Source organism: Vanessa tameamea, chromosome 14 (genome assembly GCF_037043105.1).
Source record: "Vanessa tameamea isolate UH-Manoa-2023 chromosome 14, ilVanTame1 primary haplotype, whole genome shotgun sequence".
Classification (NCBI taxonomy): domain Eukaryota; kingdom Metazoa; phylum Arthropoda; class Insecta; order Lepidoptera; family Nymphalidae; genus Vanessa; species Vanessa tameamea.
In genome coordinates, this window is record NC_087322.1 from 2,684,114 (window position 1) to 2,972,471 (window position 288,358).

At 32.4% G+C, this 288,358-nt stretch overlaps 12 protein-coding genes and 2 non-coding genes across 26 annotated transcripts in view; 8 read left to right on the forward strand and 6 right to left on the reverse strand.

Moving 5' to 3' along the window:
* Positions 1–1,134: 1,134 nt before the first annotated feature.
* LOC113398744 (serine protease Hayan-like) lies at positions 1,135–8,019 on the forward strand. Its single transcript, XM_064216921.1, has 9 exons — positions 1,135–1,296; positions 3,171–3,214; positions 3,365–3,470; positions 3,984–4,046; positions 4,504–4,577; positions 4,745–4,924; positions 6,100–6,301; positions 6,711–6,874; positions 7,731–8,019. Exons 1-9 carry the CDS (start codon positions 1,263–1,265, stop codon positions 7,971–7,973), a joined length of 1,110 nt encoding a protein of 369 aa, XP_064072991.1. The 5' UTR covers positions 1,135–1,262; the 3' UTR covers positions 7,974–8,019.
* An 11,137-nt stretch (positions 8,020–19,156) lies between these two features.
* On the reverse strand, positions 19,157–30,539 carry Impbeta11 (Importin beta11). Its single transcript, XM_064216883.1, has 17 exons — positions 30,278–30,539; positions 29,612–29,754; positions 28,534–28,754; positions 28,270–28,429; positions 27,657–27,903; positions 27,233–27,514; positions 26,819–27,000; positions 26,369–26,554; positions 26,058–26,157; positions 25,454–25,662; positions 24,486–24,683; positions 24,035–24,227; positions 23,419–23,671; positions 22,154–22,380; positions 21,462–21,591; positions 20,204–20,420; positions 19,157–19,756 (listed from the first exon to the last, which is right to left on the reverse strand). Exons 2-17 carry the CDS (start codon positions 29,744–29,746, stop codon positions 19,652–19,654), a joined length of 3,045 nt encoding a protein of 1,014 aa, XP_064072953.1. The 5' UTR covers positions 29,747–29,754; positions 30,278–30,539; the 3' UTR covers positions 19,157–19,651.
* A 903-nt stretch (positions 30,540–31,442) lies between these two features.
* Positions 31,443–34,141, reverse strand: LOC113398742 (uncharacterized). Its single transcript, XM_064216920.1, has 6 exons — positions 33,951–34,141; positions 33,474–33,608; positions 32,533–32,726; positions 31,925–32,092; positions 31,662–31,847; positions 31,443–31,571 (listed from the first exon to the last, which is right to left on the reverse strand). Exons 1-6 carry the CDS (start codon positions 34,066–34,068, stop codon positions 31,485–31,487), a joined length of 888 nt encoding a protein of 295 aa, XP_064072990.1. The 5' UTR covers positions 34,069–34,141; the 3' UTR covers positions 31,443–31,484.
* Positions 34,142–34,646: 505 nt separating this feature from the next.
* Positions 34,647–59,446, forward strand: LOC113398567 (heterogeneous nuclear ribonucleoprotein 27C). Of its 11 annotated transcripts, XM_064216895.1 has the most exons (11): positions 34,647–34,806; positions 37,247–37,450; positions 44,325–44,515; positions 44,983–45,065; positions 45,620–45,843; positions 46,251–46,450; positions 46,738–46,827; positions 46,972–47,019; positions 47,073–47,147; positions 51,003–51,078; positions 57,412–59,446. In XM_064216895.1, exons 1-11 carry the CDS (start codon positions 34,769–34,771, stop codon positions 57,413–57,415), a joined length of 1,233 nt encoding a protein of 410 aa, XP_064072965.1. In that variant the 5' UTR covers positions 34,647–34,768; the 3' UTR covers positions 57,416–59,446. The 11 variants fall into 11 exon arrangements, with proteins under 11 accessions (XP_064072965.1, XP_026493145.1, XP_064072964.1 ...); XM_026637360.2 differs by having other exon boundaries at positions 46,972–47,147; XM_064216894.1 differs by lacking the exon at positions 51,003–51,078.
* Positions 59,447–60,517: 1,071 nt separating this feature from the next.
* Positions 60,518–111,126, reverse strand: LOC113398569 (serine/threonine-protein phosphatase 6 regulatory ankyrin repeat subunit C-like). The gene is made up of 12 exons (XM_026637367.2): positions 110,923–111,126; positions 81,137–81,265; positions 79,334–79,432; positions 78,058–78,156; positions 77,365–77,562; positions 73,471–73,668; positions 73,111–73,209; positions 72,073–72,171; positions 66,385–66,519; positions 63,288–63,360; positions 62,147–62,248; positions 60,518–60,936 (listed from the first exon to the last, which is right to left on the reverse strand). Exons 2-11 carry the CDS (start codon positions 81,263–81,265, stop codon positions 62,226–62,228), a joined length of 1,152 nt encoding a protein of 383 aa, XP_026493152.1. The 5' UTR covers positions 110,923–111,126; the 3' UTR covers positions 60,518–60,936; positions 62,147–62,225.
* On the forward strand, positions 71,860–71,931 carry Trnac-gca (transfer RNA cysteine (anticodon GCA)). Its single transcript has one exon. It is a non-coding gene; the product is annotated as a tRNA-Cys (tRNA).
* Positions 111,127–121,805: 10,679 nt separating the features above from the next.
* LOC113398672 (clavesin-1-like) lies at positions 121,806–140,416 on the reverse strand. Of its 2 annotated transcripts, none has more exons than XM_064216913.1 (6): positions 140,390–140,416; positions 134,120–134,282; positions 133,547–133,641; positions 128,387–128,531; positions 122,499–122,692; positions 121,806–122,287 (listed from the first exon to the last, which is right to left on the reverse strand). In XM_064216913.1, the coding sequence occupies exons 1-6, from the start codon at positions 140,399–140,401 to the stop codon at positions 121,988–121,990; spliced, it is 909 nt and encodes a 302-aa protein (XP_064072983.1). In that variant the 5' UTR covers positions 140,402–140,416; the 3' UTR covers positions 121,806–121,987. The 2 variants fall into 2 exon arrangements, with proteins under 2 accessions (XP_064072983.1, XP_026493317.2); XM_026637532.2 differs by lacking the exon at positions 140,390–140,416 and adding an exon at positions 139,455–139,764 and having other exon boundaries at positions 121,811–122,287.
* A 15,202-nt stretch (positions 140,417–155,618) lies between these two features.
* LOC113398648 (clavesin-1-like) lies at positions 155,619–167,765 on the forward strand. The gene is made up of 7 exons (XM_026637500.2): positions 155,619–155,961; positions 160,564–160,718; positions 161,682–161,776; positions 162,119–162,263; positions 165,240–165,433; positions 166,111–166,262; positions 167,319–167,765. Exons 1-7 carry the CDS (start codon positions 155,927–155,929, stop codon positions 167,464–167,466), a joined length of 924 nt encoding a protein of 307 aa, XP_026493285.1. The 5' UTR covers positions 155,619–155,926; the 3' UTR covers positions 167,467–167,765.
* On the forward strand, positions 162,512–162,629 carry LOC113398841 (U5 spliceosomal RNA). The gene has a single exon (XR_003368935.2). It is a non-coding gene; the product is annotated as a U5 spliceosomal RNA (small nuclear RNA).
* A 4,009-nt stretch (positions 167,766–171,774) lies between the features above and the next one.
* On the forward strand, positions 171,775–182,509 carry LOC113398649 (clavesin-2-like). The gene is made up of 6 exons (XM_026637501.2): positions 171,775–171,826; positions 178,168–178,317; positions 178,592–178,686; positions 179,451–179,592; positions 181,016–181,209; positions 182,132–182,509. Exons 2-6 carry the CDS (start codon positions 178,176–178,178, stop codon positions 182,429–182,431), a joined length of 873 nt encoding a protein of 290 aa, XP_026493286.2. The 5' UTR covers positions 171,775–171,826; positions 178,168–178,175; the 3' UTR covers positions 182,432–182,509.
* Positions 182,510–184,037: 1,528 nt separating this feature from the next.
* On the reverse strand, positions 184,038–204,997 carry LOC113398646 (neuroendocrine convertase 1-like). The gene is made up of 15 exons (XM_026637499.2): positions 204,686–204,997; positions 194,826–194,927; positions 191,192–191,386; positions 190,891–191,037; positions 189,288–189,389; positions 188,860–188,977; positions 187,300–187,418; positions 186,970–187,049; positions 186,484–186,616; positions 186,244–186,344; positions 185,949–186,041; positions 185,751–185,873; positions 184,956–185,119; positions 184,518–184,651; positions 184,038–184,426 (listed from the first exon to the last, which is right to left on the reverse strand). The coding sequence occupies exons 1-15, from the start codon at positions 204,899–204,901 to the stop codon at positions 184,145–184,147; spliced, it is 2,109 nt and encodes a 702-aa protein (XP_026493284.2). The 5' UTR covers positions 204,902–204,997; the 3' UTR covers positions 184,038–184,144.
* Positions 204,998–212,805: 7,808 nt separating this feature from the next.
* LOC113398580 (collagen and calcium-binding EGF domain-containing protein 1) lies at positions 212,806–220,291 on the forward strand. Of its 2 annotated transcripts, none has more exons than XM_026637381.2 (9): positions 212,806–213,010; positions 215,434–215,562; positions 215,709–215,857; positions 216,866–217,011; positions 217,892–218,048; positions 218,515–218,612; positions 218,872–219,041; positions 219,719–219,864; positions 220,073–220,291. In XM_026637381.2, the coding sequence occupies exons 1-9, from the start codon at positions 212,883–212,885 to the stop codon at positions 220,267–220,269; spliced, it is 1,320 nt and encodes a 439-aa protein (XP_026493166.2). In that variant the 5' UTR covers positions 212,806–212,882; the 3' UTR covers positions 220,270–220,291. The 2 variants fall into 2 exon arrangements, with proteins under 2 accessions (XP_026493166.2, XP_026493167.2); XM_026637382.2 differs by having other exon boundaries at positions 218,533–218,612.
* A 361-nt stretch (positions 220,292–220,652) lies between these two features.
* On the reverse strand, positions 220,653–224,934 carry LOC113398583 (coatomer subunit epsilon). Its single transcript, XM_026637385.2, has 7 exons — positions 224,815–224,934; positions 224,499–224,690; positions 223,351–223,442; positions 222,638–222,803; positions 222,111–222,222; positions 221,776–221,891; positions 220,653–220,893 (listed from the first exon to the last, which is right to left on the reverse strand). Exons 1-7 carry the CDS (start codon positions 224,914–224,916, stop codon positions 220,765–220,767), a joined length of 909 nt encoding a protein of 302 aa, XP_026493170.2. The 5' UTR covers positions 224,917–224,934; the 3' UTR covers positions 220,653–220,764.
* Positions 224,935–240,586: 15,652 nt separating this feature from the next.
* Positions 240,587–288,358, forward strand: part of LOC113398582 (RNA-binding protein MEX3D) — a 48,488-nt gene continuing 716 nt past the window's right edge. The window contains exons 1-2 of the mRNA XM_026637384.2: positions 240,587–240,990; positions 286,753–288,358. The exon at positions 286,753–288,358 is cut by the window's right edge and continues 716 nt beyond it. Of these exons, the coding sequence (XP_026493169.1) occupies positions 240,750–240,990; positions 286,753–287,633 (1,122 nt within the window). The 5' untranslated portion in view covers positions 240,587–240,749 and the 3' untranslated portion in view covers positions 287,634–288,358. The remainder of the gene's footprint in view (positions 240,991–286,752) is intronic.

Below are 288,358 nucleotides of genomic sequence, written 5' to 3' on the forward strand. Positions count from 1 at the left end.
ATGACAAAATAAAGTTTACTTGGAAAATGATTAATTGTAAAACTATTAGAGTCGACAGTTGCAGCTCCAAAGAATATATAAATATAAAATAAAAATAATAATAAACTATTAAGTAGTGACCGGGAAGTATTTGTAATTTTTTTTAAACTTATCTTTTAACTTAATCAAATAAGGTTATCTAAAGGGATACATGAAAAATATTAAAAACATATTTTTTGTAAATAAGTCGGATTCTATTGCTGTGACAAATCAAATACTATTATAATAAGTTCACTTGGTCAGAAATTATGAATAACCCAAGATAAGACTTATTTGTTCAGCATATATGTAATTAGACAGGTGGCTCCAAAATGTTTTACATTTTTGTAAACATATACCATAATACGTTTATTTAAAATAATTATACACGTTTCTTAATAGTCTTTTCTTTTACTAAATATTAATATAAAAAAGAACTAAATTCTATAACAGTCGGGCCAACAAAACCGTTGGTCCTGCACCTGATTCTGGTCGTGTTGAATTTGATATCTCATAGGACGATGAGAGTAAGTGATTAAAAAATGCATCTGTATTTGCGCACGTATTGTGCTTTATTATGTCCTGTTCTGGTTGAACGCTCGCTGGATCCGAAATCATGACCAGGTGTATTAAAATAAAAAAATGTTTTAAAATATTAATTACTAGTGTCGCAGCTTCGCTCGCGTTTTAGTGGTTGGTTGTCATGTGTTAGGTAAACAAAAGTAGCCTATGTCCTTCCTTGGAGTTCAAGTTTCCTTCGTACCAATTTTCACCAAATTCGGTTCATTGGTTTGGTAGTGAAAGAGCGACAGACAGACAGACACAGTTACTTTCACATTTATAATATTAGTATAGATATGTCAAATTAAATAAACCATCCAACCTTTTAAAACGTCAACAGCTGATAACCTTTCGTATGATCAAAAACATTTGAATACACTGACCATTTAAAACATTAATATAACATGGTTAGACATTATTTACATTTATATTATATTATTAGTCGAACTAATTCAAAATGAAACAGCCTGTATAAAGCATTTTATCGTAAATAACAATAACAACTCTTCGCAAACATTCGCAGCTTCGATTATATCATTAGTTAGTTACTGGAGTGGATTATTGAAAATAAATGTGACGCAATAAATATATTGTTGACGTACATTAGGAATTGCATAAAAAATAATTTATAAACAAATTGTTGAGTAAAGCATGATTTTAATAAACAATTAAATATTTTTGACATGGAGTTGATAGTTTTATTCATATATTGTTTTGGTAAGTCTAGATCACTTATAACGAACATTTACACAATTTTCATTTTTTTTTTTTATTTATAATATCTCTTATGCTTTAAATTATAATAGCGACTAACGATGCAAGTTTCCGTGCATGTTTTTATAATATGTATATCATGTAGTTTTAAGCAATATTTTGTGTGGCTGTACCAAAACGTACAGCAACGTTATAGTCCGAGAGACAGCATCTAAAGTTACATAATCATTTTGACATTACTGACATAACTTCTTAGTTCCTTCTTAGAATGGTAAATAATCGTTACATAACTAATGTATATAGGCAGTGGTGACCATTAGGTGACCCATTTGCCGGTCCGGCCTATATTATCTAGTCATTGTTAATTATTAAATTTCATTAAATTAAGTACAACTTATTGTTTACGAATTCATGCAAATAAGTGACGTGTGCACATTAAATCATTTTAATACGTCAGTACTATCCTAATTATTATTATCAATAAATTCAAGGTTTTTATGTCGTATACATACAATGGACTGACGAACCACCTGTTAACTTAAAAATATTAATTGTGCCTCCTTTCCCCAATGCGCCAACAACCTTCGGAACTAAGATGTTACCCTGATACCTGTAGTTAAACTGGCTCACTCACCATTATTTTATATCCCGACTTGTCTGATCAATCAAAGTTGAGTTCGATTAAATTGCCACCACACAAGCTACGCTGCCTCCTGTGCTAATACTATAGACGGTATATGAGTATGCACGACGACCATTATTTAAGAACAAAATTAAATTGAAAATGATTTTCACAATCTATTGTGATTCGCGAATGATATAATGTAAACCTTGCGTCAGTTCATAATGTAGGTTTTTCTAATACATCCACTAACACGAAAACGAGTAGTCAATTCTTTTCACCAATGAGATATAGGTACAAAATTAAATTGATACTTTAGTTTTAAATTTATGACTTGAGAAATCTAAAAACGATTAAAGTTATAAAATAAATGTCCGTTAATGTCACCTCGAATACGTCTCTTCAATTTGGAACCCGTCTTATAAAATTAATGTCGAAAGATTAGAACGTATACAGCGTAATTTTATCCGTTTTTTAGCTTATAAAGATTGCAGTTGTCCTTATCGAGCTCAATATAATACGAGGCTGGCTCAATTAAAAATTATATCGCTTGAATTGCGCCGTAAAATTACTGATGTCTTGACCTTATACAAACTAATTCATGGTGACATATCTACACCTGAATTAATCCAGCATATCAACTTATCAGTTCCTCGTACTTTTCCTAGACGTCCAATTAAAAAATCCTTTTGCACGCCAACATCTAAAACAAATTCAGGTAAATATGCACCTCTTAACAGAGTCATGAATTCGTTTAATGACTTGTCATTTAACGGCGATATTGACATCTTTCATAATAATAAAACTAATTTTGTTAAACATTTCAAAGATCTCATTGTTCGATCTCATACCTTATAAGTACTATATTTAAGTTTTGTTTTTTCTTTGTTAAATTTTCTAATTTGCTTTTATATTCCTCAGTACAGTATTTTATGTTTGTTGTCTTAATTTCAATTATCAATTTGTTATTAAAATTTGATTTTATATTCTATATAGGTTAGTTTGGTTTATATAAACTATATCAAAAATATTTTTGAAGGTCAATGTTGTTAACACCTTTAAAGACGTATCACTTTGTATGTTACCCACATAAGATATTAATTTTAAGTGCTTAGTGATAAGGTGATGGTATAACTTTCTCAATAAATAAATAAATGTCCCACTGCAGAGCAAAACTCGCACAAACCCTACTTCTAAATAAATCAGCACCTGTGCTTAATTTGTGGTATTTAACATCGTAATTATACTATTCCAGCTTACATTTCAAGCGGCAATTCACTGTCAGACGACACAAATGAGGTATGTTATGTTTTATATAAATAAAACATCTCTCGAACTAGTCCAAAAATCAGCTTTCTCGGTTCATTTTCATTTCTCGGCCACTTTATTGTATATAATGACTGGAAAAAACGTAGTAATTATGTTTATTACTTAGTCGTATTTTTTCAGAATATTTACAATAGTGTCAAAATAGATTTCCCCTCCGACCCCTGTGATACAAGTGCAATACATTTACCAGATTATAATACACCTGGTCGTCGAGTAAGCGAAGTCAGTAAGTAATGGACGTCTAGATACAATCGGTCGCGACTGGAGAGTTCACGCACAGAGCCAATGACTTGTTTTATTAAATAATTTTGCCTTTTTTGAGGATTGGCCTGCCATTCGAAAATCGGCCCTTTTTTAAATAGTTCTTAATGTAATAGCTGTATACCCAATAGGATATCGAATCGTGCACATTATTCAAAAATAAATTTCTTATACTATTAGAATTTACAGATAGTGTGCCGACGAATTCCACGCAAACTAAAACTCAACAACTAACTATCTAAGGGATTCATTTTCCAAAAATCGTATCCTGTTAGATCAAGTGGTTTAAGCGGTGTGTTGGACGTCAGTCAGTCATTTTTGTGTTTTATTTTGTAGATCTTGTAATATAAATTCAATTACTGTACTATACATAAGTAAGTAAGTGTCAATAATTCCTATTGACGATTGTTTTTTTTACAATGTTCAGCGTCTTTTTTCTTTAACGAATATGATTTTATTGAAATAAAATTAATTTCAGAATGCTTCGAACACACTTGGCAATTGAGGTATAATCAGATAAAAGAGCTCATGAATGCAAAATGTAAGTGTTTATAACCAACTTGTGTATTGTTTCTTTATCTTAAAGGACAAAGAATAAGTAACCAAAAAGTATTTATGTTAAACTTGATGATTCACGAAATGCTTAATAATATTCATTTCTACAAGCTTTTATTTAACTTGCAATGTGAGTATGTACAGGGGAAATCCTGCAACTCAATTTAGAAGCAGATATCTAACCTTGAGATTAAGCTCAAATTTTCTATAAACTCGCGACAAGCTTTTACATATTATATCATATAAATTGTGTCAAATGTGAAATGACATTTTAAGTTAACAGTAAAAGTTTTAGTGTAATTTTTTTTTCTTTTTAGCTTATTTGCATAAAAGCTTGTTTTTAAAAAGGTTTTATTTTTTCTTTTAATTCATTATATAGCACGTTCTCAAAAGTATATTTATTTGATAATTGTTTACATTAAAAATTATTATATACATTTTAGGTGATAGAATAAGATATAACGTTATTGGACTGTTAGGAGGTCAAAGAGCAGAAAACGGGGAATATCCTCACATGGTAATATTTTTAGAATACATAAATTATTTCAAACATATAACCGAAATATAAAGTAGGTACTACATGTAGTAAATAGTTCTTTAGTCACTTTTAAAGTTTCTTATTTTACAAATTAGTTTAGTACTATATATTAGTTAATTTTGCTAAAATTTATTCAATAATTTCATACTGCCATCGGCTGGAAAGGAACACATGGCAGTTGGATCTTCAAGTGTGGAGGTTCACTGATCAGTGAACGATTTGTCTTGACAGCAGCACATTGCTCGCGGGTTCGGGAATCTGATAATACTGTCACTGATCGAAAACCCGAAATGGTACGACTGGGTGGACATAGTCTATTGGATTTTGTAAGTTTAATTCCTTAGCTATATAAAAATAAGAATTGGTGGCAAGAAAGCTAGCAGCATTTCCCAGTTGAATCGCAATTCCGAATCGAAATTCTGATCCTCTGGGCAAAAAATTAACAAACCCTCCTGTTAACAGTGCAGTTAATAAGAGGTGATTTACTTTTAACAAACAAGGTCCAAGTAATTCAACTACAAGTAGAACAAAGGCATAATTTTAAAAGACGTATATGTCTGTATCTGCCATACAATTCAGCATCATCATTGTTCGTAAATGTTAAATATTGTGTCTATTGTGTCAAGAAAATCTACTAATAGCAAAATCAAATAAAAAAAACTCGTTGCTTGAATGGATTGTGTAAATGCGACTTTTCTCTTCTTCTAATCTATCAGGAAAAAATACATCTGGGTAACTGGAGCTGGGATTTTCTTTGACTTAAATGTTGAATGGTCGAATTAAATGTAACAATTTAATGCGTATTTCTTGTTTTGTTTCTTATTGGTGAATATATCTAGAATTGATTTTACGTATTATCAGCAATATTATCCTCCCGATATTTTTTTCTGATTAATATATCAAAGCCATAAACAAGTCAAAAAAGTATCACGCCTTTCTATTGTTGAAATTGTGAATTGTTTTGTCTTGACTTCAAACAAAAACCCGAAGAAAAAGAAAGTTCAGCTCATGAATTTTAAATTTTTCTGAGTCAATTTTGGGTGATGCGCTTACCGACGACCAGCATTTTATTTTTATTCATAAAAATTATGACAGCAAATTCTATTCGATATTTTACTACCACCAAGTACAAGGCATTGCACAAACCCGTCTGGGTAGGTACCACCCTTTCATCATATATTCTACCGTCAAACAGCAATACTTAGTATTTTTGTATTCATGTTAAAAGGATTAGTGAGCCAGTGTAACTACAGGCACACGGGACATAAATCTAAGCTCTGAAGATTTGGACGCAATGGCATTATAAGGAATATAAAATTCGATATTTCTTAGATTGCCAATGTCTAGGTGCTGTGTGACCAGTTGTCATTAAGTAGCCCATTTTCCATTCCGCCTACCTATGATATAAAAAAGACTTAGAAAGTTGTAACGATATCCGTATCAAGCCAAAATTTAGAGACGAGTATTATTATATTCAAGAGTTTTATTTTTTCAAATTCAGCATCCACAAGCAAACGATGTTCTCATAAAAGACTTTATAACTCATCACCGCTACAAACCACCGCGAAAATACTACGATATCGCACTCATTAAACTTGACGCAAAAGTTTCGTTCAGTTGGGATATTCATCCATCTTGCCTCTGGACTAAATTTGAAAACCCTGGAACTGGAATTCTCACCGGCTGGGGAGTAATAGATCTCTGTAAGTAATACAGCAACAAATCCAATTATATATCGACGTGATACTTTTTAAATGCAATATTCATTTCTACTATAGTATTACTCAATAACAAAGGTGCGCTACCCCACGTTTAATATTAATTATATAATTTAATTTGTTTTTGATATCTTTTCTCTTACGTTAGTCACGCCAACATTGCGATGTCTTTTAAGCACGGGTGTCAATCATATTGTTGTTTATAATTTACCGTGGGCGCGCCTTCGTGAGTGTATAGTTATACATATGTCCTGTAAGCGTTATACCTAAAGTTGATCCATAATTTTCATATGATTATTAATACAATTAAATATAGCATCATAAACATATTGAAAAAAAACTCTTTTTCCAAAGAATTAAAAACTTCAATGGTTTTTTTTTTTTTTATTTTTAGCCACCCGTATGACTAGTCCCGTGTTGCAAAGAGCGAATATACAAATAATAGATTACGAAGAATGCGACAAGAAGTTAAGCCAAAAAAGAAACAGGAATTGGTGGGGATTCATGCGGCACCAGCTGTGCGCGGGGAATATTTCCGGTGGTGTCGATACTTGCCAGGTACATGACACAAATATCTGTGAAAAAGACTTTAGAACTCCGGTAGTCACTACCAATTCACGCAAAAGTTTATAATCTGATTAAAACGTAACGAAATAACGAGAGTATCGTTTTAGAACTGTTAATTATGACGCACGTAATACGTTTTGTAACAACGTAGAACGTCGTAGGGTAATTGTCGGTAAGAGTATTATAGATTACAATAATGAAGTCTAGCATTAATATTTAACTTAAAATTTAGTACTTTAGTCGAGCAAATTCGGATAACTAGTTATTTATAAATTTCAAAGCGTAAATTCAATAATTCAGTCACATTCGTCTCTCAGGCGAACGAATAATAAAAACCGATAATAAAACATTGTAAAATTGAAAAATTACATAATTACTATTATTTTCTAAAACAATTTTTTAATTCAAAAATATTATTATTCTATGCAAATGATTATCTTGTCATTTAACGTTATTTATACGCAGAAGGCGCTTTTTTCTCCACAGGATTGTGATTAAATAGGGCACGAACTTTTACAATATATATTTAGGTATTGTGACCGGATTTTACATTTCAGTCACAGTATCTGAAGTCAAAATCACATGACTTTGATGCAAACGTACTCCTGACTGCTCTACTAATTCAAAAAAAATATCAAATGTTTATCATTAGGATCAGTCAAATATTCCTCTTCTAGTCTAACCTGTCAATGTGTGGTGTTTTGTCTTAATCATACGAGCATTCAAGCTCTAAATATGCTGGTGTGACATAAACGATGTACCAATTTTAATAGATAATCAATTTCTTTATAAAACTAGTAAAAAAATACGTACAATTCGAATAATATTAATATAACTTTTTCCTAAGGGCGATTCAGGCGGTCCCCTGCAATCGTTGATACCGCTGAAACATCCTCGAACTGTATTGAAGTGGAATTTGCATCACATCATTGGCGTGACCTCTTTCGGTTTCGGATGCGCACGGAAGGACACTCCCAGCGTGTACACCAGAGTGGCGAGTTTCATCGGTTGGATAGAAAAGATTGTCTGGCCAGACAGTTCATATCGACATAATGCAACCAATGATAATCGATTTTATTTTAGAACCTAATCGTCTACTTGTTTATGAAACAAAACAATTATTTAAATAAACGAAAACTGGGAGACTCGATATTATTATTTTTCATTCCTATACATTATGACTTACTATTTATATTCGCGTTATTTTTATCAAATATATGGGTATGAATTTCACACGACGATAAAAATGGTGTACCCCTAGTTATCTGACCATCCGTTTTATTGAACATTTTTTTCATTGTACATAATTTGGAAACGATACATTCGAATTTTTAAGTAAAAGCTAAATACAGATAAGCCAATATAACAAAATTAGCATTCGGTAAAATCCTTATTTTAACCGAATGTAACCGGAGACTTTTCGGTGGCATTCAGAATTAGGTGAATCAGTTTCGATCAATCAACACAAACTAGTTTGTAACGCATTCGCATACCGTTATTTGCTAAAGTCGGTATTCGGTAAGCCCCTGACAAATTAAAAAACATTCCATGCTTCTGTGTTTTCGCGTTTTGAAGACATTCATGTTATATAATATAAAGCCAAATAATGTAATATGCGTTATTTAATGTGTTTTTTTTGAGTTTTCATTATATTTATTTTATTAAGAGGACTACAAGAGCTAAGTGCCCTTGAGAATCGCACGCACACACTTACAAAATCGACAAAAACGGCAAGCCCGTGAACTAATGGTTAAGCGAGGTGACGAGGTTACGCCCAAATATTCTAATAGATGGCGCCAAACCGAGCGAAGTAAGATCAATCATAAATCTCATAAAAAATAGATAGGACAACAGAATTGTTTTTATTCTTTCGATGTTAGTTAACAAATGATTAAAAGATAAAACTGATTCAATCAAACTTACAATATTTTTATTTATATTTTGTATACAATAAAATAGACAGTTTTAACCTTTTTTTTCTTTTATTTATATTATTATACCACAATTAGTTCTTATACTAAATATTAAAACATATTTTTTTTAACATTTTATAAAAGTTTGATAATCTATTTATATAATAAAAATAAAGTGTTCGAAATCTGTAGTGTAGTAACCGTGGGATAACATATAGCGTAGTGTTTGTTCGTTTTATTAATATCGGTTCACAAAGAAAAAAAAATATATTCAATTTAAAAAAAAAATCTAAATATTTACTAGAAAAAAATGTCGTCAAGTCGATTTGGTTGAATCATTGGTTAACTAGGTTAATCATACTAGGTTTAATCATAAATCTCATAAAAATAGATAGGATATTAGAATTATTTGTATTGCTTTTGACTATTATTCGAAAATGATTAAAAAATAAAATTGATTTAATTAAACTTAAAATATTTTATTTATATTTGGTACTACAAAAAAAAACATTTAAGTGTTTATTTTTTTTATTAAAACCTTTTATTTAATTTCACTTGTATGTATGAATGTATGGACATATGTCCTGAAATCTTGCAATCAATATTACACCCACTTCCACTGAAGCTATGGAGCTGAAAGTTGGCACACATATTTAGTCTCGATGACAATGCACAATTCATGAATTGCTGCCATATTCAATCCAATATGGCGGACGTTACAAAAAAAATAAAATTTTTGAATTACGTACAAATAACACTTCTAAATATTCTAGTCCTCTAACCTTACTTTTTTTTTTATTATTAAAATTAGTTCATACATAACTTTAATTCCTATTATAAACAAAATCGGTAAAATTAAACTCTTACGCAATATAAATAGCTTCCGTGTTATTGTTTTCGACTTTATATATTCTGTAAAAAATAAATATATGTTAGTAATTATATTTTTATTAATTATAAAAGTATTTAAAAAATATGTATCTAAATATGCCATAGTACTTTTAATGAAAAATATCATATTGCTTCGAGTTCATGGGGATCGAATGTAGTCACTCTCAATTGATGTTTTCCTTACTTTGACCAAATACTCTATCGTAATATTTAAAGAATAGCTCGAAAAATCTGATTCTATGCGAACTGATTGCACATTTTTTCAAATAGATGTTTTCAATATACATAATTTATAAAAAAAAATATGTTTACTAATAAAATACTCTTACCTTTTAATATCGTTCATATGTATGTTCGGCGCTTAATTTATATGAACGTTTCTTAGTTTTCCTCAAGCGTTTTGGTTTATTTCCCATATTTACACAATTAAAATTTATAACAAATAATATAATACAAAACAAATGCCTTATTACTACTACACTATTTTAACTTAATATATTTATTTACAAGAAAGAATAATATTTATTATAAGAAACCATGAAACAATGAATTTACAATTAAAATTACAAAAAAATATCTCGTAACGTAATGATGCGGCGAAAGATCTACACGTCTGTATAGCATCAGGCCTCAGCCAGCAATGTCTGTACACGGCGTTTACGCACACATGCGTACGCATTTTGTTCGAAAATAAGATATCTGAATATCTGATTTTTAAAAAAATCTTATTGATTTTACTAAAAAAGTGACACAGAGGTAAAGTAGTATATTGCTTGTAGAATAATCTGACAAAAAACCAGAATTATTGAATGTACATAAGTATAGTTATTATTTGTTAAAAGATTTTTTTTAGGGGTAACTGTGCTTTTTTTCTATCGTGCCAAATTAATTGCATCATGTTTTCAAAATAACAAATAACTAGCATGTATCCTGAAGAATGTCTGTGTACGTCAATATACGTGGTGAGCCCTTACTATCATGTGGGCATTTTCTCGTTAACGTACTTATATTCTAAAATTTAATAAAATAAAAGTCTAAATTAGAGATAAGGTAACTCTTTTACTAACCTTAAACGATTGTTCTGTAAAATTTAGCTGCATTCGCTGTACGTAGGATTTATCAAAATTATTATTTTTTATTAAAAAAGGCGATTTATTACAATTGAATAAAAACCTCAGGGATGCACAATCTTCAGGGCGCGAATTTAGTGGGACTATATAAATGGTTGAAAGATTAATTTCTCGCTAAAATTCAAGCTTCATCTGAACCTTTGCTTGAAACAGCCATGATTAGAATATGTTATAAAAGCACGTCACTGCAACAAGGAGTAGTGTTCCCACAGTTCGTTAACTAATTCTTGCGACACCAAGCTACAAGAAACAAAACTAATGACGTCGGCAACCCGAGTACTTGAAGCAAAAACAATGACTTATAAGCGGTAGCGGTTATTTGATATTGAGCCATTTACAACATCAATTTTTAAGAAGATAGTGGTTTGCAAATACATTTGTTGACAACTCAACTTAATTATTATTATTTATCACTTTAGGTAATTGTTTTGTATAAAATAATTTCGTTATATTTATTTGATACTTTGTCATTTGGTCACTCTTTACAATAAAAAAATATCTTATGGATTTGATTACAATACCTTTGATTATTATTGAGAATGAAATAGCAGATTATTAGAGTTCACAATAAAATCCACGAAGTATAATTACTTGATAATTCAGTCAAAGATATCTGGACTCGAATAGTCCAGATAAATAATGTTTAACTAACTTAAATAATATTGCACCACTGTTAAAAGTAGGTACCCCACAAGCCTTACCATGAATTGTCCCTTCACTTCTAGGCGATGCCATCAGCCATTTTCAATTAAGTATTATACAAAAAAAACTACATATACTTATCAGACAAAAGTTTAATGTAAGTAAATAAACTATGGACGAAAAAGAAATCCAATCCACCCTTAGCCCTTTCATATAAATTAACATTTAAAAACTGAATAAATTACAAAAAAAACGCTACAAGTTTAACTCTTAGTATGTTATATAATTTATGGTTTGAAGCTAGAAGGGAGACGCGGCAATTAGCCGTCTTAACGAACGCTTGAAATAAATATCATTCCCTGATTAATATGGAACCCTGATAAATATGTTGATATTATTCAAAATGGCAGTAATTCATGGTCAAAATCAGACCGACTGGTTACGCTATAAGAAATACTATATTCAGAGATGCTTAAAACAACGAACTAAATTTTAGAAATTCGTTTAAATTCTTTAATTATTTTAATATTTGGATCTGTTGCTGCTTTTTTTAAAGTCGAAAATTAAAGTTTCACACTTGATGAATGCTCTGGTTCTTATTGGGTTTCTCTTTTCAACCAAGTGCTCTATTCGCCTTATCACCTTCATCAGTATCGTATTATACATTATCAAATGTCCATTAAATATGTTCCTCATGGTAGTTTCACTGCATCTGTATCTTACATATTATGCCAACACTAAATATGTATTTTACCGCAAATGCAGATGTTTAGTAACGATTACAGTAAAACTGCCCCGATGCAAGTATGTCAAAGAGATAATCCTCTTGATTTCTGTTGTATTTTGGCATTTCCCCAACAAAATCTTGGATATGCGGACTTTAAAATGCAGGCCCATTAGGCACTCGGCCCCTCGAGAAATCTTTAGAAGCCAAAATTGACTGCACTACCGCAACCTGCTCTTAACGAATATTTCGCGTGTGGCGAACCGTATACTGACGAGCTAAATTAGCCAAATATGTGACTGAAAAATACTTTTGGCTTCAATTACAATTATGTCAATAATTTCAAAACATTTAAAATACCAACTAACAGATGGTGCCATTTGCGTTCATTTAAGACAAGTTAAAATATCGCGGTCAGATAAAAGTAGCATCATTAATAAACATCAATTATATGCTACTTTATTAAAAAAATCCATATTAATAAACAAGTTTCGATTTCATTCAAAAATAATAAATCTTAAATAAATAAATAATAATTTTTTTCAAAGATTTAAATTTGCTACTTTTTAACTTTACGAGAATATGTCCTAAAACTATGATCCGTGTACATTAGAACATTTTTAATCGAAACTAAACCGTAATTCATATTTAATAATTTACCTTCTAATCTAGGGAGCCTTCAATTTGATTATGTACCTACGGGGAACCGGGCACGAAAGTAACACTTACATTAATTTCGATTGCAAACTATTAATAATATTTCCGATAAAATGTATATTACCCCATAAAACTTTCATTTATGCACTAAAAATGTATATTATAATTTTATTTTATTATTTGCTTTTAAAAACAAATGTTACTTTCGTTTCAAGTGACATGAAAAATAGAGATACATAATGTTTGTTTTCATGAATAACAAAAAACTATATAATTTTTCCTGCTGTTTAAATAATAATTGAATAGCATTCTCATGGCAGTAATGAGATCAACATATTAATTTTCCATAGGTAAGAGATGTTTCGGGGATTTTTTTTCCGGAAAATTCCGGTTAATGTGGAGGTCCATGATATAGGGTGTCGGGTGTGGGGTCCCTGAGGAATGTATTCTTGATCCTTTTTTCTTCCTCATTTCCGTAAATGGCTTGCCATATTTGGTATGAGCAAATCTGAGATTGTATTGTTCGTCGATGATACCTCATTAATTTTTTAAATAAATAGTCGTCAATTGTGACATGACGAGGTAAACAATTCTCACTCTGACATAGTACATTGGTATAGTGCGAATAAACTACTTCTAATTAAAAAATGTATTAAAATGACTACACCTAATGTAAAACTTGTCAGACGTAATGTTAATGTAATTTTTAAATGAAGAAGCATTAGACATTATAATAACACTTTATAGACAAAACATAATGGGGCCCTCATATTATTAAGTTGGAACTAGACACAGTTTTGCGGCAATCGCTGTCGAAAAATGTTGAATATTAACAGATGTGGATACAGCACGACCGGTATAATAAAAAATTAAAATAACTATAGTAAAGGCTTTAAAATGTCAATTATTTCTAGCATCCTGTTGTAAAACCGCATACCCCCCAATAGTACTGACTCTATCCAGTCAAGTAACAGGAGTAATAAGTTTGTATTTATGATTGCTATGAGTTTCACATTTTCTCACAATATTATTAATATTATTCTGGACATTCATAACATTACATAATATATATTGAGAAGCAACAGTTGATTTCCTTAAATTTATGACTCTACAACCAAGAAGCTAAAGAATCATTCTTTAGCTTCTTGGTTGTAGATTGCGCGAATAGCCCTTTTCTGCAGCATAAATATCGTATGGATAGCGACTGTGTTACCCCATTGCATAACAGCGTGAGACAGTATACAGTTAAAATAACTGAAATATACTAAGCGAACCTATCAAGTCTAATTTTTTTGACCGCAAATGCCACAGAACTTAGTCTACTCGCCAATCCGTTTATATGGAGGATTCATTGCAATTTGACATCAATAGTAAGGTCAATTAAGAAAAAAGCATATATGATATAAGATTAAGCTGACTCGACTCAGGGGTAGGTGGGTAGATAGGGGCTGGACACAAGGTCTTCCATTGATCGATTGCTGATTGACATCAGTTTTTAAATTTTTACATTGTGTGTACGAAATTTTATAATTATTTTTTATAATTTGGTCTAAGATTATTTACGCTAAACCAGTATACTATCTATCTATCAGAGATAGGTTTGTTTAAATCGTCATGATACTGTACCTATTTTCTATTAATTGTAAAATCTAAGGAGGTATCATCAGCAAACAATACCTACTATACCATGTTTGTTCTCTACAGAAACAGGCTAGTCTTTTATGTATATGAGGAATAGAAAAAGTCCAATAATTGATCCTTGAGGGGGACCCCATACTAACTGAGAATCCAGAATCGTATTTTTAAAACGTCATAAGATAATAAATATTAATAATAAATAAATAAGTCAAAAGGTCGAGCGCAGTCTCTAATTTCATAGTTCTAAAGTTTCCTGATCAGAGTTTCATGTTATACACGATCAAAGGCTTTGGGTAAGCCACTGAATATTCCCGAGACATCGTTTGACTCCTCTCAGGTTTCACAGATACTCTTTATTTTTTAAGGACATGTGATAAGTGTTACCTAGCAAAATTTTATAAAAGATAGATAGCAATTTTTTATCATATGTTATTATTACAAAATCAACTATTTTTGGTTGACTTGACGACTGCTTCTATTGCAGTACACTAATAATAATTTGACATCTTATATTTTGGTTTCTGTTCAAAGTCATTTAAATTAACTATTATTAACTATTTACACCACTAAATTACTTTCCCTAACGGTTGCCGAGTCAGTGATTAAAGAAAATGTAAATCAAACTTTAATTGTACCAGTGTAGACAACAATGAGATTATACGTACATTTCATTAGATGTTAAGAAAACAACTGATCGGTGGGGGTATTTCTGTAAACGTAATAAAATCAAATATTATTGTGATTGCACCTTATCAAGTTAGTATAGTTGTGGTCAATGTGGTATATTTCCTGACCTAATGAAACTTAGTTAAATTATTCCAATATATAAATCTGGTAGTTCTTCAGACTTCAGTATTTCTTGGTGGTACGGCTTTGTGCAAGTAAAGTTACAGTAATCAGTATTGTTGTGTTCCAGTTTGAAGGGTGAGTAATCCAGTTTAACTACAGGCACAGGGGACATAACATCTTAGTTCCCATGGTTGATAGCGCATTGGCGATATAAGGAATGGTTAATATTTCTTACAGCTCCATTGCCTATGGGCAGTGGTGACCACTTACCATCAGGTGGCCCATATGCTCGCCCGCCAAGCTATAACATAAAAAAAATTATATCATGTATAATTATATATTATCAACTTCAGCAAAACATTAGAAACAAATATCCTAAATCTATAAATGATTAACTTACATTAACTAGTAATTCTAGAAAACTTTTAGTAGTAAATTTATTTTTGAGTTGCCAATAATAATAAATAATCATTTCTAAGGCGAAGACGGAGCACATTGGCAGTATTGACGAAAGACTACTGCGTATTCCTTCATTAACACGTGCGTTCTTGTGTTGTCTTGTTCTTGTCTGGTCTTGTGCTCGCTAGGGCTGTCATAGGGAATTTCTGTCAGCCTTCTTTTCCATCTCTGCACAGGGGCGGGCTGTCATTGGCCCATACGAATAGGAGAAAGCTTTAGGCTCTATCTTCACGTCCAACTGGACTGGATGACCGTGGAAAGTCACCACTAATAATCTGCGGTGTAATGCTACGATACCGGAGATTAAATTCCGGTAAAGTGCAGTTCGTATAGCACTTGTTTCCTTGGATATTCATAAGTCGAGTGGTCCCCATGACATCTTTCCGATCGCGCTACGGACATGACTGATTGTGTTCCGGCACCGGTTTAAGTGTGTCTTTTCCGGCAACCATACGCATTAGGCGTCGCCCCCTCCTCCTGGAAGACTGCTTTGGTGCACTTGATCTTTAAAAAAATACTACTAATCAGACCTTCCAATTATAAGAATATAGACACCTCCTTGTTCTTCATGATAATGGAGTCCATTATTCCCACTTACTGGAAATTATGCAACTGAATCACCAGCTTTTTGGCAAATTAAAGCATCAAGGTCGTTGTCGACGATGCATGCTCTGACTTAAAATTCGTCAATTCTGATGTTCGACAATTTTTGATTGATGTTGACAAACAAAATTTCAATCAATTTAAATCGACTACAATTTATTAGGATTTTTGTATCGATATTGAAAGAGTTATGAATAACTAAACCGAAAAGAAAGCTTTAAGGGAAACTTTCTTCAAATAAAACAATAATACACATTGTAAAACGTTTCTTTTTATTCTCTCTATAGTTTTCCCGTAGGATCTAACGAAGGAAGTAATTTTTAAGTCGTGACAACTTGAATTATCTATTTTTGCATATGGAAATGTTATTTCCAATTATATATAAAACAAACTTATTCGTTAAAATGTCATACACAAATTATTTGATTCGTAGAAAAGAAACTACATATTTAATTTTGTCGTTTAATAAAATAAAACTGTTAGTATAGTAATTGGCTTATGCCCGGTTTCTCTATGTAAAGAATCGTCAATGTACATCATTGAATGATTGTTTTTTTTTTTTGTTACGAATAAAATTCCATTAAAGTCGTTGTTATACGTCATGTAAATGAAATGTTGATATTTACGAAAGGTTTTTAATGGGATAATTTAGTAATATGCCTCGTAGACAATATATCATACTTAAACAAAACGAATCACTTTTTGAATGTAGTAACCGGACATTAGACAACTTGCTTACCTAATTTCGGTTGCCTTGCCTCCCTTAATTTGATTACACTTCTTGAAATTCATTTTAGACTAAATACTCGAATAGCCATTCGGTTTTATATAAGTTATGTAAACACTTTAGTTAGACACTGATTCCTCTCTTTCTATCCACATTGATTTGATATTCAAAAGAAGGAGACAACGGTACTGTTTAACTAATCAACCCGACAAGACCATGAACAGGTAAAGACGTAAATTGTTAGAAATGTTAAACAAAAATGTACACATTTTTTGATGTTTGAATTAATCATCACCGTTACTAAACTTTACATTAATTATGAAACTAAAATTTTTGTTTGAAAAATAACAATCGAACCTTACTTTATAGTACATTTATTATATGTACACAAAATTATAAAAAGCTTAGTTTTAATTATAAAGCAATAATAATATTGATAGATAAAGACAATATCATACAATTTTACATTCATTTAATTATTATTCTTTATCTATAAGTTTAAGGAACTTATATATTGAGAAAATCTTAAGTTACATAATTTGACTTTTTATTACATATGTTTTATTATCTGTTTTTTTTTAATAATGGTTGACAATAGATTTTTGACCGTGTACATTGATTTTAAAGTTACAAGCAAATACAGTACCAACAAATGATTGCTCTTAAAAATTAATATACAAATTACAATACACTTTTGTTTGAGATGAAATACATTTTTTTTTCCATTACTATTTTTTTATAAACATTTATATATTTTTTTATATTGTAAGAAATGTTGCCATTTATTCAATCTCTATGGTAATAAAAGGTTATAAAATATGCCTTTTTGCCATGTCCCCCAAATAACACTGCCGAATTTAGAATAAACCAAAACTCCGGTTTATACCGCATGAAAATATAATTTAATCTCGATCAACTTGTTACAATAAACCATTTTACTCAGACTAATATTACAGATATTCATGATGACTGCTACTTATTTTGAAATAAATATAGACCGATGATAAACTGTCGAAAAATTGTGAACGGTCACATAAAATAAAACATTTTTTTAATAGTTTGTAATATATGATTTCAACTGAAATTGGCCCATTGTATTAAAAACGACGTTCATGTTTCGACAGTTTATAATGTTAAATTACGATCCTTACAATTTTAGTCACATAAACCTAAATAAATTAGACGAATGGCTTCATTAAGGAGCTCTTCAACGCGCGGATACGCGTAAGGTTACCTTTTTTTTGAGTTACGTTAACAACATTTATAGCATAACTCTTTGTTTTACAAAATATAAAAAACAATTAGGAGTAATATTAATAAATAAGTAACGTACTCTTTGGTACTGATATTTTTCGCTTTTTATTCCGAAACATTTTGCCACAAGATTTATTTATTGACATCAAAATATTGAATAATATAACACCAAGGGAAACTTCGGTTTATTTTCGAAATTTTTCATAATATTCTATACATATAAATTCTATATATATTCTCACGATTTTTTTACGTAATGTATGCGCTTAGTAATCAGTGCGGGGTGAGACGTTACGCTGAACAGACCTGTGACAAACTTGTGTTTTCTTAAACACACACACGCACAGAGGCTGTGAGATCTGCGCGCGGCTCATTTATAAGTATCGCCAAATCGAGAAAGGCCAACGACGTAAATCCACCTCTTAAATTTATCTAATTATAGAACATCCAAATGACAATTATAAATATATGATTAAAACAAAATATTGTTTACCAGGCAACATTTCTTAATTTATATATTTTTTCACGAGTGTTAATTTTAAACGCCTTATAGTTAATATTCAAATGTTTTCTATGCTGTTCAAATGCTGCATAATGCTTTCTCCCATTTTCGCCCGCAGTAATATTTCTTTTGTATCTAAACTTACGATTGATATTTTTTTATGATTGATTAAATGATGGATGCAAAATATTTATGTAATTTTTTTGTTTTTTTAAAATAATTTGTTGTGCACATAACTCCCTACGCCTAGGTTATTTTGCATATGATATTACTTCTATTCCAGATATAATTACGATCACTTTAAGGTAATAGACATTTTAAACTAAATAGAAATAAAACTCGAATTTTTATTTTCAATTTCTGATAAGTTTAATACAAGCACTATCTTTTTTTCTTATGATTTAAAAGTCATCTTAAAATTTGAACAGTTATTGGGAATACCTATTATTTAACATGTTTGAAAATATATATAATGCCATGTACAAACGCCTTATATTTAAAGCTGTGTAGGAAAATCGTAAGTATATCACATAATTATGTATATATTTTATTTATAAGCTGTACCTATAAAACTAAAAACTATAATTAGTTTTTTTTTTAATTATCGCTATACCAAAGCATTCGGATGTTATAAAATGAACGGAATTATATTTAAAAAAAAAAAGACATTTCTTTCCTAACAATAAAACCTCAGGCACATACCCTTAAAATTAAAGGGTATGTCTGCTTTCACAATCGAAACTCTTGAATTAATTTAAAAAATACATACATTTCCTTGTGCGGAAATTGAACAAAATGTATACGAGAAATGAAAAATGAGGATTTTTTATTAAAAATATTCAAAGAGGTATGTATTCTCTTATTTGCTGGAGCGTCTCCTTGTCCGTCGATTGTAGTAACCGTTCGAAGGTTTCGGGTCCCACTTGACTCTTTAGTGTTTCTAGCTGGAATATTTAAAGTGTCACATTTAGTCGAATACGTTTATTAATATTATAATTTAAATCAGACATCTGGTATCTAAAGATTATAAATATAAATAGGAGACGAGTAATAGAAGAGTAGTAGATTAATGATTAAGGTAATGAAACAATGACAATAGACTTCCTAATAGCGTAAGTCACGTCTGTATCAGTCAAAGGAGATCCAACCAAACCAACCTAACGTAAATCTGAATACTACTAAAATATTTTTTTCGGGTAGTGGGTAAAATTTCACGAAGTGGAGTAAAGATCACTCAAACGGAATAAGGCTGAGTATCGGACGTGGTATTCGAAGAAAGAGACTCGGTCACGCCTCGGGCCCAGCGTCTCCAGGCGAAGATGAACATCTAGAACAATCATCAGCGGGAGGAGCGATCGGTCGTTCCCAGAGTAAATGTCAATGGTAGGGACCTGATGGTGCGTCACGGCGCGCAGGTCGAGCGCGCGCGCGGGGTGCGCGGCCGCGAACCGGCGTCGCCGCAGCTCGTGCGCCGAGCGCGCGCCGTCCTCGCCCTCGCCCGCGCCCGCGCCCGCGCCCGCTCCCGCTCCCGCGCCCTCCCAGCGCGCCGCGCCGCCGCGCCCCTCCAGCGGCGAGGCGGGCCGCGAGCCCGGCGGCGACACCAGCGCACTGCGGGCGAGCGGATTATAGTGTCCACGTGCTTTGCCGACACGTGGAGAATCACCTAACTCTTATATAACTACTCATATATACCACACATTTTGACTCTTGAGAGCGTTTATGCCGAATAAGTCGTTTCGATAAGAATTTTTAAGGAAATTGTGAGCCAAATATTTATAAATTACTTAAACAAAAAATACTGTACAAAACTTTAGTCTCTTATTAATAGAGTCTATTGAAAAATCCTAAATAAACATTACTGATATTTGACTAATTAATTGTTAATAATGCATGTTTTCAAAAATTTCTACAATTCAGTGTGCTTTGAATGTTGTTTTACCTATATAAATGACTTGTAAGTTATTTCTGTAAACACTACATAAACGAGCAGATTGTCTTCTTTAGAATGTTTTGATAAAAAGATATATTCCTATGTTATTTTTGAGAAAAAAGGAATGAAAACCAGGTTAAATGCACAATATTATACATTAATAACCGTATTGTAATACTTATGCAGAGCCGAGATGGCCCAGTGGTTAGAACGCGTGCATCTTAACCAATGATTTCGGGTTCAAACCCAGGCAGGCACCACTGAATTTACATGTGCTTAATTTGTTTATAATTCATCTCGTGCTCGGCGGTGAAGGAAAACATCGTGAGGAAACCTGCATGTGTCTAATTTCAACGAAATTCTGCCACATGTGTATTCCACCAACCCGCATTGGAGCAGCGTGGTAGAATATGCTCCATACCTTCTCCTCAACGGGAGAGGAGGCCTTAGCCCAGCAGTGGGAAATTTACAGGTTGATTATGTAATACTTATGCAATTACAAAGTTTAAGTCTTAGAACACTGAAAAATATATCTTTATGATTTAAATTACGATTAATTATAATTTATTTATTATTTCAAAATTACCTATTAAAATTGAAGCGTAAGCCCAAATTGGCATACCGCGACGAGCGCTCTCAAAAGGAGGACGGTCGTTTCGTGCCACACTAACACATACAAAGTTTTTTTTTTTAAGTAAATTAAAAGATCATTCACTTACTCGATATAATTTCCTGATTCTTCCATCTTCATGACGTCATTGAGAACTTCAGTCAGATTTAACAAAATGGCGGGAAAACGTTCGAGAACTGTCGCGTTCTGTGTCGTGAGGAGCGCTGCCAAGCCCAACCCTAGTAACACGAACAATAATAACTTAAACATTGCTTTAAACTACACAGCCGGTATTGTGATACACATTCAAGACACCATTTATACAAATACAAGAACATGAAATTCTTTCAATAAAATTAGTGCGTGAAACTCCAAAGCGCAGCCACATATATATTTATACTATCTGTTGCCCGCCAGTTTCACGGGGCATTAAATAGACCTGAAAAAAGGCGGGCGGAAATATAATAACCATCTACAGACAGTTCCGCGTCGATTGGTGAGTCTCATAACGATAAGCTCAGTAGTTTTCACGTGATTGAAGCCCAAAGAAGAACAATATGATTGTATACATATGAATAGATTATTTATATAGTATAACCTTTTCCAAAATCCGCTCCATCTTCTGGTATAAGTTTCTTGTACAACGGTTTAGTATTTTTTCAGTTAAGCAATATAAAAAAATTATAACAATGCATTAAAAAAATTTGAATACTTACGTAATCTTATATCTAAGGTAAGTTTATCTTTACTCCTTCTTTGAATGGAATACGCTTTGCGTTATTTATTAATAAATAAACTCACCGACAACCTTCCACCTCTCGACTTGCGTCACAAGGTTCATCTTCTCGGTCCACACGTGAAGAACTCTGTTCAACACTTTGGCGGGATCAGAGTCGTATTCGACGAGGCAGACGGATGCCTCCTGTATCGCCTTGTAAAACAGCTCGGTGGACAGCAGTATCACCCGCGACAGGAGACACAACTTGACCGACAGGACCATTGGTAAGTCGTCGCCATCCAGGAGACAGCTGCAAACAAAGTTACACTTTATATAATAAACGAATACAAGTTTTAAATACGCATTGACGGATACATTAACTGCATCAAAGTTCAGGATTACTTTAAATTAAAATTACTACACATTTTTAATAAGTATGTAAACTTTTTGGATTAGCATAAATGAAAAAGTAAGGACCATTAAATAAAAAAAAAATTACAAAAAAACGGCCAAACGGAACTCGCGTTCATCGACCTGGTTCGTCAATACGTGGTTAGAACGCGTGCATCTTAACCGATGATTTCGGATTCAAACCCAGGCAAGCACCACTGAATTTTCATGTGTTTTTTAATTTTAGTACATATTTGCTGAAAAATATCAAATTAAAAATTCCATATTTAAATAGCGCGCGAAAACGCTACTTTGACAATATGGTGCTGCAATGGGGTCGGTGACGTTACTTGCCTGTATTGTAATATGTGGCAGTTGAAAATAATAATTATAATATAATGTAATATATAATAATTATTATTATAATATTATAAATAATTTTAATATAATGTAATATATTATAATAATTATTATTTTCAACTTTCGGTAATAAATAACCATTTTTTAACTCATAATATATTCTGATTACAATAATTTACATAGTTGATATTTTTCAGCAAATATGTACTATAATTAAAAAATCACCTTTTACTGGGTTCCTTGACCTCTACTAAATAATATAAAATTGATTTTAAAAACCAGTCAAATAGCCTATTGTTTTTAGTAATCTTAATTGAAGACTTGATTTTATCGCGATGAATTTAAATGTAAGACCATCAATCCTGCTCAATCCGTACATCATGGATTCAGTACAGACTAAGGTACATTAATAAGGGCACGTGGAGGTAACACATATATAAAAAAAAAAAAGTGTTCTTAAGATTTGTTTCAATTGTTAAAGCCAACTTTTCAATTATACCACACGACTTAGTTATGCTGAACATATATCTTACATGTGCACGAAAATAACATCCCGCCGTTAATCGGCCGTCTAAAGTCAGTAACACAAACCACTCACTGTATGACCCTGAGGAGCGTGGGCCAGACGACCTTCACCCCCAGAAAGGCGTTCCTCTCGGGAAAGCCCACGCTGACGCAGATCTCGGCCATCTTGAGCACGGTGATGACTCCCTCCGTGCGCATGTCGCTCAGCATGTCGTCCAGCAGGCACATGCACTTGGCGCCGGCGTCCGTGAAGAACTCCTCCGGGCACAGCAGCGCGTACGCTTGCATTATGTACACCACTATCCGCAGGTGCTCCGTCGACTGCTCTGTACGGCGGACATTCCACGTTAAAATATATTTTAAAACAGTTGGAAGTTGAGCTATCTATTTAGAAAGTCATTTCTATCGAGATTTCAGTGCAATAAAACTTTATGACTGCCACAATTATTGATATCAAGACTAAATAAAATTTGGAAACAAGTGTTCTTAGTTGATTTAGTTATTTCTTGTTAGTTGAGTTAGTTATGTCTTTTCTAATTCTTTTGGTAAGCTGACCAAATATTAATTTAAATATTTGAGTTGAGTAAAGTTATTTTAGCAAAAACTTTGTGTCTATGTGATTTAATATTTAAAAACTATCAATCGGCAACCGAGCCTACATCCCCGTGTACAAGTGGAGGGCGGCTCACCCAGTATGGGGTAGAGGTTGTGCGCCAGCTGCAGCAGCGCGGGGTCGGCGCTGGACGACGTCTCCAGCACGGCGAGCCACAGCTCCAGCGCGTCCTCCAGCAGGTACACGTGCGCCGGCTCGCTCAGCTTCGTGGACTCGTTCACCACGTTCAGCACCCACGGCCGCACGTTGGGCGCGCACTCGCCGAGCGCCTGCGACGCGCGCAATGGACAATTGTTTACTAGCCGTTTACGAAAGTGACCTCTGCAATAACGACAGGGCTGAGAACATCAAACTTACGAAGCTAATATTAATTGATACTTTTTTATTTGGAAAATAATTTTGCATCGTCGGTGCTCCCGTCGGATTACGGGGATACTCAAACGTAGCATAAGCTTTTGAGCCAGTCCAAGGCAAAAAAAATAAGAATGTGAATGCTTAAAAAGGGAACAGGAATCGGTGTGGCTCGCCTTGACGAGGTGCACGAGCGCCGCCAGCGCCGCGGCGCGCAGCATGTGGTGGTGCTGCGCGTGCGTGCACAGCGCCGGCAGCACGGCGAACAGCGCGCCCGCGCCGCCGCCGCGCGCCACCGCCCACCCGCAGCGCTCCGTCACGAACGACACCACGTGCAGCACGTGCATCTTCGTCTCGCACTCCTCGCACTCCACCTGCGCGACACACCGTCGTACCGAATATGTAGTAGTGTACGTTTTAAAGTTTCACATTTATTTTAGATCGGTACAGGTTCCAAAGATTCGGTTTAACAGTTTATGTTATACGGGCAATCGAGAAGCAAGCTGCATCTGATTTTATTTATCTTACATGCTCTATTTTGGAGAAATGTTGTCTTTATAACATTTCAATATATACAGAGAAAAATTGCTAGATACTAGGACAACATTATGTCGTAGACTTTATAGGAGTGAAAAACCAAATATCCTGGTAAAAATATTAATACACAAATTCGACCAGGAGAAATGGACATAATATCATAGAACCCAACACTAGCTGTGATGTTTAAAATATTAGGACACTTGCATAATAACGCACAATTACACACATCTTTGTTTACTTGGTGGTAGAGCTATGTGCAGACCCGTCTGGGTACCACCCTAAAGTGATATATACACATATTCTACCACCAACAGGAATACTGAGTACATATTATACTCTTGTTTGTTGACTTTCCAAGATTTCCGGCGCACTGGCGATATCTATGGAAGGTGGTAACCACTTAGCATCAATTGGCCCATTTTTCCGTCTGTCTATCTAATTTATAAAAACACATTTGCCTATAAATTTTACTAAAAATGCAATAGTGTTTATTGACAGTATTCGTAATTTACTTATGTAATTTAATTAGTAGTGCAATAACCAAATTGTTTCCAAACTTCTCACTAAACCCGACATATACAATTTACATATACATGGGCCCTACCAGGAGATCATACAACGCGGAGAGCGCGTGTGGCGCGTAGGGAGCGAACTGTTCCACGTTGAAGTTGAAGTCGTCTATCGTACTGCGCAGCGCTTCAGCGGCTGCGAGCTTCACCGCCGGGTCCTCGCCCGCGCGCGTCAGCGGCTCCAGGAGCGCCGAGTACATCGCCGGCCGGAGGGACTGCGAAGCGCGCACGCCGCACCATTGGCCTGCGATGTTTTATGGATTGTACATTAATAGTAATCATTTCAAATTAGTTATTTGAAAAATATTAAGAACAATCCTTGTTATAAAACAATCAAAAACGAAAAAAAATGGAGATCCATTTAAATTAGGATGTTTAGTTTGAGGTAGATCCAAGGATTTAAAAAATTAAACATTCACTTTTATCATTTCCCTTGTAATTAAATTTAGATGATATTGAAAATAAATTGATATAATTATACATTTAATGTAATTGTATTAATGCTTTTTTAAATTCGATTTGATTTTTACCTCATAAATAATTTCCCGAAACCCCCTCCGCAAACTTAACACTTTGTTAGGCAATGTTCAAAAACACATGTTAAGCTATAACATGCCAGTAAAAGATTATAGTACTTACCAATCAGCTGGCATACTCTTCTCCTTATTATTCTGTAGTTATTATCTTTAATTTTAAGCTCTTGGCTTAAAACATTCGTGAACCACTCGTCAAAGTCAACCTGCGAAAAAAATGCAATATTAATTCCAATCATTCATATACAATCAATCAGTACAGTAAACCCGTTTATAGTCATAAGATCATAAATGAGTAGATTATTACATAGTAGTATTTCTTGGTGGTTTGTGAGAGTCTATCTGTATCCACTAGAGTTTAGACTGCTAATTTTATATATTATTTCTAGTAATCTGAAATTTATTGGTCCCACTAACATCATCATACAGATCGAAGGCTGCGAGTCCAACAGCATTGTAAATAGCATCTTTTTTCAAAATAGCAGACAAGTCATCCGGCGACACTTGGCTCTCCTGCAGCGAGGCGAGAAGACGGACCAGCTCTGGTGCGAGAACTGTTCGGAACTCGTGGAACAATTCCATGAAGACTGCTTCTGTACATGGCTGCAAATCAAAATAAAGTTTTTAGTAAACATTATATAACACGGTAGCCAATTTCGAACACTAGCTATCAAATTAGTTATTACAGTTCATTATAGTAATAACACAAACACAGAGACCAGGCTCTGAACCAATGGCTTGACAAGCTCAATGAGAATTCCTTGACAGAAAAACCCGATTTTTTTTAACTAGTTTGCGATTTTAAACCTGAAACCCCGAACTTTGCAGCCACGTTATCTAGCATTTATTATGAATAAACATTTATACCCTCAAGCTATATTTCCAGGACTCCCCCGCCTCGTCGGTGGCAAAGCTCTCGGGTTCCGCGTCCCACAGCGCCAGGTCGTCTCCACTCAGCAGGAAGTAGTGCGTCACGAGGTGGCGGCACATGTGGCACACTGTGTTCTGGTCCAAGACCTCCGTCTTCATCTGGTGAGCTTGGAGCGTCACTGGGGGAAAGCAGCCATTGCGATTTTATTGGGCATTCATGACTTATCATTTATATGAGATACATTTTGAGTCATCACAAAAACCCAAAAATCCACTTAATTATTGTCATCTGACCATGCTGTGATTATGCTAGGGGATTAGTATCTCCAGGGTCAAATTAAATCACAAGAACAGTTTTTTTTTTAAACTTAAACTTTCTATACAAAAGTTACAAAAACATCAGATACTTACAAGGCTCTTTTACGGGTTCGGTTCCTTTAGGAAGCTTGTATTCGACACATTGCAATATCCCTTTAAATATGTTAAGACATTGTATTGTGAATCGTTCATATGTTAGGGACATGCCTTGTTCGGTGAAACAGTAGTATAGAGCAAACTCCAAAGAAGGTCGAATAAGAGGAATGTAGGAAAAGGGCTGATAAAACAAAACTCCAAGTGCGACCTTTGTCAGGTGTATTATAAACTTTTCGCATAACTCTAAAGGATATATCCCACGGCCTTTTAGTAGTTTTCCTGTAAAAAAAAAAAGAAAAAATTATCAGAAAATATTTTCTTTCTTAAAAGCACTAAAACATTAAAAATCATTTCATATTCACAAACTTTATTTACTGAGTAAATTATAGATATAAGTATATTTATATATATAATAACTTACTGCATTCCAAGCTCGTCTTAGCCCTGTCAAACACGACATTGAGAAAAGCAATGGCGTCCTGACTTTCATGTGGTTTTTTGAAACCAAATACTGTTAATTTTCTCAATATTCTTAAACACAGAAGTGCCTTTTCCAAATGCTCTGTTATCAATTCTGTAGCCGCTCCTTCTTGTATATGGCGGAGAAATAATTCTGTATTCTCATGCCATAGATTGAGTATGAAGGAGTATACTGATATAGTCAGTTCCTAAAAAGAAGCGTTAGTTTAGTAATCAAAGTAAAGTAATTGTCATTAACTTTACATTTATAATCTTAGAACTTGGTGCCATGCAGCCTTCTGGGTATTGCCTACAGTAATATACATTAATTATCTATTTCCAAAAACTTAGCAATACTTTGGATTGTTATGAATTTGTAGAAAGCCATTTGTAAGGCATAGTGGACGTAACATCTTCGCACCTTGGTGGTGCATTCATGATGAGTGGAATGTTAAATATTTCTTACACTACCAATACTATTTCTCAGTATACATTCCCCTAATAAATTACAAAAACATAGAAATTATCACATCACTTTAATGCACAGTTTATATCGACGAAAGTTACAATCTTACCTGAAATGTTCTCTTGTCTTCAATAAGTCTCTTTGAGGCCAGAGCTTTTACAACATGATGAAAGATAAGTAATGACCTTTGTTGCATCAGTGGTTGTGGTGCTTTCATTGCTCCTATCAAGTCTGGTAGCAGGTTAGGCCAGTTTGTGGGACAATCAAATCTAAAACATTGACATACTGCTAGTATTTTGTTTTACATACATGAGTGTGTAAAAAGTATTTAATAACTAATGGTTTTTGTACACATATTTATAATACTACTAACCTAGCAATTTTAGCAATCAATACAGCTTGTTGTGTTGCAATTTGGGCGACCGGCTCATTCAAAATTGGAGTAGTCAGAAGTCCTTGCCGAAGTTTGTGTTTCTCTTCATCTGTAATTGCATTTGGAGCATTCCGCCGCCAATAACGGTCTACTCCATTCTTGAAACACATTACAGCCAGCCATCTGACGTTTATATCAATTGAATGATTTGATAGAACATTCTAGAAATAAAATATACATATCATACAATATATATATATATTTTAATTTTTGTTTAGCTCAAACACGTAAAGTGAGCAGCTTCATATAAAAGTAATATTCTAAATTTTACAAGGCTTAAAAATTATTTGTTTCTAATAACTATATTTATATTAAAAATGTGAAAGTAACTCTGTCTGTTTAGCTGTCACAGCTAAACTGAATTGATTTTAAAGAAATGTATTACATTAATAGGCTTCTTTATTTTTAATTTGCCCCTACATAAGGTTTGAGTGCAAGTTATATTAATTTAATCTACATATACCTATAATAAAGCCCTGGATTCAGCTAATGACCTAAGCTTAGATCTAATTCATTCTTTAAATGTCAATAGTATTGAATAATATTTTTAATATCACTGAATAACCAACAAAATAGAAACATAGGATAACAGCATTGCAACCCAACCCAGGCATTGCATTGCATTGCAGGCATAGTAAATTTAAAGTACTTTATTAAAAAGTAAAAAATATGTAAATTTAAATATATTAAATATTATATTTTTATTTCTTGAGATAAAATTTAATTTTAGATAAAACAATAATAACCAATTTACTGGCTTTGAAAATTAATTTTATAATTTTAAATTGTGTACAAGCTGCCTACTTATTGAAAAGCTACCTACTTATTGAAATTCAAAGTAAATACTACCACAGGTTTGAGAACAAAGACCTGAGAATAACCTGTGAAGCACCTGAGCAGGTTTTAATTATTGTGACTTTTTCTACTTTTGTAATTATTTTCACAAATATTCCTTAACAATTCTTCTAAATATTCATTTTCTTTAGTTGTACCAGTTTATGAAATTTAATTTCTTTACCAATAGTACAGAATAAAATCCTGGTTCTATTTCCCATTCTTGAAGCTTCTTCTCTGCAGGCTTCAGAACCTCCGCTTCTTGACTGGTGGCTCGGTTAAGCGTATCTAGCACTAATGCATAGATATTTGGATCCATGTTTTAAGCTACCTTTGAAAATATATTTTGTAAAATAAGATAAAATCTTTTATTTACATAAAATAATAGAAAATCTCTAATACTTAATTAACTAAATTAACAACAGTTCATTTTTTAGAGTTTAATTTAGAATAAATTCAGTTAGTCTTAGGCTTCAATTTTTTTTCTCCTCCTAACTACTTGTTATGAATACAGAGGGTTTTTAATTACAAATTTTTAATTTACATTAATTTTAGCTGCAAATTTTTTAGAAAAAAAAAAAAAAAATTTTAACTATTTGTTCTTATAAAAGCGAAATACAATTAGTGTTCTGATATGTTTGGAAATTTATTAATATTTTTTTAGTCAGTATAGATTTTGGAAGCCTTATTTTACTATTACTATGGACAATTGCAATAAAAAAATGTTTCTGCCACCGGCACTTACGTTTTACCAATTTACCAATAAAAAGGAAATATATAGACGCATTTTGGCTTGGTATTCATTTGAAAACCTCTTCTGAGTGACTATATTAAGTAAATTAACATATACTCACTTTTGACGGGCAAAAGACATCAGATAAAACATAACCTTATACTATTTACATATAACAGTCATTGCAATATCTCATTATGTACAAAGTACAGCTAAATATAAATGGTTAATAGAAATTTTAAAATGATTTACAGCTGCTAAACAAAAGCCAAAGGTGTTTAATTGTGCAATATTATTAATTAGTGTTCTGCAAAAACACCAGATATTCGAAAAATTTTATATTTCTGACAGTGACAAACTGTCATCTCACATCTGCAAAATCAGCGAAGTATCATAGACAATTTAACTCGTTCCAATGAAAAATAAAAAGACACATGTTTGTATCAATATTGTACTAAAATATACATTCTAGTACTACGTATTTAAAATAACTTTAATGTTATCTTAATAATGTTTTATTAATTATTTTATATAATAACCTACATTTTAATTTTAATTATTTATTAATTTTAGTGCTTAAAATAATCTCTAAAATCAATTTCTTTAAGTTTATTTTTATCAATACTTTATACATGGAACATAATAAGTTTTTTACTTTTTTATTTTATTAAGGGCAGGAGAATGATGATGATGATATGAAAAACTATCGGAATAGTGTTTGTTAAAAAGTAAAAAATCTAATTCTAAGAATGGCCAACTGTGCCATATTAGATTTAAAAAAATACTAGAATTAATGAATTGAATGTAAACTTTCGTGCAATAAATTATTAATTGAGAAGTTATTTAGTAAAATCATTAAAATATTTAGGTTTCAGTTTACCCACTTAATAAATAAAGAATGTTACAAATGATTTTATATTGCATTTTATTACTGAAATTTACATAAATAAAACTGTCTTTGACACGTTTTAAAAGTTAAATAAGATAGTGATATTTATGTTTTTCATTTTATTGTTCATAGATTAGCTTATAAGAATCATTTTAATTGCGATATAACATTTTTAAATTAATATGGTTATTTTTATTACAACAAGTATCTAATACGGGATATTTACCAGGTTTTTTTATTTTTATTCGATGGAGCTCAATATTTCGAAATTATCTACGAATTTCTTGTTAACGAGACGAAATATCGAGCTCCAACAAATAAAAATAAAATACATGGTAAATATGAATCCCGTATTAAATACTTATTTTAATTGCGATGTTATGTATAAATATACTTACACTAGAGTTCATCTATATAATAATAAACAAACTTTAACTAAGTATGATAAGAAATGGGTACTGAGGCAATTGTTACAGGTATGTCTACGAACAGAGGTAAATAAAATAGAAAAGTGACTTTTACCTGAAAATGAAAAAAATATTATACTATCAATGAACATAATATACATCAACTTATTATTTCAATGTAAATTTCCAAAATTCGATAACTTACTCTTAACGAATAGGAAATTGAAACCATAAGATCGTTCATACGAATAGTAGAAGGTGGAACATCTTGAGGGATTTCCATATCAAAGCAGCAAGTTTGTGAAACAATATTTAACACATTTTTGTAAACCGATTTACATAATATTTTCTCAGCAATATTAAAACCAGAAGAGACGTTGTATTCTATTTTCTGAAAGATAAATTTATAATAACAGATACACTTTTTTTACTAATTATGTAATTATTTTAATTAATTAGAGAACTTACTTTTATTAAATATACCATTATTTTTCTTACTTTAATTTTTCGTTCATTTGATATAATGGCTTCGAATGGTATTAACTGTCTCGCAGTAAATCCTTTGTAAGTTTTGAAAATCAAGGAAAAATTACCGGATTTACCAATTTTTTTTCTCATTTCGTACAACAGAGGTATCTAAAATAATCATATTTTAGTATTGATACATTTGTGATCATGATGACTTTAATATAAAGCTTGTACTAAAATTCCGTTAATAAAAAATAATGTAAATTAAATATGCTTTTCGTATTGTAATGTATCGGCCTCATAGGGAAGATATATATATGTAATTCATTATAGTTTATAAAATTGAAATAATATTTTAAAAAAAAACCACTTGCATCATTATTTAAAATTTAACGAAAATTAATGAAGTTCTGTTCTTCATAAAATCATTTGTCCTACATGACTATCAACGTATGGCACATAGGTTTATTTTTTAATGTAAGCATCTGTTAAAAAAAGATCTTTAGGAACTTTAGAGTGGAAGAAAACAGAAGGCGGTAACTTTGTTTGAATTTTATTAGTGCCATGTCGGGACCGGTAGTTAGTTTTTTTTTATAAATTATAATTACCTTATATTCATCAAACTGATTCAAGTCAACTTTGTTAATAACAGTTAGTGGGCAAACTGTTTTGAAAAAAGATTTACTGCTTATTTTGATTTCATAATATACTTTTGCAATTGAATCTTCGTAACTTGAAGGCAGATCAGGTGGTAAGAAGAAATTAAATGGACGCGTAAATATTCCTGATTCTATTGTTGTTCCTAAAAAAGAAAGTAAAATAGCTTAAATCCCCTTTAAATTAATTTAGAGAGAATGATATATTTAATTATTCGTGCTGTCACTCGTAGTTCACTCTTCTATACTACTAGATCAACTGTTTTGTTTAGTTTATATAGAAATTATTTAAAAACACTGAATATTATAACTTCGAAACATACGGGTAAACTTAAGGTTCGGTTTTAGGGAAATTAATTAAAAAAAATTAAAAGTAAAACATACGCAACCAACGATATAAAACGATGGACATTGCTCTATTACCAATTTCTTCAAATTAGGAAATAAATTGTAAGTAAAATTTAACCCACAGATAAAACGACTACATTTTTTATATGACTAGTTTTTTAAAACTAAGAATAATAGGATTAAAAAAAAACAACTGACAGTAATGAGAAATATGAGCATTTTCGCGAGGTTAGTAGGAACGAGGAAAATGCAAAAGCATAAGATAGCTGCAGGTGCAGTCAGTCGTTTAAACATGTGAGTCAAGTCAGCTAGTCGATTTGACAACACATGTTGACTTCTTTTATATGCAATACTGAAAGTACCTACAATCATATAATTACGAATTAATAGAAAAAGACTAGGGAATAAGAGAAAAATGTATATTTGAAAGAGAAAAACAGATTACAACTATTTCCTAATTACAAGTATTTCCTGATTTAAAGCTGCCTATATTTTAAATCCAAAACGTCTGCATTATTAGCATAAACTCTTATAAAACAACTTACCTTTTAAGTCCCCGAAAACATCAACCGTAACACTAAAAACTTCTCTCTTTTCAGAATATTTCCTTATAAATGGTACTGTAGGTGAAGATCTGGCCCAGCTTGCTTTACTGATACCTTTTACTTTGAAATCAATTTCTAAAAAAGTGGTTTCATTTGGTTATCTTATAAATTCAGTATTTTTGTTAAAATTTTGCGCCTAAACCTTAATAAATAAAAAAATCTAAATTTAAAGCAGTGATGGGAGTCGTTCGAGTCATAAAAATTAAAACCCCCCTTACTCGAAGGCTGAAACCGCCCTTGAGTCTTGATTTTGGTGATCATCTTATTAATGGTATCCGATGAGCTAATTAATTTAAATAATTAAATTTAATTAATTAATTTAATTTAAGTAAATAATTTGACCAATACCTAGGTATTTAAATAAAAATGTACCGTTTCAGATGAAAACTGTTTATTTTAAAAGATGATAGCACTCACGTTTTACTTTAAAATCTTCTCTAACGTCTAAAATAACGAATCCAGACACAATATCATTTGTATAAAAAATTCCGCCGTGAGGACTATGGAGCGCAATTTTACAAGTATCGCAAGCCATTATTAATTAAAATAATTAAATTATTTGCGAGTCTTAGCACTTCTATTAGTTCGTTCTATTAATTACACTTTTATTTTTTTATTTATTTAATAGTATGAGTAATAATAATATATAGACCAACTTTCATGTTATCTATATCTACAAAACGGATAGATAATTATACGTCAAAGATAACCGATAAGATTAAAACTTAAATAGTTTATTGATATTCAAATTAATATTCATAAATATTTTACAAACGCGAATGTATAAAATCTTATCACCAACATTAAAGTAGAAATATTATTTTGTGTTTTTTACTGTTTGTATTTTTATTTTTATTTTTAATTTCTAAGAATCTATATTTTAATATTGAAATTACTTTTTACATGGTAACATTGTTCCGTTGCCATTTTGTATTAAAAAATGTAAACTAAAAATGTTTTAAGAACTTTTAAAACTTTAATATAACTTATAAAGAAAACAAATATGGTGTAAATTTTGAGTAATATTTTATATCATTTTTGAATTATATATTTTTCACCAATTCAATACTAGTAATGTTTTTTATTACAGATCGTCATTTGACTATTTCCTTCTTCCATGACTTATTTGAGAAAGCGGATGTGGTTGGTCCGCCATAATCATTCGTGTGGGTCTGTGCTTGTGTGGTTTGGGTGTCTTACCGGTGCCAACCATTATTTTTAATTAGTAATAAGTTATGCGTATGAATCCAGACATGGACGATGATGAGAAGGGGTATGTACATTTTAATTAATTTTGGTAAACACCAGGTCTGTTTTAAGTGTCTTAACTATAATAGGTCAAACTGCATGTTCGCTTGGTGTGTCGCATTTCACGACATGCCATCAAGACCGTGTAGTTGCTTTTATGAGTTGATTTTCATTTTATTTGAAAACTGTTTTAATGATGATTCTAGGATCACTTGTAATATTCGCATGGCAGACATGGTAACAGTTCAGTACGCTTAATTAGCCTTTTACCGGCGAGCGGCCACCGACCCCAAGCCTTGCCGTGCGACTTGCGTGTGCCGATCATGGCAGCTTTACTTTCCCATTGTACCTAATGCCATATTTTAGCGATATATACTTATAATCAGTAATTATTTGTATACACTTGTTTATATAATCTTCTCTTAAAAAAATAAAGTATGCGGAAACGTCGCAATATGTAATATTAACCTTAATGTGACTAATTGTGGCTTTCTCTTATCAGTACTTTATAGTAATGTCAAATTAATTGCGTACAATTTTACTTAAAATTCGTATAATTTACATTAATGTGGTTTTTGGACTTGTTAATGAGGTTAATAGAACGGCGTTGAAAATGCCGCGTAGCTCAATCTTGTGAGCGAATATACTAAAACATGCTGATTCATTTGCATACGGTTAGTTTTGCCGATACGATTTTTCCCAATTTCGCATATGGTTAAGTCTTCTGCATGTGTTTATTTCGAGTCAAATTCTTTTAGTTGTGAGATGTTTTATCGGTAGTCATTGACGCGTCGGCGCCCTACAATATATGAACTCAATTGACGCAATCGTGGCATTCAACTTTTCGACATTACTTTTTGTTATCAACTATTTTTTATATAAGGCAAATTCAACTGTTATTAAATATAACCTATAAAAAAAAGTTGTAACATAACTATCCAATTTCAAAACTTTTACACTTATAGTGAAGAGTCAGTCAAAAAGTATTATGAGAATTTTATTAACTTCATCTTGTAAGTGAATGGTACTTTCACCACTGCACATGTTGTATTGAAATGACTTTGTGTCCATGATATTATATTTTTAATCAATGATAAATGACTTGAATTTTGAATGATTTATTAAATTAAATAAATGCTTTTCTTGAATATTTATTATTTTTAAAGTTAAAATAAAATATTACTTTGTACTGAAAGTGGTCTCTTATCTGAGTTATACCTAGTGTTTGTACATTCAAGAGATAATACCCAATGACCAATTATGTAGGTCAAATAAAAATAAAAAATAAAATTATACATCTAGTTATTTAATTTAATTAAAATATACATATTCTAAAGAACTTACTGGTAATAATTTTTTTGAGGTTGAAACATGTATAGAGGCACTATAAATATGTTGAGGTTAATTGGTAAAGTTTTCCTTAATGCTTCAATTTATGTTTCTACATGAACCATATTAATGAAGAAAACCATAAAATAACTAAACAGAAAAATCATTTGGTATTATAAAAAATGCTTATCATTAAAATAAGGCAAATTATATATTGTAGTTTAAATATGTTTTACAATGGTATTTTAGTGGTGGTAGGGCCTTGTGGAAGTCCATCTGGCTAAGTAGAACCTACACATTAGTTTAAGTATAAGTTATGAGATTATGACAAGGGCGAATGAGCCAATGTTATGCCACAAGAGATAACATCTTAGATCTCAATGTTTCATTCCATTGATTAATTTATGGTCTTTCTAAAGTCAGTCTGGGTGTACTGCAGACCTACTTCTCTCTACATTTGAGTGGACCATATTATGTCTTCTGTTTTTTATACTTATAGAGGTAACATAATGCTACACGCTGAAAACAAATTTTTATATTACGCAGTTACAATAATTATTTGATCTAAAAAGTTATTCCATGCTATATGAAACCAGTGTATCCTTTAGCTTTAGATATTCATATTTTAGTTTCAACTAAATATGACTGGCTACAATATAACTCCTTATGTCATAAATGTTCATGTTAAAAAAATAAAAATATGTAAAATCACCAGTGTGGATTATTATTTAGATGATTAAATAAGACTAAAATTGTATACACTAAATGAAATCTCATACAAATTGTTAACAATTAACCTACTGAATTTGACAGTGTTATAATAAAAAAATCTCCTTCAAAAGGTACTAAAAATACTGAAGATTTTTTAAACATTAATTATTCAATTAAGTTTTAGTTAGACTTTACTGAGCTTATTAAAATAACAAAGTTAGATTAAAAGTACCACACAAATAAGAATAATGTTTTCAATGGTTAATTTTGTGCAAAATATACTTAACATTTTTATATCTTATCATTTCATATTAGTCAGTTGTATTTTGTTATCAAGTTTAATAAAATAAAACTTGAAGGATTGAAACATGTATTCAGAATGATTAAATATTATTTTGTAACATGTAATTATTATTTGTATACAGAAAACTGTTTGTCGGGGGTCTGTCATGGGAAACGTCCCAAGAGAACTTGCAGCGGTATTTCTCCCGTTATGGCGACGTCATCGACTGCGTCGTGATGAAGAACAGCGAGTCGGGTCGCTCGAGGGGTTTCGGCTTCGTTACGTTCGCTGAACCAGCTTTGGTTAATGTCGTTCTGCAGAATGGACCCCATCAGTTGGATGGCAGGTTAGTGAATTTTTGTTTTAATCTATTTTTCTTAATAGGCATAGGTTTTAAATTTGGCGGTGTAACGGTATTCTGTAAAAATATACTTCAAATTATATTTGTCAAGACTTTTTAAGAGTATGTTTATGTTTCATAAATGGAAATAAGATATAAAGGTACTCTAATATCCTCTTAGAAGTCTTCAATTGGAAAGTAATATTTATTTTTATTGTGAAATACCATACTGATAGGTATATTTTTTGTATAAAATCAATCCCATTAATATGGAACATTACCTTATAATTCTTTTAGTTTTTTGGCGGACTTTTTATTCCTATTTAAAAATAATCAATGTGATTATTATTAAATTTATTATTTTTGGATGAGCTTATTTGGTCAACATAGACAGAAAATTATCTTCCGGGCGTTTTAAAGCGACCTGTAATTGATTTGTAAAAAGGGCTAATTTAATCTACATCTGTAAGCTATGAAGTGTGAACAGAAAATGCTATGAGAAAATATTTTTACGGATAAGTAACAGCCACCTTTCACATATCCATAAAAACATAATTTCGCTATTTGGACCGTCACAGTTGGATATTAATCCATTACATGTGGTTGGTTACCTTTATTAGAAAGATGCGGGGTGTTTGTTACTCAAACGTCGATCGGCGTGCGCCACACCTTGTGAACATAAAATAACACGCCTATCGGCGTTTACAGCATTTATAAAACACGAATTTATTTAAAATCACATGTGCGTCACCTGAATGTGAAAACAAGACACAGAGAACGGCGTGCGCAGTACCGAATGGATTAAAGTGTTGTTAAAAAATGCACGAGAAAAAGGGCGTGCGGTGGCGGACGAAAAGTATAATTAATTATATTATTTATTTAAATCGTGGAAAATAATAATTGTACCAATTTATACCGGCGTTGAACTGGACGGAATTACTTTACAAGAAGAACCTTGTACACATAAAATAACAAATTTAATTATCTATTTCCAAAAAGTACATGATACTTCTTACCTAGCGCTTTTTTTCTTCTTTTGATATAAGTACGCGGACGGGCAAAGGCGCCATCTGATAAGTGATAACCACCGCCCATAGACATTGGCGTTGTAAGATATATTAACCATTCTTTTCATCACCATTGCGCTAACGACCGTGGAAACTGGGATGTTGCATCCCTTGTGCCTGTAGTTACACTGGATCACTCACCATTTAAACCGGAACAATAAGTAGCTGTTTGGCGGTAGCACAAAGCTCTACCACAAATTACATCTTATCCGAACAAATATAAAACTGCGTCCTTATTAACTATAATGGGTCTTATGTTGTATTTAAAATGAATAATGCTTTACTAAAAAAAGGGGACGCTTTAAACACGATCGCGGTTTTTATTTTCATACAATTTAAAATAAAAATTTAGATATATATTATACAACGACAATTTTTATTTTTAACAGGATATAAACAACGTGTATTTTAATTACGATGAATTATATCATTTTCCTGACAGTGTTTTCAAAATTTCCACATGTCCACCGCGAGTACAAGACAGACATAGCACTATTTTTGAGCTGATATAATAATTGTTATATTTTCATTATATTCCTCTGTTAACCAAGCTTATTCCAATTATTTCATGATTTTAAGCTGTCGTGATATTCGATATAAGTTAAGTTAAAATTGTACAATAAATTTCTGCAAAGCTGTTGTTGATTACGAATGAATCATAAAACATACCAGGCTTATTTAAGATCCAGCCAGCATGTTTGGGATTTAAAAGTCTTTATTTTCGTCAAATAATCAATACTGTAATGTAAAACCAGTTTGAATATTTGTCCTTTAAAGTTGTATTGATAATCGTATCTATTCGAATTTAGAACGCATACACAAGTCTATTAACATTAATATTACGATTCCCGTATCAAAATAACTTATATAACTAATGTTTACGTTCCGTGTTATTAGTTAATATGGTATTCGTTAAATTTTGTAGGTGTAAATGATCCTAAAACAGTTCAATCTTAATTCACCTGAATGTCGTGGATACGGGCGTCAAGTATACACTTGAGGTATCCATTAAAGTAATAGTATTAAACATACTGATTGATATGGAAAATATGGGTAATATTCTTGAAGCACGTTAGATATAATTGACCTAATTTAAAGAAATAAACCTTAGTGCACCCAAGAGACCCTCAGCTACACGATAACTTAAATCTCGCCGCAATATTCTTGCTTGAATCAAATCAATTAGTAAAAATAGTCTTTCGATGGTGATATAATAAGTTTTCCTCGTTTGCGCACAAATACTATAAACAATTTTATTTTTTTATTCGTACTGTATAAAACTCCATATAAATATATTACAGCAACGTGCTTAATGGTTATAATAAATTATTTATTGTATAATATAAACGAGTTTTATGGCAAGTACCTAGCAATTTTACCGGACAAAAAAAAGAAAATTAAATATGGAATACGTGGTAGATGGTTCAGTAATAGATTTACACACGAGTTTATGCTATATATAATAATACACATAAAATGAATATAAAATATATATCACTACATATTACATAATAATAAATATTCCAAAATTATATTGTTTTTATCGTACGATAAAAAATAAAGCTGACTAAGATTATCTTATAAAAAAAAGTCATAAACTTCTGCCTTTTTAATTTTAGAACTTAGATAATATTAGAATAGGCCGATATTACCGTTATACCGAAACTAATTTGACTTATTTAGTTTAACGTTGCATTAAATATAGATTACCTTAATGCAAATATCTAACAATAGCTGTTGTTTTGTAACGAGCGAGTAACACTGTCGTGCGTATAATGTGACCCGGTTGTTGGCAAACAACGCTTACATTAAAGAGGACTACAAGAGCTAAGTGCCCTTGAGGATCGCACGCACACACTTACAAAATCGACAAAAACGGCAAGCCCGTGAACTAATGGTTAAGCGAGGTGACGAGGTTACGCCCAAATATTCTAATAGATGGCGCCAAACCGAGCGAAGTAAGATCAATCATAAATCTCATAAAAAATAGATAGGACAACAGAATTGTTTTTATTCTTTCGATGTTAGTTAACAAATGATTAAAAAATAAAACTGATTCAATTAAACTTACAATATTTTTATTTATATTTTGTATACAATAAAATAGACAGTTTTAACCTTTTTTTCTTTTATTTATATTATTATACCACAATTAGTTCTTATACTAAATATTAAAACATAATTTTTTTTAACATTTTATAAAAGTTTGATAATCTATTTATATAATAAAAATAAAGTGTTCGAAATCTGTAGTGTAGTAACCGTGGGGTAACATATAGCGTAGTGTTTGTTCGTTTTATTAATATCGGTTCACAAAGAAAAAAAATATATATTCAATTTAAAAAAAAAAAACATTATATATTTACTAGAAAAAAACGTCGTCAAGTCGATTTGGTTGAATCATTGGTTAACTAGGTTAATCATACTAGGTTTAATCATAAATCTCATAAAAATAGATAGGATATTAGAATTATTTGAATTGCTTTTGACTGTCATTCGAAAATGATTAAAAAATAAAACTGATTTAATTAAACTTTTAATATTTTTATTTATATTTGGTACTACAAAAAAAAAAAAAACATTTAGTGTTAATTTTTTTATTAAAATCTTTTATTTAATTTCACTTGTATGTATGAATGTATGGACATACGTCCTGGAACCTTGCAATCAATATTACACCCACTACCACTGAAGCTATGAAGCTGAAAGTTGGCACACATATTTAGTCTCGATGACAATGCACGATTCATGAATTGCTGCCATATTCAATCCAATATGGCAGATGTTACAAAAAAATTAAAATTTTTGAATTACGTACAAATTACACTTCTAAATATTCTAGTTCTCTGGTTCACAACAATTTCATATTTTTTTTTGTTACGACTTTACTTTTTTTTTATTATTAAAATTAGTTCATACATAACTTTAATTCCTATTATAAACAAAATCGATAAAATTAAATTCTTACGCAATATATAGCTTCCGTGTTATTGTTTTCGACTTTATATATTCTGTAAAAAATAAATATATGTTAGTAATTACATTTTTATTAATTATAAAAGTATTTAAAAAATATGTATCTAAATATTCCCCATAGTACTTTTAATGAAAAATATCAAATTGCTTCGAGTTCATGGGGATCGAATATAGTCACTCTCAATTGATTTTTCCTCACTTTCACCAAATACTCTATCGTAATATTTAAAGAATAGCTCGAAAAATCTGATTCTATGCGAACTGATTGCACATTTTTTCTAATAGATGTTTTCAATATACATAATTTATAAAAAAAAATATGTTTACTAATAAAATACTCTTACCTTTTAATATCGTTCATATGTATGTTCGGCGCTTAATTTATATGAACGTTTTTTAGTTTTCCTCAAGCGTTTTGGTTTATTTCCCATATTTACACAATTAAAATTTATAACAAATAATATAATAAAAAACAAATGCCTTATTACTACTACACTATTTTAACTTAATATATTTATTTACAAGAAAGAATAATATTTATTATAAGAAACCATGAAACAATGAATTTACAATTAAAATTACAAAAAATATCTCGTAACGTAATGATGCGGCGAAAGATCTACACGTCTGTATAGCATCAGGCCTCGGCCGGCAATGTTTACGCACACATGCGTACGCCTTTTGTTCGAAAATAAGAATATCTGAATTTTAAAAATATCTATTGATTTTACTAAAAACTTGACACAGGGGTATAGTAGTATAATGCTTGTAGAATAATCTGACAAAAAACCAGAATTATTGAATATATATAAGTATAGTTATTATTTGTTAAAAGATTTTTTTTAGAGGTAACTTTGTGATTTTTTTCTATCGTACCAAATTAATTACATCATGTTTTCAAAATAACAAATAACTAGCATGTATCCTGAAGATTATCATATATATTTTTCATTTGGTTTACTGCATTGGATCATATACTTTTTTGCATTATAAAACTTGCATTTAGCTCATGTAGTCCCCTTAACGCAAAATTGTATACTTATATTAACCACATGTGCAAATGTACGTGTAACATTATAAAGTCAATATTTTGGTTGATGTATGTATTCAAATTAAATATTAATATATGTAATACCAAACACATACTTAATTTATAAAAACAACGGAATGGTGCTGGTACGAAACCTGCACCTGCACAAGTTTTGTGTGTGTGTTTTGAATTGTATCGGACTGTCACATCTACACTTACTCGCTTTTCAATACATATTCCAAATAACGGCATTTGGCAGTAAATACTTTTTTATCGAAATCGGTTCAAGGAAATTCGAATCGCACCCAGTATATACCAAATAACACCTTCGTTACATGATATTCCACGCTTGCACATAATAACAAAAGAAGTATATTTCAATAATATAAATTTCCACATCCAGGCAGTACCTTTAACTATGCATGTTGTAGGCACGTTCAGATGTTTGTGGAAAATTAAATGCAAACTAAGCATATGCTTGTTGCTATCTTAAGCAATATAGTTTACAAAGTTTGCTACATTGGCATTTATTATAAATTTTTATATCATCACATTTTGTGACAACAACTAATCGATTATATTTTCTTGGTTAAATGTTTTATATTAGTGAATTATATCAAAAGTAAACAGTATTTTCATTATATTATTGTGTGAGGATTTTGTTGATCCAAAATGTTTTTTAATTCTTTGTATTAAAGATCCGAAATCTTTGCCCATGCACGCACTCGCACAAAAATCAAAACTGCTAATTAAACTACATGCTGTACATCTTGAATAAAATAACCTACAAAGTAATTAAAAAATTTCCAATAAATCACACATTTCCATAAGCGTATTTGTTATATTTATTTAATAAACCAAAATATCGCATATTGTTTATTTTCATTTCAAGAACACTCCCCGTTCAACAACATTTACATATTGAGCTGATATTGCATTTGTAAAGGGATATTGTAAATGTTAGTTGCATTCCAACTTCCAAGCCTTCTCTAAAAGAGATCATGCTAGTGAAAGTAATTTCAGAATGGGAAAGTTGCCTCTCTTAAGACCTTACAATGTTACAAAAATAAATCGTACGTTTTATTGTTGCTGAACGAGTCTTATATTAAACTATTAATAATATTATACATCGATTAGTTTATAATAATATGCCTCGATATGGTTATTATTTGATTTGAGAAACTTAAAAAGGAACATGTTTCTCTTCAGAACTTCTGAATCAAATATTACGAATTTCGAAATAAGACGCAATATAAATATTAACTTATAATTAGCTAATATTTCCTGGAAGTAAATAAAAATAAAGTATACGCGTTTTGAACGTTTGTTTCTGTACATTACTTACTTACTTATTAATGTTTTTATAACACAAGGTCAAGTAATTATTAATTGAAGTGAACCTTTTAACTAATCATCAATTTTTATAAGTCTTAAAATGCAAGGAATACTACCCAAGCGCGTCGGGCTGTTAAAAACAAAATTAATATTCTATTTTTAGTCTTCTCAAATATACATTTAAAGAAAAAATATAATGTTAAAAAGTTGTTCCGTCCAACAAAGAAAACTTTTACGCCGTAGGTAGCGATTATAAAAGTACCCATTACGGATTACCTGTAAAGAAATTTTAACATTTTAAGTTAACTTTAGGATTACGATTCCTTACGACAGATGTTAGGTCGTAAAATTAATCAAATATTAAAGTTATTGGAAAAAATATCAATTATACGATATTTTCGTAATCAATGTATGAACGCTAAAAAGCTTACACCAACAACCATTTTGAAACACCAAATTTTCATTGTTCTAGAACAATCGATCCAAAGCCGTGCAATCCCCGAACTTTGCAAAAACCAAAACGGGGCGGTGGCTACCCTAAGGTTTTCCTCGGCGGTCTGCCTTCTAACATCACTGAGACCGACCTGCGTGTGTTTTTCGGTCGTTATGGGAAAGTCATGGAGGTCGTCATTATGTATGACCAGGAGAAAAAGAAGTCTCGAGGTAAGATTTTTATTAGTACTAATTTTAAAAATATAAACAAGTGATAATAATCTATTAAATTTTTGTACCAAAATCATAGATCTAATTATATTCATGTGCTATATTTTTTAACATTTACACTTCTTACCAGAACCTTACCACAGCTATACAAAGCAATCATTATTATAATTTTTACCTAAATGACAATAATATTATCAATGCAACTTGACGAGAAAAACTAAACCTAGAATGCCAAGATTATAAAAATAAAATTAACACTACCCCACATCCAGGCAGTGCCTTCAGCTTAACCTGTTGTAGGTGCGTTCAGATGTTTGTGGAAAAGTAAATGCAAATCAGCATATACTTGTTGCCTCAAATGGGCAAGTGAGTCTACATAGTTTGCAACAGATATATTTATTTTAGCATATGCAATAATATAATAGTTAATCAGAAAAGTGTAGGTTTACAATGTATCAACTTTTCAGGTTTTGGATTCCTGTCGTTTGAAGACGAGATCTCCGTGGAAAGAGTGACCCAGGAACACTTCATCAACCTCAACGGGAAACAAGTAATTTACCCTTAATTATATTTTACAACATTATTATAATTTTAGTTGCTTAACTTTTCAGTATTGCTTACTATATTATTCGAAAAAATAAACAATGAATATTTCATCTCTTCATGATCCACATTCAGGCAGTTTCTTCTAATTATCGTTTGGTTGAAACATTCCAATGTTTGTGGGACAGAAAAAAGCAAATTTGCATATTCTGCTTTGCTTTTATGAGCATGTGTGTATAATAATTTGCCACATTTTTTTGTAATTTATAGTTTGTAATTCCCTAACAGTCTAAATATACAGTAAACTAACTCGTTTGCCTGTCACACTACCGTCATTTTGGAGTGTAATTGAGAATGCACCGATGTAAACAGTTGTTTACTAAAATTTATGTTAGTATAGAGTTAGATTAGTTGCACATACATTTTGAATCTGTTCTCGAAAACACTAGTCCGTTTTTGTAGCCAATCGTCTATATATCTTAAAAATAATTTTATAGTTTTATGAGAAAATAAAAATAATCGGTTTGCTATAAGATAATATAATTTTTATCCCGTAATCAGGTGGAGATCAAGCGTGCGGAGCCACGCGACGGGTCCGGTAAGCTGGGCTCGGGCGGCGGTGGCATGGGCGGCGGGGGCATGGGCGGAGCGCCCGGGGACGCGCCCGCCGCCGGCCAGTGGGGGCCGCCGCAGGCCGCGCCCATGAACATCATCCAGGGGCACAACGGACAGATGGGAGGCCCGCCCATCAACATGCCCATGGCTGGTCCCAATATCATGCAAGGGTAACTAACAATCTCGCATTACCAAATCCACATCCAGGCAGTGCCTTCAGCTTAACCTGTTGTAGGTGCGTTCAGATGTTTGTGGAAAATTGAAAGCAAATCAGCATATACTTGTTGTCTCAAATGGGCAAGTGAGTCTACAAAATTTGCAACAGATATATTTAATTCAAGTATGTGCTATTATAATGTAAAGGCTTACACCAAAGAAACCTTTTGATTCCTGACATTTGAAGATAAAAACCCTTAAGGAAGGCCCTATATATTTACAACATATGTATGTAATTGGTAGCCACTACGGGTGCTTCAATAATGATTCCTAGTTTCCGCTCCGACGCCTCCTCTCTGAGTCGAAACGTGTCGGTCCCTCACGCAGTCAGTATGCTAAGACGTGCACGTGTCGTGGACAGGTACCAGGGCTGGGGCACGTCGGCCGGGCAGACGTCGTACGCGGGCTACGGCGCGGCCGGCGGCGCGGGCGGGCCCGGCAACTACCAGGGCTGGGGCGCGCCGCCCGCCCCGCAGGCGCCGCCGCACGCGCCCGCCTGGCCCGCCACCAACAACTACACGCAGCACGCGCAGCCGCCCGCGCAGGGATACGGCAGCTACGGTACGCGGAACTTTTATATATTTCTATATCGCCTTTCGAAAAGAACAAGTTTGATAATTCTTTGATGCGAGACCTATGTTACTCCTGACGCTCTAAGTCACGTCCCACGCGATTGATCGTCGACGTTCGTACGATTCGTTTCCAAGTAAGTTTTAGGAAGTAGTGGCACGCTAACGAAATGGTCATACGAGCGATACGTTTCGATGTAACACGTACACAACGTTACACGTTTATTTCCGACGAAGCCAGAACAAAAGAGAAAAAATAAATGATTGTTTGTTTAACAGCAAACTACAGCTCCGCTCCCGCGGGCGCTTCCGCCGGAGGCAGCTGGACCAACTGGAGCATGCCCCAAAACTCCAACTCCACTGGCTCTGGTGAGTAAACGTGACATCATTCACTCGTAGGACAGAACTGTCGTTATTGCGAAACAACTAATGGCAAAAATTATCAAACTTGTTCTTTAGCATTAATCTTAAGTTAGCGGGCAGCGAGCATGTTTAACGCGGGTGTGTGCGCAGGCTCGTACGTGCCGCTGTCGGAGGGCGGCGAGATGTACGGGCGCGGCGGCGGCGGCGCGGCGGGCGGCGCGGCGCCGGCGCTGGCGGGCGCGCTGTCCTCCGCCGCGCTGTCCAAGTCCTCCTCCGCGGACTACTCCACCTACCAGCAGTACCCGCCCGCCTACCAGCAGGACCAGGTACCGCACGCACACGACCCGCGACCGGTGTACTCCACCGAATCTGTCATTATGAACGTTTCGACTGGTTTCGATTAAATCTTACCGATATCAAAAAAGTACAAATAACACATATAATGTGACTCGTTGTGGAGTATTTTTTGTAATAGCAGATTCGATGAAACGTGCCGTCGCTTATGTACTCAGTGCACATGTACGTCGTTACGTAGTCGCACGCGTACAGACGCGTATTGGTGACGTAAGCAGGTTAATTTGATCATTAAATCTCCGTCAGGCCGACGTCCTGTAATTATTTGAATTTAAAAAAATAAAATATATATATATATTATTATTTCTGATTACGACACCAATTTTAATAAAATACATTTTTGGTTATACCACTTTTATTAATGTGCTTTGGTAGTTTGAATTTCAAATATGTGTTGTATTAAATTAAGGTGGTATCACCTAAACAATGAATATGGTCTGATTTCTTTTGCGATAATTGTATAAGAACTATTAAATTCGAATTTGTTGAACTTAAGCTTATAAATGGTTAAATATTATTATTCGCAAATGAAATAATTTTAAGGATCAGTCATTAATATATAAATGACAAATTGTCATATTTCTATTAAATTTTAACAATTTAAAATTAATTCAATTTAATCAGTTACTGATCCTTTAAAAAAAGATTATAAGAAATACACAACATACAATTGTAAGATCATTTAGATTTTTATATTGCTTTAAATATATAAGACAAAAATGATATTACAATTAATTTTATTCATAGTTATTAGCCTGGCATGAACCATTATATCCTTTGTCTTAGTTAGTTTATTTTATTTTTTTAACCCTTGCTAAAATGGTTTTTGCCTAGGTTGTCTTTGTTTCTATGAAGCATTCGGGTAATGGTTTTTTTTTAGTATAGAATTACATATTATTAAATACATTTTGTAAAATTTATTACAAAGTGGTTAATGTTATAAATACAAAATGTATTTAATTATCTTTAAATTGCTATCATGCTTTTCATTATCATCTAGTGCATTTCCAACTTTACAAATATTTCATGTCATATTTTCATTTTGCTCACCTCACTGTTGTGTTGTTATATTTATAATAAAGTATTCGATATGAAATTACAAGTACATTTGGAAATTATTTTGCCTCTCATTAAAAGGTAACGTGTTTGAAACAAGATCAATTGATAATTCATTAATAATTATTGTTTCCACACGGTACTTGTAAGTGGGTCACGGTGCTCTCAATGCATATACGACGTAACTGCTTGTAAATTTTAAGGCGATCTATATTTATGTCCATTTATGTTCGTATGCAAGTACAAAAATACTGGATCGAAACTTGGTTTATTCAATAATTCAAAAAATTATATTCTATATTGATTTGTTTCTTTTCGGTATTTTATTCGCAAACAATTTCTTTGTAAAAAGCTATATCTCGAAATTTTATTAATTGATTTGTTGCTTAGTATTTCTTAAATGTGTTCTCGATATAGCAAAAGATTTGTTTTAACTGTTTATCATAAATAAACAAAAAGTACAGCCAAGTTGATTTTATAGATAATTAATAGTGTTATTTGCTCGTACCCTCGGGGCTTGCATCCTACCCACAATCCGATTATCCCCCGCTTTTTCTTTATTTTATCCTGCATCCATCTCCAAACTTGTTTGAAGTGGTTATTCGGTATGTACCGGTGATTGCATGACTGGAGTACTTGATTTACCTGATATTAGTTCGATTACAACAAACCCTATGAATGAAAGGAAGGTTTTAACGAATGAACGTCTACACGACTGATTCACTAGCAAAGTTCAATTTGGTTGTACTTGCCAGTTTGTTTGCGATTCATGAATGAATGCGCGATGGAGATGTATCACAATGGTGAACGAGCGAAATTCAGCGAAAACATTGTTCGTCTTTGAATGCAAACAAACCTGAGACTGAGGCAAAAATACAGCATGAATATAATATAGAGCCCCATAGTTTGCCTCTCCTGCATCCGTGTGCTGTGTTCCAATATCTCGGCGCTTTATTCGTAACGCATACATCGGAGACATCGACACCCACTACTGCATGCTTTCAGTGGCAGACGAAATGTGCGATGTCTTTTTGATTTTCCGAGGCTATGCTGCGGTTCGTATTGTCTATATGATGCGGTCCTCTGATGCGAGCCGCTATCGAAGCGCCAGTTCAGAGTCGCACCGCTATCCATAGTGAAAAATCAAGAAGATTAATGTTGTAATAAAGTTTCGCTGAAGGTCTCTCATCACCACGACCCGCCCTCTCCCATTCCCCTTCCCGCTCCTAACGTCATCGCCCTCGGGGATAATTCACACGCTTTCGCCCGATCCATCTTCACGCTCTGCTACTTACATAATCCGCTAAAGATCCAGGTTGGAGCATTGTGGCGAGTGGGACTTTATGTCTGTAATTCTTCTTTTCCAGTTGGTCGATCAGGGCCCACAAGAGTGGCTCCTCCACAAAGACAATTAGAGATATGGGTGGGTTCGGATGAGGGTATGTCGCGAAACTCTGGGGATTTCTCACTATGGACGGTTCGGTCATGCGACGATTACGCGGGCTCACCTTAAAGGCATCGCACCGCACTAGATTTTAAGCTTACCTTTAGATCCATTTATTGTTCATAATGCATTTTTTGTAGACGTGCGAGATGATTAAATCGCTTTGTTTCATCTCAATACTTGTAAAATTGGCATTTAAAGTACAAATTAGTAAAATTTGGATTTTTTCATATTGTTACAGGTTCATTAATAGATAATTTTAACGATAAATAATATTAAGAGCTGTACTTTAAGTGTTCAGAGATGAAATTCGAACTTCTGTTAATTGTAATCAGAGAGCATATATGCAAAACTGTTCTGAATCATCATGGACGGCGCTGAATGTGGCCAACGACATGCTCTCAACTCATTGGTCACTTGCAAGTAGAAAAAATATTATCCGAATCCACATTGAGCGCCCCATGATGGCGCATGACGTGTCGACGCTAAAGCCATAGTTTTGTTTGTGTTTGATAAATTTCTATTTTTATACTCCTTACATTAACCGTAATAGTCGAAAGTCTCAATCAGAATGGTGGCGTGAAGTTTTGTAGGCGTTGGCTCGACACGTCAAGCGCACCGTAATCATGATTTTTCGTCTTATTATTAGCTCGTAATTGTTTCTACATATAAAAAATATCTAAATATTAAAAATCTATTAAAATCTTTTTTGATTTTTTAAGCGATAATTAGACGAATTATCACTTAATACATACTCGTACATTAGATTGTCAACGCAAGTGGCCTAATTCAATAGAATGTAATCAATTTGAAGCTGGTATATTATTGTTTCTGTTTAATACAATTATCTGTAGATAAAGCTTTACAACTCATAATCATTTTGAGGCCACTGCGTAACGGTTATTTTGAATAGGCCCCTTTGCGCTAACGGTCCAATATTTAATCCGACGACCTTTAACCGGACGTCCTGCCTTGTATACTTCGTCTAGTATCTCGGCAGTGAAATATTACAAATTCAATTGTAAAATACAAGGGGGTATCATGTAAATCCGAAGGGGTAGTGTCGCGCGAGTGGGGAGATTTGTAGGATTGTCAACAGTTCGATATTTTATCGAATCGCAACTTCCAATAAAAAATGTTTTTTTTTTTTAAATATTTTTATTTTTAATCTACATAACAATTAAATTTGAACTTGTGCACTATCGAATCTTCTTTTACTTCGGACATTACATTTCCGATGCGATGCGTCCGGGACTAGTCGACAATCCTAGCGATACTAGACGGGGTATAGACGGCGGGGTCCGCTAACGTGTGCGGGACTGGCTAGGGCTCGTCGTACGGCGGCGGCGGGTCGCGCTACGGCGCGGGCGGCGAGTACCACTCGGGCGCCGCGCAGCCGCCAGGTGTGCACCCGCACCCGCACCACGCGCCCAAACACTTCACCGCCAACGAGTTTAACAAGGAGTGGCCCGCCGCCTAGTGCGCGCCTCGCCCGCCTCCCCACACGCACGCCCCTCGCCCTCCCGCCGCCCGTCTCGCACCTCCGCGCGCCACCGCGCACCGCGCGCACCTCTTCTGACAACGACAGTTAACGATCCGTAATGTTCAGACGATCTATTTGGTGCGATTGGTAACGCGAGAGTGCCGAAACGGACGGTAAAACACGACAGATCGATTTTCAACACTAGCGACACTGTACCAGATTATGGACCGACCAGCTCGACCCGCGAACGTAGATTTTATATGACACGGGATGTTCGTTTTTATAGATACTTTCGATGACTGCTTAGCACTTTTTGACGATAAATATACTTTATTGTAGTTTGAAAAAAAATAAAAATAAAATCATGTTGCCTGTTAGTTACGAAACTCGAATGAAATGAAATATAAGAAGTTAAATTTTATAACAATGCAATATAATATTAAAATAATGATGATTGATAACTTTAGTAACGTGTTGAAACGTACCCAATTTTTAAGAAGTAATTTTAAAAAAAAAATCCAACGACTGCATTAACACAAACCCACACGCGTACTTTAATTTTAGTCGTAATCAAATTAATTGTAATTAAACTAAATTTAGATAATGACAATGATCGTTCAGATGTGTTTACAAAGGAAGCGTAAGGTAGCAGGAAGTTGTTCTTGTTTTCCCTCCCCGAGTCTCGCGGCTCCGTGTCCGAAGCACGCCGAGGTGTGCGTGTACATCTCTGTACACAAAAGTTTCTTTATCTTTTTATTATTCTATTTTGGATGTGGGCTCCTTTTAACGTTTTATTTTACTTCGTACTTTGATAGCGTCAAAGAATTATCTTTTCGCGTTTATAAAATGATTTCTTTTAATAACACCACGTAATGTATCGATGGGATCTCGCTATTTCGTGTAGTGGTGATGTTACGAAGTGTAGATGTAAGCGCCACGAACGCTCCGCGCACAATTGACAGACACAATGTTAAAACAAGGCCAATTTAGGGAAAATTACCTAAACAACTTAACTTAAGCTAATGACTTGTATAAATATTTGGTATATATATCGATATGTATGTTTAATATTAGAATTTTGGTTATTTACCACCCACTAGACTTAGGAAAATGGTAGGGATGTAATGAAATAATTATGTGTTAATATTTAACAAAGCAAAGTATGACTGAACGTGATTTTAATATTTTTAATTTCCCGTTGTTAAAAAAAGGGGAGCAATTCTGTATAAATATTATTCGTAATTATAATTATTTTCTTATATGGATTTTAGTTTTTTATCGCAATTTTAAGTTTATATGGAACTTATACTTTAATGAATTTTTACCTGCCAAATTGTTATAACGAGCAAACGATAACGTATTTGTTAAGTGATAAAGCTCAAGCATTTAGGATATAGAGCAGTCGGCCTCGCCGGCGCCCTCCGCACCCTTCGCGCGGACTCTTGTACATACATATATATACTTACTTGTGTGTAAAACATAATTTTAATCGATTCTCTCGTCACATAGTTTTAAAGTTTTTAATTTATGTGATCGCCAAATATATTTAAAAGCTATATAGGGGTTATACGGCGGTGGCGGCCCCTCGCGCTCGCCCGCTCCCTCACAAAGTGAGTTATAATTTAAAGTAACATTTTTAGATTAAATTTAATGTTAGTCCTTTACTGTACTATATCGCTCAATCATTTGACCGATCGACTGATTAAAATTTTAGTGATAAGCTAAGTAATGTAATCGCGAGCGGGGCGGCGAGCGCGCCGCGGGCCGGACCTGTTCCTTTAAGTTAATGCTAGATACGCGGCCGGCGCCACGCGCGGTCACATTTGTTATAAATGTTTTAATAGGAAAATTGTTGATAATTACATTGAATGCATAATTTGATAGTATAGGGTTATTTAAGATCGCACCGTAAGTAAAGTATAATTTATCTATGACTATGAGGAGTAATGTGAGACGTAAGCGTTTATAAGTGACGCGGTCCGGCGAAAGGTGCGGAGTCCCAAATTTAATGCTAAATCATAGAAAAAACGCCTTACATTGTGATGTTCATAGTTAAAGCGCATATTGGTACATTTCTTATAGCTCTATTATATTACACACGACTGAAACACATCATTATGTAGGAAGTTGAAACTTGTACCTTAAAACGATATATTGAAATATTATTAATAATTACTAAATGATGTCGGTGCCTATTTGCCCACTACTAGGTTACGTGTAGTTGTGCCCGTTTCTTACCGCTCCTTTACTCTTACCTGATCGTTCCTATGTAAGTTAGGTTTAATTTGTCTCGATTCATTCCTCAGTAACGATACGCGTCCTAATATACTGTCGCTGTAAGTCCTGTTTTATAAGTTCGCTTAGACGGCACGTTCGAGTCGCTTTTACTTGGCATTTGTATCGTCGATCGACTAACCAGTAACCCGCTGCCCATTGCGCCGTCGCGCCGTCGCACCGTCGCACTCCGCGGGCGAGTGGCTCCGCCCACGCGGCCGCGCTCGCCCGCGCCGCCCGCACCCGCCCGCACCCGCCCGCTCCGGCGCGGGCGGCGACTTGTGCGACGTGTCGTGTCCGCATTTTGGTTCTAATTTACTTACTGTAGGTTTAATATACAACCACCGATGAAGTGATGACATTGTTCACGTCTGTTTAATGTTAGGAAATGATGCCTTACAAAAAGTTAAGTGAATATAGAGATGATTTATATTATGTTAATTTCAGTGATATTAAATTAGCACTAAGGTGTCTTTTAGATACGGGCTCGGTACCCGGACTCACAAAACCTTCGGAACAATTTGTAAGAAGTTAGTTTGTAATTAACCATCGTGGCAATCTTCTAAGTAACATAAAGAGTATAATTTATTTAAATAAAGTATAATATGTATTAGAAATTTTAGATTTACTCAACATTAAACTTAGTGCAAATTATTGTGAGAAATCAATTGAGACTATTTATATGGGTTTTTAATTATTATTATATAGGAGAAGAGCATAAAATATTGGATGAATTTATTAATTAAAAATAGTTAGCAAAATACAATACGGTAAGACTCGTTAGAGGCTCGTCTGTCAAATGTGTTCCGCGGGCGTGACGCGGCGCGCTCATCTCGGGCACTTGCATCAGTTGCATTTTAATATTACACTGAGTAATATCGACATAAGATATACACTGTATCTTAATAATAATGTTTATGGAATAATATTTTAATCATGGCTTAACTGTAGTACTGTTGTGTAGTTAACCTTTCGACTCTTGTTTGTATTACTTTATATAATATAGTGTACGCGGTTTTTTATATGTGTATGTTTATTCAAGTAGTAACATGTTTGTGTAAAAGTGTATTTTGGTATAATAATTATGATATCTCGCGCGCGCGGTTTTGTCTGTGTAGTGCCGCGCGGGCGCTTGCATAAATAAACTTATGATCGTAATTGACTAATTATATTATATGAGACCCCTAGTGTTAACGTTAGATTAGCAGGACTCTTTTTAAGTTTATTTTCTACTCGTCTAAAAGAATTGCATTTAGTCAAAGGCATCGGCAGCTAACAGTCGATTCTTACTATAGTCGGTTCTAAAGTTATTTTTAAAACAATGCAGGTATTATTAATATAAAATCCTCGTATTTATACTAGATTTATATACTATAAATGTAATTATTGAACACACTATCGTAAAATAAATTGCACGGGCTTAACAGTTAATTATAACATTAATTATTATAAAACTTAGGGCAAGTTGTTATTTATTTCTGTTTTAATTAAAATTTTGATGTTGATTATTTTTTAAAATATTTTTTTTTTCATTATAGTGGATAAAGTACATAATTCTCGATCGATTAGATTACAAAATTATTAGGTGAACTATCGACTGATGTACAATATTTAAAGTAATGGTTACTTACGGCAATATATAAGTTTTACTTTACGCGGCTCCACTACGGGGCGCTGTATTTATACTGTATTAATTTCGTATAAAATGTAATTAATTGGAAGCGGCGACCGCGACCGAGCCACATATTAAGCATGTTACGATTGTAAGACTATTATCTAGATTTGTTGTAACTCGTAATGTTGTAACTCGTAATGTACCACTAGCCCTAAGGCCCGAGCGAGCGCGCGCGCGCCGCGCCGTCGCGCCGCCCCGGCGCCGCCGCGCGCGCGCGCTCGCCACTATTATATATAAAAAGGAAAATTATGATAGACTTACACGTGCGTCCTTGTTGTTTCTTTTTTAACGATTACCTAATGATAATTAGTTAATTACGGTTTTAATAATTAATTTTAACCGAAGCACTAAAATATTAAGACGAGAAGCTTGTACGCGATAAAACATTCGATGTAACGATTCGAAGTGCTATCACAGAAAATAATAACACTTAAGGTTTTTCGAAGTAGAAATTATGCATTATTCATATTAGGTATTTTGGGTATATATTAGTTAGTTTTAACTGGTAACATAAGTATGTAGTTTGTAATGTAATGAAAAAATAAACAGTTTGTCGTAGTTTCCTATTATTAAGCTTCTTCTATCTTAATGGTTTAAGTAATACTACTGGTTGAATAATTTAAAAAATATTAATATTACCACTGCAAATATTTGAGATATCTTATGATGAAATATATATCTACTTTAAGGACATTATAAAACGTAGATAATTAAAAGAAATCAAAAATTTCAAAATATATCTGGCATTTTTAATGGTTGCCCCTCCACCCCATAGATTAGTCACCCCTAGGCTAGGAAGAAGTTATCATAATTTTTGTTTTTATATCGAATCAAAATTCACCCGGATCCTAGAGTTTCATAATAGTCTTACACTACTAATACAAGACAATGAACAGAGAAACGATATCGGTCCGTTTCAATTAATTATGTTGAATATTCCACACTACTCAACTATTCTGTACATGCACTAACATATGACTCACGCGGTAAAGTATTTGCAATATTACTAATATTCTTCATTTTTTTCATTTCTTACCTCGTATCTGTATCTTCCAATTATTGTTCCTAAAAAATAAGAATCTTTATAATTGCGATTTACATTCGACCAAATAATATTCAATATTAATGATAAGATGAAAATTATCAAAATGTTTTTTTTATCGCAAATGTGAAGTATTCTTGTAAGTTTAAAAGTATAATCATTTAAAAAAAAGTTATTAAATTCGAAAGGGTAAAATTCATGATGACTACATGGATTTAATTTAGTTTAAAAAGTAGTCTTAACTAACGATTGGCAGAGGGAGATGGAGTAACAGCCGGAAGTTCAAAGTTCGTCAACATGCCCACGCCGAATGATGCGATCGGAACGCCTGCACAGGTTTTAAGATATTTCTATCATGAATAGAATGAAACACGTCTTTAGTGGCAATCTACATACATATACTTATTTTGCTCATGGGTGTATAGCGAACTTTAAATAATATAAAACTCAATCAATTCATCATTAGAAGTAGTCATGCAATTTGTAATAATGAAATCATTAAATGACAAACATAAAAGTCTTATAACGCCCGATTTACAAATAAATAAACCATAGTTAAAATATTAGTATGATATTATAAAAATCAAAACTCATCAGGTCCCAATGATGTTCTGCCCCGGTATGGTGTCGCCACAGCCCTCTTTCTGTAACATATCGGATATGTCCGCTACGGCATCAGGTCCATACGAACAGTCGAAAATAACGTGCATATAATATACTTAGAATCTATACAGTAGAGCTAGTCAGTTGTCAACTTTATATTTATTTGGAATATCTCTAACACATTACAAGATATTTAGATTTTTGGGTATAACACATCTTTGATATTGGTAACTTATACTTATCATTAGCGTCAGCTAATTAACTTTAGAATGGTTTTTTATATTTAATATACATCATTTTGAGTATGTATATAAGTCATTCATAAATATAGACAATTGTCAAATTTATATGTCATATTAAATAGTTTTGAAATACATAGAGCAGAGTTCAGTTAGTAAATATTATTCATGATATAAAATCCTTAAGTAACAGTAATCATTAATACGTTGTTTACTTTTATTAGTATTAACTAATAAGTATAATATGCCAATGTCAGTCTATAATTCTCTGGTGTTTGGAGAACGGTGCGTGGTGCGGTAAGTGTTTTATTTATTTTTATGGAACAAATATCAAGTAACTTATCGATTGTAATAAGCTTAAAAACATTGCTAAGACTCTTAGGATAAATATTCAGAATGTTAACTTAGATGTACGCGTAGGTGATGATTACGAATACACGGGCGGTTCCGGAGACGGTTACCAGAGATCGTCGAAACGCAGCCATCACGGCACATCGAGCAGTGGCAGCGCATCAGCGTCATCTTACCATCCCTATCGGCGTTAACGAGTGACTTCACCGATCATATTAGCCTGGTACCTGCACTCAATATTCAGTGTGTCTGAATGTCTGTTTAGAAATGCAAAAGTAATATATTATTTTCAATCCCTCGTTCCTGTCTATAAATAAATATGAATTATAGTCTTAGAAATATTTTTATCTAGTAAAATTAAGGTTACTTATCTTAACGACATATCTATTTATAGCAAACATATCTGATCGATCGCTATCTAAACAGACAAATAGGACCGAATTTCGTCAAACCCTTTATGAGGGAGTTTTTGTTTTAATGTACTTGTAAAATATAATACCTCTACTATAAATACAATCATCAAATAGTTTGTAAATGATATAAACGGAATTTGTCTATAATAAGTATTCATGTCTAGGTTTGAAAAGTAATTCTATTAAAATTGTAGTCCATAGCAGTTAATGTAAATCTACAGAGGTTACTGATAAATTCATCGTCATATTTTAGATAAGTTTTGTTTGTGTACTATAATTCGGACTCGAAATGCTAAAATTTAAGAATTTGAATTATATCTCTGATTAGTATAACTTGCATGAATGAACTATTTTTGAAACTTTAAAGCAATAGAATTGTTAAACAAATGACTGAATAAGATATTAATTTAGGCCATTATGATTCGTGTGACATAAGTTCCTCGTGTATGCAAATAATTACTATATTTTAATATTTTCGTTCGTTTGAAATTGACTACTTTTTTTTTGTATAAAATCTTTTTTTTTTTCTCAACCATTCCGATGGTTAAAGATTTATAAATATAAGGCCGTGTATTTTCAAAGTTTGTTTAGATTTTAAGAAAGCATTAAGAATCATGTCCAAGCTAATGTTAATTTAGAAAAAGTAAATTTACAAAATTCTAAAAGCCTATTTATATTCTACAAAATATTCAGTTTGAGTATATTCGACAGTTTTTTTTTATTTTTCGAAATATATGATGTATATTAGAGTAGTTAAAATATTTTCCGATAATATAAGATTTAATGAAGGCATTTAATGACACTAAAATATACATATCACGACCATTATGTATAATTTCCATTATTGTATTTGGATGAGTGCTTCTGAAAGACTAGTTGGTTGTTTCAATAATACAACATTGAATGGTAATTTGTTCGACCGAACTGTCTGTTTGGCACGCGACGTAATATAATGGTTTGATTTCTTTTATATAAACAGTTTCTTGCTTCTGATTCCAAATCGAAACAAAAAAATTTAACTGTTTCAGTATGACACCTGTATTTTTGTTCACTTTAATAAAAATACTTATAATTTTAAGTTTTATTTAAATTCACGTACAAGACTGGCTTTAAAAATTCCTGAATAAGACATTTATTAACGATTATGAATAATTTCTAAGCTATGATACAATTAACATAGATGCAGTTAATATGACTTTTATAATAATATATTTAGTTTTTGAGAAGTTTTACAATACAGCTTGTGAATATGTTAAATAAAATAATGTACTAAAAATAATTGCAAGCGGGGTAAGTACAATGAAAAAGTAGATCAGAGAATAATCAATGTAATAAATTATATTTTAGCTATAGCGTTGTATTGTATAATAGAATAGTTTGTACATTTTAATATTATATTAACATCGGTTAAAATTTTAAACACCTAGACATAAACAAATCTACGACAAGAGTTAGAAATTATTCTAGAATAAATCTTATTTTACGTCTTTAGAGGTCTAAAATATTTACACAGATAAAATATTGTTGCATATCTGGACCAATAGACATTACATTGAGCCATCTATATTACTAATAGGTAATTCTCCTACGCCTAAGTTTTTTTACTTTTAATGTTTTTTTTTTGGGTTAATTTTAGTATTTACGGGAAATCATTATGTAGACATTTAATATAATAAATTGTGTAAAGTTAATTTTTAACTTATTTCTTTATGCTTAAGACTTCGCTACATTAACATTTAATATAATAACTATCAATACCAATGGACAGATAAACAGTGCAAGACAAAATAATTAAAATTTCTATTCTTATATGTTCATGCTGGTCATCACGATGCATAAATTCTTTTTTTTTTTATTAATCTTAAAAGTATATGACCTATGGACATCATTAAACTATATAATCTAGAAGTTATATAATAGGGAAATGTATTTCTGGTAAGGCACAAGGACATAATAAGCACATTAATTTTTCATGTATGTTTTCTAGACCAAACACTTGGGATAATTTATATAGTTTTCGCAAAGTATACTATATCATTATAAAATACATAAAATTATTTTGGAATTCATTATTGGTCGTCGAAATAAATAGCTCATGTGTATTGGCTTAATTTAATTTATTTACAACTCAATGTGCGGAATTCGTATTTGAAAGTCTAAAAATTCGTTTTCTTTCACAATAATTTTAACAATTTTTATAATAAGTAAATATAGACTGGTATGATCTTATTTAAATATATATATATATGTATCAATAATTCATATGGAATTAAATTCATAATTACTTTAGATCAATGGCAAAATAGATAAGAAGATAGCGTCCCGCTTTCAGAGGTTAAGAGGCAAATTGTGTGTAGGGCTGCCAGGGTAATGAAAAAAAAATCTACATTTTATTAAATCGTACTTTTTTTTATTACACATTCTTGTGTGATTATTTAGGCTCTATTACCTACTGACAACACTAGCCGATTTTCGTTGATATTTTGAGTTTCTATTCATCAGTAGCAAATCACGTAAAATAAATGAATTGCTTTGGATAACAAAATCCATAAAAAGGTGCTCCAATCAACCTAAAATAATTATACACCAGCTCCTGTAGTCAAAGGGAAGAAATATTGTTGTGTTATAAATAAAAACAAGACCTGTTTGTAATGCTCACTTTAACAAAACTAATAGCAAGACGTATGGAATAGGTTATAAACGTTTACCTTTAATTGTTGGGTACCTTTTCATTATTATGAAGAACTTAAATGAGTAAAAGCAAGTAATTTTTATATCTAGGCTTTGAATCATGGTATAATAAAAAATGGAATCGCAATATGTTGACTGTTACAAAAATATCCCCTTTTTTAACCCATTGCAATTTATATAAGTAGATTGTAAAATACCGTCAAATTTAGTAGCACATATTTTAATTATATTGCATATATTTTCGGAATGAAAATAAGTGAAATTAAGAAGTTTTGTCTATAATTATTTGAAGCTAGGGTTTAAAATTTATAAGATCTTCCCACGATGGTGGCGCTGGGTATGGGTCGCTTCGAATCGGGATCGTCTGCTGGTCAGGTGTCTACAGAGCGTCTTCGCGAGCAGTTGACGCAGTCGCACGGCTCCGGCGCACGGTCTGGCGTCGCATGTGCCTGCGACGCGCGGTAGCATAGCTCACGGTATCTCGCACAGCCTGTTTTGGTTTGGATTCATAAAATAGATTTTTTTTAAATTGATTGTGTTTTATTATCATACTAAGTTACTAGTCCCGTATCACTCATAACATTATACACTTATATGTATCTATGTATTTACTATTAGGACATCCGGTATACCCTATTCTTAATTCTATTAAGATGTGACAATAGACAATTATTTCTATATTAATAACTAGTTGACAGTAAAGGTTGAAAAAAGCCTTAAACCAGTGCATATAATATAACTGGTTTATAGATTTCTCTTTTCGTTTGAGCTAGAACGATACTGTGTTTCGGCTTGAAATTATTATCACTATTTTGGAGACACTTGCCGTCTTGAACAACCACTGTCAAACCTCAACTACACGCGATTTAATTTGCGTGCTTTTTGCATTTACTTATCTTTGGATACCTATACTAATAAAATGTGTTTCATATAATCAATGGTTTTTTGTCAAAGGCGGCAAGCAGTAACCTCTCCATACTTTTGCGATTTCCGCAAACAACGTTCTTACTATCGATTTTTTATTTTCGTTCAAATTATATGGGTGCGTGATTTCCGTCAATGTGTGATAGAATTTTGTAGATGTTCGGAGATTATATCGTACTTGTCTTTATACTAATTATATATATTTTTTCTTTTTATCTTTATTATAAGTAGTCGTTTTTTATAAAGATTAAATTCAATGTCAAAATTTTTAAACGAGTAGATACAGTCTTTTTTATAAAACCGCACAAACAATAATATTGATAGCGATGTAATAGAGCAATCCCCTCAGCAGCAGCTGAAAACTGGTATTTCAAGCAAAATTTGTGTATGTGTGAAAGTATTTTTTGTTTTCTTAAGCATGATGAAATTCTTAAAAAAAAACCCAATTATAAAATAAGTTATAACAGCGACCATATGATAACAGTGTGGGCAAATAAAGAAAACTTAACAAATATTATCTAATGTGCATGTTCTTGCTGTCTTTTAAGCAAGAGCCACACAACTAATGCCCGCTGATCATTTTGAACGTAGAAAGGCGCGCCCGTGAAAAAATTATCTATGCCTAATCATTATATATTGTCTACAGCCAGTCGACAATATATAATGATTAGGTAATCAGCCTAGACTACTGTGTCACAATAAAAGATCAAATCTCAACATCTATTACAGAACAATAATTATGACGAGTAGGCACTTAACATGTAAATAGACAATACCTGTAGGCGGTAGAGCTAGGCGTGTGTCTGCTGCGAAGCCTCGCTGCGCAAGTCTATCAAGAAGAGTGGTCGCTGACCATCACCTCTCGCTGTTGCCTTCTCCTTAATTTTTTTTTATTTATAGTAATTTGCAAAGCAAAGAAAGACAATTTAGAGTAATATCTATACATTTACTGATCATAATAGTTAATCAAATGAGAGAGCCGTTTTAAGGAAATAAGAACGAAATCCCTCACTAAGTTTGCATTTTTAAGTAGGTACCTAGTTACATAAATTTTCAAAGGGACCACCTTGGAGGTATATTCTATTTAATAAAATAAGAATCACCAATCGATGCCCTTTCTCAATCGGCGAAGATATCATACGTCACATACTAAAAAAGTCAAAAATCAGCTGAATTGATAACTTTGTTAGGAGGCTAATGTTTTAGGAAGTACTTAATACGAAATATTATTAATAGGAGATAAATATAAATAACAGTATTCATAAACAAGGGACATAGTAAATCTATAAAGGCTATCTAATTTTCTAATCCATTGGAGCTGCATGGTGAACAAGCTACAAATCTTATACCAAAAAAGAGGTATCAAGTAAACAATGGGCTTTACCGGCTATTACATAGTTACTGTTATATAGTTGTTCTAATCACTGAGCCGAGATGGCCCAGTGGTTAGAACGCGTGCATCTTAACCGATGATTTCGGGTTCAAACTCAGGCAGGCACCACTGAATTTTCATGTGTTTAATTTGTGTTTATAATACATCTCGTGCTCGGCGGTGAAGGAAAACATCGTGAGGAAACCTGCATGCGTCTAATATCAACGAAATTCTGCCACATGTGTTTTCCACCAACCCGCATTGGAGCAGCGTGGTGGAACATGCTCCAAACCTTCTCAAAGGGAGAGGAGGCCTTAGCCCAGCAGTGGGATATTTACAGGCTGCTAATGTAATGTAAAAATGTACATAGTTATATTGTCATCTGCCTTTGATTTTTTTTAATCGTAATTTTCATTTTAACGCCTAGTTTTGTTTCCGAAGCCGTTCTTTGTAAATAAACCTATTGCCCAGTACATTTCACTAAGTAGGCTTACTTAATCGTGTACATAGTAAGTACATAAAATTTCGGTATAAAATAATACTACCTTCATTAGCGGCTGGAGAATGGCCGCCGGACTTATCTTCGTGACGTGGGGACGTTGAACCGTCAGAGTGCTCCTGAAAAGATATTCATCCGGTGATTAATAAATTTAGATGGCATTACCTACTTGTCTTGCAAGCATGATGTGAAATCAAACGTAGTGCTGTGTATAGAGTCAGAGTATCCAATAAATAAAGGTTTCCTTATGGTGTTAACTTACCTAAAATGAATGAATACTTTAATAGCAAAGGTAGCACTTAAAAGTTGCTTAAGGTTCAGACGGCTCCACATCGAGCTACTTTGTCACACGTTCTTCGGGTACGTGGCGATGCGCGGCTCTCGTAACAATTCACTGCTTGCTATTTATAATGGACTGTGATGAGGCATCAAGCTTGACAACTTTTGCATTTAAAATATTAAAAATAAAATTTATTCACTACACCATGTTCCCATACGAATCACCTATAGAAAAATATGATTAGTTATATAGAAGCGGGGGACTAGTGAGATGGTATTAAAGTAATCGTTTGTATGCATGATATTATATACAAATAATTTTATATATAAGTACCCACACAATATAAAAGTATAAAGAAGAGCATAATTAAACTCTGATGCCCGTGGTTTTTCTGATATGAAATAAATACAACCAAGGGTATTTAAAATAATTATTATTTAACATTTATATGGACTTGTGCGTGAGTATTAATATTATACCGACATGAATATAAACGATTAATACGTAGGTAGTATTTCAAATTATACTGATATGCATTTAACTAAATTATACTGGGAAATTAAGAACAAGTAACTTGCATTTAATGTTAAAATAGGTCAAAAGCAATTCAGTAGCCTCACTAACTAGTTTAAGCTATTATTTATTGAATTTATTCCCTGAAGGGTTGAGTCGTCGATCGCTTAACGAAGTAACAAATGCAATAACGCCAAGCTTTCACATGCACGGGAAATTGATACTGATGAAGGGAAATTGACGTGGCATGAACACGAAACAAGAACATCGAAGGACCGTCTGCAAGACGCGTGCTAATCACAATAGTGACCAAAATTAACTATTTCATAGTAAATCATTCCAACAATTTAAATACATAGGTCTAGTAATTAAACAAACTTAAATTTTTATACGAATGTCCTGATAGAGAATCAACATAAAAATATGATAATTTTTTTTTTCTATAGTTTGGCTGACGAGCTAAAGGGCCACCTGATCGTAAGTGGCCACCACCTTCCATAGACATTGGTGGTGTAAGATATATGTATGTATCAACTATCCCTTACATTGTCAATGTGCCAACAACCTTGGGTTACGTCCCTTGTGTCTGTAGTTATACTGGCTCAATCACTCTTCAAACAATACATGATTATTGGGTGCTACTTACCCAGATAGGCTTACACAAAGCTCTACCACTGTCTACCACTATCAATATCAGCTTGTCCTCACTTTGTATGCTTGTATAGTAATGATCAATGATTTTATAATAAATAATCAATGTTAATGTGATTATAGGTACTGGGTACATAACCAAAATTCATAGATATGATACATACACGTTTTTTTTAATATGAAAACTTCCCTGAATTATGAATTCCGAGCGGATTTTATCCGAGAATGTTTTGACGATACTGCAATGTATTACACAAACCAATGGCATCGAGTCGGTAAACGAGAGACAGATTTGTTCAATCTCGTTTACAAATACAATTAACTCGTCATTTGCTGTTTGTCCGGCATACGAGCTTGAGGAGGAAATTGGATATAATTGAACCCGATGTAGGCATCGATTTCGTATGGTATATTTAAATATATTTATTCGACATAGAATTACAGTTTCTGTCTGAGAAACATTATCTATTTAATTATGTACCTAATTATAAGGTATTTTACTAAAGAATGTTTCAAGAAAAGTCCATTACTGCTAATTAATTTTAAATAATTAAATATAACGTCAATAGACTTTTTTATTTTTGAAAATCATTTCTAACCGGGCTCTGAGAAACGGTCACGAGGTCGGTTTCAAGTAAAATCAATTTATTAAAAAAGTTGAAAGAAGATAGTCCGAAGACAGTTATGATTTAACGTCCATACTATTAACACGTTACCACCACGAGTATTTTATCGATAACTTAGAATTATATTCTGTGTTTATAAAATGATGTATGTAGTTAGGCGGACGGTCAAAGGGTCCATCTGATGGTAAGTGGTCGACACTTACCATACGATGCCATGAAAATTAGCACAGTATAAAATTTATAACAATCAATGCGCTACCAAACTTGGGAATTGAGATGTCATGTCCCTTGTGCCTGTAGTAATTAGCTCCTCACCCTTCAAACCGTAAACACAACGATACTAACTATTGCTGCTTGGCGGTAGAATATATACTAGGCGTGTTATGGATCTCCGTAACCGTAACTGAAACTATCGGTTATCCAAAAAAAAAACTATCTGAAACGATAAAGAGGAGAGTTATCCGTATCCATATCGATATCCGAATTTGAATGTTCGTAACATCCCTGATATACAAAGATATACCCAGCGGATGGTACCTACCTATAGGGGCTTGCACAAAATCATATCTAATTGCATGTCATAATTGATTGAAACACATGAATTTGATGAAAAACATGGGGCCTTTAGGATACGAAAAAGAATATCAGAATCTAAGACAAAAATGATGGTTAATAGGTTATTAATTATGATCTGAAATTGCTTTTTATGAAAATCTATACTAATATTGTACAGCTGAAGAGTTTATTTGTTTGATTAAAACATTGTGTTGAAAATATAAAAAAGGGTTTACACTTATGCGTGAAATAACGCGGAGCAACTACTTTAAATATACATATGTACGTGAACCTAAATATAAATAATTTTGTATTGTTCTAAGCTAAACTAATTAAAATAATTTTAAGTGAGTAATGTTTAACCCTGCCATAATAAAACGTATTGGTTAATCCAGTATCCACTGTCGTAAGCCAACTGGTTGCACTTGCAATAATAAAATTCTTATCGAGATATACGTGTATATACTATAATATATAAAGAAAACTTTGAATTTATTCGAAATTTAAAATATTCTTACTTGATGATGATCGAGGTTGGTGGTGGCTGTCAACAAATCCAGTATAGCTGAGAAGGAACCTCGGGCCGCTCGTCTAAATCCCTCCGGAGGGGACTCCGCTGCGCCACCCGCCACGCTCAAGGGCGATTGAGACCACTGGAATGATAATATAGAAATAAGAATAATATTAAATAATATATTATACCTTTATATTTACAGCAGAATCGCATTGTTTTTGTTTCAGAATACTTGGTAAGTGGGCTTTACACAATGAGGTATAGATCTGTTCACTCACGAAGGCGCATTATCAAACATAATTTAATTTTTACTTTAGTAATCTTCCACAATGTGTAGTTAACGTTTGAGTTTTAACTCACTGACTATTTTTAGTAATAAATTATTATTATATTAGGCAAAAATATTAACGTTAAATCATCATTGGTACGTCATCTGCTATTACGATTATAACTAGATCAGTGTAGTGTTTAGGTATTATAATTCAAAGAGCCTTTGCTTAATTAAGATCACTTCTTATTTAATTCTATACATACATATAATATAATTGGAGTGTCTGTTTGTAATATTCAAATAACCATTTTTTACTAAATGCATATGTACGAGTATGTAGGCACGGTACATTTACCAAAATAACATTTTTTTTACAATTTTTGTCCGTCCGTCTGTCTGTCTGTCTGTCTGAACGGTTTGAACAATTTTGACGGGACTTTCACTGGCAGATAGCTAATGTAATAAGGAGTAACTTAGTTTACTTTATTATAGAATTATATATAAAATAATAATAAAGTCACGCTGTAATGTCCAAATAATGTCCAGTACGGCGCGCAGATCTCGCGCCGCCGTCACGTCGGGTCCGTCCCACCAACGACATACATAATAACACAAAAGCTGTCTAATACAGAATTAATAAGTTATAGTAAAATCATCGAACTGAATAACATTTTTGTTAAATTCAAACGCACACGAAGTCGCGGGCACAGCTAGTCCTCTATAACACAGGGGCGTAGCATGGTGAAATATGCTTCCTCAACAGGAGAAGCCTTAGCCAACTGTTGAATATGTAGAAGCAGTGAGTCTCTTGCATGTCATATTTAACTTCTACAAAATTTCAGTGTTAACTTGTATGCTGGTATTAATCAATATATATCAATTTACTACTTGTTATGTTTTTTGTAAAGCGCGCTGAAATTAAAAGTCAAATTTGAAAAATATTTCACGATTCATGAGGGAAGAGAGGGGGCGGGGTCTTTAGGTAGGCTATTTTACTTCATGTTTCGGCCGACTGGCTCAGTAGAAACTTTTAATGCGGATGAAACCATGTAGCTGTTATTATACTTATAAATTCGTAATCGTGTATTTGAAACTTTTAAAAAACTCTTTAAAACTTATCTTATTGGGAACTGTTTATTCACCTCAGGCGGTTGTTAAAGTATTAACAGTAAAAGGAGTAGGTTAAACTTATTACAAGTTTGGATAATGATGCTTTGCTGGAAATTCATAAGGAAACTGTTCGTTCACACAAAACTCGTTAACCGTCTTCACTTTGTACGAAGTCGTAGTTCATCGTCGTTTCAACGTCTGACACGACTTTATAACTTATTTGAAAAGTTTGGTCCTCAATAGCCATGAGAAAATGTATTTTTTTTTTATAATTAAAACACTTTAAAAACAAACGCATACGTAAATACTATTTACGTAAGAGTATGTGTATTATGATCTTACACACCCTTTTTTACATTTTATGAGATCTTTGTGTCCTTATATAAATCAATGCTAAAATAGTTTATAGGCGTTATAGCTTTGTGTAAGCTAGTTTTAAAATAATTGTTGCTTCTAATACTTATTTTCATTTAGGTAGTTATTATATTTTACATACGTTTTTCGGTCGGCTGTCTGGTAAAGAAGATCCTTTTATCAATTAATTATTATTTATGATGAGAAAACTCTTACCCCTTTTTAAGAATATAGGGCGATTGGAGGATTGTGTGCCTTCGTGACTTAAATTTAATATAGATGGACAAATGCCGAAAGCTGAAATGTATTTATAATATGGATGAGTTTATGTGTCATAATTACGTTTTAAGAAATACCATGTAATAACATTCATACGGCCAATGAGAATACACATTATGTCAAACTTAAAAAACAATAAGGGTTTTTTTGTAAGAACGGTATGAATGACATTTTGTTCATAATGAATAAATAAGTTTTTTAGTAAGCCATTTCAATCGCAGTCAAACGCGCACAAGTTTCTCACTCATTTGTATTATGCAACAGATGTCGAGTTACCAGGCGAGTAGCGCAGCGCGGGAGTCTTCAATAATTCAACAGCGAGTCTGTGAGCGACGATACTCGGAATCTCGCGGCGGATTATTATTTCATGGTATATTCTGTTTTTCTTTAACCTTTCGCTTCTTTGTTTGGGTATGAATTATTGATGTGTTCAGTAAAATATTGAGAAGGTAAATCGATTACCTTTATTCAATTTCAATTATTTAATTTTATTTATAGTTTATAAATATTATTCAATTAGGAACATTCACATTAGGCGGATAAAATAAATATTTATGATTTAGTTTTTAGTAATTTTTATATTAAAAAAAACAAGCAGACATTATGTGGTATAGGTTTGAGCATTATAGTGATGAACTATTTTCATTTTAAGAAAAATGAAAATGATTCTAAAAAAATTTCGGTTTCGCTACTTCCATTCAAAATTCAATTATGAGTTTTGGTTTATCTACGAACAAAATAAACTATTTCGAATATATCAGATATGAAAAACATTGATGGCATTGTCCTCTAGTAGAACCGGCAACACTGGTTGGGGTCGAAAAACGAAAAAAAAAAAAAATCAAATCAAAATATACTTTACTCAAGTACCCTTATAATAAAATATCACTTTTATCATATAAATAGTCATGTTACAGTATTAAATTTTATTTTACACAGAAACTTAACATAATTTCATATAAAATACCTAATTACTTAATCCATTATCTAAATTTTTATCTTAGATGACGAAATTTAACAATTATGGAATATAGTTAGATTAAATTAATTAGTTAAGAGTTCTTAAAGAACTTCACCGTACAACAAAAAACTTGAAGATTAAAATAGTTTTAACATTATTGTTTTTAACTTCGGTAACTTGGTTCTGGTCTAATATTTTCTTAACTGCTATATAATATACTATAATGTTCTCTTGATTGAATTACGCGGGAGTTATTGTAGCTTAATCCCTTACCCATAATTCGATGGGATGGTAATCTGACACAACCAGAAATAGATTAGACACAGTATGGGGTTTCCGAGTAACACTTCTATTTTTTATTTTTATGTTTTTATTTAATATTTATGCGGACGGGCAATTGGGCCACTTGATGATAAATGGTCACCACCGTCCACAGATGCTGTAAGAAATAATAAGCATTACTTACATTACACCAATGCGCCACCAACCTTGGTAGCTAATATGTTATGTCCCATGTGCCTGCAGTTACACTGACTCATTCATCCTTCAAACCGAAACACAACAACACTAAGTATTGCTGTTTGGCGCAGTGGCGTAGCATGGGGGGGGGGGAGGGTGCGGTCCGCACCGGGCGACTATTTACCGGGGGCGGCGCTGCGGAGGTTTAACTTTTTTTAAAGAAATTAATTTTTTTGCCTCACACGCTTAATAGTTAATTTTCAAAATAAAGTTTCACTTGCTCTCGCCTAAATAAATCAAGTGAGTTCTAACTCGATAAGAAATTAATTGTCAAAAGAAGATAAGAAATTAAAATTATCTGTCAAAAGTGTTACTCGTACTACCAAAATGTCGAAAACCGCCCGTTATTTCGACTTCAAACTCGATAACGATTGCAAAAATAAGGGGGCGGCAAAGTTTGGAGGTAGAATATCTGATAAGTGGGTGGTACCAACCCAGATGGGTTTTCACAATGCCCTACCACCAAGTCAACTGACTTCCTAACTCCTCTACGTGCTACTAAGAATTGTTACAGAGAATTTTAATTATAATTGTCTCACGACGGATTGGAAACTAGGACTTTGGAGACTTACAGGCTGGTTACTAGAGCAAAATGATGTCACATTGGTGGAAAAAACAGAATTAATTAATATTTTATCAATTTGACGTTCATAAGTATATTAAGGATTCAATTTATTCCTTTGTATACAGTAGAAATTGAGTTTTGTTTGGAATATACTCATCAATTTATCACTGTGATTGAATTACAAGGCAAGACGGAACCAAAATAATATTATACTCCACCGTGACATTGTGATAACAATCAGCGTTAACGCAAAACAAAAACCTTTTTAGCGTTCAAAATTGAATATATATTTTGGAGAAAAGCCTTTTACGCGTTTTATTTCAAGGTCGAATTGAGGTTTGTGGAATTAAGGTTAAATTTGAAACGTGACCGGTGACACAAGTAATTGCTATATATAAAGCTAGTTGCCGCCCGCGTCTTCACTCACGTTTTAGAGTTTGGTTGTCAGGTGTTTGGTATGAATAGTCCTACCTTGGAGCTCAAGCTTGCTTCATAACAAATTGCATCAAATTCCTTATTCCATATTTCTGACCTTCAAAAATGACGAATGCCCATAAATTATTTATCCAAAATTACTTTATTTGGTAATAAATTTTCAAAAAAGCTTTAACAACTCGTTCTAACTCATTGAAAGAAGCCTAAAAACCGATCAGATATGACGAATTTCTATAAAAACTTTCGATCCCTATTTAACCCCCTTAGTGCTCAACTACGTTCATCCTGTTAGACCTACCTATTTAGGTGGTTGGTTGTATATCAATCAAATTTCATCAAAAAATCAAAACTAATTAAAAAATAAAAATAAATATATTACGTAGATCATCTACGTAATATATTTTTTACATGACCAACGTCACGTTCTTGCTTACATGACCAACGTCAGGAAAATAAATTAAAAAGTTTAAATTGGATTTCGAATTGCCTTTCCGTAGCTTACCTGACGACATGCTTTGATATCTCTGAATTAATAATTATTACTTGTGTCCGATTTTAACAAAAGAACTTACATCATTATTAGTTAATAATGAGATATTTTCAGTTAACACTTTATTAATGTTCTACTGCGCATTGTCAGAGTAAGATCACAAATTGTTACTTATTTCACAAAAAAACTGCTGTCATACGAATATATATAATGCATAACATTCGTTCGTTTTGTAATGTCTACGATGCAAATATATTGCGATTATTTAAATTAATTTTAAAAATGATATTCTTTTTTTGATCAAGCCGTTGTAAATTGGAAAATGTTTATGTTAACGAATTTAATTCACAGGTTTCATATTCTTTGCACATTATCTATTATCGGTATATTTTTGTTTTGTTTTGCATTCGTGGGTTGCGTTTATGGAGGCTTAACTTCATATGCATGAGTCACGCGGCGGAATAATACAACGTTAACTTCACTCTTCTTTTATATGGGGATATAGCTCAGTGGTAGAGCATTCGACTGCAGATCGAATGGTCCCCGGTTCAAACCCGGGTGTCCCCTTATAAATCTTTACGTTTTGTTTTAAAAATATTTTTTATATGAATATTTACCTGTTATTTAAATATAATCATACAACAGAAGTCAGCTCATCTATCATCAGCCTTTAATATTTTTTTGAAATATATCTTAAATGCATCTTACTTGATCGGTCAAAGCTGGGTCCGCTCCGTGCGCTAAGAGTAGCTCCACAATGTCTGTAGCGTCCGCCGCACACGCCGCGTGGAGCGCTGACGAGCCCACCTACCAAATTAACAGGCGATGTAATGAATGAGCGAACGTCTTCATACAAGAACAACAAATAAAATAAGTGCACGCTAAAAACCACCTACATAAATGTTACTGACAGTCATATTTATTTAAGTAACAGTTTACACGGCATAATCTCTTAGATAAAATTATCTATTAAGATTACCAGTTTTTAGTATACATAAGTGTATTTATATTAAATTCAAGCGAAAAAACCACAACATGTGTAGGTTGCAGGTGTTTAGGGAGACTATTATATTAAAGGCTTATTTAATGAATGTAATTGATGTTGAGGTATTATATCGTCACAAATGTGCAATGGTCAATGGTTCAATGGTCCTACCTCATTTGTTACAGTACCTTCTGAGAGCAACGTTGCAATCTATTTTTTTACGTGCAATAGGCGAAAAAATTGGGACTATAGTGTTCTTGATTCACCAACTGTTCTACATCGCTAAACGCCATTGACTAGGGCGTACATAAGTTTTATTTTTTATTAAAACCACAAACGAACTGACTTCCTATTTTAAAATGGAACTGATATCATAAGTACGACGACCTCCGTGGCCGAGTAGTGTGTACACCGGTTTTCATGGGTGGCGTACCCATGAAAACCGGTGTACACACTACTCTAGATCCCGGGTTCGATTTCCGGCCGAGTCGATGTAGAAAAAGTTCATTAGTTTTCTATATTGTCTTGGGTCTGGGTGTTTGTGGTACCGTCGTTACTTCTGATTTCCATAACACAGGTGCTTTAACTAATTACAATCAGAGTAATGTATGTGATGTTGTCCAATATTTATTATTTATAAGTTTTAAAGGAGTAGAGTTTTGTTATATTATTCAGTTGCTAAGGGACTGAAATTTGAAAGTTATACACAGAGGATGTCGCTCACAACAAGCTAATTAACATATATTTATTAAGCATCTTACGTTATTTTGAAGATGCACGTCGGCCCCAACCGCAAGTAGATGCTCCACGATACCGCGACAACCTTGGGCACATGCCATTTGTAGAGCGGTTACCCCGTTCTAATTTATAAAAATGTATCAGTATTTACAATTACTTTTAAACATATTTGTAATTACATAAATAGCATTTTCAAATGTTGGTTTAATCTGGAGTATATAATATTAATAATACATGTACTTTAAAATCATATTTATTTTTTAAAAGAAAAGAAAATATTGACACCATCTTCGTACAATTTTTAAACTAGGGAGATAGAAGCAATTGAAGTTTATTTTAATAAAGCGATTGAAATATTTTACACCACGCTAGCATAAACTCACATTATCTGTGGCATTTACGTTGCATCCCGTATCAAGGAGAACTCTCACTAGTTCCGTATGCCGATGTACGGCGGCTTGGTGAAGTGGTGTACGCCCAGAATTGTCTTGGGCTTCTCGCGATGCACCTTTAGTTACCAGGAGAGTAGCAGTGCTGCAGTGACCACCTTCGCAGGCGACATGAAGAGCAGTTCGTCCTACCTGTTTATTTTTTATATAAATACGTCTTCATTTTATACTTATATACATTTACCCTTCACTTTATAATAATTCGCAACATTAAAAAAATATTTTATATTTTTTATTTAAATATTTTTTGAAAACAGTTTAATTAAAACTTTGCTTATTTAATAAAGTCACTATTATTTAAACAACAAGCAATTTCCAAGTAAAGATCAATTCAATAAATAAGCACTTAAAACCATGAATAGGTGGCTCAGAATATATTTTAGCGTTCTGTTCTGAAATCGACAGATACAATATGCAATGGGAGAAAGCCAGCCGCCATGTTTATTGGAAAACTGTTATAGCAAGTTACGTTCGTTTTAATCCGACTGTAGCCTGACTTATGCTTACCTGGTAGAAATAGTTTTTGTTTTCTAGTTAAACTAGTATAAATATTTAATAATATACAAATAAAACCTTTGCCTTTGCATTAAATAACAGAATCAGGGTAAATTTATCTTGAAATATATTTAAATAATACGTACTTTAAAGTTGGAGATGGTTATTAGTTAAATAAATCTATCCATTATATTGTATAAAGTAATAAATATTGTATTATTATAACAAAATGGTCACATATACACCCTGTAAAAATAAATTGTCATTGAAAGGAAGAAACACAAAAATATAGGTAAGGTTATATTTGTGTGATATAAAAATATATATATTTATATAATCAGAGTTTGTTTGTTGTGTAATGTCTTCGAGGTCTTGTTAGCAATTTGCCCAAAGCTATTTACTTGTTTATTTGTTACTTCTTCATCTTAACATTGTAAAAACAAATATCTGGGTACTCATTATCCGTGTTTTTATTGATACAGCTCGATTGACATTCTGCATCTCATTACGTTTTTAGCCGTTTTCAAAAAAGGAGGAGTTTCTCAATTTCGATGTTTATCTATATTTTTATGTATGGTAGTTCGTGCATAACGTCCGTCGTTTAAAGACCAATTTGAAAAAATATTATTTATTCGTAAGACGTTTGTTCCGAAATTGTCCCCATTTTCATTTTCTCTTCAATGAATGCTAACAAATCAAATGCGATTGCCGCTATATTATTGATGGAATCGTAGGTATAAAAGTTGGGTATTTTTTTTGTTAAACAAAAATAATAATGTTCAGAAATCAAAGGACTGACGTGCTGCTTAAATTTTATGTCTCAATCATTAATCGGACACGCAATTTGAATTGCTTTAAATATTTGACGTACCGACAGACGGAGATAACAATTTTTTTGATCTTTTTTACACGCCAACATTGTATGTGATAATTCGTTTTTAGACTGTTTTTTTTAAAATATTATATGGGTTAGCATATGACTCCACTGCACCTGATGTTAAGTAGTAATGGAGGCCAAATGTGAATTTGGCTAATACAGTCAGGAAGAATGTCGCCCTCGTCATGCCATCCATAAAATGCATCTTCACGCCTCTTTGAAGGAACGTAGGTTACATGAGGACGTTTTTTGGTGGTACCACAAAGAATAGAGTTGCCAAATTTCTTCGTGCGTGATGGAATTGATGTCACAGTTAGGCGGCGTCATCGAGAACCAGCACGCATTGACTTGTAAAGGAAAGGGAAAGTAAGAATTAGAAAGAATAATTCCTCAAACACTAACAGTGATACAGTCGATAGAAAGCGCCGCTATCTCATGGCGCAATTGTAAAGGTTCGAGGGTATTTGAGACTATAAGCGGTCGCAAATAATGCGAACCGCACGTCGCTGCAACCGATTCAAGGCCTCCATTAAGTACTTAGCGGATCCATACCAAAAGTACGAACAAAATTCAACGCAAGACCGCACCTGCGTTTTGTACAACAGAAGCAGTTGTTGTGGAGTGAAAAAATGCCACATCTCGTTCAGGAGTTTCCGTGAGGCTGTTTTCATAATAGGCTCAATCAAAGGCGAACTTAATCCAACGGATAATCCCTTGAATGGAACAGGACAAAATGGTTTTCGATTTTTTTTTCAATATATTGATATATGATTATTATGTAAATGCTAAGCAAGTTTGAACAATTCGTTTCCTATAAAGCCTTTGGCATTATACAGAATATCGGTATATTATAAGAGATATCAAACTAGGATTCACGTGTCAATTAAAAATGCTTCAATGAATCCTATGGAATTAAATATCTGAAATAAAATAAGCGAACAAAATTATAATCTAATAGAAAAAAAACACAGTGTAGGCATTACTCACATTCTTCTTACTAAACTTTTAAATTTGGATGTAGCAAAATTCTAAAATGATAAACTTTTCTGAAAATGTATCCATCAATAAATTAGGATATGGAAAATTGGATAATTACTATTTATTAATATTATTTAAACCCCTGGTCGGGGCGATTGAAAGTAATTGTGCTGGAAGTTGGAGGTGTGTCCCGTGCCTAGGAAACCGCGAAAAACCGTTGGTCTTGCGTCTGCACTTTTTCAAGTTGATCCGTTTCCCCGTCCCATTGGATCATAAGAGTGAGGGAATAGACAGTGCCCCTGTATTTGCGCACACACTTGTGCACTGTAGGTGGCTATAGAAAACCGGTCTGGAACATCATCATCATTCTATGAATACTAGGAACAATCATAGCGGCTACAATTGATAGAAAAACCGGTGCTTTGATTTTGACTCTTAGCCGTTGTTATTGTAAGTGAAACTGACAAGTGATAATACATCTTCGTCGCCTCCATCAATGTGTCTGCGATCCCACACATGTAACTTAAGAAATATATTAAAACGTAACTCGTGTGAGTATTTTTTATGGTATAGGTAGACGGACGATCAAATGGGTCACCTGTTAGTAAGTGGTCACCACAGCCCATAGACAATGGCGCTGTAAAAAATATTAACCGTTTTTTACATCGCCACATAGACGGGTTTGCACAAAGCCCTACCACCAATAATTGTGTGTTATGATACAATCCTAGCTTGTTTTTCATTTGACTTGACAGTTTTTACATAAAAAGTAGAACATTTTTATAATATTCAAGTAATTTGATATTTGACCTGCAGCGATGAAGATGTTCAGTACCTACTCAATTCGCCCGAGGCGCGCCAACTTTTATAAAACTATTGTTTATAGTCTTAATTGAAAAACAAATGATTCTTTTCATGACTTACTTAATTGAAAAAATAATGCAAAAGAAAATATATTCAGAATATATTTTACAATTGAATAAAAACAGAAATGTTGAATATCATATTTAAATAATAAAGAACTTACGTACGGTTTAAATTTTCTTCTTAATATCACAATAGGCTTGCTTCATCCTATTTATTTGGGATCATTTTTTTGACATCACATGGATGGTTGGGACATTTAAATGTCTGACTGATGGGATACAATTATAATAAACTAATTTAAGCTCACGAAACTCAAGAAGTGAGATGGGGAGGTTCTAATGGCTGAAAGCAATTTAAATTTAATTATAAAGTATTCAAACAATATAATATTTTAGTGCTAAGATATTTTACGTTAGATAGAAGTACCCCATAGTTCTGATAAAATAAAATAGAGCCTACACAATTTTCTTTTCGTGCTTATCTTAAAAGCCGACTAAAGGTATTAGTGATGTTCTATGTTACAAACAATTCTCCTTAATAAACATGCATTGGCCTAAAAACAAAACTATACAAATGACAAGTTTTAAATGAGTAACATGAAACAAATTAACCTTATTCACGGCGTCTATGTAGGCTCCTTTCTCCAGCAATAGTTCAACGACGGCAGTGTAGCCAGCGCGTGCTGCGAGAGCAAGAGGTGCGTCTCCCGCCATGTCGCATCCTTGTATCTTAGCGCCGAGGGCTATTCCGTAAGCTGCTACTTCCTTGGATCCACGAGCACACGCGCATTGAAGAATGTCATTGTTTTTCTATTTTTAAAACATATTGTGATTTTAACATAATATTTTTAAAGTACTTATAGTAATTTTAATATTAGTATTATAATAAATAAATCTATATTTTTAGCATAAATTTAAACCAACTATCCAGGCCATCGCTAGTATCTAAGTTATTATTCGTAAAATAAATTATTTCAAAATTTTAAATGAATATAGTGTAAATTTCAATGTTAAGTAAGAACTTAATATTAACTACATACGCTATCAAAATGCCATAAAACGAAGCAGTAAATAATTAATGAAGCGCGACGTATTCGTCATACTCATAAAATAAAATAAAGAGTTGTACTCAAAATGTTGCTCAACTAATATTTTTTACTACTCGTTTCATTATTATCGTTGTACGGAAATCTTTCATGAAAACCAATAAAAGTGTTGGTCACCAGGATACATGTAAAAAAGGTTGGTTGTGTCTGTTAATAAATCTTTAGAATTTATTTTATTCAAAGTACTGGGACAGCATACCTTGTTAGTAGCTGCAAGACAAGCGCCTGCTTTGACGAGAGTTTGTACAGCGTTAAGATGTCCGTGCCATGCTGCCATTAACAGTGGTCTCATTCCAAACTGGGTGAAAAGAAAAAAAAAACACCACATCATTCTTGTTAATGATGAAAAATAAAAGTAAAAAATATTGGTTCAATAATAAAATATACTCGCGATAGTAGTCACTGTTAGTTTGATTATAACTTAACGGCGTTATCAAATAATTCTCATAACTCAATAAGCTTCAATATACGCATTACATTGATAAATATGCGTAGTATATTTTAATTTCACTTTAAGTCTCTGGTTATGAGAGCTGAGATGACGCAGTGCTTGGGATGAATGTATCTTAGCCGATGATTGCGGATTAAAAACCAGACAAGCATCACAGAATTTTCATGTGCTTAATTTGTGTTTGTAATTAATCTCGTGCTCGGTGATATAAAAAAGCATCGCGAGGAAACCTGCAAGTGTATAATTTCAAATAAATTCTGCCACATATGTATCCACCGACCTGCAAAGGAGAAGCATCGTGGAATAGCTTAACTTAACATTCCCTTCAAAGGGAGAAGAGGCCTTAGCCCAGTAGTGGGACATTTGAAGGCTGTTACTTTTTTAATAAAATATACGTAGTATGTTGTTTGGAAAATAATTTGGTTCTTTCCCAATAATTCTTAATTATATTTTTTCACAGCCAACGTCTCATAGATATAGTAAGGATTAGAATAAAAACGATTGATTCTACGCAGAAAATTTTGATTAAATCAAAAGCAGAATTTTCCTCAAATTTTACTTTGTTACTAATATTTGTTCACTATAAGATAAATGTATTTAATTTTTATAAAAGAAAAAAAAAATGACTTCCTAAAGATATATCAGCCTTATTAAACATAAAAATAAAAAAGACAGTTTAATATATTTGTATAAGATTATAATCTCACGAGACTATAATGTGACGTAACTTTCAAGGGATCGTGAACCGTATCATACTGCTTACTAATTTAACCCATCATTATTCCATAGATTATAATTTATCGACATTAATTTTAATTAAAGTTAAACCGAGAGACTATTGTATTAAAAATTTTATACGGTCTATGGTAAGTTGAATCGTCGTTCATATTCTTACGATAGTTTCCAATCTCGCGAGATAGATTATATCTTAACGGTGTTTACAATATAACAGTGATATATTAATATATGTGTACATAAATACCAGTAAATCAACATTTGATTTATGTATTGATGTGAGTGTTACCTTGTCTACAGCTTCAATGTCGCATTTTGCTTCTATAAGTAAGTTTATTATTTCAGTGTTGCCTCTGCTCGCTGCCCAGTGAATTGGCGCTCGGCCGTACTATGAAAAAAAAAATCATACACAAAATTATTAATATTCATGAAACGAGTTGAAATAAATACAATGTAAGAAAAAAGAGAAAATGTTTAGCTTCATAAAAAATTAACCGCCTTCGAATGTGTATGATTAAAAAAATAGAACTATGTTTTGAATGAATAATATTGTTGCTATAGTATGATTCATTAATATTTTTATGTCTTTCTTGTTGTTAATTAAAAGACTACGTGGGAAATATATCAATTTTAAAATGTTTTATATTTACCAAGTTTATACATAGATTATGAACTCGCGTTTGCTACTTCGTTTTTGAAGAAGCGGTTCCTGGAATATATAAACCTATATGTGGTCTGCGGCTTCGCTCGCGTTTTATTATTTGGTCGTCAGGTGTTAGGGTAAAGTAGATTATGTCTTTTCTTCGTGTTGAAACTTGCTTTATACTAAATTTCATTAAATTCGTGAGGTTTGGCCGTGAAGGAGCAACAGATAAGCCGACAGAGTTTTTTTTTTATTTATATGATAGGTGGCAAACGAGCTGGAGGATCACCTGATGAAAAGTGACTACCACCGCCCATGGACATCTGCAACACCTTGCTTGCAGATGCGTTGCCGGCATTTAAGGAAGGAGTACGCTCTTTTCTTGAAGATTCCCAAGTCGTATCGGTTCGGAAAAACCGCCGGCGAAAGTTAATAGATAAATGAATAATATGTATGGACAAATTTCCGGAGAAAGTTCGTTAATTCGTTTTAATTAACTAAATATTTTAAGTTCTATATAAAAAAGAAAATTCTCACGAGAAAAATTTAAAGGAATTGACATCTGCTACAAGAACTTTAACTTTTGAATGAATTTTTACGTCTCAACGTCTTTAAAATGTTACGGTTCAACGAATATGCAGTCTATCGTTTTAAAATAAAAAGGTCTTTCTACGGAAGTCGAGAATACATAGATGTAGCTTATTATCAAATCAATTACGCTCAATTTTTCAAACAGTTTCATTGGAAATAATATTTCAATTGGATTGTATATATTTTGTATAATATAATGTTTTGAAATTGTTATGAAATGTTTTGTTAAGATACGAAGAAAGGTAACAGATAATTTGACAGTAGACACAATAATTTTCTTGTTATGTAAAGGTTGATATTTTAGCAATTTTTCCCTCAAAAGACAAAACAGTTCTGTGCTTTTTTCCTGTTTATCAAACAATTTTCTTTTGTTCTGGTAGACATTGATGAACGTTAGCTTTATCACTGAAAATATTTTGTAATAAAAGTAGGAAAATTTCCTCAAAATTTTCAAAAATATCGACTGAGCGAACACTGATCTAGTTTTTATTTGGCAATTGTTTGATCAAAAGATTTTTTCGAACACTTCAAATTATTTTGGCGCTCCTTTAATTTCCGCCAGGGATAGCTAACCCTTGACAGGTTCGTAGTAAGTACGTTGTTATACCTTAAGTTTTCTGTACAATCCGTTTCGTTTCAGTACAATTCATTTGTATAATGCATAAACCAAACGACAAAACAACATCGCTTTCCAAGTTGTATTACTTTATAATATTAACAAAAAAAAAAAAAGTTATCGTACTCGTATCGTTTTATTATAATGTTTTTTTTTAAATGCAAATGCATTAAGTCCGTATTGAAACTTTTTCCTTGCCTGAAATGTCAAAACTGTAATATAGGTACATATTATAGTGTTACATTGTTCCTGCAATTGACATTTGTGGGTCTTCGTAAAGCCTCCCTGACTGCTTCTGGTTCATTCTTGATCACGGCCTCGTGTAAAAGAAGATCGTTCTGTTGAACTCGGGACCTGTCTTCGGACATCATCTATAACAAATATAATTGCAATTAGTAGAAAATAATCTCCGTCAAGAAACCAAACAAACTGCTTGATTTCATATAAACAAATTGTTAGGAATATATTATATTATTAAATAGTAGTAAAATTGTCTATGTATAAATCTCATTGTCTCTGATTATCATATATGTGTTCATAATTCACTTCATTTACATTTACTATTGCTATACTTGTTTCATTTGGGAAGCCTAATATCATATGAGACAGTCACTATTGTGGCTGTGGAATTGTTCGGAGAAGTTTAACAACTGATAAAATCTGACGCGTGGAAATATTAAGTTTTTGTTATCATTTATTTTGATTATACCATCAAAATAAAAACAGGCAAATTTTTAGAGGCAAGTTATAATAAAGTAATAAAAAAGTGTGTATGTGCAATTCACACACGTTAAATTTATTTATTTGTGTTTCTTTGTCGTTCATTGTCGAATTTATGTCTCATCGACTTCATTTCAAAAAAGTATCAAAAATACGAGACAGTATGTTATGAAGTGGCATCATAATGTCTAAATACTCAAATCGAAAATGAAAGCAAGTAACAAAGGTCATTTTATTATCAGGTAGTTATTAATAATTAGAGCTATGATCAGTTTGTTTTAGTTCTCTATGTCGTGACCAAAAACTAGCTTCATTTAGTCAAATATATAGTCATAGATAGATGTGTCATTCGTGATTGCAATTAAATTGTTTGACTAAATTCCAAATTCAAAAAAAGCTAAGGACGTCGTTGAAGAAATCCAAGTTGTTATTATGAAATATTATTCACTAGCAGTCAAAAATCGTGAAAGGTATATTCTCTACTCTCGAACAAGAGAAATTAATTGTATTTTAAAAAATGAATTTGATTTATTGTTTAAAAACAGGTTTTCTCGACTTAAATTAAATTTGTTACAATTTTATATATGATTACAAGTCATCTATTGTATGACATAATATAAACTTCGATCACTAATAAAAACAGTATCTTAATGTTCCTAAAAGAAAATTAAATTATTTTTAGGCTTCTATATATCAGACACATCTTAAATTTTGAGCTAAGCTCGATTTGAAGCACATCATTTCTATAATTAGTAGCCAATGGCAGACTAGCCAGATAATAATAGAAGTAGCACTCGGTCTCGGAAATGAAAAGGCGCTGCGCCTTGAAAAAAATCTAAAATTTCCGTCTAATATAATTATGTGTACGATTGCCTTCTTCGTCTTGTGGAAGCACAAATCTCGAGGTCCTGGGTTCATACTTCAGGCCGATAAAAAGTTATTTGGTTTTTCAATCAAAAAATTCTCAGTAACAGTCCGGAGACTGGAAGTTAACAGTGTTTACACTCCTTTGCCTCGGATGGCGCTTAAAGCCGTTGATAATTCGCCTGTACGCTTTACGGTCCAATCGGATTTGCCGTCCAATCGGATTATAAGAGTCAGATAAGAGGGTTAGGAAGTGTAACCTGTGTTTTCACACAGAGTTGTGCTCTATTACACATAAGTACTGCTAGACTATTTTATTTTAGTAATTTTCATAGTCTTATGTCATATGGCATGTTGTTATGGGGCTATGCAGCAGATATAGAAATAGTATTTATTCTCCATAAAATATCTATTCGAACTATTTACAATATTAGTTCTAGGACATAATTACGCGAAAAATTTAAAGAAATAGGTGTATTAGCGACTGCTATTTATGATAATATAATGTTTATACAGAAGAATATACAAAAATATAAATACAAGAAATAAGAATAAACTTGTAACTCTTACTTTCCGTTTGAATACGGTACAGAGAACGTTTTTGAGCAATGTTATACGCATATATAATGAGATACCGGAAAATATCAGATTATCACTTAAAAAATTTTAAAAATGTTTTACGACTAAATTAATCAACAAATCTTAGTATTCATTAAAATAATTTTTTTTTAGAAAAAAAAACGCGTTTTTTTATGTTTAGGTTCTATCACAGGACTGATTCTTTGATTGAACAGCCCTGGCTGTTGTTTACAATTCGTGTTCAATAAAATTGTTTCTTTTAAAAGAGTCGCATAGTAGATGCGAGTTTCTTGCCGTTTCATCTGGCCGGATGCTGCTTTCCGAAACGGTCGTAGTGTTTAAATATTGACGATTCAAAAACGCTTCATTGTGAAGTTTATTCGAATAAAATAGTAGTAGCTGTAATTGGTCTTTTTGACCAATGAATTCAGGCTTTTAATTGACTGCGATGGTACCTTTAAATTAATCTAATATGGCATCTACTTACCCTACTTGCTTTGCCCATTAACGTTACTTTGATAAATTATATAACTTTTTTCGAAACTTAAACTTTAGGTCAAATAAAAAAATCATATTTTATAAACAAACTGCTCCTGCTCTCAATCTTTCAACGTCTTCAATCAATCAACATTTGGTTCCAAAGCTTATTTGGCAAAGAAAAGGTACTTGAGAGATTTGCCTTGCAATATTATCGAAACTTTGTACAGTTAGTTTTTTTATTAATAAAATTTAAAATATAGTTTTAATATTGTTAGTAAAAATAAATGTACACTATTATAATTAAATTAAAAAAAAATTACGACGTTTTGTCAAATTATTTTGTTGTAAAATTCATAAGTTAACAGCCACGCTTTGTACGTAACGTCTGGGTGAGACGCCTTTGATTCAAAAATTTTAATAATATATAAAGCATAATTTTTTTTTAAATTTATACTATATTGATCGTGCTTTAACGTCTTTAACATTGTGATGTTGTTAAAAAAATGATAAAAAAATAAACAATAAAAAATCGACTAAAATAATTAACATTAGTATGATAACAATCCTTGCACTTCAAAAAGCGTAAAACTTAGTGTAAGTTTCTTGTTGGTAAAATTTACATTCGGAGCCGTTAGCTTATCTTGTAACAAAATTGTAAAATGACGATTCGAAAGTTCTTCTAGAAGTAACTTGAATAAAGTAGTATATGTTGATTTTAAATTGCTACGCAATTATACAACTACAAACGTAGCTACAAGTATTTGAGAAAAGAGATCTGGAACTCTGGAGAGCATAGCTTATAGGCTTATTTTTCCGGTTATAGAGAAATATGGAAAGAAAAATTGTTATACGATTTGAATGCAACGATTTTTTTTGCAACATAATAATATATTAAAATAGTCAATAATTGTCTTACTTAGAAACATTGTTTATCAGTAGAACACTGATCTCTCTTATTTCGTCATCATTGATTACATCGAAAAAATAAGACACGGCATTTCTGACCCGTATGGGTAAGTACCACACACTAATCAGATATTCTACCGCTAGTATTGTTGTGTTCGAGTTTAAAGGTAGCTCCCAAAGTTCGGTGCGTATTGGCAATGTAAGGAATAAGTTATATTTCTTATTGCGTCAATGATATTGGTTGAAATCTTGCCTTTAGCTTCATCATAATTTCTCAATTCTGAAAATGGTATCATTAGGTATCCTTTATAACAGCGTGTGAAAAGCCTCTTACGATAAAACTAATCTTTAACTAAGTTCTAACTCAGGCGCCAGTTTGTCGTCCTACTTACGAAATCGTTTGAAATTTCGCTTTGTCGTTCCGTGAACTCGAGGTTTTGTTCACATAAGATTATTGACATATAAATTGTTTCATTTTAAATGTTATTAAATATTGGAATTACCTATACCTAGATATATAATATAACTATATTTCATCAACATATTTGGGCTCCAACTTAAGTTGCATTAAGTAGTCCATAGTTTTTTAGTTGTTATACTTCATTAAATAAAAATATTTCTACATTAACTTTATTATTTTAAGTAACGGAAATAAGTGCATTTTATGTACCGACATATACAGCGGACGAGACACGCTTGGTGATTAATCGATTGAATAACGAATAGAAAAACTATTATATATTCGAATAATGACAAATACTTTAAGTAAAATAATAAAAATAAAATTGTTAGCATAGTACCTATCATATTATATTTAATTCTGTCTACATTCAATAAAAATATTTTTCATAAATATGTTATTTTATTTTGTAGACGATCAAGCTTTTTTTATTTTCAAGTTTTATTATTTTTATAAATATTTAATTTCAATTTAAGAAGTTCTTTAACTTCATAATTAATTTAAATAATGACCACTTACCACCTGGTTGCCAATGGGCTCGTTTGCCAACCCCGTTAAAAATATTGGAAGTTGCTCCTATAGTAATAATTATCGCATAACAATCAAACATTATGTCTTTTTATACAGAATCTAGTAACTGTTTTTGTGCCATAAATATTAAGATTTATTTAGATATACTAATCGAATCTTATAATTTCTATATTTATTATATACAAGGCTTCAAAAATTGCAAAAGACGAACTGCAGATACTAAGAAATTATTTTGAGATGCTGCAAACTTGTTGTTTTTCCAAACTCTCTAGATATTGGTGATACTATCGTTCTTGTAGTTATAGGTACGTCTTAACTATCAGTTCTATCGCTACGGGATATTTACCATGTTTTTTATTTTTATTTGATGATATATACACCATATTGTAAATATCCCGTTTTAAATACTGATAGTAATAAAAATAACCATGTTAATTTAAAATCTTATACGTCTTAACTATTTATTTATATACAGCTACTGTAAGCATAGTAATATGTGGTCGCTTGATTTTTTGTATATTCTACAAAAAGTGTTATTAGTAGGTTAGTTTGATTTGTGATAATTGTGAACATATTGTATCTGGACGATACAATTTTGTTGATAATTCACTTCGATAATATTAGAGTGATTTTCAGGTTCAGTATTTGTGGATAACATCTAATATTTGGTCATAAACGCAATGTCATGAAGGACCTTCAATATAATTTATAAATATATCTGAATCTATGTTTATTGAGACAACAAGTACCAGGGAAGTATAAGGTGGTAGCAGACTCAAGATTTATGAGCTAGCTGTTAAAGCCGGTGTCCAATATCGAACGCACTCAACCATTTTGATTTAATTAGCTAGTCCTAGGGTATCATGTGAGCGAAATATACTTAAATTAATGAATCAAGTACTGCAAAATCAGGATAAATCGACAGGAATAATTTTATACATACAATTGTAATGTTATATAAATTAATTAAATTGTAGTATCACTGTAGTAGCAATAACTTTAATTTGAGTAGATATATATGTGTATATTATATAAATTCTCGTAATATTGCAGTTGTTAAAATAGAAAATATCGTCGTCGAATCGAATGTGTAAAATACAAGGTATCATATTTTTAGTATATTTGTATTTCAAGGTATATCCTGTTATGTTTGATTGGAGGAGGCCCTATTCTCTAAAACGAACTTTTTCGTGTCAACCTTGTATTCTAATAATATATATTTATGTATAAATAAAAGATGACAAATATTTATCAATATATAATGTTTATCTTATATTTCATAGAATATGAAAGATCAGTATGTTGAAATGAGAAAATCAACATATTCAATATTTCGTATAAAAACAGAGTTTGTTTTCAAAGAGGGGAGAATATCAATATTTGTTTTGACGAGAATCCTGTCGATGCAAGTGAGGCCACGCATGATTGATCTCTACACGGTACCGTAAGTACATACGCGATTTCGTTTCGGGTTCATGCAAATATTATGAGTACATTCGAAATATTGGTAAGCGAAATATTTTTTAAATTGACATTCATTTCTTTTTTTTTAAAGCAGACGACCTCCTTTCGTCGTGTGGACCCTAAATAAAAAATCAACGGCATTAATTACGTATTTTTTTAAATTTACGGTTTGAATAACGCAATCGGATCTTAGGAAGTCAAATTAAAGTAGTAAAGTGGAATAGTATTGTATTTTTTTATTCAGAGAATTTGTAGACGGACCTGCAAATAGATTAACAGATGGTTAGTGGTCACCACCGCCCATTACATTGCACAAAGACATTGTTAATACGCCAAGTTTGTACTGCTGGCTAACATACCTTTCAAACCGGACACAACAATACTAAATATTGTCGTTTGGCAGTAAAATATCTGATTAGTGGGTGGAACTTACCTAGCGAGGCAAGCGCCCAATTTCTACCACCAAGTATTACAAACAAAGATATATTAATTATGAACTGTTTGTGATGCATATGTTATAAGCAGCTATTAGCATAGACTGGAATATGTAAATACGAGCTGTGTTTATCTCGACTCCTTCGATGGGAAAGGTATATACGTCCATATCATACATATGACTGCTTCGTTGGTCTTTTGGCTAGATATATGGTCGCAGAGGGGGTTCTGGGTTTGAACCGAAATAAGTACGATAAAAAACGTTGATGAGTTTTTATATCGAAAAATTCTCACGTACAGCACGCACAGTCGTGTCAGATATGCCGTCCCATCGGAATATATGTTTGTGCACAAACTTGTGCTGTACAATATGTCCTGCGTAGATTGCTAGTCTCCCTGACCACCGAGGCTGAAACCGGCAAGGCGATTATATATCGACACTATAAAAATCATTGCTTGTAAAGAAAATATATTTTATACGCGTATACTCATCCTCCAAAATGGAATTCCAAAATATTAGTGACGACAATGAAATGTGTGAGTTGACGTTATAAAATTATATTACTAGTTTTTTAGTTCGTGACACTTAATGCTTAATCATCATCACCACCAGCCTATGATAGTCCTCGGCAGGACACAGGCCTCTATCATAACATGCCACTGAACTCGATTTTCAGAAATCTTCGTACAATCTTTGCCTTACGGATATTATCGCCCCGAGCCACAGGGCTCTTAAGACTACCACACATGTGAACTCCCTTAGATAATCTCTGAGCACAGTTCTCTCCATGGCTTGCTGTGTGTTGAACTGGTGGACAAGCCGTACGGCAAGTCGCCACGTTTTAGGTCCGTATGTCATTACATAATGCTATTTTTATTATTTGTTTTAAAGAAGTGTTTTTGCAATAAAATCGTAGATCTTACAGAACATTAAATTTTACACATTGCTTAATTACATATATTCTTAAAAAGACAATCCACTAATTGGTACAAAACTTGCACTAGTTCAGATGTAGGGTCAGCGAGGACAATATCCCCCATCCCCACCTCCCCGCTATAATTAATCAAGCGTACTACATAATGCTTATTATCTCTAAATAGCTTAAACGATTTATAAGCTTAAAAACACAAGATATCAAATAACTGCTTAAATTTCCTGAACTTTTAAACATTTTAACGATTTTTTCCATGGTTTCCAAATAATTATTTTATTATATATTTACTTAGGTAGGTACATTATTAATATAAAAGTAAAAAAAAATTGTTAAATTAATTAATAATTAAATTTTTATAAATAATATTTTTTTATAAAAATTTAATAACTTCGTAGTATTGTAAATAAATTCCAAGTAATAACATGAAACAATCCAACAAAGATGTTTTAGTATGAAATGTCATTATTTTAAAAGCTAAGAAGACGAAACTCGTATCTGGTTCGTGGAGATCGTAATTTGATCCTTCTTGTATTATTTCTTATAAATAAAATATTGCTCGCAAGTGATCTTTTTAATTGCAACTTTAGCAAGATTTCATCGTAGAATTATTATTTGCTTAGCACACAAACTTTGTACACACAACATTCCGGTACTAAGAAAAAGTCGTCGTCTTAAAATTCAAATTTGTATAATCATCAATAATAGTAAAATTTAGATTATAATACTACTTGGTAAACATGTACGTATATTAAAATAACTAAAATCGAAACATAAAAAATACGGAAAAAATTAATATATAATTTTTTTTTTATATATAATTATCCCGGGTACCTCAAATTTTGCAAACAAGGAAATATTGTCACGAGAAGGAGAGGAGAGGTGAGTGTGTCTCTGCACGGTACAGCTACTTGATTTGAAGTTTATTAGCATTAACATAGAGGCATGCTTAAAGCTTAAAGTCTATACCATTTGACCTCGACAGACCACACTACACTGAAGAATATCTTAGCATGAAGTAATTTGAACGTTTAAGAAAAGAAAGAAAATAAAAATAGATAATGAAACCGATTCGTTTACATAACGTCACTGTAAAAATATTTTTTTAAATGAATTTTTTAGCTTAGTATAATATATAGTGTAACTATTATATTATATTTATTTATCATAAAACTTCTATTACATTACCAACAAGAACACTAAAAATATTATTACAGACCAGTTCGTTTTTTGCTAAATAAAATTATCAGATATTACTTCTGAAACATTTACAGAAATAATAAACATAAAATTTTAATAACACAATAATAAGAACAATACTAATCAATTAATTTAAATAAATTAAAAATACAGTTTGAGTTATCATAAGAATATCACAATAAAAATTGTTATGCTAGAAGTTATAAGCTGATTTTTAACCTGTGTTCGGCGGTAGGGCCGGTGCAGGCTCGTCTGGGTAGTTACCACTAGATATTCACCACTGATTAGATATTCTTACAACAAACCGTAATACTTAGTTAAAGTTAATAAGTTACGATTTGAAGGTTCAGTGAACCAGCCACACAAGGGACATAACATCTTTGTTCCCAAGGTTGGTGGCGCATTGGCGATGTGAGTAATCCATACTTCCTTACTAATATTATAAATGCGAAAGTAACTCTGTCTGTCTGTCTCGCTTTCACGCCAAAACTACTGGACCGATTTAAATGAAATTTGGTACACATATAGTCTAGAGCCTGAGATAGGACATAGGCTACTTTTTATTTAGAAAAAAGTGCTGTAACCGGTTGAAAAGGGGGATGAAAGATTGTAAGTTGTTGAAAGTATTGTCATTTTTAAAACTAGAAGCATAAAATTTATATTTTAGGCTGTACACTTATAAACTAACTAACTAAAATTTTGGAAATTCTACAAATATTTAAAAAATAGGGGTTGAACGTTTGTATGGAAGTCCGTAATTTTTTAAGTTAGAAACATGAAACTTTATTTTTGGGATACTGATTAAAAAGGAATAGATACCTATTTAAGTGTTTCTGCATATTCTACCCCTACGGGGGTGAAATAAGGGTTGAAAGTTTGCATAGAAGTCTGTCATTTTTTAAGCTAGAAGCATGAAATATTATTTTTGGGCTACCGATTAAAAATGAGTTGATTTATATTTAAGCGTTTTTGGATATTTTACAAGTAAGGAGAGAAATTGGGTTGACATTTCGTATGTAGTCTGGAAGACCGTCATTTTGAAATTGGAAGTATGGAATTTTATTTCTGGGCTACCGATTAAAAATGAGTTGATTCACATTTAAGCGTTTTTGGATATTCTATCTTAAGGGCTGAAATGAAAGAGGTCTTACATTAACGTAATATTTTAAGTTAATTTGTAAATATATTCATATTCTACGCGAGCAAAGCGGGTAACAGCTAGTGCTTAATATTTCTACAGCGCCTATATATATGGTAATAATTTACTATTATTTGGCATTTGCTCATTCATACCGTTACCACTAAAATGAAACGCATTTCATAAAAAAAAGGAGGTGGTATCAAAGCGGTCGCAATTTATTTATTTTTTATTCCTATTTGGAAAATTAATATATTCTTTAGGAGAGTATAGGTATGCTTCTGGTAAGTCTAATTTATATATTTGAATAAAAAAAATTAAGTCGGTTTTTTTGTTATAGAATAATTGTTTATTCCATTAACAGTAGTAATTTAGTTACCTCAGTTTAAAAAGTACGAAGATAATTGTGATAAGATAAAAATATATTTACTTATGTAAATCTTTATTTTATCTTTATTTACTAATTTACTCAAGTAAATCTATTTCTAAGACTACTCGTCACCATTTCTTGGACTAATATTCTGTTGGATTTTACGTTTTCTAAAAAATTAAGTCTCTTAAAACAGAGTTTCTAAAAGAACCTTTACGTTACACTTGAATTAAATCACAATTCTAATAATAAGAAAGTACGATATATTATTAGGTTTTTATTTTATATATTTATATAAACAGGCAATTAAAACGGGTTAAACGGGTAAATTTATATTGCGAATAAAACTAATTCATTAATGTGTTTACAATCGAAATTAAAGTTAAATAAATACAAGTGAGTGGAATTGATTAACTGTCAACCAAAGATCGTTTTACCTGTTATTCAAAAACAAAGAGAGTTAAATACACGCAGCAAATTGAAAAAGTCCAATTAAAAAAAAAGTTATGTTTACCTGGTTTCAAATCTTTGACGTTCCGCTTCAAGATTTACTCATTAATCAGTTTCGCCATCTTGGTTTAACTAAAAACGTACAAAATTATAAAACTTGCTTTTATTGGCTTCTCTTAAACTTAAACGAGCGAACTTAGTTAAAATAGTGTTAAACTGGAGCAAGAAGCCATAATTGCACTTCAAATGGTTTTTGAAAATGTTTATCCATGTAACTATACAAGAAAGGGTTACAATATTGTTTATAAAATGCTACCACGCCTAGACATAACTCAAAAATCTTAAGAGTGCTTATTCCGACTGCCGTTTCTCAGTATCTATAATATTTTAAGCTTGTGTGCGTGTTTAAATACAACTACTATAGTCAAGCCAATCGATATAAAGCGTGGTGATACTATTACACTATTTATTCCGTATATATATTTTTATGGGTTTTATTTCCAAACTACTGTACTTATAGAAAAAAATATGACATACGAATCATAATAAATTACTGAAATAATTACAATATATTGGATATACACACAGTTCATATATAAAAATAAAAACTTTGAGTAAAATATTAGAATCGATTGTTACTCATAGTAACCGCACATTTTACGTTGCTCAAAATTTCTTGATTAAGCCTTACTTTATTAGTTTTATCCGTCCTGAGTTCGCACGGGTAAATTATGGGTTTTATCTCGATGGTCAATTATATCGAATTTCCAAGAGTAAGAGGAATTTTAAAATGGATGTTATATATTTTTTAATAAACATTTGTACCTTGGTAAAATGAAATAAACTCATAGCCATATTTTTTCTAATTATATTACCATTAAAACTTTTACTGTAAGTTATCTATGAATTACAATTAACATTTTAGAGACCTACAAATCGTTTAAACTAAGTTATTATGTATCGCTTCGAAAGCTCAAGCACAACTATATTGATCAAGAGTATAATATACTTAGCTGTCATCCGCGGCTTCGCTCGCGTTTTAAGGTTCGGTCATCACGTGTTACGTATAGCGTATATCCTTCCTTGGAGTTCAAGCTTGCATCACAACAAATTTCATCAAATTCGGTTTAGCATTTTGGCCGTGAGAGCGTAACAGGCCGAAGCCCAGAGTTATTCCCGCATTTATAATATTCGTATAGATATATTTGTCCTGAAACTATTTAAATGTAATTATAAAGTAAATTAACATCTTCTAAATGTCCCGCTGCTGGGCTAAGCCTCCTCTCCATTTGAGAAGATTTGGAGCTTATCACGCCTCTTCATAGCGGTTTGGTAGATATTTAAACTAAAATAATTTAAAACCTCCTAATCAATTGTATTGGTAACGTTTAATTTAGCATGAAGTACGATACTTAATATCAAACGCTTTTTTTATATTATTTATATAGGAAGTGTTATTCACGTTAAAAATCTCTTGTACATGAAAAAGAGTATAGCTTAATATAATGACTTTAATGTATATTATTTGACTCATGTATAGTAAATCAATAGGTATAAACTAAGGATCATGACATTTTTATGTAGTCTATCGGATCTAGTTTTATTCTAGACCATAAACCTGGTGAGATGAAAAGTACTACTTCTATACTAATTTATTAATGCTAAGATCAAAATCAATCATATTTTTTAAATAAAATAAGATTTGTTTTACTCAGGACTTTTACTTAATAGTAGGGCCTTTTGCAAGCTTTGAGTATGTACCACCCACTCGTCAAGTATTCTGCTACCAAACAGTAATCGTTGTGTTCCGGTTTGAAGGGTGAGTGATCCATTGTAACTACAGGCACAAGGGACATAACATCTTAGTTCCCAAGCTTGACGGTCCATTGGCGTACATCGCCAATGCCAAGAATGGTTAATATTTATATATGTTAAGCAGATATTTTCAACCGATTAAGCTGAACTTTTGTATACGCGTTTAGTTTGGATGACAATACCCGATACGCTGTGTGACGTCATTCTAAATCCAATATGGCGGACCATCCAAGATGGCGAAATAGTTATTTTTAATGCATTTCTACAATATGGGTATCAAATGTAAGGGCCTTTTGAGCGTAAATTGGCCATTGAAGAATAATGTGACATAATTTTCTTCATTTTAGAGCATTTAAATAAAAGCTTTTTGTTTTTTTTTGCTTTTCATTTATTGTGTGCGACGACGTTGTCTTCCCTGCTTCTTCAAGGAATACAACTAGCCTCTATGTTTTTGTAAGATTTTGCATCTGTATTCGACCGAGCTGCTCATGATTTTATGGCTAATCTCTATTATAGATCGCCATTATTAGGTTTGTAGTCCAGTACCACCATGATAGTTATTGATACGAAGTTAAATTTTGTTCTCAAAATAAGTAATATAATATATTAAGTTATTTTTTAAGTCTAAATTCCAGATATTCGATATACAAAATGAAAGCTGTCTATCTGTCTACGTTGTTATACGATCGTTACATACTTTTTAATCCGAGAGAGACTATAAAGTTCAAATTGAGTACTCATATATGCAGTTGACCCAATTACAGACGTTAAAGCGTTTTGTGAATTAAAAAAATAAAATTTAAAGCTTTATTTTTAGTAAGCAATATACAATATATAATAGATAACTTAAATTTAAATTGATTCTTCATCTGACATATTAAACTAACTAAATTCTAATAACTATATGATTTATTAATGAAATGAGTTTTTATGATAGTCTATAAAAGTTTTGTAATGTAAAACTTTGTTAAATCTTTTTTCATAAATTTAAATTACAATTTAAAATTAAATTTCTCTTTTATGCTCCATGTTAATACTCCGCTTATATTAAATTGCCCTTTGACTAGCTGAGCTGACAGTAGTGCTACTAAAGGGAAGTGCAGACATCCAAGTTACATGAAAATAGATCATGAGATATTTCATAAATATATCATTTCACATTTATTTTAACTAAGTTTTGTCTCGTCTGGGAGCAGCAGTAGGAAATATTTAGTACCTTTATTAGTTATTTCATCGCGAATCGCCTTATCTTAACATACATATTATATATCTGTAGGCAAAGGTGCTTAAGTATCAATAAATTTATATAAATGTCTTTTTGGGCCTACGCTACAAATAGGAGTTTTAGAAAATAGAAAGATCTTAGTCGGTTCATATAATCCTTCGGCTAATATATTCATGTACGTAAAAAGTACGTATCTTTTATAAAATTCTTGTATAGGAATGATTAGTATAAAACTGATAAAAAACTTTCTTTTTTTTTGCAAGCCCAACCGATTTGCTCTATATCACACATCACGAACAAAAAGTATTCAACATGCAAATGAAACGATGGAGACCGTTTTTATGGTTTTAGCGAAGAATTAATTACCCACCTCTACCCTACTATACTCGCCATATAAATGTACACTTGTTTTCATATTATTTTAAATACTTTCATTTAAAGAATTATATTAGGCTATGAGGCTATTAGGCTCAGTAAATCTACTGGCTAATGTTCAAGTATTAATTTTTATAGACTATGCGTTGTACGTAAATGTACAATGTAGATGTATCTTAATAATATGTTATATGGAAATTAAAGTTAAGTATTATACACCCGATACCACTCTGTATATAGGTAATAATAGAGGTGAAATCAATATAAAGTTTTTAATAATTTTTATTTCAAACTATACTTTTATCCCTATTGTAGAATATAATTGCATGCCTCTAATTACTGCCTGTTTTATGTATAGTGATTAACTTGCTCTCCGAAAGTGGGTTAACTTACAAAGACAATTACCAGACTGAAACGAATACCTGTATGATTGATATGAATGTCTATAATCTATGGCCTCATTCCAAATTTGAATTGACTTCCCAACGATCATTAAATATATCTCAAAACAGAATACTGTATCGAAAATAAAATAAATCGTGAATAGTTAATACTTCGCTCAAAGTTTTAGAGGTCGCGGCTAATTTGTGTTGAATAAACGTGATTTCGTATGCGTAGGACGGAATATTAGATCATATTTAATATTAACAAAGGCTTACGTCGGCCAAGTTCACGAGAAATGGAAGTAATCTGTATTGCGTTTACTTTTTATGAACTCCGACTACGAATTCGTCGAACGGGTTTAGCTTTTTGACTTGCATAGCAAGAGTTTAGTATTTTCATGACCATGATAACTGTATGATTACTGTACTTTTTTGCATGTCGTTTTTTTTTAATTTATCTTAACAAGATGACGAGATAAAAGGCACCTTGCTCCGGTACCTACTGCATAAAAATGAGAATCTTCTTACACCATCAGTCCATTGTCAAACAAAAGATTTAAGCCTATTCACTCAGCATAACAAAACGAAATACTAGAAAAATCTAGCGTATGAAAATGACATAATTATTAAAAAAAAACATAGAATTTAAAATAAAATTAGGAAATTAGTATAAAATTAGTAATATGTACAGTATATGTACGTTTTCAATAATGTACTTCATTTACATATGTATGTACACGAAGCAAGTGACTTGTGGGGTTCGCTGTTCTCTTAAATATACTTAGTAATGAGTTTCTATGACGACTTTCACAAACCTACATCTGTAATACGATATAACAAACGTTTAACGTTTAAAGTCTCTATTACAGAAGCATTTTCACTATATTGGAACGAAGTTCTTTTACGTGGCTTAAAGTAGAGTGATCTGGCAGAAATCGTCACGAAAGGAGAAGCGTTATGTTCGATCTAACCGACCTTTCCTTCTTTTTATCTTTTAGTGTCTCTGTCTATATACACGGTTTAAAAAAAAATATATTAAAACTTTTTTTTGTAATTGTTTTAATTCACACGGGATTTCAATAACAATTTTGTTTATTGTCATTTCATTATTCTCAAAAATTGTTAATTTATTTCATATTATCTACTATTTAATACATTATATTTAGTGAAAGCGACTTTGTTCAAACTGGGTGTCCCAATAAACTGGTATTTTCCTCTATATTTCTATGTCAGCCTTTTAAAGCTTACAAAATATTGTATATTATTTGTTTCAGCCTTCACTTGGTAAATATGACTATATAGTTATTTTGAAAAGTTACGTTTTGCTGTCCTGATGATTATAAATGATCACAATTACCAAACTAATTATTACAACATAAAAGATAACTTCGTAATTTCAAATCGATATCCTTAATAGTAAAAATTCGAATGTATATTTGTTGGTTAGACTGTCTTTGTTTGCGAAGTGGACGAGTTAATTAATCGAATAAATAGTATAGTTATCAAATGTAAGTTTCACGTTGCTTTTTTTCCATAACAACGATTCAAGTTGTACGTAAACGTCTTTTTATAAATATGTAAACAGAAAATATAACATTAAATTTACTAATTGCAACATTATTTAAATCTTTATAATTATCATATCAAGCATGAGTGTAAAAGAACTAAAAGAAACGCGTCAACTTTATTATCTTGGTGTCCGTGACAGCTACGCTTGGACTCCCACCAAGCGTTATTCTGATTTACTAGTGTGCGTGTATTAGCGGCCAACCGTTGACCATTATGTTCGACGCTTTCTCAGATTTGACAGTCTATCTAGACTTATAAATAATTAAAGGATTTCTTAATTTGTCGTATTCGTGTGATATGTATGTTGTGTAGTCTAAATGCATTTCGTTATATTATAATATTTAGATTTCATCCTTTGAAATGAGGTTATCCCGGATAAATAAAAACTGTTTCAAAATCTTTTCTCTTCGTGAATAAAGCCGAGGGCCGGGGACGTATTACCTTTTATCATATGTCAATGAATTAGTTATGAATAATCGCTCGAAGCCATCGTTGTGTGCAGGATCACAAAAGATTGTTTCAAAATATTACTCGCACACGATAAAGTATATATCAAATTAGCATCGGTATATTTGGATGATCTTATAGATTTAAAAGTCGTGTATTATAAGTAGGTAAGTACCAATGAAAAGTTTCAAAGAGGTGCGGCGAAGGAGGTTTTTATGGATAGATTTTGTGTGTCTTTTTAATATAGTTACATGATAGCTAATATAATTAAATTTAAATATATTTTTTTGTATTTATTTTATTTGTTTTAAATAGACTATTAGCAATACTTCATTATAAGTAATTACTAATATTCCTGTTTATCCCTCCAATTAAGCTTGTGCTAGGAGTGGGGACATCAGCCCAAGGGCACTGGTTCGAACCTGCGTCTTGCCCCTTCCTCTCGGTCCTTAGTTAGGTAGTTAAATGATACTACCCAAACCTTACATTAATTCAAAGCTATTTTATTTTTCTTTGATATTTGTTATTTTATTTACATATAAATTAGTTTATAAAGGTCTCAAAAGCAACAAAGGGATCATGTTCGGGACAATAGTGTGAATGTACCAGGAGAGCAGAACAATAGAGTAGCATTAGTTGAAGGGTCACGATGTCTAGCCGGGGGTCGGGTATCGAGGGCAAAGGTGCTCTAGTTATTTACTTTGAAACTCACTGTTAAAGGACGGTTTATTGACAAAGTGACTTGGAACTGTAATTTAATGAGCGACTATTTATTACATTTAAAATGAGTCTATTTATTGTTCTTTAGATTACATGTTTACGTCTACAATAAAATTCTACCCTTTGTTTTGCTCAATTTTTTATTATATTTCTTATTTGATCCAAAGTATCTTTTAAATAAGGCGCATTACTAAAAATTATAAAAATCATAAAAAAAAACAATGTTTATTTTGATGTAGGAGATCAGAGAGCGCACTTGGTTGAACAAAACATAAAAAGAGCTTCACTGAGCAATTGCAAAATTAAACAAACAACATATACTATATAATATACTTAGAATAGAAAGCATCAATATGAAATACTTCTGTACTTAAAGAATAATATATATTTAGAGATTAAAATAGACTCGAGAGCAAACCGTGACCTCTACGACATTTAAAAAATATAATTATTGAAAAAAATATATGTAATGGCTTTGAAATATTTTCCATTTTTTTAATTCTCAGGCATTTATTTCTGGCCCAAAAGTAAATATGTTATCAAAGACAAAGTACGATCAAAATTGCTATTTAGTATAGAAACATGAACACTTGCTTAATTATTGACAAAAATAATAATATAATAAATAAATAATAAATATTGGACAACATCACATACATTACTCTGATCCCAATGTAATTAGCTAAAGCACTTGTGTTAGGGAAATCAGAAGTAACGACGGTACCACAAACACCCAGACCCAAGACAACATAGAAAACTAATTAACTTTTTCAACATCGACTTGGCCGGGAATCGAACCCGGGACCTCGGAGTGGCGTACCCATATATGACAATAATTTAACTGTTAATTACTTATCGAAGACCATGAGATTTACATAGTTAATTTTACAATATTTTTACTATTACTAATTTGATATTTTTCTAAGATCTATATAAAATGAAAGAGGACAAAGACTTGAATTTATGGTTAAATTTCATTTCTTTCGGGTCACACTTAAAGCAGCTTTAAGAAACTTGTTTGATGAGCCAATATTTATATAGCTCTTTTTTGGAATTAGCCACTGTGGTCGATATTCGAGCTGTTCGTGAATATTAAACCTTTTTTTTTAATGAAAAAATCTTTTTAAAATTTGTAATTTGTACTAAATTGTATTACACAGATGTACAGTAGGTATTTTAGAGTACAAGAGGAGCAGACAGACGATCGGATGAAGATCAGACACAGAACTAAACTACGTGGTTACCGAGGTAGCTTTTTGAGATCTGCCTTATAATTTAACTTCTTTATTCATGTAGCTACAAAATTCACGAGACAGTATATTTGTTACTAAAACAATTATTGAAATTAAATACAAGGATCTGAATTTAGTTTATTAATAATAATTTTATTTTGTGTTAAATTATCTACAATGTTTATTTATTAATAAGTAACGATAAAAAAAGCGACCAAGTGCGAGTTGGACTCGCTCATGAAGGGTTCCGTAGCAGCAAGTGACAAGGTTTATGGTTATAAAATTAAATGTTTGTTTTTTTATATTTGAGTTGATTGAATGAAAGGCAAATTGCGGTTTTCGATTTATGACGTATTAAAAAAAAAACTACTTACTAGATGTCGTTCAAACCAATTTTGGGTGGAAGTTTGCATGGTAATGTATATCATATATTTTTTTGAGTTTTATCATTCTCTTACTTTAGAAGTTACAGGGGAGAGACACACACATTTTACCACTTTGGAAGTGTCTCTAGCGCAAACTATTTAGTTTAGAAAAAAATTATATTAAAAACCTCAATGTCATTTTTGAAGACCTATCCATAGATACCATACGTATGGGTTCGATGAAAAAATTTATTTGAGTTTCAGTTCTAAGTATGGGGGACCCAAAAATTTATTGTTTTTTTTCTATTTTTGTTTGAACATCTTAATGCGGTTCACATAATACATCTACTTATCAAGTTTCAAGAGTATATTTCTTATAGTTTCGGAAAAAAGTGGCTGTGACATACAGACGGACAGACAGACAGACAGACATGACGAATCTATAAGGGTTCCGTTTTTTGTTATTTGGCTACGAATAAATCCAATAGGGTTTTTGTTACATCGTTCTTAATACAGTACAATATAAATAAAATGTATATTCGATTATTATAATTATTACGATTCAATTTATATGTTGATTAAAATGAAATGATATTTATTTAACATATTGTAATATACAATATGTTAAATAAATATAATTTCATTTCAAATGAAATGAGGCTGCATTAATATAACATTACATATTTATTCACTTCAAACTGTCAGCTTTCAAAAATCAGTTTTCTTAGATTTCATATCGAAAATACTTTTACTAATCACAAAAGTTCTTCGATAGATAATTATTGTTGAATTCAATTAGAAAAATGTCAGATTTGATTACTTGGTGGTAGGGCTTTGTGCAAGCCCGTCTGGGTAGGTACCACCCACTCATCAGATATTCTACCGCCAAATAACAGTACTCTGTATTGTTGTGTTCCGGTTAGAAGGGTGAGTGAGCCAGTGTAATCACAGGCACAAGGGACATAACATCTTAGTTCCCAAGGTTGGTGGCGCATAGGTGATGTAAGCAATGGTTAATATTTCTTACAACGCCTTTGTCTATGGGCGGTGGTGACCACTTACCATCAGGTGGCCCATATGCTCGTCCGCCAGCCAATGCCATAAAAAAAAATTTACTCGAATATATAAAAAGCAAAATCTACCCTTATCACTATTAGCGATCTCTTAAATTCAACCTCAGGCGTAACAAGATTAATCTTCAAGAAGGTTAGTGCAGATATATTATAATATATACATATGTATAAGATTTTTATGAGGGATAGTTTCTTAGTATGAAATAAATGATATATAAATTGTATATACACAAAAAAATCATTATTATTAATATATTTAAAATGCTGGAGAATCTGCGCCATGGTCTTGTGGGGGTATGGATCTCTTAATACCACACTAATTATTTAAAACAAATTACTTTTTTCAGGTTTAGTGTAAATAGTGGATTCTTTATTAACGTTAAATCCTTAAATAAATAAAAAGTATAACACCTCGCCTTATTGCCTCCACTGGTGACAGGAGAGCTGGTTCGCCTTTTATCTTATTATTATTATTTCACTCAGCATTTCACTAAAAATAATCTTATTTATTTTTAGTGAAATGCTGCTAGTATTCTTGCCACCATTCCACGCGGTCAATATTTATAAAGTAACTATTTTTAATTCATATTTATGTAAATAAATTGTCATTTTTGTTTCATCATTCATCGATTCCGGTTTTCATTTAGTATTAACTTATCACTTATGTTACTATTGATATAATTTCAGGCGTCTTTGAAATATACTTATGATTAAACTTTTACAAGCTGCCACCTCAACAGTGAATGGTGACTGAGCTCTTGAGTTTAATCACCTAAAAGACACCTGTCTAATATACCATATATCAACTATATAATAAAAATGGTCAAACTATTTTCTACGTGTGTTTCATATAGTGTGTTTTGCTCAAGATTAAATCTCTTCGCTGAGGCTCATCCATCGCGGGCTTTGATATAATAGCGACCTTGGCTTCTGTCACGAAAAAGTAGAGTCATCATTACTTAGTTCTTAACCCTTTCATAATGTTTACATTGCATAAAAGGATTAAGCTGAACCATTAAAGCCTCCGCCTGCCTGTGGACTATCAATTATTCTCTTAGTGGTTTGGTTTTTTGAACCATATATATTGGTTGGGCTGCTATGTACATGATTTTCATAAAACAACCTCGGCTTGTGATTGGCTGGCTCTTTTCTACTCTGATGGTACTCAAAATGTTGAGTCAGAGTTTAATTTTATAGGCGCAAAAAATTGTTACAATAATTTTGTTATTTAATTTTGTTAATTTTTAGTGTAAAATATTTGAATATTTCCGAAAAGCGATGATTGGACTACCTAAGAGTCTCCGTTGATTGTATTGTTAATATATATAGTTAATTATTATTTTTTTGCTCGCATTCTTGCTGCCGTTTCACGCGGTCATGATTTGTACCGAACCTAATTAGAATGCTTACTTGTATATACTTAACTCCTTAATTTAAATAATAAATTAATATTTATTTTGTGTTTGTGAAATAATACATTAGAGTTTTGTAAAATTAAATGATTGGAAAGCATTTAGACAATATTAATACTGCATACAAACATATATTATGTTCTTTAATATTTGCTTCACATTCAACTTTGTAAATAAAATTTTAAAAAAGAAAAGGGGAAAACTTTCTTGTCCATTTGTTCTATTTATAAATATGCATTATTATGAGAATAAATATTTTGTATGATATAGACGAAAATTGATTGATATTTAATGATTGATGGATAACGTATGTTATTGAATAAGATGTTACCTTCATTATAAGCATTTACATACTGGAATTCGACTTATGTTGATGAATGCTTTAGGATGTCTGTTTTTTCTATTTGTCAAAATAAAATATATTCATCAGCGTTTTAATAGCGGCCCATAAACAAGATCGGAGACGGCTTAACGCCCCGGACGTCTGGAAAGTAATAAAACAATATTAATGGGGCCCTCACTTGTTAACGCTTCACTGTAAATACTATAATATATGTCGACGCTAGTTGATGGGACGGGGGTTTAGACGGTACGGTTGAACAGTGAAGCTACCTGACTAACGATGTTGCATCCACAAAGGCTATTATGGTTTACGTTTGACGATTTTTAAATTAAAATAGTTTGGTAGATTGGGGGATTGAGTAACTAATGGTAAGTGGTCACCAACGCCAATAGACATTGCTAATGTGATAAATATTAACCATCTCTTACATCGTCAATGCGCCACCGAATTTAGGAAATAATCAAATCAAATAAAATCAAAATACTCTTTATTGTTCACCAATAAACACATACTTAAGTCACGTTCGAGAAATATGCACAAGAGGCGGCCTTATCGCTAAAACAGCGATCTCTTCCAAGCAACCTTAAAGTAGAGGAGAGACACAGAGATAGAAAGAGGTTGGGATGTCCATAGCAGATATAAATATAATATATAAACATATTACAGTGAAATAATAATATATTTACAATAAATTAATGTACAGTACCTGATATGTAACATTCATACACATATGTATGTATATAATTAGATTTAAATTAAATAATATGTTGTTACTTCCCTTATGCCTGCAATTACTGGCTCACACACAATTTTTATTGGAATACTACAATGTTAAGTATCGTTGCTAGGCGGTAAAATATCTGATGAGTGGTAACTACTCACACCATACACAAAAATGTTGTGCGAGACATAAAGCTCTACTGCCAACATTTTTTAACATTATCATAAAACGGACACGTTGTCAACGAAAAATATGTTGTTACTACTTCCAGGGAAACTGACTGATTCAATTTGAAACATATATTTACGAGAAAATAAAATAAAGAGACATTTTATATTCTAGTATTTGATATGAAAGGCGTTGGTATAATTACATACATACATTATACATACATTAACAGCGTCTAAACTTCCCATTGCTGGGCCAAGGCCTCCTCTCCCTTGGAGGAGCATATTCCACCACGCTGCTCCAATGCGGCAGAATTTCGTTGAAATTAGAAATTTACAGGTTTCCTCAAGATATTTTCCTTCACCGCCCAGTATGCGATTATAAACTAAGCACACGAAAATTCAGTGGTGCTTGCCTGGGTTTGAACCCGCAATCATCGGTTAAGATGCACGCGTTCTAACCACTTGGCCATCTCGGCTAACTGTAATTACATTAGTTAACAATTAACAGTTGTCAATACAAAGCTGGTAAGTATTTTGAAAACCACAATATACATATGACTATATATACCATACCAATATATACCATTTACTGTTGACCTCATACCCCGAAGGTATAATTGATTGATTGCTTTCCATAAAACCCGTTTTCAGTGTATTTGCATCTATTCGGTGCGTCATAGAATAATTGTAGAATAATATATCAGTTGATAGGTAGGAGAAATGACGTTTGGTTCGTTCACAGTATTTTTATAGATTTATATATTTTATAAAATACATAGCTAGATGGTCAAGTGTTGGTCATTGGCGCCGCAAGAAATTATAACCATTGCTTACACCGCCAATGCGCCGCCAATCTTTGGAACTAAGTTCTTATATCCCTTGTACTTGTTGTTGCACTGGCTCACTCACCTTTCAAACGGGAACACAACAATACCAAGTATTGCTTTTTTGCGGCTATATGTTGAATGGGTGGTACCTACATAGACGGGCTCGAACAAAGTCTTACCACGAGTAGCGTGTATAAGATTATATATTTATTGAAATGATGTGCAGTCTATTAATTTTTCAACTCGTTTGCATATCTGTTAAGATTAATTAACAAAGAATATAAATTTAGTAAGAAATATACTTATAATAAATAATTATTATATATACGAAGCTGTGGACTTTTTTTAACTGTTTGTTTGTTCACGCTAATATCAGGTTCTACAAGTTATAATGGAAAAATATTTCTACGTTATATAGCTCATTTATTGAGACAGCCTACATAACATCACACGAAAAACGAAGGCGGAAAAAAGTCGTTTAACGCGAGAAAAGCTAGTATAATAATAAAATGTTACTACCTTTTCTGCATATTTATTAAGCTTAAAAGTATGACAAGTATGCAGAGAGGATACTATAATTAACATGTTTCAGTGTTCAGTAACAAGTCGATGATTAATTAAAGTTCCTCGATGAGCAAACTAGTCGAGGAGTTGCCTCAAGGTATTATTAGAAACTCTTTGTGCAATGATAAAGATTCAGCGCTTTTATGGATAGGTAATGCATCTTTTATCATCAACCAATGCGACTTCTTCGCTAGTTTTTGTAACAAAGAATGTGTTTTTATAAAAATCAATTACCTTCGATGAATCAAAAACAAGATAACCTGTGTTTTTTTTATTTATAGATTAATTAATAATATAAAATGAATGCTATCTTTGCGTCTTAAAAAAATGTTGATTATTCAATAAACACATCCGATTCCATAGAAATGGGAGAGAAGAAAGGGAATAATAATAATAATGGACAAAAACGACAATCAACATGAAGATGATGATAAAATCTGTACGTAGATTTATTTATTTAACCATACAAAAAAAGAAAAAATCAATACATTTTTGTCTTTTAAAAAGCACGCGTGCTTATCTTGAGCACCTTTTCGTATTTCGATACACAATATAACTATAATTGTTTTAAATAATACAATATTAGCTTAAAAGTACTCAATTATTAGTTAATTCTCGCCTTTCTGGATTAAAATAAAGTCTTTCTTTTTTTTTAAATAATATTAGTAGCAATGGCCCAAATAAATAAAGAAATTACCCCTCCTCATAAGTTTATCACTTGTATTAGGGGAGTAGGGACGACAATAACACTAGGGTTCAAGATCGATCCCGCGACTCTTTACATCGCTAGGCGACCCATAAACCATTGCACTGATGACGCTTTTCATTCTCAAAGTAGATTTTCAACAGCTAAAATAAACGAATCTGTTTTTAATATTCTACGTATAATATCGTATAGCGTTTTATTCTGAATACAATGTGAAATCAAAGCTATTAAACAAAATTTTACACAGATATTTAAATGCAATTGAATTGTAACTGCAATAATAACCCTTAACGAAACATAATATTATACGGTTACGTAAACAACCAGTAATTGAGCCCCGTTCAGTGAAGTTGTTATTGTTATAACGACTTTTCTGGCTAACTAATAGAAAGAAAATATTTAATATAATATTTTATGTTTATAATTAGTTTAAGTAGCTGTTCTATGATTCTTATATAAATATATTTAAAAAAATCCTTATCTAAAAGATAACAAAACAGACGGAAAAATGGCACTCTAATTGCAAGCATTTCCTCACTCGGCTAATGAGCCGGCCTCCATGAGATTAAAGTGTTATGCCCTTCGTTGCTGTAATTACATTGAATCACTCACCCTTTATGTCACTCGAACTGTAGGTATGTTCGAAATTAATAAATAAGTCGTATTACTTATTGAAAGAATATATTATAATTTTATATGGTAAATAAAATCGTTGATTTTCATATGGGATATGTAGCATTAACCTTTAAGTACCGACGTGCGGTCTAAGAGGCCCCGATAGGTACTCGACTTGCTAGTTTACTCCTTTCTCTGTCCAATACCGATCCCAGCTTTTCAGTAGCTGCATGGTTAGTGCCCACATTGATGTCGGAAATGTAAATAAATGTATTTGATAGGTAATTACCATTTGAAATTCCGACGCGGCCTCACAGGCCTCACGTCGTTACTTACGTAAGTTTTATGTTTTATTTATTGTGTAATTAACCTGTTATTTTGACAGAGATTATGAACTATGGATACACCAGAGAGTTCTGACAGTTAACGAAACAGTTGTGCATACAATTAAAAAGAAATAAAAGAGAAATATCCCCAGAGTTTTTGCAAATCAACTTTTTTTGGTTTTTACAAAGGATACAACGATATTGTCTCATGTTCCCAAGAAAGGAATAGCAGTCATTTTAGCTTCATCAATGTATCATAATGAAAGAACAAACACGGAGTCACGGAAGCCAGAGATAATATATTTTTATAATTCTACGAAAGGCGGTGTATACGAGATAGATAAGAAATGCTCTGTGTATACTTGCAGTCGCCGACCAAGACGGCGCCTATGACAATTTTTTACTGGATTTTAGGTATTAGTTGCGTCAACTCTCATCTTTTACATGATGTACACGCGGGAAGACACCCTGATAGAGGAACATTTATAAAAAAATATCTCGACAGTTGGTATTAGAGCGTGAAATTAGAATGAACTCATTCTAAGTTCACGCTATGCCCAACTGGGCAAGTTTACTTAGCTCTGATAAGCCACAAATATGTGAAGATGAAGCTAAGGAAGTCAAGACACAAAAGAATTGTTTTCCATGACAACCTGGAATCAAACGAAAATCGACATATGTATATGATATGTATATATATATATATATATATATGTACATGCAATAAACGTTTGTTTGTTTGTTTGTAGTGCGCGAAACAAGTGTTCCCTGACTGTGCTTAGAATTTAACGAGTAGTTGAACTGCGAATATTATTTTTTTAGAAGGTTTATGTTCCTACATTATTTTTTATCTAAGAGGTACATTAGCTGTAAGTGGGAAATACTATTTTTTGTTATTCTAAAAAAGTATTTTTTGTGTTTTAATTTTTTATATCGAATAGTCTGATTTTTTCCCAAAATTTAAGCCAAATATTATTATAATGCTATACTAAAATATTTAATTAAGTTGATTTTCTTTCTATACTTAATTTTTCTAAAAACTCTTTATTTTTCATCATAATGCAAGGACAAATATTCAAATCCTACTTTTCTTTAAAAAACCTGATATTATATACGCGGCCTCTCAGGCCTCACGTCGGTACTTAAAGGTTAATATCATTGTAATGATGTTATTTAATTGTTAGAAAAAAGTTACTACTGAATTTCTTCTTGGTTTTTTTATTAGTATGTACACTCCAATCCGGTAATAATTTTAATTTAATATAATATTGTAGTGTCAGTGTTTAATCGAATTAATTATATTTAGATTTAATTTGAATGTTGATACCTAAACCTCAAAACACAACGAGCTAACAGTAAGCTTACTATTGAACCTCATTATTATCATATTATATGTAAATTAACTTTAGGAACAACGACGAGCAAATGAGCTAGTTGCTGGTAAGTGGTCACGTTCTCCCATAAACACTGGCGCCGTAAGTCATATAAACAACTTCTTTCGTCATAAATGCGCCGTCAACTAGTTCATCAAAAATGTAATGCCAGGGGCATACTTGAAATGAGACTGGTTCATTCAAGATTTAACAGAGGCACTGCAGAGTAAAATATTGCTGTTTGGCGGTAGAATAACTAACGAGTGGGTGGTACCCTCCCTACTGGCCTGTATAAAGCCTAACTTACAGTCAATTCCATACATGATATGACTTTTATCAGATCTGAATGTTACTTTACATATTTTCTGTTATTATCATTTTTTTATATAAAAAATTTTAAATATACTTATTTTATTAAGCATTTATATTATATATCTATCTATATTCAATAACCTGAAGTCTTAAGACCAACTGCCCTCAAAGCTAAATCCCGCTGGGAGAAGCCACAAGAAACAGATAATAATTTAATATCTTTAACGTAATAGTTACATCATTCTCAAGATTGTAACCCTTTTAGGTTCGCCGAAATCCTATCAAATTATTTTATGATAAAGTGAAATTGATAACAATGTTTCAACATTGAAGAAATTCAAACCTGTCGTTCGCGTTCAGGTAGCACGTTAACACTTTTAGCGCAGACAAAACTAGGACAACCTATATTCTGGCTGATTATTTTTAAATATACCGTTTCGTCTTCTCACGGGTGTGTTCTACAGTTCGAGTAATTAAACAAGCAATATTAATAATTCCAGAAATAAAATAGATATATAAAAAAAAATAAGAGTACTAATTACTATAAACTTTTGCCTTGAAGAGATATGATAAAAGCAGCATATTTAAGAAGACCAAAATAATTAATAAAAGTCAGACAAGTACAATCATATAAAATTACAATGTATGTATGTGTACAATATATATAGTCAAAAATTATTTTCTCATCGACATTTTTATCTAATTTTAGCATAAAAATAATTACAAAAAAAATACTTAATTTGCATCGAAGCGTTTATTTTATGGAGCGACACGATTCCATTTTATTAGCCCGTGATAAAACCTCGCAAATTTCAAGAATCTCTTGGATAACATTATATATGTACATTTATATGATGTTATTAATTTATACTAAATTATGTAAATGGCAATGTATGTTTTGCCGACTAATTATTATTTTATTTGTGTATAATATTAGCTAGCCAGATTATAAGCTGTCGATACCAAATGTAAACGTTTTATTATATATAATCCATATTATATATTAGTTCTCTGAAATGCGATTATCTCTGGATCAATGCCGCGAACGAAACACATGGCTTTGATATCGATGAGACGATCCGCGTACAATGTGATACCACACGTTTAATATCATTGAAAGAGATAGTCAAAGAATGCTTTGAAAGGAATACATTACAATTTTTAATATAAATATAACCGATAATGTATTCTCGATGGAACTTAAAGATAAACTGATATTTTTTTTATTTCAAGTAATAAGGGTTATATTAGCTATCCGTTATAGTTAGGAAATAATCCTAAGACACTTTTGTAAATATAACTAACAGCCTGTGAATCTCTTACAACGCTAACGCCTTCTACATTTAAACAGAAGGAAACCTTCTGCTTAAATGTAGAAGGCGTTTCCATCACGCTGATCCAATGCGGGTTCATAAACAAGTCGAAAATTTTAATTTACTCCGGAGCACGAGATAAATTATAAATGCTCTTTTGAAAATATATTACTAATATAAATTAATATTAAAAACATGTAATAGAATACTATAACGAGCAGTATCTTAATTCTCTACAGAGTATAAATCAAAGGCAATTCCCGCCGTCTTTACGTTTAGATCTAATAAAATCAGCAACGGATTTTAATGCGGTTTTCGTCAATAAACAGTGATTCAAGAGGAAGGTTTATGTGTATAATTCATGCACTATAAAGTAGAGAAAAGCCGAGAAGTTTTCTTGTTATCTAAATGTTGTATATAGTATTAAATATATTGTATATAATATCCTTATTTTACCCTTGTAAAGTCGAGTCAATTATATAGAATTAATACACGTATAAAACTTGTCGCATAAAGTCCACAAGTTGCGTTTACCGTTGCGTTCCTTCAAACTTCTTATTACTAAGATGTATCTCCGAAGTAATTGTTTAAATTACTTAGATTTCATTGCTAATATTTAGAGTAATTATTTGAAATTACATGAAATTAAACTCACCCATGACATTTGTAATCTGATTAATGATATCGATAATTTGTGACTGTTATAATCTTGATTGAATGTTAAACTTATTTTAATACGAGCATCTGAATCTGTATCAACTATTATTATATGAATGTTATATGTCAATCGATAAAGTTTTTTGCATTCGAATACTAAAAAAATTAAAAGCTTATTTTTCTTTTTAACAATATATCTGTTTCGATAAGCATATTTGCCATACTTGATAGGAAATCGTCAGTTAGCCTTAATCGATGTATAATCTATACCGTTTGACGAGTCGTCGGTGGAGCTCCCCGGTGGATCTGCTAACGAAACAGCCGCGTGGTTACGCTTGTCAGTGTATACCTATGTTACTTCGACTAACTGTACAAAAACAAATTGACTCGCCTGTGGATTGAGAAGAACGAGCGGGGCGTAAAGCCACTTTAATCTAATGACAACCTTATATCTCATTCGTCGATCAGGGCTTTAAGGAAAATCAATTACAATAGGTAGAGATAGAACTTAAATCTATCTAATATATTCGCGAACAGACAATTGGACTGTACTAACTATCTAACTGTATGATAAATTCCACCAAAACACTTTGACAATTTATTTTGAGAACAATTTTCTAAAAGATATATTAGTACCAGTTTCTACGCTAGGCTAATTTACTCCCATGCATTATAAGTATTAAAAAATAGTATATCAATATTCCACTTATTAACTATCTTTTTACAAAAATCAGGAAAACTAAGTAAGCGATCTTCTACAGTCATAATATAATATATGGATTATAATGCGCACTGAAAATGTATAAAAAAACAGGATTTTTTTTGTGCATTTTAGTTTTTGTATATTATTAATTTAGTATTTTATTAGGAGAAAATTAGAATACATACGTAGTATGATGTATCAGTAATTGTATATTACATGCTTAACATGCAAACATTAAATTAAAAATTCATACCTTCGAAAACGTGTAGCTACCTCAGTATATTATGGAACTTTATGGAATTGAAACTAAAATCACTGTTATTATTATTTAACAATTGAACCTTACATGTTACTTGTTAAGCAATTTAATCTAAACCGAAAAGTTGAAATATTTAATAGTAGCGTGTTTAGGGAGGCGGCTCGTAGCAACACGCGCGCTACGGCGTAGCTCGCGACAGACTGGGGCGGGAGACGAGACCTGTAGCTCTGCGGTTGCAACTGGTAATCTTCATTTTGTCGAATCGTATAATTATCTCGTTCTACATATATTTATTGCTGCGTTTAACATAATTATTCTAATATTAAAATGTAATAGCAGAAATATATATTAAGTTGTTTAATTAATATTTTAAATTAATTAAACGCTTAGATATTATAATATTCCATAATTAAAATTAAATAAGAATGTGTATTATTATGTTAGTTATTTTCTTTACAAAATAAAAATAATATTAATTGTTACCTAGATAATCAAAATGAAATAAAATGAAATCAACGTAATGGATTTATTGTTGTGTGTTTAATACGAGCATAATAACAGCAATCCTTGACCTCAGTTTACTCGACTATCTAATAGGCTGCTTGAATCATTTAACGCTTGCAAGTTGATGTAAAGTGGCGTCACTCAAGTTAAAAACTGTTGCTGAGCGATGCTATACAATAGCGAATAAGTTAATTATCGCCAGCAAGAATATTAATCATTTCAAAAGTACTTTATTTCAAATTTTGTACAGAGAACCAATTCAAAATATTTATATGACAAAAAGAAAGTCTTCTTGCCTCTTAATAAAAAGCTTTTGAATTGTGTCCAACGTCTTAAGTGCTAATCCATACTCGTAAAATGTCCGAACTATTCAACAGATTTAATCTTTTAAACGTCATCGTAATCTTACAACCTTAATAGGGACACAAAAAGCCTTTGTCCAAAACAATAAAATATACGCAAGAAATTTAATAGAAATAGAAAAATTTAAAAATATCTAAAAATAAATTTTATAAGCAAGTTGTTTATTTTATTCAAAATATTAATTTAAAAAAAAAATTGAATTAAAATACCCTTTGACTTACATTTATTAAATAGACATGTTTTATAATCTGCAAATGATCTTAGTTTTTCCTTTGATTCTCCTCTTCACTCGTTGTTAATTCAAACTAACGCTTGAGACATTCAACGCTGCAGTTGCTCGCAGTTAACGTGAAATGTTTGCACACCTTTCATTTATTCTTTTTGTTTCTTTATACTTGAAACCCTTGACCCATTAACATTCGACTATAGCTGTATTCAAAGATATGTCGTTTCCATAAAAAGTGTATAATAACTATGTGCGGTTTTTAAATTTATATTCGATTATGAGGGAACCAAAGATCATCAAACAATAACCATCACCGATTGATACTATAAATAATACTAATAATTTCATACATTATCATTACGCTGCCAAGCGTAGGAACTAGGGCGAGATATTTCGTAATAACTTACCATTCAAACCAGTGCACGGATACAAAAATTATTGCTGTATAGCGATATAATAAATGATTAATGGTGGTACCCAAATAGGAAACATGAGAATTGAACGTGTAGCAGTTGTATCAATTAGTAAAAGTGGCAGCGCGAAACGGTTGTAAAGAATATTTTTTTTGCTCTGGAGTACCTCCATCTGGATATCTTTATTATAGTTAAATATGCTACTAGTTATTATAATTTATATTATGATTCGGATTTTATATTATCATATTATATATCAGTTTGTTTACTTTATGGATGTCATAACCCAATTCAAAACTATATATTGATGTTATATGAGACGATGACGTCAGAGGACTGTTGGCACCGTATTATGAAATATATTATTTTGTCAGTATTCGAGTAATGGTTTATAAGAACGATGTGTTTTGAGTGGATAGATCTTAACTGAAGATTAACTTAACGGATGGTTAAAATTCATAAAGCCGCTGAGTTATGCTTAATTAATATTTTAATTGATCTTCTGCTCGGCATTGAAACGTAAGAAAATCTGTATGTTTCGGATGAAATTCTATCGTATGTGTACTTCTAATGGAGACGAGTGGTTGAATAAGGACTTATGCTTATCTAAATGAGGCTTAATACCTATCAGTGAGATAATAATACTTTATTGCTTCTACAGTTTCCGCAGTTTATTGCTTTAGTTTACATTTCATTCAGTAATTTATCGCGTATATTCGTTTGTTTGCAATTTTTTTCTAATACACGGTTAAAAACGATTTGGTTTGTGTAACATAATTTCTCCGGTATATTTTTGTTTTACATGTAAGTATTTTTTGACGATTCAACGGCTAGCATTCTTGCCACCATTTCACGCGGTCAAGGTTTATACAACAACTATTTTTAATTCATATTTGTATATATTTAAGGACTTAATGTTACTCCTACTACTTTGTACCTTGGATTCATAGCTTAAGAGATATTACAAAATATTTCAATAAACAATGTATGCGTTGCGACGCACTCGTGGATAAATTGCTTAGATCAATAGTTCTAAGTTATAATATTTGTCATTTTTAATTATTTAAAAGAACGCACGGAGTAAATTCCTCATCCTTTCTGTGCAAAGGATGGAAGAATCAATAATATGTGAATGAGTGTTCAACTATAAAAGTCAACGTAAAGCATGCGAAGTATTTTCAAACCTGAACATTTGTGTCTCCGGCAACGTTGAGTGAAATAAATATTTAAATTGTGTTTTCTGATAAAGAAATTGTGTTATCAACACACGATTTTATTAAAAATCAAGTTGTAAGCAACTCGCAAGCACGGAAATTGACAATTATTTCATTAGAAATGTGTAAATTTTTTTTATATTTTAATGGGCAAAAGCGTATACATAAAAAATACCTAGAGTTATACTTTGTCGAAAAAGTTAATCTTTTATACGTAAAACTTTACTTTTTACTAATTTTAAATTTTTGACGTTTTACATAAAATGTTTAACTTTTTAAAATTTTAGTTAATTAAATTCTTTTAGGTAGCTTGGCCTGGCTCTCTTATATGGGAGCACTACGGTTCGGACCAATAATATACTGTCTTGAAGTAGTTTCACTCCTGTACTTAGGAAATACACGTAAAAGCTCTTGTACATACTTACTGTTATACTTATAGGTGAACCTATACTATTTCGGTGCGTGTTGAATTTGTCGTTCGAATTATAAAATTGCAGGAATAAAGAGTACTATAAAATGATCTACGTAAAATTCCCTTTAAGAATGACCTCCGAGCGAAATCAGTCAGGCTTAACAATTAACTTTCAATTTGGAACAAGTGATATACTACTATTTACACCGTAGCGATTTGTCGAAGCCAGCAGGGCAGATATAGTCACTTAACAGCAATACTTAAGAAGGTATTGTTCCAGTTTAAAAGGTTGATTCACTTAACGTAACACAGGAAGTAAGGCAAAAGGGTCATAACATTATAGGTCCCATGGTTGGTGGCGCATTTGCTGTGTAATATGTGGTTAATATTTCTTACAATGCCAATGTCTAAGGGCGGTGATGTCCACATCTCATCAGGTCAGAATATTTAAGACATAATTTTCAATTTCGAAATATATCCCACGTGCGTCACCAGCTCTTATGAATAGTATAGACTAAACCGCATGTAACAGACCGCACGTGATTAAGCCATGCTGAAATGAACCACAGACTCACAGCTGCTTACGACGGCCTTAAATATTTCAGCATTGAGCTAATTTTAGTGTATACAGTAATAGTTTAATTTCGGTACTAATATTGGCTGCAATTTGACTATGATTCTATACATAAGGTTTTCAATTGAATGTAAACTGACACAAAGAGTTTTAAATCGGTTTTACTTCTATCACGTGCACCGAGTTGTCGTGGTTTTCTCACTCTCCAGAATATACATGGTTGGCTATCATAGCCATTAATAGCAATGACATTATTTGTATTATTTAAAGATTAAATACATTTGGAGTCGACACACAGCTTGTTACTTTAAATGTTTTCTGACACGTATTTGCAATTTATGAACTTTCCCTGATCCTTCAAATGTTCATCAGTTGTGGCTTACTATAGTGCCAATGTGAGCTGTTCTTTTTGATAAGGTTGAGAGCATCCATAATATGTGATTTTAAGATTTTTCGATAAGTTTTGCGTTTTTCCAGCGTAAAAAAAGGTCCTCTATGCCCTGCAAAATTAAAAAGTTCAAAAAAGGTCAACTTCTTTAATCCAATCAAATTATTTTCTAAACCAACCAACAACAACAATAAACAAAAGAGTATTTATTATTTTATCAAAATCAGTAGAATTTTATTGTTTAACTTTGAACGATATTTTCGTAATGGCTGGTAGTTTTAGTTATGAATGTTAATGAATAAAAACATTTTATGATGAAAAAATGAATATGAAAAAACCGGCCGAAAAATTACGCAAAAAAGAAAAATAAAAGATAAATTGAAAATAGAATACAGCAGAAGCGATGTACAAGAAAAACAAATGTTTGTAAGAGTATTTTATGCTGATTGAAGTTTGGACTCGAAACGAAAACATTCTAAAATAATACGATTTTTTTTATTCGTTCAGTTTCTCTTTGATCGCGAATTAATTACAGCGTACTCCATTAGAAAAATAGAGACTAATGCGATATTTACTGCATAAATGAATGTCCAATTAATCTTTATATATTTTTACCTGACTGCAGCAAAGCTCAAAAGAGGGTTTTGAATTCAGGCCAAATCTAAATATGTTCATCAAATACTACATCAAAGCATATGAATATATATAAAAAAAAAAATTACTGTTTTTTACGGCTATTATCCGAATATGTTGGACCGATTTTGACGGGTCTTTCAGTGGCAGATAGCATATCAACTTCATCCTCTATTTAGAATCAATATTGTTGTCTAATGACCTTAAGCGAATATGATTACACAATCACATATATATTCTCATAATATATATATTTTAGTTGTCCTATTATTATTTGATGGTAGGTAACTAATTAGGGAACAACGACCAAAGTTGTTGAATTGGAGCTTCCATAGGTACTGAATATAATAATTTACTTGGTATTAAATGAGATCTCACAACTTTTTTCGCTGTACGACTGTGTTACAAGACTTACATTTTTTGTTTTTGATGAGATAAATGATTTCCGTACAACAATACCTTAACAACAATATACATATCATTGTCTATATATATATTTAGAAATATGAAACATTTGTCAGGTGTAGAAGTGTCAAGTGTAAGAAATAAAAACACCGTTAAAGCGCCACCAACCTTGGGAACTAAGATGTTATGTGTGGTACCTACCCAGACGGGCTTGCACAAAGCCCTGTCACCAGTAAAAGTTATAAAAGAACGAGTATTTGAGCTTACAATAAAATTAATATAGCTGTATCGAAATCGATTTTAACCTATATTATAAAATGTGCAAACGTTATATGAAATTTTGTAAAATATTACGTACGAGATTTTGTTTCATACCGTTTTGTGGCTCCACTTTTTTCCTCGTATGGTTACGAGTAAATGATCGCGTGCGTGTGAACTCGATGTCGAAAGTTATATTGCTAATTTCTATCAGTATTAGTTTCCACAACTCAAATTATTGATATAATAAGAAAACTAATACTACAATACCGACTAAATACAAAAGTTACTATTCGCAGTCATGATTATTACATATACTTCCACATAGTAAAGAGTAACTAACTGATGAGTTTCTTACCGGTTTTTCTCGGTTGGATCTATATTTCGATTAGATGGTAGCTTTAATTTCAATTTAATCTTATTGAATAATTAAATTATTTCAATCGTGTAAGTATAATCCTCCATATTAACAATTTCCGAACTAATACCAGGCCAATAAATCGTTGGTTTAGTTCAAAAGTTATCGGGTCTTTCTGTCGATAAGTTCTCACTTGTAACCCAGAGTCCAGGAGCTGAAATTGTGAACATTCCCGTGTCTCAGAAAACAACGTATAGCCGTTGGCCTTTGTCTATTTTTTTCCGGTTGTGTCGGATTTGCCATCCAGTGAATTTTGTTTGCGAATGCACCTGCGTATACTGTCAATATTTATTTAAATTATGTCATTTTTTTCTTTTAATTTTTTCACAGAGTAAATTCTATGTTGTATTCAATTGTTTGTAGAAATGTTTGAAGAATGCAATGTAATACCTAAGGCTCTTGTTGAAAAATTACTGCCACCAAGTATCAAAAGAAAAATATCTACGAGAAAAATGTCAAGTTTGCTATTTCATTTCATTCAATAAAAGATTCGTTTAATGCTAGTGTAAGACTTCAATATTATGCAAAAATATTTGAAATTTAAGACTAGCAATCAACTTTTTAAAATTACTAATATATTTTAATTATTTCTATGTTTCCTTATAACCATATTTCATGAATTCCGCGATATAAAATCTTGTTCACCATGTGCGACAATCCACCTTATGTAATTTTATCAGCAGATTATGACGTTTTCAGTGGGAGGCTATCATCAGCGGTCGCTTGCTCTTATCTCTCTACGTTTCACCAAACTCTTCTAGTAATATGACCTTCGCCCCTTTGCTTTAAATGTTCATGTTTTGATACGAAATAAATGAATAGTAGACATTATTAAAATGATTTCTTATTTAATGTTCTGATAATTTTTAAAAAATAAAAACCAACATTTTATTCCATTATACAATTCTTTATGATATAAAAGCTTGTCGCAATAATACATACACTCTTTACAGTAGTTATAATTTTGAATATAAACCTATTTATTATGTACGTGTTATATAAAAAAAAAATAGAAAGGGTAAATCTCGCGAATAATCTTTTATATCTGTAATATATAAAATTAAGTTGGGTTTGTTCGAACACTAATAACTCTAGACGGCTGGACTGATTTTCATGGTTTCGATTTGTTCTATTTATCTCTGTCCCGGTTATAAAAATAACTATTAAAAACATTGGAAAATTGACGAATACTAAAATGAAAGAAAAAATATTTTTCCTAGATTTTCTCATACAAAATGTTCATGGATTTCGTAACTGTCAAACATTTAATGTTCATACCATCGATAAATTAAGCTTAAATGAAGAATGTATTTAAATAAAACTTTCGAATCGAAGATGTATCCAGAATATTTGGATGGTAATGAAAACGGATTGATATATATTTATTGGTTGTTAAATATTCATTAGTGCATGCAATTTATATCGTGTAAACAAAAGAAAATATATCAAGCTACTTTAATATAGAACCACTGACAAATGAACAAATGACTGAATTAAAAAAAACATGAAATCGATCGTTTTCACACAATCGTTCCAGATGATTAGAATATTCATATTCATTATATACTAGCTGAGCCGGCGAACATCGTACCGCCTAACCATCAATGAATGTCGTTTTACAGATCAGGTGAACTTAATTTATGAAGTTATGAAAGTAATACAATAAATACAACATGAATATTAAGTTCAGTACTTTATCAGGATAACAACACCGACAAGAAATAAAAAAAGTAGATATTGTGCAGCATGGAATGCACTCGGTTTTCTTTTCATTGAAGCTGTTTCTCATTAAAAAACAATCGTTTCAGAACTTTGGAATCAATTAAATGAGGGATTTAAATAGGGGACGATAGTTTTTGCAGAAGATACCTACTCATTTTTGAAATTCCAAATATCAAAATTGATCTATAGGCAACACAGCTTACAAAAAACTCTAATACTCAAGAAAATTCGGTAGGTTTCTGTGTAATGTTTGCAATGATATTCCACCGAGCAAACGGCTATTTGTATATAATTTTTATTACTGATTTTTTATTCAATTCAAGCTGTTTTTTTTTCTTTTTAGACCTAAACATTTGTAACTCCAAAGTAAAAATTACTAATTTCCTATGCACAGCCCTAGAAAATGTTAAATTTATAATTTTTTTGTAATTCTTTGGTTTATTGCAAAAGTAACAATTATTTATTTCTTACTTAAAATAATACTTTAAAACTATAAATTAATCACTCTTAGTGAGTAGTTCTTAGGTAAAACTGAATGATATCCTGCTTAATTGCTATTTTATCTATCAAAAAATGTTATGAATTCCATGTCTATGGTGAAAAAACGTATTGATTTCCACAGAACCATTAACGATTTAATTTTATCACAATTACAAAAAGGAGGCTAACACAAGGCCAAAACATCAAGCCGTTAATTGAATTACAGCGAGCAACTAAGCTTTTTTTTAAATTGACAAACATACTTCACATACCAATATACACTGTAATATCATAACGTTAAGATCATATTTCTCTGAAGCATTTTATATGCCGTAAATAAAGCATTAGGCAAAGTGTACATTCGAAACATCATAACTTTGCGGGCTCACGATCGACGTATTGCATTTATTACCATTTAACCGAGACCTTCACTTTCTGTAAAAAAATATTTACGCGAATAGTTACAAAGCTGATTCATGGTATCGTGGGGATCGCGTTAGTCTGGTTATATGTAAAAGCGAAGGGGGTGGTTAATGGGGCAATAAAGACGTGATACTCGCCGAATTATTTTAGGAAGGAGCAAAGGGCTGTTTTTATGTTTCTGTTATTTGGAGTTGAGCTTAAGAAATATGTTAGAAAAAAGCGAGAAATCCAATAAATTTTTTAACATAAAGAGAGGGAAGCGAGCGGAGGTACTTAAAATATTTCTTACTGGTGTCAAACTAGGTAATATGGCAGGTCAATAGATGAAAGGACTTATATCCAATTGCGACGCATTAATGGTGAAATGAATAGCTTGTATACATTTCGTGTTCGTGTTAATGTTATACCATGAATTCAAGTCACTTATCGTTGTATCAGTTTAATACCATTCTCGTTTTTAATGATAGTGATTTGTTGTTAATAAAAAAATATTGACAATTATAGGGACTGTCGATAGAAGTGAAAAACTTAGAACTTTTAGTATTCAAATTTAAATTTCCTAATGTTTTAATTAAAATTATTAACATCGCTCTGGTTTTCAAATCTGTTGCATAATTTACATAATTTCAGTTCAAGATCATGACAAAATATGAATACGATTTAATTGAAATAACGATTAAAATACAATCACATTATTTATGGATAGTATTTGTATTTACATAAATGTCAATGTACTTGACTTTGAACATTATTTTAATTGTTTGTGTCATTGTTATCATTATTTTTAATATAATACTTAAGACTTTTGTACTTTCAACTATGAAATTGTCTTTCAAAAATGATACAATTGGCGTATGGTAACTAAAGTAAGAAATTATAATATTTAATTCAAAACTGTCTAAGTATCGCGTAAAAAACGATTGTCGTTTTATATTTTTAGTACAGATTTTTCGATCATTGGACATATTTAAATTAAATGTTTCATTTAGAAATTTAATTATTACTTTTACAACCGTTTGAAGATCTTTAGGATCAAGGATCTAAACAAATATGTAAAATGACGATTCAAAAGTGCTTATAAAAGCCTACATGAGTATATTTTGATTTTAAAATAACCCCAATTCCATGACAATATTTTTTCGAAAAAATCCACTATTAAAACCGAATGATATCATATTATAGTTGTAATCATATTCCAAAGAAATGGCAAAGTACATATTTTATTTTTCACAATTTAAATTAATAACTAATTCGATTTTTATTTTAAATAAAATATATTTTTAATGGAATGGTCCTTATTCAAATATAATTTTGCACTAATAAACAAATTTTAAGCTTCAACACATTAATCTTAAATTATTGTTAGACGTTATAAGTTTTTAATATCAAAATCTACATACAACTAGAAATCGGTTTTACCAGGGAAGTAAGAAAAAGTCCCAGCGTATGTGAAATACTAATTTCGTGATGCATTTAATTTTTTTAAATATTAGAAAATAAAAACTATAAAATTTTCAAACGTCTAACTAAATGCGAAGGCTTAAAATAATTTTCTGTTATTTATTTCTCATCTTAAAAATATTGGTTTATTTATTGTGTACTCACTATTGCACTACACAGTGATTCTGAAATTAAATTAAATAAACAATTCAAATAATAATCAAACGAAAACATAAAATACCTAATGTTTAACTATACGTCAGATGTATCTATAGCTACAGAAATACTGTTACACGATATTTCACCCATCTGAAAAGCGTCTAACGCGCATAGCAGACGGCCGCCGCGCATGCGCCCGTCATGAGCATCTCAGTGACGCGAACCTATAAGATTTTCGTCTACTAAAAAGTGCCCAACGCGGGTATCGAATTTTCACACAACACTTCAATATATTTAGTTCTACATTGTATTGACACCGACGCCAAATGCGTGGCTTAAAGATCTCATAAGTCACCCACACACCTCAAATTATAAGACTAGAGACAGATGGATTGAATCAAAAGTAAACCGTAAATTTCCGGTAATGCGAAATGACGAGTCCTTTTAATACGTGAAAAGTGTAACTTTAAGTATTTATAAAAAAGACGCATTTTATCACACTACCGGGAGTTTGTTTTCGCTTTTCTTGCTTTAATGTTTACACTAACACGTACTGATGAAGGTTAATTAATAATTGAAGTTAAATAATGTTTTTAATTATTACTCAATATATCAAGAAATTCGTAAGGTTTTAAAAGAAAATTATATATCAAATTAAATAATTATATATTAGTATAAGATATATGATAGCAAGATGTATGTATACCAAAACGCGTTTAGAAGGCACGAGCCGTGGTACTTAGTAATCAAAACAAATATGCTGTATAAAAATAAATTTATTATAATTTAATAAAAAATCAAAAACTATGTCTTAAAACTTGTCGATACTAAAACCGTGTAGTATAATATTTCAAATACGATCCACCGCTTGTAAAAATCACTTAAATACAATCACAGCTTAGTTTTATTACATAATTATTATTATAAAAAGTTCGTACTATTTTACAAACATGATGCCGCATCAAATTTTCTTATAAAATTGTATTATCACTTTTCGTTATCTAAAGTAACACTGTATTCCCATTATTTATTCCTTAATAACATAACCTAACTCCTTCATTTCTTTATCGAACTGTTCGTCGCGATATTTTTTAATTTTCTGCAGCCATTTTCCAGTGGACGCATGGCTCCTACACGTACCCCCATACCGTGCTGGTAGACAAGCCGGGTCTAAGTGCTGATGGAGTGACTTCAAATCACTACCGTGGAAGAATATTTTGTCCCATGCTTGCTGAGGTATGAATTTCTTGAAAATATAGAAGAACGTGTTCAATATCCAGGAGTAATTGATTATGTGGCAGCTTTTTAGTCGTGCTGGACATGACATCTAGAAAAATAGTACTTATAAGCACAGGTTCCTACTATCGCTGCGCACCAAACGTGCTGGTCAAAGCAATTTTTTTTGTTTCTTACTATTTAACTTAATTAACAAAAAATGACTTATGTTCTAAAATTATAAAAACATAAATAAAAATACTACACCCTTTCTAGTAGTGAATTGTATATGTATGTATACGTATATAGTAATTTGAACATACCCCCATCAAAGACACGATCTGGTAAGCAATGGTTGGTGTAAGAGTCGCCACGTGTCGCAGTGTCAATCCTTCCAAATCAACGATGACTGTTCCCCCTAAAATCTGAATCTTTGGTTGCCGTATAGCGATTTCAGTTATCGCCATTCCAGCTCGAACTAGATCCTCCACATTGAACTCACTCGGGTCCCATGTTCCTGTAAAAATGTCCGGTAAATAAATGTTTATAAATTATATGAAAACCTCTTTAAATAAATAAGATAAGGGAATTTTAAGAATAATATTGATGACTTTGATATTAGGTTAATGAGTTCGTTTATTTTTAAATATTCAGAATTTTTTTTTTGTTGCATCAAGGGGATCAATGTCAAGGGGTTAGCTTAAACAGGTATATAGCCTGATTAATAAATAAGTCAATGGTTTTTTCAGGAAATTGTAAGTAGCTCTCGGAGTAACAATATTGGCTGACTGGCTGTCACACTCCCTCGCACTTTAAAAAGCAAGTACAGCCGTTGGTACTGCGATTCTGATCACACTGGTTAGATGGTCGTTCCATAGTACTATGAGAGTGAGGAAATTGAAATGATACCATTGTATTATAAAATATATGCATGTGTGTGTGGTTGTACTCGATAATATAAAGATTAGTTACCGAATCCGAGATTTGATTGCGTAATATATAAATATTTTTAATATAACTATTTTTAAGATAAATTAAGCGGAGAAATCGATCAATTTTAAACATTTTAAATCTTCTCATGGAACCTTAGTATCGAACTAAGTTAGTCGTCGAGCAAGTGTCCGAAACCGGAACTTTTAATAAAATACGAAGTTTCTAGAATGTTCTGGCAAAAAATGACGCGTATGAGTTTTATATCGTGACTACACTTATGTGTATTATTAAAAATATTGTTATGACGTAAAAAACTAATGAACATTGCTACATTACTAGCATCGCATCCAGTCGAAATTTACGAGTAGATAACGTTTATAGATAAAATTCCGTTAGTAATTTTGTACACGTTTATCACTGATATTTATATGTTTTGAATAAAATGAGTTTCATTTACCTTCATTTATAATAAAAACCTAAGTTAAAGAAGATCCTAAAACAGCGTTTTTAGTTTCACGAATTCTATTGAAAAGTTTACATATAAATGATTGTATATTACACGTTTTTCGTTTAATTAAATTTTCAGTTAGTTTTCCTTCAACCCTCGAGTTGATCTGTAAATCTCTTTCAAAATCAAAATATTCTTTATTCAAGCAGGCTCATAAAAGAACTTTTGAGTCGCCATGTTACTGTATCGAATCAAATGTAAAGCCACCGGTTCGGAAAGTAGATTCTACTGAGAAGAACCGTCAAAAACTCAGTAGTTACTCTTTTCCACTATTTTAATTCCAGAGTATGTCAGTAGAAAACAATTAAATTATTCTATGTTCTGCCTAGGAATCAATAATACAAAATCCACGCTTTTTTATCATTAATATAATCTTGTAATGAGTATTATGCCTTATTTCTCCATGTTTTTTTTACATGATCGTTGATTTTTTTATATATGGAATGGTGATAGAGTTATGATTATTATTTAATATTCTTTATCATATTACCAAACAATATGTAGTCACAAATTGACAATACTATTTTCATGGCCTTTTTACCTATTAAATATAGGTAAAAAAAAATTATGCAAATATGAAATACTTGTGTATTCAAACGCAATAAACTAGTTTTCGCCCGGAGCTTCGCTTCATACCGAATTCGGGGATTTGCTTCATACCAAATTTCATCAAATTCGGTTTCGTGGTTTGGCCGTGAAACAGCAACAGATAGACAGAGTTACATTCGCATATAGTACCAGAAGCGATCAAAGTTATTATTTTAATATAAGGATCAGTTTGTTACTACTAAATGTGCGTTACAAATAAATTATCAGTTTTTATTGTATTTACGGTTCACTATTTTAGCGATAATGGCTTACAAATGGAAGATAGATATATGCTGTCACTGGATTATTTGATGCTATTTAAGATAACGTGTAATTCTAACGGTTTTTGCAGCGCACGCCAGAATAGGTCGCAAATGGCTAAATTTTCCTACTTACTTAACATATTGTTATATTTGGAGAATTCACACATCTTTATAAATTATATCTTATGTGGTATTTTGATGTGTAAAATACATATATTATAGTAAATCTTCGTTGAAATACATTCAATATACCCTGCTCAAGTTAGCTTGATCTTTTTGACAGACGGGCTAGTGGTGAGAAACAGAAAATATAACATATATGACAGTCGATGGAACGATGGAATGCGTAATGCAAATTAGAATTCAATTTTTTTTTAAATTATTTTTCTAAAAAGAGTTATACCAGCTAAAGAGACCCCAACCACTAGCCAAAGAGACCTTAACTAAAAGGACCCCCGGTTCTAACAATAACTTAACAATGATCTTTAATAAGGATTTTTATAATCGATATTTGTAAAAGTTACTGCCTGTTATTCGCGTCCCTACGGTCCGACCGATGTAACATTGTACAAGCGTCTATTATTTTCAGTATTTCTATTTAAATTTTAATCTGAAGCAATAAGATATAATAGAAAAAGACTTAAAATTTCCGGATAACGCTTTAATCTTTAGGAACTTTTGTATTGTATGTATTTTTTAAATATTTTTACAATTTTTAAAATCATTAAATTAAGAGAATAATATGTTCGTCATTGCAAAGTTATGTCGATCAGAAAAATTTACATCTGTCAAAAAGATCAAGCTTATCTTGTACAGGGTATAGTTATATTAGTAAGGATATGACAATAACCTATTGCCTGGCAACGACACGTTTCTGACAGGCCCTTCCTTGGTCACGGAGTATATAAAATGCTTTTGGAAACGGCGGATCGGGAAGTGTCAAACCTAAACACATTTTATTTTCAATATATATTTTTTTGAAAGGTCGCTTAATCTGTACCAAAATATAAATGCTTTGTGTCCTATCCTATACAATTCATTCGATTGAGTAGAAACTTTTTATATTTATGTAGCCCTAGTAACATGAAACGGACGGAGCTATCCACATATTACTTTATGGTTTTTGAAAATAATAAACTAATAATCTAAAAAAGGATTTAAACTAATAAAGTTTTTTTTTTATTATACTTGTATAAAACACCGATATGTACAATATACGCGCCATGTACATATATAAAAGTACCTAGCGGTGGCGATGAGCGATGACATCATAATGGAGCATGCCATTTGCCATCACGGCATACGAATTTTTCCGATAAATGTTTTACATATTCTTTAACTAATTATTTTTGCTCTCGAAAAACGCGGAAAACCAGCGGAACCCCCTCCGTCTCTTTGGATGGGATCCCTTTCGCTACCGTGATAAAACTATTAACGATTTGTGCATCAAAAGAATAATTATAAAAAAATAAGTGGAAAATTGTTAGTATTTATACGATACCATTACAAGTTGAAGCTAGAAGGAAATTGAAAAGCAGAAACTACAAGTAGTAATACTCTTGGTCGGTACACTATTAGCCGCTTCCTCATTGTTTCCGATTTGCACGCTACGGAACACTGAAACTACTTGGAATTAATTGGATGCATGTCTCCTGCTTTTCTAAGTTAGGTCGTATAATCGTGTAAATGTATTCGTATATAAGCTTAACTAGATGGTATAATAAATAACACGTATAAATTCCCGTAGAATTTGACTCGTTTTACTTTCATCATCATATAAAATCATATATATATATATAATATTATTGTAAGACCTCTTTGTATACCACATTGGTGTGTATTTCAGCCTTTAGGGTAGAATATCCAGAAACGCTTCAATGCGAATCAACTCATTTTTAATCGGTAGCCCAAAAATAAAGTTTCCTGCTTCTAACTTCAAAACTGACCGACTTCCAGACTAACCTGAATACGAAATGTTAACCCAATTTCCCTCCTTAGGCATACAATATCCAGAAACGTATAAATACGTATCAACGAATTTTTAATCGGTAGCCCAAAAATAAAATTTCATGCTTCTAACTTAAAAAATGATGGCCTTCCAAATTAATCTATATAAGAAGTGTCACACCCTATTAAACCCCTTAGAGGTAGAATATCTAGAAACACTTAAATACGTATTTACTAATTTTTAATCAGTATCCCAAAAATAAAGTTTCATATTTTTAACTTAAAAAAAGACTGACTCCCATAAAAAATAATTCAACCCTTTTTTCACCTTAGTGGAAGTTTATCTAGAAACGCTTAAATACGTATCTACTCATTTTTTATCAGTATCCCTAAAATAAAGTTCATGTTTCTACCTTCAAATAAGATAGTTTTTTATACAAACTCTGAACCCTTATTTCACCCCCGTAAGGGTAGAATGTGCAGGAACACTTAAATAAGTATCTACTCCTTTTTAATCAGTATCCCAAAAATAAAGTTTCATATTTCGAACTTAAAAAATAAGGGACGGAAAGACCCTTTAGGGGTAGAATTTTCCAAATTCGCTCCTTAGTGGGTATCATGATATGTTAATTTATAAGTGTACATATAAGTTTTATGCTTCTAGCCCTAAAAATAGCAATACTATCAACAACTTACAACTTTTCATCCCCCTTTTCAACCCTTTATAGCCATTTTTTTCAAATAAAAAGTATGTCCTTTCTCAGGCTCTAGACTATTTGTGTACCACATTTCATTTGAATCGGTCCGGTAGTTTTGGCGTGAAAGGAAGACAGACAGACAGACAAAGTTACTTTCGCATTTATAATATTAGTATGGATAATATGGATTAATTTCATAAATATATGTAATTGATTAACAACCAGGTATTTTTTTACCGCTATTGACCTTCGTCTGACATATTTCACAGTTCATAATAACATTGGAAGTATTGGGCAACCGGTTAAGTCAGGCTTTTACAACATTTGCGGTTTTATTTAACAATTCAAACGGTAGGGGTGATTGAACTTTTAATTGTACTTTGGAGTGGAAATCTCTTTTTAAAGGACAAGGACTCTTATTGATCAAATATATTAAAAGTGAAACTAACTATTTAATTTGTTATTTTTTTATAAATAATGTCTTGTTTTGCAGCGTTAGTGTGTCTCTAGGATATTTTAAAATGCTTAATTTTAATAAAATTTAAAACAGAGATATTAGTATTTTTTATTTTATTAAAATATATATATAGAATACGATACTATTATCCAAAAGATTTCTAAATTTGTTTCAGATAAAATAAAGCGTGCTGGTTGGCTTTGTTGATTTGATTTGTTTTGATATTTAAGCCTTGGTTCAGGAGTTAGTCGGACTGTGTACATAACGCTATCAAAAAGCTATCACCGGTTTTTTTTTGTTAATTTCATTTTCACGTGTATACATTTCATGTTTTCATGTACAATAATAACAAAAATATTTTCGTTATTTGAAACAGCCTGGAGGCATTCATCTCATTCCCATGGTGTGCAATCAACTAAAAAGTCATTAGTGTTATAATTTAGCACACAAACGCTCTTTAACGATTCTTTTAAATTTTACAATTGAATATTTTTGAACGTTATCTCGGAACCTGTTGTGAAAACGTATACATTGCCCAAAAGGGTTCTAAGTAATACCAGACACAGCTCTAATTCGGGTTTGTTGACGTACGAGGTAGCTGTTTGTGGCATATACATCCGTGCCATATTTTTGTTCATCACCGAGCACAAGATAAATTATATATATCATTATAAAATTAGGCACTTGGATAACAGTAGTGCTTGTCATTTTTCGTTTAGATTTACTTCTTTTGACCATTGAGCCATATCTGCTTGCTGACACATAGTAGGTACACTGTTATAGTAATTCACTATTAGATTGTGAGATTAATACTTACCAAATCTAAATATCGACAGTCTACCAATATCAGGTCTGTCCAGCAAAATACCTTCGTAAGCGTCTTTAACCTTCATGAGGCTCCATAAATCTACACCCTTGTACAGATGCGGGTACTCTTCCCGGAATGTGTAGTATCGGACTAGCTGAGAACAATATCAAAAAAACACCTTTGTAAGCCAGAGATTTGGTTTCCAAACAAAATATCACAGATAAGATTTACGCTCGGAGTATATGTATTCAAATATTTTTATTTATGATATCCTGGTATACTGATTAATTAGAGCTGTTGTTAAATTCAAACATCAGGGACTGTCATTATATCTCAGTAGGCAAAACTCGTATTATTTACTAATATGTAACATGTTCTTCCAGTATAGAAATAACGGAGGTCAGATAGCCACTGCTTGGTATTAATACCATATTAGCCATAGTTGTTTTGTCTATAAAAATATATCTCTATTTGGTCAATTACTTATACTCTCAGAACTCTTTAATGTAGACGGGCGATTAAATAATATGGAGCATTATCATATAGTTCTAATAACATAATGAAAATCATATTTGGAAAAGAAGTAAAGTTAATTTTGTTCCATTTAGGAAAAGAGGTTGAATGTTTTTTTTTCAAAAGCAAATTATGTTTCAAAGTTTCAAAACGAACTGAATCATGTAAAAAAAAGAAATATGATTTTTTTTCATGATATAATAACATTTAGTTTCCCAGATGTACCATTTTGATAATTTGGAATTTCTTCCTTTCCATTAACGAAATTGTTTTTGACAATATCGACAAATTAGTCTAATTTCAATCACTAGCTTTACCAGTAAAATTGGAGCAATTCGGATATTATAAAGATGGAAATTTCAAATTTATCTCTTTACAGATTCGACTGGACCAAAGCTACTCTTTCGCTAGATATTCTAACGCCAAACAATACTCAGTATTATTGTTTTCCGGTTTGAAGGGTGAGTGAGCCAGTGTAACTACAGGCTCAAGGGACATAACATCTTAGTTCCCGAGGTTGGTGGCGCATTGGTGATGTAAGGAATGGTCAATATATCTTACAGCGCCATTGTCTATGGGCGGTGGTGACCCCTTACCATCAAGTGGCCCATATGCTCATCCGCCAATCTATGTCATAAAAAAGGGTATGTTGGCATCGGCGTGAGGAAAACTCTAAGTTTTACCTTTCCGGTCGTTTTCGTTTGTATATGCAACGCCCTTAATTAACATTTAATAAAATCGAATTCAGACCAAACGGCCGTTTTCCGTAATTAAATGTATCTCAAGGTGTCATTGAATATCTGTGTTACTTGAATATTCACGATTAATTCTCAGTTCGAACAACATTACGTTCTGATTTAAAATTAATCATTTATTTCCACTTATTTTAGTTTAGGTTATTAGTTGCGTTGCCGCCGTATTCAAATTTTAAGTTAGTTTTATGTAAACAGATATTACTTATTATTAAAACAAATGTTACTTTTTTTAAATTTAGTATAAGAACTTTCATTAATTAAATCGGAAAACGTACATCATTTGTAATTGTTTTAATTTGTATAACGTTGTATAACTAACACTATATTAATCGATACAAATATACAATGGAATAAAAAGTTAAAAAACAAGGTTTTCAAGGTTATAAGGTACTTTAATTTAACACTGTTTTAATTTTCTAGAAATTATAAAATTTATATATTTCTAATTAATTTACATAATATACCAATTTGTTTTTCGAGTCGACATAGTAGGGTTTGGTACAAGTCTGGGTTGATACCACCCACTTGTCACTTCGAATGCTAAACAGTACTACGTAGTATTATTGTTTTTCCGTTTATAGGTTGAGTGAGCCATTGTTTCTACCGGAACAAGGGACATAACATACTGAATCCCAACGTTTTTGATGCATTGGCGATGTAAAGAATGATTATTATGTCTTATAAGCCCCAACAGCTTTAGCCGTTGGTGACCACTTACCATCAGGTAATAGGACAATCAAAATATTACTAAATTGAATATCACAATTGCTTAAATACGTATAATCTATAGATTCTAAATACATTATAAAGTAAACTTATGTGTTTTACTATATTTTGATATCTCGCTTCGGGCAATGTTTTAATGAAAGTGGAAATTGTTATTGATATTTGACTAATATCCTGTCACTGAGTTGATCATGAAAATTATTATTTTCTACGTCGGTGCTCAAACAGCTCAACTATTGACTATTGCTGATATGACGTACACGTATGGAATCAACAGATTGACACGTCTTATTAAAGCTATTTATTTATGCAAAACGTAGTAAAAAAACCGGTCAAGTATGAGTCGGACTCACGCACGATGGGTTCCGTACCATTATCTATAAAGACATCAAATAAAATCATGTCCATTGTATGGGAGTCCCACTTAATTATTTTTTTTTGTTTTTGTATTTGCTTAACAACAAATACTATTTATATTTATATATTTCTGTTGCCATTAGTTATAACGGAAATACATCATCTGTAAAGGTTTCAAGTATCTAACTATTACGGTACATTAGATACAGCCTAGTGACAGACGGACGGACAGCGGAGTCTTAGTAATAGGGTCCCGTTTTACCCTTTGGGAACGGGAGTCTGAAAATTAAAGATACTAGGAGAACATAAGAAAGAATATAAATTCAAATAAGAAATAAGTACATATACTTATTTTTTATTCTCTATTTTATTTTTGACTTAAGGCAATATTCAAATCATCGCAAATAGCGTCGCTACACATTGAATCGATTATGTATTGTAGATCGGAGAATACATTCCATTACATTATTCAAATCAATTGATAATTGTATAATATCAGCTATATCAGCTTATGACAAGTATTGAATTCAAGTCGTCAACTAGTACTGACAAGGTCTAAAGATTACGTTAACTGAGTATATAATCGTATGCACAATACATACAGGGCCGGACTTAAGCGACGTATTTAATCGGAATTCCAATGACAGGAGCATCTTTTTTTATTTAATATGTAGGATGGGGAGGTGGGCCACTTTACGGTAAGTGGTCACCGGTGCTCACAGACACGCTGTAAGAGATATTAATCATTCCGTACATTACACCAATGCGTTAACAACCTTGAGAGATAAGATGTTATATCCTTTGTCCCTGCAGTTACACTTGCTCACTCATCCAAACAGCACAAAAATACTAAGTATTGTTTTTTGGTGGAATAATATCTAATGAGTGGGAGCTACCTACTCAGACAGTGTTGTAAAAACCCTACGACCAAGTGAACAAAGTGACTATTCTTTCCATTTTATATTCACGAAGCCAACGTGCACAATAGAAAGTTTTGTACAAATACTTAGGATTTCTTTACATTTCATTGCATTACAAGACATTCGAAAATTAATATTTCCAAACGTTAAAATTACGTTAAAACGTACTTGTTGATTGCGAACCACCCTGGCCTTATTCGGGCGTTCGCTTGATCGTTGCCCCAGGGCCGTCAAACCTTTAAATTCGGTCCTGATTACATATATTATACAAATACAAGATACGGTTAACATTATTGTTTGTGAAAGGTATACATTGAATACTAATTAATATTGTAGATGTGATAGTGAGTTTCTTTATTAGTTTTTTACGCTTTTAAGTCTTAAATACGCAACCGAACATCGTGAAATTTCCTTTAATACGTTGAATTAAATTGGTGGAAGTCAAAAAAATTTAGTAAGTTGAATAACTGTATTCTTACATAATCTTTATTTTACAGTATTAAACTAAACGTAAAACTACTAACGGAATATAGTTTGTACGAAGAAGAACTAGTAAAAAAATTAATGTAAGTTCAACGAACGACGAAACTTTTGCTAGATTTATTGTTAACACACTATGAACCGTTATGAATAAGACAATCACAGTAACGTTACACATTTACAGTTAGAAAAGTGCCTTTTTGCTTTGTTATTCGAATTCGAAATTTTAAAATGCGAAAATTTTAGAATAAATTCTATTAAATTTTAAAAATAAAACATTGATTCCGAGGAAGGGCATGATTGCGCAAACGTCCGCGCCGGCAAGCCTGAGATTTAATATAATGATGGTCGTAATTAAAAAACGTAAATGTCAAAATTGTTAATTGGAACATCTCGCTAAAAGGCTCGTTTTATTACCTATACTATAATTATAAGTGTCTTCAACTTCAATCGATGGCATACATGTACGTCAAATAAGCAGTTATCAATAAGTTTTTTGAGTGGCACGGGCGGAGAATATTGGAAATACTCGAAATGTTGTTTTTAACTTGGATCAATTGTGTCATTAATATAATAACCATCATTTTTTATAACTAATCAATCAAAATATTCTTTCGATTTTTGAGCAAAGCACTTTCGATCTATCAAATATTTTTTCGATATTGAATTAAATAAAAAATTTGACCGTATCCAATGCAGAGCGGCTCGAATTATCTTCTTGATCCTTTTGCTTTACGTCGAGAGGATCACTCTGCATTTTCTACCGTATTTTTCACGGGGCATGTTCCGAGGAATTATTTGGATTAATCCCCGGCTATTGAATTTCACCCTCAGACATCTTGTCAACATTCCAAGTTCCACCCGAACCACCTAGATGTCGGAAAATCCGCAACAGCGTCTTTTCTAAGGCATTTTCTGCCTTGCACCACCGCTCTGTGAAACCAGCTTTCGCCGGTGGTTTTTCCGAACCGATACGACTTGGGTACCTTCAAAAAATGAGCCTACACCTTTCTTAAAGGCCGGCAATGCATCTGCTAGCTCCCTGGTGTTGCAGATGTCCATGAGCGGTGGTAGTCACTTTCCATCAGATGAGCCTCCTACACGTTTGCCACCTATATCATAAAAAAAATCTATTTGGAGTATAGATTTTATCGAGAGCAACCGAAAAATAAATTCTTACATCTTTTCTCTGAATTTAAATTAGTCTGTTAATTAATTATTCTATTTTTTGCGTGTAAATCAACAAATATTATCTCTACACCTTTATATCATTGAATTAGTTATTTATGGAGCGATAAGCATAATGTATCAGTGTTTTTTTTTATTTATATGAGATTTAAATTAACGTATAAAATACCAAGTTAAAAATAATTGTGGAATTTTATTAATGTCGATACTATAAGTTAATATGGACATACAAGTTTATGTGCGCGCGGGACAATAAAGTTTCTCGCTCGAAGAAATCTCAAGAGATATGCGTCATCTGTCCGGTGTGGTTTGCATTCCCCGCGTTCTGAAAATATTTATTTTGTACATTATTAGATTCATAAGCATGACGTATAAGCATGATTTTAATAGTTGCAATTAAATACTTCTATTGAAATTGTGTTTTTTTTTTAAATTTATATAGAGTTTATCAGAAAAATATACATTTATTATTTAAATTAGTACCACATTCATCATTAAATTTTGGGCACGGTCAATAAAATAATTCTTAATTTTTATACATTTTTTTTCTTGAATTCTATTATATATAGTAAACATTTTATGTTATTTTTGGATCGATAATATTAAAACGATAAAAATGGAAATACAGTCGTGCATTTTAGTTGCAATCAAATTTGACCTTAAAATTTACTTCATAATCGCGCCCAGACAAACTTTCAGTTCATAAAATTGTCGCCAACAAACAGACAAAAACAATCCTATATAGAGAGCTATTTCGTATCATTCAAGAAATACTAAGAATACATAACCCGATAAGGTTTTACCGAAAATCATTTTTCTCAACTGCGTGATAGCTGTTGCCCTGGTAGCTGGATTCTCGTTGCATTGTTCAGGTGCCACAGCCAACAGCTCTGGATCCTCTTTAGTGTTTAATTCCGCTTCGAACGCTATCTCGAGGAAACAGTCGTACATTCTGATGTTCTGGTTCTGTAGAATATTTAAATATTAGTTTGATTTTTTTTTTGAAAACGAAGTATGTATTTTTTTACACATACAATTTTTAATCGATTCTATTTATGATTTACTAAAATCGATAAATTTGTATCTATATTAATAATTTCGTGCAAGTTTACGATAGACCCGATCGAACCTATCCACAATTATAGATCTATAAAAATAATGATTTTTTTAATCGACAACATTTGACGTATAATCGAGTAATTTCGTTTACGGGTTATATTAAAAGTAAAGGACAAGCCACATTGTTGAGTTTTATATATTTTACTCTAGCGAAGCGAAGAGTTTTCATCTAGTATAATAATAATACATTACTATCGAAGACGGAAGAGTAAGTAATTGCCATTGCCAAGAAATAAATAAAATTATATAGAACAATAATTGTTACTGAAATGGAATCGTTTCAATCTACTAACAGAAAAATTGACGTATTCATTTTTTTAAATGAATACGTTTTTTTTAATCCAAAATTTTCTTCGTATGAAATGAGTTTATAAGAACGAAAATTCAGTTGTATTTACACTTAAAACATGTATTTAACCAAGTGGTAGATTCATGAATTTTCTACAGTTTTTGTTGCTATTATTATCGATACACCTACGTTTTTAGCGGAAAAACGTAAAGCGAGGGCATTGTTTGCAACCAACTGCACCTTTAGATGACTAAAGGAAGTGAACAATTTAAACGATGTTATTTTGGGTTATTCTACACTCTATTGCAAGTCAGTCCTGAGTGTACATGTATGTAAAACTGCTAATGTGACTTGGAGCCTATCCATGAATAAAAACTGCACAAAATGTAACTGTAAAATTATCTTTAATAATAAATTTATTTGGCTAAATTAATGACGTATGCAAATCAGTTTGTATTAGCTATTTTGTTACTTATAAGCTGTAGACATCCTTAAAAAAAAATTACAGATAGTCCAACATTTAATTTTCGTTTCAATGAAACGTATTTTTTTAACAATTTAAAAGTAAACAATTGAAAAGTGTTATATAGTCAATCCCACCTATTATCTTTAAAAATAAAAGCTCTATCGAATCTCTATATAAATTTAAGATTTTAATTAATGCCTTTTTATCTAATTAAAGCGCGAAAAATTACCTGTTTTAGATTCGAATGAAATAATTATTAGAACTTCGATGCCTCTCGAAGTTTCCGTACATTTTTGTGTGCAATATAATTTCCTTTCACTTTGGTTACCTTCGGAGCTAATTATTGATGCGATGAAAAATCTGAGACATAAAGGAGGACAGGGTCGAAATGCTCGCTTTGGGACAAGCAAATGAACTCTCAAAGAACGTTGAACATGATTCATGTTAATTCAATGTTTTATAAGGTTTTAATTTAATTATTTCTTGAAGACGGTTTATATTTTATACACTAATAACTTTTCATCGAATAGTTAATTATTTAATAAAAATGAAAACATTTATTTGTAGTCATATTATCTCTCTCTTTCTTATTTGAATTTTCATTGGTCGGTGGTAGTCGATGACACAATAGGCGACCAATGAGCGTTTAGCTCAATACCTAAGTTGATTTAATTCATCGTATTAGATACGTGATCTAAGATTCGATGTTGTACCATCATTATTTTTAAAAGTTGAAGAGATGTGAATCTATAGATCTCGTAAGGACTAAGGGAATTTTATTAGGTGAATCTTCGTCGAAAACTAAGCCGCCAACGGAAGCCTTCCCCAAGATGACAACAGAAAATATTGCCGTAAAAGTTAGCTTAGCAGGAAAAAAACAGATATATGTATGATGATATATGGCAAACTTAATAGAAACGACGCAGACGCCTGGATACTTAGGTGGAAAACAAATTGGATTTCACAATAGCAATATAAGTCTATTTTATTTATAACCGTGTTTGCATGTTTCAGTAATTTAAAAAACTGTATGAAACAAGTATGAATAGGACTTCTACACTGAGGGTTCTGTACCGACATGTATATTATATGAACATTGAATTACCAATATCGAATCGACAATTTTATATTTACTCCAAGGCCCTTCTTAACTCAGGGTGAAGTGGGTGCACAAAACTCGGGTGTTTGGTTAAATCTTGGACCAAACCAGAAGGTCTCTTAAAAATGTTTTTTGGAAGAGGGTAGATCGCCAGAACACTGCATACATTCGAATTTCGGTTGTTGTTTGCTCGTTAACTTGTAATTTTTATATTATTGTAAGTTTACAACATCGGCAAATATAAGGTTGCAAAGAAATACCGCAAGGAATATTTCATATTTCAATCACTTGAACCAATTATGAGTACACAAATATTCTTATGTTAAATATTGTTATGAATACTTAAAACCTTAATCTTTTATTACATACCGATGTGGATAATTTATTTTTTTATTAAGGAACCCAAAAAACCATTTAATAAAAAATCTTATTAGTTAAACAGCGCACAGCTACCACCTATCAGTCGGGCGGAACTTCGGGTTATATAATCTACATAGCTTAATAAATGCGAAATTATTACGAATAATGTTGGAAAATATCAGTTATATAATATTTGTTTTGCTTTTATGTACAATAGGACATATTCGTTATGAACTTATGATATGTCTAGGCGCCTGCTCTATTCGTCTACTATCTTTGCTGAGCATCTAAATTATCTTTTTGATTATAACAAATATCTTTTATGATTTTTGACAATTGGTATTTCAATGGATATGGTCAAATTTTGTATGTATACACACATATGTTATATCGTCTAAATCTCCGGATAATGAAGTTTATTAATCGATAACAAAACAAGCCTGTCGTAACTTATAGAGGAACGCCAATCATATTAAAGCAATAAAAACATTTAAATAGTCACAGAACACGTTTCGAAGGTAAGGAATGTTTAAAACATAGAATGTATTGATTGATTTTGTTTGTCGTATTACTTCGATTCATTGTTAGTAGGTCTTCCCATTATAGGGAGTTTATATCCTGTTCCGTATTTAAAATATTTATAAAGTATGTAAGTATAAAGTGACTTCTAAAATGAAAAATTAAAAGGAATAATAACAAGAACCAAACTTTTCTTATTCTAGAGATATAATTCAAACAAATCGAAAGCGATTCGATTAAAACGACGAAAATATAATAAATATAATTGGCAATTCGAATCGGAACTTCCCTAAGGCATACAAAATTGTCAAAGAAAGTAAATGTAAATCAATAGAATTACTATATTTAAAGGGATATTTACTCCGAAATATAATGCCATATTTTTAGTTTTTCTTGCACGTTTATTTTAAGTACTTGGGTTTTTTGTATAATCTTTTATTTTTATTACTTTTAATTTATAAAAGGGCTTATGAGGCCTGTAAGACGATCTTAGATTTGTTATTAAGAGCGCTGTTTTAGAGCCGGATTAGCCGTTTTCACGAGACCATTTAACGGGATTTTGAGTCATATTTTTATGTTACGTTTCGTACGTTAACGTTTCGAATTCGGTTTATAACGTATTAAAATCATTAGAATGAAATGGGGAGTTTTGTTCGTTATATGAAAAATATTTTCTATCTATTCATATTATTTGTGTCATCAAGAAACACTGAAAACATGTTTTTACTTAGTTACTAGAAACCTGATCAAAATTAAATTCTATTTTTTTCCGAATAATAATAAATGTTGGTTTCTTTATCTGAATTTCAATGTTTATTGTCATAAAATGAAATCCTTTCAAATCGTTTCTTTCGTCTATAAGAATTATGTTGGAAATTAATGTTATTAAAAAAGAAATCTATTTTTGCTTTGTTACAAAAATGTCTCGGAAAAAACAAACGCCTACGACACTTTTTTACAGGCATAATTCTTGTTTTTATTTATAAAAATAACATCTTTTTTTAAAGTTCATTTTGTAATAAAGCAGCCCAAAGCAACGAAGAATCTTCAAGACGTCTCCAAAAGAAGAGAAGAAGCCCAACACAAAGACATTTATAAACTTAGTATTATCATTTGCATTTATTAGATTTAAACTTCAATTTATGTATTACGTAAAGGAAATATAAAATCGTTTATATTGTTATGGATATTTTTAAGACAATTACGAAATTTCAACCGTTGAAATGTATTGAAATAATGGAGATTGATACTTTAATATTTTGAAAAACATGAGTAATTATCAATAACATTTTTTTAAATTATTCTCCTAGGGAATAAATACCGATAGTATTTTGACGGATTACCTCTCGGAAAGTTGGAGGCTGGTCAATCTGTCTCAAAATTTATTTGTAAATATGTTTGCAAAAATTTTCAAGATATAGATTTTGACTTTAGTTTAAAAGCAGAAAATAGGTGCAAATATTCATTCAATACATTGATTCATATTTTTACTTTATATTTTGTAGTTTTACATTGCGATAATTTTATTGAAAATCCAAAATGATCTTTGCTTCAAAGGTAAGAAGTGATCGTTCTTTGAACTCTGATATCCTCTTAAATGCATGACGTAATATAAATTTATATTACAAAATATAATATGTTACTCATTCAACAAAATTATTAATTAGTGATGAATTTAAAATTAACTTTTTTTAAAGTTTTTGTGACCAGTCCAACCAGAGTCGTAAAGTCCAATAAAAAAAAGTATATTCAAATGTGATTAACCCGTTTCTGGTTTTCCGGTACCAATTTATTCTAAATTCAATTCATTGCGTATTTGCCTCGCCTAATAGCTTTGCTGGTAAAAACGTGTATGACGTCAAATAAGATCACCTATTCAATATGTACACATTAACGTATCGGATTATTTTTCCGAGAACTAACTAACGACGTCGTTAGATAAACACAAAAAATAAACAAAAACTCAACGACAATTAAAACAGTTCCTATTCAGTAAATTGTTTTAATAAAATGGACAAGGTGAGTAAAAATAATGGTATTATATAGGATACCCTTTCAAATTCTATATCATATACTTTTTAACAATGCAATGCAAAAATCTCACAAGTGTAACAAAAAACAATATAATTATGTTTATGCTTACCTAAACCAAATAATTGCGCGCATACCGTTACTTAAATGTTCAAACAAAAAAAAAATGTTTTAGAAAACAACTTTTATTGTTGTTCCCGCCCACCTGTAAGTACGCATAAACAATTCAAATTTATTAGTATTAAAAAAACTTACATGCAATTGAAACTGAGACACCACAATTTTTTCAAAAATATATTTATATTTTAGACACCGAAAACATCACCATATAAAAATAACAGTATTATTAAAACTGATAAAATAAAAACGTATCAACAATGCATTATAACAATTCACAACACAACACCACTCGCCACAAACGACCATATAAAAATAAAGTCCGTCTAATCGTGCACACCATGACAGATACGGCACACATCTGATTCGCTAAAATCGATTAGGAAAAAATGAGAACCGTATTTAAAAGTTTAAATTTAGAATAGTTCTTCAGCAATACATCGAGTAATAAAATAACACGATTTCATATAATGATCTTCAGAAGAACACTGTCGTATGTCATGTATCGTTTAAAATTTCATGCAAACTATTGACGCAACAATGATATTGTAAGTTTATATATAGAATGGGTCATGTACCTACTGCAATTAGTCTTATATAATTATAGGTTTTTAAGAAAACGAGTTAAATGTCAGTACGCTTAGTTTATTATTTATTAATATACAGCATTTTTTTATTTACTTTATATTTAATATGAATTTTATGCCGATAATTAGTGCTAACCTATTTCCATATTATGCATGTTATAATTATTTGGCTTATTATATCGTTTTTGAAATAAACGATTAAATATATTTAAATATTTATATTATAATTATCTTTTTTTAAACATTTTTTTGTTTGTGTTGATATTGAAATTTCTTTTTTTATTTAAATACTTCTATTTGGAATATTAATCTGGAAATTACAAGCAAGCTAAATTTAAGATAATGTAGGTTTTTCAAAAAACGTAACATCGTATTATAATAAAATGTATTTTTTATTTATTTTTTTAATATTTGAAGGATTATTATACCAAACCATTCCCACTATTTTTAAATATTTGAACTATCTGTACCGAAACAGAGACATACCTGTGCAGTCATCGAGCAACAGTTGTGTAAGATTTTATAATATCGGCTCGAGACGAGGTCACCCGTGCTCGCCTTGACTTGAACCTTAAGATACAACCGGTTGATTTTATGCTCGCCTGGTATTTAACTTTTTGCTGCACTTTATTTGTATTAAAATTTTCCATAAGTAAAAAAAATTATGACCAAATCCGAATTTTATTTATTTTTCAATAGTCTAATTAATCCAAATTATTTAAGTCTTCCTTTAATAGTAAGATTTTTTAAGTTGTTGCGATTTTAATTTATTAATTTGTTAAAAAAAGTCAATAAAATTTATTGTTTTTTATACAAACAATTAATTATATTTTTATAAACTAATTAATGAACTAATTTATTTTAAGAATTGTTACAACAATGTTCTAATTATGTTAAAAAAAAATTATGGTACTGTATTTTTTGATATGTTTATATTATAGTATAATAGTTTCCATCCGCTTCTTCGCCTGCGCTTGAGAGTCGGTTGCAGATGTTAGGGAGAAAAAAGTAACCTATGTTCTATTCCAAACATGAATCCATCTCTGTAATCTGTTCTGGTGGGTTTGACTAACAAACATCCATTCTGGCGGGATTAAGTAACAAACATCTATCCATCCAAACTTTCGCATTTATATATTAGTAAGATCATCTATAAAATTGAACATATATCTGCTTTCATAATAACAGCCTCTTTTTAAAATAATGATTATTATATTTGCGAGTTACCAAACCAACAACTTTTATTTTTTGTTTGTCTATTTGATATTTTTTTACAGCTACACCATAAAACCGATTTGACTAAAATTTGGTACGGAGCTGGGAGCAAGCTTGAAGTAAGTATGAACTTTTTTATATACCTATCATAAGGTAGGGGGATGAAGAGTTGTATGCAAGTTGTTATTTTTATATCTTTTTCAGCATTAATGTGTTTAAGTGGTGATGACCATTTCCATAATTTGGACCAATTGTAAAAACTGTAAACACATGTTAATTAGAACAATCTTAATTTTGAATATGTAAATTGAGCATTTTACTATATTCAGTATTAGAACTTTAGCATAATATATTTTGAGCGAAATTCAAATTTCCATTCACATATGAGTGATTAAAAAATAACCAACGTGTGCGTAAGCGATACGTAATAATATCTTCTAACACGCTAAGATGCATAAGAATAATGTTGTAACTAAACTATGTGTGTTGTCCACAAAAATGCGAGCGAAATCGAAATATTTGTTCTATTTACCAGTACAATGAAAACCACTAGACTGTATTCAACTATTCACGATTTTGTACGTATAAAACACGGATGTGAACTTTTAAAAAATAATAAAAAGTATCCTTAGAGTCTTAATTTTTCCTTTGTTGCTACGATTAACACATGATATAAGGCAAAAACTTAAATACATAGAACTACTCCGTGACATTTGATTCCAAGACGATGCTTTTGTTACTTTATGCACAAACACATGTGCACTTGGGACGGTAATCCGACACGACCGGATAAAGTTCAGGTACAGAGCTAACGGATTTAAGCGCTTAAAGTCAAATAAATGGGTCCGTCACGACAGCAGAAGGCACTCCTCTTTTAACTATTTGGGTTCAATCATACTGATTTTATGTCCACAAACATTATTCAAAGATAGATTTTTTGCTACCAATATTTCGACAAATATACTGAGGTCTATTATTTTATGTACAAATCACGTCCATGCTTAACTTTAATTTATTGTTGAATTCCCTTAAAGTATGTTACCAAAAACATGACTGTGTATTAATATTTAAATATTAAAAATAGCACAAAAGACCCCAAGCCGTAGTGGGTTGGAAGCTAACAGGCCTTCCAATAGATTATGATGATTTTGGTTACCCGTGGGAGATATGCTCGTGGTATGTTTTTAATATATTTATGATTTTTAAGTCTTACCTATTTATTCAGCCACTAAAAGTAAGGATTATTAAACCTAATTCATAGAAGTAGTACATCGAATTAACGCGCTCTTCTCCGAAATTCCTTTCACACATTTCCGACGCATATGCTAAATTATTTCCATCAAATACATGTTGCATCAAGACCTAATATGCTTTAGCTAAAAATCTGTTAAAATTATTTAATAATTTTATTATAGAGAAATCTTGACTTGGCAGTAATTTGGTAGTAAATAATGGATTTTATCGTCACCATCACTAAAACTCTGTGATAAAAATTATATACATATGTATATCTGTTAAATATTATTGAATATTTATCCAAGACATACTAATAAAGGAAGTTAAACACAAGCTTCATAATCTATCTGCCTATTTCCAATTCCTAGTAGTTTATTTTATTTCGTTTCAAAGTCTTGCGTAACTATTTTAAATTGATGTATAAGAAACTTTCACTGACCGTGGCTTCGTTACTAGATTAATTCGAATCACGAGACTCGTGCATACAATTGCTCGGTTAAATATATTATGTGATTTCGTTAAGTGATGTTCATCACTTAACGAAATCACACCAAAACATGAGTGGTATCAGTAAATAAATATTTAATATTTTATTTATATAACATAGAGCATTTTGAATGCTTTATTAAGTGGGTCTCTTGTGAAACTTCTCGTTTATTCAAAGGTTTTTTTAGGAATCTCGAAACCTATGACAGGTTTTGTTTTAATTTAATTTCATTGTATACTGTAAATCACTCATCTACATTTTGCGCCAAAATGATGAAACCTGTTTTAAATGAAATTTTTAAAATCAAATAGTATACATTAGTTAGTTCTGTTAGTATTGAAGTTTGTCGAAAACAATTTACTTTAATTTTGTTTACGTTTTTCATTGTTTTCTTATACAACGATAGCGCCGCTCTCTAACCGGTCAGTAACTTTTTTCATAAGAAATTATTTGTTAATTCGTAACAATTTAATAAAATGTAATCAAGAATCCTCTTTATTTTTCTGCACATCTTCGGCTGGAGCTCTTCAAAATGAGACCATAAGAGATTTTTTATATGCAGCTATCGCCCCATAATCACTAGTACAAAAATCGGCTTACGCTATTAATATATAAGATCCCACAGAAATGTGTACTACAACAATGGTTCAAACCAGAGCAAGCACCAAAAAGTTTTCACGTGCTTGTTCACGTGTTTGTATTTATGACGCATCTCTGGTCGACAATTGTGTGGTGGAAACTCACAAGAGTCCGATGAGAATTTATCATTTGTACGTCATGCCATGTGTATCCGCAAAGCTGTTTTAGTGTGTCGTGGTGGAATTAGGCATAAACACACATCGGGTAGCAATTGGAAATTTAGAAGCTGTTACTTTGAGAGTGTTCAAGCAAACGGTAACCTAAGACCGTAATTCGAGGGAGTACCATGCTACTCGGGATACCGGTTATTGAGGAGAGCCGGCTTAAGCCTCCGCGGGCCTGTATATCTTTCTTTTTTCCACTTATCTTTAAGACGTCATATGATATTTATGGACTTTAAACTAATGTAAAGAATTGCTTATAATTTTTTATTAAAATTATATAAAAAAAATATGACCAACGTATATAGTAACTAAAGTTCGAATTAGCCTGCAATCTGCATTCTTGGAATTGTTCATAACTGTTACGTACAGATTAATAAAACATAAAAATAGTTGAGGTTTAGTATTACGTGCTGACTATAAACACATTTTTTTCTAACGACTGTTTTAAAAGATTGTAAAGGAAACTCTTTGTAAAAAATAAATATTATAATTTAAAATATTTAGCATCATTTTCTCACGTTCTGTCTATAGTCGTATTGAGCGACGCTAATGGCATGTTATTTTGTCATTAGCAAAAACATAAATGTTCCTTGGTCTGCGCTGAATAAATATAACATATAATATAATTCAAGATCAGGGTTTTTTGCGGAAAATAGTTATCATAAATTATTAAATATAATTATATTATTAAATATAATGTTTTTTTATAATCGTAAGATAAAAAAATTTAACAATCCCCTTGACTACTTATACTTTGACAGACTTCGCGACAGTTGCCATAAATTATCTGTTGATTGTGATAATGAGTATATAACAAAGTTTGAAAAATCTATTCGTTCTAACCCTAGAGTTTTTTGGTCGTTTATCAAAGAATCTAAAAGAAAAGGCAGTAGTTCTTATCCAGCCAAAATGCAACTTGACAATAAAGTCACCTCTGACGGTAAAGAAATATGTAATTTGTTTGCTGAAAACTTTGGACAAGTATTTTCAAAAGCCGATAAAAACATAAATACATCTAACAGTATTGACACTTCATAAAATTTTCTTTGCCATTTTTCATTTAGTACACTAGAAGTTTATAAATCTCTTAAAAACTTGATGAACGCAAGGGGGCAGGTAGATGTAGAAAGATGTGCTAAAGCGCTAGCCTTACCAGTTACTTTAATATTTAATCGTTCTTTAAAAGATGGAGTATTTTCAGACCAATGGAAAGAAGCTTTAGTGCTGCCCATATTTAAATCTGGTGGTGGCCAATGAAAAGCATCTTGTTTATAATTACAGACCAATCTCGTTACTTTCAACATTAGGCAAAGTTTTTGAAAAGATGGTCACTGAAAGATTATCATGGTATCTGAAACATCAAATCACACCCCACCAACACGGGTTTAAAGTCTAGATCCACTACTACTAACTTATTGTGTTTTACTTCCACTTTATCCGAAAATGTTGATAAATGAATACCTGTTGATGTAATATACACAGATTTCAGCAAAGCTTTCGCAAAGTTGACCACTTGCTTTTAATACATAAACTATCACAATTTGGTGTTGGTGGAGCGCTTTTCAATTGGTTTAAATCATATTTGCAGTATATAACTGTTAAGGTTGTCATCAGTGGTCATTGTTCTGATATCTTTGAAGTGGTGTCAGGCGTTCCACAGGGCTCACATCTCGGACCAATTCTTTTTAACGTATTTATTAATGACATCACTACATGTTTTCACCACGCAAGCTATTTCTTATTTGCCGATGATCTAAAATTAATGAAGCCTATAATTACAAACGCTGATGTAAATAAATTGCAAGAAGACATTAACAGATTGGAGATTTGGTGTAGCGCTAACAATATGATACTTAATATAAAAAAAATGTCACTACGTACAGTTTACCCGCAATATAAAGGCTGAGCCAAACAAATATTATAGTAACAAACAACAAATTTTACCATTGCACTTTATACGAGACCTTGGAGTTACTTTAGATTCTAAACTGAGATACGACACACACATATTTACTATTGTATCTAAGGGATTTAAAATTCTCGGTTTTATACTCTGTAATATGAAGGACTTCAAGAATATTTCTACGTAATTAAAATATTCATGACACTAGTTCTTCCCATACTGGAATACAATAGTATTATATGGAATCCACGGTATGATGTCCACATCAATAGATTAGAAAAAGTTCAAAAACGCATCCTTTACCATCTCTCTTACAGCGATTTACAGGCTAAAAACATCACGAGTTATAAATAACAGACTTAAATATTATCACATGACCTCTTTTATAAATCGTAGACATATCACAGATCTTCTATTTCTGCACAAAATAATATATGGAGTCATAGATTGTAGTAATCTGTTGCAAATGATTTAAGTTAATGCTCCTTCTCGTATGCCCTGTTTAAAAGCATATAAATTATTTAATATTCCTATATTTCAATCTACATTTTACTTGGTGGTAGGGTTTTGTGCAAGCCCGTCTGGGTAGGTACCACCCACTCATCAGATATTCTACCGCCTAATAACAGTACTCTGTATTGTTGTGTTCCGGTTAGAAGGGTGAGTGAGCCAGTGTAATCACAGGCACAAGGGACATAACATCTTAGTTCCCAAAGTTGGTGGCGCATAGGTGATGTAAGGAATGGTTAATATTTCTTACAGCGCCTTTGTCTATGGGCGGTGATGACCACTTACCATTAGGTGGCCCAAATGCTCGTCCGCCAACGAATACCATAAAAAAAAAAAAAACTTAGGCCATAACGCTGCTGTTCCAAGGCTCTGTAGACAATATAACATATTTTCTAGAAATAATAATGACCTCGATATTCATCGTTACAGTTTGTCTAAATTCAGAGTGTGTCTAACTAAACTTTTAACCTAACACAAATAATAATAAGTTTAATTAATCAGCTATTCTTAATTTTTAAGTTACTAATTTATATTTGTTTTTTACTGCTACGTATATTTTTTTCACTTTTTATCTTAATTGTATTTAAATAATTATTTAGTGCATGCTGTGGTCTCCTATAATTGAAGGAGCACACAACTTGTAACCCTTACATTGTTTAATTTTAAGAATATGTATTTAGTGTGTATCTTTTGTTGGAGATTCGAGAATTAAATAAATATATAAAATAAATAAATAAATAAATTTATTAATATATTCCTTTGTAACATTTACATATAACAATACATATATATAACACATATAAGAAAATAAATAAAGCATTAATTAACATCGTTGGAGGCATTTCTTTGGGAAGATTATTTATTTATTTATATATTCACATAAACTAATATCGTATATACATGTAGATTTACAAAAGTGCAAGAGTGCAACAGACGGCATTATCGCAAAAGCAGCGATCTCCTCCAGACATCGTTTGACCGAGGGACTAACTATAAAATATGTAATATTTATATTTATATATGTTACTAAACAAAAACTTTGGGATTCACCATTGCCTCACGTTACACTACATAGTTTACATAACGCCATTTTGATGTACATAAAGAGTATATAAGGTTTGGTCTAATCCATATTCTTTGAATAGAAACAATTAAACCCAGCTCGAACGTAATAGCCTTTACGTAACATGCTAAATGAAATGTCATTCAAACATGGTACGTGGAAATTCTAACGTTCACTATTTGATATTTATTCTGTGGCCTGGTGCTAAAACGGCCAAAGTACATTTTTATTTATTATTTTATTTATTTATACTTCATCGTAAACCACTAAAAGTAGATCAGAAAATGCTTAGAATTAATCTGTAGTACTAGGATGTCATAGCTATTAAATGCCTATTATGTGTCGACGTAGGATAACTAGCCATTTCATCGAGACAATTCTACCTAAAAGGCAACTTGAAAATAAAAATGAGTAGGTGGTCCAATAATATACATACATAAAAATATGTATCAACTAATACTTATAACATTTTTACATTACATTAACAGCCTGTAAATATCCCAATGCTGGGCTAAGGCCTCCTCTCCCTTTGAGGAGAAGGTTTAGGAGCATATTCCACCACGCTGCTCCAATGCGGGTTGGTGAATACACATGTGGCAGAATTTCGTTGAAATTAGACACATGCATCTTTCCTCACGATGTTTTCTGTCACCGCCGAGCACGAGATGAATTATAAATATAAATGTTTATAATACTTATAAGTTTTACACAAATAAATAAAATATGTACATAAAACTAATAATTATTATATATACTAAAAATAGATGCACTAAATTAGAGTAGTATTCTTAGCTTTGTATACGTAATTTTATGAGAGACTTTTTTTAAAACGAATTATGATTTATTGTGACTTCAATTTTCTCAAGAAAGTGATTTTGAACAAAAATGATGATTTTTTTTATAGGTTTGGATCATTTTGTATGAACAGGTAAAACATTTCATAATATAATTGCCATTTGCCATTAACAGTGAAGGATTATAAAATTTTGTTTTATTCACATTAATTTTAAGCATAAGGTTCCGTGACGATCTTGTCACGATTTGGGGTAAAAAGTAAACGACATTTTGCCACTTCACTGCGCTAATCCTCAGAAGCTTAACTTTAACTAACGATGTTACGCAAAAGGGCATACGTTGTATACAATAGCCAACAATTGTTTCTTGTTTCTATGCTGATTACCAAAAGTAGGCGTTATTGATGTTGATCCTTTAACACCAAACCACAGAATTAATATCGCTCACCGAAGTTTGGTATATGAAGGTTTTACCCTATGATGAATATACAATATATAATCGGACTATGATATGTAATCTATAACTCGAAATTATGCAAGTTATATTACACTGATAGACAAAAATGACCATAATGAAAGTTAAATTAATTTGAATGGGATATTTTGTATCTACAACTAACTGTTAGTAACTGTTAATAAGTTTCCAGTCACCCTCAGTTTTCTTGCAACTGCAATGCACTTTTTTTTAAAGTAAATATGGTTGAAAATTGAATTTAATCAAGAAAAACAACTGATATTTGACTTTTATTCAGGATTTTCGGGAATATTTAGCTTCAGGTACATACCTTTTGAGTGTCCAACAGTAATCAGCCAACATGTTCGGACTCCACTTGCATTGGTACCGTTTTTCCATGTTGGATATATCCTGATGGAATCGCTCGCCATGTTCATCGCTAACGGCTCCCAAATTTTGAGGAAAAAATCCAAATGAGAGTGTAAGAAGTGTATCTTGAGCGACATATTGCGTCCCATATTCTTGTAAGCTGATAAGAGGTTGTTGACCAACTCTTCATGGTTTTCGGCCTTGTGGTTTCCAAGAAAATAACAAACAATATTTCGAAAACATGTCCATGCTGATTTTTCGATCAGATTAAATTTTTGTTCAAATTCTTGATCAGACAGTAGATCTCTAATTTGTGGTCATACAAATATTCCCTCTTTTATTTTAGCATCGCTGATTTTTGGGAATTTCTGTTTCAAGTAACAAAAACCATCTCCATTTCTGTCCATAGCTTTGACGAAGTTTTTTATAAGTCCGAGTTTGATGTGCAATGGAGGTAGCAATACATCTTCAGGGATAGGTCTTTGAGCAGATTTTAAATTCGGATAGTTCACGGTGTATCTAGATTTGTGATTAATACCTTTGATAGAAATTTGGCAGAAATAACAATCTGAAACATGGTCTTTCTGTTCAGACCATATCATTGGACCTGCAAACGGCATATGACGAGATCCTTTAGCCCATGATGTTAATAAACTAACACACTGTGCACAACAAACACTAGGAGTCCAGGTTTTGTCCAAATTTCGCACCGGAAAGCCAAAATAATTTAAATAACAGTTTTTAACTAATGGTGTCAAATTACGACGTTGACTTTTAATAGTAAGTTGACCGCAAATGTAACAAAAGTTATCGGGATGGTTTACACACACTCTGGGCATCTTATTACGATGTACAGAAACGACAATCGCAAAAAAAACCGTTTTAATTTCAATAATTTAATATTAATTTATCGGAAACATACGTCGGTAAGCAAAATTCGCGTAATCAATTTAGTTTATGTTTAACGAAAACTGAGGGTGATTGAACAAAACTAAGTATGAGGTTTATATGCAGGTATGTAGTATTGTTTAAAAAATCGACTTGATTTTGTTAGTAATAATAATATAATTTGTTTTTAGTGATAATTATTAATAAAAAAATGTGTTATTTGATTCTTTATGTCGTTGTTCAAGTTTGAATAATTCCTTTCTTAAAGTCACATGTTTTTTTTATTACTGTACAGTGTTTTATTTTTAAATTTAATTCAATCTTATTATATTTTTATTTAAATATGATTTAGTGGTGTTTATCGCTAATAATTTTTTGTCAATCCGTTTTTTTTACGATATAGATAGGCGAACGGGCAAATGTCACCTGACACTAAGTGCTCCCTCAGTACATTGGCGTTGTAAGATAACTTAAATATTAACCATTCCTTACATCGCAAATGCGCCACCAACCATGGAAACTAAGATGTTATGTCCCTTGCGCCTGTAGTCGTTACACTGGCATACTCATCCTTCAAACAGGAATATAAATACTAAGTATTGCTGTTTGGCGGTAGAATATCTGATGAGTAGTGGTACCTACGTATAAATTAATATCGTTTATATTCTTGTATAACACTAACAATTCGATAGCATTGTTTTATAATTGTCCCTATAATAGATTATTAATATTATTTTCTTCGTAATAATTATTTTAATGTTTGGTAAAATCAATGTTGTACTTTGCCCTTATTATTATTATTTTTAACTAACACATTGTTAATCCGTTGCGAATTGTTGATTTATTACTTTTATGATGACACCTCTTGATCTCGTATTGTATGAATTATTTACTCGTGGGAACTTTTGTGGTAGCTCTAACTTTATGTTCTCGTTCAATTTATTTTATCTTGTACTGTTTGTTTCCTTAATAAAAATAATGATAAATTACTTTTCCAAACTCAATATTGTTTCTAAAAATAAAATACTTTTCCAAACGCAATATTGTTTCTATTGAGAAACAATTAAATTAAAAATGTCTTGCTACAATATTACCGGATAATACAACTTCACTTAAATGTCAAGTTTTTATTTCGAATATCTTTCGGAAATTAATATATTTAAAGAACGATATTAAATTTGTAATTGTAATCATCACATTTATAATTTTAATTTAGGTCGTTTTGCAATTTTATCGCAAACATTAAACTGTTTCATGATGATTACAACTGACCCACATAAAAAATGTCAAATGTAAATTCGAATTCAAAATGTGTTCATGTATGAGTTCATATGCATTTAGCATATGAACACATACGTATTGTAATGTGTCTGACCTTGATAAACATCTGCACGTGTCGTACTCGCTTAAAGACTAGTGGCGCCTCTGTGGTTGATTTTTTAAGTTCAATTGTGTGTAGCTGTTTGTAAACTATTGACGAAAGACCACCTGACGGGCGTCCTCAACCTTGTGAGCTCCTACTGTCGCGGACCACCTGCCCCGATGCAGGCATTGACGACGACGATTTAGAGGAACGATAGGACGAAGCAACCACCGGATATGACAACCACAGGGACAAAACAACGTGAGAACAAGAGGAACCACTGTATCAATTGACGACCTCCGTGGTCGAGTAGTGTATACACCGGTTTTCATGGGTACGCCCGCATAGGATTCCCGGCCGAGTCGATGTAGAAAAAGTTCATTAGTTTTCTATGTTGTCTTGGGTCTGGGTGTTTGTGGTACCGTCGTTACTTCTGATTTTCCATAACACAAGTGCTTTAGCTACTTACATTGGGATCAGAGTAATGTATGTGATGTTGTCCAATATTTACTTATATTTTTATTTTATAAGATTTACTTGTCAATAATATATTATTGACAAGTAAATCTTATAAAATAAAAATATCTATTACATATTATCTAGCTGAGCGCATCTCAATTAGGCCCATTAGGTTAGAATTACTGAAACGGTAAACAAAAAAGAGTATTTAATACATAAATATTGCAATAGCCATATTGAAACAATATGTATTAATAGGAAAGTTATAATTTGAATTCGTAACAAACGTAAAAACAAACCATTGTGTTGTATGCTCAAATACTTATCGTAAAAATGTTTCAAATATAAAAAAAATATTCGTTAACATCAAAACCGCATTTATTAGAACATCGACAGAAGTAAATAAAGGCAGTGAAAATATTACTACTCAAGAATAATTTTTCACCGTTTTTATCAGATGACGATCGCAAATCCAGAACATTTTTTATTGAAACTATTAATAATGACAACATTTGACATTTTAAAATTACTTAATAATAATTACTTTTTATGTAGTATGAAGATACAATTTCTCTTACATACTAAAGGCTAAATTTCGCCACTATGAGCGCTAGTGTCAATTATTAAGGAACGCAAGTTCTCTATAGGTACACCTGCAATATTCCTTCATACTGGGATTAAATAACAAAATACATATTCCTGCTAGTGTAGTTAGGAATTACAATCCATACTTAATATTATAAATGCGAAAGTAACTCTGTCTGTAAAACTGTCTCGCTTTCACGCCAAAACTAATGGACCGATTTAAATGAAATTTGGTATACAAGTAGTCTAGAGCCTGAGAAAGGACATAGGCTACTTTTTATTAGGAAAAAAGTGCTGTAAAGGGTTGAAAAGGGGGATGAAAAGTTTTTGTTGTTGAAAGTATTGTCATTTTTAGTACAAGAAGCATAAAACTTATATTTTATGCTGTACACTTATAAATTAACATATCATGATACCACTAAGGAGCGAATTTTGGAAATTCTACCCCTAAAAGGGTGAAATAGGGGCTTAACGTTTGTATGGATCTCCGTAATTTTTTAAGTTAAATACATGAAACTTTATTTTTGTGATATTAATTTAAAAAGAGTAGATACTTATTTAAGCGTTTTTTGATTTTAAATTTAAAAAATAATAAAATTTAAATAATTTTAATTTTCTCTAAGGGGTTTAATAGGGGTGGACACTTCTTATACAGGTTAGTCTGGAAATCCGTCATTTTTGAAGTCAGAAGCATGAAAATTTTTATTTATGGGCTACTGATTGAAAATGAGTTGATTCGCATTTAAGCGATTCTGGATGTTCTACCCTAAGGGCTAAAATACACACCAATGTAGTCGTATACAAAGAGGTCTTACATTAACGTAATATTTTAAGTTAATTTGTAAATATATTCAGCTAGTTTGTTAATATGTCAATAATAAATAAGAAATAATGAAAGTAACAACACTTTCGAAGTATTCATAAAAGGATGCGACGTTTCGCAGTACCGGGAATTTGTATTCGCTTTTGTTGCTTCTCTTTAACGCTCCGGGTGCTTCATCTGGTTATTGCTTTATAATCTAAGTCTTAATACGTATTATTAATTTGGTACAAACAAAAATCACTGATTAAAGTACTTATGACTAAATATATTGGTTTGAATTTTCATCATGACATACCCACTAGTCACGAGTACAAGAGACGAGAGCCGCACGACCCGCAACACGTGATGTGGATGCATTATATTAAACGGATTCTGTAGCCTTCAATCGGTGCAACAATTGGCGATCGAACTTATCTTAGTGAGTAGCAAGCACATAAGATTTATGGGCAGCTTCCTAAAAGATTCCGCAAGAAGATTTTATTATTCTACTTTTGATCAAGAAGATTTTATTAATCAAAAGTTATTTTACCAGAAAAGCGTTCCGACTGTAAATATATAATATAAACATTGTTATAATTATCTTTTGAGTTGATTATTCTGAATTAGATTTCCCCTGACAATAGGCTCGAGTAACATTCATATTTTATAGTAGCCAAACGTTCTTCTTTGCTCCTGCGGTCTATTTGCACAAAACATTTACAGAGACATTAGATATATGTAGTAATATTTAACCTCCTTGTTTTATATCATTTTATAACCTATGTCATATGTCACTCTTAAGAGCTGTGTACTTTTATTATGTAGAATAAAACCGTCTATACGAGGTGTCATCTTATTACAATATATGACGACTATGACTGTGACGTAGCTTTTATTTACTCATAATCGTTATCAGACATTATTGCTATTTATTTTGAACAGGCGTAGTACATTTTTTTTATTAAAAGTAATGGAAATAAGGTAAGAATTAAAAGTAAAATAGATAAAACTATTTATTTTCAGAAAAAAAGGAGACTTCGAGGGAGCTCGTGGAAAAGATTTTTAAGAAAGGTGCGTCGGGTGCTACTATTCCGACCGCTACGCTTAATGGGGCGCGTCGCCGACGTTGGTTAAAACTTGGACCATACACTCCCCAGAATGATAATTAAAATTTTTGGGGTAAGTTATGAGTATATTCTGGTTTTTAAATATGAAATATATTATTTTAAACAAAAATATATACAATTATGTTTATTTATCATAATACGTAGAAATGAATTTACAATAGTACAAACATTTGGAATTGTATAATTAGTCTGCTGTTAAAATTATACTTTTAATAAAAGTTTTTGCGCTTCAACTCCAAGGTCCCAGTTTTACAGCTGCAAATTAAACAAATACATAATTTGAAATAAGTTTTTTGTTGCAGCTGAATCGTTTTTTCGCTTCAGCATTCTCCGCGGTGGCCCCGCTCTTAACACTTTCTCGGATATGAGACGAAGCCAGTTGGTCAACGCATGTAGCGTCCCACACCAGATCCTTCCTCGTTCCCAGGGATGTCCCAGTGTCAGTCCATCGGTACCTATTACCTTGAACACGACTAAGTGTTAATCCACGATATTGTAATTGATGGAAATGAGTCAGTGATCTAGCAAATAAATAACTTGATTTGGAGTACGAACTCAAAGTAATTACAATATTTGTGATTTTATAAACGAAATAAACCTATCTGTGGAACATACTGAACATGATCATGTACCCCTCAACGCTTTAAGCCACGTGTAGTCTTCTTCCCAACTTATTTTTATTGCGCAAAATGAATTCGAACTCTAGTTTTTGGGACCAATCAATCAACAAATCAAAGTATAATTTATTCAAGTAGGCTTACTCTTTTGAATCGTCGTTTTGCAAAACTATATTGAATGAATCGACCGCCGCTTCGGAATGTATATTCTAACGAGAAGAACCGACAAGAAACTCAATAGTTACTCTTTTCCTGATCTATAACCATATAAGCTAGACACTAATTAAATGTTAATATCAACACATATAATGGTAAAACATTACGTTTATTGTTGTAACGGTATCCACGACATCTATGCTTAGAAGTTTATTTTAAGAAAGACAATTTAAATTCTTCAGCAGGTTTAAGTAAAATCTGACAGTTTTACTTTTATTAATCTTTTATTAGCAATTTTTCATTACTAAATACGCATACGCACGTATTGTAAAAACAGTTTTGTGATAACTTCAATAATTTAAAAATTTTAAAATGTAACTATGTGACGTTCATATATCGAAAGCTACATAAATTAAAATAACGATTAAAAACGGCATAAGAATCTAAAAATAAGAAAAAAACACGTAACGACCTTTGCAGGCGCAACGACGATATTAGGTTTTTTAGAAAGCAAACAATACAGTTTTTAATTCAATTAAGATCCACGTATGCCAGACACTTGGCTATTTTATTTTCTCAGATCCCATGTTACATAGTTTTTTGAATAGATTTAATTTTTTATGTAATTTAATTAACAAAATTGATCTTTCTTTTGTATATTATTCTTTCTAATGCTGTAACTCACTGCAAATCTATTCAAAATAAATATTACTATATTTTATAGGGAATACATTAATCTTGATATGTACATATTTTTAAGAATAACATTGGTTCTTATTTACCTATCGATATTTTACAAGAATAACATTGGTTCATAATGATAACACTAATTATATTCCATTTAAAATATTTATTGATAAAATATCACTGGGTATTATCACGCCCCACGAAGTCACAGTCCAATGTGAACATTGTGTGCAGAATTGTTTACTCTATTTGTGATATGCGCACGCGCTTGTTGTTACTTATTTATAATTTACTAATTTAATAATAAGTTACATTAAAACAATATAACTAATAAAATTATATAAGAGTGTCAAATTAATTCATTAGTGAAAAGTGTTTAAAAACGTTTACAAAGTACTAGAACACCATAATTCGAAAGGAGATAGGATTTGATAATAATAGGCGAATAAACCGTAAATGGGTTAGTGAAATGTAAACAGCTTAGTGAGTATAGACTAAAAAGCGAATGCTTTTTGTGCAACACAAGCGAAATAAACTAAGGTAATATTTTCTATTTATAATAAAGTCGACTGATTTGGTCTCAATATTTAAAAACGTATTGTAACATCGAGTTTCCACTTAGTCATGTCAACATGTCGTTATTTATTTTTGTTTGCACTATATAATGCTATTTTTTTTATATTACACTTGGATTAATAACAATTAGCCAAAAAAGTAGCTTATCTATTATTGTATCTGACATAAATAAAATAAATTATCCACCAGGGACTTATAACAACAACATCCAAAGAAAATAAAATTTACATATGTGTATCTCAGACCTTGGTCTATTTTCTTTAAATATGTTTTTTTTTTACATATTCCTATATTTATTTACTTGTCTTTATGTAATGAGACAATAAATATATTAATAGATATATAAAAAAGATAAAAAGGGCAAAATTTATAAATAGTCTTCTAAAGATTTTTATCTCTCTGAATAAAAATATTAAATTAATTTCGTAATAGATATTATTTGTGTCAGAATTGTATGAGAGAAACCATGATAAGTTAGCGTAATCTCGTGGCCTATTCCAATTAAAAAAATATAATAAGTTTTTAAAAAAAATATTAGTAAAAATATAATAAGAAAAGGGTTTTAGAATTGAATTATCTTTATCTAACCACATGAACATCGAAAAAGTTGTATAACAATACCATTAGTATTAAATATTACGTCAATGTAAAATTGTGTCAGGGCTTAGTTATAGGCAAGTCCGTCTTACCTAGTCATATATATATATATATAATATCTGATGAGTGGGTAATCATTAGATATTCTAGCGTCAAATATCAATTGGTGTTATGGTGTTCCGGTTTATAGTATGAGTCAGCCAGTGTGAAATCAGGTACAAGTTACATTTTAGTTAGCATTGGCGATCTAAGGAATCTATACTTCTATACTAATATTATAAATGTGAAAGTTACTCTGTCTGCTGCCTGTCTGTCGCTCTTTCACTCCTAAACCTTAAACGTAAATGAAAGTAAACTTGAACTCCAAGGAAGGACATAGGCTACTTTTTTTGCCCAACACATGACGACCAACCCCTTTAAAAGCGAGCGAAGCCGCAGGCGACAACTAGTAGTTAATATTACTCACAGCACGAATGTCGATGACGTGACCCCTTGCCATCAGTTGACCCATTTACCCATCCGCTTACCAATATCATATAAATAAACAGTGTTAAAAGTAACAGCGGGTATAAAATTGTTAAAGTCTAGGACTTATCTTGCCCCATTGAGAAGACTTTGAGCTTACTAGTTAATGGATACACAAGACTGTTTGTTTTCCTTCAACACACACATTTCCTCATGATTATGTTTTTACTGCTGAGCACGAGATGATTTAAAGGCACACAATTAGTGATTGTCCAGATTTGAAAGCGCTCTTCAAGTAAAATTGACGTCCAATTAGAGTTTAATCAATTGATCATTTCTCGTTTACTAAAATAAAATATATTTACAAGTTATCAAAATAATAAAGTTTCGAATTTTATTTTTGACGCAGTGTTTACAACATTTCGAATTAGATATAAATTATATCTGACATTAGCCTATATGCTTATCAAAACATGTTTTACATTTAGATATCACGAGACTGATTGTTTTTATTAAATATATAAACATTTAATTGTATACACAATATTAAGGAACTTTTATTGATATTTAGTTTTTAGTTAGTATACTTTAGCCTCATTCAATCGAAGGAGTAAAGATAAAAACCTTAGATTACTTTTCCGTTCCATATGATTTGGTAAGAACTCTATATTATATATTATGCAATGGAAACATTTCTTGACGAAGAATTTATTTAGTTACTTATAATATACAACGTTATTCCGCTATTTATTTTAATTTTATTTCCAAAGTTCAAATAATATATATATTAGGTCCTTACATATGAAATTGGCGTTTTGTACCGTAGGAATATAAAGTAAATTTTTTTTTGTAAAATTTATTTGATTAGTCAAAGTATGCATCCGCTGTTATCTATGCACTTTTGCCATCTCATAGGTAGTTTCTTGTCCCTTTACAAAAAAAACATGGGGGTGAGAATCAATAAACTCTTTTAGTCGGTTTGGACTGCCGCATCGGAGTTGAATTTTTATCCTTGTAAGAAGTTGTCCAAATTCCGTTGGTCTTGCGTTGTCGTGAAGCAGCAGTGGCCTAGAGCGATTGACCAATCTCGGTTGTTTAGCCGCTAGTTCTTCCTTCATGGTTTGCAGTTGCTGAAAATAGATATCTGCCGTAATCATTTGACCCGATTTTAGAAAGCTGTAGTGAACGACACCGGCGCTAGCCCACCAAACATTCACAAGTAACTTTCTCTAAGTCAATTTTCGTTTATGGTAGGATTTGACTGGGTCTCCAGGTTTCAGCCATTGCGACGAGTGCTTCCGATTATCGTAAAGTATACACTTTTCATCACAAGTAATGATTCGATTTAAATTCCTTTCATTATTGTGTCGGTTGAGCAAAGTAACACGGCAGTCGACGCGTGTTTGCAAATTCGATTCACTCAATTCATGAGGTACCCATCGATCAAGGATTTTTACTTTCTTGATTTGCTTCAACTGGATAATACAGTTTTATCACTTACCCAGAAGCCCTCAGCTATCTATCTCGGGGTTGGTCCTAAAGGTCGAAATTTCCAGAACGAAAACATTAAAACCAAAAACGTACCGTGTTTTCTTTTGCAACATAAGCGCCGTACACATCATTAATCCTTCGACCTGTTTCTGTAGCACTGGTGCCACGGTAGAACTCGTATTTCATGTGCGATAATAAGCGACGCAAAAGAAAAAAATGATGAGAAAAAAAACATGACTATTTTCAAAACTCAAATGTACCAGCTAAATTAATTTATAAATTTGAATTTGGAATTCTTAACCAAAGAGGAGACATTTCAGATCAAAGTGGTCAGTGCGACAAAACGCTAATTTAATATGTAAGGACCTAATATATCCCGGCCGTATACGGCCACAACGACTGGGATCTGACTATTAAGAACTTCTGTGACTGACATAGACAAATTTTGCACCGCATCTACGACCATGTGATCCTGCGTAACTGCGCTGCACTGCAGGTCAGCACCCCTCCGACATAATGTATGGCCACAGGTGGCCGGGCCTTGAGCTCGTCCCGTTTTGCATCGGGCTTTTCTTTCCGTCTCCTCTCAAAAGCAAACACCTTAGTGTTCACGGTATGCCTTCAAAGTTGCCGGTTCGCAAGAAATTGACCGCCTTATTTGCGCTTGCCATTCTGCAGTTCTGACTAAAAGATACGTTATTTACATTAGATAGGCCTCTATCCGGTCGACATTAGTTCGTCGCAGAACTTTTTTCGCTAATCCATAATGAATATCATAAATCGACCAATGATATCGCGTCAATGTCAAAGTTGTTTGTTTGTATTTTCTCCTCTTGTGGTTGAGTTAGGCTACCCATATGGGGGTACATGTCAGTCACCTCCTCGTGGTGTACCCTGGGCAACGGGGCCGGCTTGAGCTTGCTCGTCGCCCGCGGCTAAGACTGGCGGGAGGGATGCCGCGGAGCCGCTCCTGGTACGTCCCTGATCGGCTTCAGGGCGGACCATGTGAGTGGCCTCGTTGGCTAGGAGGGAGTGGGAGGGCTCGCTACTCGAGCCTCCCAGGTGTTTTACACCGGCGGTCAGCGGCGGAGCCTACCATCTTATCCGCCGCAGGGCGTCAGCTTCGTTGACGCCCAGCCTCCAGTGGCGGACTCGGGGGAGTTCGTCACATTCCCACATGGAGGATGAGGGGGAAGGCGCGCACTAGGCGCGCTTTCCATGAATATTCAGCCGCCTTACGGCGGCTGCCGCTGGTGGGGTCGCGGTTGCATGCCCTTGGCGATCCCGTGGCCTCACCACTCGGCGGCATGGTGGAAACCCGAGGATGGTTTTAGTGGGTAGGACAGGGCATCTGCCCTGGCACGGGGCATTAGGCCCCGGTTGAGTCCCACATACCCGTCCCGGTCCCCCGACCGGGCAGCATGCGTAAATGCATTTCCTCCTCGTTAAACAAAAAAAAAAAAAAAAGGCTACCCATATGCTCCATTCCAACCTTAAGAGGAAAAAAGGCAAATTAGCAACATTTGACAGTAAATTGAAGCGATATTATTAATAAGGATATATTAATGATTAACTCTTAATAATGCATAATATAACTGATTTATTAGCAAATCACATGAAATACGTAAATCTAAGGTTCGTTTATTATTATTCTTACTTCGATTAGAGTAGACAAAAAAAATGTTAATGAACTAATTTTATTAAAACAAAAAAAATTAAATTTATTAGGTTTTTATTTTATGTGTACATGCATGTAAATTTTGAAACTTACATGATACCTGCGCTTAAACTTTTCTTCATTTAGTCAAAGAATATAAAATACGTATGACCAAGTGTTGTGTGTTGTTTAAATGATTTTTTTAACTATAAGTACTACAACGATGTTTTAAACTATTATAATTAATAGATATTTATAGTATTTTTATCGTTATAATTTTTTTATTTTATTTTTAACCGTGAAAGATATTTTTAATAAGATGAGATTTATAAATAAATATTCATACATGTTTACAGAATGTCATCAACATCATCATTCCAAGAAATAGCTTTCAAGGCGGAATTAGACCGGCATGTCGATCCGGAGTGTGAGCACCAGGCGCGCATACTATGTGGAGAGGATCCCACTACGCGTGTTGCCGTTGTTGAAGAGCTAAGAAATATAATATACAGTAACGTTAAACAAATATGTGTTATTTTACAGTAACAGACACACCGCCACTTCAGTCTTTACTCTTTTACTGCTAGAATGTTAACATTGGATTATCTATCCTACTCTTGCGTTTATCAATGAAAAAAGGCAAAAGTTTATTGGTTTTATTAACGTAGACCCTCTGGAGTGGTACGTCGGTCCCAAGCATAGGCGCCACATAGTTTGCTGAGAAAGCTAAACGAGTCAGGAGAAACGCAGACTGGCAATTGCCACTTGATAATAAGTGGTCATCACTGCCCATAGAGATAAGTCCATAAGAAATTTTAACGATTCCTTACATCTCCAATGCGCCACCAATCATGAGAACTGAGATGTTATGTCCCTTGTGCCTGTTATACTGACTCACTTATCCTTCAAACCGAGATACAACAATCTTAGTATTGCGGTTTGGTGGTAGAATATATTACGATTGGGACTAACTAAACAGTCCGTCTAAATAGTTACTACCTACCCAGACGTGCTTGCACAGAAAACATAATAATATCCATTGATTAATTCATAAAACAATAATGAACGGTACCCTCAACTCATTATGTAAATATTATTTTCATAAAATGTATTGTATGAATGATTTCCATTAAATATATTTAGTAGGCAATTCCAAATTTAGTGAACAAATAGTGGACTACTCAAACTCGCCATAAGTTAGTTTCACAATAATTTTATATTTATTATGTACAGCAGCCTAATTTAATCCCTTATATAATAGATATAAACAGAATATTAGAATAATATCCATCTAAGATATACAATTTTCAGCAGATTTATTTTTTCCATATTAGAGACTCGGTTTTGATAAATCGACTCTAATGTATTATTAAAATGTAACGAATATCATATGCATGGAATGTTTATAGAATCCTTATCGTTATCGAAAAACTAAATTTCGAAACAAACGTTTTACATTCTACGTTTTTTGTAGAACGAGGCGAATGCCATCCACCGCGTATGGACGACGCATTTTTACTACGGTTCTTGCGTGCGCGCCACTTTATCCTCGCGCGGGCACATCGCTTGGTATGTTATGTTCCCCTAGTACATATGACTCAGTTGGTTAATCTTGAGCTAATTTTCGATTTAATCAATGTCATTTCAATTTTCATTGGATGACGTCTAGTTGTTTAATTTTCTAATCTGTTTTATAATCTAACACATATTATTTTATAAAAACGATAATAGATGGCGCTAGTGAATACAAGTAGAGATAATTTATATAGCGACTAGTATGGACTATGTATAGAGTTAACTTAATTCTTTTTTTTTTATTGCAATCCTTTTTTTGGCCAACCCCGATCACATATTCTTATTAGCACAATTAGATTTTGTTGTATTTTCGTAAAGCTCTATTGTTTTTTTTAGATGGTGCGCTACTGTAAGTTCCGGGAACAAAATCTACATTTGTGGCGTGACGTGTACTGGTATGGACTCACAAGACTTGGCAATATATTTGAAGGCGTTTTATTTGATAGGCCAGATGTTGGTAGACTTATTATATGCAGATTAGGTTAGTTAGAAATAATATTTTAAGTTGAAATTGATTTCAAATAAACATTGAATTTAATTTAAAAAATAAATAAAAATTGTTCATTGTATGAAAATTACTTTTATATCTCAGATACGAACCATATCATATTGTTTCTGTATAACAGATCAGTTACTATAATTATCACTAGATGTCGCTCACTCGTAAAAATTCAAGCTATCGTTTGGTTCAGACTAAAAGTATATAACATATGAGAGAACTAGCAAGTTTATCTCTGGTTTCCCTTCAAAACGTATAAATCTTTCGCCTTTTACTAAAGGTTTCCGTGGAGGGGAACACTCAAATGAGTCTAAATTAATTTTTGATGCCCTACATTAATTGTAGGACTTAATTAACTTTGTAAATTAAGAGAAGGTAGACCGATACATTCACTCTACGTAATGTTATAAAAACCATTAATTATTTCTTAGACTTTTCTTCTCTTAAAATGCAGAGGTATTATTGTCGTAAAGCCAATCACTTGCCGTAAATGTAGCTAAGCAAACAAAGGTATATTTAAAAATTTTTTTACAAAAAAAAATACATTTAAGTAAATAAGCAGTTATTATAAGTGACAAAAATAAAACATCTCATCTTTATAAATAATTACCGGTGTGCATTAGTATGGATGAGTTACACTCATACTTACAAGATGTCTTAGTGTGCGTAACTATGAGTAAAGACAGCAATAAATACAAAAAACATAATTGTTTATTTTATTAAAACGCCGACAACTTAACGTAGAGAGACGCGCCTTCATGAGGGATTAGGTCTATACCAGAGACTCGTATCTATTATTTTGAGAACTGTAATTATAGGCGTATCTGAGGACATGTAGTGACCCCGCTAAGACGAGCTAAGCGAAGCGCACTACCTACCTTTTCACGAAGCGCTTAGTCATTTTTTAAGCTTTTATAACTTGGGTTTGAATTATACTAGACAAACAAAATTCTCGAGATATGTTCTCAATACCGGACTTATTAAAAATAAAAAGATTTGATTGCATAGCCTATATACTTTAGATTTTATCGATATCTGAAAAAACGTGATATCATCACTGACGCACTGGTTATCATCAAAATTCTTAAGGTATTTCCTAATATTCTAGAAAGATAATTTTTTTTATGTAAGCTAACAAGTCATAAACATTAGTACACAAACAAAAATTATAAAACTTATAACTTGTATCCCCCAACCCATTAAACTAAAGGATGGACACTTTCACAATTTTGACACAAGAGGTGTAAATTGATATAGATAAACACTTTTAATTAAAATTAACCCAAGACCATATGACTCGCACTGTCAAAAAGTTTTTAGATTTCATGTAGAGCCAGGCTTCTAACTCTACACGCCCTAACTCTATTCTACTTAGTCAAAATATGTAGCTTGGCACTTTCGAAATATCAAATTTACTACAACAAAAAAAAAATTTAATACAACAATATTATGACTATAATATATATTTACTCATCACAAAATCACAGTGCAACGTTTGTTTTTGTGTATCAGTTCTTCTAGTCCAGTCGTACATTTCAATATATATACGCGTAAATATAATGTTTAATAAATGATGCTTAAAAAAGATTAACTTGAAATTGTCGAATAAGATTAAATATGGTTTTCCGCCATCTTGAAGAAAGAGTAATTTTTTATTGATGGCTTTGTATGTAAATAAGTTAGTCTTTCTGCTAAAATTTTATCTTCAGTAAAAATTAGTATTAATGAATATAAACAAATTAATATTGTATAGCTAAAACGTAACGCATATGTATATTGAATGAGAATATATTTTAGGTATGCAACATGTATCTATCAAATAAGTAGCTTTTGTATAATTATCACTATTGAGTTCTTAGTCCGGTTTGGTTACTATTTACGTAGTTTTTAGTATATAACAAAGCCTTCTAATGTTCTGTCAAATATTATATTACACTTCTTATCAAAGAACTAATACGCTAAATTTCTTCGAATTTAACATAGAGAAAAATACTAGTTTTTACTAATACGATATATTCCTAAGAGCTTTAGCTCTGCTGCATTCAATAGGTCTTATCTGCCATTCCAAATCAAATTGTTTTTAATTTTTAATGCAAAACACTTAAGTTTTGATATTTAAAAGTAAAATACCCAAAATATTCGTTATAAAATATCCAACCTTAAAGTAAATATGATTAAATTTTATGTAAAATTTCTAATTTCATAAATATTTTATATTTTTTTAATAAATAATTATTGACCTTCTGTAATCTCTCACTAATTCAATAATTTTGGCATACAGATAATTACTTCTTTTTTAAATCAGTTAGCATCGACGAGTATTTTGTAAAACAATAACAAACCCACACAAATGAATTTCTGATCGAAGTGAGAGACATAAGTTAATTATGTTCCTTGTGTGTTACAAGTGTAACTGCAGCTCCTTGCTTGAGGATTGCGTTTAATAATCTCTTCTACAGAACATGTACCGAATGAGCAGCAGTGAAATAGTCATTAAATATTATTTTACCAAATGCTCTATGATTTATGATGTAGGACTTTGACCTCAAGCTGGGTGGTGAGGTTAAGTTAGTTAGATCATTGACTCGTTTAACTGAGGCAGCGTTTATTATATTATTCTTAGGTTAATCTATACTAATATCGTAAATGCTTAAGTAACTTTGTCTGTCTACCTGTTGCTATTTCACGGCCAAACCACTGAACTTAGTTACAGTAAATTTTAGTATGAAACAAGCTTGAAGTCCAAGAAAGGACATAGGCTACTTTTTATACCTAATACCTAATGTCCAACGCCTAAAATACGAAGCTACAGGCGAAACCTAGTATTTACATAAATAATATACATTATATTAATAATTGCTGCCAATTTCCATACAATAAATTTGTTTAGAGAAATTTTGTTCTGTAAATACGACTTAACAAACTGAAAAAAATTAAATTGAACGGAATATATTACAGGAAAATGGGATCCAGATATTTTGCCTGTGGAAGATATTATACGGGGCTGTCTCCTCTTCTTAGAGGTTGGGATCATGCAGCCAAAGCTACAAGTGTTAGGAGGTACAGCCATGATCGACTGTGCTGGCATCGGTATGAAGCACGTACGACAATTAACCCCTTCCATCGCAACACAAGCCATGAACGTTATGGGAGTAAGTATTTCGTCTGTTTATCTATGATTTTATATATTGCAATATATATTTTAAACAAACATTGGAATATTAAAGAAACGTTAGTATCATAGAGTAAAAGTAAAATAATCGAAAGCGTATGCTTCGCAGAGATAACAATAACAAGTAAAAAAAAACATTAACTCATTTTAAAGAAAATGTTTTCATAAAAATGCAGGAAAATCATCCAAAAAATCATAAAATAAGGGTCTCTTTTCTTTTGTAATAAATATGTCTAAAACTGCCAAAACAAAAAGGCCATCGTAATATCTTCAAACTTTAACTCTTTTCTCTAATGAGATCGCAAAAGTTTTCATTTCGTGCCCTAGTTACACTACCTCATACATATAGTCACATTTATTGTAAAATAGCTGACTAGTAAACTGTATCATAAAAAAATGGCCTGCCAAAATAACCAGTAATAATACTAGAACTGTTGCTACGTTACTACTGTCTCAACTAGTAAAAATTAGAATAATTTTATCACACTTACTCAGATGTATTTCCCATTTATCCAAATCTAATTGGCTGCACAAGTTACATCAAAATCAATATAATATATTTTGTGTATAAAATTGAGACGTTAATTTAATGAATTACTTATGCTACACCACTGTCATGAAATACGAGAGTTATATTAAGAAAAATATTATCTGCAGATCACGTTTCCGATCCATCAGCGCGGTGTCCACGTAGTGAATTGCTCACGATTGTTTGAGAAACTCTTCAATGTTTTCAAGAGACTGGCGCCATCGGAAGATATTTGGAAGAAAGTATACTTTCATGGCTATGATTATGACTCTTTACATAGGTGAGCTTTAAATTTAATGACAATGTAACGACGATTCAAGAGTGCTCATAACAGCCTAGAACCTATTTCGTTTTAATTTGGTATGAAACATGCTTGAGCCCCGAGTAAGGATATCGGCTAGTTTGTTTATTTTACTTTATTTTTTATCACAAACTGAATTCCAAGGCGAAGCAACGGGTTCAGATACTTAAAAATATATTCATAAAAATAATAAAAAAATACAAAATTTATTTTAATATAAAATTTTAATGAAATATTAATAATGTTTATCTAATGTTTTTATGTTTGACTATACTAAGACCATGAAGGTTTTATAAGAAATAAATAGCGTTGGAAAAAAATATTCAAAATATTTTTGAAACATGCGGCGTTTTCTATTATCTACGTATAATTTATTTAATTTTAAACATAATGGATAACAGAACGAACAATGTAATATAAATCTTTGAGATACTTCGTAATAGCATTTCAAGACAATACAATATATAATAGAGATGACATAGTAGATACATACATATGTACAAAAACATTTATAAACGTCATGACCTTGTTTGCCGTAACATAGGCCAATATTTAACGCACACATATTTAGTTTTTTGGTTGTTATTTTATAGAAATAAATGAAAGAAAAAATAAATAATTAAGCAATATGTTAAATATATTTTCAAAGAATATGAATTAAGTGTTGAAAGTTTTCATATAAAAATCATATTGGATGGTATTTTAATATACTTTATTTTTTATTTTCAGAAGCATAGTCATTAATTATATTATTTTTCCCACTTATTACTATATGATTATATCATAATCTTTAAACAATAAATCTAGTATGTTATTATTTTTAATTTAACTATCTCGTTAAAATTGGTATTAAACCCCAAGTCGGGGCAATAAATAATTATAAGGTTATTCTGTCTATAAACTATCGGCAGTCCAGAATCTGGAAGCCTTCCTGTCTTTACGCTCTCCTACCGCGGAAAGTAAATCCAGTGATCTTCCGTTGATTGATTGAATAGACTTGAGTTTATATATTATAAATCCGATAATTATTTCCAGATACATTGATCCAGAATGCCTTCCGAAACGATACGGCGGTCGCCGTGAACCAGTTTCACTGAAAGAATGGTTGACGAAAATTAAATATTACAAAAACAAACAGTTCGATGAAGACTTAAGGACTTTAGGGTATGCTATCGATGAATGAAAAGACTGATGACATTGAAGCTAAGATTAGAATAGGAAATAAGTAGTAGTTTAATCAGAAACGACCGAAGTCATATAAAAACGGCCCACACTGTAAAAAAGGTATCTTTAAACTCAACTTAGAATTAGTAGTTGCAAGAAAGTTTTATATTTTTATATGAATATCCTTGTTTTTTTTGGATTTATATTTAACAATAACTGCAAATATACAACATGTTATGTATATATTGATGAACCGTTGTAAATATATAATGTATATAATTTACAGATGTGTTTTATTTTCTGAATAAATACAGTTGAATAATTCTAATTTCAAATAACCCCATTCAATATAGAAGCATGACATTTTGTTTAACTGCCCTGAACTCAAGTGAACTGGCAAAAGATATTATTTTAATTGTTCAAATTGTTTAAAGTGCGAGATTTTGTTCATCATTATTATGGTATATCATGTAATTAAAAATTTACATTATTTTTCAAGTATTTTAATCATCTTAACCTGATATATTAATAGAACTATAAATTTGCTTATGTTTAAATAATTTGTTCCATAAGCAACTGCTGCTTGTTTTTGTTCGTGTAGCATTTTTTTTTATTAGCTATTGTTTGAAATGAACAGTATAAATTAATTAGCGAAAAAAAATACGATGTTGTTTATGTATGAACAAAAATTAAAAAACAATTCTAAATAACGATATACCATACTCTTTAGTAAAAAATATAGAAAATTACTTTAACATAAAAAAAATCATGTTATTAAATATTAAGGTTTTAGGTTTAAACCTCGTATCAGGATAATAAACAGCTATTGAGTTTTTATTTTCATTAATTCTGTGATGCGGCTTTACGTGTGGCTCAGGCCAAAGGATTAACATGCTTTCTGTGCCTCAGAAAACACGTTAATTTCTTGGCCTGCACCTAACCTCTTTGGGATCGTGTCAAATCGCTATCACATCAGTATACGAAAATAAAGCAATAGAAAGCAGCTGACAGCAGTTGTGCACAAACTTGTGCTCTATAGTATCTCCTCCACAGATTACTTAGCTTCGAGATTGGCTCACATGTTCAAAATATACATACAAACATGGCTGAAGCGCTGTAAACAATTAAACATAATATGAATAAATAATATAGACCACCCAATAGAAATATTTCAATTTGATTAAGCGCTTTATTCTGTTAACGATGAATGTGTGATAGTATTCTATAATAAACATGAACTAGGTGAGCTCTTACGCAACGACTGCAACTAGTTGCAGCTCGATGATGCAGCTTCATCTTGATAAGATGAATCGGTGTAATGCAAGTAATTTTACATTAACGTACATTGGTCGTGCAGTTTATTTGTATACATTGCTCTGTTGTTTATTTTTGACTGCCCAAATATCACATAACGCTGAAAGTATAGTCGACTCGAGTAGTGGAAGTTTACTCACTGGAACCCCTAATTGGAAAGGACGCAGGAATTTTACTTACAAATCAGCTGCCTTTTCCTCTGCGCTAGTGGTTCAACAGAGCTGACCTCATGATAGAGAAATAGATTAGTCTCAACCCTATCGTTTTCCTCTTGATATGCACTAGCTATTCTCTCACTCTCATGGTCAGATTAACTGTCAATCTGACAAGGACAGAGATAAATCCAACTCAAACATAGAAGCATAACATAGCCACTTTACTAATTTCAGGGTACTAAGAATTCCGCGACAAAAACAATACATATTTTTTTTCAATTTATTTGACTCGGGATTCGAACCCCTTGTAAACGTGCCTCAGAATGTTCAGACCAAATAACGAGGAAGAAGATAATATTCACAGAAGTTAATTTATTATATTATAGATCATATATTAGTCGCCGTCAATGATAGAATTTACTAATCTCGTCTTCTTTAAAGACTTCTGTCACAGAGGCAGTTCTCGAAGAAGACTTATCGCTAAAAAGCGATCTCTTCATATAAAATATAAACTTAACCTTTTTATTATTACGACATAAAATACAATGAATTAATAGTATCAATAATGTATAAACATTTAATAGATCCATATTCATTGTTTAAACATCTGCAATAAGTATACATCAGATAATGATTAAAATTCGATCGTTTGATTGTAATTACGAATGACCAAAAATACATCGAATTTCCAAATACACAACTAACTATTCTGAAGGCTTTAAAATGGTCTCTTGGTATAATGATTGTGACAAGTCACTTTTAAGTCGCTTTCACGGATCATTTTTCATCTCCAATTCTCGATTAGGCAACCGCCATAACAGTTTTAGCGTGATGCGAAAGTAGTAGATTGTGCTTATAATCAATGTGAGTTATATCTGTGTGAGGGTATGTGTGTGTGTGTGTGTGGCTAGTGCATTGGTAGACATGTCTGTTCATTGTGACGTTCAATGTATAATATTTTCTACTAGATTTTAGATTGGGAAGATGTTTTTAACAATGCTATGTGTTTATATTTAAATGAAATACTTAATATTCATATCATCCAATTAGAAGTAAAGCCTGTTTTAGGAATGGTAACGGCAATAAACCAAGGGTCAGGATTGAATTTGCGACTATCACAACACCAGGCGGCCTTGGACTCTTTATAATTGTATATATTATGTCTTTTTGTCGTCGGCCTAAGTATATGAGACCTTTTTTAATAAATATTCATACATAAATATTGTGAAAATCACTGAATAAAACTTTGATCTAAACACATAACTAAAAACATTAAAACCCAGGTATTTACCAATTAAATTAGCTTCGAAGTGAATGGCAAAAATATAATGATTTAAAGTTTTACTAAATGATATAAGTAGTTATTATTTATAATGACTGTGCCTCATTAATGTTAAGTGAAATGGAACGCATATTAAATTCAAGCATCATCGTAGACGCAAGTTCAAGGCACCAAAACCAGTTTTGGCGATCGCACAGTGTAACTTTAAAAACAACTTACAAATCATTACAATAGTTTTAGAGACTTGATTATTAAGTCGAAATGATTCTTTGTTTCCGTTAAATGTAAAAACAATGGATAAATCTTACCGCCTAATTAGAAAGAGACGCAAAATAGTTTGAAAAATAGTTTTCATTTATAAATATGTTACCCTGATGTTTAGAAATCGACTACGATTGTTTTTACGAAAAATATAGCAGCTCTTCTTCTCCAGAAGAGAACAACACCTCGACCTGTTTTATTGACACAGGACATGATATTTAATTTTTTTTTTCTTATTATTAAACTAACTAACAGATATTTTATGTGTTAAACAAAAGTCAGTAACAATTACATTAAAGATAGATATAATTAACTAACAAAATATTATTTTTTCATTACACGATTTGCAGACAAACGTAAACCAATAACTAAAATGTCTTAATATTTGTTTATTATTATGTCTGCAGGTGGGAGTTAAATTATTGAAAAAAATAATTGCATGACATATTCTATTCCAAAATTATATAAATAATGGAGTTTCTTTGTATATTTATTGTTGATTAATTTCGTTTTCGCAGTCGGATTTTTATTATATTTTAAGCAATATCATAAAGGATCATGATATAAAATGATATTACCATTTAATAACCTTTTTTTTAATGAGTTAATTAAAGCTGACATCGATTTCTCTATTCCGTTGTACTCTGTGACAGTCGTGTACTCTCGGCTACTTTACCCATATTTAATTTAAACGCTTATCGACCTCTCGCTCGATAACTCGCGTGCGTGGCTAAAACATTTTTTACGGTATTTCAAAACAAAAAAGTTTATCAGTCGTTTTTTTTAACAGTGCCTTATTTCGGAGTTGTTATTTAAATATTACGTGCAGATAAAATATTGTCAAAGTTATTTCGTTTATTAATAAAAAGTGAATTGTGTGTTTATTTATAAAAAAAAAAAAAAACATAAAAAGGAAAATGTAGAGTTCCATCCCATTGTGAAATGCTCTTATCAAAATGACTCAAGGACTCATCACGTCTGTCCATTGTCAGTGAGAAAACATTTACTTCGTGATAAAAACATTAAAGTAACAAAAAAGTGCTTAAATGAATAATGTAAAATTCAAATTTCGAACAAACATACCACGCTGAGCTGTTTCTAAACTCACATTCCAATTTCAAAACTAAAATTCGCGGGTAAATTTTCGAAGTAACTTTTATTCCAAAAAATCGTTTATTTCGTATACCAAATATTAATCGTTAGAAAGTACTCTCTAAACAAAAATACTAAAATCTTTTGTATTTTATTTTTTTAATATTTCGTGTACTTACTACTACTACTAACTCGTTATCCATTGGCTGACACTGTTCATACATACATACACCGGTTTTAACCTTATTTATTTGAAGACTTGCAGTGAATCACAGGTAAGTTAACTCTTTATTTAATATTAATATAATTATCGCACCTGCTTTACACGGGTAAAATAAAGATCTATATATGTATATATAATTTTTACATTGAAGACACTTATGAAAAGAAAAATGCTTGATTTATTCCTGCTAGAAAATTAGAAAATCTTGGCTCTTCTCTTGAATGACTCTGTTTGTTGATGAAAACTACATTAAAATCTGTTGCGTAATTTAAAAGATCTAAACGTACAGACGGCGGGTAGCGACTTTCTTTTATACTATGTAGATATAAACTTTTAACTTTTTAATTTTTCAATCAGGGCCCCTGGACTGACCAAAAAGCCATATGGTAGTTCCAGCCTTGACTATCCCTTACATCGTTAATGCGCCACCAACCTTGGGAACTAAGATGTTATCTCCATTGTTTCTCCTATCGTTAAACTGGGTCACTCAATTTCAAACCAGCACACAACAATGCTGAGTATTGCTGTTTGGCGGTACAACATATGATGTGTGGGTGGTACCTAATCAGAAGGGCTTGAACAAATATTTCCACCGAGTAAGTTTGTATCACGATAATCTGAGTAACTACTAATACCAGTTCAATTTGAATAATTATTATTGTATTAGATATAGCCTACTTATTGGGGAAAGGTTGAGGCCATATAAATTCAAGCTAAATATGATGTGAAGGCTCTGTTCACTATAAACGACAAATATTTATTTATATACATTATACAATTCCACTTTAATACACCTATAAAATTTTGAATAATGCCCAAAATTTCTGTACTGCCAGTTGTCAAATAAGCCTCTTCGTGTTTATTTTTTGTTCCACAACAGTTCGTTACGGTTACAGCCCAAAGTGAAAGTAGTAGTCAAAAAATCGTAGTACCGTTTTATAAAACGCTATAGCTCAACATTCAATTCAGATATAGTTACTATTATGAAAAGTTAATCTTATAATTATCAATTCAAAGGTTAAATGTAGTCGAAATATTTTTTATATCGCTCGTATTCAATATAGGTATGTATGTATATTAATTTAAAAACTTGATGAAGTTGTTTTTATGTTGTAAGTATTTTAGTCGTTAATCTATGTCTGTATTAAAAATAACTGGTTGTATTTTTTATCATTTTTTATTTGTATATAATTATTGCGCGACCTAAAAGTTACTGTGAAATAATTTAATATTACTGAGATATTGTCGAATTCTTACTGTAGCACGTAAAACACAAAATGAATTGTATACGCGGAAATTTCATTCAATTATTTTGAAGTATTTAATGAAAATATATTATCTGCTATGTGTAATTCCGTTCCTCTCAAACATTGAGTCACTTATCCCCACTAGAACAAACCTTGGATTTAGAACGTATATATGTGAAGTCATGTTTTTCGCGACTGGACCCACAGTTACTTACACTCTTTTTTTTGTCACGAGTATATATTCAAAAAAAATATTCATGCCAAATAAAAATCGATTTAAAAAAATGGCTCTTCTGCATATTTCGTCTTAAATGAAAAACAATTTAAGCAAAAAATATTGTAATCCCCTAATGGCGTTATCATTTTATTATTCGATGACACAAGAATGGAAGATCGACGATTTTTCCAATGTAAGTGTAATTTATTTTATATTGAATAAATATTATTTTGATTTCAGTAACCTAAACTGATAAATTTTTGTACTGCGGTTAGACCAAAGATAACTTGAAAAGCCATTTTTAAAAAGCATAATTCGTACTCAAATCCTTGTTACGGTAGTAGTATGTAATGACAAATAGTAATTATGTATCAAAAAATGACATCAATAATTACATTAGAATTACATTAGACATGTGATAGGTATCACGTATCAAATTTTTATAAGAGACAGTTAGCAAGCACGCTATCATATTTTATTGTTACAAAATCAACCAACTGTTTGGTTGTCCAGACAACTGCTTCTATTAAGCAGTATAATAATACAAGACCATATATTTTGGAACATATTCCACGTAATTTAAATTAAATTCTAAGACAATAGAGGTAGTCTCTGGCACCGATAGTACAGATACCATAGAAGCCAATAAAAAGAAAAAGAAAATAGCTAATAATAAAATTGTAAACCTGGTGCACCAAAATATTCAAGGAATGTTAGGGAAGGACCTAGAAATTGAATTATTTTTGAATAGAATTCAGAGGGTTGACGTTAAAGGGACAAGGTCTCCTGGGATCTCAGTTGGTATGGGGGTCCCACAAGGATCAATTCTTGGACCTTTTCTATTCCTCATATACATAAATGACTTGCGCTTTCTTGTTGAGAACAAACACGATATAGTATTGTTTGCTTATGAAACCTCTTTGGTTTTTAAAATTAATAGGAAACAGGTACAGTATGATGATGTAAACAATGCTATATCTGATATAGTACACTGGTTTAGCGTAAATAATCTTAGGCTGAATAATAAAAAAACTAAAATTGTAAAATTTAGCACACCAAACGTGCAAAATGTAAAACCGATGTACTTATCAATGGGGAATCGATGGATCCAGTTGAAACAACTGAAGGCTCCCCCATATAAACGGATTGGCGGGTAGACTGAGTTCTGCGGCATTTGCGGTCAAAAAAATTTGATTATTTACCGATGTTGATACGGCTCGCCTTGTTTATTTCAATTACTTTCACAGTATACTGTCCTACGGTATTATGCTTTGGGGTAACGCAGCCGCTATCCATACTATATTTGTGCTGCAGAAGAGGGTTATTCGCGCAATCTATAACCTAGGAGCCAAGGAATCATTAAGGTATAAATTTAAAGAAATTAAGATATTGACTGTTGCTTCTCAATATATATTCTGTAATGTTTTGTATTTACGGAAAAATATTAATGTTTTTATTAGAAAATGTGATTCTCATAACATTGATACAAGGAACAAACACAATCTTGTTACTCCTGTTACTCGACTGCATAGAGTCAGTAACTCTTTTGTGGGGCAATGTATACAACATGTATGTATGTTCTACAACAGGATCCCTGAAAGCGTTCAAAATGCTTCTGTTACCTAATTTTAAAAAATTGTTAAGGAACGATTGTGTGCGAAAGGTTACTATACAATTAGTGAGTTTATGTTTGATAGCACACCTTGGGAATGAAACGATCGCCTCCTGGCTGTTTCTATTCATATACAATTATGTATCTACATAATTTGACAAAAAAAAAAAGACCCGCACAATTTCTTACGCCGGGCCTTCTCAGGTCAGGGTGTTCCTTTTTCCGAACAGGTGGTAGTGTTTAATTTGACCATCAATAAGTAAGTAAGTAAGCTTCTATGTTGAATAAAGGAATTTTGAGTTTGAGTTTGAGTTTTGAGTGATCGCTATCTACGTCAATGAAATGAAATCCAATCAATTTGAATCAAATGAAATCCAATCAATTTGAATCAAAGATCGTGATCAGATTGAACACGTTATGTTATTTTTTATTGATTTAAATTTTCCTACAATATAAGAAATTAAAATGAAATTAATCCATTTTTAACCCAGCGCAATGTATCCAAAATCATACATTTTGCTCGAGCGTCATTTCGACAATGCACCTGTCCGTTATCCATATTTAAAAGCCGAATAAAAAATGTGATACTCAATATATTTAAAACAATGGCAAACAAACGATACTAGGAAACCATAAACTATGTACTAGTACACTGTACGCATTGGTTTGAATAATCGTAGTTAGTAATGAGTTTTTAATATCTCTTTACGTAACGAAAGAAGGAAACGATTATAATGATACCTAAATAGGTGTATACTGTTTGCATTGCAGTGGTTCACAATTAAATCTACATTCTAAAATACTTTTACTACATAAGCCGTAACGAGAGAAAAACTTCTTTATATAATATTGTACTTAATTTTATTTACAAACTGCAGATTTAATTAAAAAAAAAAATCTCGACTTTAAAATTTTGAACGTGTACTAGTTTAAAACAACATGATATTTCTTTTTGTGCTAAATAATTGCACGACTATAATGTAACGATTATATCAAGAAAGTGCGTTAAGGGTCACTCTCTGCGGTGTTTTTTTCGTTCCTTTAGCAACTTTAAAAACTTTCTCCGACAAATATATGTACGTGCTCAATTTTTAAGCTTCCATTAATCTGTTGTGCTTTCGCTATTAAAATAATTTCTCTAAGGTAGTCTTATAATTCAATATACTAATGATTGATATTAAACACATAATATAAAGTATATAAAACTGTATAAGTAGGTAAGATTCTTCAAACATTTTGACACACACGGCTAAAATTACCTTTTTTAAAATATTATCAGCAACGTAACGGTATGAAGGATTCTATTAAAAATCGCAATTATGATATCTGAGTCTTTGTGTCATTCTATGCTAAACTGCAGAGTCCTTTATCATATTTAATAGTAAAATGTTTTTAGTTTCACGTAGATTTGTCCATATATCGCTGTTATTGTTTTGAAATAGATTGGCCGAATTACAAATCGACCACTGATGATGAAATTGATGGTCACCTCCTACAACTATAAACATTGGCACTGCAACAAATATATCATACACACAATGTTAACTATTTACTTCTTAATATATATAGTCATAATGTACCATACTAAAATCTGACAAATTATTTATGTAGTATACAATTTGAAAACAATTGCTGCATAAATCACTAAGAATAGACAAGATAAGCCTACACATACATGGAGCTTGACAGTCGCGCAGCAGTAGCAAACTTAGAGAGAAATTGTGTATCGTTGTTTGCACATATAATGGGAACGCATGAATATGATTTGACAATAGAGATATTTAACATAAATATTGACGAAAAGAAGAAAATAAGGGAAGACCGAAGAAACGATAGATTTTTTTAAAAGGTTAGCGAGCAAATTGGTCCTGTTCAATGTTAAGACTGACCGGAGGATGCACTGACCTCAGTTATATGGAAGGATATGATGCTGATGGATCATTACCCCATTTAGTAATTCATTCATATAAGTATTGTTGTCAAATCGCAATCTTCTATGATCTAAGGAAACAATGAGACGAGAATTTAAATAATGAATAGGCTTACCCTCTGTTCCTTTATCTCAAATATATAATTTATTATATACCTGTAATAATGGACACAAATAGTATACGAGCGAGAGGTAATTTGCTTAGAATCCATATTAGGGTCTACTCTCTTTGTTGCCGCCAACATTAGGTGAATTTTCTGTTCTCGTGATTTATATTGACTCAGTCGCTAGACCAACACGAATCTTAAAAAAGATTAAGTACACATGTGCCTAATTTGTCGTGAGAAGTAGCATGTGTCGAATGAAATCCTGCCACACGTATCACCTATACAGTGTGGTGGAATAACTTCTGCCCTTTGCCCATCAGTGGCATACTTACTGACCCTTTACAGTTATTTTGACAGAATGCGTTGACATGCATATTTTTAAAAATATATAAACGACTCGCATGCCATCTACTTTATATGAGGATTGAGTGTCAGAAACGAAAGTGTTGAGAGTAACTGTTTAAACACAGTTTCAACTCAATTAGATGAACGAGGCACAGAATACGAACAAAAACAATATTAAATCATCTTGTTAATTTATCTACACCACCTTATGGTATGCGTCTAAATTTCACATCTCTTTTCTTCTATTAACAATGTCTAACTAAAATATCAACAAACTGCGAGAAAGCACAAAAAGGTCGAGTCGAGAACCTTTTAAGTTTACTAGCATGGAAATCTTTGAACAAGTTTATTTTCCAACTGTTGGTATAGACATATAGTAAGTTAAGTAATTGAATAAACAGGTGCTCGCTCAGTTTTTGAAATTCGACCATAATCGTGATTGTAAATTCCAGGAAAACAAATTGATGCATTTGCATCCTTCGAAAAAAAAACTTTTCAACAATTTTTTCCAATTTATTTATTATAGGTACTGAAATGTTTTGTGTTACTTATATTTTTATGAGTTATTGGTTATAGCGATTTAGTTTAATTGTTTCTAATAATAAACTGTACATAGAATAAAACTAAGTCGCTTCCGGTCTTCTTAAGGTCTAATCGTACTATTAGATCTTTTAAACTACGCAACGGATTTTAATGCGATATTCCTTTTTCTATTCCGTCATCATTAAAAAATTCAAAAATGTTATTAAAAAATATTGTAAATTTATTTATTTTACTAATTATGATAAATGCCAACTTCTATCGATTCGATATTTACCTGTAGATATGAACAATATTACAAATTAAAATGATATGCACATATATTATTGTATCAACAATGCCAGTCACAGGAAGCCTGCAAGATGTGATTTTATTTATTACCAATATTTTAACAGATTCAAAGATGCCTTTTTTGGAGATAGCATTTCAAGCAGAGATAAGCAGATTTGAAGATCCGGAGTTTGAAGAATGCGCCCGTCGCAATTGTAATGAGGACCCAAAGACGAGACACATAGTCATCGAAGAGTTGAGGAATATGATATACCGTACATAAATTTTCTACTTAATTTGCATTATTGATGTTTTTTTTTTATTTATAAAATCTTCCTTTGTATAACTATGTGCAAAAAAAAACTTTTGTGTATACTAGGGCGTTATAACACCATAGTAGATACATTATACATTGCTGAACATCACATCAATATATCAATGTTACTTTTAGAATTTTTAACTTAAAATTTTTCTTAATATCTCAAAAAATAAAAATAAACGCATAGTGCACATTATATTTGTATATAATATTTTTTCCCTGTATTGCAGAGAGAGGCGAATGCAACCCACGCCGGACTGACGACGCGTATCTCCTTCGATTCCTAAGATGTCGGAGATTTATACCGGCTCTTGCGCATAAATTGGTAAATATAAAGATCCAACAATATTTTGTAACAATAATAAATGACATAACTTTTAATAACCACATTACAAAAAATCTTTAATTCGTTTAGTCTATTTTCCATTATGTATTCCATAACTATTACAAATCTCAGTAGGATTTATGTAATAAAAAATATACTCTAGATAGTTTTATAGTGGTAATTACTCGTGCATAAGTGACGTCCATTTGGCGTCTATTCTTAACCATTTGATGACTCAAACCGAATACTACAGAATATAAACGCAATTTCCTCTGACTGTTACAAATTCCTTGACATGGAAACATGCCTCTCGAACGAAGGGAGTCTTAAGTATGGCGATTGTTATTATGGTAATTTTCCCAGCATTCAACACTCGACGAAATATGAAAATTACTGCTCTACATTTGTATTGTAAATCTGACAGGCATGGTCAATGGGAATTTCTTAACCTCAATTGCGTAACACAATTCAATTATTTTTAAATGGGACATCATAAAATGGACCAAATTAAAATGATGAGCCTCCGTTTTAAGTGAAGTGAACGTCTTATTCCCATAGACTAATTTTACATTACAGAATGTAGATTACGTAATGCTTTTATATTTAAACCAGCCAAAAGTATGATGAAATATTTAATATCTGCTGAATATCTTCAAAACTAGATTTGGTCAGCAAACTGCATTTCTCACATGCCGTACTAGAGGCAGAATGTCAACCGAGTACGACTTAACTTACGAAATCTTGCTATATGATAACATTTTCAGATGGTACGTTATGAAGATTTCCGTCGCAAGAACTTATATCTGTATCACTGCAATGCATTTGGATTACATCGTGTTAAAGATGTGTATGGAGGGACCTTCCCAGATAGTCCTGTAAATGGAAGGATCACACTCATGAGATTTGGTGAGCTAATTGTCTACATACAACACACACTTACATCGTTATGACACATGCACATTTAGGTGGTTTGCTAGAGGAATAATGCAATTGTTGGGTAGCAACTGAATTATATATATATATACTTTAATGTTATAGAGGGTAAACGAGCAGGGTGCTCATCTGATGGAAAGTGATTACCACCGCTCACAGACATCTGCAACACCGGAGGGGTTTGCAGGTGCGTCGCCGCCCTTTAAGGAATGAGTACGCTCTTTTCTTGAAGGTTCCCAAATCGTATCGTTTCGGAAAGAATTAACGTTAGTTTTTAGGTTCCTTGCAATCGGTCTCCATTTTAAAAACATATACGGAGTTTTTCAAGGCGATTAAAGACATTCGTTTTTAGAAGAAATAATTATTTATAAAGTATACATAGAAGTTATTATATTACTATATTACTCTTACTAAATACTAAGTCATATTTTGTTAATCCACGGGCGAATTTTAACTTTATATTGCTAAGATATTAGTCTATGTAATTCATTGTTTCTTGCATAAATTTTATTGCTTAAGACGTTTTGTGAACATTACATTAAAAATAACATCAGAGATCGCAATTACGATACTTTAGCGTAGCGATTTTGATAAGCGATATTGACGAAAATGCTAACTACAGCTAGCAATTGCACAAAAACTTATAAGGTAACAATACTTTCTAAAGTTACGTCATAATACGTTACTTTATAATAGGTACCTACCATTGAAATTATTTTTGAAGTTGACAAAAGAGATTGTCTGTGTAATTGGACGAAATAATTTTGCATAACATCTATATCTTTGTTCTTGATTTAGTTTTAAGTGTAAATTTATATAATAGTTACTCGTACTATATTGTATTTAGTGTTAAATGAAACTACATATTTAATACAGCGATCTTTACCATATATCATATTATGTTTCACTTCTGTCATGCTTACAAATGTAAAAAATGACGTCATAAGAAGCGGTTCTCAATTCGTAAATGTACTTAATTTTGGATATATATTTTTTTTTGTTTATGAAAAGATTTTAATGATTCTTAATGCTTTGGGTTCAATGAAGCCCTAAAGTGGTCCCATTAGACTTTCAAAGTTATCCAATATTGTTAAATCTTTAACAGATTCTGTTCTTTTTTTTTTGAGATAAAAAATAATATATATATAATTTAAGGTAAAGGTAATTGACGGTATGGATCACCGGGTGTTAGTTAAGTAGACACCGCCGCCCGTAGTCAACGGCGTTGTAATAAATATTAACCATACATATATATCGCCTACGCGCCACCAACCTTGGACATTATGACGTTATCTCCCGCGTGCTTAAAGTTACTCTGGCTCACTCACCCTTCAAACCGGAACACGATAGTACTAAGTATTGCTTCACCTAATAGAAGTACTCTGTAAATTTACAGGTCGATGGGATACAGATACAGTTCCAATAGAAGACGTAGTGCGCTGTGCTCTTGTTATGGACGAAGTGGCCGCCTTGCAGCCAAAGTTACAAATCCTGGGTGTTACTATAATAGTTGATTTAGAAGGTCTTAGCATACGGCATGTTAGGCATCTAACACCTACCATTGCGCACCAGATCGTCAGTCTAATGGGGGTGAGTGTTTTTAGTAGCAACGGTCGTTTGAATTCGGTGGAGGAATGAGGACCACGTTGTGAGGAAGGTCTTGTGCATGGACGTGGATGGATATGGAGGTTAGGGACGATCAAAGAAACGATGGGTGGATTGTGTGAAAGAGGATAATATAGAAAGAATGTTTGAAAAATTGTGAGATGACGTCAGGCAGAGAAGTATGCTGCGATGCAGAAGAAATGCTGCCTCGACCCCAAATAACATTGGGATAGAGCAGGAAGATGATGACGGTCGTTTAAATAGATTTTTATATTTCCCTCAACTTTCTTATATATACGAGATATTTTAATTATATTGTAAACTTTTTATAAGATTTATAAATTAGAAACAGCTTCGGAATTATCAAGTGCTGTTTTATGTCTAATTTATTTTATAGTAATCGAAAGCTTACGTCTAAAAATTCGAATGCAATTCATCTGCTACATAAACTCACAATTTTTATTATTTAGGTATTAGAATAATTGTACCCTAAAAATTATATACCTATTGAAAGTATATTAAATATTTAGATGAATAGTTGTGCTTACCTCAAAAGGATAAAAATGCAGCACTAATAAAACCAATGACAAAACACGATAAAAAAAAATTGTGTGATTTTCTTTATGTAAATGAATCATGTTTTTGTCGTGTATTTTCTATAGTATTTTAAGATGCAAATCAACTCAAGACTGTTTTAAAAATTACGGACATAAGTTATCCTTCACCTATTATAACGACTAGTCGTTCCAAATTCAAATGATTTCTAAAGCGAAGGCCTTATTCCTTGCAAAATATTATTACTAATAATAATAATAAGATATATGTACTATATGGTACATGGCATATCGGCTATATGCCTATTAATTATAAATATACTAATAATAAAATAATGTTGTGTTATATTCAGGTGTCGTTCCCAATACCAATCCACGCGCTTCACGTCATCAGGTACAACTGGATTTTGAATACCTTCTTCTACGTGTTCAAGCAGTTTATACCAGCAGCTGCTTGGGACCGCCTGCACTTTCACGGCTACGACATGTCCTCCCTCCATAAACATATCGACCCTGAATACCTTCCCCCCGAATACGGTGGGAGATGTAGACATGTAATAACATTCGAGGAGTGGGTCAGAAAACTTGACAGATACAAGGACGATTTTATGGTTCAAGAGTTAAGAGAATTAGGTTTTACTGTGAAAAAGTAATTAGTACTTGTCTATATTTCAAGGATTTTTTCTTCAAATATGGAATCGTGGTGTTTTCGAATATTTTTTTACCTAATCAAAGAGTATTTTGTATTTTTTAATTAATTATTATTTTATTTTTATTGTATATACAAACAAAACCGACAGATATCCTGCCTGTGTTCATATATAAATCATTGTCATCACGATCAGTTTAACGGTATAAAAGTTGATATATAAAAGCGCCATCTAGCGCCGAGGGCAGATACTACAACACAGTAAATAGTATTAAAATCTAAATTATCAAAGTACACCTTTCGCAGTCGAAACTGTCGAGGACTATTAATCACAATTACATAACCGAACATCCATTTTACTCTACTTATAGTGCACAATCCGTCACCCCCATTTTACCCCCAAACTAAATCCATACCAAATGTCATCTAAACCGGTTCACTGGTTTAAGCATGAAGAAGTTACAAAGTTACATTCGCATTTATAATATTAGTAAATACAAAAAATGGTGATATTAATAAATAACAAAAGAAATACAAATCTTTACAGTACAACTATTTGTAATCAGATACGATGTTGGTAACACTGCTGATAGCATTTCGACCTAGAATCTCTATTTTAAATCTTAATAAATAAAATAACCATTGTGTCAGCAGTCGAAGCAATAAAATTATAGTTTATTATTAATAGTTATAACTTATGACATACAATTTGAACAGTACAAGCTATAACAAGTACCTATTAAAAAACAATTTGTACATAGGTATTAATGTTTATATAAAATAATTATTACCTTGATTTTTAATTATTAAGATGTTATGTGTTTATTCTTAACATATGTGTAAATCAATTGTAACATTGAATTTACGAACTTTTTCGTACTGGTGACATACCAGCAAATAAGTTAATTTTATTCGTTTCAGTAACTACATGAACCAAAAATGGGCTATTTTATTAACTAATGTTTTTATACATACAAATAGAATTTGAACGTATTTTAACGTCCTCGTAAAATACCTTTATTTTGTGATAATATTTTTATAGTTGAATGTATTACGATTAGGATTTGGTTACGTATATAAAATAAGTTTAATAAATTTTTTATTTTGTTATTTGTGTGTTTATTTTTTTCCATTTATTATTGATTTACCGCTATGACTTAATTATAGCAATCTGCTTTCAAGAACTACTAAATTTTATTTTACAGAGAGAAGTTTGGTAGATCTGATTATTGCGTTTGTAGGTGAAACTTTCAAATTATGATGATAAATGAAAACGAACATTTTAACCAATTTATAAACACTAATAATAAATAATAATAAAACATATACATCATTAGAAATTGAATGTATAATAAATCTTAATGATATATATATTTTTTCAAGACTTTGTAAAATGTATTGATTAAGATAACTAATATAAGTATTTTTATAAGAGCTACTAAGTTTAACGTGATCTTTATACAAGTTTATGCCTAGATATTATTTATATCTTTATTAAATTAAACTTTCTTTTTTTAGATAAACAAATAAAATAATTATAATACAACCGAGTAGGATGATATGTACTTATTTACTAACTAAAATAAATATGATGAGCTCGTTCTTTTTATATTATACATATAAATATATAGCTAATAAAATAAAAATGCCACTAAGTTAACAGGTATTGATAGGAGGTTATTTAGTCTCGTACTAGATATTTGTTGTAATAAATTATTCACACCTCTAGTTGATGACGATTTCTCAATAGTTCTTTTTCTATTTCATTAAGCGTATCAATGTCATTTATAAGAATAACCTCTTCAGTGCTATGTTGTTCTGGTATAAACGGTGCAACATAGTCGTTGTATTGCTCACCACTGTCAAGGTAATCTACAAATTCTTGTTGATATTCATTATTATACTTTCTAAAACCATTAACCATATGCTTGGGCATCTCCGAAGTACCGTGAATTATTAAACTGATAGGTCCGACTTCACCAGAATTTGATTCATTCGTCTGGAAGATAATTAAATGAATTGAAAACCCTGTGTTTATTTTATTTCTCTTAATTTACTTCGTAATAAAACAAACGCTATGTCGAATTTACCGTGTCCTGAATAATGACTTTCCATACACCATTTGCCTTCTCTCCCCAAGTAAATACTGAAATCAATGGCCAGTTAACGAAGCCAGCATCTGATGTGTCTCTTGGTCGAGGACTAAGAATTTGAACTTTTGTACCTTAAAATTACAATACATAATTTATATTTCAAATAGTAAATTTTAATAAACACGGAAGAAAAGTTTATAAGGATAATTGATTAGTATAAGAAAATAAAAAAGGTAAAAAATTAGCAAAAATTAACAAAACATACGTCAGGGCCTGCGCTTTGCGGAAACGCAACGCCACATTTCTCAGAAGTCACGTTCTTTCAAATAACCAGGCATTCATAAATTACAAGGGACTCGTATAAAAGCTACTCTATAAAATATAAGTACCGACACAACTTATTAGAATTCTTTAAGTCCTAGGTAACTAAAATACCTTGTGGAGATACTAGGTAGATTTCAACTGCACCACGCCGAGTATATTGAATGTTTATAATGAGTTCGATATGTTCTATATAGTTGACTAAACAATCGGCTACGTCAATCGCTATATCCACAGTTTCTGTAGGAGATAACACCAGCATTTGGTTTTCCTTTGACCTTGAAATTAAAAGAGAATTAATAATAATAAAGAAGCAATCAAAACTGCTGTGTATAAAAAAAACAAAACAAGTTTTCTTGGTTTGTGGTTCTTTTTACTCGCTCAATAGACGACGAAAACGTTTCCATTACCAAGAAAACATACATTCGAACAGTTATTTTAAGCATGCATCTCTTTTTCCCAAAAGAATAATTCTATATGACATCCCTTTTACACAGAGTCTTGAATAACATCTGGAACCGAACAAAAAAACACGCACGTTTGATTTTATAATAGTAACAATCTTTATTTCTACACCCAAAATTTTAAAAGTTGCGCATATCAACAGAAATCGTGCAACTAGCCCTGTAGTTGTTAGTTAATTCGCGATCGATATTGCGAAATGCGAATTCCGCCAGACGAAACTTAACGAATCTTTTACTAGGAACTCATAAACAAGAGAGATATCTTATTTTGTAACTTTTTTATATAGGCACCAGCTACTACTGACTATTATACACTATGCTTAAAAGTATGTGTAACTCACCAACCAACCAGCAACATGTTAAAAACCATCCAACCAAAACAATTAAGCAACTTGTCTACTTTGACATTAAATGAATCTAGATTTCACTAAGGTATCATACTCACGAAGAAGCTTTAATTCGGCATATTTCTTTGCTTGGAACTGTTGTCCAATTTAATGCAGCACTGACAAGAGCTCCAGCGTTTAAAAGTCCGAAACCAAAACGAATATCATATCGTAGCCCAACACTGTAAAATAAAATACAAAAAAATAAATATCGTTGCTTACGTTAGGCTGCTTTTTAGCAAGTTGTATGTGCTTACCCATTAACTTGCCAACCAGGGTTTTCAGAAAGTGGAGCATATTCTGAAGTCCATACAATAAGATGTTGGACATCACGCCAAGTCAAATTTGGACTGAAATAATAAGTTTATGATAATATCAGATTTTAAAATTAAATAATAGTTTGTGTTTGTATTATGTATAAGCTATTCGTATCTCCACTTGCCCTCTAGCGGGAGGGAAAAGTTGCGACAAACAGACCGTACAAATCAGAATAATAGGGCTGCATAAATATTAAAGAGTTAATTTTACAACGAAGAGACGTGATTCACTTACTTTGCATGTAGTGCCAAAGCGATAATACCGGCAGCCAATGGGGCTGCAGCTGACGTGCCTGTGTGTCCTAGTGTACATGAGTCTTTTGTGTCAGTGGTTGCCTAAAATATAACCGTCCTTTTTTAACATTTGTATGTTTCGTTATATGATAAAGATACATGGTGTCGTTTATTGCAATAGGCCAAAATAGTATTTATTACAAATGTCAGACGTCACAATTGCGTTTAAAGATCAACTTACAATTTTCTGATCTTTATAAGCACCAGAAGAGTATGCAGTAGCTAGAGTAGAAGAGCAAATCTCGCCATACCAAGGAAACAGGCCTTGCTGGGAAGCACTTCCTATGGATATAGTGTAGATGCTTGAGGAGTAACTGCAAAAATAAATTAAATTTATTACTTTTTTACTAGTATATATAATAATATGTAATGACATATACTAGTTTTTGTAACACCTAATTTATAACGCTAATTGATAGTGTACATTTTAGATAATATTTGTGTGTTTATTTTTACCGACACTTTAGTATTTGGTTGACAATAATGAATCTACTACAGTACGTAGGTACATTATTGTCAACTCAAATTTATTTAACCCTTAATATTATACGATAATTAAAAGTCAGCAAGATTAGAGCATTTTATTATAAAAAAAAAAACAAAAGTTAAATAACAAAAAAATAATAATAAGATAGCTTAGTATCTTAACAAATAAATAGTAGCTTACCCATCACAGTTGCAGTTATCGTTATGACCACCGCCGTTACCATTAGCCCACACAAAAATAGTGCCTTTACCTTTTCGACCCTGCGAGTATGAAAAATAATCAATCTTCAAAATATACTGTGATACGGTACAGAGATAAGCTCTGTCAGTTAAAATTATAATCTATTTTTGTATGACTCTCCCAAAAAGGAGTATAATTTGAGTAATGTAATGTTTTTACTGTTTATGTATATATGTGAGTTTCTTTAATCTTTACACATTTCATTTTTAATCAAACGGGGCAGTCGTGTTTTTATTATATATTTCTTTTTAAGGTATTCTTTTTATTTACTTTTTCTATACCGCGTTTGAAAGCCTCGATAGCAAGGCGGCCTGGGCCTTCTACAGTTTTCCCATCATCACTCGGTCCCCATGAAGCACTGTAAATATCCACCTTGTCCCACGCATATCCTTTAACAGATATATAAAATAATACAAGTCAGTAGTTTTTTTATTTATACATATGTATATAAATACATATATGTATAAATTATTATCAATATACATAAATATCTTATCTAACACTACACTATATATATAGCCCTTTACATATAACGTATATGATTTCCTAGTAAAATCTATCGAAAATTAACTCGAAAGTCGTCGTCACTCATAGGGGAAAAAGGATAAACACGATTGTTTTTATTTTCCAACGAGAAACTGTTCAATTCTCTGTAGTTTTTTTATTGTATATTCGTTTTTATTATATACTAGTTGTCACCTGCGCGCAGGCTTTGCTCTTGTTTTAGAGGTTGGTCGTCAGTCCTTCCTTGGGAGTTCAAGCTTACTTTATATCGATTTCATAAAATTCCGTCAAGTGGAGTGGCCGTGAAAGGCCTACTGACAGACTGACAGTGATACACTTCCACATTTATAACATCAGTATAAATTAATGACATCCACAATTCACACGTTTTTCTAATAAAATATTATGGGTAACATAATTTTGCAAGACCCCATACAGACAACAATCTCGTATTTTAAATAAAATTGGTCAATGTACATAAACAAATTTATAAAATGTAAAGTTTATCAAAAATAGTTGCCCCACCCTTTTTTTCATCCTTGGGCTATTTATATTTTTCAAACCGCTATTTTAACATAACCTTCTTAATTAAATGTATACAGGAGTGCCTAAAAATAAATAAAAGTAACTTTGATAAATGTTAATATTTATAAATATTAGTTCATATAAAACAAATACTGTGAAATTGATCGTAAAAGGATGGACAGGCAGAAAGACAGCGACAGAGAACTGAACAATATATAATTAGCTGTTAATCAAATAATCAAGGCGGAACTTATCTTTGTAAAAACACAAACGTTAGAATAGAAAATCCACCCGTGTTTTTTTTCTTTTTTTTTTTGCTTCGACGATGTTTTGATGTTACGTCACATTTTAGTCTTACTACTAGGAAACCACAACATGTTAGGAGATTTATCGTTCACCATTATGAATGAGCGACTGGCTTGTGGCGTATCCTTACGGTTTACGATATAGGTACAAATGCTTGGTACACAGGTTATTTTAATAATTGGTTGAAATTGAAAATTAAAGGTTTTCATTGTAAACCAATTTATATTTTGGATACGGACAGTAAGTAGTAAACAGATATAAAAATAAAAAAATATAATTAATAATTATCTCGTGACTTTCCAAGAAAAAGTAAGAATGAATGATGAAAGTTTATTTTGTATTTTTATGATGAGGATAGTAAAGAACAGAGAAGGATTTTAAGGAACAGACAAACAAACCAACCACACCAACAAACGAACTTCAAAGATATGACATTTTGAGCTCAACATGGCGATCAAATCTACCAGGCATGCATAACTCTGATAGAGTCCTCACCTATTGCTTCACCTTCAATGCGATCTGTTATTCGTCCATCAAGCATCCGAACTCCGCCTACTTTTGCTCCCCATGCTACGCCCACGCCGCACTTCTTATTGTTGGCGGTCATGACTATCTATGAAATTCAAATTATGTCCAATTTAACTTCTATTATACAGAAACAAATGGGTCCACTTAACTAAATTTTATGCACTTATTGTTATCGGAATCCTTTGTTTTAAATAAACCTTGATATAAATTAATCAATTACTTTCCCTATGAAATATCTAACTTTTGTTGTTTTGTTGTTATCAAATTACGCATTTTTTCAACAAATACAGACACACTTAATAACTTATAAATATATTATTCACTCTATTAGAGTGTTGAATAAAAATAGAATAACTTTATTACATTCATCTGTCCACATAAATTATAATATTAACCTCCCCAGCACATCTTGTTCCGTGTGAGTTGCTGTTTTTTTCATCATATCTAGGAAATGGGTCGGAATCTCCATCATTAGAATCCCAACTAATCTCTGGATCCTAAAATAGTTCAGATTAGTTCATATTACTTTATTGAGTTCGTACTATTTTACACAGATGGCGTTAGTCTCGTTAATCTTTGTACAAGCGACGCGTCAATGCGTCCAATCGTTGTATCGGCCGCGAAGTTACCAGGACTTTAGGCGCACCAAAGAGATACCTCTTGCGATACGGACAGCGACATGACGTAGCCCTATTAGTCTGAGAGATTGCGTTGTTTCATGATATAGATCATTTTAATTCTTCTAAATTTTATTAATTATTATTTTAAATGAGATTAGTAAGGCGAATAATATGTCACCGCAGTCGTAGTAGGAATGCTAAACAGTATTTTTTGTAATAATTGACTATATAAATAACATTCATTATAATATATGTATTAGATATGAGGTAACAAGTTTTTTATATGAAACATCTAATGGCACAACTAGGGGGTAAGACCAACTCGAAACCTTGATAGCTAACGGCATAACGCCCCTTATGCCCTCCGACTGTGCGTAGCGCATATATGTATCTACTGTGATATAATATATTTTTGTTATAAAAGAAACACTGTTTTTATTTTTTTTCTTCGATTATTAATTCTTTAAATAACAATCCCTTCCAGTGTGTAGTTGTAGTTGTAAAAAAAATGTTTTCATCGTTATATATATTTAATTTAATTTTGGTTACATTTTACAGTTTTTGATGACCCACCGCTACTGTAAGAGTTGATACCGAAGCTTATCCGATTGTACCTTTTTTTAAAATAATTGTCAAACAGCATGAAATTTTTAGAACTTGAACTTTTAATTCCACCTCCCAGACTATTAACAATATTATTGTCTGTCTCACAAGGCACACTAAACTGATAACATATTAAGATTTTGTGGGCAAGAAACACGACGTAAAAGTTATATTGAATATTTCATAATTATTTAGGTAATCAGCAAATTAAATGTATAAAGAAGCCTAAGCCAGATAGATATAAAATAAAAAAAAAAAACAAAATAATCATGAAATAACTTAAAATTACCTCGCATTTTTCGTTTTGATTAGGATTAGATCTTTTTTTAAATAAATTCAAACCACACAAGCATTGAAGAGTTAGAGTTGGTTCGTTAGTTTATGGATTTTTGTTGCTTTTTAACTCACGGATCAACTTCTCAAAGAGCACTAGGACAGCATAAATCGAAGAAGATATATAAAGGCAGTAAGATTAGAAGACACTGGTTGGAAAGTCGTACGTAATGTTCTTATAACATCTTTTTACTAAAAATATCCTACCTACACCATAATTAAATAAAATAATTTAGCACTAATACACATTTTTTTTTAAATTTTGTTTTATAAGATAAAACGTTCACACGTTTATTTTTAAAGGTGCGTGAAATATTATATATCTATATTACATTGAGGGGAATAAATGGAAGAAAATCTTAGTTAGTTTTAATGTTACGTCTTTTTACAACGGAAACTTCCACCATCTTTATTGGAAACACTAGGATAGCATGAAACTCACGTAGTTGTCGCGTAAATCGGTATGATTGTGCTCTACTCCGTCATCAAGTATAGAGACACGCACGCCTTGTCCGTTATATCCCATTCCGTAAACAGGTAAAACATTTAAATCCAGCCGAGGTAGGCTTGGGTCATTTCGTGTGTCTTGCTATTATAACAAAATGAAAAAAAAAAACGTGTATAAATAAATAATGATAAATATTATTATAAATTTAAATTCGAACACTGCTTTATTTTAGCTTATATGCTCTTCATATCTTTCAAATTTACTAATATAGTTGTTATAGAGATAATGTTCATACCAAATACCATTCGTAGCTCCACAATTCGTCGTTGAATATGCGATTGTGTCGACGCAGATCACGGCCACCTGCATCAAGTTCTGAGTACCTAGTACCTTCGTCTATTCTTTTTACCCGATGTAACATCTTTTCCGGGTCGGGTAGTGGATAACGCTTAAACCGACTCTTTATATACAGCTGCTCAGCCCATCGAATCTGTATTGAAATTGTACATTTATTGACTTAAGATCGTAATCAGAATAATTTAAACGTATTTTTTTTAATTGACCTTCTTTAATATATTTACATCACATTAAAAATTTAAATCATAGTAAAATGAATCTCATGCAGAAATTAACATCCCATCTTGTACTAATTTGAACGCGCTAATTTCAGAAGATAATTTATGTGTTTTTGTATTTTAAAACTTGGGGGGAGTGTTACTTCTGACTTTTTTCTACAATCTACATTCCGATTACAAACCGGTGGTAGCTGTACATTTAACTCAGTTCCGTAAATTACGATTCAAAGGTGCTTGAAAAAGCTTAGAATAAATCAATTTTGATTAATTGATTAATTCTATCAAATATTATTTAAACATAATGCATAAAGATTCTATATAATTAATAAAAAATAAATGAACTCCGCATTTTATTAATTTATTTATACAGTTTGTTTAATAAAAAGAAATGCTTTAAAAATTTCCGAATATTTCAGATAAAACCTCAACTATATATCTCAATTAGAAATGCAATGGATGGATGGGGCTATACTGAACCTAAATACTTTTTCACTCACTCACTCACGTTATTTTTATTGTTTAGTTAATTATTTTCGTATACATGTGATTATTATACTATTATATAAACATATTAAGAGAAACTGGCAGTAATCATTATTATAAGCACCACCAGTGGACTATGTAGGAATTTATTAATTTTAGTAGTAATCTGGCAACCATTGATTTACTGACCTCTTTACCTCTAAAACACGGACCTTCTAGTCTATTCCAACCACAAGAGGACAAAAGCCAAATTAACAATTGACATCGAACGGACGCGATATCATTGTTCGAGAGCTTGAATAATATTCAATAATATTCATTACACATTTACAAAATAGGCGTTTTGAACTTCGACGGCTAAAACGAGTACGATTCAAGTAATAATATAAGTCAAATGGAATTGTGTTGTATAAAAACATGCTAGTCAAGAACTCTACTAATCTACTCATACTAATCTCAATCAAATCTATCAAACGTCTACTCTACTAATAACTAGTACACGATATAATTAAGTTATTAATTAGCAAATCGTATGGAATATGAAATTCTTTTGTTGTCTTCTTTCCTTTTTCGATATAAAAAGACAATCACAGTTTTACTATCGGTCATTTTTATTCATTTTTATTCATATTTATCTTATTTTTTGAAAAAAAAAAAACGTTTTAATTACGAAACACAATAACTAACTCATACTAGCTGTTGATACACCCGGGGAGGGAGGGCCTGGCCAGGCACAAAACTATCTATCCACTAATATCCACTCTGAAACATTATGCCATCTTGCAAGGACAAAAATACACATTTGCAAGGTTGCTTTAATGAAAGTAACTACAATAATCACATCCGTCCATTTGTATCGGACGTCAATGTCATATCCAAGTTATATCATCATTATATAGTTTACATTTTATCGTTATAAATTATCATGGCTTATATCTTCAGCTGCGCTCAAAATATGTTGTAAAATTGCTATGACCAGACAGATATTTTGAAGATATCTTACGACTTTCCTTTCTAGACTCTTACTGGTAGTAGAATAATCTTTTATAGCCTTATTCAATATATTTATCAATCAGCTTTTAAATGGTTAAATAGCACTCGTGTGCTTTGGTTGGTTTTTCCTGGTTTCCTATTAATCAAAACAACTATAAAAATGTGCTTTAATTGCTTTAATCTGTGGTACTATCACAGATAAGACATTATCTCTTTTTTTCATTAAAGATCTCTCACATCTCTGCTGTTCATATTTTTTACGAAAGCAATACAATCTGTTTGCATTGGGCTTACCACAATTCTTTTTATATTAATTCTTGTATTTTACGATACCATTTTATGCGATTTTGCTTTGGGTTGTGTAGGTGTGAAATATTAGCTTTCTTAATTGGTCTGGTTTTGTTCAAAATGGGTTGTTTTTTGCACGCTCTAACAAAATCTTGTTTCTTGTCCTTGCTAGCCCATTTTAATAGGGCTAAGATTGATGTTGAAAGATTAAGTGATCGATTACTTGCGCCTGGTTACCTGCTAATCAGTTGACTGACCGATAAAAAGTTTACACTCAGCTTAGAAATTAAATGTAAAATATTACTTAGATAAGATCTTGCACGCAGATCGATCGCTGATCATTGTGGGCTTATTCTTTGGTCTTTTGATTTTTTTATTAAATATATTCTTGTGCTTAGTAATTAATCTATTAATTGAAATAAAAAACAAATTACTCAAATACGTGCGATCCAGTAGTATATGTATACTATTTCATAAAATAAAGCGTCCAGAACAACTACTTAGATGGGAAATTTGTAGTGTTTTTTTACTTCGTTTTATAAAAGTATCTATGCTCTTATAAGCACAATTTAATTATCACATTACATCAATAAATTAAATATAAGGCTACCACTAGTATTCAATCTAAACATATTCTTTTATCTATTTAACCTGAGAATAAAATTGATAAACGCAAACAAATTTATAAAATGGTTGATAAATCTTATGTATTGTAAAGTTGAAAGTTAATGTAGGAAATCGAAAATATTTACTACCTGTAAACCTGCTTTGTAACTATCCAGATTATATCCTCATTATATTATGGTGGGGTGCTTTGATTCGGTCTCTTAGTAAGCCGACTTGATCGTTGACGTTTATCCATTAATTGTCATAAGATTTGGATCTTTTTATTGTTAGTAGCTATTCCTTCTGATACAAGTGTTTTCAAACTTTTAAGACGATCTAAACCCTAATATATTTAAATAAAATATATGAAAAGTAATAAATTATGATAAAAGTAAAAATTTGTAATATAATAAAATAAAATGCATTGCCGGCATTTTCGAAAACTATTTAATTTAACGGATTTACATACTGCAAACACATTATCAATGAACGCTACCAGTGAGTGTTGAGATATTTAATTTAATTTTTTTAAAAGCCTGCTAAAACTACTTATTATTTTTTCATAAATAATAAAATCTTCGCATAGGTCATAAGTCGATTAAAAAAATTAACGATCGATTTATTATTGGTTCGAAATATAAAAGTAAATAATATTCTTAATTATAATATTAATTTTTTTTTATCATTTGCATACATTTTTATTACACACGTTTTTAAAATAGTTCTTAATACAAATATGAATATTCAGTCATGCCACAAGAAAGTCATATGATATGTATTTTTGCTAACGATGTTTTTATATACAATTATGGAAAAGGGGCATTTCCATCAAAATAACTCATTAATTCTCTTATCCATACAATATATATATCGTAATATGTAATGCGTAAGTAAGTAAGTAGGCCAGGCCGCACACACCACGTGTATTGCAGCTAAAAGTTACCAGGACGTTATAAGAACTAAGAAGTGTCACGACTAGCTTACCCTCCTATCCTTGTGTAGTATGGATGTGTGCTCAACAGGGGTGCGTCGCTGTATGCTTCGCTCATATGGACGAAATGCATAAAAGTTAGGGAAGTCAAGTATCTGAAAACAAATATTAACCTTTCTTGAATTAATGTGGCGTATAGTGTTTGCGATTATCATTAAAATATATATAAATAAGCTAAGTCGAGCGTCTATTTAGATGACTTTTAATTTATTTTTAGCATATCAATTTTAAATAGAGTATGTTTTCAGTTTCACTTTTACAATTGTTTATATTAATCAAAATTCGTAATAATGGTGTTTTAATACCTATAAACTTTCGTTAAGGTCTAAAAAGTTCAGTAGATAGAAAAAATAGATTGTGAAGGCAATTAATTGAGTGGTGACGGAAGAATGATCGTATAATCCTCATCCCTATTGCATAAAATGTCCTCCTATATGGTACTAAGTCCCTAGTATTTAAAGCAGAAAACAATGGTATGTAGGCGGAGCACTGGATAATTTTTTTATTACTTTTTATTATTTATATTTTTTAATTTGATACAGAAAAAAATATTAATAATTAAGTTTGAAGTAAATTATAAATTGTGTATATAAAATCAAGGAGAACTAATGTTATCAATTTATTTTATTTTATTGGTAATATGTGTAATCTATTTATTCTTCACACAACACTTTTAATGTATTTAAATTAAAATATGTTATTTATTTGCAAAACTTCTTTGAAAATTAGAATTAGTCTATCGTATATTATTATTTAATCGTTATCAGACCGATGATGATACTGAAATAGTCTGATTTATAAGAACTCTCGAACTTATAACACACTACGCAACGTACTAATTATGTCACATGTCACATTCAAATGGATGGCGTCATATGATGTCCCCGACCCACGTTTGTACCAGGAACGCATGAAGTATAAGCATATCAACAGTTACACATGCCAACATGTGGAACGTTATGCGTAGGTTATTTATGTTTCATATCTCACTAGATATTCATAAAAATTGTCCACACATCAGATAAGAAACAGATATCTAGAAAGAAACAGATATCAATGTAAATAACCTAACTTTATCAATAGTTATTATTAATTAACTCTTTTGTTTAACTTCCGAGTTATTTTTTAATAATGTGATTAAAAAATAAATGACGCTTCGTTCTTTCATAATTAGTTTACAAATCACAGATTTCAATATCTAGTACGCAACTAATTACATTTTCATTTTTCACATTTATGAAAAAACCTTCACATACGTTATGTGAGTAAACAGAATGGGGCCACGCACGTGTGTGGATACTATGTGTCACGTCCATGGAGCCATGTGAGTTTCTACAGTCACGTATCTACTAGGACAGCAGAGAGACACAAGAGGTATCCCGCACACATGCTACACGCATACACACATAAGTCCATGGGGTTGGTGTACGTGTAGTTCGCAAGGGTTGTTACCTACGACCATAAACAGAACTGTAGACATGTTAATGTTTATACTGGTTATTATGCCTGTTATAGTTTTCTTATTGATTTTAACGTATGCTTATGCATCAAAATATTTATAAAAAAGGAGTGTGATTCAATAAAGTCAAATGTGCATCATATATGTACATATAATTATTACTTATGAAGATATCAATAAACAATCTATCATACATACATATTCAATAAAATAAATGTTTATCATCAAAATTTACATAAACTTATACCGAGTACTCCGTAACAAATGAGCGTATGAATAAAAATGCAGTTTTACACGATGGAAGAAAATGATTCGTTACTAGAAAAGTCGGATATTATATTCACATCTCACTCTAGAAAAAATCTATTATATTATATTTTTATGCCTCTTTGTTAACAACACAACTGGAATACCTTACATTTGTCCCAAAGACTTGAGGCGTGTGTAAGCACATATCTATTTATTTATTTTAAAAGATTTATTTTTTATTTTCATTTTACTTAAAAAAAACTGTAACGTTCCCAAGGTTATCTTTTTAAATAAATAGTTTTGTTATCACTAAATATATTATATTGTTTTTAAAATGTCAGGTGAGCCGTCAGTGCATGTTGGTGTCATTTCCGAAAAATAAAAGACGAAAACAATAAAAACTTCAACGTAAATAGCTAAATAGTTGGTATTAGTTTTACTATCGGTCATTTTTAACGTTTTTATCAAAAAGCGTGTTAATTATTCTTTACCAAAATAACGTTATTTTTAAAATCCATGGAGAATATTCAAGGATTGTTTATATGCTAAATCCATTGATTAAGAATTTTCTCTTTGGATAAAAACCTGCAACGCCAGGGGTCTTTCAGCTTCGTTGCTGACCTTTAAGAAATTCAATCAATTTAAGGAATTGGAATCATTCAATTGCTTGCCCAGCCTTTAAAAAATAGTAATTTTATTCTATCGGTTCAGAAAATTTATGCAACAAAAATAGAGTTAGTAGTAGGGCACTGCCCTTATACGAAACAGAAGTGAAGCTTTTTGCACCAGAATGTTACGCATGTAAATATGTATTGGGCTGGAATTGAAATAAAATCGGGTCCAAAACAATTATTTCATGAAAGTCAAGTTTAAAAGCTAAATGCTTTAATCTTATTACGAAATGTTAAAAATAAAAATCAGGAAAATCTAAATTTGAATTTAAAAGTAAATAAAATAAAAAAAGAGAATAATAATAATAATGTGTAATTTGTTAAAGTTAGTATATGTTTCTTTCGTAACGCAAATCGTCGTGCCGGTGTATTATGGGCCATTTTTCAAAATCGAGTTGATATATTTTACAGAACGTTAATAAACGTTCATCGGCGTTCATGATGGCCTATTACAAAGTGAAATTTTTCTTTAAAATACGTAAACCATTTCTCGATTTCTGTTAACCTAGTAAAACACAGTATAAGTAAGTGATGTTTGCTTCTTACTTTAGAAACGAGTTTTATTTTGCGAAGTGTTTTATTTTATGGTATTGATATTTTTCATTCATAAATTCATGCTTATGAAATTTGTGTTTACGAATTATTTTTTTTTATTTATGATAGTTTTAAATACGATACACCTAGTATCGTTATATAAAGATATATATTTTTTAAATAAAAACATATAATAAATAGCATAATGTGATTATAAAAATTAGTTATTATTTCTGTGTTAGAAACCCAATCAGAACCTTAAAAGTCGATTTTCACATAAATCAATTATAATAAACTGCAGTTAAACAAAACATGGATGATGCATTCCACATTAATTTACTTCTACGGAAATACGTTTCATTGCTCACTCATCACGGGATATACAAAAAACATTTTTTATAAAGACGTCCAATCCGAAAGTAACAGGGAGCATCCACGAAAATAGACTTTAGGCCACGCCTCATTCATAAATAGTCTATTCGCTGTAACGCTGAAAACAGTCTCTTATTTTGTTATGCTAACCTAGTACAAGCGACGCTGAATCTACGGTTAGCGCCGCCTGAAATTCAGTTTTCGTGAAAATAGAGTTTCTCTAGTTACGTCACAACGATTGACACCAACCAACGCTTAACGCCATCTAGTTGGGAGAATTGAAACTAAGTCACAAAAGTGGTCTTTATTCTTTAAAATATGTATATAGTATTAGTTATTTAACTGATTATATCCTCAAATTTTAATTTCCACTATATGTGTAACATGGAATATAATTAAAAGGTTATAATTTATCAAAAAAACGAACTTGCTAAAAAAATTTACATTTCTTTTCTTGTAAAATAGATAAACAATACAATCTAAATTAATAAAGTATTAATAATTTTAACATTACAAAACGTTTAGTGAAAATCTAGGTTGGCGTTTGTGCGTTGAACTCTATGACGTAAATCTAATTAAGCGTTAAGAGCTTTTTTTTCAAGACGCTACGTGGGCGGAGACGTCCAGATAGATACATGTCTCTTTTAAGAGTTTATAGTTTATGTATGTGACTTTTATGTGATTTAACTTGAAGTATTATTTTTATTTATTTAATTGCATCAAATACATACTTTCTATTCTTTCGACTATACAACCTCTTATTAGGATAATAAATTAATAATAATTGTACTTACTTAAGTGAAATGTATTATCTAACTTTAATTTCAATCAAACGATTACTTACGGATGACGTCAATGTATAAATAAATATACTAAATGCAAAAACTACATTAAAACAACTCCACAAACGTCATGAAATCCTGGTACAATGATAGCAGATAAAAAATCAGTCGGGCACATGTGGTTTGCGGTTTAGCCACCCCCCGCACTCACATTCTCCCTTGAGTGGTTTAGTTTGGGCAAACAACACAGCCATCTTTAACGCTTTAAATCAGTGAAACCACACTACACAACTGATAAATATTTAAGTATAATAAGAAAAAATATATATTTTATTTTATTTCCTATGAATGACATATGACCTTTATAAATACTAATAAACGTTACTCGTTCTTCATTAAAACATTTTGGTTTTTTAAAATATTTAAATTTCTAACTGATGATGTTTTTTGCTTATTTACAATAATAAAAGTACGTAATTACACATTGTAATCGTTTTAAGCTCATTTGCATACAAATAAGGTCATCCGTGATTGGCAGATCGAATTGAGACAAATGGTTTAGCTAACACGGAGTATTTGTCTCGATTATCGCTGTCGATACTGAAGACTTACTCGTAGCATAGACGGTAGACGTTGAAACGACATTTAGAAGGCATTGAAAAGAACAGATTTTCTTTCTTTATTAAAGTCAAATGGATAAGCCTGCAACTCCTACTTATCTCATAGTTGTTATTTTCTACATTCTAGATAAGGACTAGCTTTAGCACGCTGTTTCACTCGCATTAAATTAACACAATGCATATCTGTTTCATAGACGTAGCTTGCCTATTTTACTTTATTGTAATAAGTCGACCAAAGCGCCACCTACATAGATAAATTTAATATACTAGATAGATAAATAAAAAAATAAAATCGTCAATATTTTAAAATATAAATTAGGTTTTTTTTCTTGATACAACATAGAGTTAGGTAATAACTCGATAACAGCGCCATCTATCAAGCTGCCATAGCTATGACATCGTTACGACTAAACATCTTATATATTTTGCCATTTATGTATTTATACCAAATATTCATAATTTTATAATCCTTTAAGTTATATTGAGGTGGCGTGTTTATAAATTGACTGAAACGGGCCCATTATATTGAGAACAATAATTGCCTTTTACAATTCGTCTACATTTGACTTATAACAATAATACAAAAGGCTATAAACCTACTGACAAGAAAAACCAGACCGTGGGCTGCTACTAAGAATTTTTCAACTACTCAAAATAAACCCAATAAATTTATTAGCCGACCCTGGGTTTGAATCTAGCATCTCAATCGGCCTTAAATGCTAGTCACTGGGCCAATGAAGCAGTCAATTAATTCATGACAAAATCCAGCTTATGTTTATTTAGATAACGTTGATAAGGGTACCAATATCAGGCACTTGACAACCACTCGAAGTATCATCGGCGTCATCACTTTGATTTAATATATCTCGACATATTTTTGAACCCTGCGTGGTTTATTTATCATTTGTAGTGGCTGATAATATTCTGCCACTTTTCCCTTTTTGATAAACTCGTTTTTTTTTTTATTTTATACGTAGACGTACGGATAAACCTAGCTGTGTGAAAAATATTAACTATTCCTATCATGAAACCAATCCGCCACCTACCTTGGGAGATAAGATGTTATGTCTCTTCAGCCAGCAGTTACACTGACTTATTCACACTTCAATCCATACCACAACAATACTGCGTATTGCTGTTTGGTGGTAGAATATCTGATGAGAAGGTGGTACCAACCCAAATGGGTTTGAACAAAGCTCTCAGATTCAATAGTAATCAAGATATATAGATAAATTTAAGATAAAAACAAACTTTGTAATTCTATTTAAAAGCTTAAATATTTTAAATAATAGCCACACACATACACATTCAAATGTCCCACTGCTACGCTAAGGCTTCTCTCCTAAAGCTAAAGTTTCGAGCCAAGCGTATTTACTTGGTGCTACCACCATGGCTTTGTGCAATCCCATCCGGGTACCTACCACTGATTACATATTCTACCGCCAAGCAGCAATACTTAGTGTTATTGTACTCCGGTTTTAAGAGTGAGTGAGCCAGTGTAACTACAGGCACAAGGGACATTAATTACATCTTAGTTCCCAAAGTTGGTGGCGCATTGGTGATTTAAGGAATGGTTAATATTTTTTACAGCGCCTTTGTCTATGGGCGATGGTAACCACTTACCATCAGCTGGCACATTAGTCCGTCAGCCTACTACTGATTTATATAATTCTAAAATAAACACAAATATATGTTTTTCAATTAGTCATTTCACTTAAATTTAAAATATTTATAAAGAAAATTAAATTACTTGAATTAAGAAAGGTTCGGCGTCCAATTACAACTGTGATTGGAAGATTAAGAGGCATAAGGGTATACATCCAGGGCGCGTCTTTTGGAACTAGTGTAACGAATCTTCTCCAAAATTTCCATTCCAGTAAATTATTTGTCGCTATCCGAAAAGTACTTATAAATTTCAATTGCGTTACTATGAAACAGGTGAAAAACAAGCCAACCTAGATAAAACGTTCAGTAGAGCTATTCTGTAAGAAGAAACTCGAAACTCATCTCAAAACAAGAGCGTTAAGTTTCAGAACACGATAAGCGACATTGACTATAAACATAAAATTTAAAGGATATACGTATGAAAATGAAGTATCACCGTAAGTCGTTTGTCAACATTTGGCAAGTGAGATACGAATTGAATTCTTACAGAATCGTACTACAGATATCATTGTACTTTTAGTTTTGTTTAAATGAATATTATTAAGGTAGAGCCGAGATGGCCCAGTGGTTAGAACGCGTGCATCTTAACCGATGATTTCGGGTTCAAACCCAGGCAGGCACCACCGAATTTTCATGTGCTTAATTTGTGTTTATAATTAATCTCGTGCTCGGTGGTGAAGGAAAACATCGTGAGGAAACCTGCATGTGTCTAATTTCAACGAAATTCTGCCACATGTGTATTCCACCAATCCGCATTGGAGCAGCGTGGTGGAATATGCTCCATACCTTCTCCTCAAAGGGAGAGGAGGCCTTAGCCCAGCAGTGGGAAATTTACAGGCTGTTTGTGTGTTGTGTTGTTTGTATTAAAACGTATTTGAAAGCACTTATAAAATAAGATTTGTTCATTTGATTATTTTTTTCCATAATGGTAAGTTTGTATGTTTCATAACAAATTTTCTTTCATAACTTTTTCTTCTTTCATTATTTTTTAGTTTTACATACCCAAGAAAGCACCAAATGTTGTGTTTAGGGTAGGTTCGACATGAAGGTTTTCTCAGTGGTCATAATTATTATTAAAAACTTAAAGAAACTTTTTTGTACTTTTAACTCTCTTTTTATTGTTACTACTAAAGTTAGTCAAAAGATCGACAAACAGACGTGCAAAAAGTACTGAACAGATTTTCCGTTAATTTATGTTTGGTAAATACAAATATATATAATACTTTTAATATAAATTACAAAATACTTATTATTCATAAATTATAATGTTAATTAATATTGTTTTAAATAATTCTACTTCGTAAACGCTGTAGCCATGCTGCTTGAGAAGGTAGCTTCCGAGATATTAACATTGTCTAATTAATTTATATATCCAGAATGTTCTATGTATATAAGACGTTTAGAAACGTGTGTAAATTAATTACTATATTTAAGTTATTAATTTTAGATTATTTTGGAGTAATTAGTAGAAAAATAAGTAAAAACTTTAAGGACAATTATAGGATAAATATACTCAAAAACCCGAGCCAAAAAAATACGCAAATAATAAAACGAGTTATTTTTTATTTGAAAATTAAATAAAATATTAAATAGTATTAAATTAAATATTAATTAGTATTAGTGGTTGACTATTTACAATTCAAAATTTAATAATACTAACACAATGCCAGTACTGATCCTATAAGACCATTAATATGACCTAGAGCACGTTCTGATATTGGAAATACGTAAGCTATACTTCATGTATGTATGTATTTGAAACATTTTTTATTGTTTAGGCCAACATAAAGCTCTGATGTGGTGATATATGGTGATACCATCGTCCTGCCTAGCCTCAATTGCTTTTATTTGCATGAATATTATATATGGATGAAGAATTTTGAATAAGCTTCGTTGACCCTAGTTGATGCATCTAACTTAAAATACTTGTAGATTCCATGGACCTGGATTCAAAATATAGATCGGGCCCGTAAAAAGTTATTAGGTATTCTATAAACAAATTCTCAACCTGTAGTTAGAAGTAGCCAAGAGCTTGGAAACTTGATTACTCCCGGAAGGTATTTAATGCCATTGGTCCTGTGAATTCCTTCTGGTTATGTTGAATTATAAGAATAAGTGAATAAATAGTGCGTTTATGTTTACGAACAGACTTATGCACTAACTACACACTACTAATGCATTTAGAATGGCTACCATTGACAAAATTAATCAGGACGTCATTATCAGTTGGACAGAGGTGAATTGAATTTATATAGCTGTTTTGTTAAGGAGACTGTTTATATTGAATCGGGACATTAATTTTTAAGCAGCAATAGTAGGCCAAACCGTTAATTATTATTAAACCAAGCAGATGAAACCTACAATTTACAAATGAATGGTCACATCGTACGTATTTATACACACATAGATGTGCCCCTGAGCTCCATCTTCGTTAAGCTTACTTTATACGTACCTATTTTATACATATTTTTTATATTATTTGACATTTATACTGTTCACCTCTAGGATACAATAATGATTTGTTAATTATAGGAACCTGCCATAACAATTAAAGAGGCACATGTCACAAATTTAAATTCATAAACTTTTTGTGTAATATATATAAAAGTGCTTGTTTAATTATTTTTAATTTTTTTTAACGGTTCGGAAATAAATACTTCGAACCTGAGAAGAACTAAAAAAGTTATACGAGACGATTATAATAATATTATATAAGTAATTGCGCCTCGCAGTTTTACTCGCATTAAATTTAGACTTCGTGAGATGTGTGAATTTCATGTTTTTGTAAACAAATAAACAAAGAAATTTGACGAATATTTGTTTATTTTTGTTTGATTCGAGTTTATTAATAAATTACATAAAATTTATAAGTTCTATCCCCCCACTCCATTTGTTATCAAAACTATAAAAAATAAAAACCTTCAAGAAAATAAAAATGATGAGTAATGATTTCATTGGAACTATAAAGTATATAATATAATGTAACTATTTATTGTACTATAAGGTAACATGTACAATGTTGTTGAATATCTGATAGAAATAGAGCTAGAAGGCTTTTTAATAAAAAAAAACAATAATTATAACTCGTTTTTTTTTTACCCATCAAAAGGTGCACATGAAACAGCGTTCGTGCATTCGAATGATACAATTTTAACTAGTAAATATACAATTTTTGATGCAAACGTATTCATAAAAAAAATATATAATTATGAATAATTTTATACCTTGTGATTGTGTGTGTATAATTTATTAATGTTTCCCTTTCCACAAAGTATTATGTTATATTTTGTCTATAAATAATTGATCGTTTTCGTTTATTAAACTAACAACGGAACATCCGAACTTTTTACAATACATTTTGTGGTAAACATACAGACCACCAACAATTAATCATATTTTGGTAAAATACGAACACACGTACATTGGTAACATTATTCACATTTATAAGCACTTAAACATTTTCAAGCAGTCACTACAACTTTCAATAACACAGACACTCACCGGGCCAGCGTATTCGTATCCTAACTCCATGGCCACCAGCTGAGCAACCTCTTCACCACCTTCCACTTCCACCGTCCAATCATTGACAAAGTTCGTAGAAGTTTCTTTGCCATCGTGCAAGTTATGATATCCTGGTAACGAAGATTTGGAATTCGAAGACGAAACGATTAACGGAAGTATGAATGAAAATAAATATAAACTACGTAAAATTAACATTATTGATTTTTTATCATTTAAACTATCTTAACAAATTATAAACAAAATCGTCTAATATAGTTTTTTCCAGAGCGCGGTTTTTAACAATGGACGCGATGCGACGCGGTCAAGTGAAGCGTATGAATGGACGTTTTCGTTAACAACAAATACTATAAAGCTTAACTATATTATCAGATCATTAATCTTCATAATTTAGGTACTTAACGAGTTATTTAAATAAAATATTCGTAGTTTTCTATTTTAATTACTGAATAGATAGTTTTTAAATTTACTTTATATATCGTACGCAATATAAACGAAGACATTAATGCTACTTTAATGAATGAAAATTATCATGACAAATATTTTTGTGTACATCTAATCCTATAATTTTGATTTTCAAAATAATGGAAAGATACACTAGCAATATCTGATATGTAGAATATCAAAACCACTTTATTATCTGTAATTGTTTAGAATATTATAGAAATTTAACAATAACAGCAATAGCAGTTCAAGACTGAAGCCAAGATTTATATAGTTCCAATGTCTATATTTTTTTGAATTTACCTTTAGGCACATAGGCCACCTGATGGAACGTCTCTATTCCCTATTGAAATTGGCACAGTATCCCATGCTAACCTTCCAACGCCAATGCGCCACCTACCTTGGGTACTAAGATGTTATATCCCTTGAAACGGGAAGGACGACGAAGTATTTTCGTTGGCGGTATAATGTGTGCTGAATGAGCTGTACTAACTCAGACAAAACCTACCATCACGTAAAAACAATTAGGTAAATATTCGTAAATATTATTATATTAGTATTACTTACCATCACTCTAAACAAATATGCTTTTATAAGCTTTTGTTCAATCTAACCTATTAGTACGAGTGAGTTTAAATCAGTTCCGATTGAACTGAAGCTTCTATACATGTGTTTGTTATAGTTGCTGATGACAATAGAAACTGTAATACATAATTGTTTTTATTATAGAGATTATATTTAAAAATGTAGTTTATCTTCAAAACACTAGAAAAATTCAAACCTAAGCAAGGGCAATACAAGTACAAGCACCGCTTAATTGAATTATCACGATTAATTTATATTTATTATGATCTCGTACTTGAAAATGATGTAATGTAACCAGCAAACATCGGATGTAATTGTGCTACATGTGTCCTACCAAACCGCATTGGGGCAGCATGATGGAATAAACTCTAAACCTTGTCTTCAAAAGAAGGTCTAACAGACTTTTTTAACAGCCTCGTGACTTGTAATAAAAAGTTCGTTTTGTGTCTAAAACCCTGACATACTAAATTTTATCAAAACTGTTCAGCCGTTAAATAATGCAAAGGAAATAATGGAACTATGCTTAATAGTTAGAACACAAAACCCTATCGAACTTTCTTAACTGTTCACGTTGATCTGATGGCGATAATCCCCCTGATCCAGAAGTCCTAGGTTCAAGCCCGGTTCGTGCCCTTATTATTAGGTTTTTCTGTGGACTAATTCTTAGAACCTGTTTAAAGTCAGGGAATAGGCAGTGTTAAAATCCTCGTGAAAGTTAGAATTAAATAAGAGATTCTTGGGGTGCAAATTGGGGGGTGGGTCATCTACTCGTGATTAATCCTAGACATGGTTGGTAGGTAATCTTGCGAATGCTTTCCGGATATGGTGAATGACTGATGGAATAGTATTGTCCTTTGGGTGACACTATTGCTCGGCCCTCCTTGGTGAGTTAATAGGGGTGTGGTATTTTACTAGGCTGCCATGTTTTGGTAGGAGACAAACGATATATGTAGCAAACGAAGAGGAAAGTAACTACCACCGCCAATAGATATCTGCAACAGGCTTAAGTCAGTTGCCAGCCTCCAACGTCCAAACACATGCCTTCAAGCTAAAGGCATGTTAGGTGTGGCTTTTGCTTTTGCATATTATAAAGAATACGTACTTATTACTAGTAAACAAAATAGTTTTGTAAATAATTTTGCTTTAACCGCCATCTATCGACGACTATAAGGATTATTTAGCTTCAAAGATCTAGTACTCAAACCTAAACCTAGGTGGCAGTACTTTACATATAATATTAGTGTTCTTACATTTTTATATAATTATATTTTACTAATTTGATTATAATAACTTAACAAATATTTTTTTTTGTTTGTCAGTTTAAATATACTTCTAAAACGTTTTATATTTAAAATTATAACAATTACAGTAATAATCTTTAAAACGTGACAGTTATGTAGGGTATTTAGGGATGTATTTGCTATTTTAAAATTATTGATAAATGAATGTTTAAAATATGAATTCTATTATATATATTTTTATCCATTATTAAAATATTAGCACGACCGGTACATATAGTGTATGGAACGTTACTGTCGTCTGCATAGCAGTGAATGTTGCCGATTTGCACCAAGTCATTGATATGCAGGAGAAACAGAGTAGATGAATTTTAAATCAGAGCATGCAACGTCGACGACGACCTTGATACTCCGATCTGCCACAAAGCTGATGATCCAGTTGCATAATTTCCTAGAAAGCTCGTAGGAAGGAATCTTCGAAAATTATGTCCAAGCTGGCTGCTAATGCTTCCCCCTTGATTTCAATTGCTTCTGTCCTTCTATGTGTCAGTTAAACTAGAAGATCCTCGGCTGAGCGACCCCGACGGAAACCGTACTAATGGTTGCTAATAAGCTGGTGTTCCTCTACGTGCCGCAGGCGCTGGCAGTTTATAACGGACTCCATTACCTTGGAGAACAACGAAGTAATGGCCATAGGTATATAATTGGACGGGTCTAAGCTGTTGCTTATTTAAGGGATCGGGTGCACCAAAGCAGACTTAATTTAACCTCCGGCATCATGGTACTCAGTGGGATTTTATGGTGGTAACTTTCCTCGGTAATCCAAAGTTGAACTGAACGAAAGGAAGAGCCTAAAAGATCAGGTTTCTCTTTCGTAGTATGAGCCAATGATTCATCGTCCCTTTGCAGAAATGGAAAAGAAAGCTGACAGAAATTCCCTAAAACAACCTTAGGGGGAGACCAGAGTGTTCCTGCGCCTCCCGCGCACCAGTCTCGCACCATTTCTGCCCAAGTGCTGCATCTTTGCCTTAGCAATGACGTTTTTGACGGACCTAGAGGCAGAGATATTCCTTTCTGATTGGACTGGTATTTACATCGCGAGACGGCGATGCGTTAGCCCGGGCATGGTAGCGTTCCTGCTTTCGGCGTGACGACATTTTGTAGAAGCAACCAAACCAAGGCTGGGACTTGCCACCGGTGGGCACAGCCGAATAAGGAATAAATAATCTCTGAAGAGGTAAGCTTGCATATTAAAGTTTACTATACTGGCGGAAACCGTGGCTTCGATCGCGTGGATGTATTTCGTGAAAATGAAATTTATATAATGTTTAATTTAATCTCGAATAACAATCTGGTTTAAAAATAAGAAATAGCTACTTTGCTTACTTACTTTAATACATTAATTTAAACATTAAACTTTAAGATTGATTAAATTATAGAAATAAGATAAATAATAGAAACATTTAGAGTTTCATTATGTAACCCCCATTGGGGCCTTGATATTTTATCGAAAAGTCATTTTTATATTTTTATCTAGACAAAGTATGGCAACACCATATGGGACCCTATTATTCTTCATCCTTTATTGTACTAGGAAACTATACCGTTATAATAGTCAATTGTAACTTTATTCATTAGCTTATATACACATTTGTACATTTTCATCTTCAAGGCTGAAGAATTTGAATACAAAATCGGTTCCGTGGTTTAGCCGTGCAAGCCTAACAAAAAGACAGAGAGACAGAGTTACTTCATCATTTAATTATTGTTATATAATATAGTAGGTTTTATAAAAAATCATCTAAACCATTATTTACAAGTGTATTGTAAAAAATTAAATTAAAATTATTCCAATATGTAATTTTTTTTTAAGTTTCAAAGGTGTTTGATATACTACCGTTCATTGTAAAATTGTAATTGCGGAAGATTTTATTGGATTGCAGCCTCCAGTATGTCAGTAGGCCGGAGAGCGGCCGTGAGCGCGCATCGATCAAGTGTAAACAAACCATCTCATACATTAATGTAACCAGGAAATATTTATAACAAGGATTTTCGTTTTTATTTGAAAAAATAAAAACAGTAGTATACCGACAATACCACACACATACTATGCACATGAAACAAAGGTAATTTAATAAAATATGTTGTCCTATAATCTATTACTAGCTTTTTAGGTTATTTTTGCACATGATAAGTTTTTATTAAATTAGACTAATGTTCTGGTGATAAAATTTGTAACGCGGCGTACTTAAAATATACAATTTCTCCTAAAATATGCATTAGTCAAGTATAATTATGCGACAATTCGAAAATAAATCTGTCTCTCTGTCTGTCTGTTGCTCTTTCACAGCCAAACCACTGAACTGAATTTGAATAAATTTTCTTTAAACCCCAAGACACTTGTTTATACCTAGCACCTGACAACTGACACTAGTATTGTATAAGATGTGTGTATGTGTAAATATTTGTTTCCAGACTAGTGCAAAATAACCTTTAACATTGAAAATTACTTGGCAGCGACGAATCGACTAATTTCGTAATACTAAACGTATATTTTATCACTCTATTCCAATGGGAATAGGAGAAAAGATAAATAAACAACTTTGACCTTGAATTGACATGACATTTTAGTTACACTAGTGAGGAGAAAATTATTAAGTGAATGGGTAAAGAATGCTAAGGAACGATATATTTTATTGGTTTTACGTAACTTTTTAAAATAAAATTTATATAAATTGCAAGAAAGGTACGTATTAAATTTTTTAATTAGCAGCATTTTTAGGCTTAAATAAAAATTAGGTCGTTAGTTTTGATTTGGATCGTGGTATTTCGCAAATAGCCTTATTAACTTATAAAGAGGTAGTTATTTTCAGTGATAAGTCATAGAAACACACTCACAATTTTATATATATGAATAGATTTTTATTCCATCATTAATAAAAAGAAACATTGTATGTTTCAATAATGAAGTGGCATTTTCAAGACACATGACGTATTGTATAATATTAAGGTTTTGAATAAATAAAATTTTATATATCTTTCAAAGAAACTCTTACTTTATCTTATATCTAAAACGACTTTGACCTTGAAATACATTTCTTAGCATTACATTTTTTGAAAAAAAAACAAAATGTAATTAAAAATAACATCTTATCTTAATCTTCAAATCGAAAAAGTAATGTTCAATCAGCGTAGGCCGTGTTGATGGCAAATCAAAAATCAGTAGGCAAAAGCAAAAGGTCGTAAATACTAAATCGGTTACAATTACAGTTCACTTAAACAAAGCCAGGTCGTAAGAAAAAAACTTTTGATAATTCCGAATAATGTCTTACTTTTGTATTATTTTCAAAACTATAAATTAAGTGTTGCTTTGCATAAAACTGATTTATATTTTAAGATTTTTTATTTCTGTAAAAAGAATTAATTCTTTTAAATTTTTTGTCAATACCTTACTATATAAAATAATAACATTTTTATCGAACAATATGTAACTTTCTATATTTTATATTATATGATAATCCATATTATAACCAATTAAATAAATATATATTTAAAAAAAAAAATCTAAACTGCATGTTAAAACTAAAATAATATATTTTTTATCTGTATAAATTTATTCATTCTCCATTCGTTTAGTGAACATCCTTAGTGAGGCTTCAATTTTAATTGTTCGTTCATCGAAAAATGGCGTTTTGAATGTCGGCAAAACTGTTTTCGTTACTTTGAAAGTCAAATTTAAGTGGATTTACGTAGTTAAGTGAAATATTGTTATATTAAAAGTGAAGATATATTAATCAAGAACTGTGTGTAGTAAACCATATAGCGGACTTATCAACAAAACACTCGTGATATATAAAAGTACGGTTTGTTTTGGTTCTTTCCTATTCCCATTAGAATAGAGTATACATACTTTACTTTACATACGACTGTAATTAATTGTATAGTTAAGAGCCTCGAACCGAAATCGAAATCTCAACACCCTTTTGAGTAACTACAAGAGCCCTATCACCAATGTGAGTTTACGTCGCGCCCTATGCCATTGGTCGAGACTGTTCACATTTGACAATATTTTACACATATAGTAATAACTAGCTAAATATTTTTGAAGTAATCTTAATGACTTCAGACTTCAAAATCTAACTAAATTTCAAAATTATTTGTGTGCGTTCATAATATCTTTAATCTAAGATAATTTAACTTTTACTACATTTTTTTATATTCTTATGAATATTTCACGTGTAGTAGTAAATTAAATATTAATCATAACTCTGTCCTGTCCTGATTAAATATGTACCATGGTATCAATACAAAATACACACAAAATCGTCCCTGGCCAACCGAGCTGCCGCACGCACTGGAGTTTATTTCGGTACTATGCTAGGCCAATACAGTGCTACCCAAACTTTTCATTCATTTCTATAAGATTTATGTAAAATTCTAAAATCAAATCTCATATTTTTATAAAGTAATGTAAAAATAAATATTTATAAGGACACTTACAACCCAATTCGAAAACAAAAAGTATATGTTTATCGCTTTTCATAATTATTTGAATTTTAATTACCAAGAAACGACATTATTCCTTTTTTTTCTTATCATTATTTTCGTACAAATACTTACGTTTAAATAAATAATATATCATCATCTTATTTCTTATAACAAACAACTCGATGTTGTTTAAGTGATTCAATGAAGCATTAAGATGTATTTTAAATTGAATTATTCAATTAGTCACGACATTAACACAGTGACTTCGTTCATCTTGTAATCTACAATTTAAACATAGGCTTAATAGGCAATTTATTCTAATGGATGTTTTACACATGTTCACTTTATACATACGCGATTCAACAATATAAAACAGCTCTGTTAGGCGTGAATAAATATTATCAAATAATCGATATCTTTGCAAACAGGACAATATATTTTTTTTTTATGTTATCGGTAGGCGAACGAGCAAATGGGCCACCTGATGGTAAGTGGTCACCACCGCCCATAGACAATGGCGCTGTAAGAAATATTAACCATTCCTTACATCACCAATGCGCCACCAACCCTGGGAACTAAGATGTTATGTCCCTTGTGCCTGTAGTTACACTGGCTCACTCACCCTTCAAACCGGAACACTACAATACCGAGTACTGCTGTTTGGCGGTAGAATAACTGATGAGTGGGTGGTACCTACCCAGACGGGCATGCACAAAGCCCTACCACCAAGTAATTATATCATACACCACCAATATAATTTTATATTATATATTAATAATAGAGTAACAATTAATTACCTACAGATATTTCATAATTATAACCACGCACCCAAGCACGGTTAAATTAATTGTTGATATTGTGTGATGTCAGTTAAACGTAAAATTTCGATAATTTTACAAGGTCTAATTTATGATCTCATTCATCAAACAGCCATACCAAGTTTTGCTCTAAAGCGAGTCTGTGTAATAAAAGTCACAAGGTGTAGATAATATTTCTTAAAAGTGCTAATGTCTATTAGCTGTGCTGACAGCTTACCGTTTGTTCGTGGATCTTATCTACTATTATAAATTAAAAGAAATGTTAACTTGAATTAGAAAATTATTTCTTACTGCACTTGTACTTTTTGTAGTTGTGTTTATTAAATAATAAATATTTTTTTATTTTACTACATTATATAATCATAATTAAATTTTAAAACAGTAAAGTTATCGTAAAGGAAATACAACAAAGTTCTGTCACAACAGCTGCATTTTTGCAAAGAATGACATGCGCAATTGTTATCATAAAGGGACGATGTCGTTTCATGATAAACCCACTCGCATTCTGATTTTGCATACAGTAAGTATTTATTGTACATATTATAAATAAAATAATGAGTTTGGGTATCTGTGCTTAAACGCATATCCGCGGCTACCGCAGTCAAGATGCGCGCGTCGATCGGTCGCGCGGCCTGCGCTTTACTCCTCCTCTCTCCTGTCACCCTAGTACTCTGTCGTCAAGAAAACACAGGGTATTACGCTGAAGATGGTTACCGTGACGACGCCATAGACGTGTAAGTGACTATTTTAGTGTTATTTGTGAGCAGTGAGCAGTGAGCCAGTGCAGTTTTTAAGTTTTGTGTGACGAAATATTGTATCCGGCGTTATTCTGTATTTAAATCTCTTTTAACTTTTTTTTATTTTATTTTAAGTCAGCAATATCCGTATTTTATAGAAATACTCTGTTATGGTAAACTTAAGAACAATATAATATTAAGTATGTATATGTATTTCTTAAACAGTTTTCTTGTTCCATAATTATAAAATAGCAGTTCCTTTTCCTATTCAAGTGCAGAATTTCGTTATTAGATTTCATCGTTATATAATGTACGAATATATATAAAATTAATATAATATATTATTAAATTTCTAAAGTTATAATATTACGAGATAAAATGTATTTACTAGGTAACATAAAACTTTTGAATGATACAAAAATAGTAAATTTAACAATTGTATTGCAATGTTTTAATAAGCACCGTTATATACATTCAATTATACTTACCTAGATCAAAAAATACACATAAAAAATATTGCATGAAGTTAATAATCCTGTAATTTTTGACCATCATCACTTAATTCACAAAGTAATAAACATCTTAACCTTTTTAACTTCTCGACATTCCACTCCTGTTGAACGACTAAAGATCTCAATTAAATTTTAGACTCGTCATTTCGATTTTGAATGCAATAAATACAATTATCACTGTGACCAACACGCTCGAATATTTTAAATTGAAATAACTCTTTAATCTTTACTGAACCTTATTTCTTAAGAGATATGGACGAAAGTCCATTTAACACATAAAAACTATTGAGCTCACGGTGTTTTCCAAGAAGCTCACTGCGAGTACAGTTGCCGCCACTATTAATAACGTAGGAACAAGGGCCCACATAGTCGCGTAATTCAATTGCATCGGACTTCATTTTAAGTGCATTGAACCCTCGCATTTTTAACTCGGCAGTATAACTGTATTGCATAACTTATATTATTAATTATTATTAGTAGGCATTTTCGTTCATTATTATAGTTTAAAGTTTAAAACAAACTTTTAAAATTATATGTAGCTGCTACAGTAAGCAGCACAGATGTGTACTCAGAAATGACTACATCACTTTGCTACTTTACATATCCTAAGCTAGATGTTACCCTAGTAACTAAATTTAATTCATGATATCATCTGTCCCTAGTTAAACGTAATTGAAATATTTATCTTATTTTATTTATTGTTACGATCAGTCATTCCTAAAGTGGCAATATCTCTTGTCGATTACAACCAACACATTTATGTCCATAAAAAATATAATATATTCGACCCTACTCTTTTCGGACCCTTGTTAACGAGATTCGATTTATGCAGACCGTTCTAAAATTGTTGGCTCCCCGTAAATGAAATAAGTAATAAACTCAACACATACAGCGTTTTTCAGTCATATAAACTTTAACGTATTCGTTAATTTAAACAACAAGACCACAGCTCTTCACTATATGTGTATTCACAGTAACATTGACCACTTTAATAGAATCAGTGATAATCATTGTATGTACACGAACTTATAACACCAAGTTTTGAATCCACAGTCGATAAATTCTTCATGGGGCAAGGTTTTAGTTTCTATATCAAAATTCCGCAGATATATAAATAAACTTTGCCGATTCATAAGTTTAAGTAAAATAAGCATATTATTCAGTACAAGATTATATAGATGATAAAAAAGCGTAGAGCTAATACTTTTTGAATTCCAGGATATGTTATATATAATTGAACTTAACTAACATCACTTTATATTTGATATGTTGGAAAAGAGTAACTACTGAGTTTCTTGCCGGTTCTTCTCAGTACAATCTACATTCCGAACCAGTGTTTTGTAAAATGACCTAGTTAAATAAAGTAGACTTATATGTTGATTTTGATTTATTTTTTTTTGCTCTGGAAAATTTTAGGTTTAGATAGGATTTGTTTAAATTATTATATAATTGTTTACCAGCTGCAGGGCAGGGCTTTATTGACACAATTACATCATTTTGATAAATATTTTTCTTAATAGGTGCAATTTGAGAACGACAACATCATCTGAGATAAGACTTCTAAAGGCTTATTGCCATCACAAAATATTTAGAATATTATTAACTAAAGACGATTGAAAACTCGACTGTTTAAATAGATTCTAGTATTAGTTTATTAGTATAGTTTGTATTTTTTTATGAACTATGGAAATACTAGCCGTGTAACCTATGGGATATCCCATCGGAAACAATATTCAAAAAACCATCGAATTTTACCTAGTCACGACGTAATGAAAAAAAAAAATGGTCGAATTGAGAATCTCCTCCTTTTTTGAAGTCGGTTAAAAAGAGACAAACGTAACACGGCTACAAGCTGAAAATTGAATCTTATTGAGCCCAAAGAAGTCACTTTATAAATATCAATTCCAGGGTGGATACAGACACGGTTTGCCCCACGGACAAGCTACTGCGATCTCGTGAAACTTGCAAAGTGGACGGTGTCGACGTGCAATGCATTCGTTTGACCTGTTGCGAAGACTACAATTATATTGCTGGACGGTTTGTTTCGCACATATCTTTTAAATATATAATAACTATAGAGGTACTATGTTCCATGTTAAAATCATTCAAAAACTAAGTGTCGCGGTACAAATCTGCATGTTGTAATTTTTCTGTCGTTAATATATTTTCCCACGTGTTCACAGCTGCATACTAAAATCAGTGGAACCCTGTAGTCTGCACTTGTGTGAGCAGGCTTGTGAAGTTCGAGATCAGCGGGTGTGGTGCTTTTGCTACCCAGGGTTCAGATTCGATCCTGACAGCTATAGGAGGAAAACGCAGCCATATTGTATAGGTATTTGAACACTTAATCTATACCTAGAGTTATTAATTGTTGTATTTTATTCTTATATATGATTTATCTTTTGATACATACTTGGTTATATGATGAATTATGTATACCTATATGCATATATATTGTCGTGCATCCAAGTTTCAAAACTATAATACACAAATTATAAATGGGTATTTATATATATATATATATATATTAACACAAAAATTAATTAAATTCCAGTTTCTACTTGTGATATTATTTATATAAACTTGTTAATTTAGAATTGACGTATTTATAAACTAGACTACGAATCTCATAAGATATTTTATTACCACTTCCTCTATAAAATATCAAAACGTTAATTACTCGAGCAAACGAGAAATCACAAAAATAACTCGTCGAGGTTAAGATAGTTTGACGTAGTCTATTTAAACAAAACAGCTTGTACGTAACTCACTGCTGGGCAAAACTCTTCTCCTATTTAAGATAAATCTATTGAATGTGAAAGGGCTTTTTATTCAATCGAACTACCATTTAGATTATTTTATCTAATCTATCTATCTATCACCAACCGACCATATCGATCACCAATTAACAATCATTATGGTCTGAATATTAAGAATTAGGAATCAGCCAAAAGCTTTATGCTTCATACATTTTGTAAAATGAAGATTCAATGGGGCTTATTGGAATTAACGTTAATTTATAGTATTATATGTATATGTATACGTTTCACTGTAAGAACTCACTTCGTCACTTGTGAAATAATGAAAAACGAATTATGTTACTTCATTCTTGTATAATTGTTACAATTTTTTAATAATTATTGTTCCATTTAACTTTCTGACATTTATATAATAAATTTTTAGTTTTTTATTATTAAATAACTTTTTAATATTCAGGTACATAATCTGTAGAATTATGCATGAATTATTATTATAAACATGCATATTATTATCTAATGATATCGTAAATGTTCGGTATTGATGGATATAAGTTAAACGATAAGGAATTATATCATTTCAGATGTTGATGAATGTAAGAGCAATAATGGGGGATGTGAGCAGCGATGTGTAAATGACCCTGGAGGGTACCATTGTGAATGTAACCTACCATACAGTGTCGCAAGTGACGGTAGAAGATGCGTACAACCCATAGCCATTGCTTTACAGGTACGAAGGTTTTTGTTTCATGATTCATAGAATTATTTTATTTTTACGATTTTTTGTGAAAATAAAACGACCCTCTTTATATAATTCAAGGAAATATATAAATGGATTTATTTAATCCATTTCTATAACAATGTATTCGGTAAGAGAAACTGTTTACACGTCGTATAAACAACTACCTACAATAATAACCTTACACAAAATGAACTGTTACGGTCTCTTTCAAATACTTATGTACGTCACAAATAGACGTTGTAGGCGGCATTCGCTTTGGGCTGCATGTCTAGTTATTTCAAACCTTTGCAGCGTAAGCTCGTCTAGACACGACGTCAATACAAGGAGGACAAAATTTGAGCTTTCTTTGAGAATCAGTCACACATTATTGAGATTGTTACGACTTTTAAGTTATTGACTTATTAAACTACTATTAAAGAATCCTCCTACATTGACCCTACTCATCATAGCCTTATTAACTTATCAAATACAACGAGATTTAGATATAGACAATTCCTACTTTAACAGTTAAATAGTCAAAACTATCGTTTTCTTGTCAGAGATAAAAAATGAAATTAGGTTACTATAAGTAATGCTTGCACAGAAGAAATGACTGAAAATGATTTCCCTTCAAGTATCCATAATACCGCAGGCGAGCACTGTTTATCAACTACTGTTCCGATCGTAAATGTGGTTCGCTGCTGAGATATGCATTGAGCGCAGATGCTGTTTCTGGCGCCGAAACGACGATTGGAAATTTCTATTAAAGGCAGATGTCACCAACAATATAGCGTTTAATAGGATACCATAATATTAGGCGTTATTGACTTATATTTTATTTCCTTAATGAGACATATTTCCTATAGTCGCAATACTAATTTTTTCCTAGGAGCCGCTACCACTAGTCCGCGCGTCTTCCCGCTGTTACGCACCTTGCGACACTGTGTCATGGCTGTCAAGAAAAGTCAAGCAACTTAGCGATCAATTACATACGACACAGGCCGCACTTAAAAAGATATTGGAAAACCCAGTCATAAAAGGCGAAGGTAGATATGTACCACAAATACAGCACTTCTTGATAAACAAACGTTATTTCTACATGAATTAAATTCAACATTATTATAGTAACTAATAACACAGTCAATCAATTTGTATTTTTAATATTGCTTCCACGCATTATTCCAAATATCCTTTCATTTATTGATCCCTAATACTCAAGAAATCTAATGGACTAGTAGACCACGTGTATGTGGCTAAACGAAAATCTAAATTAATATTTTCAAATATCATATTCAAGTGGACTTTTCGTAACCGCAAGTACTGCTTCTATTATGGCTAAAAATATTTATTTAATTTGTTTTAACAAAGATGTTCGACAAAATTAAATTAGGGAGCAGATATTTTTAGTGTTATACTCATATAACAACGCGACAAACAAATTATTGACTGTCAATCAATTTCCTCGTGTAATTAAAAGCACTACATTTAAATAAATTGTTATTTAATTGGTAGATGCAGATCGCTTCGCAGAAGGCACGTACACCCATAGGGTGCTAGACGCAACGGCGCCGTTGGAAGGTGGTTACTGCCGATGTGAAAGAGGGCCGAGGGTTTGTACTATTCCTAAAAACACTTTTCAACATTATGTTATAACGTTTAGTAATAACCTGAGAAAGGTTATCTCTTCCAATTAAGTAAATACTCTTGTTATTAAAATGCAAAACCATTTATGAAGTACCTTAATTGACAAAAAGGAACTTTTTTTTAAACAAGAATAATGGCTAAGAATTATAAAAGGAATTTAGTAGAAACTAGCTATTATAAATTTAAAAAATGGTATATTTTTTATAATAAACTATTTTATTCCAGGGTCCACCTGGTCCATCTGGTATGGAAGGGCCAAAGGGAGACATTGGACCACGGGGACCGCGAGGTGCGCGTGGACCAAAAGGTTCGCTTGACCTCATGCTACTGCTGCTAGCGGACATTAGGCACGACATACATAATCTAGAAGAAAAAGTTTACAAAGATGGTGAACGGTAATAAGAAACTCATTAAATTGTTATCTAAATTACATAATACGTACACCGCTCTACTGTGTTATTACACACACATTTTGCTGTGCTTGCACTGTTAAATAATCGGTTTCCTTAGTGTTATTACACACTTCACCGACCCATGTAAGAGCGTAAGCATAGCTCGGCAGAGCCTGGACTGTGGTCACAAGATTTCTTGGAATAAAACTCCCAAGAAGTCTTGTGATCTAGCCAAAAAAATATTGAGAACGCCAAAGATTTGAATTTTACGTGTACGTGTGTATGAGACTAAAAATCTAGGTTTTAATATCTAGGTTTCACCATAAATATATGCTGAAACCTAGATATTAAAATTAGATATTATATATATATTAAGTTTGAAGCGCTGTTTGTAATGTAATGATGTGCCAATCTTAATTAGATAGAAGTTTTTTTCTTTGGGGTTAGCATAATATTGTAACTGTGTTTGCCTCTGCCCTAGTGGCCTACTGTAGAACTGTTAAGTACTCCCCCTGAAGGTTGCGCTGCAGAGATTCACCCACCTGACCAGTATCTAGTTACGATACTTCTTGTTTTAAAAATAATAAACAACGCCTTGCCCATGTAATTTTTTAGTATTATAACATACTAAAAAATAAATTATTATAATAATGTATTTAACTGTATATCTTATTTTCAAGGCCAGAACGTTTCAATCTGCAGAAGGCTTGGCGTCGCCAACACAAGCAAGAACAGTTAGAAAAAGAGCGCAAAATAGAACAAGAACTGGAAGCATACACCGCGCCTGCCATCGTCGGCGCCGGGCCCGTCGAGATATCTCCACGCGGTATGTTCTCAAAAACAAAGTGTATCGATGTTATGCATCGAAATAAAAGTACTTTATCATTTTTAAGGAATATATTGGGCGGAAACCTACCTTTAAAGGAGCAGGGAAGAAATAAGGCTAATTAGAAATTCACTATTTTTTAAAAGGATTTTTCCTTTGTTGTCTACAAACAGATTTTATATCCTGATGTATTTTATTTTATCGTTAGGTCTAAATGGCGAAATCATTCGAGACTCGGAGACCACAACAGATTGGACACTGATCAAAGGTGATCAAAGTACCGATGCTCTGGAATTTGAAGACATGGACGAGAAACTTAAACAACTCCGACTCCTGGCAAACGCAACTAGTTCCGGAGATGACGAAGACGATGTTGACACTGATTACGATTATAGTTTCTACTAGGAATACATAATTTATGATAAATAGCGTATCTTGTTTCAATCACTAATCCCTGATTTATTTGTAAAAAATCTTTAAAAATGAGAAAAGTTCCGTTGATAAGTCAGTAGTAGATGTCTACTAGGTTAATAGGGCTTTGTGCAAGCCCATCTGGGTAGGTACCACCCATAAATTCCATATTTCACCGCCGCAATATGAACTAAGATAATGTGTACTTTATACGTGAAAACTCAAAAAAAATTATAAGCCCGACCTGGACATGCAACCTAGGACCTAGTGATCTACGGCCTTCTAGTCACTAGACCAACGAGGCTGTCTCATAAAACGAAATGTATCAGATATACGTTATAAATAAATATATTTATTTTCGGGTACACCTTTTATACAACAATCGATATAATAAAATCAAACTGTAATTAATATAGATAATATTTATTTTAATATACGAATACAATGCAAATAAAATTCTTCACTATGACACATACAATAAGGAATAGTTTAGCTCGCAACTGACGGCTCGTACTGAGCAGCTACGCGCTTGAATTCATTGGCCTTAGCGTTGTACTCTTTAGTGAAGGGGTGTTCAGGGTGTGAATCCAACAGCTGATCGAGGTAGCGAGATGATACCTGAAAAAATAATACTTATATTTCTTAGAGCGTAATTAAACAGTTAAACAAGTGTTTTACTTGAACTTCATTCAACCACTGTTCTAAATAATATATTCATTATTAAAGGAATAATTATGTTGTTGTGGAACAAGAATATGTTTGTATAATTCTCTCAATAGCAGAATGCTACGAAACCTTGTCAAAGTAAATAACGAAAAATAGTTTTCGAACGAAAGAGCGTTGGCACAGAAGTTCTAAGCAGAAATTATCCAACTCTGACAGACCAAAGTATCTATGAAGAAGTGATTATATCTTTTAATATATCTTTTCCACTCATTATTAATCTAATTACTATGATAATTATACAATCATAAATCTTTTAAAGTAACAAATTACGATCAAAAATTCACACAAACAAATGAGAGTAACAACAAATCCTGTCATACATGAGCAACGACAGTAACAGTTGAGTTTGAACAATGTGTCTAGACACAAATATAATTTTTTTTTAATACTGTAAAATGCACTTTATTTATACCACAACAAAGTACAGTATTATGAGTATTACACGAAAAAGCGATTATTATAAACCCTATTCATAGTTTGATAATATCATATCATCGTTGTTGAAATTAAAAAGTCACAAATGCTAATAACAAAACAAAGCCTTTCATTGAAAATATTGTTTAAAAAAGAAAATAAATAAAGTGTTGAGACAATTATATTACACTATTTAGTTAATAAAAAGAAGGCTATGTCCCCTATGATTGACTTTCCTATTGGATCAATATACCAATTAATTATATTATACTGAGTTTTACAAAATATATCTTTCTTTCTATGCCAAAACCCCAAGTATGGGCTCCTATGATAAATATAATAAGGCAAAGTTATGCTTACTTCAGGCGGCTTGCCGCTGTGAGCAGCCGTGACGGCCAGACCTAGGAGCAACTCAGGCTGTTGTGGAGCTCGAGCTTGAGCCTCTGTTAACATCTGCTCAGCTTCCTCCCACATGCCTGCAATAATGAAAATAAAAATAAGTCTAACACAGAGAAATGAAGAAAATCCACAATAAGATATAATGATTAATTGTTCAAGTACCTGCACCTATGAATCGTCAACTTACAGGATTATATTAAATGTAAAGCTAATACTGATTTTAACCGAGAATAACTGACAACAACCTAATATAATAAATACTTAAATTTCAAAGCAAATTTAAGAAAGAAGTGAACCTCTGGAAGCAGCTGCAGCAGCACCTACAGCTGCGGGTCCGGCGCCCAGAGCTCCGAGGCGTTCAGCCAATTCCATTATACTGTAGTGCGCATCTTGTACTCCAGGCCCACCCTAAAACAAATAATCAATGTAAGTATCTTAATAGATTAACAATAAATTATCAACAATTATAATTAATATCCAGGTAGGTCAAGATAGGAACTACAATCAATTTTATTTAACAGTCAATACTGCTCTACTGTAGTCAATATTGTGTGTGCACATATATTATGCTGAGTAGACTGATAGAGACAAAAGTAGATTGCTTGGTGAAATACACACAGATTAATATAATAGAACTTGAGTAGAATTCTCAGTTTGAGGGATGAGTGAGCCAGTATACAGACATAACATCATCCGTCCATCCATCAACATCATGATCATGATACTATCATATTGATTGAGTAAGGAAATTTCAATGCCATATCAGTGAAGGTCAAGTAACTCGTGCATCTATCAGCTTAAATATTGAAATACAAAAACATACCTGTGCCAAATTGAGCCAAGCCTGAGCTAATTGTGTAAGAGTGCTGTCATCTTCAATATCTTGCAATGCTTTCAGCTGCTTGCGAGCGAGGTCTGGTCGATTCATAGCCAACAGGCATTGTAAAGTGAATGCACGCAGCTCCAATGCCTCGGCTCCATGGAGGATTCTGAAATAAATTGATCAAAGAGTTAAGATTTGATCATTACAGATTTTAATCCAGATGTCCTCATATTAACATTCTTTTTATTTCACAATACATATTATACGATGCTGTAGTTTGTTTAGGAAAATAGGTACTACGAAATGTAAATGTAAATTTGCACACATAAACAGAGATCCCAGTTGTAATTAATTTGTTACGCAATATTTTTGCAATATGAGTAATTTATATTGTGGGTTTTATAATTTACATTGAATTCTATTACTAATGTTTAATATATTATTTATTAATTATATCAAATGTATTGTTTTTTAATGGACTTTATTTTGATACGTAATGGCTTAAATGTTTATTTCATTTCACAAATAAATGAATACAATTTTATGTAAATAAAAAAATATCATTTTAATTTCAACAAATATTACCGTATTATAGTATTTAACAATTGCTTGTTAAATATAACAGTAAAACAATACTGTCAAACAAGAAATGACATAATTTTATCATCAATTTGGATTAAAAAAAAAATATGCAATTTCATGTAGTCACTTACTTTAAGGCAGCTTCATAGTTTTCTTCGTGATAGTATATGGTAGCAGCGACAATTAAAAATACTTCATTAGTAAGCTCAGTTCCCTTAGCAACCTGTAAGTGTGTATATAAAACAATAATTAGTAATATATATTAAAATTTCTAGGATGCATAATGTACCAAATATTATAAACGCAAAACTGTTTGTTACACTTTAATGTCTTAACTACTCAACTAATCATTTTTTATAAACACTCTGTATGTGGTAGTGAAAGTCTAAGGGTGGAGCTAGAGATGGTGATTGGTGTCTAGTATTATTATAAACTGTTCTGCTTTAGCTTATTGAGATATGGAGAAATGCTCTATTTTTAAATTTGGTTTTCATCAAGATGTCATGGTGAATTGTCCTGGATACAAATATTACTTGGTGGTAGGGCTTTGTACAAGCCCGTCTGGGTAGGTACCACCCACTCATCAGATATTCTACCGCCAAGTATCAGTACTCTGTATTGTTGTGTTCCGGTTAGAAGGGTGAGTGAGCCAGTGTAATCACAGGCACAAGGGACATAACATCTTAGTTCCCAAGGTTGGTGCTGCATAGGTGATGTAAGGAATGGTTAATATTTCTTACAGCACCTTTGTCTATGGGTGGTGGTGACCATTTACCATCAGGTGGCCCATATGCTCGTTCGCCAACCAATGCCATAAAAAAAAATAAAAAAATGCTATATGAATATTTGGACCAAATATGCAACATTAAAATATGTTTACTTATGACTTACTTACTTACTTAGAAGCAAGGTTATATATCTTTGAAATGAATTATTATTATTTATATTTTTAATATATTTGTAGCAGCAGTATTTTTAATATATTAAATTTATATTTATTTAACAATAAATGGTTCAAATTTTGCCCAAGTTTCAGTAGCACTTTTTATATGCAATTGTTTTGATAATTAATGTAGTGCTCAGCCGTGAAGGAAAACATTGTATCTTGCATGTGTCAGATGAAAATAATCCATGTGTACACAACAATCCACACATTTACATGGATCAGTGTGTTGAAAGTAGCTTATAACCATATTTTCAATCAGTGAGGAGGCTTAAAGCCGACCTCTGGGACATTAATAGGATATTACTTAATTTAAACAATAGTAACAAAACTTACCCTAGTGTCAATGTCAGCCACAATGGCTGGCTTATTAGCATCAGGAGACAAGTATTCCACTAAGCTTTTAAGAGGTTGTAGCATCGGGTCGGCACTTCTAAGTTCTTGAAGTACAATTCTGAAGTTACCTTGGGCAATGTAAGATCTATAGAGTAAAGAATCTCTTTGTAGAGATACCATGGGAGAAGAAGGCTGAAAGTGATAAAAGTTGAAGTTAAGGCAAAAATATTAAAATTCTCCTAAGCATTCGATATTGGCACTTTAGTTGTCAATATTGTTTAATTTTACAGTTTTAAATCTGTAATAATTAACTCACGTTCACATTTTGTGCCTCGTTGATGGCTTGTTGATAGTTTCCAACATAAAAAGCATTTTTAACATCGAAAAGTTCATCAACGTCCTGCTGCTGACGTGCCATCTTGACAAAAAATGTCAATTGTCACTTTGCGACAATGACGGCTAGATTACCAGTTCAAAAACACTGCAAAATTATGAATTAAATGTTATTGAAAAAAATATTGAATGGTTTAAAAATATACTATCGATTCAACTAAATAAAAATCTATTTTTCATTAAAATTAAAGTATATAGAAATATAAAATATATACTTTTCATTTTGTATTTAAAAAAGTAATCTCCTTTTTTGTTCTTTATTAATTTGTACAAACTTTTTGAATAAAACATGCGTCTCACCTTTTCGTATGCTTCAATGAATGTTTTGTGTATAATTCAAAATCCAAATTATGATCGATTGTTAAGAAGACAAGATAAAAAGAAGGTAAGGTGCGATTAAAATACAACTAGTATTTTTATTATTATAACATTCTTTAGAAAGTTCTCTTATCTCTGTAGCGTTCAATGGACAATACAACGCTTTTCAATGATTTTGTTTCAAAAGGTAAGGTAAGTTCCAATTTTTTGCAGGAACAATAAAACCTTCCACAAACTCAGGTATATAAATATTAAGGTGCGCAATTGCTAAGCAAAATTACGCAGTTGTTATATACGAATCAAAATATGAATTCCTTATTGACAAAAACATAAATATTTTAGAAAAATTAAAATAAATTATACTCAGGACTAGTTCGTGAAAATTACTTGTTGTTAGAACTTAGTGCAAGTCTGTCTGAGTAGGTATAACCCACTCATTTTTTGCCGTCAAGCACTTAATATTTTTGCATTCCGCTTTGAAAGCTGAGTGTGCTGTGTAATGATACGTACAAGGGGCATAACATCTTCGTGCTCAAGGTGGGTAGAGCATTGGCGTTGCAAGGGATGGTTGCATGGCCAAATCGCATAGTACCTAATAAGAAATGTTTTTGATAAACAGTTATGAATCCTTGTATATGCATTAGCAATCTATCTTACTATAAATAAAAACATTTTTTTAAATTTAAAACTGCATTATATAATATGCAAGATATTTATGTGACAGTATCATCATGACGGATATACTATATAAAATTTTTCGTATGCCAATATAAATCACTCTTGCAATCGTTAGACGACACCACAAAGCTTTATCGCTATTGCTAACAACTGTCATTCTAATCAAGTTACATTTTAACTAAGTGATTTCCGACACACTGGCCAATATTACGACGTCTATCTTATCTTAAAAGCAATATAACTTATAGCAGGTAACCATTAAAAAAAACTTAAGCCGTGAACAAATGCAGCGCTTAATTGCTGAAATCAGTCTTAAGGCATTCCTAATTTTATGATTTTATTGTACTTTGTATCATTAAAATGAGTTAGTAGATATCGTTGACACGTAGGTACAATAGTAGATATATGCATTTTGTGTGTTTACGATAATGTTACATTGTTATAACTACTCAATGCAAAAAAAATGTTTAGGTTTTTTTAAGTCACATAAATACTACGCAGTTTTTAATGGTATGATTGATTCTGATAACTATATTCAAAGAAAATAAGTAAGCTTAATTAGGTCTTTGTGACAATATATTGTTTACTTAATGTTTCATAACAAATAAAATTTTAAACACATGTAATAATCCTTAAAAAACGAAATACATATCTCAAAACCAAACAATAAAGTAGGCACAAAAAGTCGGACAAGCTACCCAAATTTAATTCAGTTGACGACGTTTCTGTGAATCGACTTTCAATTTACTTTTAAACCCCACAATACACCGAGACGTTTATGAAAACGTCACAACGAAACTTAACCGTCGAGAAAATTATAACCGCCGTATGCAGGCCCGGTGCAGCGACAGATGTTCGGGCCCTGTGAAAGGTCTCTCAAGGTACCTTTGTACCTTGGGGTCATTGGCTTGAATGAATTTTTGCAGCGCAAAATCTTATCGGAACTCACCCAATAATGGGGTAAGATTTATGCGGTGGGAAAGATATTTGATTTAATTTTATTTTAGTAGCCTAACGAAGTGAATTTACTGGGTCGATTTTGATCTGGACGATATCGGTTCTGGATTTAAATGCGAAATTTGAATATACTATTCATTTTCAATAACTTGTTACGTATATGTATTCCTCCATGTATACAGAATAATATTATTTAATGTGAATTTTCTAGAAAGGATGACACAATTTCATATTTTTTTCATAAAGAAACTAAGTTGCTATTATAAATATAACATACAAACTACATATATAACTAACAAATATTTATATTTATTATTAAAATAATTTATGAGTTGCTAACTTTGTATATATATATAATTAACTAATTGTACGTAAAGTAAGTGTAACGAATTATTATATCAATATCGTGTACTTTATTTTTACAAGTCTCGAACCTATACTTCGATAAAATTAGTATTTTAATGTTAAATTTCCTTAAATTTTTGTTATAACACCAAACAATTGTCCGATGTAGTGCAAAGTTCACTGAACTCTACAAGTGCTGACCCTTTTCCATCACAACCCTTATGACGGGCTCCACTCTCGCTGAGACATCGAGGAAGTTTCACAGGGAAGTAAATCTTCCATTTCACTTCCTCTTGCAAAATCACAATATCTTCATCCTTGTCATTTGTTCGCGAAAACTCAACCGATAGCCTCAAATGAGCCTACTGTTATTAAGGAATCTTTTGTGTTTTTCGAAATTGAAAGTTCTTTGATCCCATCGTAGGCTGACATAAATTCTCCGTAGCGATTAAATGATTACGTTTCAGTTGTTTTGATGAAAAGTTGAACCAAATTAATGACGCGAGTTTATTCTGCTGCAGGAAAAGTTTAGCGTTTAATCATAGGGCAAGAAGGTATGAAGAATTACCAAAATATATAACTTCCGATTACTTTTTAACTTCTCCTTAATACGTAAAAGTAAAATATTATTACTTCAAGGTAACTCGAAGCTTCATACGCAGTGACAAATGACAATTTGTTGTTTCATTGTTATTTATAAATTACGCTGTGATAAATAGTTCGATCGGATTATTTATACTTTCTTTATGTAAGGAAACAAATTAAAATCATTTTTTAATAAATGTAATACTATAAATATAAAAAATGCATGTATTTTACTAAATTATATATCCACCAAATAGGGCTATATTCAACCCCCAGAAAATAATGTAGGTATGTATGTGTATGTATATACATAAATTAGTTATCAGGAGTAATTTCGAGCGCCAGTGTAAAAATAAAAATAAAAAGGGTAAAATATATTATTTTTGAATAAATTAAACCATGTGATTTTATTTTTTCTATGATGTACGTAAAGCAGTCGAAACGTCAAATTGTTTAATAAGCAACAGAAAGTATTCTCAAAAAAGGGATTCATCATTTATATTTTCATACCGGAACCGAGCTTCCGATATAAAAAAAAATCGTAAATAAAAACCGAAGAAACTACGGAAACTTTTCGATGCTCCAAAATTGATTCTCCATACAGAACTTGTCTGCGCGCACATCCGCTCCGCTTAGCGCTCACAGTGCGCCGCAAAAAAAAATGCTCACCGGCACAATAGTCCGTCTCGCATCTGCTATCCGGCGTTTTATAAGCAGATGTTCTTAAAGGGGCCAAGAAAAAAATCAGTACCTGCGTACTTTTGTATTACGTATTGTTGTCCCGCCGTGTACTTATTCCTGAACTTGAGTTGCGCGGAGGGTGACAAAGTCGGCGATCGGGATATTCTCACGCATCGAATAACCCCCTTAATTTGAAGTTTGTACTGTCTGTTTAAGGAAATTCTACCGTCGTAATTTGCGTTAATAATAATTAATTAGGTGTTAAGAAATATAGGGTACAAATATATTTGAGAAAAAATACCGATTAATTATCAAGCACTGACAAGCCTTCGCTTTAAGGTGTTTATATACATTATGGGTTTTTATAGCTTTATAAATGTTCTGTTAACGTATATTTTGTGGCTTATAAAATTTGTCATACTTGTTGTGCAATATGCAATGCTTCCTTCGAAACACAGAATTGATATATGTAGAATGTTTTGTTTTATTAATCGGTGATACATATGTACTTTAACATCCCATAGAAGACAAACTTACTCTACGACCATATGCTTGATCTAATCTTGATCTAAATCTGAGCTTGATCTAAATCTATATTGTTGTTTACATACTAAGCTTGAACGTATATTAAGATACTATGTATGTATATGCTTTTAATTATGTCAAGTGTCTATTCTAACGCTTGGACACCCCACAGCACCGACTTTGAACTAAAAATCTATGGATCTTCCATCTCTTGTACTTCTGTACAATGAGATATTTCGTAATTGTGTTGCTTGTTCGTATGTTCCATGTACCTCGAGATTGTCGTCTTGTAAATAAACGTTACGAAGCTCTTTGTATTTGTGAGTTGAGCGTCACCTTGTCTAGGTAAGATTTGTATTCTTCATAGCATTATTGCATGACAAAAATGTCGAAAAAAGACAGACAAAAAGACTATTATCCTTCAAATGCTTATAAAATTTCAGTGATGTCTGCGCCATAAGTATTTATCGTAAGCATTACCTACTTAAATAAGGGTTAAAATAGTGTACCAGTCCGACGATAATCATTTGTTGTATAACAGTTCTAGGTCAAGATTATCTGCGATTTTAGACAGGGTTTTTTTATCTAGTACATCTGATGAAGCTAGGGCATGATAATGAGTATCACCGAATTTCAGACACGGCAGTCAATTTAAAATCAAGCCAATTTCAAAGTCACCGATCAGATGATCATGTGCACAAGTATGTGCCACAAACACGTCTATTCCCTCACTCCAATGAAATGGCAATTTCACGTATCCGTATGACCAATGATGTAATGTGCTCTCCGACACAGCCTTATAATCTAGCCACTGTAGCCTATTCCAATCGAACCCTAGATTTACGTATTCCATGCGTTCTCCTAATAACTCAGCTATACAATTTATGATTAACATATCTTTATTTATAATACAACATAATTCAAATAACTATTTATATCCACTTTAATTTTACTTCCTAAATTTCGATAACAGCTTCGTCGACATTCAAAAAGCCCGCGACCAATGATATCGCTTCAATTCGATGTCAAATGTTGTTTATTTTGCTTTTGTCCACTTTTGATTGGAATAGACTATAGAAATATGTATGTACTCGAAAAATAATTTAGAATATTTAATAAGGATACCGCTTTAATTGTGTTTATTTAATTCGACAATCTACTGGTATAAATTTAATATCCGAAAATCCTTTAACCTTGACTAAAATTGACTTATTTATTTAATTTATATTAAGAAAACCATAAGTAATTAATTTTATTTTTATAACGTTAATTCTGTTCAATCTTTCGGTAATGTTTATATTCTTTAGCAATATTTCATAATTGAATAATATAAGGGTTGTTATAATAAAAAAAATGAAAAGTTAAATGGTAGTAGAGCTTCGTGCAAGCCCGCCTGAGTAGGTACCACCCACCCATCAGATACTCTACCGCCAAACAAAAGTAGGTACTCAGTATTGTTGTGTGCCGGTTTGAAGGGTGACATAACAACTTAGTTCCCAAGGTTGGTGGCGCATTCGCGATGTAAGGAATGGTTAATATTTCTTACAGCGCCATTTTCTATGGGCGATGGTGACCACATACCATAAGGTGGCCCATATGCTCATTCGCCAACCTATACAATATATAAAAAAAGAGTTCTAAAAAAATGTTAATTAAGAAAATATGTGGAAGTAAGAAAAAAAAGAAATGACATTTTAAACTAAATTCAGTTTAGAGCTAAAACGATTTAATGTTGACCTGTTTTTTATTGATTTTTTTAAATTTATCGTATTAAATCTCCATACCAATATATTTTAATCTACACTAAGTATTATTAAATTTTACACAAACTATTATTCTATCTTTGTAAAAACTACAAGTACCTCAAATTTATGGGTTTTTTCAAAGATAAATCTTTAAATATAACAATAAAAGTAATAAACTTACCTAACTAATTCGTCCTCACTCCCTAGTTAGTGACTCCGATTCAGGTACCTACTTAAGTATTTAAAATTCGCCAAATAAAAAAACTGATTCGTTCTTGTTTGTTAAAGTACCCTGCTTTAAACCGGGTCTAATTATAATATGTTTTAAAGAACCCTTTCCTCCGTCGTGTGCACTGTTAATAATAAATCTTTATGTGGAAAATGGATTTCAATGTTGTATTTTTGAACTTTTAACAAATATGTTACGAATTTTTTATTGAGATTATAATAAACATTACATCAATTCATGTAATACTTTATAAACACAATTGAATGATCATCTAAAAAAACTATGGACTAAACTACTGTACTAACAGTATTTAAAACGGGATATTTACCATGTTAAATAAACTTATATAAACTACTGTAGTTGTAAAACGTAACTGATATTATTCATAGGAAAGGTCTTAAAAACCAACCGTAACTACAACAGCAACTGTGAGTTAATCTTTTGATGTGACTTATTTTGATACTAAAATAGAATATTTTTGATATATTTAGAATAATATATCCAAAAAATGTACCCTGCACCCAATGTATGGGGTCATCCTCCTCGTGGGAAGCCAGTTGTCAAGCTGGTCTAATTTGACAAATCAATCAGATGAGACTAATTCTAAGATTAACAAACTGCATCAGCCAAACGTATACTCAGAACTCCTCTCAATGTACCCTGATCAAAACTTTATGATCAGCGTACATTGATGTGCTGCTCAAATTCCCAATTTAGTAATATTTATAGATAGTAATGTATCCTTTAATCACTACTATAGTTCGAAACTTCTAAGATGCTAGGATCAAATATAGGAACTTATGAGGGTTCAGAATAAACACTTTCTTAGTCGACGTAATTATTATGCATTTTTAATTTGTAAACAATTTTACAGATTGTGGAAATTCGTTGAGAGATTAGAATTAATTTAACAGCTTTAAGCACTTCTAAAACTCCGTTAAATCAATGCCAATCCAAACCAGATCCTTTACAAGATGTGCATATTAAAATTACTTAAAAAAATCCACGTATACTAATTGGGACTAATCTGAACATGATTCAAATCCGTTAAAACAAGTATTAAAGTTATGTAAAAGTGTACCCTTAAAGATTTTTATGAATGCTAATTGTCTCCCGTGGATTTAACCTCGTTTTAGGGGTTGGTCGCCAGTTCATGGACATAAAAAGTAACCGATGTTCATCCTTGAACTTCAAGCTTGCTCTATACCAAATTACATCAAATTCGGCTCAGTGAATTGGCCGTGAAAGTGTAACAGACGGACAGAGTACCTTCGTATTTATAATATTAAAGCATAGAGTATAGTATAAAGTACATATATTACAGTATAGATTATAAATAGATAGAGACTACTTTATATACATTAGAACTACGACCGACCCAATAACACGTGGGTGAAAACTACTGGGTATAGATTTTTTTTTATCTGACAGCTATATCACTAAACGATATTTTCTAAGTTTAAATTAATATTTGTTCATTAAAATCTGTGACGATCCCACTGATATGAAATAATTCATTTTAAAATATTAATTTATTATCACCGGCACTGATGGTTAAACTTAATGAATATGTAAATAATAATAAAAAGTAAAATAATAACTTAACTTCTAAACAATCATTGTTGTGTTTCATTGTAAAGAAAGAGCGTGCCATTTCATTTTTGTGTACAGTGGACCTTTGAAGGGCAGGGAAGTGTATCATAAGGCCATAGCCTATTTGCGTATATTTTTTCATAAAAGAAATTAAAATAATTAACACATTTAAAAAAGGAACCCTTCATCATCATCATTTTCATTTTTAATAATATTTATTAGCACGGTGTTTAACTGTGCTAGGTACGATTTTTTTAACATGCTGCTTTATTCTTAATTCAAATGTTCTTTACATCTGTAATGACATAACACCTCATTTTATAGTTACAATAGTAATTTGTTAAAACTGTGATTTTAAATGTGTTAAGTGGAAAATGTAATTCTTGAAAAATGTGCTAAATAAGTTCATTTGAATATTATCTTTATTTAAAGCGCAAAGCTAAGTATATGCTACTGACATACATAGCTGCAATTATCATATTGTTTTATCTCGTTAGCTCAGCTACGTTTTCGCTTGCGCGCTGAGGGGACAGCGAACGTTACCGGCAATAACCTTCTATGTTTTCAACAATAGCAAGTAATACATATACATCTATACATATATATAAAAAAATAAGAGCACTACTATACTGACTATGTGTTAAAAAAGGCGTGTATTTATAATAAATAAATATACGCCTTTTTTAACACTTTTTTGTTACTATATAATTAATATATTAATTGATTTGATTATTTAATTTCCATACAAAATATATACGATGAATTGAATGTAATTATATTGTATTTATTATAGTAAGAACCTGTAAATTTCCCAGTGCTTTGATTAGGTCAACTTTTATTTTAAGGTTTGAGATTATTTTACTACTTTACATGGGAACAGGACTTTGCAAAAGCCCCTGGGTAAGTACCACCCATTCCTAATATATTCTATCGCAATAAGCAATACTTGGTATTTTTTATTCCATTTTGAAGGATGAGTGAGCCATTGTAACTAAATACTCATAACACCTTAATTCCTAAGGTTGGTGGCAAATTGTGAATAATTATTACAGCTGAATGTATATGGGCGATGGTGAACATTTACTATCAGATAGCACATTCCGTCTAGACAGTTAGATCGCCTACCGACGTAATAAAATAAACATGCTGCTGCAATGCAGGGTAGTCTATACGAATATGGCAGACTTCCATCCACAAATTTTCTTATGATGTTGGGCTTTACCGTCGAGCACGGGATTAATTATAAAAATAAATAAATAACATGAAAATTAATCAATGGTGATCGCAGGGACTAGAACCTGCTGATCATCGGCTAAGATTAAAGTATTCTAACCACTGGGCCAAAAACGCCGATGTGCCAGGAACTAAAGAGTTCTAGCCATCGGGCATGAATTAGAATAGATAGAATATAAAAAGAAAGATATTGACTTTTCAACAGCTCTACCATGATTTGCTGACTCTGAAATACGATTCCTTGACTCGAAACGAGTTTTTTTGTTACATATCTGTTACCAATATGTGATAATTGAGAGAGTTCTAGCCTTTGGTAGTGATAATTATAATTTTAAACCATTGATTTATATTTTTCCATTTATTTAACAGCTCTACCATGATCTGCTGGCAGAAAAATATTTGTTTTGAACTCATAACAAGTTTTAAATGATATTTATCACAATGATCTATCAGAAACAAAAAAGTTCCTGCTTTTAAAAATGTTTTCAAACGATTAAAACGGTTTTTCTCGACTTTTTGTGTTCCTACTATTTTTTTTATTTTTCGATGATTTTCTCCCTAAAAATGCCTGAACTATTTCTAAAAAGTATCAGGAACTGTAGAATTCAGCTGTATGCCCTAAGATATCCTATTTATTTTTGATCTGCTGTGATATGATCTGCCACGGGAAGTTAGTAGATCATTTCGTCGATTAATTTTTTTTAGGTAAAAACGTCAGAACTATTTCTAAAGACTATCAGGAACTATAGAACTCTTCTGCATGCTAACAGAACTCACATTTAATTTTGATCTACTGGACAATGATCTGCTAAGTTCACACACATGAAGAACCGGCAAGAAACTCAGAGAAAGTAGTTACTCTTTCAAATTAGTTATTCTTTCAACATTTAAAAATACGAAGTCATGTAAGTTAAATTCAATAATGTATGTAATATATCCTGCCTGGAAGTCAACCAGTATATGTTTTAATTTATAAGTAACATACATAAATACCATAAAACTTTCATAGTACTAGTAATGTGGATTTTAATTTTAAATATTTTCAATAATTATTTTCATGAATCTGATATTACATCATTCCTTACAATTTTAAATTGGAATACATATTTATTTTTTTATAATATTGATTGTAGAAAACATTAAATCAACTCATAAAATATCTTAATATGAGTTGGCAAGCCTGTCCAGATTCAATCGTTAGAATGCGCCTGTTTGACTGTCTCTCTCTTTTCCATTTCAAAGAACAATTAGTTTTTGCACCCTGTGCACTGTACTGTGCACTGTTTCTTCTGCATATCAATGACTTGTTGCAAATCAGGAACATTCACTGCTATGCAGACGACAGCACCGTAGACACCTCATACACCGGCCGTGCTAATATTTCTCGGGAAAACGTCGAAGAAAACCGGAACAAACTTGTGTCGGAAATCGAGTCTTCTTTAAACAAAGTCTCGAACTGGGGCCGGCTAAACCTAGTCCATTTAAACCCCAAAAAAACACAAGTTTGCGCGTTAACCGCCAAAAAAACACCATTCGTCGTATCTCTACGATTTGAGAACATTCCGATAGCCGCCACAGCTAGTATCGGAATACTTGGCGTTGATATTTCGAGCCTCGTTCAGTTCCGCGGTCAATTGGAAGGCAAAGCCAAATGGCATCAAAAAAGCTTGAAGTGCTCAGCAAGGCAAGACAGTATTTTACGTCGGCCCATCGCCTAAGACTATACAAGGCGCAAATTCGACCTCAGATGGAGCACTGCTCTCACCTCTGGGCGAGTGCTCCCCAGTACCAGCTCCTTCCATTTGACCGTATCCAACGTAGAGCAGCTTGAATTATCGACGATCAAGCCCTTTCTGATCTGCTCGATGCTTTGGCTCTGCGTAGAGATGTTGGATCACTCTGCATCTTCTACTGAATTTTCCACGGGGAATGTTCCGAGAAATTGTTTGGATTAATCCCGGCAGCTGAATTTCACCTTCGGACATCTCATCAAAATTCTAAATTTCACCCGCACCACTTAGATGTCCGAAAATCCACAACATCCCGATTTTTAAGGCATTTTCTGCCTCGCACAACCACTCTGTAGAAGCAACTTTCGCCAGCGGTTTTTCCGAACCGATACGACTTGCAACCCCCCTGGTGTTGCAGATGTCCATTAAATATAGCTTGGTATATCAACACAGTTGTAAGGACGATTGTCAGTTCGGGTGATTTCGTAGCGAACGCTGGTAAAACTGTAACAATTACACTAAAACTGCATGGAAAAATTGTAGATATCTAAAAATTCATACAAAATAATTCAGCGACACCAAAACTTTCTTTACTTTGTGGATAAGGTCTGGAGATCTTACAATATTTGTATATTTATTAATTTAAACCTAATATTTCTTGATATCCATTAATTCCAAAATACACAATAGGTTAGAACTCTTGATTTTTAATATATTCGTTCAAGTTAATGGCGGCTAAAATTTCTATGACGATATTTTTTTCTCTTAAACGTTACAAAATTTTGAATAATCTAAGTTGTAGTTTCAGATACATAGCATATAAGGTCACTGAAAAAGTAAGTAAAACGCCTTGACCCCGAGCAACAGTCGAGTTGCCAATGAATAGGTAATACTGCTCAGGAACGCGCTAAACCAGTAGCTTGAAATACTTGAATAGCTTGAAACTTTAAATGGCAAACTTTCTGATAGAAACAAACTATTTTCTACGCTATATTAGATACAAAGAACTTTATTTTTTATGTATAGTAAAGTAAAAGCTTCTAAAGGTCCTACTGCTGGTCAAAAACTTCCTCTCCTTTTGAAGAGATTGGAGGTTTATAGTTTATTCCAGGCTGTGGCAAATTTTCAGACCTCCTTACAATCAAAAAAACACATGCAGATCTCCTTACAATGTTTTCCATATGGGCTTAATATTGTTGTACTTTGGAAACTCAATGAAATAACAATAACGTACATTAGAATTAGTTTTAAAATATATGATGACTTATGCCTGACAGATTTAATTTACAGCGGCCATTCTTAAGAGGCACTAACCAATTGCACAGCGCAGCACTCCACAATTGTCCGAGTAAAAAATGCACTCTCTATTCACTGAGTCTTTTAAAAAAGAAAACTTCAGACGCAGGACCAACGTTTTTACGTGCTTTCCGAGGCACGATTATAAATACTGCCAATTGCCAAACTTCAGGCTGCTACTGAAAATGTATTGACAGAAAAACCCAATAGCTTAAGTGCCGGCTTGGGGTTTGAATCCAGGACCTTAGAATCTTATTCATATGTAGAACAGTAGTGATGACGTTACAGCCCCATAAAACAGTTTTTTTTTAATATCTCCTACGTAACAATTCAAAGTTCTCTATAATATTTCTAATAAAAAATTATATAAAATCACATCTTTGTCAAAGGCGCAGATAAAAGGAAGTGTCAGTAATGATGATGCACCCCGGGTACTCTGAGTCTACTAATGAGGACGGGTGTAACAGCCCTGATTACAATGTATATCCTATAATTATAAGAATAAGGTCTATATTTGAACGGAACTGAATTATGTCTCGGGTCTAGAGTTGCACAAAAGCATATGTTGTACTTACTTTATAGTAATATTAAATATATTTTTAATATTTATAAACAATAAATACGAACCACGTTTGTATAAATTCGCATTGGAGCTGCGTGACGTTTTTGTTTACGAATTATAACAAATGCACCAACCTTGGGAACTAAGACGATATATCCCTTGTTCTTATAGTTACAGTGTCTTACCCTTTAAATTGGAACATAACAATACTAAGTATTGCTACTTGCGCTTAGAATATATGATGGGTAGATTAAATGGTAGGTTACACAAAGCCCCACCAAGTTTAATAGTGGTATAATAAACTTATAACCTTCTATTCGAACCGAAAGGAGGTATTAGCCTAACAGTATATACGATGTTACTTCTTTACTAAATATGGTTCAGGTAGACACCGTTCATTCATCAGATATTTTACCTATGATATGCGATATTGACTGCAATCATCATATTATTTCAAGTAAAGACGAACCAAAATTGTGTATCATCGTCTGCATTTTACGATCGGAGCATCGAGTATCAAGTGTCTTTCTTACAAAGTTCAATATTACATTACTAATTGATACATGTGCTTTCACGCAAAAAAAATAGTTGGCTAGTGTCTGTGATTCCGATATCAGGTTTTATTTTCTTGAACGTAATCGGTATTTTCATACTTCTTTCATTTTCATACATTTCAATGTACCCTTACCAATATATTTTTTAATGATAAATGTAGGCGGACGGCTAAATGGGCTACCTGTTGGTAAGTAGTCATCACCATCTATAGACAATGGCGCTTTAAGAAATATTAACCATTCTTTACATTCCCATTGCGCCACCAACATTGGGAACTAAGATTTTATGTCCCTAGTTCCACTGGATCACTCACCCTTTAAACCGGAACACACCGAAAGCCTTACCAATAAATATTTATTATAATAACATAATAAAATGATGTTTTTAAAAGATCAATAATGACAAAATTCCGAGGCTATATAATTATAATACATTGGATCTAGCAGCCTTTTTAAATGAATAAGGTTTTAGTAAGAAATATTGAAGTGAGAAATATATACCTTTAATCTAAAATTGACTATACTCGTATCTTAGGATTTGACTGTTTACTTCTTTATATGTTCTAATTACATTGATTGTTTATGGTATACATTGTCTGTTGTCAGAGAGTCTCTGAAGGTTTTTGAATTTGTTAACCGTCCGTCTCACAGCATATGAACAAAATCGATAAGCTATGTACATATCGAATGATACATTGGGTAACCTTATTAAAAAGGAGAACGAAGAAGAAGAATGAATAGAAGATCATGTAATGTTAACAAAGAGTACTTCGTTATAATTATTTTAAAATTGTCGCGTTCCTGACGCGTCCGAGGCGTGTCTCGCAGGCACAAGTGAGTTTAAGTTATTCTGAAGTGCTTGACAAAGGGATATACGAGAAACGAGAATACTAGCAGACTTTATTACTTGCAACATTACAATAGCACCAGAATATGAGACAGTCCTAATAATACGGGCAGTATTTACTTATATACATTTATACATTGAATCGTGAGAAGCGCAAAAAAATACCCACTGGTTAAAAACTGCTACATTCGCGTTTATATGATTAAACTCGGGAAATATGTTAAACAACATATAGATGTAAGGAAAAAATTATCGCTGTTGTCCATTCATATATTAAATTGCACTTCCTGTCAAAATTGTCTTATGATCAAATCTTGAACTGAAAGTCTTTGGTTTCGTACGTATCTTTGTCAGAAACGTCCTTGGTCCCATCCTTGGACCCTTCAATCATCTAGCTGAAGACAAAATTGAGTGCCATCGATAAATAATCTTCTACGCGAATCTACATCGTAGTTTCGATGTCAGCAAAATTAGTCTCATTTCTCAATGACTAGTGATATTTTAAGGACCTCTGGAAAGCAAGTAGTTCCTACTCCAGCCGTTAGGTATTCTCATGTTTTAGTGCTCAATGAAACTAGTCGAAATTCCTGGAGCTTAGTTTTTATCTCGAAGAAGTCAAAGTATGATTTCTTAGCACAGTGCTCGCAATCCATTTGCCTCGCCGTTGTAATTTTTTAGTGACCTTGCTCTTTAAGTATCGTATAATCTCCAGTCTAAATATATTGTTTAACATTGGGAAAAAAGGTTGACTTACTACCCAAGTGAGGGTATTATTTAGTCATATTCCATTAAATTTACAGTAGGTACGAAGTGAGCTACTCTGAGATCCTGCAGTGTCACTTAAGTAACGATATATTTTAATGAAATAACTAAAAACTTAATTGGGATTTACAAAAACAAAAAAATAAGTAGGGAATTTTTAACATGTGGTATCGATTCTCTTAACATATATATAGTGTTGTTATTAGTACAGCGTAAAGCTTAACTGATGTAGTTAAAATCTTGTAAGACAGTTTTTATTTTTTTTCCACTGCGAGGAATATGATATTTATGTAATTTAAGACATTAATTTATCTTACAATAACAGAAGTAGCTTAAAGGTTATACGTATTATATTAAGGATGATTAATAAATAAATATTTCATTTTTGAAAACACGTGGAATATCAAAGTTATCTTTAATTATTTAGTTGAAGTATGTAGGTATACTTTCGACTTATTTTATAATGATTTGTAAATATCGTTCAAATAATTCAACATATAAATTAAATATCTCCATATGTATTGAAATTTACGCAATTACATGCCTTGTTATTTGTTTAAGTTTGTACATACAAGTCAAAACGATATTTATTTTTGCTTTACATTATAGGTTCAAAGCAATCGAAACAAAAAAAAAACGCTAAGAAAAATTATAATCTTTAAGTTTTATTTGTATTTTTGACTTAAACTAATAACAATTTCATTTAGTACCGTATCTTTTAAGTCACTAATTGAAAGTGAGAAGTTAATAAATTTTAACTGCCGGCTGACAATTACTCAATTAACCGGTATTCTTATCAGTTGAAAGGTGTCGTACGCCACTACGCGATATAATTACCTGTGATGTGTCATGTGCGATCCGTCTCGCGTTGTCGACGGCGGCAGCGGCAGGGCGGGCGGAAGCTGCGTCGCATCCCGCCCGGTGCAGCGCCACCCGCTCCCTGCGCCGCCCGCCCGGCCCACCGCGCCCCGCACCCCACCGCGCCCCTTCTCACCACCGCGCCACCCCGCCACCTCGCCGCGCCCCTCACAACGCAAGGCGCGTGCGCCCGCCGGCCGGCGACTCAGTTCAACGCCGCGCCGCGACATTAACACACGTGCGTTCCGTTACACGATCAGACGCGGCGCTCGAAACGATCGAACGCGCTACACCAATTTTTGACCAGTGACTCGAGAGGGAAACCTCTCGTAAGCCGACAAGATTGCGTCCCAAGTGGAAATGCCTTCAAGCCTGTTTGGGGAGCTGGGTGGCGGAGGCATGGTAGACCAGCGTGCCTTTCAGCTCGCCCTCGAGCTGAGCATGCTGAACTTCGACGAGAGTATTCCAGCGACGAATCCACTGTCGAGTCCGCTCGGCTTCGCGCCGCCGCCCGACGACCGTGCGAAGAAATCTCAAAACATGACCGAGTGCGTGCCCGTGCCCTCCTCTGAGCACGTTGCGGAGATCGTCGGCAGACAAGGTAGGATCGTCTTCCCGTTGAGGTTATGTCGTGCCGTATTTTTGCGACCTGCGCTACCCTTACATAAGGGCGCACGTGCCGCGCCGGCTTGCTTTTAGGTTATGTTCGATCACCGACACTCGCTGACGAAATTCCTACTATGTAGCAGTCAACTTCCCCGCCTGCTGTTTTTGTTTACCCGCAAAAGTGCCGTAACAACATCTCGCTAGCTTAAGTTATGTGTTTCGTAGCCGCTTTGATTTAATCGTAGATCGTAGCTTTGTAAACGTAGATGAAACTACATAAATATAAAATAGACCGTGTATAATGAATAAATAATTGTTTGTGTGATTTCCCATGGTGCAGTCGCTCAAAGTAATTTCTCGCCTATAGAGTGTGGTAAATGCTTACCCGAGCTGTTCAAAAAACTACGATCCACTAATTAAAAGATGCGACGAACAAAAAATGATACCCTTAGTGATGTCGGTAGTTTTTCTCGAGTGCGTAAAAAATTCCGACAAAGGTTCGACGCAGTCTTATCTGAAACTAATTTTTTGAAATGTGCACCGGATTTGCGAAAAAAAAACTAATTGCTGTTCGGGTCCTTTTGTGAGAGTTCGTTTCTTAACTTTAATAGAGTACCTTGAAGCTTTTTTTGTATTATGTATCTACCCCCAAACCACACGCATTTTTTTGGCTAAATTTTTATTTTTTGATTTTACTCATATATTCATAGTCTGAAATATAAAAGTCCTTAACCCATTAAAAAATCAATAATCAAAAAGATAAAAACCGAAAAAAATTGCTTAATAAAAATAAAATTCATACCCACAAGTGACTGATTTTCATAATTCTTCGTACCTATATAAATTTACTAATAAATTTTCCGCGTTTATTCTGTTCACTTTTTTCCATTACCACTTCAATAGTAAAATATTTTACTTTTAATTGCAGGTATTTATTCATATATATACATATTTTTTATAAATTTACCTTAAATAAATTTTCAACCAATATATTCTCAGATCATTAATCTAAAAAAAACGATATATCATTTTTATGGACAATTAACCAATCAAAACGTGATACATTTAAATGAATTGCTAATTCGGCATATCTAATGTTGACTTTGTTTAGTCTGTACCTACTGTCGAAACCACGTGTTTGAACGACAAAACTGATAAGAAGTCCAAATATCCTTCCTTAATTTTTATATTCAATAGATATATTGCATATTTTTATGTTCGTAGGAGGATCCTAATTTAAATAATAAAATAATTCCTTAATTTGAATTAATAGTTTGTTATATTTTAGTATAAAGTTAATATCAAAAAGTTTACCTTGCAATAAAAAGTCTTATCAAAATCGTCTTAGACTTATATTTATGAGCGCGATGTATTTAATTTATTACTTATCGAATTAATTCAGTCTGAATAATATAATATTCGTATTCTCATTATTGTTATGAAAATGTTTACCGATTCTGAATCAACTATTTAAAAAATACTTTTAAAATGTACAGACCCCTCCTAACATATTTTAGGTCGGGGTATTTATAATTCTTATTATAGAAAGATATCCAACTAAGTTGGCGGTAAAAGTACGTCAAGTCTACATCACAATTATGTGGGAATATATATTTTAAGACTACGTCGAATTATCATGAAAATGCATAACCAAATAATACTTTTTTCTATTATTTAAACCATTGCATAAATATTGTATCGTCAAATATAGTAGTTTCAGTTCACATCGAATCACCCCACTCAATCACGTCCCGATTAACCTATCCCGCAATACCGCGTAGCTAGTACCTACATACATACGTCCCGCGCTTTTTAATGAGACGCTCGCGATATAGAAATTGCATTCCGGTGATTGCCCCGAGTCCCGAGTTCCCGACTCGTGATGTATGCACGCCACCTAAACATACCCGACTCGATAATATACTAACAAACTAAGTAGATACTTTCCTTTTGGAACTTATTTTATTTATGTAACCATTTTATTTCGTTTTATCATTTCATCGACATTATATTAGAAATATATGTTTGATGCAATCATGAGGTACTTTAGTTTTTACAAATTTTGGTACACACAGATAGACAAAAACGCTTAGTTATTTTTCTATTATGTCCAAACAACTATGTTATATGATTCCACATGAGCAATAAGTATTGTAAAATTAAAATGTACCTGTAGATCTAATAATGCCAATTTGAAAGTAATAATAATATAAAAACATGATTTAAAACATATGTTTGTAGGCACTGGAATATTAAACTGTTTTACAAAAATAACTAACGCTCAGACGGCGTAACAGAAAGCTGGAAACCTTTCCCAAGAACAATAATACAAAATTATAGTCAACTTATACGTATGTACGTTGCATTTCCAGCCGACTCGTAAAAGCAAAACAAAAAAACGGCCCGGCCGCGACACTTGCAACCTTGTCTAACTCGACTACCAACCGCTTCATTTCACTGTAGATCGTAACGGCAACGGCCCTTTATTGCGACAAGGTGCCATCTGTGGTACATTTCGTATTGTAATGTAGGTTATATCGCTATATTTAGGTCGTTTCGTTTGAAACGGTCTGTTTGTATGTTTTTGTTCTGTGGTGCTTTGATAGTTAACTTTTTCTTCGTTACATATAAATATACCTAATTGTATAGAAAAGTTTTACCGTATAATTCCCTATAATGTAATTATTTATCATATTACCTTTAGTATGACATTCAGGTAATGTTAGAAAAAAAAAATTCTATATGACGTAAAAAACTTAAAAGCTTCAAAGAACATCTTTAGAATTGAATCGTTTTTCTGCGGACCTACCTCGGGCAGTGGTACAATGGTAGAATGGTAGAAATTCAATACGCACTTGGAAACACACAAGTGCTTTCGCGTTGAAGTTTTTATTTATCACAAAGGAGGTACGTTCCTGCGTACCTGAGATTTTTTGCAAACATTTTAATTTGTTTGCTTTAAAGGAAGTTTAAATAAATAGACTTTGTTTAAAAAAAAAAACTTTGTTTATGTTTGCTATATATCTAGTCGATTTTCATAAGTTTACTTGCCAGAAACGACCAGTATCAAATAATATTAAAACAGTAAGGCTACTAGTAGTTTGCATGTTACTGTAGTATTAAATATTAATACAGATATTTAATATTAATTAAAATGATGTAACATTTTGTTTTTAAATTTTTAATTAGAATAATTCATTTGTTTTTTTTTGCAATAGAAAGTTAACGTATTAACTCTTATTGTATTTGATTTCTTCGTAACGCAAAAATATTAATTAAGCTTTTTTATAATATTGTCTAGTTTTCTATACTATGCCAAAATATTATAGCTAACATTGTTTGATGATAAATTATAACACACTACAAACCATCAACATAAATATGACACGAATATGAGGAATAAGAATATTACTTAATTATATCTTCGAATAGTTCTCACTTGCAAAATAGACCTTATTTCACACAAAATAAAACAAGGGGGTAATAAAAAATATATCTCTGTTTATACCAATGTCATGTGTTTGAGACAACGCAAATATACCAAAAGGAGGTTGTTTAAAATTCTCGCGTTTACGCGACACTCCGTGACGTCACGTCCGGCTGCTGACTACTCGCAGCGGGTCGCGACTATCGATAATGTCGATTGTCGATGCTCGATTGTCTTGATGTCGATCGAGCCTCCTGTCGGCACGTTTGTTGTTTTGATTTGTAGTGGCGCGTCGTACGATGTTTTGCATCTTGTAAATTCGGTGTTTTGCAAGGTAAGCGACTCCGTAAAGGACGTGTCACTAGACGTTTTTGGTCTTTGTGTATCATCACCAAGTACACGTTTTGAATTAATTACTAACACTTGTTCACGATTCAAATGATGTTGTCGAACATAGCACCGTTCCCAATCTGCGGCATGTCGGTGTAATTCATCCCCGTCCGTCACGATCCGGTTTTAGTGACGAGTTGCTAGACCGGTTCCACATCAATGACTGCCAACCCCTCTTTCGGCTCTGTTTACTTCCCATCATGATAGTCATGTTTTTAATGTACAATAACTCTCATTTTTGACGTTACCCGTCCGTTCAACCGTTGGTTGTACTATTATTATGGACGAGAAACATCGCGTCTGGGAAAATAACAATTAACGTTATTCGCCTTTTCGATTATATTATATTTAAACGATTTATCTTTATTATTTCACTTCTTAAATATCAATTAATTATGTATGACAATTAATACATGTTATCAATAGAAATCAAAACGCGTGTGTTACGCTTAAAATCTAATTTTTAATTTTTACAAATAAAAAAGTTCAACGAAAGAGAAAACAATCTAGTAAATCACACGTGTGACTAGCGCGTACTAAGATCGCAACACTAGCTAGGCGGTGAGAGGAAATCGACGAGATTTGCAGTGTACTCGGCGTGCGTTCCGGTCGACGCCACCACAGTCAGGGTCAAGGCTTTAGCTCCTGCTTAGTTCTGCACGCCTGGTACATGCAAGGAACGCCCGCCTTGTACTCGTCTTAATAAAAAAAAAAGATTTGATCTTAGCGAATATGACAAATACTAACATTTCGTATAAACTACTCGAAAAAGGAATAAAACCCTTTATTACATGTTGCTATATTTTATTTTTCATGACGGTTATCATTCTGTTTAGTTCATTTAAAACTCATAAACGTCCGATCAGTAGGGTCGCTATATTGCTTGTTAACTGGCTAGCTACTATTACTTTAACAAGATTACACAAATCTCTATCCGTTGACAATTTTTGAATGAAACTTCTTCGTCTTAAAAAATAGAAGAGCATCTGCACCGGCGTGGAGTCGTCCCGAAATTCCACGACCCCGTTTTTTGTGTAACTTGACAGATGCATTCTGGAACGCCGCTAACCTCATCTTGCATCCTTATCACGCTTTCGGAAATAAGTTCCACGGATGTGTATCAACAATGATTTTAAGATATATTTTAAGGTATACTACATCAACTATCTCTTTCGCTCACTGGTTGGTTACTAGTGCGGTGGCGCCAAGCCACCGCTTCGGGAACACAGACGAACTAACTCGCTTTTGTTTGTATTTTACACCGTACATGTTGGATAGCATTCTTAAACATTGTTTTATTTTATTAAACAAAGTGTAGCATATTAACTGTTTAATGTAAAGTGGAATAAATGATAGCAGATCATCATAACTTGATACAGAGGAACATCATGACGTCACAGTGCGTCGGCACCCCCACGTCTGCGAAACTTAGGGACCCTAATGAATGACTTCCTAATTGCCGCGGCAGCACGAATAAACCCGTAATCCGGCGCGAAATCGCGCTCCTCCGTTTAATTGTGGACCTTGAGCCCTTTTGTTTCTGAGTTTGAAATTGAATACCAGACGTCTAGCGACGTGTACTCGTGAACGCAAACGCTTATTTATGGAACAGTTATTGAGTCTTAAACGTCGACTAATCGTGATAGGGAAAAGAGTCTTATGTGACTTAGTATTGGAACTATTGTTGTGCATCAGATAGTAAGTCGAGTGACGTTTTACGCGTTGGCACGAGCTGTCCGTTGTAGAGCGACAAGTCGATATGCTTCCCGCACTAATGTTGACAACAATCCATCTCAGAGTGTCAGGCGGCGCCGCGAATTAGACTCATTCCCATTTCGATTTACTCCTCATCCACGGATCGTAATAAGCGTCCATCCCGCAGGCTACTTCCATTATTGTACTTCTATATGCTGCCATTCTCCGAGAGAACTATGCGAGAGCAATTTATGCTCGAGATTAATTTATTTGTCGCAGACTACATTATTGTATGAAAAAAATACTCGTTCATCTTTCTTGTAAAGGTTTAATGACAGGATACGATGTTAATGCCTTCGAGTCGAAGACGCAGATGTGCGAAATGTAGTCGTAAGAATGTGACCGATCTAGCTGGCAAATGGCAAATGGCTGGCAACAGCACATGTGCCAGTAACGCGAGTTTATATCTCGTAGCCGAACAACAATTGACATTTAACAAAAGTACACGAAGACGAAACTAGTTCGTCATAATCGTTGTGCCTACTTGACCGCAATTATATATTAATCGAACGAAGTAAAATATTCGATGTATCGAGTTTAAAATATTTATAAAGCTTAGGCACGTGACATTTCACACGTTGTAAAATACACGTTGTAAGATAGTATGCCGATTCCCGCTTATCATAATGTTGAGTTTAACATCTGCCTGTAACCGTCAAGTACTTCGTATTTCCACCGTTTCTTCGACCGTTCCTCACACCTGCCACCGCTTCCACCATATCTTCAACTATCACTCGTACTCGTCTTGATATACGTACCTATAATACATAAATTACTATTTCGAAATAGAAAAATTTAAATAAAATATTTATAAAATTTTATTAACATTTATTTCTGAGTATGTAATTTTGTACATATGTCATGTCAATAGGTCAATGAACAGTCATTAACGTTATTGAATGATATTTGCTACGTCTTACCTTTCATTGAATACCACATTCTTATGACGAACGAAAAACTTGTGCAGTAAGTTTAAGAAAAATAACAACTATTTGCAAGGTACCGCTACATTAAAACTGCATACAAGATAAAAATTACTAGACGTAGAATAACAACAATTGTTAAACGAATAATTTTTTTTTATTTATAAACATTTTATAAATTTCGACTTTACTTGTTGTAATATAAAAATATTTTGAAAATAAAATAAATACTGATGATATTTTTTTATTATTGTGGAATACTACAATTGCTACATATCTTAGTGTGAATTTTACGATACGATCATTTTAATTAGTATATATTCGTTTTACTATTAATGATTTATCAAGTAAGTGAACTTAGTGATCATGAAAATATAATAAATAAAAAAACAACTTATTTTGAATTATGTCGCATAATTAAAAAAAAAACGAATATAAACGACAAATTGTACAATTTTATTGGTTGAACATAATTAAAACCTTTTTTTTTTATTATATTAATAATAACTTGTCCACTTCCTCGTGGCTCATTTCGTTAGCACCATGCCTCATCGCAGACATACGAAAAAAATAAACACCTGGTGGCGAGCCATTATAAGCTTAATCCATTGTGAATTAAATTGCTTCCTCTATTCGTGGTAAATTATAGCTTCACTGTTTAATTTGCTATGAGTATTTATGTTTTAAAATATGGTACAAATTTCTACCGTTATTAAAAGTAATTATTATTCTGTACGGTATCTTTAATTGATTGTAATGAGTTTAAAAAGTTAATGTCTACGATCAACATACTCTTTAAGTTACCAAGTTATCGTACCAAATACTCATAGTTATTATTAGATATATAAATAATATATACTAATACCATAAATATTAGTTACTGGTGTCGTCTGCAACTGTAGTGATTATTGTTGACTTTTCTTTTAACATAATGTTTATTAACAATAGTATCAGCTGTCGCCCGTATCACATCAGAGCTGCACCTTGCATTTGCCTACTCGCACCTAACCTACTGATTTAATAATTCTTATTATAAAATATTACCGTTCGTATAATTAAGTTTTATTGAACAGTACTTACTTCATTTAAAAATAATAGTTTCTTATAAATTACAAAACCTACATATAATTATTAATAATTTGACTTTGCAACAGTACGATAACTATTAAAAAAAATTGTTTAAACTCGCTTGTTTATTAAAACTAGTTCATTAGCCTAACACATGGTCAGAATCGGGCTAATTTGTTTATTAATTGTACGAATACGAAATAATTAATCTCTTTACACAAATAAAATTATTCATATAATTTGTGCTAATATATAAATTAAAAAAAAAATCACCAGAACAAAAAAAAAAACGTTCAATATGCCGCAATAAATAAAACTTTTCGGCTGTCTTTACCCCCTTCATGTTAAGATAACTATTATAATTTAAATTGCCGAAGTGATAATTTATATTTTTGTGCATGTAATTACTTTTATTATAAAAATTAAAAGGATAAAATAGTAACAAATCTCGATATCAAAAGATTAAAGTTGTGAGCGCAGCTCGTAATGAATAAATGTAGGTCAACCAACCCTCCCTAATAGTCACCACCGTGCTACCGAGTGTACGCTAACCGCTTCAGCGTTTCGCCGGTAGTCAATTCATTTAAAGGGCAACTATATATAAATAATACACGCGACAGATGTTTTGTCCGTTGGTAATAGGTACGTAATAACCGCATGAGAGCGCAACGGCCAACAAGTTTATTTTAAGTATTGTGAGACTTTTTAGGAATGCAATTTTTACAAATGTTGTATTCATAGTTTAATCTTAGTTACTTAGTACTTAAGTTTTTGAACATACACACAACAAAACTCCCAGCTAAAATATTGTCCGAAATATTGTTTTGTATTCAATGTAAAATCGTATAATATCCCTTAAATAAAAATATTTTATTGTAAAGTTCTAAAAACATTGCAGTACTATGTTCGATTACATCAAATTTTTGAATCAAATGTTATAAATAGATGCATTCGTCTTCGGGTACCCGATCGACTTCAACAGGTGCAGTTAATGTTGATAAGAAAACGGTGACGTGATAAACACGTTATTTCTTCACGTAAATTTCTACCAAAGTACTTTCTGTTGACGCTTTCACTTTTTGTAATGAAATATTTAACTCGTATTTTTTAATACATTTAAAATATTCTAATTAAATTACATTATTAATATTCTTATTGATTTTTTTATGCTTGTTAAATTTGTATTGAAACGTAGACGTCGGCAGTGTTATTCATACTATTCTTATACTACATTTGTACCGCACCGCGGATGCGAGGTTATCGATCCCTTATCAAAATTAGCGGAAACTCGTTACAAATTATTCCTGGTATTCTTAAGAATATATTTCTTAATAAAAATAACACGATGACTTATTATATTAATAATATACAAAATCAGATAAATCGATCAATTTTGCCAAGAATAGAATCCTAAAACTTCACTAATTATCTTTATTATTAAAATATTCATATTATTTAAGTGAAGCATATAAATACAGATTAAAAAAAACATAATTATATTATCCTCACTTCTCACTAACAATCTGCTCATCCACTTCTGTACAACAGAATTACTATCTTTATTGTAAAATGCCTTAACACTCCGCACAAAAGATGCCTTTGTTGAAAAACATAACTGTATGTAGTATCTAAAATGACCACTGAAAAAACGCCGGCCCCACTCAAAAGCCCCGACTCCAAGCCGTTATTAAATCTTGGGTCCTTAAATTCCAGTGAAAGAGTCTACCTGCTCTCATCGATTCCTACCTGCCTTATCGCGTATACTATTAGCGATAAATTAAGTAAATGTTACAAATGAATATATATCTCATCGTGGTTGAAACTGACTGCAACTTCATTATTTTATCATCGCAGTGTTTAGTGCAGGGTTAACGACCTCGCTTAATGCGAGAGGGTGCAGTAACTAAATCTTGTTTACTGTATCGCAAATAGTGCAAGCTCCGGTTACTTTAATTGACACTGACAGATGATTTTTGTGTATTTTTTGTATGAATTACGGCCATGTACCAGAAGCACAGACGGCACGCAGAGCTAGTCGAACTCGTAGCGCGTAGTGGGTGGCGTCCTCTCGTCGTGTAAACCGATATTTCCCTCGTGAAAATGTTCAATGGCCGGTGTCGAGTTGCCACCGAGCGGTGCGTGTCGCCAGCCTTTAGATTTTCGTCTTGCATGCTGGTACATTATTTCGCCTCATTAATTATTATACAGTACATTTTTTCTGCTGAAATGTTCTCGTACGCCACCTGCCAGCATCGGAGGTCGGGGTAAATAGGTTAAGGCACACTTAATATAATGAAGTCACTCCTGAATACAAGTACTTGCCTATGATAATGTTTAAAACAACAAACATTTATTTATGAAATTCGAAGCATTCGGTTACGCTAGGAGTTAAAAGCAAATGCAGCTGGCGGCAAAGCGCCATCTGTGTAACGGCGCCCCGGAAGAGGCAATTTGTTTTGTTTTCGATTTTCGAAACGGTTCGATCCTCGCGTCGCTGAATGCAAATGCAGTGCTCGTATTGTAACGACATCATGACATTTGCACTGTGACACGTGTCCCTAATCTAAGACCGTTGAACATAACGTAAGTTTATCGTAATGAATAATAAATGGTTAATGTTTCAATTTATATTTAAACCCGTACACATGTTTTTTTTTTCATTTCACGTGTAAATGATGACTCGTATAATAAATAATAAAATACTTAGTAATTTATATTCATAGTAACTAGCAAAATCAGTTTAAATAAACAATAAATGGAATTTGTGTATAAACTTTTATTTTTAATTATTTAATTATAAAAAATTGTCGACGCCCTAACTAGGGGCTTTATTTTACTTAAATCTTTTATGATCAATATCCAATTAAATAATAATAAAAATATCGTCTACTGAGTATTTTGTGTATTGTGTTGTAGAGTAGGTTAGGAATACTTTCAAAATATGTAAAGTTTACGAAATATTTCTCGTGAGGCCATCGCTCGACGACATCTGCCGCTTGCACCTGCCGCGCCAACGATAACTCCAGTTTTTACAAGCACCACGTTCGATCACGCCGCTTGATAACTCATACTGCCCTGGTACCTTTTAAAATTATAACCAAAGTCGCTCATACTTCATAACGAATAATGTATGCATGTCTCGTTTATACAATAACATCATTTAAAAGACCTTCATAAATGAACCTCCTTACAGCCTTTTACGTTGCAATTGACACCTGGGGCCTGAAGCCCTTTAAAAATAACTTAAATACGCTCCTCGATATTTGAAACACGCACAAGCGATGCCTATAATTTAGACTTGTGTAGATAATTGAAATAATGCCATTTCGTTACCGTTTCGTGGTTTTTCTTTTTAAACATACGCTTCAAAATATCGTAGACGCGAAAGAAATTTTTATTGTAGAATGGCTATCAATCATTTATCAAATCAAGGGCGACTGGTCATGGATTATCGCATTAATGTTGCATTTAGTAATGTATAAAATGAAATTATATCGAAGGTTGGCGAAGAGCAGCTCTGAAAGCGAGAGCTGTGGAGCGGCATTCCGCAGTAATAATCCTTAGAATCGGCTCCGACGCGACGCATCGAGAACATCGATCCTTTTGCGACACACGATTTCGTTTCAGGCACCATGCTCGCCAGACGTATTAGCTTTCCAGAATGCAAAGGCACACGATAGCTGCCGGCGATTCAATTAGCGTGCATACGGCCACATTAACCTTTTAACGAAATTAAAGATTTAAATAAAAATATGGTCCGTTTACAGATTTGAGGATCGCCCTCGAGACGATTAATTTTAGTTGTAAGATCATTTTTGAACTTAATTATTTATGTGTTTCGCGAGATACAATATAATATCGATAGGCGGCTATTACTAAGTGTATCTAAATTGCTAAACTCTCCGCTGGCGGTATTGAACAACAATTTTAATATAATTGGCAAAGCGGTCAACGCTTCTCGGAAATGATTTTTTTATTTTTTTTTCTCCTTTATTTCCAACATTATCCAATCTCGTTTTTGCACCAGAATCGCTCACACACCTTTGTTCTCCGCTATATTGTTTAAATGAAAAAAAAAACTTATAATGTATGAACCGTGAGTGAAAGTATTTTAAGATGTATTTATAACAATTATAAACGAAATGTGAAATATATTGAATTATATTGTTACAGAACATGATAAGTAGGTAAATTTTGTGTAGAGTATCAAATGAAATTATATATTTAACAAACGTTTTACGCAATACGCATAAAAATGTTAATTAAATAAAACATATGTAAATAAATGTACGTTTTATTTATCTGCGTTGACACAGAAACCCACTCCTCGTAATTAGGGGTAAAACACAACGTAATGTGGCAATGTGGTGCCCGAGGGAAACGCCAGCTGACGGGCCACTCGCCCGCCCGTGAACGCTCTATTCACACATAAAATTTATGCAGTATCAACGATAAGCGCCGCTCGTGACTATATTTTTTATTTCAATACTTTTTATGTATGTATTTCTTAAAAAAAAAAAGTTTAATTAAGGCCATTGGAAACCTCCCAATAAATCACTATTTTAATTTAGAACGCATTTTGCATAAACACAAAGGCAATAAATATGCGATATCGATTTTAGGTATGTCCGACGGATCTTTAAAATACCGACGACATTTCTTACAAAAATGATTTGAATGATTCCACTATCGTCTAATTTAGTTTGACCCCTATTGGACTGCCATAGTACCTTGTCTAAAGGAGAGTATAAACTAAATTAAAAGTCATAATTCATTGGTCGTTAGAATTATAATAGAGCTTTTGATGTGACCGGTGTATTTCAAAGCCGTTTCACATAAACATCGATCTTAAACAAAACGTTTCACAATTCATTTAGATGTTTATCGCTTTAAGACGAAAAACTAATAACGTCATGCTTCTCCAAACTTGTATAGGTGCTTAAAAATGTAGCAGATTTTGTAATCAAAAACATACTTATTTTAAGGGACATTGTTTACATTTTATTTAAGAGAAAACGTTTTTATCATGACTATAATATATATATGTACATTATGAATATTTTAAAACAATGAGTTTATAGTTATCGACAATCATACCGTTTTCCGTTGAGACATTTATAGATTGCCAACTACTAAATAACTAGACCGGTTTCGTCTACTTTACTGCAGTAAAGTAATTTTAAACAGTAATTTTATCCCCAATATAGACGTTTTAATTGATATTCAATTTTAATTATCGAATTATCTAGTTCATTAACTGTCTGGAAATTTTTGCGGCGCAGGCGCAACGTCGTCATCGACTGCAATAGATCAAAGCTCGCTCGCCGGTTGACATATATTTTGATACCTCACGCAGATTATCTTAATGTATGCACATGGATGACTTACTGTTCGCCGGTGGCCTGTTTTTTTTTAACAATGTTACTTGTAAGTCACATTGCTCCGGTCGTGCGAGGTGGTCTCATTCCACCTGTGATCAAGTTTAATGTCGATTTTATGCTCTCTGCCTCTCGTCAATTAAAAAAAAGACAAATATATTACACTTGGTTGACGTCACATGTATTAATTAAAGTTGCGTTCGAGTATATTCGGTAATTTCGTAATCGAAATATCCCGTTAATAAAATTAATGGTGAATTCATATTACATATATACCACAATTAAATTGTCAGAATAAAACATTATCCTCCATCTTTAAATACAAAGCGATTGCACAAACGCGGCAGACATTAGTCCGTTATTTGTTCGATGCTGGCGTCATCCATATAATTTATCATTTTAAACGAATCTCTAATTCTGAATGTTGATCCTCCCATAATCGAAATAATCTTAAGCTAATTTACGAACTACGAACAAATCCGTATTACATTCTGTCTGCATTGAGGAGCCGCCGGTCACGTGGCCGCATTCGAAGTTGGAATAATTGTTTACGGTACGATCGGGTGTATATTAGTTGCACCTCTATATCGTGTTGCCATCCTAAAGCGGTCAATTCCCAGTGCAATGCACTCTGTTACCAAATAACATAATGTCTTCGTCATTCGAGATGACTTTTTGTAGTGTTTTGCCACAATAAAATGTGCATTTTCGGATCAACCTCAAAGTTATTATGATAAGTAGGTAATTAATTTTAAATCGGGTCTTTTATTGAAGCATATTTGTTATAATAAATGTCTAAATGAATAATAATGGTCTGTTATGTTTTTTTAAAACTAATTGGTTGTTTGATATAAAGAAAAAAAAAACATTTTTACTTATAAATATAAACTAGTAATATTGTCGTCAGCCTCATAAAGATAATCCGTATAGAAACATCAACACGAGTTTCTTTGTGATCTTTTATGGCGTCGTCCGTTCCGGCTTTAGGTGACTCTAGTGACCTAAAGTCGACCTATCGCAAACAAAAATAAAGCTTCCCATTCACGATAAAGACATCTCGGACAACCTTGAACTAGTTTAACTGGGCGGGAATAATTCAGCAAGACGGACATGGCAACACCGTGCCGCCGGGGTTAAAAAAACTGATCGTTTCGCCGTATTAGCCCAGACGTATCATTATCTTATTATTATAATATGCTCACTACAATTTGAACACGCGGTGTTGCCTAACGTTAATTTACCTTTTAAATTTAACATATGTCCGATTTCAGTTTTATACAACATGCCTTCATAAAAATAAATTAAATATTTAATTTCACTAAGAACGAATGTTAAAACAGTTGGCATTTTAAATCAAAATCGCATACCAAATTATAAGGTATTAATATTATTTTCTTATTAATGTGTCTTTTGTGTAATGACCTTATATAAGATTTAATGAAGCATCGAGTTGTAATTTAAATATTTCGCCGGCGTTGCGTCAGAGCTGCATCAGTCCAGGACCGGGGTCACACGCGAACCGTTTGATGGAGGTTCATAATAACCTCAAATCATAATCTCAGACGCAGCAAAAAATATCGATATTAATCTTAATCTTCCGTTACCACAAATATTATTAACTCGACTCATTTTATTATTTACAAACGAACAAAAAAAAATTGCCAACGAAATTTAATAAATCAAACTTTATTTAATTTCGGCATCAATTTGCCAATCAATGAATATCATGACGGAGGGGACTCGGAACGGTGTAACCGATAGACTTTATATTACCTCGTTTTATTTGTGAATGTATAAATAAGTAGTTATTTGTACAGTATAATGACAGGTTTGGTGATTGCCTCGCCGGCGTATTGTAATTATGAATCATAAAGACCATGGCGGTTTCGGATCGCGGAAAAAACTGCCAAAAGCTAATCTGTTCACAGTAATTAACCTATCAAGCATTCAGTTGCGTTGAAGGTCGGGTGTAATGAATAGTTTAACGAAGCCCGACTTAAAGGATCGAACGTTGCAAGAGGTTGTGGAAATCGCGTGAGTATAGTTGTGATACGCAACCGCTGTCCGTTTCCCTGGATAAAGAAGTACAACCTCCATTCATTCTTCACAAATTGCCACCAAACAAAGACCTTCTTTTACTGTTGAAGAAAATGAGCGATGTTTTGACATTTCGATGCTTTCATTGCAACGCAATTTGGGTGCGGAGTAATATTATGAACCGATATTGCTGACGGGTGCCATTCTTAAAACTTGTAAAGCTATTAAGTGTTTCGTGATGCAAACTACAAAGGATTATTATGAACAATTTTATACTTCATACTGTGTGAGTGCCAGGTCAAGTAGTGCAACAATTTTTTGCCTTAATAGCAGAGCAATTATTTATTATTTGATGACTAAAAATATTGTATATTTCATTTTCTTATAAGGCATCAATATCAATCGCTCATAAATAATAACCATCGTTCGTTAAGTATAATGGGATTGTATGCTAGCAAGTTATAGAACAAAAAGAGGATTTGAATCAGTTCGTCTCAGTAAACAAGTGCATAGACAAACCAGATTCAGGCTCCCACACATCCACGGCTTCCCTAGTCTGCGGTGAGGAATGATAGGCCGCTACATTTGATACCTCCTATACTTCTATGTGGTCCTTATAGCATATACTTTTTCTTTAATGTAAACTTGTAAATAGAGTTGATATACTTTACTCGTACGATGTGTAGGTAAATAACTGAAAGCAGTCATTCCATTGAAAATACACCTCGGAGTGAAAAAAAAACTTTAGATTTAGCATGAGAATAAATACTTTGATCTCCCATTTCGACGGTATCTGGTAAAGTTAAATCACATCCGCTCGTACATCTCTTCCTTGGATGAAGCCACAGGCGATCGCTAGCGACCAATAAACATAAACTTGCGCGATCTGCGTATTACGTGCATCCGGCGAGCTTTCGTCCGGCGCATGCGCCATTGTCCGCCGGATGTCTTGCGGTCACACGCAATTTCACAACCTCTACACTCTCATGCTATCCTGGTAAGTATAGCTCAATATTAAAACACATTTACAAAATGTATGAAAAATGAAAACAACCCCCGGTGGCTCTTTTTGTGTTGCCTAAGTATACAGATAAATAATATGTTCAATAACAATCTTATACATAAAAAGATAATTTAAAATAAGTTAATAAATAATTAACTTGCATTTATAACAATAATATTATCCAATAAGATAAATAAATGTCTTCAATAACTCATTGTATACCTATTGGAATCGGCAATAAAGTGTGCAGGACATATTATCAAGGTCTGTTATTTATAACCTGACCGCATGTAGAGGTCACATACGAGCTGACATATTTAAAGACGGTTAAGCTGATTTGGCCGACAATGGTAAACAATTGTAGCCTCTAGACAACCGAATAGACGAAAACAATATACTACTAAGGTCGGTGATTGCACCTCATCGATCATATCTGATGTTTCAATCACTTGAAATGTCAACGGTATCAAAAGTTGCAAATATCCCGCGTCCCGGACCTACCCCGATGGTGACGCGTTGACCACGACCTTCCATCTTATTTATGCTCTTATAAATAAACTTTATCTCGTGCCTGAGCGTTTAATGCTGCTTATTATTTATACGTCCTTATACGATCTGTCTGCTAAATCACAATTTCAAAACAATATACCGTACAAGTAACAGTAAGTTAATGATTCAAATGATTCAAATGATTGAGTATTATTTAATTTCAGCCTTTTTTTTATTAAAATTTTATAAAATGTACAAATATCTATATTCTACCGAACCGAACTAGATGTTTCTGCCAGTTTCATTTTGAATATCTAAGCAATATTAGTTAGTAATAGACATGTTTATGTAACAGAAGCAATATGACAATCATCGAGAGCTCAAGGGACTCCATTCATTTCATTGGCGAGTCGTTGACTTATTGCTTTCCGGGCGGTTCAATATGTCACTTGATAACAATGTTACTGCGTTCAATTTTAATAGACTGCGATTCCCGTCTTCAAACACTACCTAGTGCTTATACTTCAATTGTGTTCATAGCTTAAATTTCGTGTTGATTCGGTCGATTTGTGATTAATATTGGACTCGTTTCGGACGTTCTTATCCAGACCCTAACGACCTCGAATTAATGTCGAAAAGGGCAAGAAAACGGAGCATCGAAACTGGATACGCGACCCTAACGCCCTTCGTTTCTTTTACGTTTTAAAGGGTTCTGTAACGGTAAAGCGGCGTACGGCGTTACATTCGGCGCTGTTCGGGCACTGTTGTCATTTCGACAACTAATAACCCAACTAAAGTTCATAATTTATAAGGCGGTCGGAGCGAGCGCTTTTTACCTCTTGCCGACGCCGACGTCTGGGAATCCGCAACAAAGACCGAGCCAGATTCCGTTTTGCATTCCGCGAGTATTCTTGTGCGGCGGATGCCTGCGAATTCGATATTTCGAAATCAAAATTTGCAATGAATCGATCCGTCAGAGAAGCCGTCCGCATAAGCAATAGGTGTCGTACATCGTTTCCCACGCTAATCTCGTATTTAGTACCTACTTATCGATTAATCTCCTTTTTTTCCACTGAGGTGTCAACGCTTTAAAGCTCAAGACTGCATAATGCAAAAGTATCGTCATCGTCGGATTCTCGTGACCTACTTTAGGCGCAATAAACCACCCCGTCAAATTTCGTCTCGCCCGTAGCAAGGCGCGCAGTCGGAGCGGTCTGCTGCCTTTTCGTTTTTAGCAATATCAGCCCCGTTGCATTCCCGATTTTACGATCATCTCGACTGACCAACGCCTGACAGAAAGATCGTAAAAGATCAGATTTTATTTCTTATTGTTCGCCTTACACGAAATCTAATTGAAGTCGGCAGGGCAAGGGCCCACCGTGGTCTTTATGCGCTTTTAATTTTACTGCGTTCGGTACGCTGAATTATGTCCTGCGAACGATAATGACAACTGACGAGAATTCGTTCATTACTTTTTATCACACATTAAAACTTTAAACGGCTCGAGAGAAAATGATATTGAGTAATACAACGTCTCGCGAACTCGAATCGCGCTTGCCTCGAAGTTTTACTCCACGGGGCCCCAGCCCATACCGGAACCGTTAAAATATTATATTTTATTATTACAAAAGACTAAACAAATCAAAAGTTTAATATTTATGGCGAGAATATTTCAATAAAAAGAAATATATACACAGGTTGTAACATGATATTAGTGATTTCGTTATGTATTAAAACAACTAGAACTAGACATACCATTGGCTATTACGAAAAGTTAGCAAATGTAAATTTAGGAAGGTCTCTTAGCAACTGACATTGAAGGGCTTAATCCAATGTTTACAAAGCACGCTAGGTATGTTTAAATGACTGGCATAGAAACTAAGATGGCCGCGTCAAATATGAATAGAATGTTCTAGCTTGAGGCTTACAGTTTAATTCGAAGCCGGGCTCGGGACACCGTGACTCACTTTGTATTCGCCATACGTTAGGCTGCGTCACTCGCCTATCGGAAACGCAAACGACTGAGACGCGTATTTAAACATGTCGTGCCTACTATTATTCCTTTGAAACATCGATCAAAAACATACAACACAAAGAAGCGAGAATTGTTGAAAAGAGTTATAATATTATTTTATTTAACATTTTAACTTGTAAGCTCAATCTCGAGACGTATTTTTAGGCACTATCATAGTTCGTTGTTTATTATATACTTGAATATAATATTAAATAATATAGAAAAGTTCGTGCCAATAAAGCACCACCTTTACTACTGAATCCATATTGACAAAACTTATCAATTTTACGTAAAATATCAAGACATCATATCATATATTTTTGTGTATTAATTTTAATTATATCTTACTAATCTTCCAACAATGAGCGATGTTGAGGCATCTCGATTCAGTTAAATATTCATCAGTTGTTAGTAGAGCTCTTCTTCAATATAAATATCGTATAATGATGGGCATAGTATACAATATAACTAGTTTCCGCCTGCGACTTCGCCCTCGTTTGAGGTGCGGGAGGGGGTTGTATTGTTACAGGTGTGTGTGTGTGTGTGACCATAATCTGTATCTGTGCCAAATTATATTTAGATTGATTTAACGGTTCTAACTTGAATGAGTTACAAACATCCAATCATCCAAACTACCACATAATATTAGTAAGATAAAACATTGTATGAATATAATAAATTAAAAAAGAGAAATAAACACTTTTAATATGCCTTTGATATCATAAAATATAATATCGTATTAAACTTAAAACTTATTTTTTATTAAAATAAATCGTATGGATATAAGTATAAATCTTCAATCTGCGTGTATCCGCCTAACAAATATGCGTGTCGCGTCAACTCATTTCGAACAATTCGTTTCAATAAAATTCCAGACTGTAGGTACATCTCGATTGTTTAAGAGATCAATACGTCAAACTAAGATTTAACAAACAAAAATGTTTTGAATTTTTGTCGTAGTAACTCATGATCGCAAAGGATAAATCGATTATTAATTAAATTTATTTTTAAGTAACAGTGAAGTTTTCCACGTAACTTTAAGTATATTTTATTGTTTTTAAGCCACATAGTCAAAACTCTCACATTCCTTAAATTGAATTATATTCAGATATAAAAAACTATTATAGCCTTAATGAGCCCAAACCCTCGTTATGAGAACGAGTGAATCGATAATAATCGTCAATTGTTTTATTTTCTGACGAAAAAAAAGTTGTTCCGAGATTGTCGTTTACATTTATTTTATTGCGTCTGTGCAGTAAAAATGTTACTTGAATGGTTCTATAGTTGCGATGTAGTTATTAATGTTTTATTTTTATTTGTTCGCAGGTAAATATATCCGTCATGCTGGAGAAGTAAACTACTACTCGTGGTTTCGTATCTCTATTTAAATCTTAATCGCTGACCCGCTTCGTAAATACAGTAAGTTAAAGAGGGTATATTAAAAAAACGACTTCAAAAATACCAGATAAGTTTGTATACGTAGTACATAACTCTTTGAAGTATCTGCCAAGCCCAAGTATTTTGTTTCATTTATCACAATAACAACTTAATTTATTGATAATTGAATATAATTATAATTAAGTACTTACAAATTATATTATTGAATGATAACGACGGTAGCTTGCGAGTGGCGAGCTAACCTTGTATGTAAATGTAAAAAAATAATTCTTCAAAAGCCTGGCACCGAGCGACTTTGGTTTTGTAGTACATATTAAACATTTTAATGAAAAACCCAGTCGAGATATTATAGAGTTATATGGATATTATATGTATATATACTATATCGATATGTGTACAATCATAATTTGTATTATGTTAAAACAATCAGAGTCGACATATAAGCTGTCCGTATACCGTACGCCTCACGTTTTTCTTTTCTTAAGCGTTTTTTTTTAATATTCTATATTCGATGTAACCTACAATATAAATAACTAAGAAAATACCGAACCGTCTAAAAACCATAGATTTTCTCGATCTCTCAGAAAAACAGTATTTTGAACGTCTAAAAAAGGGACCTTTCTGAATAGAATAAAGTTTAAATCCTTCTTAATCGGTCTAGCCATTTTCAAGTACGGTAACAGACATAAAAATAAAATATACGTATCAAGCGCAAATTCCTCCTCTTTTTTGAAGTCGGTTAATGAAACGAATAATTCTTGCCCGAAAATGCAATGTCTCTGGCAATTAATATGTTTATCAGGCGAATATCTGACGCGGCGAGGTCGCCTGCTTTCTTGTAGGCCAGTCTCAGTTTTCTCAGAACCACTGCGTTCTTTTGTTGTCCCTTAAACAAGCATGCACCACGTAACCATCGAAAAAGATTGATTTTGGTTTCGAAATTGTACTTCGGCTGGTACCAGGCCGACATGACTTGAAAGTAGTAATAAGCGATTACTATAAATGCAGTATACTGACCTAGCCCACGCGGAATGGAACACTTTCTTCTAAACTCAAAATGTAACCGTAACTATGAAGCGGACAAGCGTTTCCGGCGCCCGTGACGTCACAGTCGTCTCGCCGCGCCGCGCCGGTCGCCGCCCCTACTACGTAACCTTGGCGCAGTGAGATGCGCTCCGCTCGAAGCTCGGCGTTCTCCGCACGTCGCTTTCATTTTCATTTTTTTTTAATCGAATATTCTATTTATGAGCAATCAGGGCATGGAATCTGCAAAACAATCGAACAGTCGATCAATTTGCAGGATCTAATTCGTACAGACTTCAAAAGTATTCGCCCGGATACAAAAATTATACATATTGAACTCTTGTTGTAAGACAAAATAAAAACAAATATTGGGTAATTTTTCACACGATCCATGAGGGCATAGTTGCCCTAAGCGCGGCGGTCGGGGTGAGCGAACTCACAGCCTGTAATTTCGGACCGCAAAAGGAACAAAATGCATCGAGATCGGTGATTAAAAACCTTTGTCGGTTCTACTAATATTTATATTTTAGCAATGCGCCCGACATCTAATTGGCTGCTTGTACATTTGAGGTGGGTGCGAGCGGCCGCGCGCGGCGCCGACCACCGACGCCTCATTAGTTTTCCTGGTAGTGAAATCATAAACAACAAATTTTTATGGTTAGTAGCATATGTCAAATCGTGACCCAATCGTAACGCGCTGTCCACCGACAAAGGCACGATTGTATTGATATATTCGTATCGGTCACACGTTGTAACACGACAACACGTAGGCATTATACATTTCGTTGTTTAATGAAAAACTATAAATAGCAGCTAAATTATAAATTATTGCAGGTGGTAGGTATAGGTAACTAGTTTCAACTGCCCATTGCGGCTACTCTCGATCGGCCCAAGGTCTGGGATATTGAACCTGACCGGAGCAACAGCACGGCAAGGTCCGCCGCGAAAGAGACGGCTGTACTATCACTCATTGTTATGGGGGAAATGTCGCGGCCACACGCACGCTTTTGGTTGATTGATTCCTTCGACGTATAAACCTTCGACTTCTAATCCGTTCGGTATGCGATGCAAAGCGACTGTCAGAATGGAGCGATCCCGTAAGTACGATACGCACTTCCTCAAACAAAGTTTGATCTGGCGGGAGCGAGACGGGAAACGTTAAGGTCACGTTCGTCCTCCGAGCGATAGGGACAGCTATACGGAGACAAGTGCGCCGGAGACGACAGAGACGGGAGAAGTGCATTGCGCTGACGCATCGCGATCGTCTGAGCGTTTCGTTTTTTTTGTTGACGCTACCCCCGCGGCTTTCGGTTTCGTTGTTTATTAACAGTTCATTCGAATGTCGTTTCGCTAATATCAATCAACAATCTCATAATTAAATCCACCCATCTGACCGTTCGCTTAATTTGGCACTTGTCTGTTCCCACGCGGTTGATGTCATTTTAATTATGAATGGCGGCCTTCAGGAAAGGGATGCCTACAGAGCCGCGCTCCCGTTCAGTACACTGACCCACTGCCTGTGACCGCATTCCTCCCTGCCGCGAATGATTTTCGCTTCGTCAGCGTCCGGCAGTACTTTCAATGATGCATGTGATAATGCAAACATCACAGTTCAATACAAATAAGTAAGAGTACGACAGACGAAACACTTTGAAAACATAAAGAAAGTAAATATCTCGCGCGTTCATTGGCATAATTAAAAATAAATTATATCGCTTTCGGAATGTTAACCAGCGCGTCCTCCCGCCCTCCTGCCGAGAGCGCGTAAACATTTTATCAGTCGGTCTCCCAGAGTACATCTTACTTAACAGCGCGTTAAGAATGTGTCTCGTAGTGCCAAAATTCTGTCGAAATGTTTATATGTTCGATATGATACGTCGTAGTAACACTGACACATTGTAATTGTTAACCTCGATTACCACGTGTTTCGTTATCGCTCACTCGTTTCTAAGACGTAGTAGTGTAGTTCTCACGGCGCCGCAGCTGAGTGCGTTCACACCTAATAAACATCACGGGTCGGAGCGCGGCGCGCGGTTCTCGATCGTGCTGCGTCGAAGCGCTGCTTATTTGTGCTCGACAAACATTCCTCCAGATAAGCCGTGAACGACACGCCTGTGCTTCCCACATCTGCCGCGACCTTGGCTGCCATAGCCCGTTGTGTAACCTCTTTATCAGTCACACTCCCTTGGTACCGCCCGCCTCACCGGCGAATCTCACCGAGTTTTCCGGTCTCGATAACATTATCGTTCTTGTCGAGCAGATGCAAGCAGTAATGAAAGTCAGCCACGCGACTCGTTAAACTAAACAAATCCGGAAGATATATAAGAAGCTTAGGACTATAAAAATCCACCACGTGGCCTCGAACCTCGTTAACATAATTACAGTTTTCGACTGGACCGACGGGTTTCGCCGCTCACTCCGATATATATTATCGCACGGCTTAATATCGGCAATGGCGCTCGATTGAAACCGAAAGTAGTATCGCAGAAGGTTGCTTAAAAATAAGTCGTAAAGCGAGACATCTTTATCATTGTGACAAAGGTCGTCAGGGGAATAAAAAGTGAAAAAGATGTTTGAATAGAACACGAAGCGCACCCGGCGAGTGTTTTGTTGACATTTCAGTTATGACTTATGGTTAGCACGAGATGTGCGCCGCGGCGGTCCTTCCGTGAGCTTTTATTATTCCGGTTATAAATTAAACTGTGCTCGTTAATCGGCCCTTTAATCCGTCTGGGCGTTGACTCCAGGCCGGCTTGCGACAACGCTCATTTGTGCCTAATATAAATGTAGTAAAATATAAATGACGTATGTCTTTTCACGCGATGCTTGAGCGAGAGAAAAACTCACAATAAGGTCCGGTGGACGACTCATCGTCGTGGAATGTGGCTGCATCGCACAGCCTCCGATATTAAAGTCTAAACCATTTCTCGCTCGTACGACGCCGCGCCCGCGACTCCGCACATCTCACGGGCCCGACCTCCGTGCAACAGTTGTTATTTGAGGCTATTAGATATCGACGTGAGATAATTTCGATGGTTGGATTTTTTGTACGTTATTGTTAGCCTCGAATGATACACTGCTTGAATATTTAGCGATATCCGCTGACTTCACCGCTTATAAAAAATGGCGAATAATTAGTCAATAAAAATTCCGCCGATTATATAGCGACTTGTTACACGGGCGTTACGTAATTGGAGTAAACGACCTAAGAGTTGGTGGTCCGAACGAAGGTCTTGGGTACCACGTGGTGGCAGCATGTGGCCTTTATCGCCGCCGCTGCCGTTAACAAATTAATTACTACTAAAATTTAAATAAAAATCAAACGCTTGGTTCCATTCTTGGTAAGACTCGTTTTGAAAAGGCACCTTACAAAGTAATTACACAATAAAACAAGGAGACTAATAATTGCGTTACTATAACTTTTTTTATGACGTGAATACATGCTCATACAATTTATACTAAAAATCTAAAACTGCTGAATACGAGCAGTTAAAGTCAAAAAAAATCATTATTCGAATACCAGAACAAAATAACAGACGGTTTTGTAGTGAACATTCTACAGAGCTACTTATGTTTGTAAGCTTATTATTTGGGCGGATACGGAGCGGGCGATGGACGGCGTCCTTGACCGGGCGTCGCGGCGGCGCTCCGCAGTAAACAAATTGAATGAACCGCGTACGCTCGCATGTTGTACACCATTCATGTGTGCGCCGTTAACGCACGATAATTCAAGTGTATGTTTTAACAAGGTGTATCACGGCCGTCGCCGATGACGCGTCGATGATGGGACGTTTACACGAGCCGTTGGAATTTATTGAGTAAGGGTAGGTCTTATAAAGTGAAATAAAACTGATAATTCAAACTATAATATCTATTTTAATTAATTTAATATTTATGATAGCAGATTGTTGTGTAAAGTGTGATATTTTGAATGCGAAATATGTAATTTCGAAATAAAAAATTACAAATTAACTTAATTAGTTAATTAGGAAAATGGTAATAACGTAACCTCGCTCACTTTTAAAATAAATATCATAACTAGTAAAAAATTTACAATGTCGTGTTGTCAACATCGTAATTAGCCGTGTGTACAACGGAAATGAAGCGTCATGGCTCAAGCGCCTTTACAAGACGTACTGACTCACAGACGCAGGCGAAGATGATAGTTCCATCTCATTTAGATCCATTTATCTATTTACAAATGATGATTCTACATTGTAACTGATAGGACAACACTCAAAGTTTATCAGCATAGACACGAGGTATGTCCTTGAAGAAGTTGTCCATCGTTGGCAGCAGTGTGTGTGACGGAAACTTGGCGTCACGGCTCGAGGCGCCCCTTCAAGACGTGCTCGGCATGGCGCGGGCGCACGGTTCCATCTCATTTGCAGCCATTTCCCTCTATTTACAAAGGACGCTAGTATTACCTAAATAGTGAAACTGATAGTAGACAAGACATTCCAAGTTTTCAACTAGTTGAATATACAAATTTGAAGTAGAAACTTATGTATTAATGAGTAAAATATATCCGAGCTTATTTATGCGACTTTATTTTTTTATTTAGACTATAAAGAATTATGAAACTCATGAATAATTCTAATATACCTCTAATGTACCTCTAACATAACTACATAGATACATGATATAATCATTTATACCGACAAAAATTACGAGCTTATCTTATCAAAACGATATGCAAAATTAATCATCTAATATATTCTTTTATTACTGGTATATTAACGCAAATGCACAATAACTGGGGCTCCACAAGTAACAATTACGGAATGTTATAATTTGCGGAAGGCTGAGGGGGGTGAACGGCCGGCGCGCGACCGATCGCTCCGAAGGTCAAGGCGGATCGGCATCTAGCTGCAACGAAAGAAAAAGTGACTCCCAAACCTGAATAGAATACCGACGAGTAAAAATGAAAGGGACTAAGCACTTTTACTTGTGTTTGGCCAATTTTTTTTGCGTATGATTTTAATAATTTATGCTAAAAGTCTATGTCCGTGAAACTAAAGTTACTTGATATTGTTTCGGAAATTTTAATAGTCTGAAATGATGTTTTAAAGTCTTGTATACACGTTTTTAAACATAGAAAGTAAATCGTCTTCGTTTTTTAATAAATATTGAACTACGTCTAACATTATTGAAATTAACTTACATTCTATAGAAATAGAAATGTTGAAAAAAAAATCTAAACAACGTAACTTAATTTTTCAATGATTGTTTAATGGTATTAAATTATTATATATATTCATTGTCTTGTGTATAAATAGTCTCGTGCTATTGCCATTGAATCTATACAATAAAATATTCGATGCGTGTGAATAATCTCGTAAACGTTAGAATATCCTGGTGGTTAGGTCATTCAGCGGTCATCGACCCGCCAATTATTTAAAATACGTGTCAATATTTCATAGTCTATTTCTGTGACCTTAATAAATAAACTAGTATGAAAAAACGATACAAATTAATTAAAATAATAGTTGTACCGGAACTTTTGTCTACCTACTTGAATAAATGGCACAAAAACAATTATAGAACAGGTAAATAGTGAACAATAATAATTATATATTTAAAAAAAAATGTTTTTACAAAACAGATTTTATAATAGAATAATTAAATGCTTAATTTATAACTTTTGCGTACAATCGTGAATAAATAAAAATAAATAAATAAAAAACGTAGATTCCTATTTATTTATTCTTATAAGGCTTGATTTCGAATATAATTTTATTTTATTTTATCAAATTACTTTTATTCTTATTAATATAATGATTACATTTTTTGATTATGTATTATAGATCTGAAAAATATTTTTGAATATGTTTTACGCAACAAAACACGAACACTTAGAAAATAACAAATTGTAAGTAGAAAACTATTATTAAAACCTGACATCTGGTGCCCTAAATAGAAACTATTTTTGGCTTACATGCTACAGAAAATTCATAATTAAAAATAATTGTGCGGGTCGCCTAGTTGTCATTAAGTAACAACAAATTGTATCGAGTAAATTTAAAGATAAATAATATGATGAGCATTTTTTTTTAATTCGAAATTTGGTTCTTGTTTAATTGTTTTCGAAAGTTGATCATATAGCGTACCCTAATACTTTTAGTTTAAGTTATATAACTGTAATAAAATAATATTATTATTATACTAAAAAATGTGGAAAAACTGTATTTTATATTTTTTATAAGTAATTTGACAGTTTATGATTAAATAATATATTCAATACAAATGCCAATCAGCTGACTCTATATTAGGGTAAAAATTGGGCCGTTAAGACTGGACATACAGTTGGCAGGATTTTATTTTTGTCACTTTTGATATGCTGATTACTTATAACCATATATATTTTTACGACTGTACAAATGTATATTGTAAAAATTAACCAATATTAACACATCACACAAATCTACAAATCTTGCTTTATATATATTACTGAGATCAATATTGGCGTTTGAACAAGAATACATATCTGTCTCGTACGATATCCACGTAGTTTGTTTGCAGTTCGGAAGATTCCGCAACGAAGTTTTTTGCTCGCGAAATTCTATCGCATGCAGCCGCACCCTAATTAAAATGTTCGAAACCGAATCCCTGCGGTCGCGATCTGTATCAGTTTTGCTTAATGGGGCGTTCTACAGCCGATTTGACGTCTAAAAACTTGCTCCTAACTTCAGCTTGTAGGTCACTCATTGTGAATGGATCTTTACATCGATTTTTAATTTTTACATTAGCATTATCGATATATTCTCATTAATATAGATATATTTTAAATTAGTAACGATTCTGGGTGTATTCAATGATGCAAATTTGAACTTTTGTACTTATAAAGTATTGGAAACAATTAATTAAAATATCTATCTTTGTTTTAAAAATTTCCATTGTAATGGCGGCATTATCAATTTCAAGCATGGAGCAGACACGGGTCTCGATTTTTCTTCAAACGTGAATGAAAGACCTTCAAAATATGAACCCAGAACGAAAATCATAACGATTAGTTCGTGCGTTTATTTATTGTAACGATCAGACTAATTATTTCACAGCTTAATCTAATTTGCTACGCATCGTGGTTCGAATAGTATTCACAATAAGTATCATACCGGCTCATGGAATGTTCTTGTTTGATAGTTAAACATCCTTGCGATGGCGCTGGATTAATTAACTGACTACTTACGCAGAGGTTTTAGCGAAAAGTTTACATTTCGTATAGACTTCGTTATTCGATGATTTCCATAATATCCAGCAGACTTCAGAATTAAATAAAAGGATGTGCTCTGAGCTATGGATAACAAAAAGTAGTTTCTGTTTAAAAAACGTTGACTGCTGATATTCGACTTCTGCGTGGCTGAATTTCTATCAGTATTGGAGTTTACTAAAGGTATGTACAGTATTTTGATAGTAGGGTCGGATGCACCTAGCCCGACAAATGTCACTCGGTGAGCCGCCGCCGCTTTTAGTCGCTCCAAAATAGACGCCGCGTTCATCAACCCCTCACATTCGTCATCGCAGCAACTCTCAGCTGACCTTTTACATCGATGTCTTTGTATCTGACAGTCGTGAAACTATCAATAATAACAAGTAATGGACTTCTTGTAACGCTGTTGCATCGTCGCCGATCAACGTATTTTTTCCACTTAAATGTTTTCACTATTGCTTATTTTAATCTTATGCCGATATCCTTGGATAAATCATATAACATCGGGTCGATTATCCGTATGTAATTTGGAGCTGTCAAATCGAATCCGAAATTAATTGAGTGTTCGTTTCAAACGGACCCGAACCGCAACGATACGCTGCAATTTCGACCCGTCATAATGACGGAGCAGCAAAAACTTTTGACACTTCGCTGCCAAAAAATAACAATCGATTATTTGATTTCATTTGAATAGGTCTTTGTAAATAAACGCAAACTTGGGAGACGAAGGTTTATTTGTAGAGGACGATTGTGAAGTCAAAGTTTCCTGTAATAGTCGGATATGGAAAATTCTAAACATTTAGTGTATGTAAACAAACATACATTAAATGACTCGATAGACATCATATCACTCTTGACTACAGAGACCGTTTTGAATTTCATGTATTAGTTACGTTCAGAAAATTAGTATCTACGTGAAAGTTGAATTACTTTATTTTATTCAGACTACCGAGTGTATTACGAAATCGATGCCAGTCGCACGCGATGCGATCGCCAATACGTCACAAAAAGCTTGTACATCGACATTTCTACTAGCTCTGTTATTTCTAGCGCCGTCGCAGGCGCCAACTTTAGATTAGATACAGGTCCCGTTTGCAGCGAGCGCAATATTTCAGAAGCCTATTAAGCAATCCGTCAATCGAATCCTAACTACGAATCTCCCATAGATTAACTAATACGTAGAAGGAATATTCCGACCTCTGTTATTATTGTACGATTTCAGTTGTTTAATCATTTTTATTTGATGAAATGATAAAACGAGAGTCAAGTTACTCCGCACGTTGTAGCACAGCGTGTGGCGACCTCTTCCCATAACTCTCGGAGTCGAGCGTTGCCGGTGGCACGGAAAGCGAATTTTTACATACCACTTTATTTACCTCGTCCACTGAAACATTATCCTGGTGGGGCTGACCTTTAAAGATTAACACGTATAAAACAACACTCGATAATGTTACTGCGTCAATCACAATTGGATTTTAAGCAATATTATATTACGTTATTGTTAAATTGTGAGGAAGTAAGCGGTGGTGTTATTTTTATTACTATGGCCATAATTGCTTGTAATAATGGTATAATTAACTAGTGATATATCGGTATCAATATTGTTACCCAATGTTCGAAAGACGACGTCGCTTAAAGTCTTAATTTTTAATAATATCAGTCCGTTGTTTGATTTTAATCATGTTCAGTAGCAATACCGAAATGTTTGTCAAATACTAAACAAACAGGAGACTAAAGGAATTTCTTTGTTTAATATCAATATGTCGCGATGTCATCGTAACGAGGAATTTTTTTTTTAATAATTTTCCTTTTAAAATCTTTTTTTAATTTTATTTTAAATTAGCAAGAGAAAAAAACACAAAAATATAGATCTAACTAACAGCCATTTTACTAGATAAGTACTGTTTTATAATAAAAATAAAGGAAATAATTAAAATTAAATGTGTCATTTAAAAAATACCTTAAATAATGATTGTATAAGTTGTAATGAACAGCTCATTAATATTTTAGTTTTTTATTTTTATTTTAAAGCAAAATGACCTTGCGTCTTATTCTTCACATTCATAATAGTAACGATATTAATGTATTCGCATTAACAGATTATAGTTTTTGCCTTATTATGATATCGATATACCTACGTATAATTTATTTGTATAATTTAATAGCTCAATAGTTTATTCGCTGTATCAAAGCAATTTTACTGTGTTATAAACGATTTTCTAACCCCTAGAACGTGCTACCAAGAAAACATAAAACCTGGGATACAAAAATTTTATTAAACTTTTATATTGATAATAGTTAATAGTAGTATTCAGGTGAACATCTATAAATAATATTGCCATAATTATAGCAAACACATTGAAAATATACTAAGAAAAATAAAATATATACGTAACGATTGAAAATTTGTAAAATAATACTGTACTTATTTATAGTTATAACACTCGGTCTCGTCGCGAAAGTGTGTCGGCTGCACACGTGAAGAGTGAGGGCGCGCGTCTTTTGTTCCATTTAATAATATTCGCAAATTACCCGTGCTTAAAGCGCTGCTTTCGACCACATGGGTAGAGTACACATCGTATTATATTGTGTAATTTAAGTTATAATGAAACTCTTAGATATAATTTATTTATAGTTTTCTTTTACAGAAATTGACAGATTATAAAAAAATATATGTATCTGATTAAAAGTATATATATAACTTATTATTTATACATCAGATCTAGTGTAAAAATAATAGAGGGTTAAGAATTTATCTTTGTTTTATAATATTCATATTAAAACATATTTAAGCGGGTATTTTGTACATAAATTTTGATCCTAGTTAATTTGACTCTACTATAAATATGACTGTACGTTCATAAGTGATACTCCTCCGCCTAAATTGAAAGTAAAAACGTATTGGGTTAGTTATTTTGTCACCATTGAGTCCGCAGTTTAAAGTATTTAATGGATGACATACCTTATTTTTATTGAAATTAATGTATCACTTTTCAACCCAAATAGACAAACCATGTCTATGATGTACTTGGATTTTGGAACTCCTAAAAAAAACAATATCTGTTGTGTGTATATGTCTTAAAGCACGTCTGTCTCGATTGTCGTAAATAAAGAGGGTGGTCCGTGAACCGACAGTGAACTGAGCGAAGCGTCTCCGAAGTTTGCACAACAAACACGCCGTCACCTTCATTATTCCAACGAATATTCTTTTCTATACATATACATACGTTAAATATTTCAACACCTCTTCCTTTATCTGAACTCCTGTTACTTCATATGTTAAAACGATAGTCTTATTAGAGAAAGGAAAAAAAATATTATTTGTATATTTCGTATGTTTAAGATATAATGTATATATCTATATAGTACTTCTATACATTATTGTTAATTTACAAAATCATATTATAAACAATGTAATTTGTTTTATTTAAATATAGTCTTCTATTTCTAAATGGCCGTTAGATTAATTCAAACTACATATTTTCATATACATGTTTTTATTTAAAATTAAACACAAAATCCAGACGTCGGTCTCTGTGTGAGTTTCAAATAGGTAATTCTAACGTATGCTAACGTAAAACGATCAGGGTCGTTGAAACTCAAGGTCGAAGCTCCACAGTCCCGCGTGTATACTTCAAGAGAAACTTGAACTAAGGACCTCTAAGATAATAGAAATGTATCTTGTTAACACTTGCTATAAAAAATAAATGTCCAAAAAAACTTTAGCTTGCATTTATTAAAGTATTGTTATATTAGAAACAGTAAGTAAACCAAACAAATAATCTTATATTATTTCAACATTTTTCCGATATACATTTACGGGGTAATCCGAAGTCGAAACCGTAAAACCTAAATCAGGATCACGGACCAGATGTCAAATACTTGTATTGAACTTGATCTCTCCAAAAGATTCATTTTCGGTATGTTACTCTTTCTCCTAAAATTTATTCACGCCTAAAAACAATTTTAGTTGAAAACATTATTTGTAAGATTTAAAAATAAATATATTGATTCAATTTTTTATAACTTTATCATGGTACGTCTGAAAAATAAATAAAAGTGATTTTTTTATTTGGTTAAACATGGAATTTTACATAAATACTTCTTGCATACCTAAATATTAAAGTGAAAACGGTCTAATATGTCATGTTTCTTCAATTATTCGTAACTGAGTCATCAACGGGCGACAAGGTCGACAGTCTGGATCTATACAAGACTGGACTTATGACAGACAATTTAAAGGATAAAGTATAATAAACCAGTCTAGAAAAACCTGTAAAGATAGATAAAGATACTTCTTTCCAACAGGTGTTAACTTAAAAGGCTTGCGAAGAAGCCAAATAGCGCTTTATCTTGTTCCAAAAAGTTCAAAGCACTTTAAAGACCTTTAATAAGCGAAATAACTTCAACATTATTTCAACTTAGACTATCATCATTAAAGATGAAGACCGCATGAGTATTTGTCAATTTCCTGGAACATCAAAATTTATGCTTTAATGTATGATTTTAAAAAAAATAAACCTCATATTTAAATTTTCTTTACGTTAAATCGTCAAATCCGATTAAAACTTTTATTCGCTTATCCAAATCTAAGTTCATGGGTTAATACAACTACCACGTACAAATGTGTCTAAGTATTAAATAGTGACACTTCATATCATACTTTTTAAGACGATAATTGCATGATATCCATAAAAACCGTGACCACTCAGACGTTAACAACAATAATGCCAGAAGTATACCTAAAGCGACTTTGATATTTTGCCGGCATGATCGCATAAAAAACTCGTCCAAATTTTATTTTTACTGACTATAAATAAACGTCCCTAAATATCGAAGTATCGATAAAACTGTTTTATTAGTGTTTACTTAATGTGGATTTTAATAACTATGGATGCATCCTAAATGATGTAAGGTCTATGTCAACACATAGCAGTCCGGGTTGATCAACCGATAAGCAGAGTTATCGTAGTAATAAAAATCTTGTCCCGAATCAAAATCTTACAAATATTGCGTAACAGATTAAAATTCAGCATGTTGCCTGGCCTTAACTACACTAAAATTAAAGACATCGATGAATATATAAAATACTACAGGTATTTACAAAGTGGCGTAAACCCATGTGGATACTCGGATGTAAGTGAGCATTTGCTATGAACAAATATTAAAGATATTTTAATATGCTAAGTGTACATAAAATCTAATATTTTATATAGTTTATATAAAAATCAATACAATAACCACGCTTAATTAGGAAAATGTAACTAATAGGAATTCAGAAATAGTAGTGATGTACCGTAAGTTCGAATTTTTTTACAATTACCAGGCGTTTATGATCGATCAGGAGTTTACTAACCAAGCGAGAGGTGATTAGGAGCGTACCGTGAGAGCTGGCGACGCGCCAAGCGGGCCACGGTACATTCACCCACAAGCACACCTCGTAAAAGATAATTAACGATTGTTTTTACACGCTCTGCGCGATATTCGAAATATTTTGACTGTTGCTTTACTTAACGTGCCTTATCGTTGAAATGAAGCACAATTTGTTGGTTCTGAGACGTTGCTCATTGACAAATTCAGCGATATGTTTAACCTTGAGCTTGATTTTATCTCCGGGTATAATATATAACTTGACTTTATGTAAATTTATTTAGACTATGTTTTTTTTTTGTATATTCACATATATATTTTGTTCGTTGCATGTGGGTACAAAGCACATACTTCATACACTATTTATTTTCCAGTCAGTCAAGTCAATAAAAGATCTCAAATCTTAAAGCGTAGCGTTAGTAATAAAGTATATATAGCTTTATTTGATACTAATTACTAAAATATTGTAAATGCATTACCGGGTCACTGGCACCATCTACCCATTGCATAATATTGTATCAATTTGAGTAAGATCCAATTTGTACACGAGATTTTATTGTTATGCCTGTTTCCAATACTATTGACCTAATATTACGAATCTGTTACGTCAGAAATTAAAACACAAGTAACGCAAACAATATTGACCCCTCAATCGAATGCAATAAAGTATACTTTCGTGTGTGTCCGAACACTTCAGCATGGCAAGTACGTACGTAACTACGTAATTTCACACCTGATTCATAAACGAGAGATCATTGAACCATCCTCCACGAATAAAAGCGATATCACATCAATCCTAACTAATTTAAGATAATTAATATTATATTTTTGTTTTACTTGAGAAACATACCAGGAAACGATGATTAGATTGAAATAATAATAGTTATTTCAATCTAATCATCGTTTCCTATTTAATTGAATCAAATTATCATAATTATATGATATATTTCCTTTTAAATAATTAAAAAACAGGGCTATTGCTTCATACGTACGTACAAACTTAAAAAACCGGCCCATGCCGACTTGTTTTAGAAAAGTCATGCAAAACTATACTGAAGTCTGATTTATTTGGCCCAACTAATCTAAAGCTGTGAGAATTTTTATTAAAAACTAATAATATGCCTCTTTTAATTGCTATAAAAACACGTTGCTTAGCATAAATCTGGCGTAATCCTTACAATCAGTTAAGTTCTGGAAGGGCAATCAAATATAGGTCGAATGTCGCTTCTTAGTTCAGATCTCAAGGATCAATTTCTAAATTATTGTACATCCGTTTCAAGACTACCCAAATAAACGACATTGGAAATACTAATATACGAGCAAACATTTTGTTTTCACCAGTATATAAACTTAGCTTAGACCTAAAACAAAGGTCGTACAAAATTAAACCTGTGTATTATAAGATAAACAGATCAGATACGAGTATATCTTCACTTATTAAATATGGCGTAATTGTTAAATTTTTAAATAATAACTTTTATTAAATCGTTAAGAGAACTTAGATAAAGCAGGTATTTTAGACCAGAGTGACGTGGGGAATATTCTCCATTTATTAAAGTATCTATCTATATATATCTTGTAATTTAGGCTTTGTGGAAACTAAATACCAGGGAAGCAGAGAGCGCTGTGTCACCTCTTAAGACTGAAACACTAGTGTAGAGTTAGGTTAGGTTGTGTCATGTTTTCACTTTTAATTTAGCTCAAAAAACCTTGTCACACACTGAGATGATTCGTTCTACTGTAATTCAAATTTTTTTTATGAAATATTTATTTGTTAAATTTTTCTACATTAAATATTTATTATTATTTTTTCTGTTATACTGTTTCTGATTTACGATAAGGAGTGGAGTTATAGCAAAGTAGGTATAAGAAAAAATTACAAAAGGTGACTAAACTACAATACGTCTGCAAAAAATATGGACTGTATGTAATGTACATTTGTTTTACAGATTTTATCTCAAATAATACTTTAAAGTGACAAAAAAAAATATCATAGCTTTTGCGAATCCGGTTAGTTTTGGGTATTTGAGCCCATTTAAAAGACATCTTTAATACCTACATGATTCTAGGTCACCTACGTGCTTAGAATTTTGATGTAAACCACACATTAAATAAGTAGTTTGGTCGGTTAGGACCAAAGGCAAATGAAATTTACAATCAGGCAATACGTAACGTAATAATTGAAATATTCATAGAACTGTTTATCGAATAAATTTATAAGCATAAACATCGCATATTTATTAATATATTGTTAATGAACTCGCTTAAAAAAACAACTTTATCTTAGGTAATACATTCCAAGGTGTTATATTATCTCGTTTTAAGTTGAAATTTATAAAACTCAATTCTCGAGGAAAATCTAAGAAATATAAAGTCAAGATTTACCTGTTAAATGACTCAGTGGGTTAAAATGTATCAGGTTTGGATCGGTCTTACACGATGCCAGTCCCACGGGAGCGTGTACAGTGTACACAGTAAATAATGACTTAACCTTTGTAGCACTATATATGTAGATCTTATTGCAATAGGATAAAGCTCAAATTACAATAATTTTATTAAACATTAGAGGAATAAAAAAATATGTTGTACGTGACTAAAGTACTATTCTATTATTTATTGTAATTTAAGAGAATTGTTTCCCGTTAAATATTGCATTATGACATATATCCTTAGCTTATTTCGTTACTTACTTTTACTTCTTTGAGTATCATGTGAGCGTCTTTTTTAAAAGTTTTAATATAATTTATTCGCACAGTCTTGAGTATGATTGTTTATTAAACATTATTTAGGATTATACGATTACAAGAAATGTTCATTTCATTGCTTGTAAAGTGTCTCGTAAAAAATAAGCCGGCAAATTTATTGAGTGCAAGCGTTGGCGAGAAGAATTATGTCTCATTGTCTGCAAGAGTACGATAATTCAAATTTGGCTTTGAGCACGATCACGGTATTCCCTAGAAAGTAAAGGTAATATTGTGATAAAAGTTATATTGATTACTTCTATAAACGACTGACTGAGAAAACTACATATATATACTTTATTTTAAATTTTCATTGAAACTATTTCATTTTAAGCGATTTACTAAATAAAGTTTAAAAAAATAATTTTTAATTGTATGTACATTTGCTTGAAATAAGAAAAAAAACAAGCTTTTCTTATAACAGTCGCATTTCATGTGAAACATTTGACCCTGAAAATAAGTTCTGTTTATATAAAAAAAAAACATTGTCTATGTAGGTACTCAGAAACCCCATGTCATCACGTAACTGAATTTCTAGTATCGATCGATAATATATCAATTTAAAGTTAAATATCAAAGTCCCGGATTCTATTAAAAAAATAACTAATTTAAAATACATCTCAATTAACCTAAACGTAGATTGTCATCTGATGTCAATGAAATATTTTAACATTTTAACGAACGAGATTGTAATATATGTATATAAAACTTCATTGGCAACCTTGATTTCGTTCTCCGATAAAGATTAATTAAACAGAAACTTGTATGATAAAAAATAGTTTAACTCCTCTTAACTGACTTTCAAATTCGTTAAATTGAATTTTTCAAACAAATAAAATGATAAATCAAGCAACTACTTACTATTGATCTGTGCAAATATTTTAATACAATAATCACTAGAAATTGCTACAATTGTCTATTCCGTGCCTCAGTAACCTTGTGCAAAATTATAGAAATATATATTTAAAGATAAATTATTAAATATTCAAAATTAACGGTCAAGAACATTTGGCATGGCCTTGAATAGCACACACCTTAAAAGCTACGTCAAATGCATGTTAGTTTGGAAGAGTAGTAACAGAGAACTCTATTAGTGTAGGTCATTCTTCAATATATTCCTTTTGAATCAATTGACAAAATATAATTAGGTACTGCGAATTGACACAATCAATCTAAATGTTTGTTAATATTAAACAGCTCCTCTACATTCAACCTATTTAACCTATATTTGAAACAATTTGACATATATTTAATATACATGTATAATTGTGTATATATATAATTATAATATCAATAATTATTAAATAATCATAGCAGACTAGGAAATCCAAGACGAAAAAATAGCCTTGAGAATGTCGAAAGCACACATTGTATATATATAACTTTAATATATAACTTTAATGAATTACTTTACATAAACGATAACATCATTTATATTATATTTTATATAATGAATGTTGCTTTCTTTGTATTACGCATTAAAAGGTCAAGGACTGTTATTCATCGTAGGCTCAAGTTGATAATTATATCGAAAGCTACTTTATTTATGTTTCAACCAGAATGGAATTGTATAAGTATTTTCTTTTACAAAAATAGATAATTGAAATAAAAATTTAATTGATAAATTAATAGTAATTCAAAAATAATTCAATCTAGTGTTGATATCAATAAATACTTAAACATAAAACTTGTTTCACATAGTCACATTTTTTTTTATATTAAAGTATATTTAGTGTTTCAATAACTTTTGTTTAAATACAGATATTCTGGTGTCATGCTTAATTTATCTGTCAATATTTCAATAACATATATAAGAAACGTTTTATCATATATTATTTTCAAAAAGCTTAAAGCTCACGTCCATATCGCGAACCTCCTTATCTCCTCATGGAAAGCTCTTTAGACCGAAATAATTACCAGATAATTGATCAATACGACACTTGCATTCAAGCGCATACAACACCCTCTACCGGTTTTTGTTAGCTGACCTCGTTTGACTTACCTCAATATGTGTATATTATGATATAATATATGCATTTCAAAATTTGTATTTCATAATATGAAATTAGGCGTATACATCTCATACAGTTATTTTTCATCTATTTAAGTTCAACTTGTAACCAAAAATAATAAATAATAGCAGATACATCTTAACAGTCGTAAATAAATGTAACCACAATTTTCGAAGTCGGCTGTAATAATATTTTATTTCGAAACATTAATATTCAAATAAAAACTAAGAAAACAATAACATTGACGTTGAAGCTGAAAACTTTATTACCAAAAGTTACTTAAAATTATATATGATTATATAAAGTGTAAATATATATGTAAAAAAAACCTCAGTGTTACTTAACATAAATTTAATGTATATTTTTTTTCTTTACAGGTAATTATCTTCGACAACAGACAGTATTCTATGCATCTCAGGGTTTGATTGAATAATTTAAAATACTATTTATTTATTTATATTATCAAAATTTACTTTTAACTAGAAACCAAAGTTTGTATGAAGTCATTTAATAAATTTGAGTAAAGTTATTCGTATATTTCTGTTGCGAATATAACAATAGAGTAGAGAGGTTTTAAATAACAAACCACTTGAATAACGCCGTAGTATTCAGATGTAGTAATATCCTTTAGCACAAATCTAAGTATCGTAAATGTACCCACTGAGCCATCACGACCTTTAAACTAATGCAGCTTAATAATAATTGCAAGCTATTTTTACTTTCGCGAGTTTAACGACCTTAAAGACACTTATGGCGTTGCATGTGTAAAAATTAGCACCCTTGCGACATCGACACAAACATTGCGTCTCAATATAGATATATAATAACATACGTACGCGTATCATTACCATTGAAAAACATAGCTGTTTAACATTTTGTATTCATAAAAGTCAGAAATATTTATGAAGGTACGTTTTAATGTTAACAATTAATAAATTTAAATATTATGTTCGAAAAACATTAATAAATAACGCTTATTATTCAAAACTAGAATGTATATAGTTAGGATTTGTTGATTTCCAACCAGTATAAGTGTAATTGTTAAAATTTTATTAAGTAATATAATTTGAAGATAAGAGTAACTACTCAGTTTTTAAATTCAACATTTCAAAGCTTTACATAAAAAATAATTCCATAATTTATTGATTCAAATTAATTTGTAAGTAATAAAAAAGTTTATTCTGATCATGATTTTAGTAGGTAGGTACGTAACTATAAATAAATAAGCCAGGTAATAGGTAGCCATTTACCTACCTTTATAAACGAGTATGTATACATATATTTCGGGTTTTGGGCACATAATGTTCTTATTTTAAAAAATGGCTGATTTATAATTAACAATACGAATTTTCAATTTTCAATGAGCATTCTAATAATATAAATATCGGTAATTTTATTCTATATATAGTTTTTTTTTCTATCTGCAAATCAATCAAAACGAAATTTCACAAAATATAATTCTACCAATTTATTTGTATGCAATAACATCATTGTTATGTACAAAGCTTGAATATCCGATAGCGAAATGTTCAGCGACGACGAAGCAAAATCTGCTTACAATAGCTGTTATTGTAACTCGACTTCGACTGACTAATTAAAAAGGCCTCCAAGTTCGAGAAGTCGTTTAAAGGGTCACTGTAGGAGGCTCAAAATAAACGGTTCCTTCGTATTATTGAAACCCTCTTACATTTATACGCCTTTATCATCGTCTCAGTTTCAAATATTTATAACTCGACACACTCCTATACAAATAGAGCGTCCAAGTTAGTTTCCAAAACCCGTTCATAACATTTCTTTAGCCCAGCAAAGTTGGTCTTCATTCAAGACGCTTTGGATCACTAAGCGAGTCCGTAAAAAGGACAGCTGTACTAAAATATCCAGTCGGTTACCATCGCTCTTTCTTCAGAAACATTTCTATCCTGAGCGATCAAACCAAATAACTATCTTTATCTCCCTCCCACCTACAACACTATCTCTAGATGCCACGTGTCACTCGTCAGCCATATAAAGTATTAAGTCGTTACACGACTATAAACGAAATTAATGTTTATTGCCATTGAAACAAGGTCTCTAATTATTTGAATGTTGTATCCCGGTCGGTCGGACAAGTAACTTCCGACTGTCAGTAGTACAATTGCGACCTAAATGGACTACATTCAAGAACGCATTTCCCTTGTGCACTATTAATATTAATTTGTCTTTTAAAACATCTACTGCTCCAAATTCATAATGCTACTAAATCGACTACGAATTCCTCGCTTCACTGTTCTTTCACTCCTAATCACTTCCTCGTTCTTTCACTGAAATGCGAAACGACTATTCCAAATATTTCTAACGCGATACGTAGGCGATTGTAAATACATAGAAACGTAATTTAAAAACAAATGTCAGGTGGGTTTGAACGCTACCAATTTCAGTTCGATCAACCCCGACCTCTCCCCACGCCCCTAACCGCACACCTAAAGACACACCATTAATCATTCCAACGCTCACCACGGGCCGTTTTAATAAGAAGCCTATTGTTATGGTTCTAAAGCCTCTTTCAGATTATAGAGGGTCGTTGACTTACGCCATTGCGTTTGTTCGAGCGCTCTCCTCGTTACCTCTGTAGCCCTAGTATTACGTAAGCCGAGTGCAATGGCCGCGGGAAACACCAGGAAAACTGTTTTCCTCCTCGCTAAATTTCCTCTGACTTTTAATTTTGGTCTTCTTTATGAAATATGATTATTCTCAATAGAGCTCGTCAATATAACATTTTATAAAGCGCAAAGTAAGAATAAAATTGTTTTTAACGTTCAAAATTATTCGTAATTGAAAAAAAAATGGATACTAAATGCATCAGGTATAATTATAATATAATCATTAATTAATTTATAATTATAATAATTAGGTACAGTTTTATAAATGAAATCAGTATTTTTTTTTAATATTGGATAGTCTTTATTTAAATTTTACTCTGATACAATCACCCAAATAAAATTTGGATTATTCGTGCGTTTTTCAAAGATTTTGACACATTTGTTGCTAATTTAAATGGTAACTCGTGTGGACTTTCATGGTTCTTAAGGTCGTAACGTTAAGACTTAATATAGTACGACACAATTTAAATGTAGCATCGACAATTAAAAAAAAACAATCGTCAATTTGGCGAATATATTTGGTTATAATGACATTACAAGTTATTACGTTTGCGTAAAGATCATTTTCGTTTAACAAATAAATAAAAATTGATGATTTCGAAGTCTCTTAATTCGGATGTGATCGGTTTTACGAATTTTGGTAATGTTAAATTTAACTTGTGTCGTTCTATACCTCAAAAAATTCGAAAAGAATGCATTAAATCTAATCGAACTGGTACTTCCGAGTCTCCCGCGTTCAAACATACAAATTATGCAGCTTAATAATATAATTAATAATATATATATTAAGACGATACTTTATGTACAAAAGCATGGACATGACCTGTACAAGCGATGATTTTCTGATACGCGCAATTAGTTGAAATGTGGGTTAAATTCGCACGACGCGGCGGTGTCGGCCAGGGGTTGCCAATGCACCGGCTAGGGTCGTTGACCGGTATCGATCGATGACGGCACGCGCCCCTGCGGCGCCGCGCCCTCCGCATGTCTCCTACCCCTGACACCCGCCTCCACCCCCACACCCGTACGCCGAACACACTTGCTGAAACACCGCATGCGACATTTCGTTCTACTTAAAAATATGGTATTCTAACTCATTTTTGCGCGGGAAACGACATTAAAAGTGTGTTCAAATATGATAAATAAAATAATTAAATAAGTATTACATTTATTTTGTAAATGAAAGTAATAATTACATTGAAAAATGAACTTTAATTTTAATATTGCTTATTATTGTGAACATAGGCTTAATTTGTTGAAAAAAACTGACTCCGCATATCTATTCTTTATGACGCTCTGTTTATGACAACGAGATGCGTCACCGCTGGCTCGCAGCCAAATCACTATGATGAAAATGTTTCTTCTATGTCCGATAAAGCAATAGTCAACATTATTATTATATTCTTATTGTAAAAAATAAAAACAATAATGGACAATAAAGCAAAGTTTTTAAACATAAATATATTCATTTAAATTAATGATACGTTTTGCTTACAAAATATTAAAAAAGCGAATAAATAGGTGCCCATTTCCAGGGTCCTATTGTACGGCGGAAGTGTGTCTATAGCAAAGTATATAGAAACAGCTGTATGGTGCGCGGGAAACCTCGTAGCTTTAGCGCGCGGCGAAACGCCACGAGGTTGGCCACCCCTGCCAACCGGTCGCCGTTGTTATGACAACGCTCTTACATTTCTACTCGCCTAGTATCTTACAGAAAACTTTGCTTATTTTTATTATCAGGTCATCTTTGCTTGCCTATAATAATAATTATTATTATTATACGTTTCCACAATGTATATATATTTACTTAGTTAACTTTTATAAAATATAACTAATTTTGCAAGAAAATCAAATGGAGATTTTCAATGATTAAAATGATTATTATTTTAGTACCTAATTTACGTAAATTCAGTACCTATTACGTAAGCCCTGCAATATTTGATCTGCTAGTACTTTAATATTAGTATTTTCTACAATATTCCATTTTATCCTATTTTATATATTACTTGTAATATATAATATGAATAAATTATACATATAATAATTATTATACATATGTATACATATTTAATACCGCACTTATTACTAATATTTTATGGTTTGTTTTCAATCGTTATCCCTCTATTTTATACAATATCAAGAGACCTAAAATAAATTCATGATTACATATTCTTAATTACTAAAAATGTACAGAAATTATCTTATTAATAAATTATAATTATTACTCTAGATCACTAAATTAAATTAAATAGAAATAAATAAAAACGACTAATAGTGTAGTGTGTGTAGTAGTAAAACTGTAAAATATAAAAAATATGAAAATCGTAAAAATACCGTAGCGTGCGGCGCAGTGACCCGGTTCTACGGCGTAGAGTGCAGTGGCCGCTACGAGCTACGCGTACGAATGTAGGTGAGAGCGAACTAGGTTCTACAAGACTGCTACTAGTGCATACTACTACTTCAGTTTCATGGATTTTAATTGAATAGCCCGGATAGACTGCAACTTTGTAGGCTTGTCAACGTCAAAAGTATTACTTTTTTTGTTTAAAACAAACTGTCACTGTTTGGTAATATTGATATATTAAAAAATATTTGACAGAATATAATATCATCCTTATTACATATACAATAATGTTAAAATTATCGACAGTATATTCGTAAAAATACGGTTTTCATCTCAACATAATTTAACAAAACCAGTGCATGAATAAAATCCTTGGTTTGTGCTTGTAATCCCGATCCCTTAAATAATAAATCAGAGACTTGTATCGTGCTGGGCGTATTTCTGTTTATTTTGTACGTGTATTAACAATTAAATGTGTTGTGACTTCATTTTTATAAAAAAAAACATTATCAGTCATGAATTCTAAATTTATAAATACATTAAATTATAATAATTAGAACAGAAACATAGCCAACTTTTCTAATTGCACTCCCTATTTCGAGTTGCAAAATTCAGAAACAGAACATTTGGCGCGTTTAGCTTATAGATAAAAGAAAAGGACAGACTATTGCCATCTCTCTCCGTTAGGGAGAGAAGTAATACAAGCCTAATGAATTTTGGAGGGTCTTTCCTCTAGAGTATCGAAATTGTATCTACCCTTATAAGATATACAACAAGCTTCGTAGATTTTATCTCTGCTGTAAATATTGTGACTCAAATGCATTACAAGTCGTAATAACAAAATTAAGTTAATGACATATACATATGTTCTAATATATTTCTATTTAAACAAGCGACGAAAAAATATTTGAAACGAAATGCGTGGCGATACAAAGCTATGAGGAAGTTCGTTACACACGTTTCTCAGTAAAAATGAAACGCTGTCATCCCTGACGCGACTCTACACCACCAAAGGCTTTGACGCTCCGCAGTCATTATTACGCCCTCCACAATACGCTGTGGCTGAACCTTGTGCTAAATAATTCAACATTTTTCAAGCGAACCCCAGTTTGTATCGTCACTATGGCAACCTATTTATACGCTGAGGGACAAAGGTATTACGTGAGAACTATCTCTAGACGTTAAAATTACTCTTTATAATATGAATCTTTCAACTACATAACAAACCAGATATTTGGATTTCGATATTATTAATCAAATCTTTGAACATATAAAGTTTATGGAAAAAAAAACTACATTAGCCTTTCATAAGATACGGAATAGTATATAGCCTTTAATAAATCTGTGGGATATCTATTTTAGCGGCAGGCGTATTAGCGAAGCCAGCCATCGCGAGTTGGGTCAGCGTTAATTTGTCGAGCAGCACTGTTGGCGCACCGCCAGCGCTTAGTATCGTACATAAAACTTAAACGGTATTGCTGTTCGGTTTCTAAAGCGCTGGCTTTCATATGCACTTTTGTTAATTTACTGTTTTATTCTGTTACTATGATTAACTTGAGTCAGTAAAATAAAATAAAAGTAATAATCCTTTTTTTTATCACAAAATTTATTTTCGGTCGATATTTCTTTCTTCATTTACAAAAAGAGAAATAATGAGAATCCATTGTTTGAAACCACAGACCACAATAAAGTTAAAAGATGTCTAAAGTAGATGCCGCTCAGCGAGAAAAATTGTAGCTTAACGTATTGGGCCAACGACCTGTGAGTCGTAACCCTCTCTCACAACACGAATTCCTATAAACTATTTGTATTATTATTTTTCTATGACATTAGTTAAATCTCCAAGTACATTGTATAATTGTAGCGTATTAGTTTATCAATACAGAACTGTTTTCCATTTTTTGTATGAGAGCTTCTTAAGATAACATGCGAATCGATTACGACGTCGAGCCTCCGTACGGACAGGACTTCGCACGCTACGCTACCATGATTTACCGCATTGGGGTTGCGCGAGCAAGACAGATATACAACATAAGCCTGTGTCGGTACGGGATACAATATCCACTCCACGTGGATCTCTGTATCTGGAGCAAAACAATAGTATTACGGAATTAAGCAGGGATTATATTTATTTCTGTACTCAATTACTCCATACCATAAACTGTAAATAATTCACCTTTATCCTACGGTCTATCCTGGAAATTGATTATGCCAACATGAGAGGCATATACGTGTTTCACGAACGACCTGCCGCCGTCAAGTGACGTAGCCACCTCGCAATGCAATTATGACCGGCTAGCGTAGAATACGTTGAGACTCACATTGACACCGGGCGGCAATTGCCTTGAAAGATTTATAATTGTATCGTACGTCTAGTCGCTGTATAAAGCAAATTAAATATTTATAATATAATAATATATTATAAGGTATAAATTAATTATTACAACTCCAGTCAACAAATTAAATGAAAATGATGAATTATAGTCAAATATTTAATTTTAAAGTATAGTATAAAGTGCATTTTTTCTTGTTTCAGGATGTAAAATTAAAGCTCTACGGGCGAAGACAAACACCTACATTAAGACACCGGTGCGCGGTGAGGAGCCCGTGTTCGTGGTGACTGGCCGCAAAGAGGACGTCGCACGTGCCAAGCGCGAGATCCTCTCCGCCGCCGAGCACTTTTCTCAGATACGCGCCTCACGGAAGTGTGGTGCCGCACCGCCGCCGCCCGCTGGCGCGCCCGGACATGTGACCGCGCAGGTGCGCGTGCCCTACCGTGTCGTAGGGCTCGTGGTTGGCCCGAAAGGAGCCACCATCAAGCGTATCCAGCATACGACGCATACATACATTGTGACCCCATCGCGTGAACGTGAGCCTGTTTTTGAAGTGACGGGGCTGCCCGAGAGTGTGGAGGCTGCTCGCAAAGAAATCGAAGCGCACATCGCACTGCGCACTGGCGCTGCCAGCGGTGCGACGGGTGCAGGAGCCGTCGCAGGCGCGGAAGGCGAGCCGCTGGCGCAACTCTATCGCGCTGGGCTGGCTTCGTTGCTGCGCCCTGAGCAAGAAGCCGCATTCTCATCGGCTGGCTCCTGCTCATCCAGTGGATCTTCGGGGCGGCTTGGCGATCTGCTGGGCATCTGGTCTTCAACGGAACGTGACGAGGGCCTAGGCGAGTCGCCGTCGTTCGAATCCCCCGGCGCTGGCGGGGTGTGGGGATGGGGGCCACCAAGGCCATCTCCGGCCGCATCACCGGCGCGCACATGTGCGGTGTGCGCTGAGCGTGGAGTGGCAGCGGCGCTGGTGCCATGCGGCCACAATTTGTTCTGCCTGGAGTGTGCGCAACGGCTGGCGGCGACGACAGCGCCTTGCCCGGCGTGCGCTGTGCCCGCGCATCAGGCCATCCGTATTATCTCGTAAGCCGTGACGCGGCTCGCCACGTTCCCGCCGACGCGGAACCTTTTTTACTTAAATCGTTATGAAAATATTAAAAAAAAAAAAAGTCGCGTAATCGAAATCCTGGTGCCAAAAGTCGGCGCCTCGCCGGCACGGCCCGTCCGCCGCGCCGTACCTATCGTAAGTCGGCAGAGTTACTCACGATATATTTTCTTATTATGAACGTTTTTTATTAGGTCGTCGAGCGCCCGCCGCGCTCGTCGCCGGAGAGAGAGTCGAGGTTACGATAGAATTTCGAAAAAAAGCATAAAATTTAAAAAAAGTTGTATAATTATTATTATTGATAGCATAAATGAGAAATGGAAATTTATAAAGCTTACCTAACGTAGTAGCGTAAAGTATTAAGATATCGTAATAATATAATAAGCGAGGGACGGGCGGCGCGGGGAGCGGGCTCCGCGGCCGGAGCGCGAGGCGCGGAGCGGCCTAGCCAATGTGTTGTTGATAGGTAATGATTGCGGCGTGTTGTGACGTGTTGTGGTACCGCCCGTGTGTGGTAGGTAGAGTAGTGTAATGCCGCCCGCGCCCAGCCGCCGACACCGCGCCGCCCGCACCGCTCCCCCGCGCGCCATGCTCATTATTTTGACTGTACGATTATTCGCTTAAATGATATACATACGTACACACTATGATTACGATAATATTAATATAATGTTTGTTTTAAGTGTGTTTTAATGTTTAGATTTTTA

Excerpts from the sequence above, each read along its gene's own strand:
- LOC113398569 (XM_026637367.2), bottom strand. The coding sequence starts at position 81,265 with ATGATGTCCGAAGACAGGTCCCGAGTTCAACAGAACGATCTTCTTTTA. Across the intron at positions 77,563-78,057 it reads GTCTTGCAGCTACTAACAAG|AAAAACAATGACATTCTTCA; the intron begins GTATGCTGTCCC and ends TTTTAAAAATAG. Across the intron at positions 62,249-63,287 it reads TTCTCCAGCCGCTAATGAAG|GAGAAGGCAACAGCGAGAGG; the intron begins GTAGTATTATTT and ends AAAAAAATTAAG.
- LOC113398742 (XM_064216920.1), bottom strand. The coding sequence starts at position 34,068 with ATGGCTTGCGATACTTGTAAAATTGCGCTCCATAGTCCTCACGGCGGA. Across the intron at positions 32,093-32,532 it reads ATCAGTTTGATGAATATAAG|ATACCTCTGTTGTACGAAAT; the intron begins GTAATTATAATT and ends TGATTATTTTAG. Across the intron at positions 31,572-31,661 it reads CAATTTCCTATTCGTTAAGA|GTAAAAGTCACTTTTCTATT; the intron begins GTAAGTTATCGA and ends TTTCATTTTCAG.
- LOC113398744 (XM_064216921.1), top strand. The coding sequence starts at position 1,263 with ATGGAGTTGATAGTTTTATTCATATATTGTTTTG. Across the intron at positions 3,215-3,364 it reads TGTCAGACGACACAAATGAG|AATATTTACAATAGTGTCAA; the intron begins GTATGTTATGTT and ends GTATTTTTTCAG. Across the intron at positions 3,471-3,983 it reads TCGTCGAGTAAGCGAAGTCA|AATGCTTCGAACACACTTGG; the intron begins GTAAGTAATGGA and ends AATTAATTTCAG.
- LOC113398649 (XM_026637501.2), top strand. The coding sequence starts at position 178,176 with ATGCCTTTTTTGGAGATAGCATTTCAAGCAGAGATAAGCAGATTTGAA. Across the intron at positions 178,318-178,591 it reads GTTGAGGAATATGATATACC|AGAGAGGCGAATGCAACCCA; the intron begins GTACATAAATTT and ends CCTGTATTGCAG. Across the intron at positions 179,593-181,015 it reads GATCACACTCATGAGATTTG|GTCGATGGGATACAGATACA; the intron begins GTGAGCTAATTG and ends GTAAATTTACAG.
- LOC113398646 (XM_026637499.2), bottom strand. The coding sequence starts at position 204,901 with ATGTTAATTTTACGTAGTTTATATTTATTTTCATTCATACTTCCGTTA. Across the intron at positions 186,617-186,969 it reads GATAACTGCAACTGTGATGG|TTACTCCTCAAGCATCTACA; the intron begins GTAAGCTACTAT and ends TTATTTTTGCAG. Across the intron at positions 185,874-185,948 it reads CCTGGTTGGCAAGTTAATGG|TGTTGGGCTACGATATGATA; the intron begins GTAAGCACATAC and ends TTTATTTTACAG.
- LOC113398672 (XM_064216913.1), bottom strand. Across the intron at positions 128,532-133,546 it reads TCCCGCGCGCACATAAACTT|CTAGTCCGATACTACACATT; the intron begins GTATGTCCATAT and ends TATTGTTCTCAG. Across the intron at positions 122,288-122,498 it reads AGATCGTGTCTTTGATGGGG|ATGTCATGTCCAGCACGACT; the intron begins GTATGTTCAAAT and ends CTATTTTTCTAG.
- Impbeta11 (XM_064216883.1), bottom strand. The coding sequence starts at position 29,746 with ATGGATCCAAATATCTATGCATTAGTGCTAGATACGCTTAACCGAGCC. Across the intron at positions 27,001-27,232 it reads CGAACCCGTAAAAGAGCCTT|TGACGCTCCAAGCTCACCAG; the intron begins GTAAGTATCTGA and ends GCTTTCCCCCAG. Across the intron at positions 19,757-20,203 it reads GCGCCGTGACGCACCATCAG|CTAGAAACACTAAAGAGTCA; the intron begins GTCCCTACCATT and ends TAAATATTCCAG.
- LOC113398583 (XM_026637385.2), bottom strand. The coding sequence starts at position 224,916 with ATGGCACGTCAGCAGCAGGACGTTGATGAACTTTTCGATGTTAAAAAT. Across the intron at positions 221,892-222,110 it reads TGCTGCAGCTGCTTCCAGAG|GCATGTGGGAGGAAGCTGAG; the intron begins GTTCACTTCTTT and ends TCATTATTGCAG. Across the intron at positions 220,894-221,775 it reads ACAGCGGCAAGCCGCCTGAA|GTATCATCTCGCTACCTCGA; the intron begins GTAAGCATAACT and ends TTATTTTTTCAG.
- LOC113398580 (XM_026637381.2), top strand. The coding sequence starts at position 212,883 with ATGCGCGCGTCGATCGGTCGCGCGGCCTGCGCTTTACTCCTCCTCTCT. Across the intron at positions 213,011-215,433 it reads CGTGACGACGCCATAGACGT|GGTGGATACAGACACGGTTT; the intron begins GTAAGTGACTAT and ends TATCAATTCCAG. Across the intron at positions 219,865-220,072 it reads CGTCGAGATATCTCCACGCG|GTCTAAATGGCGAAATCATT; the intron begins GTATGTTCTCAA and ends TTTTATCGTTAG.
- LOC113398648 (XM_026637500.2), top strand. The coding sequence starts at position 155,927 with ATGCTTTTTGTGCAACACAAGCGAAATAAACTAAG. Across the intron at positions 155,962-160,563 it reads CACAAGCGAAATAAACTAAG|AATGTCATCAACATCATCAT; the intron begins GTAATATTTTCT and ends ACATGTTTACAG. Across the intron at positions 166,263-167,318 it reads GATTATGACTCTTTACATAG|ATACATTGATCCAGAATGCC; the intron begins GTGAGCTTTAAA and ends AATTATTTCCAG.
- LOC113398567 (XM_026637360.2), top strand. The coding sequence starts at position 34,769 with ATGCGTATGAATCCAGACATGGACGATGATGAGAAGGG. Across the intron at positions 44,516-44,982 it reads GGAGAAAAAGAAGTCTCGAG|GTTTTGGATTCCTGTCGTTT; the intron begins GTAAGATTTTTA and ends TCAACTTTTCAG. Across the intron at positions 45,066-45,619 it reads TCAACCTCAACGGGAAACAA|GTGGAGATCAAGCGTGCGGA; the intron begins GTAATTTACCCT and ends TCCCGTAATCAG.